The following is a 234589-nucleotide window of genomic DNA, read 5'->3' as shown; positions in this document are numbered from 1 at the left end:
GTTGCTTAACGCCCTGACAAACCCTGTCGGCAGCTGCAGGTTAAAATCATTTCAGCGATTTTTTATTTTAACCTGGTTGGCAGTTTTGGGACTTATTTTTTACATGTTTGAATCACTGGGGTGGGGAAGAAGGGAATACCCCTTCTTATAAAAAGCCAAGAATTATAAAAAAAAGTTAAAACATCTGTTGACATCTGACAATTCTAAAGTCCAAAACTTAAAGAACTCCCTCGACACACATTATAAAGTCATGCAATAGTCTTTCAGTCCGGCGCCTTTGTGCTCGTCAGTGGTCAAATGGCCTTCAGCCTGTGTATCTTAGTTTTAATGAGATTTGTTAACTTCAGACAGCTAATTAGAATCAAGCCTTGGAATGTATGTGCTACGTGCTATCCGTTACCTTTAATATTTGTGAATGAATAATATCTTTTAGAACCACCCTTTGTGGGAATTCAAAAGCTGAAAGTGATTGGACCTCACACACTTTGTTGCAGTAGGTTTAGGTTCTGCGCCTATCGTAAAAAGATCGCAACTGTACACCTGCTGATTCACTTTCATTAATACCAAGTTAAAAATCATCAGGAAAAGTCATGGGGGGAGATCTTGACTTTGTACAATAGTGTAAAACGGGTGATAGCAATCGGCAGCCCGTTTTACATCTCTCCCGGTTTTTATTTCCACTGTAAGAGGTAAAATCGGCAGAGATGTAAAACGGGCTGCCGATTGCTATCACCCGTTTTACACTATCACACAAAGTAACAATCTACCTCATTAAATGCAGGTTCGGTACTTTTCCATTGGGAGGGAAGGAAGGGAATTACCTTGTGGGAGCCTCAGACATGGCAGTGGCAAAGGCTTCGGAGCTAATCACTGGCCCATACTCTCAGTAAATGAGCTGAGTCGAGTGCAGAGTGGAACCTTAAAAGGGATGGGGGGGGGGGAAACAAGCTAAAATGAGACCAAATGGCACTGGGTGACCCACTCGGTTAGAACAACATCCTGTCATCTCTGGCATTTGGGTTTATATTGAGCTAAATCTGATTAGATGAAAGTCTATTTTGTCTGCTGCCAGACTTGACCCAGTTCCAAATGGGCACAAGGCCACAGCACAAAACTATCCATAATTCAACACAAATGGGCAAATTCACTCAGAGTGGTCTTAAGGATGACGACCCTGTAGTACAGATGTGGTATTCAGCTGAGGCCGGGATTGTGGCACATTGTTGGGGCAGGGTAGAGAGAGCTCTAACTGGCTGTGCTTTACTCAGCCTCTGAGTATTTAGTGCTGACACACAGTGGGAAGATTTCTTTTGAGTGCTATTTGTTAACCCCATTCTAAACAAAGGGTTTTTATGATTTCCCTAGAAATAACAAAGTTAGAAAATCTTTCTGCTGTATTTATGATGTTGCTTACTTATAGCAACTGCAGGAAATCTTTCCCTCCATAGTGGCAAGAATGCAAAAGTGTTCCATTCTCCAGCACTGACGCCCCTCACCTGCATGAGCACAAAGAAAACTTAGCAGCAAGCCCTACGGATGAAGCTACGGTGTGAGGACAGGTTCCTGGAATGAACTGTAATTGAAGTTGACCTATAAATGTAGGATACTGCACTGATGACAGTTCAGCATTATGCTAAAACAATGAGGCATAAACCATCAAAAGAACCCTGATGAATTCAAAAAATTACAATGAATTCCAGGCCAATCCTCAGCTTGGTTACCCTTGAGTTGGCCCACGGAATTCCTATTGTGTAAACGTTTTATCTGTGGCAGTACTGTGTGTCGTTATTGTGGCCAGTTTGATTTATCACCCCACAGGACTGTGGAATTACTGCTGGGTTAGAAATCCGCTTTGTCTTTAAGCCAGCTAGAAATCAATTGAGACCAACGTTTTTTCTACTGGCTTTGATCACTGAGCTTTTTGAAAATGTACAATCTCAAATGTTATTGGTTTATTTTCTTATTTTTTCTGTTAAATCTTTCAACATTTTCCTTTCTGTACAATTTATACGAATAGTTGTTTTACAATCACATCAGACCTGTGTTTGACAAAGGTAGCTTGACTGAACAGCTGGGATGGTGGATCTCCATACGGTACAATATACTCCAGGATAGATTGTTGGCGTTTCCAGGTAATGTGGTGTAATGGCTCCCTAGAATAGTGGGACAGCTCACCAGGGTTATGTGATAGCTCCCTGAGGTTATGTGGTGTGATTGTTCTCCAGGATAGGCTGATGGCTCTCTGGGGCTATTTGGTGTGATGGATTGCCAGGATGATGAGATGGCTGTAATATTTTTAGATGCTATTCCAGTCATCATCATCATTGGTCGACTAGCATTGGCGCTCCTGTGACTGTCCTCCACAACTCTTGTGCTCTAGGTGGGGGAGGAGGTGGGGGGTTAGCCTGGAGTGGAAAACAGGGCACCTTTTTTTTTTATTCGTTCACGGGATGTGGACGTCGATGGCGAGGCCAGCATTTATTGCCCATCCCTAATTGCCCTCGAGAAGGTGGTGGTGAGCCGCCTTCTTGAACCGCTGCAGTCCGTGTGGTGACGGTTCTCCCACGGTGCTGTTAGGAAGGGAGTTCCAGGATTTTGACCCAGCGACAATGAAGGAACAGCGATATATTTCCAAGTCGGGATGGTGTGTGACTTGGAGGGGAACGTGCAGGTGGTGTTGTTCCAATTTACCTGCTGCTCTTGTCCTTCTAGGTGGTAGAGGTCGCGGGTTTGGGAGGTGCTGTCGAAGAAGCCTTGGCGAGTTGCCCTCACATCCACTTAATGCAGCAGCACTTCCACTTCACCAGTCTTCAAACAGAGAATTTGAGTGCTGTGCCACTCTATCATTAGCACACAGACTCTGTTTCCTGCCTCTGCGTTCATTGTGCTAACCACTAGGTTTAGAAAGGTTCAAATACTCCTCAAAAATATTAGGAGCCTTTTGAAAAGCTAACTCAGTTGTTGCCCCCATATGCAACCACATGTCTTTAAGTTGGCACTTCCCTTTAAGTGGTCTTGTCAATCTTTGTCAGCAGCCCTTTCTCTCACCCATTCCCCCCTCATCCTCAGTGAGTTCTCAACATCAGGTGCATTATGGCCAGAAGCTGACTTAAATTATTACAATTATGATGATGCCAGAAGTTTCTGCAAGGTCAGCACTCAAACAATCAGATGAGCACAAATCCTGCTGCGCCTGTCTCTTGCCGGGTCCGTGCACAGACCCCGAAAATTGGCACTAAAATGCCTTAGTGGCCAAATTCACCATTTGGTGGCACTGAGCCATTCAGACCAGGAAGATGCCAGGGTTGACCCCTTAAGCTGCACTGAGATAGTTGATCTCGGTTGGGGTAACAGTGGAGGCATCAGAATTGTCCCCGTGCTTTAGAAGAAAAAAATCACTTAGCGTGCCAACTCCTTATCCAGTAGCCCTGAGTTGAAAGTGCATATGTACTGATGTTGGGCTGGGGCAGTCATGCTCAGCTATGATGTCTTGCTCTCCGCACCCACCCGCCCCCCCCCCCCCCCAACCCCCACTAACGGCATGAATTGAGATTTTCCCATCAGGCCTCTAATTGCTCATTAATTGTATAATATATTAGCACCTGCCTGACCATTAGTGTGTTGAGCAGGCCTAATTTTGCAAGGTCAGCTTCATTTACATAACGTGGGCAAATTTCCAGCCATATTCAGCCAGGCCCTGGGAGCTCACCAGCAAAGGGTTGGGAGTAGGAACATTGCATGTGCTTACAAGGGGTGATGGGTAAAATTAAAGGTGAGTGGCTGCATATAAGGGCACAAACATTGGTAGCTTTTACAAAGGCATCTAATATTAATTTATGTTTCAGCTCTTGGAAAGGTTATATGGGTAACAAAAATACCTGGCAAAACCCAGTGGCTGGCACAATAAATGTAGAGTTTGTGGCCAAATGGTGAAGTGGCATAACAATCCATATATGATGGCTGGCAAAGTAGAAGTGGTACTGCATGAGATGGTAGTGAACACTCCAGAGGTCCAAACCATAGAATAGCATCACAGCATGTCCGGAATGAGGCAGCAAACATGAGGGCATAGCTGAGCATTACTGCCACTGGCAGTGCCAGCCTATGATGCTTGTTAGCTACAGATATCCTTGCAGCAGATGGCTCATTTATCACTGCCTCCTCCCGGTGACTTGGAGAATCTACAGGCATCTCCTCTGGCAAATCTAGGTATCTGTGCCTCAGCCTATAAATGTGAGGATACCATCGGATGGGCACAGTCTGCCTCTGGTATAGCCTGAACTGCCTGGCTATCTCCCTGTTGCTCCTTTTCTTTTTCCTTTTCATCCAAAAACATAAATAAAGGAAGACTCCTATGTGCCAATACCCTGCACCAATATTATGGAGGTTCCATGAAATAAGAATGCCAAAGCACTTGGCACAATCCCATCTGGGCAACTAAGTGCTGACAGAGAAAAAAAATGGATAAACAGCCAAAGAAAACTGCAATGTTCTCTTATTTTTGAACGGTTTTCCGCATATAACTCTAGTCGCCCATTTTATATGATGGATTGATGACCCAGTGCAAATTGTGACAAATTACATAGGGTACTAAATGACACCGAGGGACCTCATTTAAATGTTACATTGGATATCATAGTAGGTACAGCACAGGAGGAGGCCATTCAACCCATCAAGATGCTATGATATCTAAAGGACTTTAACTCCTTACTCGTCCAGCCAACACCGGCCACGTTAGAAATCTATACAGGGTTAAAATTGTTAGCACACTGGTTAATGCAATCATGTAAAATTCCTATCAGAGTTATTTTGACAAGTTACCAACCTGTATTTTAAATAGGTTAATGACTTAATTAAATTATGCAGATAGAAATTTTACACAACAGTGTTAATCAGTGTACTATAATTTTACACAAGCGCATTTAATCAATATGCTAAAATACCAATCAGCAGAATTTCAACTTCTTTGTGTCTATACAGGCAGAGAGAGTATCTGCTCACATAACACCCTTGTATCTAAATTCTACACAGACCCTATCTAGATTCTGACCGTGGTGTAGCATGTGACACTAAGATAGAATTACAGAGTGAATATTAATTTAAGTCAAGTCAATGCAGTTTGGTAGTGGTTTAGAAAGCATGATTATGATACAAACTGGCCAAGCAAGTGTAATGTTTTCACCCACACACACATTTGATGAGTCTGGCATCTTCCCCCACCGCAGTGGAGGTGCTGCATCACTACCTCTGGCAGGACAGTGTATTTACAACGTGACAAGTTTACAACAGTTTTTTTCCCATTATAAATGTGGCCATAGGAATTTATAATAAAAATTCAAAAACATGGACAGAATGTATGATTTAAAAATGGGGACTAAATTATGTCCATGTGCCCTGGTCCAATTATCCTACACCCTCTCACCCAGCTTCATTTGATGATTACACTGGTCTTTGCTCCTCATATGCAAATATCACAGTACATTGACTAATATAGAATAAATATACATAGGGTACAACAAATCTCTGTGGTTCAAATGGTTTAAGATGTTAACTGAAGTTTGTAGATGATTTAGGAATTTATATAACATTTAAAAAGAATTTATGATCCCTCGTGGTACACTATTTATCACAGCTCTTTCATATGGTTCTATATCCATCTTTGTTTTACATAGAAATTATTAACATGGAAAGTGGCCATTTGGCCCAACCCAATATATGTTGGTATTTATCCTCCAGGCAATCCTCCAGACTTTTATGTGCCTGCTCTGTTCCCATATCCCTTTATGCCTGTTTCCTTCAACCACCTATCTAATTTATTCTTAAATGTTTACATGGTCTCTGCTTCAATGATCAATTCTAGTAGTGCGTTCTCACAATTCTCTGCGTTAAAAAAAAGTTTCTCTTGCTCTCTATCCTAAATCTCTTGTGTTTAATCTTATATCTCTGTCTGCTTGTTCTAGACCCCGCAACCACTGAAAGCAGTCAATTCCTATCTACTCTGTTCAATCCAGTAACAATTTTAAATACCTCTATCAAATCTGTTATAATCTCCTCTGTTCTAATGAAAAGTATATATACCAATATGTTAATGCAGAATTAGTATCTGTAAGTGTTTCTTTGACATACATTTTTTGAGATATATCTCGAAATCGGAAAAATCACTTGAAGTGTTTTGTATGATTATTGCAGTAATTATTAACGAATGAAAGAAATGTTAATAGCTGGAAGACAGAACAACCTAATAACATAAGAAAAGTCAGGGATAAGAAAAGGCCATTCAGCCCAATTAAGCTCATTCCTCAAATACTTGAACCCGCTCATCAAGGCATACGATTGTATTTTCTGGCTTGGCAAAGCCTTCCATAATTTATCACTCTTTGAGCAAATATCTCTTTTATAACGACCTCTCCCTCATTTCGGTTTATATTTACTACTTGTCCTTTCCTGACCTACTGTGAAGTAATAATCTCTGGTAGTCAAAATCACTTCTTTCAATGTGAGATCAGTGATCCTTCTGGGCTCTTCTTCTGAATGCTATTTTCTATTGAACATGAATCGCACAATCAATCATAACCCTTCCATCTTTATTCGTTTGGCTTGCACAAAAATGAACAGGTGTTAGGGAAACTGACACAAGCCTCTGTATGGCTTAGGCTGTGCAAGAGCTTGGCAGCACTAACTTATTTTATGGACTTGGGACAAATTCAACAATGATCTATTTAGCCTCTGGGCCCAATAAAAATGTAAATTGGAGCCAAAATTGCTTCCATAATTTTGGCTTGTTCAGCTTATATGATGCACTTGCTCCTGCCAACCAACTTACCAACAACCTTACATGAGCATTTGTAAATAATATGCTAGACAATAAAGATATATTAGGCCAAGCATCAGTATTTTTATGCATGTACCAGCAAACTTGAGACAACATCTTAAACCATCTGAATATAGAGACATGTTTATACCCTATGTAAATTTATTCTGGGTAACAGTCATGTGACTACATTGTTTGTCCTGCTTACTTTTCCACATATTGTGTTGCAGTCCATTGGCATTTCTGTTGTATTAAGATTGCAGTCTGGACCTGGCTGGACCTGGTTTCTTGCCATATGTACGCAGCATAACTGAGGATCTGTTTCAAGGACAGATTAGTTGTGCTCTATTACCTCCGTATTAGATATTACCTCCGTAATATCGCCTGTCTTTGCCCTTGCCTCAGCCCGTGCTGAAACCCTCATTCATGCTTTTGTTACCTCCAACTATTCCAATGCTCTCCTGGCCAGCTGGACTCCCATTTTCCACCCTCAATAAACTTGAGCTTATCCAAAACTCTACTTCCCATACCCTAACTCGCACCAAGTCCCGTTGACCTATCACCCCTGTGCTCGCTGACCTACATTGGCTCCCGGTCCACCAATGCCTCACATTAAAAATTCTCATCCTTGTGTTCAAATCCCTCCCTATCTCTGTAACCTCCTCCAACCCTGCAACCCTCCGAGAATTCTCTGTTCCTCCAATTCTGTCCTCTTGCGCATCCCTGACATCTTTCGCCCCATCATTGGCGGCTGTGCCTTCAGCTGCCTCGGCTATAAGTTCTGGAATTCCCTCCTAACAACAAAATCAACAACTACCAATTATATAGCGCCTTTAACCTAGTAAAATGTCCCAAAGCACTTCTCAAAACAGTAGATGCTGAGCCAAAGAAGGGGACATTGGGAGGGGTGACCAAAAGCTTGGTTAAAAAGATGGGTTTTAAGGAGGGCCTTAAAGGAGGAGAGGTAGATGGAGAGGCGAAGGGGTTTAGTGAGGAAACTCTAGAGCACGGCCACCATTAGTAGAGCAAAATGAGGGGGGAATACACAAGAGGCCAGAATCAGAGGGGCAGAGAGTTGGGTGGGGGTGGATGTTATTGAGATAGAGAGGGGAAAGACTATGAAGAGATTTAAACATGAGAATAAGAATTTTAAATTGGAGATATTGATGGACTGGGACCCAATGTAGGTCAGCGAGGACAGGAGTGATGAAGACCTGATGTGGGATAGGATGCAGCAGAGTTTTGGATCAGCTGAAATTTACAGAAGTTTGAGGGGGAGGACGGGAGGCATCAGAATAGTCAAATCTGTACATACAAAGGCCTGCATGATGGTTTCAACAGCAGAGGTAGAGCCAAAGGCAGAAGATGTTACGGGGGGGGTGGAATTAAGCAGTTTTTATGATGGAGCATTAGGGGGGGGTTAGAAGCTCAGCTCAGGACTAAATAGGACACCAAGATTGCAAATAGGCTGATTCAGCCCGAGACAGTGGCTGGGGGGGTGGGCAGTATGGGGTTGTTGGCAAGCTTGTGGAATTTGTGGCAGGGGTCAAAGGCGATGGCTTTAGTATTCCCAATGTTTGGCTGGAGGAACTTGCAGCTCATCCAAGTCTGGATATCAGACCAGGACTCTAACAGCACAGAGGCAGAGGAGGGTTGAGAGAAGTGGTGGAGAGGTGGAGCTGGATGGCATCAGCATACATGTGGAAGCTGACCCCATGTCTTGTAACTGATGTCGCCAAGGGGTAGCAAGTAGACGAGGAAGTGTAGGGGGGCCAAAGATAGATCCTTAGGGGCCTCCATGTGTAACTGTGTAAGAAGTCATTGTTGGAAATGCTTTGATTGGATAGGTAAGAATGGAAATTAGCAAGGGCAGTCCCACTGAGCTGGAAAATCGAGGAAAAGTATTGGAGGAGGATGGTGTGGCCAACCGTTACAAAGGCTCAGAGAAGGCATGTTGGGAGATAAGAGAGAAACTAGAGGAAGATGCGAGATTAGAGCTAGAGCAGGGGGGAGCCCGATTAGAGATTTGGCTTAATGGGCAAGGGGAAGAGAGAAAAGCAACAGAGGTAGCTAAATGGATGGTCTCAATCTTAGTTACAAAGAAGTCCATGAGCTTCTTGCATAAGTTGGAGGTGAGGGTGGAGGGCCAGGAGAGGCTGGTTTATGGGGATGGTTAGTATTGGAGAAAAGAAGAGTATCTTTACTCCACGATCATCCTGGGAAGCATTGAGCAATTTTGACAGAGGAGAGAAAGACCCAATGGTGCTTGATGTGGTCCAGCCAATACTGGCGATGGATGGCTAAACCAGTTGTGCGCCAGCTACACTCATGTCTGCATCCTTTCGACTTGAGGGAGCGAAGATGGGGACCATACAGGGGCGAACTGGCTCCCCCAAAAGGGTACGGAATTCTTTGGGATCCTCATGGAAAAATGCAGGGCACTGATAACACAGTGTTATCGAACCATATGGTCACTCTGCCCCTGGGACCGTACCAGGGGGAATGACCAGGATAGGAAAGAGTTAGGGTTTTACTAAGGATAAGGGCATCAAAGGTGGAGGTTAGGGAGTTGTTGAGCAGATTGATACCTGCAGAAGTTTTGTGGCAAATGGAGGGCCAAAGGCTAGACAGTTGGGAGTTTGAAAGTGTAGTTGTAAGTGACTTGGGGGAGAGTTAAAATCCTCCTCTTACCTCGGATCAAAATTTTGGTCACCTCTCCTAATATCTCCTTTTCTGGCATTTGTTTTTGTCTGATTGAAGTTCTTTGAAGAGCCATAGGTGTTTTTCCCCTATAAAAGTACTGTATAAATTTAAGTTGCTGTTGAGTTGAAAGAAGTTACATGTTATATGGTAAAACAAAGCCAAATTGGCTAATGAGTCACATGCAAGCACAAATTAGACTCAAACAAAAGTACTTTTACAGTCTTAAAGAGAATAATTCTCAGGAGAACAGGGGTGGGTATCTATCTAAGCTAAAGGCAACAAAAGATGCTATCAGAGCAGCCAAAAGAACATCAAAGAAGAAGGTAACTGTGGTGGCAATAGCAAGGTTTGTTTCAGCTACGTTAGAAGTCAGAGGCCCTTTATTGACTGCCTAGGGCCAGAGAAGGCTTCCTCAGGACATAAGAACATTAGAAATAAGAGCTGGAGTAGGCCAGATGGCCCCGCGAGCCTGCTCTGCCATTCAATAAGATCATGGCTGATCTTCGACCTCAACTCCACTTTCCCGCCCAATCCCGCCCAATATCCCTTGATTCCACTAAACTCCGGAAATCTGTCCATCTCAGTCTTGAATGTACTCAACGACTGAGCATTCACAGCCCTCTGGGGTAGAGAATTCCAAAGATTCACAACCCTCTGAGTGAATTTCTCCTCATCTCGGTCCTAAATGGCCAACCCGTTATCCTGAGACCATGCCCGCTAGTTCTAGATTCCCCAGCCAGGGGAAACAGCCTCTCAGCATCTATTTAGGTGGATTCCCAAGATATGGCAGAGATATTAAATGGCTACTTTGCATCAATCTTCACGACAGAAGCCAATGGTGAGTTACCAATAATATATTGTAGGGTTGATCCTAAAGTTGAAAGTGTCAAAGTGGTTGCGGATATCGTCCTGGCTAGAATAAGGGGCCTTAAATGGATTGGGCTACTGGTCCTGACAACATTCACCCGATGGTGCTCAACAAATTGGGAGCTGTGCTCTGCGAGCCCTTTGCTCACATACTTAACAGCTTGCTAGGGACTGGGATTGTTTCTATGGAGGCCCGTGCGGTGCCAAAATTTTTAAAAAGGCAACTAATCAGAATCAGGGAATTAGAGGCCCATTTGCTTGACTTTGTTTATAGACAAGTTGCTAGGAGGGATCATTAGAATCACATTGTTGACCACGTTGACAGAGAAAAGATTATTAGAGACTCTCAACATGGCTTCTGAAAAAGGTTATGTCTCACCAGCCTGCTTGAATTTTTGAGGAAGTTACTAGGTTGGTGGATGTGGGTAGCCGGTATACCTTGATTTTCAAAAAGCTTTTGACAAGGTGCCACACAATAGACTACACGATAAGATAGAGTCCTGTGGAAGTGACAGGCAGATTTTGGGCTGGATAAGGAATTGGTTGCATTCCCATAAGCAGAATTTTGTTATTAATGACAGTGATTCTGTATTGGGACTGGTTACCTGTGGAATCCCGCAGGATATTAGGGCTGTTACTCATCACCATCTTTATCAAAGATCTGGATGAAGATCAGGGATCAGGGATGATACAAATATTTGTGTGGGTGTTAGAACCTTAAATGAGAAAAGTAGACTACAAGCAGATCTGATGCGATGGGGGAATGGACCTGTATCTGGCAGATGTGTTTTAATATAGATAAATGTAGTGTTACACACATAGGTAGAGTTAACACCAAGCATATGTACGCCATGTAGGGTTTTGAATGTAAGGCTGTTAAGTGGGAGAAAGCCCTAAGTTTCATAGTACATGAATGTCTGAAGGTTCACAACCAGTGCCATGAGGCTAGAATATATTTGCTGAACGATCAAATACAAAGCAAAAAATAGGAAGGACAAGGCAACATGAGTATAAGTTACATAAACATAAAACTAGGTTAGATGTCATGAGGTATAATCTTTCACAGAGAGTCATCAACCAACAGACTGGGGAGAATTTTAACCTAACTCAACAGGTGGAAAACTCACAGCATCAGGTAGAACACTGGTTTTGCACCCCACCCAATATTATTCTCCATTGATTTCAATAGAGAATAAAATCAGACGGGTTTAAAACCAGCGTTGCACCAGATCCCGTCAGTTTCCCGACAGACGGGTTAGGTTAAAATTGTTCCCCTACCTGCGATACAGGCAGGCACCAGTTTACAGCTTGCTCTTTTCCATGGTTAGTGTTACAGTATTTAAATTGTTCTGGTCTCCCCGCCCTATATTTCTCATTCATCCACCACCAGGTCTCTGCGCAAAAACACACATCACTTTGCTTCCAGCTAATCTCCCCTACCTTGCATCCTGCCCCATCCCATCCCACCCCACACAATGCAGACCAACCGCAGCAGCGCGCAATCAGCCTGTCAATCACGCAGCTGTGGGCGGGGTCAGTCAGCGCGGGCGGAACGGCCGCCGCTCAATAATGCGCCTTCAACCCAGTGGCGGGCGGGGGGGGGGCGGAGTCAACAGGGAGGGGGTGGGCGGGATCAATGTCACCGCCGTCCCGTCAAACCACAGCAGCAGCCAATCAACATCCGGAATGGGGAGTGAGACGGTTAACCAATGAGAGCGAGGAGGAGGTGGGATTTCCGTTGACTCCCTCCCCTCCCCCCTTCATACGGCGGTGCACGGGAGAGCTGTGCTGCAGTGCAGCTGTTAGTAATAGCGGAGTGGGTATAAGGTGTAGAGAGAGGGGGTGGTGTGTGTGTGGGGGGGTTTGAGTTGACTGGCGAGAGGAAGGGGAGGAAAATCGGAGTCTATTTATAAAAACAAAACAACAATATAGTCGCAGTATTAATAACGGCAGTTGGTGGTGAGAGAGAGAGAGGGGGGGGGTGCGTACGGTTAAAGGTGGCTGGCGGGCGGGCGTTATGTGTACGCGAGAGAGGCGGCTAGAGGCAGTTACAGGAGGATGAGAGGCCGGGGTAGGGAGAGAGTGACATGGATACAGGCATTACACAGGCCCGCAGCCGCCTCCACCTCACCATCATCTACAACTAACACCGTCAGCTCGGCCCGACCGACAAAGACAAGTCACTAATAGTCACTGCAGACACAGCATTTAACATTTTATTTTTTTTGAGGTGGGAAAAAGATTGTTTTGGTGTTTTTTTTTGTTTCCTTCCTTCCCCCCCCCCCTCCCCTCTCCTTTTTAAAATACATTAGAATCGGGTCAGTATGTTTGCAGTGAGGATTGTCACTGCTGATTACTACATGTCCAGCCCGGTCAAGGGTCTGGATGTCTGTTTTTCTGAATTCAGGGAGAATGAGGTAACGAGGGTCCCCGTGGTTCGCATCTTTGGGCCAACACCTGCAGGTAGGTCGCCTTGTTTGAACTGTTGTGAAATGTTACACTGCAGTAGTTCCCTGCTGAGGTTGCAAAGGGGTGTCTGTGGTCTCAGTTTGAGCGCTTGCCATTTTGTAAAGCCCTCACTGTAAAGCACAGGCAGCCATGAAATGTGTAATATATATGTGGGTTGTGTAATATATTTTGTGTGTGTGTGTGTATATGTATAATTAAGTGATGTATATTTAAAATGTGCACGGCCACCCGCAGTGGTGTACACTTATGGTGTACCTCCCCTGTGTTCTTCTGATGTGTGGGAGATTTCATGTTGTCAAGGGCCGTGCTATCCTGTTTGCACTGACGGTTCGATTTCTGTTTTAAACTAACGGTTCAGGAGGGAGAAATCGTGTGAATGAGCTGTATGCGACGGGGACGGAGGGAATTGTGCAGATCTTTTATTAATTGTGAAGAGTTTTTTCCCCCCAGGTCACCTTGTTCTAATTATCATGCAGTTCCCTGTATTTAGTTGAAATGTTACAAAACAGTGTAAGGAACAGAACAAGCTGTATTTACACAAAGTAACTGTGAAGCTGAAGTGGTAATAAAAACTAGGGGGTAGCAATGCTCTCTGTATTGCACCAAAAAGAGACCAATTGAGGTGTGGTTTTGTTAACATACTTATTTTCACCATCTTTCATGCATTGAAATAGTTTTCATTTGCATACTGTAATTGCACTCTAGTAAGTGTTGACTTTAGTTGCTATGTTTACTGTAGAGTATCTTGCATATCATTTTACTGGTCAAAGCCTTAGTACATTTGTCAAATGTGGATCTGCTTTGCTGTTGTATATTAAATTAAAATGATAATTCTCTCCGGATAGAAACTTTTTGTTTGAACATGTTTTGTCATTTTGTCAAGATGCAATTTTTTTTTCTGGGGTTCCTAAGTGAACAGTGAGGAGGATAGTAATGGACTTCAAGAGGATATAGACAGGCTGGTAGAATGGGTGGACACATGGCAGATGAAATTTAATGCAGAGAAGTGTGAAGTGATAGATTTTGACAGGAAGAATGAGGAGAGGCAATATGAACTATATGGTACAATTCTAAAGGGGGTGCAGGAACAGAGACACCTGGGGGTATATGTGCACAACTCTTTGAAGGTGGCAGGACAGGTTAAGAAAGCATATGGGATCCTGGGCTTTATAAAAAGAGGCATAGACTACAAATGCAAGGAAGTTATGTTGAACCTTTTTTTCAAACACACTGGTTCAGCCACTGCTGGAGTATTGTGTCCAATTCTGAGCACTGCGCTTTAGGAAAGATGTAAAGGCCTTAGAGAGGGTGCAGAAAAGATTTACTAGAATGGTTCCAGGGATGAAGGACTTCAGTTACATGGATAGACTGGAGAAGCTGGGGTTGTTCTCCTTAGAGCAGAGAAGGTTAAGGGGAGATTTGAGAGACGTGTTCAAATTCATGAAGGGTTTAGATAAAGTAAATAAAGAGAAACTGTTCCCATTGGGGGAAGGGTCGAGAACAAGAGAACACAGGTTTAAGGTGATTGGCAAAAGAACCAAAGGTGATATGAGGGAAATCTTTTTTACGCAGCGAGTAGTTATGATCTGGAATGCGCTGGCTGAAAGGGTGGTGGAAGCAGATTCAATCGTGGCTTTCAAAAAGGAATTTGATAAATACTTGAAGAGGAAAAAATTTGTCGGGCTTCATGGAAAGAGCGGGGGAATGGGACTAACTGGATTGCTCTTACAAAGAGCCGGCATGGACTCTATGGGCCGAATGGTCTCCTGTGATGTAACCATTCTATGATTCTAATGCAGGGCAGTGATTCCTCCTCTTAGAAAGGTCTCCTTTTAAGTAGAGAAGCATCGAAGATGGAATAACTTTCTGAAAACTGCAGATTAGCATCTTGCTCTGACCTGGTCATCCTTACTTTCGCAGTGTGTGTCGAAACTGAAGAAAATATGCTTACAGCAAAGTATCTTAATCTTATCAGGCTAGTCTCATTGAAATGAATTGAGACAGACTAGTTGTTGAAGGTTAACATTATATTTTGTTGCCAAGAGGTAGTTTCAATCATAAAATTAGCAACCACTATTTAATGGCTAAGTAATATTCAGTTGATGAAATTAATTCTTCCCCTCCCAAATAAAATGTAATTATTATACTGAATTTCACCATTTTTGAGTGACAAATTGTTTGAATATGTAAAGTACAATACAAGATTATATTAAGTTCAGTGTTTGTTGTGCAAGTTTCCTAATGCATATAGTATGAAATTGTGGAATCTCAACATTTTATTTCCTGAGTTTAAAATGTCTAAATGGGAGTAAGCTTTTGAGTTAACTTGTGCATTTCATCCGTTTTAAAGTTTTGCTTTTACAGACTATAGTTTCTGCTACTGTAATATCACAAAATTAACCTGCAAGCTTATCTTGGGCAGGGGCATTCTAGATTGCAGCTTTTCCTGAATTCCATGCTGTTAATTGAAGTTGTTATGAAATTTTTGAAACTATTGAATTTTTGAGTTTGTGTCGGTGGTTAGGTGTCCACGCATATGTCTGTGTATGTTTTAAATTGGCAGCTAGTATAAAGATTGCATTGTGTCATCTAAGTGAGGCTGAAGAGTTCAGAATGAGTTATAGAAACAGATTGAAGTTTTTTTCCTCTATTCCAAAAAAAGGGATTTGCACATCAACTTCCCTTATCCAATTTAAGCTCATAGCCAATGTATCAGTCAGCAACTAGAGCAGGGCTCCTTGTTTGTGGACTTTTGCTTGATGCCTATTCAGTTGTGGTCAGCCAGCAGTGGAGGCGTGACTCAAATTGATCTGTGGATGTGTTCACTCCAGTCCTGTGTTTCAAGACAGGGAATCTTGCTTCTGCACGTAACATTCAATAACTGTTGCCCGACTGACTGACTGACTAGACTCGGGTATGAGATAATTTAGATGCCTGGAATGGATTGTTTGAATCTTCTGCTTGAAGGTTGCTTGTATTGCATTATTATTAGAGGTGTAGTGAAATTTTAGATCTCAATGTATTTTGCTCTGATTTTTATTTTGTTGTAAAATCACTAGACAGAATTAAGGTGTATTTTCTGCATATCAATTTTCCTTTGCCTAATTGTAGAACTCTGTCAATAAAATTTAGGTTCTGTATTTGTATTTCCCCCCCCCCACCCCACCCCAATTTTCTGTTTCCTTTTTACACCCCCCCCCCCCCCTCCCTGAATTCTATGAGTGAGGAAGGGGTTTCCTGGGCTCTCTGATACCTTACCCTGGTTGTGAGGCTGTGTAATGAAGCAGAGATCATGTCAGAACAGCAACAACAACTTACATTTATATAGCTCCTTTTTTAATGTAGTAAAATGTCCATGGTACTTCACAGGAGTGTTATCAAACAATTTCACATCGAGCCACATAAGGAGGTATTAGGACGGGGATGATCAAAGAGTTAGGTTTTAAAGAGCGTCTTAAAGGAAGAGAGTGAGGCGGAGAGGTTTAGGAAGGGAATTCCAAAGCTTAGGGCCTAGGCAGCTGAAGGCATGGCTGCCAATGCTGGAGTGATTAAATCAGGGATACGCAAGAGGCAAGAATTGGAGGAGCGCAGAGATCTTGGAGGGTTTTAGGGCTGGAGGAGGTTACAGAGGTAGGGAGGGGTGAGGCCATGGAGGGATTTGAAAACATGGATGAGAATTTTAAAATTGAGGTGTTGCCGGACCGGGAGCTGATGTAGGTCAGTGATTACGGGATGATTGGTGAACGGGACTTGGTGTGAGTTAGGATACGGGCAGCAGAGTTTTGGATGAGCTCAAGTTTATGGAGGGTGGAAGATGGGAGGCCAGCTGGGAGAGCATTGGAATAGTCCAGCCTGGAAGTAACAAAGGCACGGATGAGGGTTTCAGTAGCAGATGAGCTGAGCTCGGGGCGGAGAAAGGCGATGTTATGGAGGTGGAAGTAGGCGGTCTTGGTGATGGAGTGGATATGTGGTCGGAAGCTCATCTCGGGGTCAACTAGAATCATAGAATCATAGAAGTTACAACATGGAAACAGGCCCTTCGGCCCAACATGTCCATGTCGCCCAGTTTATACCACTAAGCTAGTCCCAATTGCCTGCACTTATAGAAGGTTGCGAATGGTCTGGTTCAGCCTCAGACAGTGGTCAGGGAGAGGGATGGAGTCGGTGGCTAGGGAACGGAGTTTGCAGCGGACAATGGCTTCGGTCTTCCCAATATTTAGTTGGAGGAAATTTTTGCTCGTCCAGTACTGGATATCCGTCAAGCAATGTGACAAATGAGAGACAGTGGAGGGGTCGAGGGAGGTGGTTGTGAGGTAGAGCTGGGTGTCGTCCGTGTACATGTGGAATCTGATGTGTTTTCGGATGATGTCGCCGAGGGGCAGCATGTAGATGAGAAATAGAAGGGTGCCATGGATGGATCCTTGGGGGGGACTCCAGAGATAACGGAGTGGGAAGAGAAGCCATTGCAGGTGATTCGCTGGCTATGACTGGATAGATAAGAATGGAAGTTAGAAAGGGGAATAAAGAGATATGGGAACAGAACGTGCACATAGGATTAGAACTATTACTTGTGTGGAGGATAAGCATCTTTATGGACTGGTTGAGCCAAGTTACCTATTTCCATATTGTAATTTCTATGTAAATGACAATTCTTGGTGTGTCTTGGCAATAAGCACCTAATCATAGCCTCACCTGCCACTCATGTATGCTTCCAGCAAAGGCCACTGGGGGTTTGGGAGCAGACATTCGTGCCTGACTTTGTTTTTCTTTCCTAGCATACGGGCACTGAGGCCAGTTGTGGTGCCCTATTGCTGCCATGGCTGAGGTTGAGTAACTCAGTGCATCCCTGGAATCAGCTGATCATGGGACTTTTCTGGACTTTCCTAGCCTATGGTTCAAAGATACACCACTTAATCATGGAAGAGCAGGTCAATTGTATGACATGTTAAGTGTTCATTTGCTCTGAAACATATCAGAAATGGTTACATAATAAGAAAGACTTGTATTCATATAGCGCCTTTCGCAACCTCCGGACGTCCCAAAGTGCATTACAGTCAATGAAGTACTTTTGAAGTCTAGTCACTGTAATGTTGGAACATTACGTTCCAAGCAACTATTTCCCAGTATCCATAGGTTGTGGAAAATTACTTCCTCAGCCAACATGCTGTGATTAGGCAACAATTGAAATCTCCCCTACTATCACAGTTATAACTATCACAAAACCATATCCTGCTGGGAATTCAGTCCAGCCGCTCTGCCACTCATTTCCGCCCCCCCACCACATATCCTTGCCCTAAAACCCTGTATGTTCCATTTTTTTTCTCCTTCCCTCTTTCCCCCCCCCCCCCCCCCCCATCCTGCCCCATCCAAGAGATTCACCTCTTGCTCCCTCAGTTCCATTCCCACTAAACTCTCCTTCACCCAACTTCCCTTTTTGACCCCCCCCCCCCAATGCTAGCTGACATTGTAAGAGTTTCTCCCCTCTTGGGCACTGCCCCATTCCCTTTCAAAACTGCTGTCATTGTCCCCCTCTTTAATAATTTAAAAAAAAAATTCTTGACACTTCTGTCCATGCAAACTACTGCCTCACCTCCAACCTTCCTGTCATCTTCAAAATCCCTGAACATTATCAAGTCTGTTCTACCGAAGATACTATCTTGTATTCAGTCGCCTCTGTAAGCTCCCCTTATGTGCTGGAGTTCACTCACATTACCAATGTCTACTTAAATGATGGCATAATCCAAGGTTATAATAAAAATGATCCCTTGTGATCTGAACTGGATGCGTGTGTCTTTCTCATTCCTCCCCGTGCCGTTCCAATCTTTTCGGCGGCCAACCAAGAAAACACTTAGTAAGATGAGGTCAGAAATTATTAAGCTGCCTTTATTTCACAGCAAGTGAACATACAGAACAGTTATGATCAGACTCACTTAATTCAATTAGCAAAAAATTTGCAATACTCCAAAAATAATGAACTGGCTACATTTCTGCATATCGGTGGGTCACCCACCTTGCTTGACATAAACAAAATAACTTACCTACACTCCTGCATTTTCCTTCTGAGTGAGTCCAAAGCTGTCAGTGAGTGTTTGTCTATTTTTGTCTTCATGTTCACAGGCAGAAAGGAAGGCCTGCCAGACAACCTTTACTGAGCACTTAGGCCCAGAGACTTCCCAGTACAATGGGTGTGAGGTGTTTGCTGAATACTGAAACAAGCTAACAAATTACTTATTGTTTACAGTCTTTGAGGAAATGGACTTCAAAGTCTAGCTCTTTGGTGTCTCGTGCCTCCCTCCTCTTGCCCCCCCCCCCCCCCCAATGTATATTTGCATTAAAAGTAACTTTTTTCTAAATCCGTTCTGTAGGAAAATGGTGGTGTCATCTCCCAATCTGTGCTGTCTTTCCTGCAGTTGTCAGGTTTCCATTCCTAGCACAGTACAAAATGACTCTAACCAAAGTCACAAATGACATTACCTATGACTATGACCATGATAGATTATCTCTCCTTGACCTCTGCAGCTTTTGATGTTCTTGACCACACCGTCCTTCTCCAACGCTTCTCCTCTGTTGTCCAACTCGGAGGGAATGCCCTTCCTGCGTCCCACTCTTACCTACCGATCGTAGTCAGAGCACCTCTAGCCACGGTTTCTCATCCTACCCCTGAGCTGCTAGTTTGGTAATCCCCCGAGAATCCATTCGTCCTCAAATACATTCTGCGTGCCTGTCACCACATCATCTGCAAATATGGGGTCAGCTTCCATATACACACTGACACCCAGCTTCAACTTTCCAGCACCTCTCTTGACCCCTCCACTGCTTCGGTGGCATCAGACTGATTGTCTGACATCCAGTCTCGAATGAGCTGCGTTTTCCAGCTAAACGTTGGGAAGATCTACGCCATTGTCTTGACCCCCTCCACAAACGTTGTACCCTCGTCACCAACTTCATCCTCTTCCTGGGCCACTGCACCCGACTGTTCGCAACGTTTGCGTCCTATTCAACCCAGAGCTGAGCTTCTGACTCCATATCAAAGACTCCCTACTTCCACCTCTAACATTGTCTGCCTCCACATTGCCTCAGCCCATCTGCCGCTGAAACCGTAATCCATCCTTGTGTCACCTTCAAATGGGGAGAGAGCTAGCAAGACAGTGTTTTTTGGAAGACTGTTTCAAAGCAGAGCGATCTTGACCTAAAAATTGGCATTTGGTGTTGTGGGGGAGTTTGGAACAAGCAATAATCCTGAGTTATAGGAATATAGATTGCAGGCTGGAGAAGATTGCTCAGATTAGGATGATGGGGATAGGGGACTAGTGGAATTTGACAAGGGTGGATGATGGATGTGTAGAACTTAGTGTGAGAAGACTCAGGCCATAGAGTTCTGGGTTGATTGAAGCTTGTGGTGGAAGGGGGACTGGCACAGAGAGCTTTCAAGAAATCCAAGCTTATGATGAACACATGGATTAGAGATTTGGTAGTGAAGGGAGAGAAGTTGGAATGCATGCAGTCAATATTTTGAGTTAGAAAATGCAGCCTTGGTATCCGGATATTGGGTAAGGAGGTCTGCTCCGGCTGGCGTTGTATACCACCTGAGTGAACAGCTGGGAAAGTTGGTGGAGCTGGAGTCAGAGGTGTGCATATTGCCTAGTGTAGACTCATTCAAGGATCTTGATGAGACAGCTCAGATTGGATATTGGATGTTAGTCTATGTCAGTAGAAGGGGGTGATGACAGTGGGGATGGGAACCTGAGCAGGGAGACAGAGGAGGGGGAAACAATGATAGAAATAAAAGACAGAAAGGAAAGAAGCAATAGTGGAAGGCAGAGAAAACAAGGGCGACAAACAAATAGGGCCATAGTGCAAAAATAGTACTAAGATGACTAGCAATCTTAAAAAGACAAGTCTAAAGGCATTGTGTCCTAATGCGCGGAGCATTCGCAATAAGATAGATGAATTAACAGCGCAGATAGATATTAACGGTTATGATATAGTCGCGATTACGGAGACATGGCTGCAGGGTGACCAAGGATGGGAACTGAACATCCAGGGGTATTTAATATTTAGGAAGGACAGGCAAAAAGGGAAAGGAGATGGGGTAGCATTGTTAGTAAAGGAGGAAATCAGTGCAATAGTGAGGAAGGATATTGGCTTGGAAAATCACTATGTGGAATCTGTATGGGTGGAGCTCAGAAACACCAAGGGGCAGAAAACATTGGTGGGGGTTGTCTTTAGGCCCCCAAACAGTAGTGGAGATGCAGGGGAGGGCATTAAATAGGAAATTAGAGACGCTTGCAAGAAGGGTACAAATATAATCATGGGAGACTTTAATTGGTCAAATCAAATTAGCAGTAATACTGTGGGGGAGGAATTCCTGGAGTGTGTATGTGATGGTTTTCTAGACCAATACGTTGAGGAACCAACTAGAGAACAGGCGATCCTAGACTGGGTATTGTGCAATGAGAAAGGATTAATTAACAATCTTGTGCGGGGTCCCTCAGGGAAGAGCGATCATAACATGATAGAATTCCTCATTAAGATGGAAAGTGAAGAAATTGAATCCAAAACTAGGGTCCTGAATCTAAATAAAGGAAATTGCGAAAGTATGAGATATGAGTTGGCTAGGATAGATTGGGAACTTTACTAAAAGGGATGACGGTGAATGGGCAGTGGCTAATATTTAAAGAACGTGCGCAGGAATTACAATTATTCATTCCTGTCTGGTGCAAAAATGAACAAGAAAGGTGACTCAACTGTGGCTTACAAAAGAAATTAGGGATAGTATTCGATCCAAAGAGGAGACATATAAAATTGCCAGAAAAAGCGGCAAGCCTGAGAATTGGGAGCAGTTTAGAATTCAGCAAAGGAGAACAAAGAGATTGATTAAGAGGGGAAAATAGAGTATGAGAGTAAACTAACAGGGAACATAAAAACTGACTGTAAAAGCTTCTATAAATATGTCAAGAGAAAAAGATTAGTGAAGACAAATGTAGGTCCCTTACAGTCAGAAATGGAGGAAATTATAATGGGGAACAAAAATGGCAGAACAATTAAACACATACTTTGGTTCTGTCTTCACAAAGGAGGACACAAATAACCTCCTGGAAATGGTAGGGAACCAAGGGTCTAGTGAGAGGGAGGAACTGAAGGAAATCATATTCGTAAAAAAATATATAGTGCTAGGGAAATTAATGGGGTTAAAGGCTGACAAATCCCCAGGGCCTGATAATCTACATCCCAGGAAGTGGCCCTGGAAATAGTGGATGCATTGGTGATCATCTTGCAAAATTCTATAGACTCTGGAACAGTTCCTACAGATTGGAGGGTGGCAAATGTAACCCCACTATTTAAAAATGGAAGAAGAGAAAAAACAGGGAATTACAGACCAGTTAGCCTTACATCAGTAGTGGGGAAAATGCTGGAGTGTATTATATAAGATGTGATAACAGAACACTTGGAAGGCATTAATGGGATAGGACAAAGTCAGCATGGGTTTATGAAAGGAAAATCAAGCTTAACAAATCTACTGGAGTTTTTTGAGGAGGTAGCTAGTAGAATAGATAGGGGAGAACCAGTAGATGTGGTGTATTTGGATTTTCAGAAGGCTTTTGATAAGGTCCCACACAAGAGGTTAGTGTGCAAAATTAAAGCACAAGGGATTGGGGGGAATATACTGGCATGGATTGAGAATTGTTTCCTGCCTGTCAACCAGAGAGTAGGAATAAATGTGTCTTTTTTTCCAGGTAGCAGGCAGTGACTAGTGAGGTACTGCAGGGATCAGTGCTTGGGCCCCAGCAATTCACAATATATATCAATGATTTGGATGAGGGAACTAAATGTAACATTTCCAAGTTTGCAGACGACACAAAGCTGGGGTGGAATGTGAGCTGTGAGGAGGACGCAAAGAGGCTCCAATGTGATTTAGACAAGTTGGGTGAGTGGGCAAGAACATGGCAGATGCAGTATAATGTGGATAAATGTGAGTTATCCACTTTGGTTGTAAAAACAGAGACAGATTATTATCTGGTGATAGATTGGGACAAGGGGAGGTGCAACGAGACCTGGGTGTCCTTGTACACCAGTCGCTGAAAGCAAGCATTTAGGTGCAGCAAGCAGTTAGGAAGGCGAATGGTATGTTGGCGTTCATTGCAAGAGGATTTGAGTACAGGAGCAGGGATGTCTTACTGCAGTTATACAGGGCCTTGGTGAGACCACATCTGGAGTATTGTGTGCAGTTTTGGTCTCCTTTATCTGAGGAAGGATGTCCTTGCCATGGAGGGAGTGCAACGAAGGTTACCAGACTGATTCCTGGGATGGCAGGACTGACGTATGAGGAGAGATTGGGTCGACTAGGCCTATATTCACTAGAGTTTAGAAGAATGAGAGGTGATCTCAATGAAACATATAAAATTCTAACAGGACTGGACAGACTAGATGCAGGGAGGATGTTCCTGATGGCTGGGGAGTCCAGAACCAGGGGTTACAGTCTCAGGATCCGGGGTATGCCATTTAGAACTGAGATGAGGAGAAATTTCTTTACTGAGGGTGGTGAACCTGTGGAATTCTCTACCACAGAAGGCAATGGAGGCCAAGTCATTAGATGTATTCAAGAAGGCGATAGTTATATTTCTTAATGCTAAAGGGATATGGGGAACAAGCGGGAACAGGGTACTGAGTTAGACGATCAGCCATGACCATTTTGAATGGCGGAGCAGGGCTGAATGGCCTACTCTTGCTCCTATTTGCTATGTTTCTATGAAATGAATGGGATGATGGGCAGAGATTGACTATGACTCAGATCAAAAATAGAGTTGGGTAGCTAGGAGCTGGATCAAAGAAAGAAAGAGCTTGCATTTGTGTAGTGTCTTTCACAACCTCAGGATGTCCTAATATGCTTTACAGCCAATTCATTACTTTTTAAAGTGTAGTCAATGTAGGAAACGCAGCAGCCAAAATTGAGCACAGCAAGGTCCCACAAACAGCAACGAGCTAATGACCAGATAATGTCTTTTAGTGATGTTGGTTGAGGGATAAATATTTGGCCAGGACACCGAGGGGAACTCCCCTGCTCTTCACATACTGCCATGGAAACTTTTATGTCCACCTTTTACATTCACTTATCCAAAAGATAGCACCTCCAACAGTACCACCCTAGTGTCCGTCTAGATTATGTGCTCAAGACCCTGGAATGGGATTTCAACCCGTAACTTCTGACTCAGAAGTGAGAATGCTACCGCTCGTCAGCCAAGGCTGACACCAAAGGAAGGGTAAAGTGAACAAGTGACTTAATGTATGAGATTGGTTTGAATAAGTTGGAAGAGGAGAAAACGAGGGAAGAAACTTCAAAGTGAACAGGTGACCTTTAGTTTGGAGACAAAATCATCCATGGGCTCCTCACATTTAGCATCAAAGATGCGAATGGAGCTTCGGAGGATTTAGAAGTTTTGGATTGTTCTTGCATTCCAGGATGACAAACTGTGACAGTTTTAAACAGCAAGTGGAACGATCTGATGAGGTGAGAGTAACTAAATTAGGTATCCACAGGGTTGCCAGTGTGATTTATTTTTTGTTTTTAAATCTTCATTAAGTTGGTTTGTTTTATGCTGACATTGGGGCTGAATCAGCATAAGCAGGATTGCAGCTGCAAGTAATGATTCTGTTCTGTGCTAGCAACAAACACAAGAACTGTGTAGGAGATGTAGAGCAGAGTAGAACTGAAGCTGTATGTTAACATTTTTATCCACTGCTTTAAATAATTTTAAAATGAAATTTGATTTGGTGATCAATGACAGCAAAAGTGTGGTATTTCATCATCATTAACTTAGTGATAGTTGAGAGCAATTAAAAGAAATACTTGCATTTATACTGTGCCTTAGTTGGGACACCTTAGTGTTTATGACCAGTGAAATACTTTTGAACTGCAATCACTGTGTAGGAAAATGTAGAGGTGGCAACACAATGGGGCTAGAAATTTGGAAACTAGTCAACTCTCTGCAGCAGACTGTGTAATCTGAAATCTGACCCAGACAGGTCTGCAGTACTCTAGGACACTGTTGATTGAGCAACCAGCCAGTCTGGAGCACTAATGGAACATGGAGGGTAGACCTGTCACAAAGCGCTGGGTATCATCCCACTCAGTCACAGAAAACCCTGCAAGTCAGTGACATAATGCAGCATTTCCCAAACTGTGGGGCGTGCCCTCTCGAAAGGTTTCAAAGGGGGGCACGAAAAGGTCAGAAAAATAAAATTTTCAGAAAAAGCAATGTTGAGGTGAGTCCCAAAGTGAACACCTTTGCCATGCTCCCTACATGTGTAGCAGTTTGGTTCACTACCTTAGATTGTGATAATCCACTCACATGACCGGGGAAGTCACACAAAATGGCAGTGATGTCGGTCCGGCAAATGACCAATGGGCTGTGTGTGGGAGGCACTCTCATTAACTATAACATTAGACTGTAACATTTTTGGTGGTGTCCAGTAAGCAAAAATGCAGATGTTCCCAATAGTCTAATCACCTAGATGTTGACTGTAGAAACCACTTCAGCTTTGAGATAGATAATGAAAAAATGCATAAGAAAGTCAGAAGCAATACTCAAGTATGTAATTTTAGAAATGGCAACTCCAAGGGCTGATGTATGAACCAAAACAGATTGGGGAAATTTGAGAGCAAATGAATTACCTTCAAATGCAGGGCAAATATATACCTAAAAGTTAGCAAGCACAGACTTCCTTTTTAAAAACAAGATGATCCTAAATGGATTGGTAAGACAATATGAAATTAGGAAAATAAGTATCACAAAAACTGTAGAGCAGGCAAGAATGCAGACAATTTCAGGAGGGTCAAAAGCATCTGCAGCTACGTATAAATGTAGCTGCAGATGCTAAACACAACAGGAAATTCTAATACAATAACAAAACAGCCAGGGAGGAGTGAACCATAGATGATACCAATGGGAATGAAACTGAGGATGAGCAGAAAATAGTTAACATTCAATATTACTTCCTTTAAGTACTTTTTTTTATTTTAAAAGAGTACAGTAACATGCCCTCCATCTGTGAAAATAATCCAGATTCTAGCATCAATATTGAGTTTTAGTTAAGCTTAGAGGACACAAAACAAATTCACCTCAAGGCTTCAATTGTGTCCATCCCAGGGTACTAGGAGAGACTATGGAAGAAATTTACGAAGTGCTGTCAATTGTCATGAAGGAGTAATCGGATGCTGTGGGTTTCCCATCAGGTTGCAAACAAGCTAACCGTGTCTGTATTCAAGAAAGGTGGCAAATTTAATTTGAAAAACCCATCTGTCAGATAATAATGGAATCTACATCAGTAGCAAACTTGAGTACCTGTAATGAGGGTAATCTGATGTGTAACAGCCAAAGTGGCTTTAGAAGGGGAAGATCATGCCAGTGGCATCCCAAGCAGACCGTGGGAAATTCATATGACAATATATGCTTGGATTTCTTCAAGTTCCTAAGGAAAAGTTTGTAATGAAACTGAAAGCAATGGAAATTCAAGGCAAAACTCTGTTGTGTGTAATGATATGTCTGAAGGGAAAGGAAACAGTGAGTACTTTTTAGGGGAATAATATCAAGGTGGGGGAAGGAAGTACTGAGTTTTGAAAAAATTTCATTCTTGGGATGTGGGCATCTCCAAGTGCTTATCCCTACTTGTCATTGAGAAGGTGGTGGTGGGCCGCCTTCTTGCCGCTGCCGTCCATGTGGTGAAGATGCTTCCACAATGCTGTTGGGTAGGGAGTTCCAGGATTTTGACCCAACAATGAAGAAGGAATGACGACATAGTCCAAGTTAGGATGGCGTGTGACTTGGAGATGATGGTGTTCCCATGCATCTGCTGCCCTTGACCTTCTAGGTGGGTCAAGGTTGTGGGTTTGGGGGGTGCTGCCGAAGAAACCGTGGCAAGTTGTTGCAGTGCATCCTGTAGATAGTGTACACTGCAGCCAAGGTACACTGGTGGTGGATGTTTAGGCTTGTGGGTGAAATGCCGATCAAGTGGACTGCTTTATCCAGTATAGTTAAGAGATTCTTAAGTGTTGCAGCTGTACTTATTCGGGTAAGTGGAGAGCATGCTATTTCACTCCTGACTTGTGCCTTGTAGGTGGTGGAAAGGCTGTGGAGTGTCAGAAGGTGACTCTGACCCAACCTCTGACCTGCGCTAGTAACCACAACATTGATGTGGCTAGTCCAGTTGAGTTTCTGGCCAATAATGACCACTGGGATGTGGGGGACTCGATGGTAATGTCATTGAATATCAAGGATGGGAGGGGGGTGATTAGGCTTTTGTTGGAGTGGAATGTCTCAGATTGGTCTTGCTGTCGCAGATGTTTTTAATCTACATTAATGACCTGAGCTCAGAAATCATATCTAAACTGGTAAAATTAACAATTGATACTGTAGGGGTAAGGTGAGGTCGTGAGAGGTGGGTGGAAAGAAGAGAGAGTCAAGTCAAAGAAAACAGCTACTGACCTACAGAAGTTGGATCAAAATCTCCATGGGCAAATCACTGCTTCAATATAGATGTGTGCAAGGTACGACACATTGGAAGAAAAATGGGTGTCATTAGCTATTTCTATATCAACCATAGTGTACTTTTTATAAAGAGCTAGGCATTTGGGTGCTGATGATTGTGACAGAAACAGAGCTTGTCCTTGTTTCAAACTGAAAAATCTGTATCCTTACATGAAATTTTAGATGGGTCATTATATTGAAATGGAACTCTGTTCGTTGACTTCCGAAAATAATTTTTGTTTTTATACAGGGGAAGTGAAACTGTCTGGAGCGAACTGTTTTGAGGAGAGATGGCCATCTCAGTGAATGGGGCTATTTGTAATTGGGATAGAGTCAAATGAGGTTGTTTGTAATAACACCCTCTGGTCTTTTTAAAATGTTAAATGCGCACAAAAGTTGTGGAAACCTTTCAATGTCCAGGAGTTCTGAGCTAGTCTATTTCAGATGCAAGTCAGGTGTCAAAAGCAAAAAGACCCATCATTATGCTCTTCGCACTCTTCAACCTGAATGCCAGAATTGAGTAATCTGCCTAGTGGTATGGTAAATCTGGTTATATTTTGCTTTGGAGACTCAGAAAAATTGTGTTGAAGGTGGTGGCTTTCTCTGTTTTGTCACAGCTCCCTTATATTAACTGTTTGATTCCTTGTCACCATGGAGAGATGGAAGTTTGAAGATTGTAACGTGGGCATGCTGTTGCCCAACAAAGACATGGTTAAAAGATCCTAAAAAATACTTTTATTTTCCAGGCAGTTTAAAGTAGCCTTTAAATTAAGCATTTGTAATTCTGACTTCTGCAATCTTGAAAAACCTTGGACTTTCCAAGAATACCTCTGAAGGGGCAGGATAAGCATGAGTGGATTTGCAGCAGTCGGTGAATTATGTGGTCAGCAAGAATAGTGAACACATGTCACACTATAGTTTTTCAGTGAGAAAGCCCTTGCATTTTATTTTGTAGTTTTGATTACTGCTGTACAGTGATATCAATGGCCATGTAAATATAGTGACATACAGTATTTAATTGCAGCAGTTGCACTGTCATTAACATTTTGGACAACATAAAATAAATGTACTCGGGATGGGGAAGAGTTTTCTGGCTTTGATATGTAACAGTTTTCTCCTGGAGATCTAAACATTTTTTGTCATAAATCTGCAGAACTTTTTGGCTAACTCCACTTAATGTCAACTGTAACAGTCAAGCATACTTCAGCTTTAATTTCAGTATGGATTGGTCATGATAATCTTTGAAATTTGTAATCTGGATATGACCGATGTATACCTTGACCCACGTCCGTGGAGTAGTGAAGTATTTTTTTCTGGGAAAGAATTTTTGTCTGAGTGTTGCTCCATAGGCAGCATGTTCTTTACCTGGATATGTACTTTTGTGTGGATTTTCTGTTGCTGCTTGTGAGCTTTTGAAATTTACAGGCTAACGTGGAGGGGGAGGGAAATTAGTGACATTACTGATGGCAAATGCTCATATAATCCATTTTTATTGGGGAGGGCACTTTTTTAAAAAAAAAGTTAAACCCTCCTCTTTTTAATTCATCAATTTTCTCCAGTATTTCTCCTTGCCTTTCCCTTGCCCTTCCCCTCCAAGTGTTGACTCCTTGCTTCAGTTATGGTTTAACAGATTCTTGTTGCCATTCAATACCTCACCTAGTGACCATTCATCATTTTATGAGCCTTGATGGTGGGTGTCAATGGGCTATTTGACCACAGGAGGGACCACAGGTGACCCTGCCCACACAGACACATTTTCAGCAGGTGTTATTGAAATGCAGCATTTTCCCCAGTTTTCTTTTTATTCTGATTTTTGGTAATGTTTGAAGTTTTGTGACGCTCAAGATCGGAGTAGCATGACAAGTTGTTTTTTCCATGGTAAAATTCCCACTTTACACAGAAGCCAACTGAGCGAAAATAAGTGGTAGTGAACTGTAAGGCACTGATTCAATCGTGTTGAAATGGTTCTGATGTACTATAAAAGCAGCATTCAAGTTTATTTTTTCCATTCTTGTCTTAAACACATGCTCCCTTCACCCTGGCTGAGGAGCAAACAGGCACTATGCTTCCACGTCTCTCCCTTAGTGCACCTGCTAACGAGTGTGCAGCCTGAGGTGACTTTTTGGCTATATTTTTGTGTCTCGCCTGTGCTCCTAAGAGTGGTACCAAAGGTGTGGGGAACTAAGCGCAAAACTGCATCTTTCAGCTTTGAGGTACAATGCTTTGGAGTTCTAATGCCATTTACAGCATTTGCTGCTTGAATATAAGCATTTTAAGGAGAGTATTAGTAACGTCACTGTGAATCAAGTGTTAATGACTACTAATAAGCATGATGTGGAGATGCCGGTGATGGACTGGGGTTGACAAATGTAAGGAATCTTACAACACCAGGTTATAGTCCAACTGTTTTATTTGAAAATCACAAGCTTTCGGAGGCTTTCTCCTTCGTCAAGTGAGCGAGTGTGGGATTCCATGGAAGGTTACTGCATTTATAGTCAGAGAACAATACCTGGTGATTACAGATAATCTTTCCAACTGCCCGTTGTCAAGGCAATCAAAGTGTTCAGACAGTGATGTTACCTACAGGACCACTGAATACACAAACGGCCAGAACTCAAAACAGAGAGAGGGAGAGAAACATCCGAAAGGAAGAGAAAGACAGAGAATGACCCGTTGTGTTAAAAACAGATAACTTTTTTTCGCTGGTGGGGTTACGTGTAGCGTGACATGAACCCAAGATCCTGGTTGAGGCCGTCCTCATGGGTGCGGAACTTGGCTATCAATTTCTGTTCGATTTTGCGTTGTCGTGTGTCTCGCAGGCCGGCTTGGAGAACGCTTACCCGAAGATCGGTGGCTGAATGTCCTTGACTGCTGAAGTGTTCCCCAACTGGGAGGGAACCCTCCTGTCTGGCGATTGTTGCACGGTGTCCGTTCATCCGTTGTCGCAGTGTCTGCATGGTCTCGCCAATGTACCATGCTCCGGGGCATCCTTTCCTGCAACGTATGAGGTAGACAATGTTGGCCGAGTCACAGGAGTATGAACCATGTACCTGGTGGGTGGTGTCCTCTCGTGTGATGGTGGTGTCAGTGTCGATGATCTGGCATGTCTTGCAGAGGTTGCCGTTGCAGGGTTGTGTGGTGTCCTGGACGCTGTTCTCCTGAAAGCTGAGTAATTTGCTGCGAACGATTGTCTGTTTGAGGTTGGGTGGCTGTTTGAAGGCGAGTAGTGGAGGTGTGGGGATGGCCTTAGCGAGGTGTTTGTCATCATCGATGACATGCTGAAGGCTGCGGAGAACATGGCGTAGTTTCACCGCTCCGGGGAAGTACTGGACGACGAGCAATACTAATACTACTTACTAATAAGCAAGCACTATAAAATCAGGGTTATCAAGGTACCACTTGGCTCATTGGTAGCACACTTGCCTCTGATTCAGGGTTCAAACCCCACTCCAGAGACTTGACAATGTAAGCTAAGTTGACACTTAAGTGCAGTACTGAAAGCATCTCCAACAATGAAGCACTCTGAAATTTAAAATGAAATGTTATACTGAGGCTTTGCCTGTTAAGGTGGATGCAAAAGATCCTATGGCACTATTCCAAGACCAGTGGAGTTCTCCTGGTGTGCTGACCAATAGTTATCCCTCAACCACTACCAAAAACAGGTTAATGGGCTGTTTATCTTCCTGTTTGTGGGACCATACTTCATGCAAAATGGGTGTCATATTTGTCTACATTACAGCAGTGACTTAAAAAGCAATTCATTGGCATTGAGCACTTTGGGAAGTCCTGTCTGTCTTTTCTTTCTTTGATCGTTAAAATCAAAATAGTTGCTTATTGGTTTGGAATAGAAATTGTGTTAGACATCTAACATTTAATTAAATTGGTTTGCAAGAAATAATACAATAGCCACTAAATATAGGTCTTGTATCTTCATCTATTTAAGTGCATTTTTATTACAATACCTAGGCAGTTCTGCCTACCATCCACATTTCTTTTGGAAGTACTATAGTCAATATTTAAGTTGCCTGCTCAGTATTTTCAAAAGGGCTGCTTAAAGGAGCTATTGTAATCAAAACAAATATTCTTATCGCGCAGGGGCACATTTAGGATAAATGAAGACTTCATTTTACAATCAAATGGCCCTATCCTTTCATTTACTGTGAACAGATGCAGTAGTGATCCTGTAACATCCGGTGCTAAGTTAGATAGGAAAATTGGGGTTCCTGATGAATTGAAATGTGTTGGCGCATATGCAGGATGGCAGTTCGAGAGGCACTGCTCCTCTACTCTGTATATGTGTGTGTTTTTGTTAAATTGATATGATTTTAAAAATCACACTGGCAGGATTCAAGATTTTTTTTAAAATCAGCAATGATAGTCTGTGACAGTAGTGGTTAAATTAAAGTGTGCTTGGAGGGGAGGAAAGGGAGGGAGGATGAAAGCTAGCAAACTCCTATTGTGATCAAAAGTTTGTCAATGGGGGGACCTTTGGTGAGTCCCCCTTCTGTTGATCAAGTGGAATTTCATGTTGGGAGACTCCCCTTCCCTTTAGTGGGCCACAATTTTGATCTCTGGTGGGGTACCTCCAGGCCCCCAATGTTGGTTTTGTGGGGTGTAATTGATGGGGCATTTGTGATCATAGTTGTCTTCCGCCTGGCTGGATAAGGGGACGTACGATGGGGTCTCCAATCCCACAGGTCCTCAATTTCTACCATTTACCTCCCCACTGGTGTGCTGAACTCTCAATGGGGGGAAGGGGGAGAGATCTGGCTTCAAATGCGATAAAATGTGCAAAGGAGGTCATGTTAAAAAATATATATATTTTTTAAATCCAGAAGAAATTGATTTGCGTGATTGTCTACCTTCACTTATCAGAATGCCACGTTACTGGAGATCCACCTAGACGAGTGTTTAAGCTGATGGGAGAGTCCATTAGTAAGACCACAGTTGGAGAGTACTGTGAAGTTTTGGGCTCTACACAATAGGAAGGATGTTCAGGCAATATGATACTGCACATATTTACTTGGATGCTGCCTGGCATATGGAAATATAAATATGAAGAAAGATGTGGAAAAAAAAATTGGGTCTGTTTTTGTTAAAACAGGAGATTTAAGGGGTGATTTGATAGAGGTGCTTAAAGTTATGAAGTGATGGGACAGAGTAGATTGAAACGGACTGTTTTCAGTGATTGAGCAGCCTGAAACAAAAGGACATGGATGGAAGGTTAAACGCAAGAGATTTAGTACAGAGCAGAAGCGTTTTTTTTATATAGAGGATTGAGAGTCTGTGGAATGCACTATAGGAGTTAGTAATTGAAGCAGAGACCATTTTTAAAATTTAAGAATAAGTTCGATATGTGATTGAAGGAAAGGGGAATGAAAGGATATGGGAACAGCGGGCACATGGGATTACGGCTATTGGTCATGTGGAGAATATGTTTGTGTTGCAATTTACACACAACTTCAGTAGGTTTGTAAAAACTGTATAATTATACACCTTGAATCTTTAATCTAAAATATATTATCGATTCTCTGTGTAATATTGTTTCATACTGTTCACCATTGTTTTTTTGCTTAAATAGAATCTACGTTGGGAGGATTTGCAGACTAGGTGGCAACTTTTATTTGCAGTAGATTTGATACTGGTATTTAAATGATTAGTGCTGTGAAGGTGGTGCTGCTATCCTAGCAGCATACGCTGGTGACCCCACAGATTTTTTAATTGATTGGGTTGATTAGTTTCTCTATACACAAGACACCTGTCCATTGCTCACCTGTTCTTCAGCTATGGCCCTAGCCTCTAGAACGTCAAGGCCAAATTCTGCAGCATGAGAATGTAGATCCTGCAAGACTGACCAGGATTTGAGGACATCTCAGCTTCACTATATAATATGTAAAATACTGTATGAAAACAGCATTGAACTGGTGGCTTTTGTTTAGAAAAATTGGACATTTTAAACTATTTAAAAGCCATTTGCTGTGCTTAGCCATAGCTGTGGAATCATGGAGCATTAGGTGCCCTGGCTAACTATATAAGTTATATCTATTAGCATGTTCATCAAGCTATAGTGCAATTGAAGGAATAGAAAAATAAAGGACCAGTCTAACTTTTCAGTTCCTGTGCAATGGTCTAATTACTGTAATCACAATTAGTGTCTCTAACTAAGAAACCAACCATTATGGATATGTGTATTTTATGACTCAGACAATGATTTTCAGTCTTTTCCATGTGGGGATTCCCATTCAACTGGATTGTCCCCTTAATAAAGCTGTGGATCTTGTATAATAGCAGTAATGAAGATGCTGAAAATGCAGTATTTCTGGATGTAGCATTCAAAATTTCAGACAGTGAATTCATGGCACGTTTCTCAGACTGGGATTTGAAGTTCAAGGTGCTAGATTGTGTTTGACAGGCATTGCAAAGGGAGGCTTTTGCCATTTATCTGATGGGTCCTGTGTTGAGGCTAAGGACTGTAATTGGAGCCTTCAAAATGCATTTTCAGGGACAATGGCCTACCAAAACCTTGGAGAATCTTGCAAAGACCCCGTATCAAAGTTCACCATCTTCTTGATGGTGTACCTCCCTTGCCCATTGGTAACCTTGGATGGTACTTTTGAGACACTGCAATCACTTGTTCCTTACCACACTGCCTTATCTCTTGAACCCCCAAACCTCATTGACCAACAGAGTAAACGATCTTTAGTCATTTGCTGTGCACTAGGGTTAAAACTCTAAAGGATTTCTACTTTCAAGAGCCATCCACCATTACCATTTAATACCATATTAACTTGTGTATGGGCTATGCTTTTTAAAACACAAAATCAGTAAGTTGAGGGTGTAGTCTATATACAAGTCAGAACAATACCACCTATACAGTGAAACCTTGCTTTTACAAACTTGGGAACACTGGCCCTTTTAGTACTTATCTGATTTTTGAAGGTTGTTTCTCTTTTAGTCTTTAATGGAATTTCAGTGATGAGCCAGATTGTTTGTTTTAGCAAGAGGTTTCTAGTAATTTTATTGCTTTTAATTGGAATAAACTGTTAAGATGATAGTTGAGCATAAATTCTTAGGAGACTGGAATCACATATCTATCGGAAAAGCTCAGTTTCTAACGTCTTGACAGAACCATTATACCTTGACATTTTGCAGCGTAGAGGAACTCCTTAATTTGTTAATCATTGCCAACTTTTTTCTGAACATTAGTCAAGGAAATTAAAGTTTGAAAAAGATATAAATTACATAGAATGTACAGCACAGAAACAGGCCATTCAGCCCAACAGTTTATGTTCCACATGGGCCTCCTCCCACCCTTCATTTAACTCATCAGCATATCCTTCTATTCTTTTCTCCCTCATGTTTATCTAGGTTCCCCTTAAATGCATCTATGCTAATCACCTCAACTACTCCTTGTGGTAGCAAGTTCCACTCTCTGGGTAAAAAAGTTTCTCCTGAATTCCCTGTTGGATTTATTAGTTGTAAACAATTTTACAACACCAAGTTATAGTCCAGCAATTTTATTTTAAATTCACAAGCTTTCGGAGGCTTCCTCCTTCCTCAGGTAAATGTTCAGGAGCTCCATGAAGCCGACGCATTTATACATATAGAACAATACATGGTGTTTACAGAATGCCCCTGCAACTGCCCGTTGCCAAGGCAATCACCGTGTTCAGACAGAGAGGTGTCACCTGCAGAACCCCCGAATACACATTCAACAAAAAAACAAACAGAGAAAAAAAACAGAGAGGCAGAAACATCCGGAAGGCAGAGAAAGCCAGCAAATGACCCATTATATTAAAAACAGATAACATTTGTTCGCTGGTGGGGTAACGTGTAACGTGACATGAACCCAAGATCCCGGTTGAGGCCGTCCTCATGGGTGCGGAACTTGGCTATCAATTTCTGCTCGACGATTTTGCGTTGTCGTGTGTCTCGAAGGCCGCCTTGGAGTACGCTTACCCGAAGGTCGGTGGATGAATGTCCATGACTGCTGAAGTGTTCCCCGACTGGGAGGGAACCCTCCTGTTTGGCGATTGTTGCGCGGTGTCCGTTCATCCGTTGTCGCAGCGTCTGCATGGTCTCGCCAATGTACCATGCTCTGGGGCATCCTTTCCTGCAACGTATGAGGTAGACAACGTTGGCCGAGTCACAGGAGTATGAACCATGCACCTGGTGGGTGGGTTTATTAGTGTCTATCTTATATTTATGGCCCCTAGTTCTGGTCTCCCCTGCAAGTGGAAACATCTTCTCTGTCCACCCTATCAAACCCTTTTTTATAATCTTAAAGACCTCTATCAGATCACCCATCAGTCTTCTCTTTTCTAGAGAAATGAGCCCCAGCTTGTCCAGTCTTTCCTGATGGGCAAAACCTCTCAAATCTGGTATCATCCTTGTAAATCTTTTTTTGCAACTTCTCCAGTGCCTCTGTATCCTTTTTATAACATGGAGGAGACCGGAATTGTTCACAGTACTCCAAGTGTGGTCTAACCAAGGTTCTATACAAGTTTAACGTAACTTCTCTGCTTTTCAATTCTAACCCTCTAGAAATGAACCCCAGTGCTTTGCTTTTTTCATAGCCTTATTAACCTGCGTCGCTACTTTTAGTGATTTGTGTATCTGTACCCCTTCTGCTCCTCTTCCCCCATTTAGACTCTTATTTTCCAAGGAATATGTGGCCTCCTTATTCTTCCTACCAAAATGTACCACCTCACACTTATCGATATTGAAATTCAGTTACCAATTACATGCCCATTCTGTAAGTTTATTAATGTCCTCCTCTATTTTGTCTCAGTCCTATTCAGCAGTAACTATACCCCCCCAATTTGGTGTCATCTGCAAATTTTGAAATTGTACTTCCTATTCCTGAGATAAAGATCTTAATTTTTGCACCAAAATTAAAAATAAATTGCATTTATTCAAGATAGCAAACCTACTCTATCCCATTTAGCAATAGCTTTTCATAATTCCCCACATAGTACACATTCGATATAGAAATACTTTTGGCCCTCAGCGAAAAAGTTATCAAATTTACATAAACAGCCTCCAAACCATTGACATTAGTTCAATACAATAAACAGGTATATTGGGTAATTTGCATATTCTTAGAATATCCCGTTCAGATGGCTTTCAAATAAATACTGTGAAATAAATGCTGAGTATTAGAGTGCCTTGTACATCAGCGTAACTTCAGTGATTTTTGTTTTTTTATATCTTGCCTTAAAAGTAAGATAAGACTTGCACATTGGGCACTTGTTTGTGCTTTTACAAATGGTACTGAGAAATCTATAAATAAAACCAACTCCCACTTGTGCTGTAATCCGCTTGCAGGATAGAAGTCAACTAGTTAATCAATAGGTAGTTTAAAAACCTTTTAGAATAGTATAACTGTCTTCATTACAGTTATATGCTACTATTTAATTTAAAGAAATTAAAGCTCAATTCAGCCTGGAGGTAGCTGAGAGCCCAAAAAGGCATAGTCTTCCTAATGGCCTAATGCTCCAACAACCCTGGTTCCATTGGTTGATTAACCTGACTGGTTCATTGGTTCACAGTTGAGACCCTAGGCATTACACCACAGGGGAGGCAAACAAAAAGGCTGTTTTGTCTGTTATGCCAGAAGTGCACATCTCCAGAGCATTGTAGAAATTGAAGTGGTGGAGTATGTAGTTTATTTGATCACTCTCCTAAGTGGCATGAAGGGGAAGCATCAGAATAAGACTAGATACTAATCTAGGACTGGTAAAATGGCACATTGCCACATTAGTTGACTTTTATTCCATGATCAGTTTAATTGATTTTTTTTTTTAAATTCTCCTAGTTTCCTCATTCCTTAGAACCTACCTCAACACAGAGGGCAGGCTTCCTGCTTCCACAACTGGCTAATTAGCAGGTGTATACAAGAGAGGTTCAAGTTAATTCAGCTTGACTTTTTTTCTTCCCTGTGGAGATTTCAAGTGCCTGCACAAACCCATCACTCCAAACAGTGACTCAGACATCCACACACATAGTTTATGTTCTCCCAAAAGAGGGAGAGAGCATGCATAAGGGGTGTTTTGATAGAATAAATAAGGAAAAACTGTTTGCACTGGCAGGAGAACCGGTAACCAAAAGACAGATTTAAGGTGATTGGCAAAAGAACCAGAGGGGAGATGAGAATTTTTTTTTTGCACAGTGAATTGTTATGATCTGGAATTCACTGTCTGAAAAGATGGTGGAAGCAGATTCAATACTAACTTTCAAAAAGGTATTGGATATATACTTGAAAAGGGAAAAAATTGCAGGGCTATGGGGAAAGAGCAGGGCAGTGGAACTAATTGGATAGCTCTTTCAAAGCCGGCACAGGCACGATGGGCCAAATGGCCTGTGCTGTATGATCCTTTTTGTGCCTTGTGTGGGCACACCTTACTTAACTAAATCCATTAAATGCAAGTTTGCAAGAGTGAAGATTTAGGATCTGTGTATGTGCATAGATAGCCTGTGATTAGCCGGCTTAAACTGTGCAGCATACTAGCAGAGTACAAGCTTCCTGCTCCTTATCCAGCCAGCACCATTTTACCTATTAAGGCATTACACTGGAGGCTTATCTGGAGCTGTGTGGGAAGAATCTCAGCCGCTAATGACATCTATTCTTCCAGGTCCCATCAATGAGCCAAGCTGGCTGGGCAATCATCAATAACTTGGAGTGCTATGAAGCCACCTGGCTTGACTATCTCATTATTGTCTATCACAGAAGGTTAACTCTGTTCCAATCTAGTGTTGCCAAATATGCTTTCTTGGAGCCAACTCGACTCCAGAGAGACTGCTGTTACCTTTTATTCCTCCCCACTCCCAAACAAAATCACTAAGTGTCACTAGGCATCTTGGAGTGCAAGTTTGAGGTCTCGCTAGGCAGATAGCAGGTATTAAGAATTTATCGTGAGCAGCACAACTTGCCGTAAGGTGAGTGCATTGGCACTTGACCACAGCTTGAATACGCACCGTAACCTTTTGGAAAAGTGGTTCCGCCTGTTGACTGCAGAGCTTCAGCAGCAGCTGCTTGCCTCTCCAAGAAAATCAAAGTCTAGATATATGAGCACATTTTCTCATATTTAGGATCATAGAATGGTTATAGCACGGAAGGAGGCCATTCAGCTCGTCGAGTCCGTGTCAGCTCTCTGCATGAGCAATCCAGCTAGTTCAACTCCCCTGCCCTATTCTCATAGCCCTGCAAATCTTTTCCTTTCAAGTACTTATCCAGTTCCCTTTTGAAGCCACAATTGAATCTGCCTCCACCACCCCCTCAGGCAGTGCATTCCAGATCATAACCACTCGCTGTGTTTTTTTTTAAAGTTTTTTCTCATGTTGTCTTGGTTCTTTTGCCAATCATAAATTTATGCCCTCTGGTGTTTGACACCTCTGCCATCGGGAACAGTTTTTCTCTCTCTCTCTCTCTCTCTCTCTCATGATTTTGAACACCTCTATCAAATCTCCCCTCAACTTTCTCTGCTCTAAGGAGAATCACCCTAGCTTCTCCAGTCTATGCATGTAACTAAAGTATATTTGGAGTTGAGTAGCTGATCCCAAGAGTTTAATTTCCTCATTGACTATACTGTGTAATTTGCCATAAGGGTTTGGTTAAATTGGGAACATTTATGGGTGGTGGTAGGTGGAGACTCTATACATACCACTCTGGCAATACATATTGGCATGCAACTTGTTGTGCTGTCTGGCCTGCCTGATCTTGGTTTGTTTCTACATTATAATCAAGAATTCCATGTATGTGATCCATTGGTGTGTTAGGAATGTATTTGGAGTCAGCTGTGTATTACCATCCATCCAGCCAACTCAAGTTCCTGAAGCACAAAATTGAAGTATTGTTAACCTAGAGACAGTCATGGTTAGAGTGGTGGTCAGTGAAACACTCCTTATAGGGTCACTGCTTATCTTTGATTCCACTGCAAGGAAGTTTGTTTAGGCAGTGGTTGAAAAATTCCTCCCTTTCCACAAATGCCTCAAGACTGGCAGATTATCTTTTAGAAAGGCAGATTTGGGAGTCAGCCTGTTTTGGGATTGTGATCGAAAATATTGATCTTTGCCTGATGTTTCAGCATTGTAGTTACTCTGCTGCTATTGGGTACCAGTATAATAGCTGGGATGTACATTAATCTCCAAACTGACTTTATTGCATGAAAGAAAACTACCCATACCACTGCTGCAGTGATGTGTGTGTTCTAGTTCTTTGCTTGCATTTAGTGGAATCTGAGCCTATGGGTCCTGATTGAATTTATGTAAGATTAGTTACTAATGAAACCATCCATATCTTCAGCTGTCTCTGGGAGTTGCACAGATATGCAAAGTGCTGAATACTCCACTTTAATGTATAGTATAAAATTGATAATACATTTCAGTATGAGAAGAACTACCTCACAATCTAATCACTGCAGTGATCCCAAATGAAACCTCCTCCTTGCCTCATTTTTAAAATAACTTCTTTCAGTATTTAAGCCTGATTGTACTGGTGGGTAACCTTGTCTTTGGAATAATATATTTTGTGATAGATGAGGTATTCTGTATTGCAGTGTTTTCCAGCTAAAATTTTAAATGCATTGTAAAGATGGATGTGCAAAGAAAATGGACAAGCACTGTCATGTTGACATAGAAGCTTTGGAAGTATATTCAGATTTCTCATGGCAGTGCTCATGGTAAGTCAGACAAGAGCCTTGTGCCATATAATGCACAAGATAGCATTTTTCTGGAATGCAGCTGTGAGAGTTAATGTCTTCCTTTTTACACAACAGACTGTGACTTTATTGGTCGTAGGAAGATGGGTCAATTTGAATTCAGATTAACTTTTTAAATAAAAATAACTCCCTCCTGAAGCCAATTAGAGGGTTTCAAAAAAAATTCTCTTTCCATTAGAAATTATTAACTTTTTAATGAATTAGCAGATCTCCTGTGGTGTTGCACGTGGGGAGTTAAAACCATGTGTAGTTCTCGGGTGAAGCAGGGTTAAGGAGCGGGAAATAATTGGGCCAGGGCTAGCACAGGTAATTGAGTTGCTCTTTTAAAACTCATGTTCTGTCCTCAACTTTTTCTAAAATAAACTCCTGTGTCTACATTTATAATGGAAGCTGCCTGTGTAAATTTGTCATCCTCTAATTGCACCCATCCAGCAGTGGTGTCGCCATAGTACTGTGAATTAGTGAAATTGTATTTTTTTTTATTACAATCACTAAATTGATAGCCCTGATAGTGGATACCTTGTATTGCACAAACTTAGTGATTAACGCCATGGATTGTATGTGTATCTAAATTGTGAAGATTAAGCTTGACTAATCTTCATAGTTCATCCCCTTTGCACAAGGTCAGTCTTATTGCCTTTCTCTACCCTTTCCGGTTCATTGTCTTTTATCATCCCTGACTTATCTAGTGTTATGTTCCAGCCTAAGCACAATGTAAAGCTGTAGTGTAACTACTTGTATTCTGCTGGTTTGGCTATATATCGTAGCATTCTGTTACAACAACAGCTTGCATTTATGTAGCATCTTTCAACATAACACTCGTGAAGTGCCTTTGGACTTTTTATTATCAGATAAAATTTGACACTGAACCACATAAGGAGATATTAGGACAGGTTGGTCAGAGGTAGGTTTTATGGAATGATTTAGAGGAGAGAGATGGAGAGGTTTAGGGAGAGAATTCCAGAGATATGAGATTTGGGGGAGCAGGGGGAATAGAAGGCAAAGGAATGGTAATGGATGGCCAAGGCCTTTCTTAATTGCGTTGCAACATTATTGGTACATTGGAAGTGGTGTCAATCATTCCCAGATCCCTTTCTAAGTCTCCACGATTATCTCAATTCTTTTGTGTACTTAATGACACAGTTTGCATTTATTAGTGTTTAATTCGTTTTGTCTGTCCAGCTGTATAACCATTCCAAATTCTTCTCCAGATCTTCAGCTGCATGCTCTGTCTCACTAAGTGTTGGCAGTGAATTTAACAAGCTTTTGGATTTGATAAACAGATGTCTGAGAAACAAGACACATACTGTTCTGTGGGTATGGGCAGTGCTTCATGTCATTTTGTGTAAATGCAAAATGACACTAAACCATGGAAGTCAGTGTGCAGTTTTGATAGATGCAGCAAACAGTCATTATCATCTCAGCCAAGTTATTGAAATGAGCTCTGTACACACAGGGAGGGAAAATGTGATGGCAAATCCATCCACTCCACTCTTATACTTCTAGATGCTGTTTTAAGTGTCATTGAAAGAGACCAAGGAACAGGTTGCTTCCTTACACACTGCTCAGCAATGGTGCATTTCACAGAGCATTTAAAACTTAATTATTCCTTTCTCCCTTTTTCTGATCAGGAATTGTAGGTCTGTAAAATAAACCAAATATCTCACCAAATTTCAGGCATTGTTTCATCCCTGTGAAAGACGATTGTAACGTCTGCAAAACAAGATTTGGGGATCTTCCACTTGGTGTGAAGGAACTAACGTAATTGTTGCCAAATAGCAATCCTGTCTTTATTGATTGTCCATTGCTATTCTTCATAGTCTACTTGTGATACTTCACTTTGAAAATAGACCATTCACACTACTCTTGCAGTTCTACTGTGGCCTGCATTCTCCAGGTGTTGCAGTGGTGGGCTACATCCTGGTTTGATTTGGAGACCCTTATCTGCGGTGATGGGTTTCTGCATACAGCAGATGGCCAGTTGGTTGGGTGTCTCCAGAACATTGTGAACCTTGTAATCTCACTGAAGCTTTCATTGCCGTGTCTTCCTAGTGTTTTTACTATTTGCTTTTCATGTGATGAAAGGCCTGACTTTGTTGTAAGTTGGATAACATGAGTGAGAAACAACGGGTAATGTTAGAAGTAGTTTTTCTTAGGCAGCTGTGATCGATGGCAATAGGATTCAGCCCTGGAACTTCTGCTATAAATTCAGTCGTTTCTTTTTGTGGAACTGTTTTGGTGAAACTGGGAAACTTCCTAACACCAGAGGAGCACCTCAGCCTGGATGCCTTAGCACTGTTAGTTCCTGGACCTTTAAGAAAGATATGCCATTCAGCTTTGGCACAATGAAAGAGTGTATTCAAACGTGTAATGGTTGTGAACAGTGCTTCAGATCGTACTTCTCAGCTTGTGGTAATTCCCAACTTGGGTTTGTGTAATAGTTGATGAGCCCCACAGAAATCTGAGCAAAAATTAGGAGTACAGATACCTTCACCTTGTTCCTGAAACCAATATTTTTTTTCATTTGGAACCAAGTACTCAGTGACTTTATGGTATCAGTCAGCAACCTCCCTCCTTGAAGCTTGTGCTGATGATTTTTCTGGATGGTGTCTTCGCGCACCTGACCGAAACCATGGGTCTGAGATGGCATATAAGTCTCTCTTTTAACAGCCAGAAAATATTCGATTTTATAATAAGCAAGACTGTAGCCTTTGCAGATCATTTATAATGCTAGATCATAAGATGATAAAGCAATGTTACAGATTAGTACATTGAAATAAAACTAAGATCCAAACATTATTACTCTAAAGCAATTGAAGGCTGTATTGTAAATTTTCTGCAAAATATTTAGAATGATTTTTAACTTCAAATCTGGCAAATCATAAGCCAACCAGTCTGCAATTATCTTGTGTATTTTTGAGAAACTAAGGTGAAAGGTCAACAGCCTTAATGCAGGGCACCAGCGAGACTGAGAAGATAAGACTAGTTAAATCACTAGGTAGTGAATTTAGATGATGCAAAACTTGTGCTTTTGAATGATGACAGGAGGGGAGAGAGAGAAAGATTATTTTAATTAAAGGGGGTCTAGTAACCATTCCAGGGCAGTGAAAACCTTCTAGAATTTGACTATCTAAATGCCTGAAGTTTGTCAGGAGTGAAAGATGGAGGTGTAGGGAGGAGGAAGAGCTTATTGCATGTTGTATTTGGAGCTTGAGGAAAGTTCAGAAGAACATGAACCATATTAGTGATCTTAAAATAGAGATGAGAGATTGGAAGCTAGTGGGGAAAGAAGTCACCTGTTGTGGTAGGCTTGTATTGAAAGTATCCATTAGTACCAAGACATTTTTTAAAAAAACATCTTACAAATTGAAGATAAACACATTCCAGAGATTCGTGGCTTATGAAAAGTAAACCACATATTGCCACTAGCTTCATAACTTAAATGCTGCAGGTGCGAGGAATGTGCACACAGCTGCAAATTATTGTTCCTCTTCCGGGGTGAGGGTGGGGGTGTAGATAAGTTAGAACGGGATGCTGTCACACATTTTGTAGTGGCCAAGTGAGTACAGGATGTGCACATCTTAAGCTGCAGGGGTTCATGGCTGGGTGAGACTAGAGAGAAAATAAAACAACATCCTTACCCAAAAAGACTTGGACTGTTTTGTAGTTATGACTGAATACACCTATTAGTTTAGCCACCTAATGCACCAATTTGAAAATGGCTCACTAGCCAATATCATCATTCAATGCCTTTCACCTCACAAAATGGCCATTTCTGTTAGTCAGTGACACTATAGATAAAATGGCCACTATTTGCATGCACCTGTGCACCAAAGTTAGTGCATACACAAAATATTTAATTTCACAAAATGGAAAGAAACTCTTCCAACATTCAAACTGCACTGTCTTTGCTCCTTGAGCAACACAGAGAAAGTTAATGAATTGACTCCTGACTGAAGGTGGGTCTTTTCAAACTGAATAATCCACTCCTGAAGATAAACTGATAGGCAACTACATTATCACTCAGACCAGCTAAAAATGAGACAAGAAAGTGTCTATCAAAAGATGCAATGATTGGATGCAACTAGAGGCTAAAGGTTTATTTAAGCAAATTATCTTCTCAAGTTTCAAGATTTGGATTCTGGAATCTGTCTTTTGGTTCATGCACACTACACATGAACTCCATAGCCTGCCAGGATTGGGCCCATTACTAATGTTAGAGATGGTGGAAGTATGACGACCCTATGAACTCAGGAAATGGAAGTGTTTAAGGAGGCGATGTAATGTCTGGGGAGATATATTGCTTACATTTTGGAATAAAGAGCAGTGATGTGACTTAAAAATACATCAATAACTTATCCACCTCAATGTGAAGAAAACAAAATTACCTTTCAAAAAGAGGAAAGAAATAACAAGTTTGAAGGTAAGTTGAACAGAGTAACCAACTGATTCAGCAATCTCTGAACTAAATCATCAGTGTCACAATTAGTGTAGTGACCAGGGGATAATTTTAACACTCCAGGATGGGAAGGTGGGGGGTTAAAATTACCCCTCTGGAAACCTGACAGCTGAAGGGAGGTGAGAATGGCCAGATGGAGCAGGCAAGTGCCTTTCCAGCACTGTTTGTGGACCAGAAGGAGCAGGAGTGCTCCCAGCTCACCAAGCGTACCTGCTTCTATCCCTGCGATCGGCCTCTGACCTGCGATCTCTGATTTTTCTCTTCCCCAATATCTGACGCGAGATCTCGCTCCCTTCCCTGTCTGCAGCCTTGTATCGCAGACATACCCAACAGTCAGCCAGCCCTTCAATCTGGCTGGATGCAGCTGGGAAACTGATTCAAACATTTGCAATCAAGTCCTGCTGTTAAATTCAGCAGGACCTCTCATAATTCTGGATTTCCCGGCCGCTTAAACCCCACTCCCTCCCTATAAATATTGGGGCTTAGGCTTCAACATGGATTCTGAAAAGATGGATCAAGGGCAGGAAATTTCTGCAGTGTTTGTATTATTGTATAAGCACTCAAACTGCTATACTTTAATTAAAATTTATTCTGAACTTTAAGCAGCACAAGTCTCCTCAGATATTTTGACTCTATACCTAAACACTACTACTTCACCACAGGAAAGTCACACTTATTCCTCCAGTAGCAGCTAACATTACACTACCCTCAAAGTTGGACTGAGTTCCTGTTATCTTTGTGGCAAATTGGATTTTGCCTGAGTTGATTTTTTTTCAAACATGTTTGTTCTAGATTTTTTTTTTTGTTTGTCAGCAATACACTGGCAACCTGAGACTAGTCTCAGCAGTGATTGAGTGTTAGCTGGTATACAGATGTTAGATTGTTATGAACAATCTCAAACATTACAGGCCATTAAGAAAAGATAATTCCTTGCGACACCCAAGGGTCCAGATGTTCCATTTCGTTTGCACAGTAGGGGTTTGGCTAAGGCAAATGCTGAAGCGCCACCTCATACATCCAAGCATAGGCATACATCTCGGGGTAGTAACATAGCTCAGTGGGCCAAACTCTCCTCTTAGATTTAAGGTGGGGTGGGGGGGGGGGGGGGCCGCACTTCTTTCTGCCGCAAGAAGTTGTCTATTTTAAAGCATCGTGACCTCAAAAGCTTAACTAGAGAAAGTGAGCCCAAGTTTACTAAGTTGTGTTTTTATTTTTTCTAGTAAGGAGTGTAGGATAACTGTGTACTCACCAAAAACTATACACTTCAGCAGTGATGGAATTGGGTACTCCATTGTTTTCTTTTCCCTGTTCATTTAAAATATACGAAGATATATTTTGAGATGAAGGGAGCTTTAATCTCCAAAATGTATCAGTTTAACAGTCTTGTGATTTGGCTGCCAGAAAAAAACTCCTGAGGGCAAGTAAATAAGCAATTCACAGAGCCTGTCATGAATTTCTTTGGTGTGCAGTAGATATTCTCTCACACTCTGTGCTGCCTGGTCACTCTTGTAAGCTAACCATGCTCACTTTACAATGGTAAACAATTTTACAACACCAAGTTATAGTCCAGCAATTTTATTTTAAATTCACAAGCTTTCGGAGATTTTCTCCTTCCTCAGGCAAATGTTTCAAGATCTCCTTGAAGCCTACGCATTTATACATATTGAACAATAAAACATGGTGTTTACAGACTGCCCCTGCAACTGCCCGTTGCCAAGGCAATCACCGTGTTCAGACAGAGAGGTGTTACCTGCAGAACCTCCGAATACACATTCAACAAAAAAACAAACAGGGAAAAAAAACAGAGAAAAAAAAACACAGAGAGAGGCAGAAACATCCGGAAGGCAGAGAGAGCCAGCAAATGACCCATTATATTAAAAACAGATAACATTTGTTCGCTGGTGGGGTAACGTGTAGCGTGACATGAACCCAAGATCCCGGTTGAGGCCGTCCTCATGGGTGCGGAACTTGGCTATCAATTTCTGCTCGACAATTTTGCGTTGTCGTGTGTCTCGAAGGCCGCCTTGGAGTACGCTTACCCGAAGGTCGGTGGATGAATGTCCATGACTGCTGAAGTGTTCCCCGACTGGGAGGGAACCCTCCTGTTTGGCGATTGTTGCGCGGTGTCCGTTCATCCGTTGTCGCAGCGTCTGCATGGTCTCGCCAATGTACCATGCTCTGGGGCATCCTTTCCTGCAACGTATGAGGTAGACAACGTTGGCTGAGTCACAGGAGTATGAACCATGCACCTGGTGGGTGGTGTCATCTCGTGTGATGGTGGTATCTGTGTCGATGATCTGGCATGTCTTGCAGAGGTTACCGTGGCAGGGTTGTGTGGCGTCGTGGACGCTGTTCTCTTGAAAGCTAGGTAGTTTGCTGCGAACGATGGTCTGTTTGAGGTTGGGTGGCTGTTTAAAGGCGAGTAGTGGAGGTGTGGGGATGGCCATAGCGAGGTGTTTGTCCTCATTGATGACATGTTGAAGGCTGCGGAGAACATGGCGTAGTTTCTCCGCTCCGGGGAAGTACTGGACGACAAAGGGTACTCTGTTGGTTGCGTCCCGTGTTAGTCTCCTGAGGAGGTCTATGCGATTTTTTGCTGTGGCCCGTCGGAACTGTCGATCGATGAGTCGAGCGTCATATCCCGTTCTTACTAGGGCGTCTTTCAGCGTCTGTAGGTGTCCATCGCGTTCCTCCTCGTCTGAGCAGACCCTGTGTATTCGCAGGGCCTGTCCATAGGGGATGGCCTCTTTGACGTGGTTAGGGTGGAAGCTGGAAAAGTGGAGCATCGTGAGGTTGTCCGTGGGCTTGCGGTAGAGTGAGGTGCTGAGGTGCCCGTCTTTGATGGAGATTCGTGTGTCCAAGAAAGAAACTGATTCTGAGGAGTAGTCCATGGTGAGCTTGATGGTGGGATGGAACTTGTTGATGTTATCGTGTAGTCTCTTTAGTGATTCCTTGCCGTGGGTCCATAGAAAGAAAATGTCGTCGATGTATCTGGTGTATAGTGTTGGTTGGAGGTCTTGTGCAGTGAAGAAGTCCTGCTCGAACTTGTGCATGAAAATGTTGGCGTATTGGGGTGCGAATTTGGTCCCCATGGCTGTTCCGTGTGTTTGGGTAAAGAACTGGTTATCGAAGGTGAAGACATTGTGATCCAGGATGAAGCGGATGAGTTGTAGGATGGCTTCCGGAGATTGGCTGTTGTTGGTGTTGAGTATTGATGCTGTCGCAGCGATGCCGTCATCGTGGGGGATACTGGTGTATAGTGCCGAGACGTCCATCGTGGTGAGAAGTGTTCCTGGTTCAACTGGTCCGTGGGTACTGAGTTTTTGTAGGAAGTCTGTAGTGTCACGACAGAAGCTGGGGGTTCCCTGTACGATGGGTTTCAGGATGCCCTCGATGTATCCAGAGAGGTTCTCACACAGGGTTCCGTTGCCTGATACGATGGGACGTCCGGGTGTGTTGGCTTTGTGTATCTTTGGGAGGCAGTAGAAGTCTCCCACGCGGGGATTACGTGGGATGAGAATGCGTAGGATGCTTTGAAGGTCTGGATCGAAGGTCTTGATCAGTTTGTTGAGCTGGTGGGTGTGTTCTTTGGTCGGATCTGCGGGTAACCGTCTGTAGTGTTCCTGGTTGTCCAGTTGTCGGTATGCTTCTTTACAATTTACACTTTACAATGGGCAGTAAAGGCATACTCCTGATTTGTATCAGCTCTGCTCAGTGGTAGGAAAATCTGCTGTCAAACTTTCCCCCTCTCGCCTTCCCACTCTTTTTCCCTCCTCTCCCCTGTTAACGAAAGTTATCACCTTGAATGAAATGCCACCCCCTTTAATATTGGGGCTTATGCTCCTCTATGCCTTGTTCAGTTTACTACGCTGGAAATATTAAATGAAAACTCATTCATTCTACCTTAACAGCAAGAAATATGTTGTGCTTTAACAAACCAGTCACAAACTAATGTAACCGGAAAAATAAACAATCTGATGTCTGGCCTGTCTATTATCCCCACCATACAAATTGGCTTGTGTATCTCAGAATTAACCATTTGTAAGCTGAATCTAACCTTTAGAGAAATATAATGAATTAAAACAAAATATCTTCAAGGTATATAACATTACAAGTCCCAAAATATTAGCCGTATTAATAAAAAAAATTAAAATAAAATGTTGCTATTGGCTGCTGTGTGCAAAGTAAAAACACTTTCTTTCAATACAGCTCCATATAGTAGTAGAATATGTGATAAGCAACCGTTTTGTGTGGGGAGGGAATGGAAGGAGAAGGGATAAATAATTTGTATCATGGGGGCGGGGGGAGGGAGACACTTTTTTTTACAAGTGGAGCTTTTTCATGTATAGTTGATCACACACTAATAACCCAACTTGACTTAAAATCTGTCCTGAGAATAACTTGTCATCTGCAAACTAAAATGAGTAAAGAGCAATCCAGAGGTCCCTAAAGTAAATCATACTTTCATGCTTGTTCTATGATCAGTATGGAATAGTCTTCAAAACGGACACCAATTTCAATTGTGGAAACTCCAACAAAGCTCACCATATTATTTTCACTAACTATTCCAGCCCCCACTGACCAGATGTAATATTCTGCATGCATAGATAACAGCCTACAACCAGCTTAAAAGCACAGAGCAACTGCAACTATTTTTAACCCCCTGTAATACACTGAACAAAAAGTTTCTAGTATGAATTCCCAAGCACGCAGTGCGATGTGCTTCTGCAATCTTGTGCAGTGCTAAGGGGTAGACAAAATCAAGTTAGTTCTGTATTCCATGCAAGTGGTTATACTTAAGAACATGAAACAAAATGACCAAAACCATCTCTGTGCCAACAACTATGCCAGAAACACTACCATTTTCTTTAGATGTCGTCTTGGCATGTGCCTGGGAAGATGGTGTTCCATAATCAGCTGCTACTAGAATTACATGACCAAAATGTAATTACCCTCCTTCTAGGGGAGGGCATGGAAAGGAAGAAGTAAAGGCAGAGCTTTTCAAGATTGAGTTTGTTCCAAGATAATGTGCTTGGTGGTGAGATTAGAACCACATCTATCCTTGATCTAATCTTTTTCTCTGGCAGTCATGCTAATTGAGAGCAGGGTCATGCAAGTCTGCTAAAACCCAGGATACTATTGATGATTATCCAGCCAGGCTGAATCATTAATCGACCTGTAGTGGCACACCTGTCTATTGGGCTGAAATTCTTGCTATTTTGCCCTAGATAACCTTGAACGTCAGTGCCTTATTGAGTAGGATAGTCCAAGCTAAATAAGCAGCTAGCATCTGTGTAGCTTTAGTCAGTTAAGCAGATGTGAGTGGGGCTGCTATGCATATTTTCAGATTGCCAAGTATTGTCTCTTTTCTCAATTAGTGCCACAGTTCTCTGGATGTATGTAAATGGAGTGTGTCCCTACTGGGTGAGCATGCACCTTAGTATCATGTAAATGGGAACTGCTTGTATGGATTTTTCAGTAGCTTTTGGTTTGGAGACTTCTAAGGGTGATAGTGGGTTCCACTTAGCAGACCAAAAAATTATGAACAGCCTGTGGCAATGCTCCTTCCCTCTAGATGGATGCTTAGCCTCCAACTGTGCATCTCCACATCCCTGAATTTCTCAGTTCTGGAATTACATTCAACGCACTCCACAGGGAAAAACTTGTTGGTGCTCCTTCACACTTGACTACCCTCTTACTGTGGGATTTTAAAAATGGGGGCAGAGATTAACTTATGGGCAGTTTTGACATAAAACCAAACTTGCTGCAATAGGTCAGACCCATTTGGGCTTTATAGTAAACACCGCTTTTGTGCTCTCTCACCCTCTGCTCTTTTTCCACCTGTTTTCGCAACATAAAAACTTAAATGCTTGAATATTCCATGGAACTGAATTCATTCTTTAAATCGGGAGTGTTTAAGCTTTTTTGTCTTTATGGCAACTTGGGTGCATACTATAGAGCCTCAAGGGTTGCGTACAAAGTGTGGATCAATGTTGCTATTCATTTGTTTATATCTTAAGCTGCAAATACTAATAGATGTTTGTGTTCTACTTTAGGAATTATCCACTATTAATACAACAGTGCTAATAATAGTCCATGCCAAACCTCTAGGCCCACAAAATTCAAACTGGACAAACCAGTGAGTAGGCAATATTGATGCAAGTAGAAACTGAGTTGCGTGGGCTTTATGGTCCAGATTGTCAGCCTTGCAGGTCATAGTTTGGACACCCTAGCTTTCAAGAGTACACTTTATATAAATTAAATGGAATAAATGCCATATTCATGTTAAAAAAAAAACTTGAGTTAACAGGAATATGTATATCACAGTTCCCATCAGATATGCTCTTTTTAGAACACAGTTGGAACTCTAGTTTTTCAGCCATGAGATCATCAGAGCCAGGCAAGAGCTGGATCAGGCTCGTGACCCACGTAAGAATACTTCCAGCAAGAGTGGTGAGGAACAACTCTTGATTATTTATATTCACAAGGACACTAGGCTAATATTTGTGCCCCATCCCTGTGTCCTGCTGAGATTGTGTAACTTGGCAAACGTGAAAGATCAAACCCTGGACCGTCCTCATCTATATGGCTCAATACTATACCAGTTGGTATGCCTACTTTGTGGTCCACGGAGGACCCCAAGGAGTCTCAAGTCTGTGCAGAATGTCAATAATTTTTTTTATTGAGGGTAGAAGAGGAGAAATTTTAAGCCTATTAATATTAAAATAACTAATCTGCAAATAACAGTTGTATATGCAATTTGTATAAAGGGGAAGGATCAATCCCCACTGAATTACCACTAATCTAAAGTTTTAAAAACTCAGATCATTCAGAAATATTTTATACATGTTATAAACTGTGTCCTTGCTTGCAGTAAATACCTGCCCTTGAAAGACTGGATAAACCTCATTAGCAAAGATATTTGCCATCACAAAACTGCTCAAGGCATATCCTGTCCTTGCCCTTTTGAAAGCTGATAAAACCGCAGTAACTAATAAATGCTACTGTCTTTGTACTGATCAAACATGCATTCATCCAAATAGACACACTAATTAATTTGATTTTTTGGCAGCAAAACAAAGTGCAGTATAATAGAATATAATGGAAAATCTGCAATTGTGAAATAGAAACACAAATTGCTATAAATACACAGCAGGTCAGTCAGCATCTTGAGAAAATAGTATTAATCGTCATTTAGAAAGGCACAGAATAATCAAGGGTAGTCAGCATGGAATTGTTAAGGGAAGGTCGTATCTGACTAACTTCATTGACCCTCCACGTTACCGCCTCAAAAAATTCAATGAGGGTAGTTTGATGTAGTCTACGTGGATTTTAGCAAGGCTTTTGACAAGGCAGACTGGTCAGAAAAGTAAAAGCCCATGGGATCCAAGGGAAAGTGGCAAGCTGGATCCAAAATTGGCTCAGTGGCAGGAAGCAAAGGGTAATGGTCGGGTGTCTTTGTGACTGGAAGGCTGTTTTCAGTGGGGTCCCGAAGGGCTCAGTACTAGGTCCCTTGCTTTTTGTGGTATATCAATGATTTAGACTTAAATGTAGGGGGCATGATTAAGAAGTTTGCAGATGTTACAAAAATTGGCCATGTGGTTAATAGTGAGGAGGAAAGCTGTAGACTGCAGGAAGATATCGATGGACTGGTCAGGTGGGCAGAAAGGTGGCAAATGGAATTCAATCCAGAGAAGTGAGTTAATGCATTTGGGGAGGGCAAAGAAGGCAAGGGAATACACAATAAATGGGAGTTAGCAGGGCAGTTAGATAAGGTGGTTAAGAAGGCATATGGGATACTTGCCTTTGTTAGCTGAGGTATAGAATATATGAGCAGGGAGGTTTTGCTTAAGCTGTGGCCTAATTAGTGTTTTATACAGTTCAAGTACTGTGTACAGTTCTGGTCACCACATTACAGGTAAGATGTGATTGCACTAGAGAGGGTAAAGAGGAGATTACGAGGATGTTGCCAGGGCTGGAGAATTTTTGCCATGAGAAAAGATTGGCTAGGCTGGGCTTGTTTTCTTTGGAATAGAGGAGGCTGAGAAGTGATTTAACTGAAGTGTACAAAATTGAGGGACCTAGATAGTGGATAGGAAGGACCTATTTTCCTTAGCGGAGAGGTCAGTAACCAGGGGATGTAGATTTAAAGTAATTGGCAGAAGGATTAGAGGGAAGCTGAGGAGAAATTTTTTCAACCAGAGGGTGGTGGGGGTCTGGAACTCACTGCTTGAAAGGGTGGTAGAGGCAGAAACCCTCATTGCATTAAAAAGGTGCTTGGATGTGCACTTGAAATGCTGTAACCTATAAGGCTACGGACCAAGAACTGGAAAGATAGCTAGATAGTTCTTTTTCAGCCGGCACAGACATGATGGGTCGAATGGCCTCCTTCTGTGGTGTAAATTTCTATGATTCTAAAAAAAACAAGTTATGATAGTTCAAGTTTGTATCCTTCAATACACTGAAGTGAAGCACAGCAGGTTAATTACTCTGTTAACTCAATGTTTTGGAATTAAAGCAGGTGGGGAATCTACTTTTAAACAAATTTAAAACTGAAACTAAATTTTGCATTCACAGGACTGAAATGTGAAGGAGAAATATGTTCTTTATTTGGAGTTGGGCTTGGAAAAATTTAATTCCAATTTTATCTTTGGGGACGATATCCAATTAGTGCCACATGATCAGTCTGGACACTGTTGAAGCACAACTTTTAATTAAAATGTGGTACACATGCAGTTTTAATCTGCTGACTCTAATGTGAATACATATTGGTGGTATCAAAGCTTTACACGTCCAGCCTTTTGGAGCATCAGGCACCTGTAAGTTTGAGTGAGACACAAGAGCAGTAAGAGTTTGAGTGTACAGGTGAGACCATAGAACTGGAAACAAAACTTGAAACCTGACATACAAAGCATTTGCAATCCATCTTAAATCAAAGCTTTGGTACAGCCCTTATCTATAGCCATTATTTGGAACCATGCTATCCAGGCTTCAGGTCAAAAATGTTTACAATCAGTTTGAAAGCTTTCCTGGCTTTGCTGCTCTTTGTACTTGACTGAACTGTTCAAACTCAAAACATGCAATTGTGTGACTTGAGATTCTAATCCTTAGTCAAGCAACTTCATTCAACATTGACTCTAATGCTGATGACTTGATAGGAAAAACAACTTTATCAGTATTTAATATCGGGGAGGTAAACTTGGAGCTAAGGGTCTCATTTACTTTGAGAATATAGAGTATAGGTGGTTAAAATATAATCAGGCTTGTAGATTGTAACCGAAGTTGATTTGTGCAGCTTATCAGTTAAAAGCAAAAATTCCATCATTATGAAAATCAAATGACCTTAACCTTCAATGGCATCACCATGACCCTCACCATCAATATTCTGGAGTTCACCATTAACTAGAAGCTGAACTGGAACAGCCATATCAATGCCATGACTACAAGAGCAAGGCAGAGACTGGGTATGCTGTGATGAGTGGCTCATCTCCTGACCCCTCCAAACCTATCCACTATCTACAAGGCTCAAGTCAGAAATGCGATGGAATACTTGTGTGGGTGGCTACTGCCACTTGATGCTCAATACATCCAGGACAGAGCAGTATGCTTGATTGCCTCTGTCACTAGACTGATATCCACTCCCTCCATGACTGGTGCTCTGTGGCTGCAGTATGTACAATCTGCAGAAAGCATTGCAGCAGCTCACCAAGGTTACTTCAACAGTACCTCCCTTCCTGTAGCCTACAAAGGACAAGAGCAGCAATGTGTGGGAATGACATCATACCCAGTTTCCCCTCCAAGGCTACTGCCTTGGATATATTGCTGTTTGTTCATCATTGTTGGGTCAATATCCTGGAATTTCCTACTGAACACCATTTGTGTGAGCACCATGACCAGAAAGACTGCAGCGGTTCAAGGAGAAAGCCCATCACTATCTTTGTACATGCCTAGATGCCCTAAAATCAATGTGGACTTGCCAGCATTACCCTCATCTTCAAAACATTTTTAAAAAATGATTCCTGGAAAGAAACAGAAAATCCACTCATTGAAATCATGTAATACTTTGAGGGCTTTGGCCCTTATTAAAATTTTAAGGATCATCAGCAGCCACTACTTGCATTTATATAGTGCCTTTAATGTAGTAAAATGTCTCATGGTGCTTCACAGAAGTGTAATAAGACTAAAATTAACACTGAGCCAAAAAAGGAGATAAAAGGTGAGGTGAGAGTGACTGCCCTTGACATCAAGGTAGAATTTGACAGTGTGGCACCAAGGAGCCCTAGTAAAATTGAAGTCAATGGGAATCGGGGAAAACTCTCCAGTGGCTGGAGTCATACCTAGCACAAAGGAGGATGATAGTGGTTGTTGGAGGCCAATCATCTCAGCCCCAGGACATTGCTGCAGCAGTTTCTCAGGGCAGTGTCCTAGGCCCAACCATCTTCAGCTGCTTCATCAATGACCTTCCCTCCATCATAAGGTCAGAAATGGGAATGTTCGCTGATGATTGCAGTGTTCAGCTCCATTTGCAACCCCTCAAATAATGAAGCAGTCTGAGCCCGCATGCAGCAAGACCTGGACAACATCCAGGCTTGGGCTGATAAGTGGCAAGTAACATTTGTGCCAGGCAATGACCATCTCCAACAAGAGAGTCTAACTACATCCCCTTGACATTCATTGGTATTCACAGTATCTCAACTATATCTTCCTTTACTGAGACTCTGGCAGCATCCTCTTCCTTGGTAAAGACAGATGCAAAGTAATCGTTTAGTACCTCGGCCATCCCCTCTGCCTCCATGGGTAGATCTCCTTTTATGGTCTCTAATCGGCCCCACCCCTCCTCTAACTACCTGTTTACTGTTTACATGCCTGTAGAAGACTTTTGGATTCTCTTATGTTGGCTGACAGTCTATTCTCATACTCTCTCTTTGCCCCTCTTATTTCCTTTTTCACATCCCCTCTGAACTTTCTATATTCTGCCTGGTTCTCACTTGTTTTAGCAACCTGACGCCTGTCATACGCCCCTTTTTTCTGTTTCATCTTACTCACTATCTCTTGTCATCAAGGGAGCTCTGGCTTTAGTTGCCCTACCTTCCTGCCTCATGGGATTGTACCTTGACTGTAATTTATACTGTCACAGGTGTGAAGCCAAAGTGCTGTGAGGCTATCTCCTGGAGGTGCTCTCAGATTACATGCAAGATGTACCCCAACTATCTCCTCTTTAAAGACTGCCCGCTATTCAATTACAGTTTTGCCTGCCAATCTTTGATTCCAATTTACCCGTTCTCTGTTCTCATCCCACTGAAATTGTCCCTCCTCCAATTAAGTATTTTTACTTTAGAGTGGTCCGTGTCCTTTTCCATAGCTATTTCTAAACTTTATGATACTATGATAGCTGCTCCCTCACTTACACTTGGTTCCAGGGAATGAGGCGGGCCAAGTGGAGCAATGCCTCCTTCCTCGTTGGGCCAGAAACGTACCGGTCAAGAAAGTACTTGTCTTACTTGGTCTCTCTATTCACCTGCACCTTTCCCTCCAGAGTTTTGTATTCCTAGCAGAGTTTTTGAGTATAATATCAGTTTAATAGATGGATGTTTGCTGTGATGTAAAAGGCCTTATTTAAAAACTGTAACAAAGGTCCATTTTGGGCATCACATGATGACAAAATAAAAATTGAGGCCTATTGTTACATTTTTGACCCCTTGTTCTGGACCGCCCAGCCAGGGGAAACATCCTCCCTGCATCAGTCTGTCTAGCCCCGTCAGAATTTTATGTTTCAATGAGATCCCCTCTCATTCTTCTAAACTTGAGTGAATATAGGCCAAGTCGACCCAATCTCTCCTCATACGACAGTCCTGCCATCCCAGGAATCAGTCTGGTGAACTTTTGCTGCGCTCCCTCTACGGCAAGTATATCCTTACGTAAGAAGACCAAAACTGCACACAATACTCCAGATGTGGTCTCACCAAGGCCCTGTATAACTGCAGTAAGACATCCTTTCTCCCGTACTCTCATCCTCTTGCAATGAAGGCCAACATACCATTTGCCTTCCTAACTGCTTGCTGCACCTGCATGTTTGCTTTGTGAGTCAGAAGATTGTGGTTTCAATCGCCATTCGAGGCAAGAGTGCTACCAGTGAGCCAAGGCCGAGAATGCAGTAGATCAAGGTGACATCTTATTTCAAATGGCTTTAGGTTCTATATATTTAACCAGTTCATTTCCTTGTAATCGGAAGTTCTACATGTGTGATTGTTATATTGAAGTTATTAATACCCCGTTTAGTTGTGCTTTTGCATTCCTGGTTGTCTAGTATGCAGTCACCTGTTAACTAACTGTAGGCTCTTCTCTCTGTTGCCTTAATTATTTGAGTTTAATCTCGAGTTTGAATGAAGACCGATGTGGGTTTTTACGGTTTCAGATTACGTCCTGATTGAAGCTGCTCTGCTTTTTAAAACTTTTTCCAGTATGGGACAGTCTCAAATTATCTTGCACATTAGATTGTGTGTGTCTTCAATACAAAATAATGACCAAAGTAGTTTGATTTGTTTCAAAACTGGCACTGACTTGGCATGCATAATTGATTGCGAAACAATGGTTAGATTTTGTAGCATTATGGTCAAATGATACTATTTTTAGATCTAAAGTCTGACAATATTATTCTGTTCAGCTGATCAGAACTAAGGAGGTGGTATGGAAATCTGGCTCAGTTCCCATTTTAAAAAAAAAATATGAAAAATGAGCAGTTGCGTAAGGAGCTGGAGGCTGCTAATGTCTTTGGAACTGTGCTCCCAACATGAGTCACCACCTTTTGAGAGGAGAGAAAAAAATCCTCACCCTTAGAATTTTTCATTACCGTTGAGCCAGTTTGTTTGATTATTTTCTTTAATTAAAAAGGAATCCCTCATTTTCCTGCCCATGTCCTGGAGTTCAGAGTATGGTGACTTGGTTTCACTGCACAACAGTAAACTTAGAACCCTTGAGATTTTGAAGATAACACTGTAGTCTAGACAGATCTTTGATCCCTGTAGAGTTTGCAGTACAGATGGAGCTTGCCGAAATCATGTTATACAATAGGAAGACGGCTCAATTTAGAAACATAATTAGTTGGAAAGTCATTATACTAAATTATAATCGGCTTTTCCTAGTGTAATGAAGTAAGGATTCCAGTAACAAAAATGCATCGTGCAGTGGCCAGGGAAGCAACCAGTGTCATTTTTCAATAGGGCTGTTTAATATTTGAGATAATCTTGATATTGCACGATGCTATTAATCTGCCTCGTGTCTTCCTCACCTCATGGATTTTTTTAATCGCAATTAAAAAAAAATCATTGCATCATTGTTTCATGGTTATTACTATACATAAGTGAAATAATTGTGGGCTTATCTATTAAATAAATTGTGTTGCAATCACCTCTTCAATAGCCCATGGAATTCTGCTGGAAACTTATTTCAGATGTGGTTCCTACTTGTTTACTTTTTTGGTGAATTCTGAGCTTGCCAGGGTGAGGGATGTTGGTGCGGAAGAGTGAAATGCTTCCATTCAGACACCCGTTCTCGGCATCATGCGTTCCCAGGTAAAGTACAGCACAAAATAAGCCTCTCGTTGCTCTTCCCCTACAACATGTTTCAACCGCAAAACCAGTGACTACTACACCTGTGGTACCTTTCCACTTCTGTCACCAGATTTCCTGTGGTCTCTGAGTGAGGTTACCAGTTAATGTTAAATTGGGGGCAGTCCTTGCGCATGAGCACTAGAAACTGGACTAAGACTGTCCAAAGTGATTTCAGGTAGGGCCTTTACAGCCAGACGATAGAGACTTTAGTCAGTCAGTCTGGGGTTAAATTTGAATCTGGGGCCTAAAGTGGAAAGGCTGGAATCTAACCCACTGTGCCATCTTAGCCCCCTGTTCAATGTTGTATGCAATCAAAAATCCTCAGGCATCTGCAAGTAACTACATAGGGACAAAAACTTGTGCAACATTAAAACAACTACTTTAGAAGGGATTATGCCTTATACTATCAGTCCTTAAAACCTACCTCTGACCAAGCTTTTGGTCACCTGTCTTAATATCTTTTTAAGTAAAAACAGAAAATGCTGGAAATACTCAGCAAGTCAGGCAGCATCTGTGGAGAAAGGAACAGCGTTAGCGTTTCAGGTCAATGACCCTTCGTCAAATCTAGTTCTGACAAAGAGTCGTCACCTGAAACGTTAACTCTGTTTCTTTCTCCACAGATGCTGCCTGACTTGCATAGCATTTCCAGCATTTTTTTTTATTTCAGATTTCCTGCATCCGCAGTATTTTGCTTTTGATTTAATATCTCCGTAAGTGGCTCGGTGTCATATTTTGTTTGTTAACGCTCTTGTGAAGTGTCTTAGGATGTTTTACTAGTTACAGGTGCTATATAAATGCAAGTTATTGTTGAAATGGGGCCTGCCATTTGAAGTGGGCTGTGAATGTATAGCTTTCGATCTATCTAAGTTATAAGATTTAGCAAGTGCTCTCCCACATTTTTAAATAGGATTTCTTTATTAATGAGGCACAGTGTCTCTGATGGAAATCCTAGATTTGTCTGACAAAATGGCTAACTGTTTTGTTTTAATTTAAGGTATATTCAACATTAACCTCTTCCAGCCCTCAACACTCTTGAGATCTCTGCACTCCTCCAATTCTGTCCTCTTGGGTGTCCGATTTTTATTGCTGCACCATTGGCAGCTGTGCCTACAGCTACCTAGGTCCTAAGCTCTGGAATTCCCTCCATAAACTTCTTTCTTTTCTGTCTGTCTTGCTTTCTTTCTACCAAGCTTTTGGTCACCTATCCTAATATCTTTGTGGCTCGGTGTCAAGTTTTGTTTGATAATGCTCCTGTGAAGCGCTTTGGGACTTTTTTGCCATGTTAAAGGTGCTATATAAATGCAAGTTGTTTTCTTGCTTTCAGTTCACATGAGGAAAACTTGTTTTGAAGAAACATATTTGTGTTGGTAAATTGCATTAAAGACTTGAGGAAACTGTACAGCCAATATTCATAAAACATTAATATATGGCATGCATTTTGCCAAGATTATTCTGTCTAAGCCATTCTAGTTTTCATTTACTGCTGCTCGATTTACTGAAGTAGATTAACTAATGACCTTACAAGGATGAAATTGGTAATTATCTGCATCACTTTTCGTATCGTAAGAAACTCATTTCTTGCAGATCTAACACTGCTGAATGGATTAGTACATAAGGGGTATAGGCATTCAAAACCTCAACTGTAAGGTCAAAGTTATGACCGAGTTTCTGCATTTATTTTAGAACCTCACGCACTATTGTTAAAAGGTATTGGCTATTTTAGTTATACGTTTAAATCTTAACTGACTTGAAACTGTACTGGAAAATTTATCTTGGTGTTTAACAACTTGCCTTGTGGTTTGAAGAAAACTGAGTTTTGCTACTATTTGCTGACCAAAAGCCGTTGCAACTTCCTGCTGTTTAAGCCCCAGACTGAGTTTTCAAATTGCATGTGCCAATCTCTAATCATCTGTAACCATCTACAGTAGTTCCTGTAAATTTATATTAAAACAGCCTCATGTCCTTCCTTCACTGGTACTTCTAGATTTTTCTCACCCTTTCCTTACTAAAGTGTTGGAAGAGTAATTTGTTGCATTCTAGATCACAGTAAAATATTCCACTGAACTACCTCATAATTGTTAAAAAAGAATCTGTACGCTTATGTCTCATTCACCTCTTAATTTCAGATTTCATGCTAGAGTTTTCCACGCCTCGTATGTGACACGAAGTTCAATCCTAGTGTTAGCTTAAATCTAAGGAAAGCTTACGCCATAATGTGTAGAAGTATAGACACGGCAAGCGTCTAACAAAAATCCACCTACCTCAATCTTGAAAACTCCAAATATCTTAGCATCCACAGCCTTTTGGGAAGAGAGTTCCAGATTTCTACTATGCTTTGTGTGGGGGAAAAAATGTTCCTGATTTCACTCCTGAACAGCTTAGCTCTAATTTTAAGATTATGTCCCTTTTGTTCTTGATTTCCACCACCAGAGGAAATAGTTTTCCCATATCTACCCTATTAAATCTTTTTAACATTTTAAACACCTCTATACTCAATGAAGTACAAACCTTGTTTATGCAACCTGTCCTCATTTAACCCTCTAAGCCCTGGTATCATTCTGGTGAATCTGTGCTGCACCCCCTCCAAGGTCACCATATCCTTCCTGAAGTGGGGTGCCCAAAACTGAATGTAATACTCCAGATGGGGTCTGATCAAGGTGCTATACAACCGAAGCATAACCTCCCCTTTGTATTCCAGCCCCCTTGAGGTAAAGGCCAACATTCCATTAGCCTTTTTGATTGCTTTTTGTACCTGTCTACTAGCTTTTAATGATTTGTGAACTTGGACTTCCAAATCTCTTCACTCTTCTGCAGTTCCTAGTTTTTTGCCATCTACAAAATACTCCAATTTACCTTTCATTGGTCCAAAGTGGATGACCTCAGACTTGCCTACATTGAACTCCATCTGCCATAGTTTTTCCAGCTCACCGTAATCTATTCCCCTTTGCAACTTCCTGCTCCCAGCTGCACCACTTATTGTGTCTCCTAACTTAGTGTCATCTGCAAACTTGGATATACAGTACAACACTCTCTTCCTTCAACCAAGTCATCAATAAATAGTGAAAAGTTGAGGTCCCAGAACACATCTCTGGGAGACACCACTTGTCACATCCTGCTAATCAAAGTTCATACCTTTTATCCCCACTCTCTGTCATCTTCTTTCCAACCCAAGTGAAAAGATGATCTCCAATTTCACACGCGCTCATTTTTGCTAATAATCTCATCAAATGCCTTCATCATGGAATCATAGAAAGTTACGGCAGAGTAGAAGGCCATACAGCCTATCGTGTCCGTGCCAGCCGAAAAAGAGCTTTCCAGCTTAATCCCACTTTCCAGCATTTGGTCCGTAGCCCTGTACATTACGGCATTTCAAGTGCTCATCCAAGTACTTTTTAATGAGTTGAGAGTTTCTGCCTCTACCACTCTTTCAGGCAGTGAGTTCCAGACCCTCATCACCCTCTGAGTGAAAAAAAATTTCTCCTTAGCTCCACTCTAATCCTTCTACCAATTACTTTAAATCTATGCCCCCTGGTCACTGTCTCCTCTGCTAAAGGAAATAGGTCCTCCCTATCCACTCTAGTCCTGTCATAATTTTATATACCTCAATTAAATCTCCCCTCAGCCACCTTTGTTCCAAAGAAAACAACCCCAGCCTATCCAATCTTTTCTCATAGCTAAAATTCTCCAGCCCTGGCAACGTCCTCGTAAATCTCCTCTTTACCCTCTCTAGTGCAATCACATCTTTCCTGTAATGTGGTGACCAGAACTCTGTGCAGTACTCGAGCTGTGGCCTAACCAATATTTTACACAGCTCTAGCATTACCTCCCTGCTCTTATATTCTATGCCTCGGCTAATAAAGGAAAGTATCCCGTATGCCTTTTTTAACCACCTTATCTACCTGTCCTGCTGCATTCATGGATCTGTGAACATGCACTCCAAGGTCCCTCTCTTCCTCTACACCTCTCAGTATCCTCCCATTTATTGTGTACTCCCTTGCCATCTTTGCCCTCCCCAAATGCATTACCTCACACTTTTCTCTTGGATTGAATTCCATTTGCCACTTTTCTGCCCACCTGACCAGTCCATTGATATCTTCCTGCAGTCTACAGCTTTCCTCCTCACTATCAACCACACAGCCAATTTTTGTATTATCTGCAAACTTCTTGATCGAGCTCCCCACATTCACGTCGAAATCATTAATATATACAACAAGAGGCAAGGGACCTAGTACTGAGCCTTGTGGCATCCCACTGGAAACAGCCTTCCAGTTGCAAAAACACCTGTCAACCATTACCCTTTGCTTCCTGCCACTGAGCCAATTTTGGATCCAACTAGCCACTTTCCCTTGGATTCCATGGGCTTTTACTTTTTTTGACCAGCCTGCCATGTGGGACCTTGTCAAAAGCCTTGCTAATATCCATGTACACTACATCAAACGTGCTACCCTCATCGACCCTCCTTGTTGCCTTCTGGAAGTCCACATCGATAATATCCATAGATACTCCCTTATTTATTAGTGACCTCTTCAAAAAATTCATCTAGATTAGTCAGACATGATTTACCTTAACAAAGCCATGCTGGCTCTCTCTGATTAGCTCATTTGTTAAAGTGCTCAGTCACTCTATCCTGAAGCGTAGCTTCCCCCCAACTGAAAATGGGAGGTAAATCACAGCAGAAAATCAAGATAGAGTAGTAGACTGTGTGCAACAGCAGGAAATTGAGAAGTGTCAGGGCAGGATTTCTGCTGCCTCACACAAAATACAGAAGTTCAGCAAGCTGGGAAGTATTTGGAGTCATTTGAGTGATGCCTACCCATACCATTAATATTTGCTTGCATTTTTAGGAGTAAGAGAGGCTTGAACCTCTGATATTTCACCTCATCAGAGCTTGTGAAAATCCTAAAACCACTCCAGAGTCCTGAAAGTTCTCGGATGTGAGAAATGGAAGTGCACGCTTTAAGGAAGCTTTGTTAGCAGCTGTATAATGCAGGCCTGGGGGACCAACCTAATGGTGGAAGAAGCAAATATGCCATTCCTGTGCTTGATTAAACTCTCAATTTTAACACTTTCCTTAAGTGTTCTAAGCACTTCATGGTAAAAGCCTTTGAGTAAATCTCAAGTGTGCTGTATACCTAATTAACCATATCTTTTGGAAAGAGGCCCACATGTGAAACTGTATATAAATTAGGCTTACAAAACTGCCAAATATATATGGTGTGAATGCCTGTGCCTTCAGTATAATGGGGAGGGAGGGAAGCAATAATGTAAATGCTGCTTGAGGGCCAGTGCAAGCATGTCCTGGTCAGTGCCGTAGTTGGATATAAATGGTACCTCACAATGCCACTTCCTGTATTCATAACACATCTCAGGCTTGAGAAAAAGCCACTCAGCCTGTTGAATGTCATGCCTCTTGTACAATTAGAAGTCATGATGACAGAGTGTATTTTGAATAATTGGTGTTTTTGCCTCTGACTTTGGTTGATTATTCCAAACATTTATTGCTCTTTGAGTAAAGATATTCTAAATTTATTCATTAATTTAATTTTCAATTATGTAACTAATTAAATTTGAATGTAAATTTCAAATGGGAACCAAATTGAAGTGCATGTTGTAGTCCACAGGGTAGAAAGGCATGGAACTAGGTGGTAAGATTTTGAGATGCGCTGAAAATTGGCTGAAATAAAGGGTGATTGTGAATGGTGCTTTGTCAAAGGAGCAAGGAGTCATTCCTGGGTGCCACCGGGATCGGTTTCGGGCCCTTGTTCTGTACAATGCGTATTATTGATTTTGGAATTGGGAACAGAAACAAAGCTAGGCTTGCAGGTTATGTCAAATTGGGAAAGATTTCAAATTTTGAGAGAACTAGCATACAAACTATAAAGGGATTTAGGTAGGTTGGGAGAGTGGGCTGACAAGTGCCAAATGGCATTTAATGTGAACCATTCCAAGGTAATGAGCGTAGGGAAGAGAAATAATCAGTGGAAATATGAAGTAAATGGTTCTAGGGACCCTGCCACATGAGAGATCTGGGATATTGAAATCAAATGAAACCAGTAAAGTGTGTGTCAGCAGTAAGGTAAACTAACCATCTAGAATTGTGGGTAGATATAGGAATAGAACACAAATTCCAGGAGGCGGTGATGAGTCCGTACAAAGCATTGGTACAGCCACACTTGGGTTACACGCTACAGTTCTGCATGCAACGTAAAGCAGCAAGGATATCCAGGCATTAGAGGCAGTGCAGGAAGGATTAGCCAAACTTAAGGCATCTGAGCTATGACAAGAGGTTGAAGAGGCTGAGATTTTTTTTACTCTTGAGAAGGCATGGGGAAGACAATCAACATTTCTAGGGGAGTAAATAAATTGAACTCCAGTAATATGTTTGAGATTGCTACGATCTCGAGAACTAGAGTCACGGGCGCAAGTTTGGAAGAGCGAAGTAGCACAGTTAGTTTTAGATTTCACTACACCAGAAGCTGGTGAATATGTTGCGTAGATTACCTGTGGAGGCAGATAATGTAAAAAATTTAAGGGAGAATTGAATGGATATTTGAGAGAATTGGGGATATTAGGCCAGAGGCCATTAGAATCCTTTCCAGTCCTATACTTTCTTATGTAATTTGTTCACAGGCTTCACTCATTTTTGTGAAACTTCTCTCTTTCCACCCCCAGCACAAGTCTTCTCAATTTAATGGCCTTATCACGTGGTAGGAATGTAGAAATTAGATCCAAGATGAAACATGTTTTTAGGTCAAAATTCTAAAGTTGTTTACGTGTTTTTTTTTAAAAAGTAGTTTCCCCTCTAACCAAAACTGCACCAATTAGGGTATTTTTTTTTGTGGATTTTTATGATGCTGTTATACTTGATGTAAGGTCATTATACCAGGCCACTTCATTCATATTGGCAACCTGTCAGTTTGCTCTGCTAAATCAATAGTGTTTGTAGTGTTGTGATATGTATAAACTGCTGTGGTGCTGTGCTGGCTTTGGTTGCTATACTGGAGTCAGCACAGTTATTCCAATGTGTGGCCACTTATCTAATTCTGTTTTGCTGGAAGCTGTCTAGGTATACTGATTTTTAGATTCAACAGTGTGAATTTGAGACCTCATCCATAAGCAATAGTTCAGTGCTGTTGTACTAACTTTTTTTGTCTGACTCATTGGAGCCTGCAAATCTGTAGTTAAAAGTTTGAGATGAAGCTCAAATCAAATAAGTCCCAAATCATTTTTTAAAATCTTATTTCAATGTAATATGTATGTGGTGGTGTCATACAATGTAGATATAATGCACAGTATCATGATCCATGAGGGCTGCAACAGCAAAGAATGCATTTAAAACGTTACAGTAATTTTATGAACTGGTGAATGGCAAGATTGGTAACCATTTCCCCTTTCAGAGATGGAAGTTTTTAAAAAAAATGGAGATGTACTTTTTTTTTTAAAATGCAGATTTTGAACTACAGTGAACTACAGTGATCAGACTGTCTTGTGGACACGTCTGTGGGATGGTTCAGTACAGAGCCACTCGCAAAGGAAGAAATAAATACATTTGTTTAGGTGATAATTGTGCAAATTTTGTCTGCTGTTTGTGTTTTTTTAAAAAAAGACAGCATTTTATTTGATACTGTTATTGATGGTTTGTATCGGATCCAAAGGCGAACCACTAGTACAATTTGTTTTTAAAAATTTTGGTTCCTCAAAAGGTTACATCTACAACATTGAAAGCCATATCTGGGGGATCAGATATGGCTTTCAATGGGAACAAGAGTAGGCCATTTAACCCCTCAAGCCTGTTCTGTCATTTAGTGAGATCATGGGTGATGTAACCCCATATCCCTCAATATCTTTGGTTAACAAAAATCTATCAAGCTCAAATTTAAAGTTAACAATTGAGCTAGCATCGACTGCCGTTTGCAGGAGAGTTCCAAACTTCTACCACCCTTTGCATGTACAAGTGTTTCCTAACTTCACTCTTGAAAGTCCTGGCTCTAATTTTTAGGCTATGTTCCCTAGTCCCAGACTCCCCAACCAGTGGAAATAGGGGTAGATAGAGAAAAACTGTCAGTTCCCCATAATATCTTGAAAACTTCATATCACCCCTTAATCTTCTAAATTCCAGGGAATACAACCCTAGTTTGTGTAATCTCGCCTCGTAATTTTAACCCTTGGAGTCCATTCTAGTAAATCTATGCTGCACTCCCTCCAAGGCCAATATATCCTTCTTAAGGTGCAGTGCCCAGAACTGAGCAGTGCTCCAAGTGTGGTCTAACTAGAGCGCCTTATGGCTGTAGCATAATTTCTATCCCCTTGTATTCTAATCCTCTAGATACCTTCACAGTAGAAGACACTAATAACATACCAGTAATAGTAGAAAATCAAGGGGCAAAGGGGAGGGAGGAACTAAAAACAATCACTATCACTAGGGAAAAAGTACTAGGTATACTAATGGGTCTAAAGGCTGACAAGTCCCCTGGAACTGATGGCTTGCATCCGAGGGTCTTAAAGGAAGTGGCTACAGAGATAGTGGATGCATTGGTTGTAATCTTCCAGAATTCACTAGATTCTGGAAAGACCCCAGCGGATTGGAAAACCGCAAACGTAACACCCCTATTCGAGAAAGGAGAGAGATAAAAAGCAGGTAACTATAGACCAGTTAGCCTAACATCTGATATTGGGGAGAATGCTAGAATCCATTATTAAGGAAGTAGTAGCAGGACATTTGGAGACTCATAATACGAACAAGGAGAGTCAACATGATTTCATGTCTGACAAATTTATTAGAGCTCTTTGAGGAAGTACCGGGCAGGGTGGATAAAGGGGAACCAATGGATGCAGTATATTTGGATTTCCAAAAGGCATTCGATAAGGTGCCACATAAAAGATTACTGCACAAGATAAGAGCTCATGATGTTGGGGGTAATATACTGGCATGGATAGAGGATTGGCTAACTAACAGAAAATAAAGAGTCGGGATAAAAGGGTCATTTTTAAAATGGCAACCTGTAACACGTTGGGTGCTGCAGGGCTCAGTGCTGGGGCCTCAACTATTTACAATATATATCAATGACTTGGATGAAGGAACAGTGTGTCTTGTGGCCAAATTTGCTGATGATACAAAGATAGGTGGAAAAGCAAGTTGCGATGAGGACACAAAGTATCTGCAAAGAGATATTGACAGGTTAAGCGAATGGGCAAAAATTTGGGAGATGGAATATAATGTGGGAAAATGTGAAGTCATCCACTTTGGGAGGAAAAATAAAAAAGCAAAATATTATTTGAATGGAGAAATACTACAAAATGCTGCAGTACAGAGGGTTCTGGGTGTCCTCATAAATGAAACACAAAAAGTCAACATACAGGTACAGCAGGTAATCCGGAAGGCAAATGGAATATTGGCCTTTATTTCTAGGGGAATGGAGTATAAAAGCAGGGAAGTCATGCTACAACTGTACAGGGTGCTGGTGAGGCCACACCTGGGGTACTGCATACAGTTCTGGTGCCCTTATTTAAGGAAGGACATACTTGCATTGGAGGCAGTTCAGAGAAGGTTCACTAGGTTGATTCTGGGTATGGAAGGGTTGTCTTATGAGGAAAGATTGAACAGGTTGGGTCTATACTCATTGGAGTTTAGAAGAATGAGAGGAGATCTTATTGAAACATACAAGATTCTGAGGGGACTTGATAGGGTAGATGCTGGGAAGATGTTACCCCTCATGGGGGAATCTAAAACTAGGGGGCATAGTCTCAGAATAAGGGGTCGCCCGTTTAAGACAAATGAGGAGGAATTTCTTCTCCCAGAGAGTCGTGAATCTTTGGAATTCTTTACCCCAAAACTGTGGAGGCTGAGTCATTGAATACATTAAAGGCTGAGTTATACAAATTTTTTATCAGCAAGGGAGTCAAAGGATATGGGGAAAAGGCGGGAAAATGGCTTTGAGGTAAAAATCAGATCAGCCATGGTCTTACTAAATGGCGGAGCAGGCTCGAGGGGCCGAATGGCCTACTCCTGCTCCTATCTCATGGTCTTATAAAGGCCTGCATTCCATTAGCCTTTTTGATTATTTTCCACACCTGTCCATGACATTTTAATCCAAGTATATGGACCCCTAAGTCTCTTTGGACCTCCACTGTTTTGAGCTTTTCACCATTTAGAAAGTACTCTGATCTATACTTTTTTGGTCCAAAGTGGATGACCTCTCACTTGCCTACATTGAAATCTATTTGCCACAGTTTTGCCCATTCACTTAATCAATTAATATCTCTCTGTAATTTAATGCTTCCATCTACACTGCTTACAGTGCTGCCTATCTTTGTGTCATTGGGAAACTTGGATATGTGGCTCTCTATCCTGCCATCTAAGTCGTTAATGAATAGTTGAGGCCCCAACACAGATCCCTGTGGGACACCACTAGTCACATCCTGCCAATTTGAGTACCTGCCCATTATCCTTACTCTGTCTTCTGCGGCTCAGCCAATTTCCTAACCAGGTCAATAATTTGCCCTCAATTCCATGAGCTTCAACTTTAGCTAACAGTCTCTTATGAGGGACTTTATCGAATGCCTTCTGGAAGTGCATATAAACAACATCCATGGACATTCCGCTGTCCACTACTTTGAATTTTTTGAAGGGATGACAATCGGGTTCATCAGGCATGACCTGCCCTTTACAAATCCATGCTGATCAGCTGAAAATTTTCAAGGTGTTCAGTCACTTTTTTTATTCGTTCACGGGATGTGGCCGTCGCTGGCAAGGCCAGTATTTATTGCTCATCCCTAATTGCCCTCGAGAAGGTGGTGGTGAGCCGCCTTGAACCGCTGCAGTCCGTGTGATGACGGTTCTCCCACTCTACTCTAGTAATTTCCTGACAACAGATGTTTGGCTAACTGGTCTATAATTCCCTGGTTTCTCTTTCTCACCTTGCTTAAATAGTGGACAATTGTAAACAATTTTACAACACCAAGTTATAGTCCAACGATTTTTATTTGAAATCTACAAGCTTTCGGAGGCTTCCTCCTTCCTCAGGTAAATGAGGAAGGAGGAAGCCTCCGAAAGCTTGTAGATTTCAAATAAAAATCGTTGGACTATAACTTGGTGTTGTAAAATTGTTTACAATTGTCAACCCCAGTCCATCACCGGCATCTCCACATCTTAAATAGTTGAGTGATAGGTGCAATTTTCCAATCTAAGGGCATGGTTCTTGAATCGAGAGAATTTTGGAAGATTATAGTTAGGGCAGCTGCCATGTTACTGCCTACTTCCTTTTAAAACCCTGGGATGGAAATCATCTGGTCCTGGGGGTTTGTCACTCTTTAATGCCATTATTTTCTTCATTACTGTTAATGTGCTTACATTCATTATGGTGAGTCCCCATCCCTGATTCAGAATTAGTTTCCTTGGAGTGGCTGGCATGCTATCATCTTCAAAAAATGCAAAATAATTATTTAACATGTCCATTTTCTTATTTTCATTTACAATATCACCATTCAGTTGTATGGAACTGAAATAGGGAAGAATGAATGGTAATTCTATTCAAGAAGCTGACTACAGATTGGTATACTTGTAATGTTTGCAAGAGTGGCTTAAAAAATTTGAGGGAGATGAAAGATGTTGAGAGTTATCCTAAAGTACTCCTTTGCTTGTCTGTACAGGAGCCACCTCAAAAGACAAAATGGTGCTTTTGCTGCCAAACAGAATTACAAAAGAAAAAATATGTATGGTGTATCATAAGACTGAATACAGTAAGCATATCATTAGGTGTAGATGTCAGATATTTTGACAGCACAATGGAACCTTTGTACTTTTATCACTTGTGGTTGTGAAGGCTGTACCTTCACAAGCCTAAAGTTTAGTCAAAGTGGACCTATAGTTCTACTGTTTGGGGTGAGCAAACATCCTAATGATTCACATCTATAAAAGATCTTGAGAAAGTTCTGAAAAAATATATAATGTATTGTATCAATTTTGTATCAAAAATAAAGTTAATTAGTGACTGCTGCAAATGTAATGTTCACTTAGGGTATGTACTTATCATTTGAAATGATGCCTAATCTTTTTCTGTTGAAACCAACTTTTCACAGCCAGGTGGAGTGAACTCTGAGCAGTACACCTTTTTGGGAATGGCTTTAAACCGCAGTTGTATGTTATACAGTGATTAGTGGAATCAATTGAACTTTTTTGGGTAATGGCACAGTGCATTGCAGCTTCAGTGTGTAGCTCCACAGTGACTGGAAACTGCTCAATTCCCCACCAGCCACAGCGTTCTCAATTGCTACTGTGTTGCTGTGGGCAGATACTGACTGCAGGTGTTTTCCAGCGTCATCACTGGGGGGGGGGGGGGGGGGGTGTGTGTGTGTGCGTGCGTGCGTGCATCCCTCGGATGGAAAAGTACCGATTTGTAGTAGCTTTAAAATATATGCTCGTTGTACTGGTGTTTCAGACTAATGTGTTAAAGTTGCTAGGTATAAAATATCGTGAGTACTACTGTTCAGTTCGTTTTCTAGTGAGGGTTAGATAGCTTGTTTGTTTTTATTAAAATTTGCAATGATTTCTTCTGCCTCTGTTTCTAGGTCAGAAGACTTGTCTCCATTTGCATGGCACGTTTCCATACCTTTATGTTCCATACGATGGCTACGGACAACAGCCAGAACAGCATCTTCGTCAGCTGGCTTTTAGCATCGACCGAGCACTAAATGTATCTTTGGGCAATCCTTCCTCCGGAGTCCAGCATGTGTTCAGGGTGTCACTTGTATCTGGGATGTAAGTAAAGTTATTTGTTTGTGTGTGTGGACTTTTGGTGAAATCAATAATACAATTCTGCCTACAACAATGTGGCCGATTTTATAAATTCCAAAATGTAATTACTTTTTAAATTGATGATAGCAACATGTCCACAACCATTCCAGGAGCTTTTCAGGTGGATGATCCAAAGAACAGCCTTGGACCAGGGTGCAAGTGATTGGGGGGTTATGTACAGCTGCATTGTTACAATGTGCTTACCGACGTGCCTTGCTCCAACAGACTGGCTGGAGACGAGATTAGAATTAGGAAATAATTGAAGGGGATATGGAAAAATCTCTTGCAACTGCGGTTGGCCAGCTAATGTGGTAAATTTTAGAAAAATGGAATCTATAGCTCACCCTTCATCATTTTCCCCCCCCCACCCCCCAAAAAAGAAAAGTACACTTATCCACCTTGCAGCATATATGAATTTATCCCCCCTCCTTGATGAGGCCACCTTTTCAAGTGTTTGCAGGCAACCAGAAGCATGCTCAGCTTAAAAGGTGAGCCGCTCTTAAGGAAGTAAATGGGGTGGTCTATCTTTTCAAGAGATTTGAGTACTAGCCGAAGAGCCAAGCCTGGCTGCCTCCTGTTTAACATCTAGGCATGACTATTTCTAATGAATCATGTTGGTAATGTCAGATGAGTGTACTGCAAACACTAGATCACCATGGGAGGTAGGGGGAGGGGGGAATCGTATCTCATTTGGCTAGTAGTTATTTAAACTTCGGGGCGAAATACTTTATTGAAACAGCTTGCATGTATATAGCTTCTGACAAGTGCAATCAGACAAACATGGACACCGATCCAAAGGAGGAGATATTACGAGGGGTAACTAAAGGCTTGGTCAGAGGTGGGTTTTAACAGAGGGAGACAGAGGTTTAGGAAAAAAATTCCAGAATGTAGGACCTAGACAGTGGAAGGCACAGCTGCCAGTAGTGGGACGAGGGGAGGGGAATGCACAAGAGGCCAGTGTTCTAGGGGTGTTTGTATGGCTGGAGGAGGTTAGAGATAAGGAGGGGCAAGGCAATGATGGGCATTAAACACAAGGATGAGAATTTTAAATGGAGGGTGGAGGAGAGGATCACAGCTAAGAGAGCATTGGAATAAAAGAAAGAACTTGTGTTTATATAACACCTTTCATGACCATGGGACGTCCAAAAGCACTTTAAAGCTAATGAAATACTTTTAAGATAAAGACCAAATAATCTGAGATTTTGGTTGAGGAATAAATATTGGCCAGTGTACTGGGAGAACGTCCCTGCTATTCTTCGAATAGTGTCACAGGTTCTTCTGCGTCCATCTGAGAGGGCAGATGGGGCCTTGGTTTAATATCTCATCTAAAAGATGTCACCTCTGACAGTGCGGCACTCCCTCAGTACTGCATTGAAGTATCAGCCTGGATTATGTGCTTATGTCTTGAACCCATGACCTTCTGACTCAGACAAGACCACTACCGCTCAGCCAAGGCTGACACCTGTAGTTAAGCTTGGAGGTAACAAAGACATGGATGAGGGTTTTAGCAGCAGATGTTAGAGGTGGAAGTAGGTGCTCTTTACGATGGTAAGGAAATGGGGTCAGGAGCTCTGCTCAGGGTTGAATAGGACGCTGAGGTTGTAAATAGGTTGGATCAACCTGCGGTGGTGGCCAGGCAGGGGGATGAAATTGGTAGCAAGGTTAGAGTTTGTGGTGGGGGCGGAAGACAACAGATTCAGTCTTCCTGATATTTAGCTGGAGGAAATTGCGGCTTATCCAAGACTGAATGTTGGCCAAGCAGTATGACAGCACAGAGGCAGTGGAAGGGTGAAAAGAGGCGATGGGAAAAGTAGAGCTGGTCGTCAACGTCTGTGTAAAAGCTGACCCCATGTCTTTGGATGTGTCGTCAAGGGACAGCAGGTAGATGAGGAAGAGGAGGGGTTCAAGGACAGATCCTTGGGTGACTGCTGAGGTAACAGTGCAGGAATAAGAAGTAAAGCCATTGCTAGAGATGCTCTGGCTACGATTAGATAGGTAAGAGTGGAACCAAGCGAGAGCAGTCCCACTGAGCTGGACTACTAATGAGTGACATTGGAGGAGGATGGTGTAGTTGTCAAAAGCTGCAGAGAGCATGAGGAGGATCAGTGCATCAAGGTCAGTCACAGAGGATGTAATTTGTGACTGATTTGGGCCCTTTCAGTGCTGTGGGAGTAACAGATACCTGATTGAAGAGAAATAAACATGGAGTTGCAGGAAAAATGGACACATATTTGAGAGGTGACTTCATATTCAAGGACTTGAGAGAAAAGGAAGGTTGGAGATGGGGCAGTGATAGCTGTTTTGAAAGGGATGAGTACAGTACCTGAAGGGAGAGAACCATTTACAATGTCATCTATCATGGGGGCCAGCTTGAAAGTACAATTGTAAGTGACTTGGCAGAGATTTTTTTTGGGGTGGACACAGCCCTGCTTTAGAATGCAAGTTTTATGTGCCTGCAAAGCATCAGAATAGGCAGATAAGCTAATGCAAGTTAAGGGGTTAAGTAGTTATTTTAGTACAGATTAATAAAGCTACTTCGACAGTGTAATATCATAAAATGGCTACAGCACAGAATGAGGCCATTTGGCCCATCAAGCCCATGCCTGCTCTTTGTAAGAGCAATCCAGTTAGTCCCATTCCCCCACTCTTTCCCCGTGGCCCTGCAAATTTTTTCCCTTCAAGTATTTATCCAATTCCTTTTTGAAAGCCACGATGGAATCTGCTTCCACCACCCTTGTAGGGCAGTGCATTCCAGATCATAACTACTTGCTGCATTAAAAAAAAATGTTTCCTATGTCACCTTTGGTTCTTTCGTCAATCGTCTTAAATCTGTGTCCTCTGGTTCTCGACCCTTCCGCCAATGGGAACAGTTTTGCTTTATTTACTTTATCTAAACCCTTCATGATTTTGAACACTTCTATACCTCTGCTTTTAAGAGTCACAGTAAGTGAGCTATTTTTTTTTAAAGACTGACAGAATCTCACCTTTCAGCTGTTGATGGTTTAAGTAAAGGTAGAAACTTCAGTCTTCTGATATAGAGCAAGAAACTTTACAGCTGGTGTGACCTTCTGCATTGGACTAAAATTCCATTTTAGTACTGTGGTTTTTGATGTGTTAAACCATAAAATGTTCCATTTGTGATGTACAGTTCTATACAAATTGAGTTGGAGTATAACCTATTTATTTTCTGCAGTAGGCTAGACGGATTCAGAGGGCCATTTCACATTTTGTTAAAATTGAAGTATTTTCCTACTAGGAAACACGTGCCTTTTCTCTTTATTTCTCTCTCTCTATTACTAATAATAGGCATTACACTCATCGCTTTGTATAAAATGGTTAAAATTATATTACTGTGTTGCAGGCCTTTTTATGGTTTTCATGAGAAAGAAAAGCAATTCATGAAGATTTACCTGTACAATCCTTTGATGGTTAAAAGGTACAGTAAAGATAACTAAGTGTATACTGTGCAAGTTGCATTTCAATTATTATTAAACCATGAACTTAATTACACTTACATGATGAGCACAGCATTTGTACTATTGTTATGGAACTACTTTTAGGTAGATTGATGTCATGGTAGTGAGACAAGAAAATATGTTGGATGTACTTGTCATTTGATAACTGTCCTGAGCTATACCTTTACTTTGAAGGTAAAGGGTGAATCAGTGTCTGCTTTAAGTGATCCCACCCATTGAAATAGTGTCTGCATCCTCTTCCTTGCCATATAAAGTGACCTGTCCTGTATAACTCTTTTCTGCAATAAGCCTGGTATTTTATTCACACCACTTGTCCTTTTTTTAAAAAAAACCTCTCCATTCTTTTGAGCTCAATTTAAAATGATCAAATCCCCAACTTCAAAATGAAAACAAATTGTAAGAAGGATGTAGTTCAATGTAGAATTAATACAGGCTCATTTTTTTAAAAATGGACATAATTAATCAAATGGAGTTCCTAATTCTCTTTGGGAGATTGAATTTTGGCCTTTTAGATCTGAGTTCATACTCTTCTAAATTCATTAACAGTGTTGCAGCATTAATAGGACTTTTGTTTAAAAGTGGTTTTGAGGTTTGAAAACTTTGATTCATAACTTTTTTTTCTGGTTCCACACCTTCCCGATTGAGAGTATCTGTGTAGATCAGCAAGTATGAATATTTTCAAGCATAGTCTTCACTGTGATGTTAAAGGGCTATTAGATGCATTGTTTTGTTGCTAACTTCTATTGGGAAATCAGAATGTCATTGAATTTAACACATAGGAGAAAGCCATTTGGTCCATTATCTGTTTTCTGGAGGAATTGCCCGCTAAGTTCCTTTTCCTACCATTTTTTAATTTTTCTTTTTAAAACATTTATCCATTTCCCTTTCAAAAGCCATTATGGTTTATGCTCCCACCACTTTCTCCATGTCCTAACAAGCCTTTATGTTTAAAAATAAGTAAGTTCTCCTGAGCTCTCCCTTTGTTCTTTTAGTAATATCTTAAATTTATGCCCTCCAGTCACTGATCGGTAGAAATATTTCACCTTATCAGAACTGTTAATTTTGAATGCCTCAACAACATTCATTTATATAGCTCCTTTTAATGCAGTCGCAATGTTCTGAGGCTCTTCACAGGAGCGTAATCAGACAAAAATTGACACTAAGTCAGTTTTAAGGAGCGTCTTAAAAGACAAGTGAAGTGGATAGACAGTAGGCTACGGAGGGAATTCCAGAATTTGGGATCTATATGGCTGAAGGAACGACTGCCAATGGTAGGCAAGAGTTGAAGTAACGCAGAGTTCACTGTGTTGTAGGGCTGGAGAAAGTTACAGTTATAGGCAGGGGTCGAAGACAATGGTTGGTCTTCCCAATGTTTAATTGGAGGAAATTGCAACTCATCCAGGACCGGATGTCGGACATGCAGCCTGACACCAGAGGCAGTGGAGGGATCGAGATAGAACTGAGTGTTGTCAGTGTACATGTGTAACCTGATGTTATGTCTTTGCATGGTGTTGAGGGGCAGCATGTAGATGAGAAGTGGAAACTGGCGAAGGATAGATCCTTGGGACTTCAGAGGTAACTGTGTGGGGGTGGAAAGAGCAGCCATTGCAGGAGATTATCTGGCTACGACTGGATAGGTAAGAGTGGAACCGGGTGAGGGCAGTCCCACTCAGCTGGACAACGGAGGAGAGGCATTGGAGGAGGATGGTGTGGTCAACAGTGTCAAAGGCTGCAGACAGATCGAGTAGGATGAGGAGAGATCGTGCACATAGTCAGAGGACGTCATTTGTGACTTTGATCGACAGTTTCGGCGCTATGGCAGGGGTGAAAACCTGATTGGAGAGGTTTAAACGTGGAGGTGCAGAAAAGATGGTCATTGAATTGGGAGGCGACAACACATTTAAAATATCAGCTAGCATGTGGGCAAGGAATGAAAGTTGTGTGGTCAGCATCTCCTTGATCAGATCTCCCCTTAACCTTCTCTAATCTCATAAAAGAACCCCAAGTTTCTCCTCATAACTAAACCCTCTCATCCTCAGTATCATCTTTCTAACTTTCTTCGGCACCCTCTCCATGATCTTGACATCCTTCCTAAGTATGGTACTCAAAACTGGACACTATATTCTAACTGCTGCCTCACCAATGATTTGTACATGTTTAGCATTACCTCTTTGCTTTTGTACTTTATACCCCCATTTATAAAAACCTAGAATCTCATGATTTTTAAAAAAAATCTCTATCAACTTGTCCTAAATTTTTATACTGTATATTTCTTATTCGTCTTTCCAAATGCATTACCTCACATTTCTACACTGTTTACATCCCTCCAGTCTGAAAAGCATCTATGAACCACTACTGCTTTCTGTCCTTCTATCAGTTTCCTATCTGTGCTTCCTATAATAGTGTGCCTTCACTTTATTAACAAGCCTGCTATGTATGTCACTTATCGAATACCTTTTTAAAATCCATATAAACATTCACAGCATTTCCTTTATCAATGCACTGTTATTTCCTCAGAATTATTTTTAATTTGTCATGATTTTTTTCAAATCCACCTTTAAGGTGTGTCTAATGGTGTTAATTTTAAAAATTAAAAAAAGATTTAGTTGTAGTAGTGTTGCACTATGCAAGTTATTTTTAGTTAATTTTTAAATTTAGAATTGAAACAGAGCCAAAGGTGAATTGTGGTGTTACCTCATGATGCAAATTAAACAAATGGGTAATGCCTGCATTAGGCTTTTGAGACTTGAATTTGAAACCATCCCAGACAGATGCCAAGAAAGTGTCTCATCTCTTGTTTGAGGATCCTGTGTGAAATGAGTTTGAGCAATGCCTATCTAATTCTCTAGTCTAGTCCACTGCACAACTTTTATTTAACTGTATTAATGAGATTACGATCATTTTAATCCAAAAAGCTAGCAGGATAGATGGTGTGGAAAATAGTCATATTGGCGTATAGAGGGCACTTGGGGTGTTTACCTACAGATTCTTGTTTTGGTATATTAAGTTAGTGGGGGTTGGGAGAAAGCAGGACGTTTTGTTGCTCTAATGGAGTACATACACTGAAGAAAGTTTTCAATTCCTGGTGTTTTCATGAAAGATGCAATATTTGCAAAAATAAGTTTCTATTGCAATTATACTGTCAAAATATAGTACTGAGATTCTAAGTGCATTTCGATCAGTTTGGATAGACTATAATTAAAAGTTTTGTATTGCTTCTTAGAGTCTGTGAGTTGCTGCAAGGAGGAGCCATTATGAACAAATCCTACCAGCTATATGAAGCACATTTACCCTACCTCCTGCAACTCTTTATTGACCATAATCTGTATGGAATGAATCTTCTTCACCTTGCAGCAGTAAAATTCAGAAAAAACAGAAGAAAAGGTAAGTTGCAGTCAGTGGCATTTAGAAAAGAGCCCTAGGATAAGCATGGAAGATAATAAAATAGTGAAGTTAGTTGGTTCTGGGTAATGTGCTTCCCAGTGTTGGGGTGAGAATTGTTTTGGGTTTCTTAGTTTCTAGAGTAGAATTGGTTAAAGCTAGTGGTGGATTGCCTCTCCACATTTGGTTGGGGACAGGTCTATGAAATAGGGGTGCCCAAAAGCTAAAAAAAATTACAAAATTATCTCAATTGAAGTGTATTTAATATAAAAGTACATTTTGAAAGCTGCTGAGTAGCTTCATTACTCACCCAGTTAAACATGTTCTGAGGGTTGCTTTTGATCATTTGTTAAGTAAATGTACACAAACCAGGGGTGTAAACAACTCCTGAAAGGTAAAAGAAAAACTTGTTAAACCTTTTTGTATTTTTATACCATGTGATGTCTATGGATGTGGGCAGAGTTGACTGATATGAGTAGAATAATAGGCTAAACTGCTATTTCAAGTGACAAAAAAATTCAGTTGTTCCTCATCACCTTCATCATCACATAACTGTTCTGAGATAATAGTGAAATAGTAAGGTAAACCTGTTCAAGATTAGTCACAAATCTTGACTGAACAAAACATGATATCCTAGTCAGATAGCCTGCTTCAGCACCACCTGAGCTGACATAGTTCAAAGCCTGGCCACACATGACCTATTCTTTTCTCACTAAATTCCCTATTTCCCACATTTCAAGCTCATCAGAAAGTGATTTTAAAACTGGTGTGATAAGATGCAGTAAATACTAACACATCATAGCACTGACCAGTTAAATACAGAGCCATATCTAAAATGTTCTACAACAAATTTTGTGCCGGTCTGTTGGGGAGAGAACAAATAGAGGGATTAACCAAGAAAGGGTGGAGGAGGAGGGAGAAAATGAGCAGACTAGTGGTCCCCTGGTCATTCGCATGCATTTCCCAGTGCCGAGTCAGGCCACACCTAGCTACCTGTACATCTGGTCAGCTGGGAGCTATGGTTTGGTGCCTGAAGGTAAGTTGGAGAAGTTGATAAATGAAGGGGGGTGGGGGGGGATGTTGAGGGGAACAATTTACCAGAGAAATTATAATCATATTGTCAACATTATATGAATAGAGTACTGAAGTTTAATGATTAGGATACAAATATTTACTGAGCTCCGTGTTGAAATTTGCCTTTTACTGGTGGGTTGAGATTTACATGAAACTATTTATCATGTTTCACAAATGCAAAGTAGTTTGGTTTATTTGTAGTTATTTCTGAAATGTTTTTTGAGATTTTCACCTTTGAAATTACACAGTGCACCATGGCATGATAAAACTATCTTCCATTATGCCAGCATTCTTTATCAGCTAGTATTTAGTCTTTGCTACATCTATTTTTGTGTGAAACGCCATCCAGCCCACCTAAACACTATACTCAACTACCATGTGACCACACTACAGGAAAGCAGCTCACACTGTAGTTTTCCTCCGTGGCAAGTCCTTGGAGGAAAAAGCCGCTATATTTCAATCTTAAAAAGATGCCTCTAGTGTGATGGCACACAGTACTGGAGTGCCATGGAGTAGGAGGCAGGCTTGATTTCCTCTACATTTCACTACTTGTGCTTGGTTATGGTGAAACGCCAAGTTCAACAGCATTTGGTTTGTAACCACAGGTGACCAACATGGAAAATGCTCTCCTGAAAAAGCCAGTTCAGAATTAAGTAACACCGGTAGCAAAGAGAATGGAAAGTCATGGAAAAGCCCCGTCTCCACCAAGTCTAAGGGATCACCAACAGAGAAGTTCATGAGTTGCTCCTTTGTACGATGGGAGGAAGAGAACATACCAAGGTTAGCTAGTAACTAAATATAATATTTTGGTTTCCTCTCTTTAAAACCCTAAATTGAATTTCAGCTTTAGATTTCTCTTCAGTTGGCATGTGTATTCTGATTCAAATAAGATCTCTTCCAGTATCTATTTATGATGTGGAGATGCCGGTGATGGACTGGGGTTGACAATTGTAAACAATTTTACAACACCAAGTTATAGTCCAACAAATTTATTTTAAATTTCACAAGCTTTCGGAGGCATCCTCCTTCCTCAGGTTTCCACACCATTCACCTAAGGAAGGAGGAAGCCTCCGAAAGCTTGTGAAATTTAAAATAAATTTGTTGGACTATAACTTGGTGTTGTAAAATTGTTTACAAGTATCTATTTATACATGGGTGAAACTGTTCTCCCATTTAAAAATTTAAATCTATTTTCAAAATTTGCTATTTTAGGTGTCGGGCAATATTATGAGCCCTGTGGAAAAGATTAGGAATACTTTTTCTGATGCAGCACATTGGAGCTGTGCCATGGGTGCAGGTTCACGCCTCTGACTTATCCAAATGGTTAGTTCTCATTTTAGCTGTGTTACTATGAAGAAATGATGCTGAGGAAGGCAGGGACTTCCTGATAGCCTGGAAGGGAAAGTTGCCCAGGTTACTCCTGAACAACTCCTGATGTCTGGAGCAAGAGCAGTGTTGGCAATTCTCGGAGTAGGCTACTTGCACCTTCCCTGAGTATAGCGCAAAGGGAAAACAAAGTATCTTAAGAGATAAAATAATCAGCCATATTTGTTTAACCTCCACAAATTTTCAGGATAGGCCTACTATTCAGTTGAGGATGTATTCCCATTGGGAATTTTGTTAATTTTGGACAACCCTTTACTGCACAGAGCCCCACCTACAGACTAGTCCTCTACTCCTTGTTTTTTCTTGTTTGAACCTGTTACTGTTTTCCCAGAAGTTTTTTTTTAAAAACGTGCTCTAAAATGGGCTAATTCCATCTGGTGATACTTCAGAATCATTATAACTCTATTACATTTTCCTTGAAGATAGGATGGCTTTGCTCAGTCTACCTCCATTCACCAGCAGCCCAACTTTAGAATGTCTTTAGTCCAAATTGGATAGCTCTTCAATCACTTCTGGTTTCACTGACTGCCACTAGCTTCTCGTTCCCCAATGCATCATTTATTATCAAAATTGTTTTTCTGTTTTACAAATCCCTCCAAAGCATTAACCCATTCCATTTCTGCAGCTCTGGCTCCAAGCTCACATCTGCTACTCTTCCAATTATGGCCTACTGTGCATGGCTCCACTTTCCTCCCTCTGCTCTATTTTTGATGGCAGTGCCTTCAGCCATGGATCATGGCCCTGCAGTTTAAAGTTCTCTTCCTAAACCCCTCTCATCTCATTAAATCTCTCCACCTTCAGAACCCTCTTCCAAATTTATGTCTTCAACCATGCCTTTGGTCATCTATCCTAACCTTTCTAACTCCTGCTTAGTGTCTTTTTTTTTCCTTCCATTTCCGTCTCTCCTTCCCTGCCCACCTCCCTACCGTCCCCTATTTTGTAAAACACTGTGGGACCTTGCTGTGCTAGAGGTGTTTTAGGTGCAAGTTATTGTCAGAGACTCTTGGCATTTTGACCTTCATATCCATTTGAAGAGTACCCATCAAGGCTATTTCCATTTTGTCTTGTAGAGAAAATGTCTGTCACAATCTTTTTTTTTCAATCTGAGTACCAGATTTTAGTGTCTAGAGCAACTCAACAGTGGATGTTTTGTAAAATTCTGTCAATCAGCAGCCTGGTCAGGAATTTTGCCAATATAAGAACCTTCATCTTTAGGGCTGCAGTCACCAAGTAGTAAAAATGTTACTAATGAACAGTTATTCAGCCAGTCTTGTGGCTGACATAAGTGGGCCATTGACGGTTGTGTTGGCACGGTCTAGTGCCCTCGATTTCTTGAGCATTTTGTGGCTGAAACAGTACTTCAAGCCAAAGCTTTCATACTACATAACTAGAATTGACTTTGAGATGTGTTTGAGGATACCGACCCCTCTTCTTCCCCACCCTTGCCTTTCCAAATGGAAACCTTAACCTTCATTGTTTACTATTCTGATTTGGAATATTTTTTGCATTAATTTTAATTTTCTTTTGTTACATCATAACTTACAACACATTGCTTGCATTAAAAAGAACTGATGACTGGCAAGCGAGTGTGGTGGTATGCAGATTGGATAAAGTTCACAATTCTCATGTGACTTCAGAGTATAGAAGTTAGCTGGTGGTAAGGCAGAAACCGGGTCACCAGCCTATATATTGGCTCCTAATGAATTATTCAATGCCCTAGAATTAATGAAGACATGAGAAGATCGCTACCCTACTATTTTTGGGGCTGTGTATGGTGTGGGGCACCTAAAAGAGCTGGGGAGTGGAAGGAAGAAGCACCATTCTTTCAATTCCATTTTCACCACCCTCCACCAGCTTTGTGCTTTGAAGGGGTTACGGCTCGAGTCTCAGTTCGGATCTGCTGACTGTAACTGGAACAGTTAAACATTTTATGGTGCCTATAAAAAGACTTGAAGTGGAGGATGCACGCACTGATGACAAGTGATTTTTTAAACATTCCATGGTAGTTGCAGGTGGGACCGCACCTAGAGGTGTTGAAGAAAAACTTCTTGAAAGAAAACTATGGTGTTCTCACTTATCTAAGTCAGGCTGTTGAAATGTGGATATTTATTATGAACAATAAAAGAATACTGTTCTGGTCAGTGCATTTACCTTGTCTCACATTTGGTCTTGGCCTGTTCTACTTCAACATTTCTAGTATATTTTCAACTGGAGATCTTTTTCTTTCCCCCCCCCCCCCCCCCCACTTTTTTTGTTAAAAGAAAAAAAGTCCAGGCAAGTCAGAAGAATTTGTCCCTGTGATGCCCTTCTGTGGAAAGCTTATTTTCACTGGTATTTCTACACAGCAGTTCATTTTTTTTAAACTATAAGCTTGCCCTGCATTTTTGACTGCTCTAATATTGTATAGGGAATTTTAAATTGAATTTGAAATCAGCCATTCATTTTTGTCCATTATCTTCGTGCTGTAGCTCCTTCATATTGAATTCCTACCTGTCAGTACATTGTTATTTGTAACCAGTTTCTGTTTGAAGATGTTGTATTTGATCAGCTTGCTCTGTGATCCCAGTGTATGTGTATGATGTGCAGGTTTATTGAAGAAACTGTATACAGATTAAAATATTCTCATTTGCACAAGATATTTATTCAACTCTTGGTTATGCTGCAGTTCCTTAGTGCTTGAGGACATTGATAGACGGAGCACCTGTGAGCTTGAAGTGGACGCAGTTGCAGCTGATATATTAAATCGCTCAGAAATAGAAGGTATTGTTTTTCTGCGATTAATAGAATAAAACTGTATAGCTCTTTTATCTTTCTCCCCCATAACATTTTATGTAGAAATAATGAGCTTTGCATCTTGTGAAAAAGTAATTTCATTTTGTATGTATTTGATGTGCAGTAGCTGGCTTAAGTAATATGCCCAAGTATCTTAATTTTGTGACATATACAATTGATTAGGATCACAAATACTGTTTAATTTTTAAAAATTGAGTTCATACAGTTTTGTCTTTTCAACCAAGTGTGCATGTTCTGATTTAGAGATGGAGTCCAGTTAGTGGCTTTAGGACAGGAGTGTTGACTTTTTTTTCCTGTTTATTTTTTTTTCTAGCTCAGATTGGCAGAAACCCTGGCTTGCAGGCCATATGGGACGATGAAAAACAGCGTCGTCGTGAAAACAATATGTCCTCGCAAATTGAGACATCTGATTCACCGGGTAACCATTGACTTAGAATGGCACAGCTTTCTGTAACTTATACTGGATATGTAAGAACAAGAAAATCCCAAGGCTACCCCATAAATCAATCTCTAATATAAAGCACAAGAACAAAGATCAAAAACATAACTTCATGAATGTATGCCAGAGCATTCAATTCTGTCATTTCTCCCACTGCTGTCGTCTGCCTGCTGGAAAAAGGAGTTAGGTTGTCAGTGGATAGATGAATTGTATAGGTCAGCTTAACTTTCCTACATTACAACTGTGACCACACTTCGAAAGTACTTCATTAGCTGTAAAGCCTTTTTAGGACATCCTGAGGTTATGGAAGGCGCTATATAAATGCAGATCTTTCTCTAAGTGGCTGTTTGTAAAGCTCATTTGTTAGTGGGTTTGAATGTTTCTACCCAGTGGGAAATCATGGCTATAGTGGTTTAAAGAAAGCATCTGAAGGACTGCTGAGCTACTCCACTATCATGGATTTCACTGCAGGCCAGATTACTAAAGTTTCACATTATGGAACAATGATCCACAAGTACAGTTATAAACAAGAGAGTCAGTTTGTTCTCCAATTACAAAGCATAGATATAACATTAAAATTGGTAGGCCTGGTCTAGAGAATTGCCCTTAAATTCTTTTTGCTCCCAGGATGTGGGCGATGTTGTCAAGGCTCCATTTATTGCTGATCCCTATTTGCCCTGAGATGGTGATGGGCTGCCTTGAACCACTGCAGTCCTTGGGCTGATGGTGTTCCCACAATGGTGTTAGGTAGGGAATACCAGAATTTGCACCCAGCAACAATGAAGGAATGACAATATATGTCCAAGTTAGGATGGTGTGTAAGTGGAGGTGTTGGTGTTCCCATGATTTTGATGCACTTTTCCTTCTCATTGGTAGAGATCATCGGATTGGCAAGTGCTATTAAAGTAAGCTCAGTGAGTTATTGTAGTGCATCCTCTAAAAAGTATGCCCGTGATAGAGGGGGTGGATATTGAGTCCAATGTCAGGGTCCTTGATCAAGTGGACTACTTTGTCCTAATGGTGATGAGCTTCTTGTGTTGCAGCTGCATCCGTCCAGGTGAGTGGTGAACATTCAATCATACTCCTGACTTCAGCCTTGTATGTGGTGAGTGGGTGTAAGGTCAGAAGGTGAGCCACTCATTGCAAAGTACCCTGCCTTTGCCCAGCTCTTGTAACTATGCTGTGGATTTAGCTGGTCCAGTTAAGCATCTGGTTAAGTGACCCCCGGATGTTAGTTGGGTACATAGCAATGACTATGCTTTTGAAGGTTGGGAGGATCTGATTGGGCCTTTTTTTGTTGATGCTCATTGCCTGGTACTTGGGTATTATTTGCACCATGGTACATTACATAGAATTACATAGCATGTACAGCACAGAAACTAGCCCAATAGGTCGATGTCGGTGTTTACGCTCCACACGAGCCTCCTCCCTCCCTACTTCATCTAAACTATCAGCATATCCTTCTATTCCATTCTCCCTCATGTGTTTATCTAGCTTACCCTTAAATGTATTTATGTTGGTCACCTCAACAACTCCTTGTGGCAGTGAGTTCCATGTTCTAACCACTCTGGGTAAAGAAGTATCTCCTGAATCCCCTATTGGATTTATTAATGACAATCTTTTATTTCTGGCCCCTAGTTCTGGTCTGCCCCACAACTGGAAACATCATCTCAGTCGAAGATCAGCCATGACCTGATTGGCTCAAGGGGCCGTATGGCCTACTCCTGCTCTTATTTCTTATGTTCTTATGTTCTCAACGTCTACCCTATCAAACCCTTTCATAATCTTGAAGACCTCTATCAGGTCACCCTTCAGTACTTTTTCTAGAGATAAAAGCCCCAGCCTGCTCAATCATTGTTGATAGGTAGAACCTCTGTTCTGGTATTGTCCTTTTATGCACCTTCTCCAGTGTCTTTATATTCTTTTTATAATATGGAGACCAGAACTGCAAGTGTGGTCTAACCAAGGTTCTATACAAGTTTAACATAATTTTTGACAAGTGTCAGTTGTTAAACTGAGCCTGCATGATGCCCACATCCTTCTGTAAGCTGGCACGGGCTGTTTCATTATCAGGAGTTGTGAATGGAGCTGAATGCTGGAATCGCCAGTGAACAGCCCATTTCTGACTTTGACAGAAAAGATCATTGAAGCAGCTGAAAATGGTTGGGCAGAGAGTGCTGCCCTTAAGCATTACTGCAATGATGTCCTGGGCTGTAATTATTGGCTTCCATCACAAAGGCCTTCCTTAGTGTCAGGTAGACTTCAGTCACTGGAGAGTTTCCCCCTTCACCACCATTAGAGGTTTCCTCAATTGCCTACAATGGACACTAGAAATAATGCAGGTCATAAGTACGCAATGAATGGAATTGAATCAACACACATACTTGGATGGGAACCTAGGAGTAATAATAGATATACCAATTTCAATGTCTAGTCAAGAGAGCACAGACAAGAAAAATTATCCCGAACGTAAATGGGTTTAACTAAGGAAATATTAGAAAAGCTTAAGCTCCACATTTTGAAGAGTGGAAAGTTAGGGGAAGACCTTTATATAAAGTATTAAAAGGTGTATGTAAAAAGTAAACCAGAATATTACATCAAAATAAGCCAGACCAGCATTGTGAATGGCATGAATATAAATTGGTGTCTGGTAAACTTTAAACTAGTATTTAAAGGGGTGGAAATCTTCATTTGGAGTAATCTGCCAGTTAAGACAGTATGACACTCGGGTGTTTGTCCAAAATGCAGTTGAATGCGAGGCAAAGTGAGTTAGTGCTGGAAAGGTGAGTGTCGGCGGTGGAATCTTCTGACCAGAAAATGACAACCAGGAGAAAACGAGGCAGAATCACGGCAAAATTAGATTTCACCTTATTTTCAGCTCGAGATCTCCCAGGATTCTGTCTTGACCGCCTCTGATTTGAGCAGAAATTTGACCAATTTCAAAAATTATGTAGTGCATAGGATAACTGTTCTAACTGGGTCTTCTGAAATGGAATTATAGAAATTTTTGACGGTCAGTCACTTTTCTCAATATTTTTCCTACGTGTTTAATTCTGCCACTTAGGATATGAAATGTCTTATCATAATAGCACTTTGCGTGAAAAAAATTCCTTCTGGGCGAGTTCTAGAGTTTATACTCCTTGCAAAATGGTGTACTACATCTATCAGAACAAATCTTTTGTTCAAGCCCTTTCATGATGTTGAACACTTCTACTGGATCCTCCTTAACCTTCTCTCCAATGAATATGGTTTTTTAAAAAACCATAACTATCCTGTCATTGTGGTATTATCTTAGTGAGTCTACTTGATGTTTTTTTCCATGGCTGATTTCCTTTCATTATGGGGTACCCAAAGCTGCGCACAATACTCCAACTGTGATCTAACAATTATCTTTTGCCGATTCATCACCACCGTGCTGTTCTGCTTATTTCTCATTGAGATGTGGTCATGGCCAATCTACATGAAGATTAATATTTACTACTTGCTTACTAGAGGATTTTGGCAAGTTGAAGGCATACATGATACATCAGCAGAACCTTCAGGAAAACATTGGCTGATCTGTTGATCATCTCTTTCACAGGCTAAGGCTATTTGGAGTCCCCATTTATGGGCTCAAGGTCCCCTACCAGAATCTCCAGTGTAGCAACAATGCTTCCAAGTGGTGGCCCACCATGTTCTTTTGACATCAACGACTCCTTTCCAGTCTCCAATAGCAGCCATGCCTTCAGCTGCCTAGGCCCTAAACTCTGGAATTCCCTCCTCTCTGCCTCTCTACCTCTCTGTCCTCCTTTAAGACCTACCTCTTTGATCAAGCGCTTGATCACCTGTCCTAATATCTCCTTTTTGTGGTTCGGTGTCAAATTTTGTTTGATAACATTCCTGTGAAGTGCCTTGGGACATTTTACTACATTAAAGATGCTGTATAAATGCAAGTCGTCGTTGTCTCAGCGAGCCAAGAGGGTGGGACCACCTTCATTAAACAAGCCATTGCCAGCGAAGCAGTTTCATCACATATGCCCAGGTCAAGGAATTGATTTGGGCTACCTCAAGTTCAGGGGAATCACATTTAGACCAGCTGTGGAGCCCAGGCTTGAGGCGTTCTGTTGATTGAGATTGATCTTTTCTCGCCGTATATGTTAAACTAGCTGTTAGCAAACCAGGATAGGAAAGATCCTGTGGGTGAGATTCATCGTGGGCGTTATCACATATAGATACTATATCGCCAGTTTTGCGCCCCCGCCCAAGTCAACTTTCACCCCCTGCTTGCGTTGCTTCATCCTCCAAAGTTAGAGATTTTCTGAAAACTTAAATTTCTGACCTTTAAATTTCTTAAGGGGAGATTTGAAATGGTCTGTAGCTATTCGTGAAATACTATGGTCAGTTCAAAAGCTGTGAATGCCAGGTGCTCATTTACACTTAATGTCACACTGAATTCTGAATCCTCTCTAATGCTTAGCACCTCTATAGTTATCCATATTTAAACAATTGACTAGTAGGGCTCCCACTCAGTGGTCTGCTGAGATTGCTCACTGCTTTGAGAGCTGGAATTTCTCGTAAAGCAAAAAAAAAATTGTTCCCAAAGTCTTCACGGGGTCTTTCCTTCAAAGATGCTTAGTATCACACCGCTCTAGAAATAACTTTCCTACTCCCATATGCTTTCCTGATGTAAAGGGGGATTCAGAACCTTGATTTGTGTTGAAAGGCCTCGGTCTTATGGCTGGAGTTGAGATCTCGTGTAGTGTTGCAGACTGATCTTACGAAGTTTATCAAATTTACTAATGTCACAAGTGGTTCATGTAGCCATGCCCCTGAGTTGAATTTGAGACAGTGACTCTGATGCCCTGTTTTTAAAGAGTATAGACAAAACTGCTGTATTCAGATCTCCACTTCGTGATAGAAGATGGATCTGCTAAGATAGGAGACTCTCTTTCACTGCAAACAAACTCTGGAGAAGTCTGTGACGCGTCAACTGGCAGTAACTTATAGCATTTACTTTGAAGTTGTATACTTTTCAGTGTCCAGTTTGGAACTTACCTGTGCACTTGTGGATGGAGAAGCTCATCAGTTCAATAATTTTGTTTCATCAATGGGTCAAGAGTTCCTTTTGCTCTCTACTTCAGATTATTAATCGGTTCTAAAACTGCCTTGTGTCAATCTCTCCTTTACATCTGGCCAGGTGGGTAATAAAATTCTGTTGAATTGAGCAATGATGCCTCTTCACAAGTAGAGTAAGTTCATAGGGTTACTTGGAAGTAGACCTATTTAAACATAGTCCCAACAGCAGGTTTGTTGCTTCTGTATCAGGTACAGAAACTGCAGGTTCTAGATTCCCTGGCCTGATTTTCCTTGATACAACAGGTTTCTGTAAGCATTTCCCCTCATTCCCAGCATACTGGAGAAACCAAGTAGAGAATACACACTGCCCATTACTAGCCAAGTAAGTTGAGTTTCTTGGACATTCCTTAGATATTTTCTGCTAAGCTAATCTCTCAAATGGGGAATGGTTTTTTGCATCCCTCTGGATAGCTACCTAATAACTTGGCCTTTGAACAGTAAAATTCAAATAGTAGTGGAAAACTTTATGGCCGCTAGGAAAGTCTTAAATGAATAAAGCACGCTGTGCTCAATGTTAGGAATTATATGGTTGAAGAAAAGTGACAAGAAATCCCCATAAAATGGTACAGCAAGGGACGATTATATAAGTATGTCTTGACATCAGAAATTATCTGATGTTTGTTCCAGTGATTTTCTTCACTGGTGACCTAGTAATATAGAATCATAGAATCATAGAAATTATAACATGGAAACTGGCCCTTCGGCCCAACATGTCCATGTCGCCCAGTTTATACCACTAAGCTAGTCCCAATTGCCTGCACTTGGCCCATATCCCTCTATACCCATCTTACCCATGTAACTGTCAATGCTTTTTAAAAGACAAAATCGTACCCGCCTCTACTACTGCCTCTGGCAGCTCGTTCCAGACACTCACCACCCTTTGAGTGAAAAAATTGCCCCTCTGGACCCTTTTGTATCTCTCCCCTCTCACCTTAAATCTATGCCCCCTCGTTATAGACTCCCCTACCTTTGGGAAAAGATTTTGACTATCGACCTTATCTATGCCCCTCATTATTTTATAGACTTCTATAAGATCACCCCTTAACCTCCTACTCTCCAGGGAAAAAAGTCCCAGTCTGTCTAACCTCTCCCTATAAGTCAAACCATCAAGTCCCGGTAGCATCCTAGTAAATCTTTTCTGCACTCTTTCTAGTTTAATAATATCCTTTCTATAATAGGGTGACCAGAACTGTACACAGTATTCCAAGTGTGGCCTCACCAATGCCCTGTACAACTTCAACAAGACATCCCAACTCCTGCATTCAATGTTCTGACCAATGAAACCAAGCATGCCGAATGCCTTCTTCACCACCCTATCCACCTGTGACTCCACTTTCAAGGAGCTATGAACCTGTACTCCTGAGATCTCTTTGTTCTATAACTCTCCCCAACGCCCTACCATTAACGGAGTAGGTCCTGGCCCGATTCGATCTCCCAAAATGCATCACCTCACATTTATCTAAATTAAACTCCATCTGCCATTCATCGGCCCACTGGCCCAATTTATCAAGATCCCGTTGCAATCCTAGATAACCTTCTTCACTGTCCACAATGCCACCAATCTTGGTGTCATCTGCAAACTTACTAACCATGCCTCCTAAATTCTCATCCAAATCATTAATACAAATAACAAATAACAGCGGACCCAGCACCGATCCCTGAGGCACACCGCTGGACACAGGCATCCAGTTTGAAAAACAACCCTCTACAACCACCCTCTGTCTTCTGTCGTCAAGCCAATTTTGTATCCAATTGGCTACCTCACCTTGGATCCCATGAGATTTAACCTTATGTAACAACCTAATATGTGGAGAACATTTCTATTCAAAGAATGAAAATGACTTTACAATGTAATCGAACATATCCAATGTTTGCATGCAGTATTGTACATATTGTTCTATTGGCAAAAGAACCAGAAGTGATGTTTCCTCTATGACCCAAAGTACTTCACATCCAATGAATTACTTGTAGGCAAACATTCTCATGGCCTTTTGTACTTTTATTTATAGATCGCGGATATGTACAAGTAACCGAGAGTGAAAGGATCTTCCAGTGCAGAATAAAGGAGATTCTGCAGCTAAATAACAATTCTGCGTAAGAAGCTACCCATTTCCTCATATTTATATATTTTTATCATTTTGATCAAGGTTTTAAAACTATGTTTCTTTGCTGTTTTGAACCAGGTTTTTGTCACAATCTGTGGATGAAAGTGAAGAGTTTGAAATGCTCCCTTCAAACGTGACCTTGCATATGGATGCATTGTCACCTGCAGCCCTTTCCTATACACCAGCTAATCTGGTTGAGATACATAATGACGAGCAAAGTATGAAAGACTGTTTAGTAAGATTGGATCTGAACTGCCATTTATTGTAACATCAGTGACTTGTATTTTTAATTTACCTGTTCTGCCAGGCTTAATAGCTAAAAGGAAAGATTTGTATCATAATACTGTCCATCTATATGTATTTGACTATTAACTTATTTCAGTAATGCTTCACAATTTCAATCTTTGTGAATTTTGTAGTTTTCATATTGAAGAATGTTGGTGCTGGTAGTAGTGTCAAAGTGGACAAGTCTACCAAATGATATTAATCATGACTTGTACTATATCTGACCTAGTAAGTTGGAGACCAAAGCTCCCTCTAACTGAACAATATACCTTAATACTAAGATGATCTTTTCAACATCATTTGCCCTAAAGTCCTCTTTCAGAGGGCTAGCTACACAACTTCACCCTTTTAAGGTGCTGACTTGTGGCTAAATTCATGGAGACACTCATTCTAAAGAGTGAGTAAGCTAGGTTTCTGACTATTGACCACTACAAGTTGACTTCATATTGTATTCAAACAATTGTAAGGAGTCTTACAACACCAGGTTATAGTCCAACAGCTTTATTTGAAATCACAAGCTTTCGGAGGCTTTCTCCTTCGTCAGGTGAGGAAGCTCCAAAAGCTTGTGATTTCAAATAAAGCTGTTGGACTATAACCTGGTGTTGTAAGACTCCTTACATTTGTCCACCCCGGTCCATCACCGGCATCTCCACATCATATTCAAACAATCACATACATTGGCTCCTTTAGTTAGGCTACCTCCTGTTTAATAGCTTTAGTTCACTAGGAATGCTCACTGAAAAATATGGGAAAGTTTTCAAAGTTTTTTTTCTTGCAATAATTAATAAAACTGCGCTATATTTTCTTAACAGCTTTGCAGTATAGATTGCTCCTCTTAAATCAAAGTTGTTTAGTGCAAAAATGACTTGGAATTATCAAGAATAGATTTATTGGTTACATTTTTTTTTCAGTGAGCTACCATAAGTTTATTATGCTTTTTTAATTGAATTTTTCCTTTCCTTTCCTCCCTCCCCCACCCCGGCAACAGGGATGAGTCAAGGGAATGCAGAGAATGAAGAAGCAATAGTTGATGAAGAAACAATTCTAAACATAATGGAGAATAGTCAGACGTTCCACCCCTTATCACAAAGGTTAATTCAATCTCCAATTCTAAGTGAGTATGTAAGGTTCAACATCCATTTTGTGTCATAGAAATTTCTGGCAAAATTGAAGTCAATATTGTGTAAACGGGTTTAATCCAAAACGCTCTTGTTGATGTAGGGGATAAGACATTAGTACGACCTCATATTGGTTGTCTTTAAAACTGATGCTGGAGCAGAGACTACAGCATTGACAGCAGTTAGTGTATTGGTATTAAATCAGTCTTGTTCAGAGACTATTGGCTAATACTTCCTTGGAATACTTCAGCTCAAAGCTGCAGTTCCATTCTCCATAAAGTAGTTAAGTTGAAAGAGGTGGGGGGAAGGAATGCTGCCTCTGCACCTTCGCCTTGCCCACCAAGCCACCCCCCTGCCCTAGCCCAGAACTCACATCTTTCTCTAGTTTCTCTCCTGTCACTCCTCATGCCCTCTCTGACCTCATCTTGTCCATGTGACCCATCTCCATCTCCCTTGACCCCATTTCCATTAAACTGCTGAACACCCAACTTCCTTCCTGGCCCCCATGATAGCGGAGACTGTAAATTAATCCCTCTCTTTAGGCACTGACCCCCTCCCCTCCCTTTCAAAACAATCATATTACCCCCTCCTCAAAAAGCTCCTCAAGCAACCGCCCATCTCCAACCTCACTTTCCTCTCAAGTCCTTAAACATGTTGACGCCTCCCATATATGTGCTCATCTTTCCTACAAGTCCACGTTTGAACCCCTCCAGTTGGGTTTCCATTGCTGTCACAGCCTAATCAAAGTCACAAATGAGATACGATATGATGGTGACCATGGTGCACTATGCCTCCGCCGCCTCCTCCTCCAACCCTCCACAACATTGTCCAGTTCTTTGGGACCGCCCTTGCATGGTTCCACTCTTACCTATCCAATCATAGCCAAAGCATCTCCAGCAATGGCACCTGCACTGCCTCTTGTGTTATTAGTCTGCTTGTCTGACATGCAGTCCTGAATGGTCTCTTGCTTAACTGGAAGAAACTCAATGACGTTATCTTCCACCCCACCACAAACTCCGCACCTTCGTCCTTGATTCCTTTTCCCCTCCCAGACCACTGTCTCAGCATCTTATTTGATGCTAAGCTGAGCATCTGACCCTATATTTTCTCCATCACAAAAGACAACATGCTTCCATCTTCATAGTATTGTCTGCCTCTGCCCCTACTTCAGCCCATCGGCTGCAGAAACCCTCATCCATGCCTTGTCACTTCCAGATTTGACTCTTCCATTGCTTTCCTGCTGACCTCCCACCCTCCACAAACTTCAGCTCATCCAAAACTCTGCTGCCCATATCCTATCCTGTGCTTGATCTCTTTCTCTATCAAAATCCTCCTCCTTTGATAAAGTTTCTGGTCACCCCTCCATGAAATCTCCTTCTTTGGCTCAGTATCCATTTTTGTCTGATTATGCTTCTGTGAAGCACCTTGGGATGTTTTTCTACGTTAAAGGTGCTATATCAATGCATCTTGTTGTACAGCAGCTGTGATTTTTAATGTGCTGCACAGATAGCATGTCATAGCCTTTAAAGCTGACTGATTCAAATATTACTGAGTTGGCATTTTTGGTACTTTATTGGATGTCTGGAAGCCCTCTGCGCCTGGGCAGCGCACTGAGACAGCCTTACGTACAGGATGATGAAGACGAATGACTGCAATGTGAGGCCAATTCTGGTGACTTTGGTGTGAAAGGCCAATTCCGATTGAAATAGAAACACACACGTGAGATTGCCACGTCAAGTTGAAGGCTTTGTGGGCTTTCAAGTCCGTTTTCAGAAGGGTCTAGTTTCTGAGATTCTGATCCATAGAGTAGGAAGGAATGCGTGCAAGTTATATTTAGTTGACACTGGTATTAACCAATGCTGTTCCCAAAGATGGGCCGTGCTGAGTGGAGAAGCACCTCCCAAAAGCTAGAGCAACTTAGCTTCAATGACAGTTGTCATGTGAGTCATATAAGACTAAACCAAATCCAGTCCCTGTAAAAGCTGGAAGAGTTAACTATCCACTAGAGCTCCAGCAGAAGCACCTCCTTGTAGAAGGATCTCTCCATCTTCAGAAATGATCATGCTGTCGACTCCTAGATATATTTGTCACTGATGGTGGACATTGAGATTCTGCCAGTGATTGAAATCCTCATTTGCTTTGCTTCGTTCAGAATGAGGAACAAATTCATATCGTCCCACTCCCAAGTTCTGAGCACATTTGTTGAGTGATTTATGACCAGTCTGGTTTTGCATCCTTGAGAATGTCGACACCTTTGAAGCTCTAGACCTGTAATTATAGGATATCTGTACATATCCAGACAACATTCAGGGGCAGGATGATTTAAATAACTTAGCAATCAATAGACATGAGCATATTATACCACCCTTTGTTTCATAGGAATGGGCTGTAGATGTATATGAAGGTTTATTGTATGCAGCTTGATCAATCCACTAACCGTACTTAATTATAACTTATAGTGACCAGAAAGTATCCAATAAATAACTGAGATAGACAAAAATGCTTCACTTTTGTTGCAAGTTGCATGATCGGTTCAAGAGTAGTAGGAATTGAATATGGAGCCACAATTTCAGTTTTGTAAGTGGGTGAGATTTGCTGCTTGAAAACTAACACATTTTCATTGTGACTGTTCAAATAGATGCCAGTCAGGACCAGGCCATGGTGCATCTGTTAGCTGGGCTGGAGGAAGATGGCTATGGGATGTCAAGATCCCCATTTGCACCTGGTAGGTCTTCGCAACAACATTCTGCAGGAAATTGCAGCTACCAGCAGAACAGTGATGATGAAGAAAATGAGCCTGAAGTTCAGAAAGAAGAGCTGGAGCTCAGTTTAATAATGTCTCAGCGTTGGGATGGTGAATTTCCAGATAATGTTGGGAAAATGAGGTATGAAATTTACATCAAACACTTGAAGTGCATGGTACTTTGTGACTGATTTAAGTGTTTAATTTTTATTATCCACATTCATCTGCAGTCACAATTTATTCAGTTTTGATCCAAAGAAAGCATAGAATAGTACAAGCCTTGTCTCCGTATTAGCACTGTCCACCCAGCAGTACACCAATGCCATCTTATTACCAGTATTCATTAATAATTAATCATTGATAATCAGTGTTTCACGGCTGTAGCCAGCCAATGCTGGACCTAGCTCAACCACATCAGGGTCTGGATTGATGGGCCTTGCTCTCATCTGCTAAAACTGCCCACTACTCTGTGATCATCCTGGAGAGCAAAGATAATCCCAGGCTCCTTTTTATTTATTTCCAAACACCTCCTTTAAACCCTTTTCCATTTCCATTCCCTCTCCACCCTCACCTCTAACAACTGTTCGTGGATTTCTTTGTCACCACCACGGAAACCATCCGTTCAGTTGCCTCTGCTGCTTCCCCCACTTCCACTCTTAATTATCCAATCATTGCTGCAGCATCTCTAGCAATGGGTTCTCCTCCAAGCCCTACACTGTTCACCTCTGGAGTTCCCTAGAGATCCATTGTTGGTCTCCTCGACTTCGTCATTTACATGGTGCTTCTCGTAACCATAATCTGCAAACATGGGGTCGGGGTCAGCATCCACATGGCACCCAGATCTACTTCTCCACTGCCTCCTTGTTGTCTAACTGCTTGTCCAAGCCTCAGTTTTGTCCAAATAATCATTGGGTTGACCGAAACAATTATCTTAGGCCTGCACTACAAACTGTGTTCTCACCAGTGTCTTTTTGCTGAATCAGACTGTTCGCAACCTCAGTGTCCTGTCCAGCTAAGCTTCCAATTCCATATCCTCTCTAAGACTAACACTTCTGTAAGGTTACCCATCCCTGCCCCTCCTTCAGCCCATCTGCCATTCAAGCCATTTTCCATGCCTTTGTAACTTCCAGACTCAGTTACTCCAATGCTCTTCCAACCTCTAAACTTCAGCTTCTCAAATTCTGCCTGTATCCTATCCTACACCAAGTCCTACTCATCCATCCTTGCTAACCTAATGCCTCAAATTTAAAATTCACACCATTGTGTTTAAATCCCTCTAAGGCCTCACCCTTCACTCTTTTTCTCTATCCTCCTTCAGACCCAAAACCCCTTGAATGCTCCATTCTTCTGACTCTGGACTCTTGTGCAAACCCTACTTCCTTCAACCCACCATTGGTGGCAGTGCCTTCGGCTGCCTGTGTCCCATTCAGAAATTCGTTCCATAAGCCCTCCTGCCTCTTTGTCTCCCTTTTCTCTTTCAAGCCCTTCCTTTAAAACCCCACTCCTTTGACCAAGCATTTGTTCATCCCATCTAATCTCCAGGGCTGGATGCCTGTTTTCCTCACACTTCTGTGAAGTGTCTTTGGACAATTTTCTACATTAAAGGCTCTATAAAAATAAAATAAATGTGAATTGAATTTCGCTAGTGGGTGTTAGGTTCCGGGTGGGCAACATAAAGAAGAAAGTGTAAGCGCAATCAAAAGGAATTCATGGGTTCTACTGTAAATGTAATTTATAATTCAGTCTTCTGTGGCATTTACATTACTCTAGACTGTTACTCGAGTAGAGTCAGCTTTGGAATCTATTTTGGTATAAAGACAGTTTGTGTTTGTCTCGGTGAGCTTGCATGAGTACAGTCAGGAGTTACGCAACTGTAGTTCTTTTCTGTGATTACTTTGCTGAGACTGGCATGTGATGTACTAATAAGGTTCGCTCTCCTAAACTTTGAGGTGGTGAGTAACTGAGCCATACAGACTAGAGTGGTCTTGGGTTTGATTTACAAGGAGAAATAGGCCAGGGTTGTCATTCCTGATCGCTCACCAGTGACTGCTGCTGAAGTATGGGTTTGTGGACATCCGGTGGTGGTGGTGGTGGTGGGGTGGGGGGGTTGGAGAGAGAGGAGAGAATCTACTCCGGTGTGATGCTTGTCTCAATAAATAGTCTCATGACACTGTCGGATCAACAAGAGGGGAGAGGAGAAATTAGTGAGGGGAAAAATTGCTGTTGAAGCCAAAGATTGTTAAACTTTTCATTGCAGACATTACGTTGAAAATCTGCTTATTTTAAAAAGTTGTACAGTCTACTCTTAGTTCATAGTCCCTTAATTCAGTTTACTGGATAATTTAAATTGTGCATAACAGGGCTACTGGATAATTTGAATTAGGCAAAAAAGAACAACTTGGAAGGAATGATCAGGAGTAGACTGTATTGTGCTGAAGGTCCTGAATGGAGTGAAGAGTTCAGTCCGTTCATTTTTTTTAAGGGTATTTTACTATTTAATTCTGTGATCTCGCCACACTACTTTTGGCTAAAGGTGAATGAGTAACCTGCTTCTCTGCATTTGGTGTCTAGTCAGTGAGCAGCAGAGATGTGACAGTTGGTCATCTGACTGCTACCTTGGTCAAGGCATGTAGGTGGGGTGCAAAGCACCCAATAAAAATAATTTGCACATCCTATATTTGTAGGAAAATTCTACTGATGAGTAGCAGCCAAAATGAATAGGATTTAATTGATTTTGAAGAATTCTCAAATACAGGGAGAACACTGAATTTAAACTTACGTTTTTCAGCATTTGAAACAGGAGTGACTCAGGAGATTAGTGCATTTGGTGAATGGGTCATGACTACAATAAGCTTTCCAATCTAATAGGCTGTTCGTTTTGCTGAAAATGCATGAAACCAATAAATATCTTTGTTGCAGTTATTTTTTTAAATGAAATTCTGTTCCAGATTTTCAGAGAAGAACATAAGTGACTGTTCATCAGAGGAAGATAACGTGTTCTCTGATGGTGAGATAGAGTGGCGAGGAAATCGGAACATGATGGCTAATCTTTCTATTCCTCAGCTTGATGGGGCGGCAGATGAGAACACAGGTATGAATCTTTGTTGTCCATGCTGTGCCCCATTGAGCACTGAAGGGCTAGATCAGCTTACTAGGCGTGCGCATTTTTGATTTGTTGGAAAAATCTACATTCTCAATGCTGTCTATTAAATTTGGACTCTTGCAAGGTAGATCATTCATTTGAAGAGTGATGGTAGTTTTCCGACCTGAAAAGAAATTTTGAGCAGTTCATTATTGTTAGTTGATATTTGAGTTGAATCGATCTTCCTTCTAGCTATTCATTTACACTGCCGGGGAGATCATCTAATATAATATGTAAATCTTGTGTGCCCGCATTGTTTGTTCGACACACTACAGAGTAACACGCTATGCAAATTGATGCTGGTGAAGAAGCAGGTTCTAGGCAAGAGATGAACTTGCAAGAGAAGCTTGCAGGGAGGCTGGCTATGGAGCCAGATAACAGGAATTGATCTATTAATCCCGATTTAATATACTAAGCTTTGTGGTTCCTATGGACCAATCAACATGCAAAAATGGAGGCAAAGTTCACACGATTTCCACTTGTCACGAGAAGGTGGCAGATCTAAGGGGGAAATCAAATTGCTAGAAGGGGACTCAAGCTTACTATTTTTAATATAGGTAGAAGATGTGTTTCCTTTCAGGAGTCACCATATCAGAAAATAGATATTTTTTTTAAAGTTGCAATCGCATATCCACATCAACTCCTTGTAGAAAGGCACAGTAATATGGTAGGTATTGAACAATTTGGTTTCTCTCCATGAGGTTAATTATTTTGAATTTTTTTTATGGGAACATCTCTAGGGCTTTGGGGCATCTTTCAACATCAATGCTACATGTTGTACAGTCACTGTAGCTATGTAGCTCATAGATTTTTAATTGTATAAGACGCATATGGAATATGAAGGTTTTTAAGAATAGCACAATGTTGAGTGTGTCTGGAAACCCTTTTTTATTTGTCAAATACCCAACATGGTACAATTCATATCAAGCCAATGACTTATTTGTACATGACATCACAGTGATATAACTGGAGGTGGCAACAGAATTTTTGGGATGAGTCTTCTGCATTATTTCCAAATTATGGATAGCTTATGTTGCAAATTCGCACCCATGGGGACCTGCATTGAGTCTGCTGTCTTGCATTTAATTAGGATAAACATAGGATCCATACAACCAGAAGAGGGGCCAATCAGTGTATTTGGGTTGAAACACAAATCAAAGCGGTGATGTGTTTATCCAGAAATTGTGTGTTATATAACTTGTTTTCCACTTTCTCATCTCAACTTTCTACAGCACTTATTTCTTCCCTCCTCCTTGGTTTCCTCTGACCACATGCCACGCTTGTAAAAGAATATACTTGAAAAGGAAAAATTTGCTGGGCTTATTGGGGTTAAGCAGGAGTGTGGGACTAATTGGATAGCTCTTTCACAGAGCCGGCATGAGCATGATTGGCTGAATGGCCGCCTCCTGTGCTCTGATTCAGCCTCGAGGAAAATAAGCAACCTGCTTAATCGTAGCCTCTTAATGCTTTCCAAGGTAGCAACATAGTGATAAGTGAGACACCAAGGGTGACTTGCCCTTCCCCCACAGTGGGCAAGTGCCTGAGCTCCACTAAACATCTTATAGAGCACCTGAGACAAGAAGCTTGCTACGTGGAACTGCAGGTTGAAACCCTTTTCCTATCTTTGTAACAGTTTAATGGATCACCAATGTTCAGCCCTATTTCTGTTTTTTTAATTTTGTGATGTGGAGTTGGGCAATTATGGAAACATTTTAGCTCCATTAGTGGATCTCCTGTGGCATTGTTCACAGGTAGTTGCTGATCTGGAACATGGTTATGTTTAGCTGCTAACCTAGCCTGTACCTTTTTATGGCATTACTCTAAATAGGTGACTTATAAACTGCTGATGTCAATCACAGGACTGTTGCAACTGCTTTATTTAGATTTCAGGTTCTATCCTTAGCTGGTTTGTTTCAGGGAAGGAAAGAAAATTGTATGGTGGTTGCCTTGAGTACCATTCAAGTCTGGGGCCTAGTGAGTCACTAATGTGTGAAGATTGTTCCCAGTTGAACTAACCCAACTGAGAAGTCACAGTAAAGGAGGGTTAAAGAGAAATTGGATAGGATAAAAATAGATAGAGGAGGTACTTAAAAGGTTGGCAGGGCTCAAAGTAGAAAAGTCATCCAGTCTGGATCAGGAACAGAGACCTGGGGGTGTATATGCACAAGTCTTTGAAGGTGGCAGGACAAGTTGAGAAGGCTGTTTAAAAAGGCATAGGGGATCCTTGGCTTAGATGCATAAGAGTACAAAAGCAAGGAAGTTGTGCTAAACCTTTTATAAAACACTGGTTAGGCCCCAGCTGGAGTATTGTTCCATTCTGGGTACCACACTTTAGGAAGGATGTCAAGGCCTTAGAGGGTGCAGTGGAGATTTACAAGAATGGTACCAGGGTTGAAAGACTTCAGTTACATGGATAGAAGAGAAACTGGGGTTGTTCCCCTTGGAGCAGAGAAGGTTGAGGGGAGATTTGATAGAGGTTTTGATAGAGTAAATAAGGAGAAATTGTTTTGAGTGGCAGAAGGGTTGGTAACCAGAGGACACAGATTTATGGTAATTGGTAAAAGAACCAGAGGCGACATGAGGAAAAAATTGTTTACACTGCGAGTTATGATCTGGAATGCACTGCCTGAAAGGGTGGTGGAAGCAGATTCAGTGATAACTTTTAAAAGTGAATTGGATAAATACTTGAAAGGGGAAAAATTGCAGGTCTGTGGGGAAAGAGCAGTGGGGGGGGGGACGAATGGGGTAGCTCTTTCAAAGAACAGGCATGATGACCCGAATGGCCTCGTTCTGTGTTGTCATTCTATGATTATGAATAGTTTGGGGCAGGTGGCTAACGTAGGAAGAGAGTGTTGCAAAATTTACTGGCTTTTATTGCATCAAGCTGAAGTATTTTCATGTCCTTCAGTAATTCCATGGCTATGTTATTGAATTTTAGATAACACTTTAAATGAAAATGGTTCAAGAACTCATTCTACATTAGCAGTCCGAGACAAAGTGCTGACAAAGACCACTTTTCCCCAGGAAGCTGTGATATTAGAACTGCCATCGTCTGATCATGTTGGACTACAGTGCAACAATGGAGGTACCACACCTCATAAACTTGGTGGTTTGAACTCTACAGAATTGCCCTCATATCAAAATTCATTTATCACAACAATGAAGCCTGAACACTCAGTTTCTAACTTTTCCAAAGAAGCCAGTTATGATTTGAAATGCAGTGCACCTAATGAAGACCTTGACCGTTGCAATGCGAAGTTTGTGGATGCTGACATGGTAGGTAGATCTCCGGATGCAGTCTGTGAAAACAAACATATAACCAGTGACTATGAAAAACAGGTATCAGCACACACTGATAGACTTCAGAGAGTGAAGCGATATATCAACATTAACTGTGAAAAGAATTTGCAGTTTACACACCAGAGAAACCTAACCAGTGAAGATGAATTTCATAGTAATTCAACTCTCAGTTCCTTGGTCGGGAGGATAGCTAATAAAGTGCCTCTTGCATTCAATAAAAAAGAAAACAGCATGTGTGATAAACCTTTGAATCCCCTAATAGATATAAAAAATGGGGTTCAGCTTTTTGAAGAACACACAACCACAACAACAGATGCTGAAAACAACATTGAGAAAAGCCTTAGTGAACTCAAAATTAGGTATGAAGACTTTCAAGCAGCCCAAAGAGAGAAAACAGTCATTGATCAGCATGAGGCACAATACACATTTTTTCCTAGTGTGGTACTTCCCAACTGTCTGAAAAGTCCAGAAAAAGTTTTCAACAAGTCTTCTAAACTTCAGAAACAAGATGACCGCAGGTTAAAGCTCAAATTGAGTAGAAAGAAATCAAATGGTACCCAGTTGACGGGGAAGTCTGCAGCTGCAAAGATGAAGAATGCCCATTCCACCGAATTGAATTCTTGTACCAACAGATTACTGCAAAATAAAATATTAGTGGATCATAATTCTGTTCCATCTTTAGATAACGGCCTTCCTTTAGCAACCCAAATCTTTAGTGTGGAAGCATCTCCAGAAAATGGCCTGGAGGGTCAGTCATTTCGATTAGCATGCAGTAAATATACACTCCGAACAAAGCGGAAAGTAAGCTACGAAGCTGAAGACAGTGAACATGGCCAAGGCTCAGATATCTTAAAGACCAGTCCAACTCAGCCAGAATGTTCAAAAGTCAATGATAAAGCTACAGACCATTCTCAGCGATCACGTAAAAGGAGGAGGCTTATTAAGAAGGAACCCCCTGTGATTATAAAATATATTATTATTAATCGATTCAAGGGTAGAAAAAATATGTTGGTTAAAATAGGGAAAGTGGATTCAAATGAGGACCACGTTGTGCTTGATGACAACAAGCTGCAAAAGTATCACAAACTTTCACCATTAAAAGACTGGTGGCCCAAGGTCACTGAACCTCCTCTTGTTATCAAACCTTTTGCAGCACCTACACCAAAGAGAGGAAAAAAAACAAAAGTTCAGTCGAGCTTAAAGAAAAGAGCTGGAAGATTCAAAAGACTACAAAAAAAGGAAAAACTGGGCATTGCTAGCCAAAGTCAAGTAAAAAGAAGCGAATTTACTCCAAGGAAAATAGAATTTGCACCACTTTCCCCTCCTTCGCCCTGCTATAGTGCTGAGGCTGATGACTGTTCATCAGATTATAAAGATGTAATGTCTAAGCTTGGCTTTATGACAGAGAGAATGCCAAGTCCTTCTAAACCATCACCACCTCGATGCTGGTCACCAAGTGAAATGCAAGGGGATGGAATGCCATCTGTTGTATCAATAGAAGATGACATACTGGTAAGAGACTGTGATCCAGGTGTTTTAAGCAATTCTGGGGAGAAACATTTGTTACAAGGCAGTAGAAATCGTGAAAAAAAGCAATGTTTGAAATCCAGGAAAAAATCTCCCTGCAGTGCTAGCACTGCAGCTAAAAAGACAAAAGTATCCCAGAAAGCTAAGCGGGTAACAGATGATGAAAAAGATGAACAGAAGGGAAAACAGCGAAAGAAAACCAGGAAAAGATGGACTCGAAAACATAAAAATACAGTTCCAAACCTCAGTGAAAAGCAAGGAACATTTCAACGCTCAGAACCAAATGTGCAAAACGGAAGCTCTGAGCACGCCAACAGTGAACTGAATTCATCCTCTAAAGAGAAAGCTAAAAGTAGGTTTTGTGGAGATTTTGAAGATTTGCTTGTTGCAGAATCAGAGACTGTTTCCAAGACTGGTGAGCAATCCAACATTCCTCTTAGTATCTGTTCAACAGGGCATCTTCCTTCAACACAGCCTTATTCTGAAGAAATTCAAGGAGATTCTGGGGCTTACTATTCTTTGCTGGAAACTGATGTCAACACAGACCTGCCTGGCTTTTCTTTTCCGCCCGATGAACAAGTTTCAGACACATTATCTCAATTAGCAACATGTTCTCAGTCCCAGTTGCATTTCAGTCTCAGTAAAACAAGTCCTTCATGTGTACACTCTGATCCTATTTACATGTTGGATAACAAAACTCAAATGACAGATAATTTCCAATTACCGATGAACACTAACATTGCACCACAGGTAGGATTCGCTCTTCCTCAAAGTGAGCATTGTTTTGATCACTTAACGGACTCTTCTACAGTTCAACCTCGTCCACAATCTTTGTCGTACTCTCATCTGCCAGTTCAGTCAACCGAAGACATGTGCAAACTACAGCGAAACAATCCATCACGGGTTACGAGCCACCCAAAGATTGGTGGTCAACGTGCTTCTGAAGTTAGAGAGATTCAAAATGGAAAGGACACACTTTTGTATGATTCTGACCAAAAGTCTGCATTACCCCGATCAGAGCTTGTGATTGATGGCAAAGTAAACCATCCATCTCCTCCATTCCAGCAATCCAAACTTGATCAGTCAAAACCTGCTCCACTTATTTCTGAGCTGAATCGACCTTCAGCATATTCGCCAGTAAACAGTGTTACAGGTTTACCTGCTAGGATTTCTCTGATAGGAAATGAAAAGGATGATCAGTGTCTTAATCTTACTCCATGCAGCCATAGTAAATTGGTGAAAAAGGTTTTGGGAAGGGAACAAGAAACTGGCAATATTTTGGATATATCTGATTTCACCCCTCGTAAAATAAAGCAGAGATCTGTGTCTGAAACTTTTTTGGAAACAAATACTGTAACCCAATCTCAGAGATCTGAACAAAATATAAAAATGGCTAGTCAGACATCCATTGGTAATGATCAGTCTAGTCTCACGGTTTTGAGAGAGTTGCTGCAGAAAAGGAAACAAAAAGCACACCAAGAAAATGTTCAAAGCCGTTCACCCAAACCTCAGTTTCATAGAAGTATTTCTTACTCAAAAGAGCAAAATGAATTCAATAAAAGTCCGGCAAACACAGATTTTTCTGTTCTCCCTGCTGCTCATTCAAAATCTCCAAAGGATGCTTCCTCTAAAAAAACAAAAAACTCAAGAAGTGCAAAGATTGCACAGAAGAAAACCAAACCCCCAAAAAGGGAGTTGATAAAGAAATCTCAAACTTCTCAATCTAAATGTCCCTTTTCTGATGACAGCCCTGTTTTCCATTCAGATGCAGGCTTTGATAGTTGTTACAGTTTTGATAGCTTATCACCTGAACTTCCCCAGTCTTACAATTTTGATATCAATACTGTTGGACAAACCAGATATTGTACCATATATTCTGGGTGCCAATTCATGCCTGCAGCTGAGCAAAATCTGCCTCAAAAGTTTTTGAGTGATGTCATTCAGGAGTCTGTTCCAGCCCAGGCAGTAATAGAGACTTATGCTTACAAATCCCAGAGCAGTAAAATGCAGCAGCCTGACCAGGTACATCAGCCTTCAGACAATACAGGATGGGTCAGGTCTGGCTCAATAAGCCCTGATCTTTTTGAAAAGTCCTCTTTAGACAATGGAGAAAAGTTGAAACAATTAAATAAAAGCTCCAATATGTCCGTTCAGAATGCTCTGTCATGCTCTACTGAGTCGTCCAGTACTGATTTGTCTGGAATGTCAGCTATGGAGTCGAAGGATCAGAATCTTAATCAGTGTCGTGATTCTTTGGAGAATGGAACTTCATGTAGTCCTTTAAAGTCATCCAATAGCCAAATAACGCTATTGGATGAAGGAAGTGGAAGAGACTGTGACAGATCTGAAATATGCCTGTCTGGCCTTTCTACTGGTTCAAGTCCAAATGCAGCTATGGGATTTATTGGTGATGACATTGCAACAATAAGTTGTGAAGATCCGGAGCTCTGTGCTTCCAAGTATAGTAGTGGTTCCCCAGCAACGTCTCATAGTTCTCCAGCATCTGTTAGTTCCCCATTACAAACCAAAAATAACTGTTATATCAGCCGTACATCAGGTGCTCATATTTTAAAGCCTTTAATGTCACCACCAAGTCGAGAGGAAATAATGGCAACGCTAGTTGATCATAACCTGGCAGAAACTGTCTACCAAGAACCATTCTGCAGTGATCCTTCAGATGCCCCAGAAAAACCCAGGTAAGAACTCTAGCTGCCCTTCTACCTGCATAAAATTGTGAAAGCATTAACTTACTATTCCAAAGTCCTATTTTTAGAATTAAGTATCTGTGCTGGACTGAAAATAAAATACTTGTTCAAACTATTTTGACTTGTAGGTTGATAGTTATGATTCACAGAACTGCTCACACAACTTGAATTTTTCTTGCTTTATTCTCCAAGCGCAAATACGATTGACCCTCCAAAACAATTTCTGCCTGAATGATATTTAGCAGATTCAATCACTGCCCCCTCCCAGAAATTTACTCTTCCAGTGACTTAGGTGACGTCTCTTAACTGTATTATGGAGCTTCTCTCTGAACAAGCTTCAATTTCCTATTCCTTTCTTATTTCCTGTTGTCATTCATACTTCGCAATATTTTTTGTTTCTTTAGCAGTTTTATTCATTTTCACACAAGTAGATTAGAAACATAGAAAAATTTACGGCACAGAAGGAGGCGATTTGGCCCATTGTCTGTGCTGGTCGAAAAAGAGCTACCCAGTCTAATCCCACTTTTCAGCACTTTGGCCTGTAGCCTTGTAGGTCACAGCATTCCAAGTGCACATCCAAGTACTTTTTAAATGTGATGAGGGTTTCTGCTTCTACCACCCTTTCAGGTCAATGAGTTCCAGACCCCTACCACCCTCTGGGTGAAAAAATGTTTCCTCAGCTCCCCTCTAATCCTTCTAACAATTACTTTAAATATATGCCCCCTGGTTATTGACCTCTCTGCTAAGGGAAGTAGATCCTTCCTATCCACTCTATCTGGGCCCCTCATAATTTTGTACACCTCAATTAAATCATTCCTCAGCCTCCTCTGTTCCAAAGAAAACAACCCCAGCCTGTCCAATCTTTCCTCATAGCTAAAATTCTTCAGTCCTGGCAGCATCCTCATAAATCTCCTCTGTAACCTCTCTAATGCAATTACATCCTCCCTGTAATGTGGTGACCAGAACTGTACGCAGTACTCTAGCTGTGGCCTAGCTAGTGTTTTATACAATTCTAGCATAACCTCCCTGCTCTTATATTCTGTGCCTCGGCTATCCCGTATGCTGCCGTAACCACCTTATCTACCTGTCCTGCTACTTTTAGGGATCTGTGGACATGCCCTCCAAGGTCCCTCTCTTCTGCACCTCACAGTATCCTCCCATTTATTGTGTACTCCCTTGCCTTGTTTGTCCTCCCCAAATGCATTACCTCACACTTCTCTGGATTGAATTCCATTTGCCACTTTTCTGCCCACCTAAACAGTCCATTGATACCTTTCTGCAGTTTATAGCTTTCCTCCTCACTATCAACCACATGGCCAATTTTTGTATCATCTACAAACTTCTTAATCATGCCCCCTACATTCAAGTCCGAATCATTAATATATACCACAAAAAGCAAGGGACCTAGCACTGAGCCCTGAGGAACCCCACTGGAAACAGCCTTCCAGCCTCAAACACCTGTCGACTATTACCCTTCCTACCACTGAGCCAATTTTGGATCCAATTTGCCACTTTCCCACAGATTCTTTTAGGAACTAATCGTTTTTTGCACTTCAACACCCAGCCTGACCCCTACCATCAAAAAGGCAGAGGGAATTTACTCTGAGGCAATCTGTGATCCGAAAAGAGTAAGATAGGTGCTCCAACCTCCTCATGATTCATTCCAACAGTGATTATTTTATTTTTTTTCCCATTGTTAGAAGGTAGTCCAGTAGAGGGATTCAAATGGCTGTGGATCTTATTGAATATTTGATAGGAACCACTAGGAGTGGTTATGTCTCCCCTTCCAGATTTAGGTGGCTAGTTTTCTTGAGTGTTTAAGTACTTGCAACCTACAGTGCTACAATATGCAGAAGCTTTCACTCACCAGGGCTATGGAATAGGTTTCATTTAGGAGAGGAGAACTTTGTATTCCCTAAATGCACAGGACATGTTTAACCCATCTGGCACAGGATACCTTCATTCTGAAAAAATGCAGGATGGTTTTTCTGCTGCAGATCATCCAAAGAGTGCAGCCAGGAGACTGACTATGTTAGTCAGCCTGAAGGATACATATTTCTAAATTGAGATCAGGGAATACCACAGGAATGTACCTGAGATCCAATGTCAATGTGGAAACCACAAATATAAAGTACTACAATTCAGTCAGACTTTAATATCCAGAGTACTCCCCAAGTCTCTTAGTAGTGGCTACTTCTTAGCAGAAGTAAAAGCCCTTGCACATATACCAATATACAGATGACTGGTGCAGGCAGCAATTTTTGTCCCTACTGGATTCAGTTTTGTGATTAAGTGAAGAAATCCCAGCTGTGCCCAGCACAGGCCCTGCCCTTTATAAGAGTTGATTTTCAAGTAGAAGCAGCTATTGTCTCTGTTGGACAAATTTGCTTATTCAATGTGTTCAGCAATTTATGCAAAGGTCCTGATGCAATTTTCATGGACAGTAACGATATTGAATTTGGGGCAGTTTAACTTAGTCATTTTTGAAGATTTGTGGTGATGAAAACCCACAGTAGTTCTTTAGGAGACAAATCAACAGGAAATTGCTGTTGTAAATATTTCCACTGGTTCATTTTTCTAACTCTTTTGGACAAGGTGAATGCATCACATCACAGATTATTTCTTGCAGAGCAGTATAGAGCTGTTCCTCATTTTGGTTCTGCTGCCTTAATATTTGAGTGCTGGGTACATGCATACTTTTGTTTTAAGAACAACTTTTTGCAATAATATGTCCTTTTGGAAAGATTACATCGTGAAAACCTAAAATGTCTGCCAGAAGTGAGATGTATTTGTAATATTTACAATTATAACTTTATCCATTCAGTACTTCAGCCCAATATTGAGACTCAAAAACCATATAAGTTTATTTGCTTTCCACAAGGTGAAAGTTTAGGGCAGTTATCTCGCTGATAGAATAGTAAAGGTGAGCAAATGATGGGCTGAAGGTGTCAGACAGTAAGAATTATGTAAAAAATTGTTCATATGTAAAAGATGCAGTAGGTTTCAACATTTTCCTTACAACTTGTGCTGCTTTGGACACCTAGTTAAATGTCCAGCTGACTCAACAATTTTTTCCTTCAATAATAGGGAGATAGGAGGACGGGTTTTGACAGTTGAAACCAGATTGCCCAATGAATTGCCAGAGTTTGATGGAGATTTTTCATTGGAAGGGCTGCAGTTCTGGAAGACCGCCTTATCTGCAATGACACAAAATGCTAGACCTGGCTCCCCTTCCTATTCTGGTAATAGACATTCCGCTGCTCAAAGAATGGGGGCTGGTCCAGGAGCTTCTGAAGACCGAAAGATTATAATCCTGCCGTGTAAAAGTCCACCTAGTTTACAACGGGTGCAGTTGTGGCTTCAGGCAAAAAGAGAATACGATAATTCAAAGAAATGTTCAAAGAATCAGATTGGTTTAACTGAGAATACCAATCAGAATCAGTGTTTGCAGCCTCCACAAACAAGTCAGTCTCCTATAGCTGAAGAGTTGGCTATAGCAATTTCTGCAGTTCCTAACCAAGAGCAAGCTGCAGTGCATGCCCAGATAAGTGAATCTGTCTCCTCTCCTGAAACAACGTTCCTGAAAACCCCAGAGCAGAACAACTCAAAATCTAGGTCTCCAGGAAGCCCACTAACTAAAGTAGTGGAGTCTTTTGAAGATGATGACGATTACTATCGTGCATACAGTTCTCCCGATTCACCACTGTTGCCTCCATGGCAGCCACCAACTTCTCCTAATGCAAGTCAGTGTGAGCCAAATGAAGAAAATAGGGACTTAATTGAGCCAAGACGAACCTTCAGCACAGAGACTGCAGCAGAGGATTGCTCATTACCGACCTGCAGAAACTTGCCTCCAAGTGCCGGACAGGGTGAGGAACAGCAGCTGGCAAGATCACCCCTTCAGTCTAAGATAGGAGCTGCTGGGAATTCTGCACCCATTCTGCACAGCACACCTATTGCACAGAGAATTAGAAGTGATGGGATTCCTGAAGTGCTTTACTGCACTCCTGTACGAATGGGTGGGTATTCATTTCTATGGTTTTAAACTGATGGTAGAAAAATAAATATTACTGTAATTGTAAAAAAAAATGTTTAACTGATTTCATGTTGAGATTTCAATACAGCATCTTTTATACAAACTTTGGTAGGATCCCCCATAGACTTAAAAAGATTCTAGATAATAAATTCTAAGAGTTATCCATTTTTGTTCTTAAAATAGTGTAGTAGAAATTGTCTTCTGTTGCTTTGTTGAGATGCTGTTTAAACGTCTAGTAAATATTTTAATGCCAGAATAGAGATGTTAAAATTGTAGCTGCTGGCACTTTATTTAGGTGTAGTATTTAGGTGAAATAGGAGGATGTTTGGGTGACCTCCCATGGCCACTCAACATCTCTGACTGAGAGCACAGGTTGGCTCTCTACTTTTAGGCCTCTACCTGTACTGCTCTGAATCACTGCTAGGAAGCGCACAAGAGCAGTGTTTTTCTCCTTCTCCCTCCTTCCTTTCATAGGTTCCTGCCAATGGTATATTTTATAAATATTGTGGTATTTTAATGTCTAGAGATGACTAGATACAGCAGATAATATGTAATGGCTCCTTTAACTGCCATACCAAAATGCATTGTACTAGATAAACCAGTGAGTAACTGAGCCATACTGACCAGGAAGATTCAAGGTTTGATCCCTGGTCTCTGCTGAATTAGCTGATCCTAGCTGGAGCAGTATTAGGGATGCTACAATTTCCTTTGGCAACCTAGGCTATGTTGAGGGTTTACTGTGATTCTAAGTCATAAATTGAAGATGGCATCTCCTCACTTATTTACTGTTTACCAAATTTTGGTCCTAGTTCAACTGGATATCATGGTCTATACTGCAATGAACTTTAGAAGGTTGAGTTTCTGAACATTTTTGTTTAATATACAAATTATTTTAATCTATTCAGAGCCCAGGCTTCAGAAGACCAGTCAAAGAAAGGGCGGTAATTCTGACTCCTTGAGGAGAGTGCTACTAACAACTCAACTTAAGGTAATACACAAGCTGGATATTGTGATCAGTCTTAACCGACAAAATATTTCATGTGCATCTCATTGTCCCCTCCCAATGCAGCCAGCAGCATGGACCTCTGAGATGTTTGAGTCAAATACAGGAGTTGAACAATATAGGTGAGAGTGATCTTGTAAGCAACTTCTGTAGCACTGATCTCAGTGGGACTGTCAATTTGCCCAACTTTTAAAATCAATGCAAAGCCTAACCCACTCTTTGTTTCAGTGCTCCTGTGCTGGTAAGCAAAGTGTATGCTGAATGTACGTAATTTTAGAGACGGCCAAGTCTGCTGAGATTGATGCTGTAGAAGCTGCTGATGACGTTATCCTACTTATTACTACTATATATGACTTCAAACGTCTCCAAGGGACACACCAGATAGCCAGTTAAAACTGACCAGTTTGAGTCTTTAGTAAGTGATTTGCACTGTTCTCCTATTTGTACATGAAAGCTGAATAAATAAGGAAGTATGTTGGTGTCTAAGGCGGGTATGGCATCCCTTATTTAACCTCCACATACAGAGTCCGCCTAGCCTTTCCCTTGGTTCTCTTTCTGATCTGGTCCTGCTTGGAATTATTTAGTTCAAAAAAATGAGTTACATTGTTCATAGTGTGTTGTACTATTTATATTCCTCTTGAAGTCTAGTTTCTGCATTTTCCACCTAAAGAATAAATGGTGTGCTTCAGAATGAGGTCTTCTATACAGTCATGTGTAAGAAATTTATCTGTCCAAAACGTCCAAAGAACTTAAACTACCCCTAGGTGATTTTTTTTTGTTCCTCCATGAAACTACAGCTGTTGTTTTATCTGAACGTCTTTCAAAGAAAAAGGGACCTCATACTTGTGCTGTGGTAGGTATTATAAACAGCTGTATTACAGTGAACTCCATTTCTAGTGGGCATGGTTTATCCGGACATTTGTGTGAACTGGACAAACATTTTCCCAAACCAAACAAATTGGCGTACTTATAAGATTCCGTGGTTTGTTGACAGACTGTAGCTCATGGTTTTACTGTTCTGACCCTTTACAGTCCATTGGAGCCAGTTTGTTGGCTACAGTGGTCATTGAAGTCTACCAGACAAATGGGGTTTGCATAATACATCTGCAAAGGAAGTACTTGCATTTATGCAGTATCTGGTGTCATGTTGCTGCAGGTTCATGCAAGGTCCCACAAACCCAACAATGTCATCCAATGGACATTGCTTTTAAGCAATAACTATGCAGAATTTCATTGAGGTAATTCAGGGTCTTGTTTGGTTCTCCTATAATCTAGTAAATAATCTAGAAACACAGTTGCAATTACTGTGAAAATCTACTTTTGGCACATAAGCTATTTCACAGTACTCCATGTGACCATGTTTGTGCACTTTTCCAGAATCAGTTTGCTGTTCAGTCTGCTAAGAAAGATGTGTCCCAGATAGAAGGACCAACTCTAAACAACTCCTATGGCTTCAAGGTCAGCCAACAAAACCTCCAGGAGGCAAAAGCTTTGCATGAGGTATTGTATCTTCTCTTCAGTCTTGGTATAAAACTTCAACCCCCACGTAAACCGATCATTCCCTATAATCTTTAAAGCTACTTTAGTAAGCCATTGCCTCAACATTGTCAAAATGACTTCTTTATTTTGAGGTCTTTGTTAAATTTGACAATTTCTTCCCCTCCCCCCACCCCCCCACCTCCAATCAAATCATTGAATGTTATATAAAGATAACAGCACCACATGATGCACAGCTGCCATTAGAGAGCTTCTGAATGATTAACTAGAATAACAGTAGAAAAGCAATAAAAGGGTTTTCCACAACACACAATCTTCATCTTTCCCCGCCCCCCGCCAAAAAAAAAGCTGACGCAGACTCGCTGGGCCGAATGGGCTCCTTCCGTGCTGTAACCTTTATGATTCTAACTTCCTAAACTCACTTGTGAGAATTTTTTCTTGATTCTTGTACTGATAAAACTGCTAAGATTCAAGTAAAATTGTCTACATAGAAAATAGGAGCAGGAGTGGAGTAGACTATTCAGCCCTTTGAGCCTGCTCCGCCATCCAATATGATCATGACTTATTCTCTATCTCAATACCATATTCCCACTCTCTCCCCATACTCCTTGATGCCTTGTGTCTAGAAATCTGTCTAACTCCTTCTTAGATATATTCAGTGACTTGGTCTCCACAGCCCATATATAATATCTTTGTGTCTAATTTGATTACTGTGGTGGGAAAGCCAGAACTGCTCTCATTTAAATGTCACTTATATCCTGCAGGTAGTACAGTAGTGTATGGTGTGTTGAAGTGCAACGGAAGAGTGAACCCAGATTCGTTCCAATCTCAGCTGCACTACTGGAGGGAGACCAGGGGATTCCTTACAATGGGGGTGGGGGAAGAAAATCAGAGAGAGAGAGAGAGAGTGCTGTCATTAGTAGGTTGTTCTTGAATACCACCTGGCATCTGGCTCAAAGTAGCATTGAGGAAGACAGGGAGCTATCCTCCTCCTGCCACGTCGCTGCTTAGGTTGGAAAGACTGGTAACGAAGTAGGAAAGTATTATTGTCAAACCTACTGATGCTGGCAGATTTTAAATAATTTGACCTGATCAAATATTTTTATATAATATCTTTGTGTGTGTGTGTATACTTATGCACAAATGAAATACATTTTATATTATAATATGTAAATGCTGAACTGTCAGGTCATAACTTCAAAACATACGAATAATAGTGGACCATTTAGCCCCTCGAGCCTGTTCTGCCATTCAGTTGGATCATGGCTGATCTATCCTCAACTTCATTTGCTCCATATCCCTTGATACCCTTATCCAAAAAAAATCAGTCGATCTCAGTCTTGAAAATTTCAATCGACCCAGAATCCACAGCCATTGGGGTGGGGGAGAAAAGAGTTCCAGATTTTTATTACCCTTTGTGTGAAAAAATGCTTCCTGATTTCATGCCTAACTGACCTAGCTCTAATTTGAAGATTATGCCCCCTTCCAATTCTACCACCAGAGGAAATAGTTTCTCTGCATCTACCCTTTTGAATCCCTTTATCATTTTAAACACCCTGATTAGATAATTCCTCAACCTTTTAAATTTAAGGGAATGCAAACCAAGTTATGCAACCTGTCCTCCTAATTTAACCCTTTAAGCTCTGGTATCATTCCAGTGAATCTGTGCTATACCCCCTCCAAGGCCAATATATCTTTTGAGGTATGGTGTCCAAAACTGAGTGCAGTAATTCAGATGGGGTCTGACCAAGGCTCTGTACAACTTGCATCACTTCCTAACTTTTGTATTCCAACCCCCTTGAGACAGGGCAAACATTCCATTAGCCTTTTTGATTGCTTTTTGTAGTAGTGCACTAGCTTTTGCTGATTTGTGTACATGGACACCTAAATCTCTTTGCTCCTCCACAGCTCCTAGTCACTCACCATTGAGAAAATATTCAGATTTGTCTTTCTCCTATCCAAAGTGGATGACCTCATGCTTCCCCACATTGAACTCCATCTGCTATAGTTTTGCCCACTCACTTAGTCTTTCTATGTCCCTTTGTAACTTCCTGCTGCCATCCATGCAACTTACCGTGCCTCCTAACTTAGTCATATGAAAACTTGGATATACAATTCTCTATTCCTTCATCTAAGTCATTAATATATATGGTGAAAAGCTGAGACCCCAGTATAGATCCCTGGGGAACACCATTCGTCTCATCCCATCAAACAAAGAATGTTCCTTTTATCCCTACTCTCTGTCTCCTACCTCCCAACCAAATACCAACCCATGTCATAGGGTTACCTCCAATTCCGTGCACTTATATTTTTGATCCCTTGTACAGAACCGTATCAAATTCCTTCTGTAAGTCCACATAGGCAACATCCGTAGACACTCCTGTAGCCACCATGCCAGTGGCCGCCTCAAAAAATTAAACAAGATTAGTCAGACATGGCCAACGCTTCACAAATCCATGCATACTCACACTATTTGGTCAGGTCATACTTATCCAAGTGCTCAGTCACTGCTCCTGATAAGTTCCAGTAAATTTCTCACAACTGGTAGGTCTGTAATTTCTTGGTAAGCCAGACCAGGAAGGTGGTGGTTGTTTTTTGTGTAAAAGTACGCTTAGACAAAGTTTTGAGCACATTTTTCCAAATAGATTAAAATTTGAATTTGCATGCCTTGAATACTTTCCTAATTCATGCTGAGATAGTACAAAAAAATCTTTTTTTTAAGTGAAAAAAATCTAAATTTTCTCCTCCCTCTGCTTGAATTAAGTTTTTAGTACAATTTTATGATTCAATAATTTAAGTGCAATATACATTAATGCTCTGACCTGTTTCTACTTGCAGGTGCAGTACCTTGTACTCATGAGTATGGAATTACATGCTCGCACAAGACGTGATTTGGAGCCTGACCCTGAATTTGATCCAATCTGTGCCTTATTCTACTGTATTTCTTCTGATGCACTGCTTCCAGAAACAAATAAAACTGAGGTTATTGGTGCTATAGTAATTGATAAGGACCATATCTGCTCCAACAGAGGTGCCTCTTCTCTTGGTATGAAGCATAGACCAAATAGCCACTTATTAATTGGGGATATATTATGCTGATAGCATGGTTGTACACTGAAGGCTGCTCAAATAGCCACACGTTGCCATCACAATTGATGATCTATTGTGTATTTTCTAAGATAATGTTCTGTAAGTTAAAGGAGGGCAAACTAGTGAAATGATTGTTTGTATTTGCTTGTGAAAACAAATATTCATTTAGATTACTGTAAGTGCACTGCAATTTACTCAATTTACTGAGAATCCAATAGGTACAGTACCTTTTAAAAATTTTTTTAAAATTGTAATTACATGGATTGAGTTAATTGCTTAATTTACTACTGATTGACAACAATTTAGGTAGCAATAATCTGGTTTGTTTGACCAACTAAACAAACCCAAGCATAGAAAGGTAATATTACAACAACAACTTGCATTTATATAGTGCCTTTAACATAGAAAAATACCCCATGGCACTACATCTGTTGATGTTGCAAATGGGCCAAGTATGTTTTGAGAAGTAGTGTACTTTCAATATACAGCAGTTCAATATACAGGAGTTCACATATTGGTAGAAGTGCTAACCACAAGGAAATGATCTGCAGTTCATTTGGGAAATTAAGAAGCACTGTGGTCAGCAATTCAAAAATCTTTCCTCACTTGAACGAGATGTGAACTTGAGACTATATTTACTCTAACCCGTACATTTTTCTAATTCCCCAAACCTGCTGAAGTAGCCATTCTTGTGTGAATATCAGCATACTGGGCCATCACAGCAGAGACCAAGTCTATCCTTGCCCAACAACCACACGTGTACACTTTCCAGCTGGGGTCACTAGATAGGAATCCTTTCTTTCCTACACTTGAGACACTAATTCTAGTGCCCCACTGGGAATCCACTGATTTAGCATGTACCAAAGATTGAATCTGGAACCTTCCTAATTTGTATTGGTCAATGAATTAGCCCATTGAGTAATCGGAGGGAAACTCCACATTTATACTTGGACCCCTCAAAATGACATCTTTACTTCAAGTTAAGAATCGGGCATTATGGATTGATTGACTTACCTGATATCATCATTTCACTTTACCTGTGAATTCATGCAGCCAATTAGATTACCTCATGTAAAATTCTGCTAGCCAGTTATTTGCTCTTTTTTAGGCTACATAGATTGGAGCCCTTTTCTGGTATTCTTTATATTTTATATGCTTCTGTAACTATGCTAATTTCAGGTAATAAGTTAGCTGACATGGTATTACATGAATTGGGTGAGCCACTAGTTTCATTTCAATAAATAGCAAAAGTCCCTGGATTACACCAGGTGATCTGAGCTGTAGTGCAATTGGGTAGTATTTTGCAGTATGAAGTGTCAGTATGAATTGCTAGGTTCTGTTACTTTTTGGCAATGAGTAAAAAAGCACAATGTTTATTCACTATTTCAGGACTCAGGAGCCAGACCCCACTGCTCATTAGATCTGGTGTCACAGGTCTTCAGGTTTCTTATGTGAATGATGAGAAGGAACTGTTTCAGGAACTCATTAATAACATCAGAAGGTATTATATACACTTTGCTCATTATAATTATTTGAAGACTGAAGTACTTTTATTGAACCATTTTGCCTCCCTTCAAAACTTGCCTAAAATAGCTATATTGTGTTCTATAATGAGAAATATGAATGTCACTTTAGGAAGAAGAAATCCTTTTCTCCTAGAAGGGAGAGAATCAGGGTGATGTCCTGTCTGAATACTGATCGGAAATATTTTATTTATTACCAGCTACGTTTCTCTCCTTTGTGGGCCCGCCAACGTAATGCAAACATACTTTCAGATTTGTCATAATAACTTTGCTGACTGCTGCCTAATAATGGTATCTGTATGTTAATTTAATGCATGTAATGTACAGAGAGGAAAAAGGGGTAATATTCCTTACCTGGGGGGAAGGCTGTGATTTCAACAGGATTTTTTTTAACGGAAATTATTTTGAGTGAAAACACATTTGGGCAATCTGTAATGAGTGGTGGACAGTGGATGCGCTCTCCCTCGTACACTCTTTCGCACACTCCTGTCTTCATCAAAAGAATTGGAGGATACAGAGAAATTTCTGTGAGTGAGTACAAAGCTAATGAGGCTGCCAAGGAAGTCTTGGAGATGGTGTGTTATAAATGCTCTCATTCTCTGCAAATTATAACATTCCAAATAATCTGTGTGCTCGTATTTTAACTTTTCTGCACTACAGTGAAATTGAATAGATGGTTGATTCTTAAATCATCTTCTTGAACTTGACTTGTATTAGGTACGATCCTGATATTCTGCTGGGGTATGAGGTTCAGATGCATTCTTGGAGCTACCTTTTCCAGCGAGCTGCTGCATTAGAAGTTGATCTCTGTCGGATGATCTCCCGTATTCCAGGTAAGACTAATTTAAAATTGACACATACACTTTTTTTTAAAAAAGCGTCTTCCTCTTGCCATTCCAAGGTATGAAATGCTAAACGAGGAAGGCCTGGGAATAAGTCACTTTACATAGAATTTACAGCACAGAAACAAGCCATTCGGCCCAACTGGTCTGTGCTCCACACAAGCCTCCTCTCGCTCTACATCATCTCACTCTATTAGCATATCCTTCTATTCCTTTCTCCCTCATGTACTTATCTAGCTTCCTCTTGTTGCATTTATACTGAAGTGAATGGAGCTGTTGACATTTAGCAAGCAAGTGGGAGACGAGAACAGACTTGCAGAAAGAGAGAAAGCCAAAAGAAAGTAGGGAAAAACTAAGATTCATCAAGAGAAAACCAGAGGGTGGAAGATAGAGTAAAACAATTTACAGGAAGAGAAGCATGATTTTTATTTTTTTGTCAAAAATGGCAAGGGGTATCAACTATATTTTAAAGAATTAAATGTAACTAGTGGATCTTCTGCAGTGTTGCTTGTGATACAACGTATTGGGAAGTGATACTTAGCAGCAGAAATTTACCAGCTGTGAAGGCTCACACAACATGGGGGCCAGCTGATGTCCAAAGCAGAGTCTACAGCTTTTGAGTTTTAAAACATTTTCTTTTCTTTTAAAGATGCAGTAGGATCAGTGCTGAGGAAATCAGCTTATTTTCCAGTCCCATTGCTTTGCAGACGCATAAACTTGTGTTCAAAGCAGTAGGTCTGAATCTGCCCCTAGGAAAATCCTGACAACTGCCTAGCCTTTGGCAGTCCATTGCCATGATACTTCTCCAGCTGTCGATTTTGCTCCATCTATTCCTCACCTCCATTTTTGAAGCCCATGTCCCGAGCAGAACCTTTACTCTCTCTCATCCTGGTCATTCTTGTTGGTATGGCTCTCATCTTCACTCCCCCAAGTCTCAGAGGCACAACCATGAGTGTATCTGCACATCTGGTTTAGCCATCCATCACCAGATCTGGCTGGACCACAGCAAGCATTATTTGATCTGTACCCTCCTTTCCAGCAACAAGTGTGAGGAGCTATTGGACTACTTTGTCACTAAGATTCAGACCATCCGTTCAGCTGCCTCTGCTGATTTTCCCCCTCCTTGTCCACCAAGCCAAAGTTCCTGCCTGCCCTGGCCCTGGTCCTGATCCCACACCTTTCTCTAGTTTCTCTGCTAACTCCCCTCTTCTTCTCTGAGCTCAACTTGTCCATTAGTGCCACCTCCTGCTCTCTCGACCCCATTCCCCCTATAGGGCTGACAACCCAACTTCACTTCCTGGCCCCTATGCTAGGTGATCTCTCTCCATCGCTGTTTGTCAGTGGGGTTTGTGACAAATTGAACCAGTGTTAAAATATAACTGCTTCAAAGGGAGTGAAAAAATACAGATGCCTAAATTCACCTAAACTAAATTGTGGTGTTGTACAAGAACACAAGATACATTTACAATTCAAGATTTTTTTATTTTGGTTTCTTATTTATGATTGAGTCCTAATTAAATTATGGCAGAAGAACCAAAGGCGACATGAGGAAAAACTTTTTTTACGTAGATCTGGAATGCACTGCCTGAAAGGGTGGTGGAGGCAGATTCAATTCTGGCTTTCAAAAGGGAACTGGATAAGTACTTGAACAGAAAAAATTTGCTGGGCTACGGGGAAAGGGCAGGGGAGTGGGACTAGCTGGATTGTTCTTGACGAGCCAAAAGGCCTCCTATGCTGTAACCATTCTGTGATTCTGTAAATTACAACAAATTTAGCAACATTATGATTTTATGCCAAAATAGTTCCCTTAGGCAAGAACATGTGTATAAATTACCAGCAGAGCTACGTGTACTGGTGACTAGAATCCAAGCATTATTTCAAGACTGATACACATTGTTTCAGTTTTACTGATACTATTGTATATGAAGATTTTAAAACATCTTTTGTTTTATTAGATGACGACCGAGAAAATCGATTTGCTCCGGAAAGGGATGAATTTGGTGCAACTGCCATGTCTGAGATAAACATTGTGGGACGGATCATTCTGAATGTTTGGAGAATGATGAGGAGCGAGGTAACTGGTCACATTTTGCAAAGTATAATTTGGGTACATCACTAGCATGACACAAACTGAGTAGGTTCAGAAAACATTGCAGACTCAGTAAAGCTCCGATTGTTTACCAGCAGTCTCTGATCTCTAAATTTTGATTCTGCTAAAACACATAACTACACTTTTTTCTTTAGAATATATTGAATACTTGAAGAAATTTGTAGGTGAAGAACTGAACAGTACTAAATAAAGAGATGTGTTTTAGCAGATGTAATTGAAATGGTAAGTACCCATTTTTTAAAAAGGAGACAGCTAATCTGGATAATTACAGGCCGGTTAGCTTAACTGTAGTAGGGGAATTTTTTTTTTTTTAAAAGAGAATTTATCTAGATATTTGGCAATTTCATCCTAATTAAAGAGAAAATTGTTAGAAGTGGCCAGCACAGATTTCAAAAGGGACGACTGTGCTTTACAAATCTCAGAATTCTTTGAGGAGGTAAAAGACATGGTATTTGGGGAAATGCAGTGGATGTAGTGTACATGGACTTTAGGAAAGACCTTGACAAGGTACCATGTGGGAGATTATCAGAGAAGATTAGGATGTATGGAATTTGGATAGGATAGCACACTGGATTTAAAAATTGGTCAGAAGGGAGAAAACAGAGTAGGTGTTAAGGGCAGTTTTTCAGCGAAGTGGGTAGTGGTGCCCTTCAGGGTTCAGTTCTGGGGCCACTTCTGTTTACTGCATATATCAGTGATTTGGATATAGGCCTAGAGGGAGTATTGTTGAAATTTGCAGATGATGCCAAAATAAGAAGTGTAGTTAATTCTTTAGAGGACCAAAAGAAACTGCAAATGGATATTGATAAGGGAATGGGCTTAAGAACTGGCAGATGGAATTCAGTGTCTGTGAGGTAATGCATTTTGTTTTTTTTTTAAAAATGACAGCATGGAAGTAGACTCGGTGCTGTGGAAGTGCGGGGGATACTTTGGGGTACAGGTTCACAGAATATTAAAGGCAGCACCCCCGATTGATAAGGCTGTTTTTAAAAAAAAATATATAGAATTTCTAGTTTTAATCTCGAAATATAAAATATAAAAGCCAAGAGGTGGTGATGAGCATATATGCAACCTCAATAAGATCTTTGTGTATTGTATGCAGTATTCGGCCCACTATAAAAAGGATATTGAGGCTTCAGCGGGTACATCGCAGATTCACTGGGATGTTGCCTGTTATGAGGAAAAATTGTTTCTTTTTTCATTAGAACAACACCGCTTACAAGATGATCTGACACAAGTATTTAAAATTATGAAAGGTTGGGGCAGGGTAGGTAGAAACAGATTATTTCCAGCAGTTGAGTGGCCATAGATCCAAGAGTAAATGTAAGAGATTTAGATCAGTAGGAGGGAGAAACTTCAGAGTTGAGTCTGTGGAGTTCACTTCCAGCATTAGTGGTTGAGGCAGAAACAATATCAACATTCAAGATTTGATTGGATAGGTGGATGAAGAAAAAGGGGTTGAAGGGATTTAGAAAAAGGTGGGCAAATGTGATTAAATCTATTTGATTGCATATAGGGTAAATGCCAAGAGCCCTGTTTTCATGTTGTAACTTCTATGTATTTGAGTTTTAATAGGAAATACAGTGCCATATGTAATATGTCATATCAATACACAGTAAAGGAAGCTTGCAATAAATGATGTCCATGATCACTAGAAAACCATAAACTCACTTTTACACACCTCATACAGCACCCCGTTCCAAGAGAGTGATGTCCATGTGCCACACTCCTCATTTCACATTTGAACTGGAGCCAGTGCCTAATGTGCTGGGCTCCACTTTTACACAGAGACCCACAAAAGATAAAACAATCCTCTATTGACTGCCTTATTCTGGCAGTAAAATCACCAACCACTGGTTCCTAGGTTTGCTTACACTAGAATGCAACTAGAATCACAGAAAATTTACAGCACAGAAGGAGGCCATTCAGTCCATCGTGTCTGCGCCGGCTGAGAAACGAGCCACCAGCCTAATCCCACTTTCCCGCATTTGGTCCGTAGCCCTGCAGGTCACGGCTCTTCAGGTGCACATCCAGGTATTTTTTAAATGAGTTGAGGGTTTCTGCCTCTACCACCCACTCAGGCAGTGAGTTCCAGACCCCCACCACCCTCTGGGTGAGAATTTTCTTCATTTCCACTCTAATCCTTCTACCAATCACTTTAAATCTATGCCCCCTGGTTATTGACCCCTTTGCTAAGGAAAATAGGTCCTTCCTATCCACCCTATCTAGGCCCCTCACAATTTTGTACGCATCAATCAAATCACCCCTCTACCTCCTCTGTTCCAAGGAAAACAACCCCAGCCTATCCAATCTGTCGTCATAGCTAAAGTTCTCCAGTCCTGGCAACATCCTTGTAAATCTCCTCTGCACCCTCATTACATCCTTCCTGTAATGTGGTGACCAGAACTGTGGGCATTACTGAAGCTGTGGCCTACCTAGTGTTTTACACAGTTCCAGCATAACATCCCTGCTTTTATATTCTATTGTAAACAATTTTACAACACCAAGTTATAGTCCAACAATTTTATTTTTAATCCCACAAGCTTTCGGGGGCTTCCCCCTTCCTCAGGCGGTGTGGAAATGACATTTTCGAATCCTTCGCATTTTAAGATCACAGAACAATGCCTGGTGATTACTTCCCGTTGCCAAGGCAATCACAGTGAGCAGACAGAAAGGTGTCACCTAAAAAGGCCACCGAATATACAAACCCCCAAAAAAAAAGAGAGAAGGAAGACAGTCAATGACCCGTTATATTAAAAACAGATAACATTTGTTCGCTGGTTTGGTTACGTGTAGTGTGACATGAACCCAAGATCCCGGTTGAGGCCGTCCTCATGGGTGCGGAACTTGGCTATCAATTTCTGCTCGACGATTTTGCGTTGTCGTGTGTCTCGAAGGCCGCCTTGGAGTATGCTTACCCGAAGGTCGGTGGCTGAATGTCCATGACTGCTGAAGTGTTCCCCGACAGGGAGAGAACCCTCCTGTTTGGCGATTGTTGCGCGGTGTCCGTTCATCCGTTGTCGCAGCGTCTGCATGGTCTCGCCAATGTACCATGCTCTGGGGCATCCTTTCCTGCAACGTATGAGGTAGACAACGTTGGCCGAGTCACAGGAGTATGAACCGTGCACCTGGTGGGTGGTGTCCTCTCGTGTGATGGTGGTATCTGTGTCGATGATCTGGCATGTCTTGCAGAGGTTACCGTGGCAGGGTTGTGTGGTGTCGTGGACACTGTTCTCCTGAAGGCTGGGTAATTTGCTGCGAACGATGGTTTGTTTGAGGTTGGGTGGCTGTTTAAAGGCGAGTAGTGGAGGTGTGGGGATGGCCATAGCGAGGTGTTCGTCATCATTGATGACATGTTGAAGGCTGCGGAGAACATGGCGTAGTTTCTCCGCTCCGGGGAAGTACTGGACGACGAAGGGTACTCTGTTGGTTGCGTCCCGTGTTAGTCTTCTGAGGAGGTCTACGCGATTTTTCGATGTGGCCCGTCGGAACTGTCGATCGATGAGTCAAGCCTTCAACATGGTACATTGGCGAGACCATGCAGACGCTGCGACAACGGATGAACGGACACCGCGCAACAATCGCCAAACAGGAGGGTTCTCTCCCTGTCTGAGAACACTTCAGCAGTCATGGACATTCATCCACCGACCTTCGGGTAAGCGTACTCCAAGGCGGCCTTCGAGACACACGACAACGCAAAATCGTCGAGCAGAAATTGATAGCCAAGTTCCGCACCCATGAGGACGGCCTCAACCGGGATCTTGGGTTCATGTCACACTACACGTAACCAAACCAGCGAACAAATGTTATCTGTTTTTAATATAACGGGTCATTGACTGTCTTCCTTCTCTCTCTCTCTCTCTCTCTCTCTCTCTCTCTCTCTCTCTCTCTCTCTCTCTCTCTCTCTCTTTTTGGGGGGGTTTGTATATTCGGTGGCCTTTTTAGGTGACACCTTTCTGTCTGCTCACTGTGATTGCCTTGGCAACGGGCAGTAATCACCAGGCATTGTTCTGTGATCTTAAAATGCGAAGGATTCGAAAATGTCATTTCCACACCGCCTGAAGAAGGGGGAAGCCCCCGAAAGCTTGTGGGATTAAAAATAAAATTGTTGGACTATAACTTGGTGTTGTAAAATTGTTTACAATTGTCAACCCCAGTCCATCACCGGCATCTCCACATCATTTATATTCTATGCCTCGGCTAATAAAGGAAAGCATTCCATATGCCTTCTTAACCACCTTATCTACCTATCCTGCTACCTTCAGGGATCTGTGGACATGCACTCCAAGGTCCCTCACTTCATCTACACCTCAGTATCTCCCCATTTATTGTGTATTCCCTCACCTTGTTTGCTCTCCCCAAATGCATTACCTCACACTTCTCCAGACTGAGCTCCATTTGCCACTTTTCTGCCCATTTGGCCAGTCCATTGATATCTTCCTGCAGTCTACAGCTTTCCTCCTCACTATCAACCACACGGCCTATCTTTGTGTCATCTGCAAATTTCTTAATCATGCCCCCTACGTTTAAGTCCAAATCGTTAATATATACCACAAAAAGCAAAGGACCTAGTACCAAGCCCTGTGGCACCCCACTGGAAACAGCCTTCCAGTTGCAAAAACACCCGTCTACCATTACCCTCTGCTTCCTGACACTGAGCCAATTTTGGATCCAATTTGCCACATTCCCTTTGATCCCATGGGCCTTTACTTTTTTGACCAATCTGCCTTGTGGGACCTTGTTAAAAGCCTTGCTAAAATCCATGTAGACTACATCAATTGCGCTACCCTCAGCGACCCTCCTTTTCAACTCGTCGAAAAATGCAATCAAGTTAGTCAGACACTACCCTCCCTTAACAAATCCGTGCTTACTGTCCTTGATTAGTTCGTGCCTTTCTAAGTGACAGTTTATCCTGTCCCTCGGAATCAATTCCGAATCATAGAAGTTACAACATGGAAACAGGCCCTTCAGCCCAACATGTCCATGGCGCCCTGTTTATACCATTAAGCTAGTCCCAATTTCCTGCACTTGGCCCATATCCCTCTATAATTTGCCCATCAGGCTGACTGGCCTGTAATTACTCAGTCTATCCTTTGCTCTCTTTTTAAACAATGGTACAACGTTAGCAGTCTTCCAATCCTCCGGCACTACGCCTGTATCCAGTGAAGTTTGGAAAATGATTGTTAAACCCTCTGCTATTTCCTCCCTGGTTTCTTTTAACAGCCTGGGATACATTTCAAGCTGATGGAAGGTATCCATACATCTGCAATCACCTGCATTCCTCTAGTGGAAAAGTGCTTTTAAAAGGACATTGTCTCTCTGTTAGGGAGATTGAGACAAGTTTAGTCTCAAGCAGCCTGCTTTCAAAGCTTTGCTACAGAAAATGTAACTTTGAACAAATGATCTTTTGAGGCAAATGATTTTCTCTTAAAACGTGCTCAGTAGCAAAGTGTACTAAAGAATCCCCTTTTTGTTTCAGGTTCCAAATAGACTATTTTAATAGTAGAATAGTCATTGAATATTCAGCTGAAATGCCAACAACTGCTTGGTTACACATTCTTTTTTGGATAAGTTTGTAGGACATGTTAAAATAACTTGTGGCACAGGCCAAAACTGACTGGGGTACAGTGATTCGTGGTGGTCAGCAGAGGTCTGTTCTTTATACATTTTGTATATTACCTTCCTTTAGATTTAGTTTGTGGTCAGGCAAATTGTATACTATGGAGGGAAATGTGACTATCATTCCATGCTCTGTCATTGTACATTTCTTTGTGCACAAGCTTTCTATTTACATTAGAAACACTAACACTTTTAAAAGCAATATATAATTTTTTATTGATTGCAAATTATTATGCACATGAATTAATCACTAAACAGTAATATTTTTTCATATTTTGGTCTGTGCTGCAATTTATTTTAATATATCCTTCAAAAGTATTTTAAAGGATGAGGATATGTGACTTTGCATTTCAGCTGGATACTTTTTAAAATTAGAATTCATGCCACCCAACAAAAAAAAACCTACAAGTGACAAAAAAAAAGACTTTGGAACTTAAAACAAAAGGGAACTCTTCACACTTTGCAACTGATTACAGTTCGGGGGAAAGTTGTCTCAAAAACATGGTTTATTCAAAGTTATATTTTTGGTTGCAGTATCATGTTTTAATTACCACAGAATTGTGTGTAAATGACATACTGCCTGTCTGTAAATGACCAATGTGAAGTTTATAATTTATCAGTTCAAAAAGTAACTGACTGCTAGACTCAGTCAGATACCTGCACTTTTTAATAGAGAAAGTATCTGAACCCTGTCATAGTATAATACAGCACAGGAGGAGGCCATTCAGCCCATCATGCCTGTGCTGGCTCTTTGAAAGAGCTATCCAATTAGTCCCACTCCCTTGCTCTTTCCCCATAGCCCTGTAAATTTTTTCCCTTCAAGTATTTATCTAATTCCCTTTTGAAAGTTACTATCAAGTCTGCTTCTGCAACTTCAGGCAGTGCATTCCAGATCATGCGTTTAAATAAAAATGTTTCCTCATGTCTCCTCTGGCTCTTTTGCCAACCACCTTAAATCTGTGTCCTCTGGTTACTGACCCTTCTGCCACTGGAAACAGATTAAATATGGAGAAACTATCAAAACAGTTAATGATTTTGAACACCTATATCAAATCTCCCTTAACCTTCTCTGCTCTAAGGAGAACAACCCCAGCTTCTTCAATCTCTCCATGTAATTGAAGTCCCTCATCCTTGGTACCATTCTAGTAAATCTCTTCTGCACCCTTTCTAAGGCCTTGACATCCTTCCTAAGGTGTGGTGCCTAGAATTGGACACAATAGTCCAGCTGAGGCCTAACCAATATTTTATAAAAGTTTAGCATAACTTCCTTGCTTTTGTACTCTGTGCCTCTATTAATAAAGCCCAGGATCCCATCTGCTTTTTTAACAGCCTTCTCAACTTGTCCTGCCACCTTCAAAGATTTGTGTACATGCACCCCCCAGGTGTCTCTGTTCCTGCGTCTACTTTAAAATTGTACCATTTAGTTTATATTGCCTCTCCTCATTCTTCTTACCAAAATGTATCACTTCACACTTCTCTGCATTAAATTTCATCTGGCATGTGTCTGCCCATTTCACCAGTCTGTCTATATCCTCCTGAAGTCTGTTACTATCCTCCATATTGTTTACTACATTCCCGAGTTTCGTGTCATCTGCAAACTTTGAAATTATTCCCTGTATACCAAAGTCCAGGTCGTTAATATAAATCAAAAAGAGCAGTGGTCCTAATACTGACCCCTGGGGAATACCACTGTATACTTCCCTCCAGTCTGAAAAATAACCGTTCACCACTACTCTCTGCTTTCTGTCCCTTAGCCAATTTTGTATCCATGCTGCCACTGTCCCTTTAATCCCATGGGCTTTAAACCCTATTGGACATTTAATACATATTCAGTTTATTTTCTTCCCAAACCTTTCTCCACTGATTATTCTACAATGCTTTTATTGGCATACTTTTGGTTACTGTCATGTTCAGTTAATTGTACAAGGTCTTAAGTAGTTTGTATATAAAATGCAATGATTTTGTGTAGTATTGTAATTTTTTTTTCTTACAGGTTGCTCTCAACAATTACTCTTTTGAGAATGTAGCCTTTCATGTTCTTCACCAGCGTTTTCCACTCTTTTCCTTCCGTGTCCTGTCCGACTGGTTTGATAATAAGACCGATCTGTACAGGTAATCTTCTCCAGTACAACTATATTTTAACAATTAACTTGCATGCTTAGGTCTGGATTATATTTGGATTTCCAGGTATGTTTGATTTACAGTGCAATATTCATAAAGCTCAGCCTGTTCAGTTATCCAATCTAGCTTATATTAAACAAAATATACCCTTATTCTGAATGATGCCTAAAGACTAGGAGTAGGGTTTGCTCACTGTTTCAAATGAAACCTACTATTCTACTGGGTTAAGTGCTGTGCTACATTAATGGCACAGGTTTCTTATGCCCCCAGTCTCTTACAACCATTTTATTTCCGAGCAGCCAGCCTAAGTGACTGTGGCAAGTTTACTTCGTCACCAGTTCGGATGGGTTTCATACAATGTAAAAGCAACTTAAAACTCAAACTACGATGTCTGGGACTCCATGGAGTATCTGAAAAGTTTATCAGATGGGGAAAGAAGGCATATGAAGGATTTTTTTTAAAAAGTGGACTGAATTTTAAAATGTCAGTGGATCAATCAGGGTTGTACTTATTAACCCACCTTGTTACATGAAGCGATGAGAGGTCGACTCACAAAAAGCAGTGAGCCTGAACTTGGATGGCAGGAGTACCCGCTAACCTTTGGTCAAGGAGCACAGTTCCAAGATTGAGGACTGCTCTCATAGACCCATTATAGGGCAGCACAATGTACTTATTTTTAGAAATAATATTTGTGTTGTATGTAGATATATACCAACAGAAATTTGAAAGCATGAAACCCTAAACACAAACCTATTCATTGCTAGGTAAAAATTGTAACTACTTTTCTGAACTAGATCAACATTTGTTTCCATAAACGAAATGTCTAAAGTTTGATTGTAGATCACCAATACAAGTCTCCTTAGCTGTGTACCATGCACCTTTTCATCCACCCAAGTATCAAGAGGACAGGCTAGAAACCTTGCCTGCTCAGAGCACATCAGCTGTGGGCTCCCGGCAGCAATGTACTTCATAACTTTCTCTTCAGTTCTCAGTGCCTAACTGCAACTTAGTTGCTCTTGATTGGGACAGAATTGGTCAGACTAGGTGTTACAAATTTTGGGTCTGCTGTAGATGCCTTCTCCAGTTCAGTTGGGACTTGGTGTGAGTTAGGATATGGGCAACAGAGTTTTGGATGAGCTCAAGTGTCCCATTCATCATACGAACTGGATGCCATGAACTTGTGTACACCCCATTTGTCTAAAATTTAATTGTAGCTCAGATATTACAAGTCTCCTTAAGCTGTGTACCATGCACCTTTTCCAATCCTTTGATAAGTGGAACTGATGAACACTGAGACAAGTTCGATGACCATTCTGTTTCCAAACACACGCTATCTGACTTGAAATTGGAACTGTATCCCATTTCCCAATGTTTACATCCTCCACCTTCACGAGCAGAAAATAATCAGTCCTCATTTTTCCTTCCTTTACTGACAAAGTACATTCCTCCACTCAGCAAAAATGAATTTAGAAGAATATCTGCTAATGGTATGAGATAGATACAAATGAGTTCCTGAAATGAGTACAGTAACTTCTGGAGTGTTCTGGTGATTCGAATGTCTGGGCTTTTATTTTATTACAGATGGAAGATGATTGATCATTATATTTGCCGCGTACGTGGAAATCTACTGTTGCTGGAACGGCGGGATGTGATTGGAAGAACGAGCGAATTGGCACGACTATTTGGTATCTTGTTCTATCATGTGCTGACAAGAGGTGCACAGGTTAGTGGTTAACTTTTAGGTCCTGTGTCTAGTGTAGAAACGATGCTGTCATTCTCATATTACTGTTTACTACAGATGTTAGGATAATCTATCAGGACTTGTAAAATCCAAACTGATGACTTGAATATTTTTCCTGTTGTATTTGTAATTTGCAACTGTTCTAATTGTCATAAATTAACAGGAAAAGTGGTGAATAAAATAATTATGCTGTGCTGAACTGCAGCTGAATTTGGTGTGCACAATAGTTCTAAATTTATAGAAAGGGAGTTTGCATGCTCCACCTTTTCTGCCACCCTGTTGGACCCTTCCCCCAAATTAAACTCTGCTTCCAGATTTGGATTTTAACCTTTATTCTGTGCAAATCTCTTTGAGCATGAGAGGTTCCATAGAATTATGGTGGAAACCAATAGTACTGGTTGTACACTGGTGAAATGTGTTGTCCTTACTTAAGATCTCTCTAGCAATATTAACGGGCATTTGCTGGACTAAAACAAGTCTCTTCCTGGGTTAACGTGTACAGTCTAGATTATAGAATATCTGCAAGATACTACATGGCATAGGGGTATACTTCCCTCCAGGTATTTGAGCTAGCTTCTAGCAAAGAAGTCATACAATTGGGTAGAGTTACTGTAATTTGTGTCCTTGAGCTAAAGTTATTCTGTATTACATAATGCCTTTCTCCATGTACTTTTGGTTGTTAAATTAGCATTAATTGATTAGCACGTTCTAATGTTTGGGCAAAGCATTTATCTGTGTAAAATACAACAAAAGTTCATTTGGTTTATATTTTAAATACTTTTTAATTAAAATTTACCTGCATCCCTCCTTCAGGTGGATGACATTTAATTCCTCTGGGACCACTTGTTGACCTTGTGATGCTCTAAATGGTCAAAAACAACAGACCGTTCCCCTCAGGATCATATAATGTAAAGAAAAAAATGAATTTGCACTTACTGCCTTAGCACATCCTCAGAATGTTCCAAAGCACTTCACAAACAATTTTTTTTTGTGTTGTTACTTATTATGTACAACAACTTGCATTTATATAATGCCTTTAACTTAGTAAAACATCCTAAGGTGCTTCACAGGATCATAATCAAACACCAAGCCAAGGAAGAAGATATTAGCACAGGTGAACAAAAGCTTGGTCAAAGAGGTAGGTTTTAAGGAGTATCTTAAAGGAGGAGAGAGAGGCGGAGAGGATTAGGGAGGGAATTCTAGAGCTTAGGGCCTAGGCAGCTGAAGGCATGTCCACTGGTTGGGTGTATGAAGTGGGGGATGCATAAGAGGCTGGAGTTGGGGGAACGCAGAGTTCCTGGGGGGTTGTAGGACTGGAGGAGGTTACAGTGATAGGGACAGTCGAGGCCATGGAGGGATTTCAACATGAGAATTTTAGAATGGAGGCATTGGTGGACCAGGAGCTTAATGTAAGTCAGCGAGCACAGGAGTGATGGGTGAGCGGGACTTGGTGCGCATTAAGATACAGGCAGCACAAGTTTTGGATGAGCTTAAGTTTATGGAAGATGGAAGACTGGCCAGAGAGCAAACATAGCAGCCAATTGAATGCATCAAATCCCACAAACACAAATGAGATGAATGACCAGTTAAACTAGTTTTGGTGGTGTTACTTGAGGGGATAATATTGTCCAAGAGACTGAACAAACACCCTGTTCTTCAGTTAGTGCCACAGGAGCTTTACATTCACCTGAACAGATTCAGTGTCTCTTCCAGTCCCGGAGCGAACCTTTTGACTCGGGTAAAAGTGCTACCACTGAGCCAAGGTGACACTTAAGAAGTGCAGCCTGCACCCCTTATACTGCCCATGGTTATTGTGGGCAACTATTTATACCAGCCACCTACTATTTTTAGGCTATAGCACCTAAAATTATCTTTCTGCTCACTCTCCCTCTGACTCAAGTTTGTGCTCTCTCTACCCCGTCCCCTCCCCAGCTCGGATAGACACTGTGGACCAATCACTTGTGTGCTGAAGGAAAGACATTTAAAATAGTCAAAAGTTCCTCTCTGCGTGTGATGAGCAGATTTGGACTTTCTCTCGTTAACGACCTTCAGTCGCATATTTTTGCCCATTGTGAAACCAGATTCATTAGACTTAAACCAGTTGCATTGTAAAGATGGCTCAAATTTAATGTCATACTAGATGTCCAACTGTGAATCATTTACTCAGTTTTACTGAGGACAAACTTCAGAACCATATTACAGCTGTAAAATATGAACTCAAGAGGTTACACTCTGACAGGGACCAAAGAGCTTTGATGTATGTCATTAGTTGGGATTGTTGCACAGTTATCTATCCCTTTCATTGTGAGTGGAAGTGTACTTATCGCCCACCAATAGGATTTTTTTTTAATAATCCTCACCTGAATTTGTTCATTGAGCCATTGATTTTGTTTGTCTAAAATCTAAGCACAGGCCACTGCAACAAGTTAGTATCCTGGGCTGCCTCTTAGCTAAGCCAGTTTTCCATGCAATGCTGTTATCTAAAGTTTAAACAGAATTATCTTTTGGAAATCTGTGTAGCAAACAGTTTTAGTATGTTGCACAGACCATCTGGAATTTTGTGTTTTAAAGCAGTAATCTCATCGTTTCCTGTTTCACATGGCCTTAATCATTCAGGACCACAGTCACGTTTTATACTAAAATGCTAAGCAGGCATAATTATAATGCATACAATTGTTTTGGCAGTTGCAATAGGAATAATTAATAAAATTCTACTTTATTTCAGCAAAGGATTTTGGGCATCCTTTATACCATTACAGCACACATCCAGAATGTAATGCTTCTGAGGACCTCTTAGCTCAAAATCTAATGAATACATTACAGCATAACCTTTTCAGAGCGCATGGCTTCTGCTAGATGTAAAAGTAACTCCTCTGTGAAAGGAAGTGATAAACACTTGCATAGGTTGAACACACAGTACCTACAATAGCTCCATTGAAATTATTGTTGTGGGGCATGTTCGTAATTGCTCTTGTACGGTACAGAAGCAGATTTTTGCAAGTGCTCCAGTATGACCCATCATGGAACATTAGACGTTTACAGCAGAGATGGAGGCAATTCGGCCTATCATGTCTGTGCCAGCTCTTTGCTAGAGCAATCCAAAACTAATGCCGCTGCCCTGCTGTCTCTTTATAGCCTTGTATCTTTCTCTGCTTCAAATATTTGTCCAGTTTTCCCTTTAAAGACGTAATGGTCTCTGCCTCGTGCTCTTTGTGTTAAAGTTTTGCATGTTCCAGCAGTCCACTGTGTAAACAAATACAACAAAATTCCTCCTAACCCCTCTCCTTACTCTGGGAAATCAGTAACAAGTGGTCAACTTCAAATTATCAGAGGAAACAGTCTTTTCCATATTTGTACTATCATAAGGAGACTTTCTGGTGCCAACCTGGTGAAGCTACAACACAGGATTACATGCATGCTAAACAGCGGAAGCAACATGCTATAGACAGAGCTAAGCGATTCCACAACCAACGGATCAGATCAAAGCTCTGCAGTCCTGCCACATCCAGTTGTGAATGGTGGAGGACAATTAAACAACAGGAGGAGGAGGCTCTGCAAACATCCCCATCCTCAATGATGGCTGAGTCCAGCACGTGAGTGCAAAAGACAAGGCTGAAGCATTTGCAACCATCTTCAGCCAGAAGTGCCGAGTAGATGATCCGTATCGGCCTCCTCCCGATATCCCCGCCACCACAGAAGCCAGTCTTCAGCCAATTTGATTCATTCCACATGATATCAAGAAACGGCTGAGTGCACTGGATACAGCAAAGGCTATGGGCCTCGACAACATCCCAGCTGTAGTGCTGAAGACTTGTGCTCCAGAACTAGCTGTGCCTCTAGCCAAGCTGTTCCAGTACAGCTACAACACTGGCATCTACCCGACAATGTGGAAAATTGCCCAGGTATGTCCTGTCCACAAAAAGCAGACACATCCAATCCGGCCAATTACCACCTCATCAGCAAAGTGATGGAAGGTGTCATCGACAGTGCTATCAAGCAGCACTTACTCACCAATAACCTGCTCACCGATGCTCAGTTTGGGTTCCGCCAGGACCACTCTGCTCCAGACCTCATTACAGCCTTGGTCCAAACATGGACAAAAGAGCTGAATTCCAGAGGTGAGCTGAGAGCGACTGCCCTTGACATCAAGGCAGCATTTGACCAAGTGTGGCACCAAGGAGCCCTGGTAAAATTGAAGCCAATGGGAATCAGGGGGAAAACTCTCCAGTGGCTGGAGTCACACCTAGCACAAAGGAAGATGGTAGTGATTGTTGGAGGCCAATCATCTCAGCCCTAGGACATTGCTGCAGGAGTTCCTCAGGGCAGTGTCCTTGGCCCAACCATCTTCAGCTGCTTCATCAATGACCTTCCCTCCATCATAAGGTCAGAAATGGGATGTTCGCTGATTGCACAGTGTTCAGTTCCATTCGTAACCCCTCAGATAATGAAGTAGTCTGTGCCTGCATGCAGCAAGACCTGGACAACACCCAGGCTTGGGCTGATAAGTGGCAAGTAACATTCGTGCCAGGCAATAACTATCTCCAACAAGAGAGTCCAACCACTTCCCCTTGACATTCAAAGGCATTACCACGCCATATCCCCTGCCATCAACGTCCTGGGGGTCACCATTGACCAGAAATTTAACTGGACCAGCCACATAAATACTGTGGCTACAAGAGCAGGTCAGAAGCTGGGTATTCTGCAGCGAGTGACTCACTTCCTGACTCCCCAAAGCCTTTCCACTATCTACAAGGCATAAGTCAGGAGTGTGATGGAATACTCTCCACTTGCCTGGATGAGTGCAGCTCCAACAACACTCAAGAAGCTCGACACCATCCAGTACAAAGCAGCCCGCTTGACTGGCACCCCATCCACTACCCTAAACATTCACTTCCTTCACCACCGCAGTGTGTACTGTCTACAGGATGCACTGCAGCAACTCGCCAAGGCTTCTTCGACAGCACCTCCCAAACTCCCGACCTCTACCACCTAGAAGGATGAGGGCAGTAGGCACATGGGAGCAACAACACCTGCACGTTCCCCTCCAAGTCACACACCGTCCCGACTTGGAAATATATCACTGTTCCTTCATCGTCACTGGGTCAAAATCCTGGAACTCCCTTCCTAACAGCACTGTGGGAGAACCTTCACCACACGGACTGCAGCGGTTCAAGAAGGCGGCTCATCACCACCTTCTCAAGGGCAATTAGGGATGGGCAATAAATGCTGGCCTTGCCAGTGACGCCCACATCCCATGAACAATTTTTTTTTTAAAAAGGGATGTGAGCCCACAGAAAAAATTGCGCTTAATTCAGCATTAAATTTGCAATCCATCTTGGGTCACAGGTGAGTGTGTGTCACACTGGCCCAGTCAGGGGCATTCTTAAGTTGAGCAGACTGAGGCACATTTTAGGGTTAGGAGGAAGAGAGCTTTATTCTGCCTGTAATTCTGACATATCTGTTCTGGAATAGTATTTGATTCTAAACTTTGAAATTTCCCCCCTCACCTCGAGCACAGAATTCATCAGGAAAATCAAAATTGTACAAACCAAAGGCTCCTCTAATGGCTTATTGTATAAATGTACTCCCTGATCAAGAAGTAGGTCATCTGTCCTAGGTTTGAGCTATGTTCGAGCCGATGTAGTTACTTGATCTTAGCCCTAGTGACGGTGGAGATGTGGCCGTGGCTCTCGGCATCTTTGAGGACAAAGGTTGAAATCCACTTGAGTTCCCGAAAACTATCCAATGGCCCCTAATAGAAAGGGCATGCACGTGCATAATGCTGCCTGTCCTACTGAGTGTTTCTTGCATTTTATGTTTAAAGTTTTGTTATAGTTCACCAGCAGTCTTTGTAATATGTTCCTGTTTTTGCAGTATCGTGTTGAGTCAATGATGCTGCGTGTTGCCAAACCAATGAACTATATCGCTATAACTCCCAGTATCCAGCAGCGGTCCCAAATGAGAGCTGCTCAATGCATTCCTCTTGTGATGGAGCCCGAATCTCGCTTCTACAGCAACTCAGTCCTGGTTCTGGATTTCCAGTCCTTGTACCCTTCTATCATCATAGCTTACAACTATTGCTACTCCACATGCCTGGGCAACATTGACTATCTTGGAAAGTAAGAAATTTTTCTTTTCTAATTATATTGCAAGTTATGGTGCCCAGTATGACCGATCTTAATGGAGATTTGGATTGAGCTATTTCAACAACAAAAAATGACATTTAAACCAGGCTTACCTCAGGTGGCCTTTAGAGCAGCTTGGTTTGATGTCTACTAATTCCACTACTACGGCAAGCTGCTCGCTAACATTCTATTACATAATTTAACAAAATAAGGCAGACTGCGTTATGGTAGCGCAGTTTATTTTTTAAGGACTATATTAAAATAACATTATAGAACCAGTGTAACAGTGCAACAAAGGTAAATTCATCTTGTACAAGAAATGGGGTATGATTTTAACATTGAAAAACGGATAGGTTGGGGGCGGCATTCAAAATCGCAACCATTTCAAACCTGCCTCCAACCTGCCCATTTCCAGTTTTCACCGGGGTGGGACAAGGGGCGGGCGACCAACCCGCTCCCAAGCGGCGGGTTGATCACTAAAACCTTTCAAGGAGGTGCAAGCCTCCGTTTTTGCAGGTTTTGCAATTTGAACCCCTGGGGGCTGGGATTCCTGGGCCTTCTCCTTCACGCCTCCTTCCTACCTGCAATATGATTGCACTTTGTGTGAATCTGGAAATAACCTCACAAGCACCCTCTGCCTCTGCCTACCCAGCCAATGTCAGTACTCTCAACCAGAAGGCAATCAACTTGGGTGAAGTCCAGCCTGGTGCCATTCATCAGCATCCTGCTGCTTTTCAATGCTGATCCCAGCTTGCGCACAGGTCAAAATTGACTGCCTTGCCATAGAATGAGGAAGAGGGGGAAAGACAGTTGTGAGGATACAATTGCTTCATCATCATCACCTTACTCTTCTCTTCCTTGCCTCCGTTCACCAGACCTGTCTGCAGGAGAGAGGGTCGCAGTACGCTGACAGCACAAGAGGTGGGAGAGGGAAAAGTTTTATATTGTGGTATTTACCAGAACAAAAAACAAAATGTTCTTTTTATCTTTTATCAGACAAGAAACGTTTAAGTTTGGCTGCGCTTCCCAGAAAGTGCCTCCAGAATTACTTCACCGGCTCTGGAATGATATCACGATATCACCAAATGGGGTGGCCTTTGTGAAGGTATGAATTAAAGTGGAGTCATTGGTCAACTCTATAATATATGGTATTAAAGGTAAAACTAGTAGAGGGGTATTTTAAAATCATTCAAAGACTATCGGATTGCTTCTCTATTATTCAAACATTTATTGAAAAAGCTGGTTGCAAGGTGCTGTGGATGATGTAGTTGATGTTTGCAATGAACTTAACCCAAATTGCCTGCCTGGTTCACATTAAACAGGTGGCCCAGCTTGAGCAAAATGACTAAAAACGCAAACCTCACCTGCTCATGTATTGCTAATCATCAACTGTGTTTTAAAAAAGAACAACTTAATTTGCATATTTTCTGCTTCCTGCGTCTCTGCAATGCCTGAGGCTCAACATCAGGAGGTGCACATGAGTACATTTTTCCTCTTTCCAAATACCTATGAAGAAATGTGTTGACCTCTGTTGCATATTTTCCCAAGGAACACTGACATTAAGAGCTATGTGAGGCATTGTGGGCCTACACTGTACCACTTCAGCAAAATGCCAGAGATGGGCTGGAAAATGGTGGCACCTCTGGCCAATGTGACTAGTTCTCATTAGCCTGGTGACACGTAGTGTCTGTGTTCTCACAGACAAAGCACAACTTGGGCAAGGCACCAAACGAATGCTAATGCCCATGGAACTGTACCCCAGTGTGAGTCGACGCCTTCAGGAGAGGAGAAAATGTGTTCACTTGTCTTGGGGCTAATTCAAATGAAAATAGGCTGACCTAAACATGTAATTTTCTGTACATCTGATAGTGGTATGAAGCAAACAGTTCAATGTTTTTCTGAATCCATATGGTTAGATTCAATTTTTTTTAATTTCCCACCTTTGTTTGTTTTAGCAACTTGTTCTAATATGTGTTGGTGTTGCTGTTGTAGCCATCTGTACGAAAAGGTGTGTTGCCAAGCATGCTAGAGGAGATACTGAAGACCAGGATAATGGTGAAACAGACCATGAAAGCCCACAAGAAGGACAAAGCCCTCACAAAACTGCTTGATGCTCGACAGATGGGTCTAAAGCTCATCGCCAACTTCACTTATGGTTACACCGCTGCTAACTTTTCTGGGAGAATGCCATGTGTTGAGGTACAGTAATGATACATAAAATACACATTTTCAGAAGTTATGCTTTTTCAATTGTAAGTAAATTAAAGAAAAAGCCTCCAATTTAGCCAAGTGCGAGCTGTCTTTCAAAAAAAAAATCAAATCCATTTCACTTGTATAGTTGTGTGTATGCAGAGTATCTTTACGGGCATTATTTGGGCCGAATGACCTGTTTCTTAGCTGTAACATTTTGTAATTATTGAATATTGAGCATTAATCATGAAATAATAGGAGTTGTAACAAAAGTAATGCAGTAATCATGGGGGACTTAAATCTTCATATAGACTGGGCAAATCAAATTGGCAAAGGTAGTTTGGAGGACGAGTTCATGGAATGCATTCGAGACGGTTTCCTAGACCTATACGTCATGGAACAAACCAGGGAACAGGGCATTTTAGACCTTGTATTGTGTAATGAGACAGGGTTAATTAGTAATCCCACAGCAAAGGATCCTCTGGGGAAGAGCGATCATAATATGATAGAATTTCACATTGAGTTTGAGATTGACGTACTTAAGTCCGAAACTAGAATCTTAAACTTAAATAAAGCCAATTATATAGCAATGAGGGGCGAGTTGGCTAAGGTAGATTGAGAAATTAAATTAAAGGGTAAGATGGTTGAAAAGCAATGGCAAACATTTAAAGAAATATTTCAGTATTCTCAACAAATATACATTCCGTTGAGAAATAAAAACTCCATGGCTAACTAAAGAAGTTAAGGATAGTATTAGATTGAAAGAAGAGGCGTATAATGTTGCCAAGAAGAGTAGTAAGCCTGAGGATTGGGAGAGTTTTAGAAACCAGTAAAGGACAACCAAAAAATTGATGATAAGGGAGAAAATAGAATATGAAAGTAAACTAGCAAGAAATATAAAAATGGATTGTAAGAGCTTCTACAAGTATGTAAAAAGGAAGAGAGTAGCAAAAGTAAATGTTGGTCCCTTAGAGGCTGAGACAGGAGGAATTATAATGGTGAATCAGGAAATGGCAGATGCGTTAAACAAATATTTTGTATCTGTCTTCACAGTAGAAGACACAAAAAGCATACCAGAAATAGTCGGGAACCAAGGGTCTAATGAGAGTGAGGAACTTAACGGAATTATCAGTAGAGAAAAAATACTTGAGAAACTAATGGGACTAAAAGCCGATAAATCCCCCGGACCCGATGGCCTACATCAGAGGGCTCTAAGAGGTGGCTGCAGAGATAGCAGAAGCATTGGTTACTATCTTCCAAAATTCCCTAGATTCTAGAACGGTCCAAGTGGATTGGAAGGTAGCAAATGTAACCCCACTATTCAAGAAAGGAGGGAGAGCAAAAACGGAACTACAGGCCGGTTAGCCTGACATCAGTCCTAGGGAAAATGCTGGAATCCATTATAATGGAAGTGGTAACAGGGCACTTAAAACATCATATGATTTAGGCAGAGTCAACATGGTTTTATGAAAGGGAAATCGTGTTTGACAAATGTATTAGTTTTTTGAAGGTGTAACGAGCAAAGGGGAACCAGTGGATGTAGTATATTTGGATTTTCAAAAGGCATTTGATAAGGTGCCACATAAAAGGTTGTTATGCAAGATAAGGGCTCTTGGGGTTGAGGGTAATATATTAGCATGGATAGAGGATTGGTTAACGGACAGAAAACAGAAGGGATAAACGGGTCATTCTTAGGCTGGCAGGCTGTAACTAGTGGAGTACCGCAAGGATCAGTGCTTGCGCCTCAGCTATTTACAATCTATTAATGACCTGGGTGAAGGGACCGAGTGTAATGTATCCAAGTTTGCTGACGATACAAAGCTAGGTGGGGAAAGTAAGCTGTGAGGAGGCCAGAGTCTGCAAAGGGATATAGACAGGTTAAGTGAGTGGGCAAGAAGGTGGCAGATGGAGTATAAAGTGGGGAATTGTGAGGCTATTCACTTTGGTAGGAAGAATAGAAAAACAGAATATTTTTTAAATGGTGAGAAACTATTAATTGTTGGTGTTCAGAGAGACTTGGGTGTCCTGGTAGAAGAAACACAAAAAGTTAGCATGAAGGTACAGCAAACAATTAGGAAAGCAAATGGCATGTTGGCCTTTATTGCAAGGGGGTTGGAGTACAAAAGTAAGGAAGTCTTACTACATTCGTACAGGGCTTTGGTGAGACCTCACTTGGAGTACTGTGTACGGTTTTGGTCTCCTTATCTAAGGAAGGATATACTTGCCTTCAAGGCAGTGCAATGAAGGTTCACTAGGTTAATTCCTGGGATGAGGGGGTTGTCCTATGAAGAGAGGTTGAGTAGACTGGGCCTATACTCTCGAGTTAAGAAGAATGAGAGGTGATCTCATTGAAACATATAAGATTCTGAGAGGGCTTGACAGGGTAGAGGCTGAGAGGTTTTTTCCCCTGGCTGGAGAGTCTAGAACAAGAGGGCATAGTCGCAGGAGTCGGCCATTTAGGACTGAGATGAGGAGGAATTTCTTCACTCAGAGGGTTGTTCATCTTTGGAATTCTCTACCCCCAGAGGGCTGTGGATGCTGAGTCGTTGAGTATACTCAAGTCTGAGATAGATAGATTTTTGGACTCTAGGGGAATCAAGGGATATGGGGATCGGGCAGGAAAGTGGAGTTGAGGTTGCAGATCAGCCATGATCTGATTGAATTGCAGAGCAGGCTCGAGGTGCCGTATGGCCTACTCCTGCTCCTATTTCTTATGTTCTCATTGCTGAAATAATACAGCAATAACTAAAAGACTTCAGGAGGACAGACATTAATGGAGTGGGCAAATAGGTGGCAGGTGTAATTTTGTTTGGAAAAGGGGTGGTAATAAATTTTAGGTGAAAAAACAGAAATGGGCGTATACACGGAACGGAAAGATGTTGAAGGATGTGGCTGAACAGAGGCCTAGTGTTTCGATTACATAATTCCTTGAATGTATAAGCCATAAAAAGATCAGACAACGTTTTAGGTTTTATAAACTAGAACACGGTACTAGAGCAAAGAGGTAATGACGAATCTATACAATGCAGTGGCTAGGCCACGTTAGAGTATTGAGCAATTTGAGGCATCCCATTATAGAAAGGACAGTAAAACCATGGTGAGTGTTGCGTGGGTTCACTAGGCTAATGCCAGGGATGGAAAACTTGATGTAGGAACTAATTCTACTTGAGCAGAGAAGGCAGTGTTTGGGGTGGGGATTGCGGGTGGATGGAGATAAAATTATGAAGATGGTTTTTAAAATTTTGATGTGATGAATCAAAGGACTGTTTCTTCTGATTGGAGCATCAGTGACCAGTGCCATCAATTTAAAATGGACATGTAATAGGAGAGAAATTAGGAAATGCTTAGTGAGTTGGAACATGAGATGCTTTATCGCAGGATGTAGTTGAGGTGCAGATAATTGCATCTTTGGAGCAAAATAGTGGATAAATATTTGAAGCAAGTGAAGATTCAGGGCTTGTGGGGACAGCAGGGTAGTGGGATTAGTTTTGAATTGCTCTAACAAGAGCCAGCGCAGACATAATGGACCAAATGGCCGCTTCCTGTGATGCAAATCTCTATGGTTCTTTAAAACTAGTGGAGCTATCGCCTCCAGAACACTTGCAATTTTTCAAGATTCTGTGGATGTTTCAACTTAAACCGGTCTGCTACAAGTGCATAGTGTGTCTCCTTTCTCTGACCATGGCAGGGATGGTCCCTTTCAAAAGGTCATGGGTAGGAATGTCGATTTACTTTAAGGTAAGTACTTCTGTTAATCCATATATGTAGAATAGACTAAACCTAATTTCCTACGTAGTTCAAAATGTTTAAGTCACCTCTGTACAAATCTGATGCTTTCTTCCTTTTATTGTAATACATGAAAGAATAATATGAAGAATCTCTTTCTATATCTTGTTAAGGTTCATAGTTTGTTAAATTGGGATGAGAAATTGTATCATATTTGTATTTAAAAAGAATTTTTTGGATTTTTTTTTAGATTGGTGACAGCATTGTTCTCAAAGCCAGAGAGACCCTTGAGCGTGCAATAAAGTTGGTCAATGAGACAAAGAAGTGGGGAGCTCGTGTTGTATATGGAGACACTGATAGGTATCGACTGTTGATCAAGCTATAATTGACTACAATGTTAAAGAACTATTTAACAGCTAATATAACAAATACAATATTTCAGTGTAGTTAGTAAAGGTCAAAAGCAAACCACAAATGCTGGAAATATTGAAAATGATTGCTGATCAGCAACTGAAAGAAAAGTTAACATTTTGGGTATAACCTTTCATCAGAACCGATTTACATGTGGGAATCTGGTTACTACCCTGCAGCAATGATTGCTCAAATAGGGAACCTGCATTTTGATAGGCATCATTCAGATGTGAGCTTCCCATAAGGGACAAGTTGGCTAATATTGGATGGAATATTTGGAAAGGAGAGAAAACTAGGGAGCATAATCGAAGGCATAGCCATGAAAATGTTGATCTTGGGCCACCTTGCCTTAGTAACTGAGGAGATTTTTGGATGCCAAGACAGACATTATCACCCAAATTTTAAAAGTACATAAGTGTGACTTTGAGAATCTGTGGCATCAAACATACTTCATTTAAGATAAAAGCTGAAAATTCTGGAAATACACCACAGGTCAGTCAGCAACTGAAGAGAAAAGATTATTGACATTTTGGATGTGTAAACTTTCAGAACTGAAGACAAAGATAAACATGCCAGTTTGAGAATTTGAGTTCAATTTTTTTTAAAAGCTGGTATCAGTAAACATGAATCTGTCGGATTATCGTAAAAACCTAATGTCCTTTTAGGGAAGGAACCTTGCTGTCCTTACCTGGTCTGGTCTATATGTGACTCCAGTCCCACACTGATATGGTTAATTCTTAACTGTCCTCTGAAGTAGCCTAGCAAGCCACTCAGTTTTATCAAACAGTATCAAGGCAACTAGGGATGGACAAAAAATGCTGGCTTTCCCACGATGCCCACATCCTGAGAATGCATAATTTAAAAAAAACATGAAATCAAAGTTTTTTTTTAAAAAAAGAGAAAAATGACAAACGAAGAGAAGAGAGAGAATTGCCTGATATGCCAATCACAGTGAATAAATGAGTTAAATAACCTGCAAACTGCATAACAATTGTTAGACATTATAAAAGACCATAAAAAGAGAAAAATATATAAATAGTGGAAATTAATAAGATATTGGAGAGGCCCACACAAAGGTGGGGGTGGGGGCAAGCTGCAAATGCAGCAGATTTGAAATTAAAATTTTAAAAATGTAGTTGCTGTTTGTTGTGATTTTCTCTGAATTGATCTTGTTCTTCTGCAGCATGTTTGTGCTGTTGAAAGGAGCCACGAAGGAGCAGGCCTTTAAGATTGGACAAGAGATTGCTGATGCTGTGACTGCCACAAATCCAAAACCCGTGAAACTGAAATTTGAAAAGGTAAGGTGCCTCCTTCCAATAATGGAGGGAAAGTAGAGTACAAGTCGACCTGCATTACTCCACATTTCCTACTGGGCAAGTAGTTCTGCAAGACCTTGCTGAGCAAATTGCCTGATTGTAGTTTTGATCGTTTTTTTAAAAAAATTGCGGCTAGGTAATACCAATAAATTTCAAGATACTGATACATTTTCCTACTTCTTATTCTGGAGGGTCTATTATGGCTATTTTGAGAGGCTGCCTGGTGTAACACTGGGAGGCAAAGAACTAAGGTTAGAAATGGTGGGAGGTTCTAAGATTTTGTATGAAGGTTTCTCTTTTAAAGTTCACAAACTGCACATCACAACAAACTGACTTTTGTGACTGTTCATAATTGAACCATTTATCCTGGATGCGGTAGAATCAATCATAGAATCATAGAAAGGTTACAGCATGGAAGGAGGCCATTCGGTCCATCAAGTCCACACTGGCTCTATGCAAGAGCAATCCAGCTAGTCCCACTCCCCTGCCCTAATCCTGTAGCCCTGCAATTGTTTTCCTTTCAAGTACTTATCCTGTTCCCTTTTGAAGGCCATGATTGAATCTGCCTCCACCAACCCCTCGGGCAGTGCATTCCAGATCCTAAACACTCGCTGTGTTTTTAAAAAAAAACGTTTTTCCTCATGTCACCTTTGGTTCTTTTGCCAATCACTTTGAATCTATGTCCTCTGGTTCCTGACCCTTCCGCCAATGGGAACAATTTCTCTCTATCTACTCTGTCTAGACCCTTCATGATTTTGAATACCTCTATCAAATCTCTTCACAACCATTTCTGTTCCAAGGAGAACAACCCCAGCTTCTCCAGTCTATCTACGTAACTAAAGTCCCTTATCCCTGGAATCATTCTAGTAAATCTCTTCTGCACCCGCTGTAAAGCCTTCACATCTTTCCTAAAGTGCGGTGCCCAGAACTGGACACAATACTCCAGTTGTGGTCGAACCGGTGTTTAATAAAGGTTCATCATGACTTCCATACTTATGTACTCTATGCCTCCATTTATAAAGCCCAGGATCCGGTATGCTTTTTTAACCGCTTTCTCAACCTGCCCTGCCACCTTCAATGATTTGTGCACATATACTCCCAGATCTCTCTGTTCCTGTACCCCTTTTAGAATTGTACCCTTAAGTTTATATTGCCTCTCCTTGTTCTTCCTGCCAAAATGTATCACTTCGCATTTTTCTGCGTTAAACTTCATCTGCCACATGTCTGCCAATGCTGCCAGCCTTTCTATATCCTCTTGAAGTCTATCGCTATCCTCCTCACTGTTTACTACCCTTGCGAGTTTTGTCATCTGCAAATTTTGAATTTGTGCCCTGTACACCCAAGTCCAAGTCATTAATATCTATCAAGAAAAGCAGTGGTCCCAGCACCGATCCCTGGGAAGTACCACTGTACACCTCCCTCCAGTCTGAAAAACAACTGTTCACCACTACTCTCTTTCCTGTCCCTTAGCCAATTCTGTATCCATGTTGCTACTGCCCCCTTTATTCCATGGGCTGCAATCTTGCTGACAAGCCTACCATGCAGTACTTTATCAAACTCCTTTTGAAAGTCGATGTACACCACATAACTGCATTGATCACATCTGCCCTCTCTTCTACCTCATCAAAAAACTCTATCAGGTTAGTTAAACACAATTTGCTTTTAACAAATCCGTGCTGGCTTTCCCTAATCAATCCACACTCGTCCAAGTGACTGTTAATTCTGTCCCGGATTATTGTTTCTATAAGTTTTCCCACCACTGAGGTTAAACTGACTGACTGACTTATAATTGCTGGGTTTATCCTTGCATCCTTTTTTGAATAAGGTTGTAACATTTGCAATTCTCCAGTCCTCTGGCACCACCCCCGTATCTACGGATGGAAGATTATGGCCAGTGCCTCCGCAATTTCCACCCTTACTTCCCTCAGCAACCAGTATTCATGCAAAGGTGTTCGGCAAAACATTCTTTTATTTACTGTGCAACATAATGGTGTTGTAGCTCATTATCATTACCTGCACATGATCCCAACGTGATGAAAATGAGGCAGGGCTCTTCATATCCTCAACACTTTTTTCATGAAAACAATGCCTTTTAAGATTAGAAAAATTAGGTGTGCAGTTTCAAGAGTCCTAAATGAATGATTTTTTTTTTGCATAACCAGAGGGCTCAAATTCTAAACGTTTTGGGATTTTTTTTTCTTTTGCTCTAATAGGTTTATTTACCATGTGTTTTGCAATCAAAGAAGAGATATGTTGGTTACATGTATGAGAGTTTAGACCAGAAGGATCCTGTTTTTGATGCCAAGGGAATTGAAACTGTAAGGCGAGACTCCTGTCCTGCTGTTTCCAAGGTATGAAGTATTTTATTGATCTTATCACAATTCCCTTCATTCACCATACTGTTCCACCCCATTGATCGCACCAATGAAAGAAAATAATTTCAAAGTTCAAGCATTTTATTTTGATCTCAAAAACACTAAAGCTATTGAAATGTGTTTATACTAAAATAATTTTTGTATGTTATCTTAAACTGGTTTTACTTGAATATGATACTATGTTTTCTGTTTCTCATCAATGCAAGTGGCAGCAGAACTTGCGAATCTGTTTAGATGACACCCAAGAACATCATAGCAGAAGTGAAACCTTCGTGTAGTGCAAATTTTTCAGATTGAGCTATTGTGCAGACCATCTGAACCCAGGCAGATCAGAACAAGGGAATGCCCCTATACGACAGGAGTATTTTGTAGTCAAACATGTCTGTCAATTTGCGTATAGCAAGGTCCCACAAACAGCAAATGAGATAAATGATCAGTTATTCTATTTCTGGAGTTAGTTGAGGGATGACTGTTAGCCAGAACACTGGGAGAACTCCTTGCTACTCTTCAAATGGTGCTTGGCATCTTTTATGACCGCCTGAACAGGCAAATGAGGCTCCAGATTAATGTCTTATCTGAAAGACAGCACCACCGACCTTATATGACTGACACTCAAGTGTCACCCTAGGTCATGTACTTAAGTCTTGGAATGAGGCTTGAACCTGCAATCTTCTGACTCAAAGATGAGAGTGCCACTTTTTAATCAGAAATTCTGGTGGCTGTATTGAGAGAGGGTTAATACCACTTGACTTCTAGGCAAGTCCAGAAGTGAATGCTTACTGCTCCATAACCTCTTAAACATGCAACAGTTATCAATGGATTCTAATGGTGAAGGTGCACTGCTGTATCGCAGGTGAGATGTATAGTTCTCAGCTGACCTGGGTTTCTGCAGATGTAATAGCTATGGATAAATGAAACATCTTCTATTCTTTGTCTGAAGTCTCTAATGAGACTTGGATTCAGAGAAATAAGAACTCTGTACATGAGGGATATTAATTTGCTGTTTGAAGGGTAATAAGCCAATTAATTGATGACAACTCTGGATCAATTTATAACTTGAGTTGTTTTAATGAGGTTATGCAGATACATATATGTTCATGCACTTATTTTTGAAGTAAATGCAGTTCTTCATCAGCTTTGTGCATCACAGTAGTGTCTGCTGCTGTTTAACTTGTGCACCTTTCCTCAGATTCTAGAGCGCTCAATAAAGCTGTTGTTTGAAACAAGAGATATCAGCCAGATCAAGCAGTATGTTCAGAGGCAGTGCTCGAAGACACTGGAAGGGAAGGCCAGCATGCAGGATCTGACCTTCGCCAAAGAGTACCGGGGGAGTGATTCATACCGTCCTGGGGCATGTGTCCCTGCTCTAGAACTGACCAGGTGGGTCGTGCTGATGGGGCCAAATCCTAGAATATCCATTGGTATTAGAAGAGACTGATTGATTGCTGTTGGTTCTGTTGAGTGGCTTGAATCACAAGTGTGTGTGAACGCAGCATTTAGGCCAAAATAAGCCTATGGAAGTCTGAAGAAAGTGCCTCCCAGTTTATACAAACGTAAGAAATAGGAGTAGGAATAGGCCATACGGCCCCTCGAGCCTGCTTTGTCATTCAATCAGATCATGGCTGATCTTCGACCTCAACTCCACTTTCCCACCCGATCCCTTAATTCCCCTAGAGTCCAAAAATCTATCCATCTCAGCCTTGAATATATTCAATATCTCAGCATCCACAGCCCTCTGGGGTAGAGAATTCCAAAGATTGACAACCCTCTGTGTGAAGAAATTCCTCCTCATCTCAGTCTTAAATGGCCAACCCCTTATCCTGTGACTATGCCCCCTAGACTCTCCAGCCAGGGGAAACAATCTCTCAGCATCTACCCTGTCAAGCCCCCTAATAATCTTAAATGTTTCAATGAGATCACCTCTAATTCTTCTAAATTTGATCGAGAATAGGCCCATTCTACTCAACCTCTCCTCATAGGACAATCCTCTCATCCCAGGAATTAATCTAGTGACCCTTCGTTGTACTGCTTCCAAGGCAAGTATATCCTTCCTTAGATAAGGAGACCAAAACTGTACACAGTACTCCAGGTGAGGTCTCACTAAAGCCCTGTACAATTGCAGTAAGACTTTCTTACTCTTATACTCCAACCCCTTTGCAATAAAGGCCAACATGCCATTTGCTTTCCTAATTGCCTGCAGTACCTACATACTAACCTTTTGTGTTTCTTGTACGAGGACACCCACGTCTCTCTGAACAGCAACATTTAATAGTTTCTCACCATTTAAAAAAAATAATTGTGTTTCTATTCTTCCGACCAAAGTGAATAACCTCACATTTCCCCACATTATACTCCATTTGCCACCTTCTTGCCCACTCACTTAATCTGTCTATATCCCTTTGCAGACCCTGTGTCCTCTTTACTTTCCCACCTAGCTTTGTATCGTCAGCAAACTTGGATACATCACACCCTGTCCCTTCATCTGAGTCATTAATATAGATTGTAAATAGCTGAGGCCCAAGCACTGATCCTTGCGGCACCCCACTAGTTACAGCCTGCTAACCTGAGAATGACCTGTTTATCCCTACTGTTTTCTGTCCTTTAACCAATCCTCTATCCATGCTAATATATTATCCCTAACCCCATAAGCCCTTACTTTGTGTAACAACCTTTTATATTCCTACTGTGTAAACCAACGTACTGTGGTAAATTACATTTCAGAGCTGTGTGCCATTCTCTGGAGGATTTGTAATTCTAATCGAGTAAAAATGTTAATTAAAAGTTTAATTAGACCAGTAATAAAATCAGAAGGATATTTAAGTACAAGCACAGGAGCTAATGAAAACTTTGTTCTTTATCAGCACAATTACGACACCATTGAATGCAGATAGAATAGTTGAAATGTTAAATTAATATTAGTCGAAGTGTTCGAGGATAATACTAACTTATAATTTGATTTCTGTAGTGCAATCAGCATGCTGGAGAATTTTGAAATTCAATGTGATACAAGAACTTGATAAATTGGGGGGGCTTAAGACTAACAAATCTCCTGAGCCACATAATGTGCATCCCAAGTTGTTGAAGAAAACTTATTGAGTATTGGCATTTGTAATGGAAGAATCACCAAGCATTGGTGAGGTCAATTGGGACTAGAAGCAGGCAATATTTAAAAAGGATGATGGAACTGATCCAGGCAACTGCTGGCCTCGCCAGCGACGCCCACATCCCGTGAACGAATTTTTAAAAAACTACAGAGCTATTAGCTTAACAATAATAGGTAAAATAATGGAATCACTATATTCCATTATTAGATGAATCACTATATATTAATAATGATAAAAACATGATATGGATTTAGGAGGGGAAAATCCTGCCAAACAACTGGACTTCTTTGGAGATGTTATAGATAAAACATACTGCACTCAATAGCTTTGAATGATGTTGCCCATCCAGAATCCCAATCCTACCGTCTTCCCAATGCAGCATCTAGCAGTCTTTTTTTTTACAAACGTATGAAAATGACAGACAAGTAAAGACCAACTGGTTCATCCTGCCTGTCCCACACATCACAAACTCCCCACTCACCCAGAGCGATTGTAATTTCCTGAGAGAGGTGAGAAACCATATAGAAACTCAGGCCAATTCGGGGGCAGAACTGGAATATTCCTCACCGACCCTCTTAGGTGATCAAAACTACTCCAGGAGATCGCGTTGGCCCTGATTTACGTTGCAGGATACCTACCTCTTGTACGAGATGTTCTCCGCCCCAGCCAGAAACAGGTCCAGCTCTCGCTTGAAGGAATACAGCGAATCAGCAATCACCACACGAGCCAACAACCTGTTCCACTGGTCTGCTCTTCTCTGGATAAGAACAACCGCCTAAAGTCCATCCTAGTTCTGCCCATGTATAAATTGTAAGCGTGACCCCTGTTCCTCCCTCACCTATCCAGTTGAAATAATTAGTCTACATAAACACAACCTAGTCCCTTCATTATTTTATAAACTTCGGTCGAATCACCCGTAAGCCTATGCATCTCTGAAGTACACAGACCCAGCTCGTTGAGCCTATCTGGGTAACTGAGGTCTTTTAAACTGTGAATTAATCTTGTGGCCCTCCTTTGCACCCTTTCCAAAACCTCAATATTCTAACCGAGGCCTAACCAAGGTTTTGTACAAGGACACAATAGTGTGCTTTGTTTTATAGTTAATTGTCCTGTAAATACACCCTAGAACCCTGTTTGCTTTAGTTATATTTTTACTGCATTGGTCGTGAACCTTTAGAGATCGATGCACTAAAATACCCAGATCTTTCACCGATGGCTTGAATTCTTTTCCCTGTAGGGTGTATGTGTGTTTAGCATTTGACCTGCCCAAGTGCATAACGCTACACTTTTCTAAGTTAAACATCATTTGTCAAACACTGGTCCGATCTGCTTGTAGTAGTTAAGCATCCTCTACAGTCCTAACTTGCACATATAAAATTAGACCAGTTTCATGGCCTCACTCACTGGCAAGTTGTTCCATTGATCACCCTCTATTTAAAAAAGATCCTACTGGCACCTGTCCTAACTTTGCCCTTCACAATGCTGAACTTGTGGCCTCTTGTCCTGCTCATATCTAAAAGTATTCTTTCAGGTTTACCTTCCAGTCAGCATCTTGTATAAATTAGGTCCCCTCGGAGACTTTTTTAGCCTGAAGAGCCCTAGTATACCTAGTTGTTCCTCATAACTTATCCCTCTGACGCCAAGGATTGGCTTTGTTGCTTTTTCCTGTACTGCCTCTATGGACGGTCCCCTTATGTTGTGCCAACCACAACTTCATGCAGCACCATATTCAACGAGGCCTCCCCCACTTGTGATGTAGATTCCCTGACAACTATCCTCTACTTCCTTCCTTCTAGCCAGTTGCTGATCCACATCCATGTCTTGCCCTTGATACCTACTGACCTTGGTTTCTTATGCAGTACTTCCGCAAATCATAGAATCATCATAGAATCATAGAAGTTACAACATGGAAACAGGCCCTTCGGCCCAACATGTCCATGTCGCCCAGTTTATACCACTAAGCTAGTCCCAATTTCCTGCACTTGGCCCATATCCCTCTATACCCATCTTACCCATGTAACTGTCCAAATGCTTTTTAAAAGACAAAATTGTACCCGCCTCTACTACTGCCTCTGGCAGCTCGTTCCAGACACTCACCACCCTTTGAGTGAAAAAATTGCCCCCCTGGACCCTTTTGTATCTCTCCCCTCTCACCTTAAATCTATGCCCCCTCGTTATAGACTCCCCTACCTTTGGGAAAAGATTTTGACTATCTACCTTATCTATGCCCCTCATTATTTTATAGACTTCTATAAGATCACCCCTTAACCTCCTACTCTCCAGGGAAAAAAGTCCCAGTCTGTCTAACCTCTCCCTGTAAGTCAAACCATCAAGTCCCGGTAGCATCCTAGTAAATCTTTTCTGCACTCTTTCTAGTTTAATAATATCCTTTCTATAATAGGGTGACCAGAACTGTACACGGTATTCCAAGTGTGGCCTCACCAATGCCCTGTACAACTTCAACAAGACATCCCAACTCCTGCATTCAATGTTCTGACCAATGAAACCAAGCATGCCGAATGCCTTCTTCACCACCCTATCCACCTGTGACTCCACTTTCAAGGAGCTATGAACCTGTACTCCTAGATCTCTTTGTTCTATAACTCTCCCCAACGCCCTACCATTAACGGAGTAGGTCCTGGCCCGATTCGATCTCCCAAAATGCATCACCTCACATTTATCTAAATTAAACTCCATCTGCCATTCATCGGCCCACTGGCCCAATTTATCACGATCCCGTTGCAATCCTAGATAACCTTCTTCACTGTCCACAATGCCACCAATCTTGGTGTCATCTGCAAACTTACTAACCATGACTTTTGGAAAGTTGAGATGCACTATGTTGTATGGCTTGCCCCACCCATCAATTTGGAATATCACCTCCAATTCAATTTAACATCACTCAAATAAGCGACAGTGCAAATGAAAATGGGTATAAATTTGTAGGTTCTAAATTGGCTGCTTTTTGAAACCAAGGTATCTGCCACTGAGTGAGGAAACACAGCTAGATCTGGCAAAATCTATCCCTTCTAAAGTTGTTGGCTGTCATTGGGTTATTTTCATACTGATACCGTTCCATTTTGCTTCTGATAGTTGATTGTATTAGTTTTCCAATTACTGAGGTCAGTCGAATGGGCCTGTAGTTGGACTTGCCTCTGCCACCTTTTATGAATATGGGAACAAAATTTTCCTATTTCTAGTGTGTTAGGACCTTTTGCCTCAAAATAACCATGTGCTGACTACATTCTTGCTATTACTGTATTGAAAGAATTCCCAATGATTTTTTTAAAAACTTTTGAATTCCACATGAAATACTTAAAGTTAAACTAAAAGCTACAGGATGAACATGGCACTGGATTAAAAAATAAGAAATTGAGAGTACCAATGAGTCAGATTGGGTGGGGTGGGGGTATTGAAGGGAGTGCTACAAGGCTCAGCACTCACTGCCTGTTGTTTCTAATCCTGAGCAACAAAACCAACTGTGAACTGGTCATGTTTGATGACCACCAAATATGGAGAGTGTTCGAGACAGAGCATGCAGTAAAAGGACTTGGATCAGTTATGCAAATGTCAAATAAGCTGGGCATAAATATACAATTGACAGATTGTAGGCCTCAGATGGAGTTCAGAGTTGTGTTCAACTCTGGGTGCCACACCTTAGGAAGGAGATTTACTAGAATGGTATCAGGGATGAGGGACTTCAGTTACATGGATAGACTGGAGAAGCTGGGGTTGCTCTCCTTAGAGCAGAGAAGGTTTAGAGGAGATTTAATGGAGGTGTTCAAAATCTTGAACGGTTTTGATAGAGTAAATAAGGATAAACTGTTTCCAGTGGCAGAGGGGTCAATAACCAGAGGACACAGATTTACGGTGATCGGCAAAAGAACCAGAGGCGACATGAGGAAGTATTTTTTTAACACAGCAAGTTATGATCTGGAATGCACTGCCTGAAAGGGTGGTGGAAGCAGATTCAGTAGTAACTTTCAAAAGGGAATTGGGTAAATACTTGAAGGGAAAAAATTTACAGGGCTATGAGGAAAGAGCAGGGGAATGGGACTAAATGGATAACTCTTTCAAAGAGCCGGTACAGGCACATTGAGCTGATTGGCTACCGGGAAAAAAAAGTGTTCATAGTAGTAAGAATTTGAAACACTTTAGCAGGTGAGGTTAATGGAGGCAAAAATATTGGGATTTGTCAAAATGCAACTAATGTAGATACCATGATGGGGGAGTTAATGTATCACAGGTGTGAGCTTTGGGCTGAATAACCTTTTCTCATCCCTGACTCTTGTTTTATATTTTGTAAGTTACTTCTAGTTCATAGAAAACAGTTGCTGTTAAAGCATGTGCAATGGGCCTTACATAGCGCATTTACTGAAGAAAAGGAATCCTGTTTTAATGAGGCTTGTGGGGAACCACATTACCCCGACAGTAGCCCTGCATTTGTCAGCAGCATCCTAAATTAAAGGTGGTGCTGCTGCTGCTTCCAGGGAAGCTGAGACACAAGACAGGCTTCCAGAGACTGTGCCACCAATGGTAATATAAACACTGAAGCAGAGGCAGCCACATTTACTGGCACCAGGGGTTGTTGCTGTTCCACCTGCAGTTACGCACATGCTTTCTTTGGCCTTGAGAAGTGTGCAGTGGCCAGAAAGATTATCAGTGACTTTAACTTCAGAAAAGTCTTAACTGTATAAATGGGAGAGATTCCAAAGCACCCTGAGGCCATATCAGTGAGCTGTAAAATGTTCCTGTTTGACACTGCTCTTGATGAAGAATAACTGCTGTAATATCTTGGCTTGCATGTCATAAAATGGACTTGGTGTTAGGACATCAAACGCTATCAGCTCCAGTTGTAAACATTTGAAAAAAAAATTGCTAAGAGCAATTGACGTGCTGTTGTAAATAGAGTGTAGCCTGTGATGAGAGGTCGCGTTCCGATGTGCAAGTACACATTGTGTCTTTTTATAGAAACGATGAAACATTGGGGGGGGGAAGGTGAGAAAGTTGATCCTTAATATCTGATTTTATTATATATTCTACACTATTGTACTGTTTTTGTACTTTGAAATGCTTTTTTTTAGTATTCTGTTGCTCATTTTAAATCTCTAGCTCGCATCCCTTTTACCTAATAAGTTGCAGAAGAGCAATCCCAAAATGACTTCCATATACCGTGTTTAGGCTATCATTTGCATCACTGTCCTGTTTTTCCTTTTGAAGATTGATTTGGAAAACTGAGACCCAGGTCACTATATACCACTGAGCCTTGAGAAAATGGGAATTATAAGCAATATAATAGATTGTTCTTCAGAACGGCTCCTGCAATTTTTAAAATCTTAGTGGGCCTGGAAATTGGCTCTGGCCAGTTGCATGTGTTAGTGTGCTTATATCACTGTGCTATTTTGTGTTACAACATTAGCAGACTGACAGTGAAATGGCTCCATGCATTTAGTGGACCCGAAAAGGGCGCAGTACAACTGACTGCAAGATCCACAAAACTGAAGGGTTTCACCCTACACGATCTCGATGATCTCCTCCAGGCCTATATGCCTGCATGTACCCTCCGGGTCTCCAACACTATCCCACTTCTCATGCCCCAGCAACTGCTCCTTCAGACCCTTGTTCCCACCTCTGCAACTCCCTCCTTCAATGTCTGCACCTTGCCACCTCCCTTCCTGCTTTCAAAATCCTCGTTAAGCTCCATGTCCACTGCCTGTAAAGTTCTCTGAGGGGTTTTTGTGTGCAGTGAGTGCTACAGAAATGTACGTTTTGTTTAATAGCACTACTGTAAGGTATGCGCATGTGTTGTTTTTTTGTAGCTTTTTTTTAAGCATATGGCTGAAGGACACTTTCACATGAAGCCACCTGCTGGTTGATGCAGAATCTGCATTTATATCTAATGAAGCATTGAAGCCATTTGAACTGGAAAGTTCTAAAATTGATTTCTATTGATTCCACTTAACTTTTGTGCATTAATATAAAAGGCCCTTTGGATCCCAACGATGCAGTATCAAGTAAATCCTGATCAGTGTCTCTAGGTAGAGGAAATATTGGTCGATGCTCATGATGTTGGGGTAAGTTTTAACTCCACAAATTGCTAATGGATATCTTGTTCCTAACAGGAGGATGCTGTCGTATGACCGGCGATCTGAGCCTAGGGTAGGCGAGAGGGTCCCTTATGTCATTGTGTATGGAGTGCCAGGGGTGCCTCTCATTCAGCTTGTCAGACGACCGATTGAAGTCCTGCAGGACCCCAGCTTGAGACTGAATGCTACCTACTACATCACCAAACAGATCCTGCCACCCCTCAACAGGATTTTCTCTCTCATTGGTGTGGACGTTTTCAGCTGGTACCATGAGCTACCCAGGGTGAGAAGCAATGATATTTCCCTACGCACACATTAGATTTGTAATGTTTTGTTTAGTTTGTACTGCTGTGGCCACTTGTATAGCAACACCGTAAATGCATTCCAAAAGAGACTGTTTATAATTTCCCTACACACAAGAACTGAAGAAGGGGACATACTTTTTAAAGAAAAAATGTTGCTTTTTCTTTCAAAATTAAAATGAAAATTTATGTTGTTGAAATCCAGTAGCTAAAGTGTAGGAACGACCAATAGCTTGCGTTTCAGTTCTTAAACCACCAAGAAGGGGGACAGAAATGAAGGTAAAGACAATAATGCAAAGCAGCCCACAAAACGCTGTTGTTCTGAAGCATGCAACTCTGCATTATTGGAGCTATTCCGCACATTGGGAGCTAGTCTGTCCCATTCTCTCCCACTTCCCCTGCGGCTGTAGTGACAATGCCTGCTCTTTCACCACCTCCTTCAGCACCTGCTTTCATCGGCTTTTGGTTTTCTTCATTGGCCCATGCCCCCTCTGGCCCTCTTGGTCAGTGTGACCCTTGGTTACAGCGTCAAACACGGTAGCCAACTTGAGCACAGCAAAGTCCCACACACTGAGATAAATAATCAGTTAATCTATTTTTGGTAGTGTTTGAGGGTGAAATGTTGGCTAGGACAGTGGGAGAACTCCCTGCTATTCTTAGAATAAGTTTTTTTTTAAAACTGACTAATTGCACAATCTTCCTGCTGTTGAAAGATCAAAGGTCAGTGCTCCCTCAATGGTCCAGTGGGTAAATGCGCCACTTGGTATGGTACTGAGACATGTAAACAGGAAGGCTCCAAGTTTTCAGTCCTATCCCTGCCCGAATTTAGCTAAGGGAGCAAGCAGTTTGTTGTTGAATTGGTCTCTGCATCCCTGGGCTATGGTGGGGGTGGGGGGTGGGAATTGGTCTGTATTCCGGCTCCTGATTGTTATCCAGTGAGCCCTGCTAGAAAATGTGAACTTGTGATGGTCACCCACAATCAAATAGCTCACCAACACTCCAGGCTCACTAGTGAGGAATGGGCGCTCGGGCTAGCTGATAGAGGGCTGCTAGTAACCATGAAAACCAAACTCTAGTGGTAAATGATTTACTGTTGTAGCTACCACACCATTCAGGTGCACACATCTTACAGTCCTGGATACAGTTTCACAAAGACCCATGTTGAAAATGGGTCTTTCATTTGCTATTCCCAAATTGGTTACCTTTTCTCCAGGATGCTGGGTAGGGTTACTTAACAGCAGCGCAGTGCTTCAATTTTGAGGAGGGGTATGACCTGTAGTACTAGGCTGACACCGTTGGAAGGCACCGCTTTTTTCAGGCAGGCATGGATTCTGTGAGCAAGGTGTTGGGTGATTGTGGTCGCGATCTAATGCAGGATAATGAGGTGCCTTTGAAACGTAAAAATAATCAAGAATTTGGAACCTCTCACTACTTTATACCTTGTTATAAAGGCGCACAGGGCTCAGGCTGGCTCCAGAATTGGCCATAGTCTATCCTTTGGCCAGTATAAATCATCAGATGTTGTATTCCACCTGCCAAGTCCATCTATCTCTCCCAACTTCACCTGCTCAGTTTGGCCGTGTCCTGTTCCCATATGGTATATCTGTCATTGTACCCTCACCCACAAATAATGGACCCGCTACATATTTCTTTTTAAATCATATTTTTCCATTTAATGGTTGGACTATTATAAGTAATACTTGTGTCTAATTATAAGTGGGTTGCAATTTAGACTTTAGATCCATCTGGATGGATGGCTGCACATGGTGTGGGCAAAACAGGAACAATGCCAATAAGTACGGGTTATTAGTACAGTTCATGAGGGCATATTCCTGAAACTGTGCCCACCTTATGCTGCATGCCCTCATTAGGACAGCTGAATCTGCTCTTGCCTTGCATATACTGAGCCTGGGTTACAGCACTGTGACTCAGTATATCTGTGCAAATCGTCTGTCCTTGTTAAAATGACAGTCTAATTCATGGTGGGTGTGAATGTGGCGTACTTCTAGAGCAGAGTACAGTTAATAACTCGGCAGCAGCATTGCAATATATAGCACAGAACCAACAATGTAGCCAATGCTGCAGGTTTTTTTTTGATCGTACCGCTGCCCTCGCCACCACCAGCTGTACAAATTGTAAACTCGCTCTTTGCCAGCTGCATTGTCACACCTGTCATCTCATTTGGCTTTACCTGCGTGCTTTAAAAGAAACCATCTCTTCATTGGACGGTTACTGTCCGAGTGAAAAGTAACGGATTGAAGTGATCTTAAAACTTTGTATTTTAAAATTATCTTTAGGTGCAAAAGGCGTTTTCAACAGCTCGCAATGAGCAGGATGGTCGTAAAGGCACCATCTCCCAGTATTTCACCACCCTGCACTGCCCAGTCTGTGATGAGCTGACTCAGCTGGGCATCTGTAGCAAGTGCCGAAGCAATCCTCAGCAAGTCGCTGTGATCCTTCATCAGGAGATTCGGGAATGGGAATGGACACATGCTCAGCTGCTAAAGGTACTTTTGCTGAGTTACGTGGCTGCAAATTAAACTGATGCTCTGGGTAAAAACCAGGGACTAAAACAATAAAGTACTGGATCAAAATTTACCTTTATTCAATATTATCCTCTTTGGATGATGTTAACTAACAATTTTATCAAGAGAATGAACACTCAACACTTGAGCCTGGATTTTCCTCCACTATCCCACCCAATTTGGGCAGAAAAGTGGGGAAAGTCTGATGACTAGGTCGACCAGTGGCTCTCTGCCCCAACCTCAATTTCCCTCTCCCTGCCACTACCCCAGGGATGACTGCAAGGCTTCACCTGGCAGGGCCGAGGGAACTGGGGCGGATGACCAGGAGATCTGTTGCACACCCGGATTCTGCCTCCCCACCAGCATTCACATGTATTGGGTGGAGAAGGGGTGGCCACTATCAGGGAAGGAAAGAGCCATGTAGCGTCCTCCTCTCACACCATTTCATCCCCAGCGCATAACTTTGGTGGGACAGTTGTTTCAGTCTTCGGGACTCTTCTGCCCCTTTATTGTGACTCTCGCCTCATCTAGTGCTGCAGCGGTGAAACTGTTACCGCACCGCTCTCTTTCCCCTCGGGGCCACTGGTACGCTCCTGCTTGCTGCCAGGAATCCCGCCCGGAGCCCGTCATAAATAACTGGTATGACCCTCAACCCAGGAAACTGGGTCGGGATCATGACAGTAGCGGGGTGGTGGATGGAAGTTCTGCCGCAATCCTGTAGGGGTGAGTCAAGGAAAATCCAGCCCTTAATCTACACTGCGTGGGGTTCATATCAAAAAGAACCAGTGCTATTAAAACTATCTGGGATGTTGCCCACTTCCAATGATATAAATAGTCTACACAACCATAAGCAACCCTGATCGAAAGTTGCCTATTTTAATAAATGGAGATTAAAACAAACCGCAGTAAATGCCAGATGTAGTCCAAATGTTGGTAACGTGCAGCACATGCAACAGCATTGCAGACTCTTTGCCAAAACCCAATGCTTTTGAAAGGTCTACACCTGAAATCTTTTGCTGATGCACCCGCTATGTATTTTCAGCACTTTCTGTAAATAAAAGAATTCACTTACTTTTCTAGCTGTATTTAGCTAATGGTATACTGTTCCAAACATTGCTTAGTGTCTAATTAGAAATAAACTTGCATTTATACAGTACTTTATCATATTGAAACTTAAAGTATTTTACACAATTAATTTTTTTTGCAGTGGCTGTTGAGTAGACAAAATGTAGCAACCAGTCTACACCAACAATATCCCCTAAACAGCCATGTTTGTTAGTGATACCGGTTGAGGGTGCAATGTTGGCCAGGTCACCAGGATGTCTTCTTTGCCTTTGTATAGTACCACGAGATACTTTAATATTTACCTGAACCACCAGAGCAGGCAGGTAGTGTCACTTCAATATCTCATCTAAAGAATGAGACCTTTGGCAATGCTCCACTTCCTGGAGTGTCAACCTAGATTGTGACCTCAAATTCCAGGTATGGAGCTTGAGCCCTAATTGGAAGCAATATGTTTGTCGTGGCAACAACAGCAACATCTTGCATTTATATAGCAATCTAACCGAGAAAAAAAGCCCCACGGTGCCTCACAGAAGTGTGGGGGGGGAGAAAAAGAACTCCGAGCCGGAGAGGGTGATATTAGGATGGGTTTAGTTGAAGAGGTAGGTATTAAGGAGTTGGAGAGGTTTAGGGAGGGAATTCTAGTGTGGGGCATGGAGGCTGTGATAAAGGGAGGCGGGATGCACTTGAAGCCAGAGGATTGAAGAGTTCACCCAAGCAGACTCGGGACCAATATCCTCGCGGGGGCATTTGCTAGTTCTGTTGGGGAGGGTTTAAACTAGTATGGCAGGAGGATCATCACATCATTCACCTGACGAAGGGGGAAGCCTCCGAAAGCTTGTGAATTTAAAATAAAATTGCTGGACTATAACTTGGTGTTGTAAAATTGTTTACAATTGGCAGGAGGATGGGAACCAAAGGGCAGGTACAGATAGGACAAATTCAGATCAGGAAACGGGAAGCAGAAAAGCAGTTAGTGACGTAGTTAACGACTCAAGGCAAAAGAAGCAAAGGTTAAATAGTGTTCAGCACAGGAATTTGACGGGGTTAAAGGGTATATACTTCAATGCAAGGAGTATTACAAACAAAGCAGATGAGCTAAGGGCACGTATAGACACGTGGCAGCATGATATCATTGCTATAACGGAAACCTGGCTTAAAGAGGGGGATAATTGGCAGCTCAATCTCCCTGGATATAGAGTTTTCAGGCAGGATAGAGTGGGTGATTTTTTTTTAAAAAGGAGGGGGGGGGTAGCATTATTGGTTAAAGAATCAATTACATTTGTGAGAAGGGATGATATGCTAAATGGATCATCAATCGAGGCCATATGGGTTGAGCTAAGAAATAACTGGGCAGTTACACTACTAGGAGTGTACTATAGACCCCCGAATAGTGAAAGGGAGATAGAAGAACAAATATGTAGGCAAATTTGAGGGCAATAATGGGGGACTTCAACTACCCTAACATCAACTGGGATTCAAACAGTGTGAGGGGCACAGAGGGCCCAAAATTCTTGATCGGTGACCACAAGAACTTTTTTAGCCAGTACGTGACAAGCCCAACAAGAGGGGATGCAATTCTAGATTTAGTCCTGGGAAATGAAGATGGGCAAGTGGGTGAAGTGACAGTGGGTGACCATACTGGGGATAGTGACCACAATTCAGTTAGTTTTAGCATTATTATGGAAAAGGACAGAGTTAAATCAGGTGTAAACGTTTTAAATTGGGGGAAGGCAAATTTTACAGAACTAAGAGGTGATTTGGCAGAAGTGGACTGGACACAACTACTTGAGAAATCAGTGGCAAGCCAGTGGGAGGTACTAAAAAGTGAAATTCTACGGGTACAATGCAGACACGTCCCCTCAAAGAAAAAGGGTGGCACTGCCAAATTTAGAGCCCCCGGTTGTCTAGAAGTACACGGGGAAAGATAAAGCAGAAAAAGAAAGCTTATAACTGTCACAGAAAACTAAATACTGCAGAAAGCCTAGAAAGTACAGGGATGATGTAAAAAAGGAAATAAGGAGAGCAAAGAGAGGGCATGAAAAAATATTAGCTAGTAAGATTAAAAAATGTACTGATAAAACATCTTTGGTTAAGAACAAGAGGATAGCTAAGGAAAAGGTGTGATCTATCAGGGATGATCAGGGTGACCTGTGTGTAGAAGCAAAGGATGTGGGTAGGTTTTTAAATGAATATTTTGCCTCCGTATTCACAAAGGAAAGGGATGTTCCAGACATAGTAGTTAAAGAGGAAAGGTGTGAAATATTGGATAAGGTAAACATAACGAGAGAGGATTTACTAGAGGGACTGGAATCCTTGAAAGTTGATAAATCACCAGGGCCGGATGGATTGTTTCCTAGGCTATTGAAGGAAGCCAGGGAGGAAATAGCGGATGCTCTGAGGATCATTTTCCAATCCTCACTAGATACAGGGGAGGTACCGGAGGACTAGAAGACTGCAAACGTAGTACCATTGTTTAAAAAGGGTACGAGGGAAAGGCCGAACAATTATAGGCCGGCCAGTCTTACCTCAGTAGTGGGCAAACTATTAGTTTATCCTCTCAGTATTGATTCTATCACTTGGAAAGGCATGGTTTAATCAGGGATAGTCAGCATGGATTTGTTCAGGGAAGGTCATGCCTTACAAATCTGATTAAATTCTTTGAGGAAGTGACCAGGAGGATTGATGAGGGTAATGCAGTGAATGTTGTCTACATGGATTTTAGTAAGGCATTTGACGAGGTCCCACATGGCAGACTCGTCAGAAAAGTAAAAGCCCATGGGATACAGGGAAATGTGGCAAATTGGATCCAAAATTGGCTCAGCAATGGGAAATGAGGTAAAAGTCGATGGATGTCTTTGCAAATGGAAATCCGTTTCCAGTGGTGTGCCACAGGGCTGTGTTGGGTCCCTTGCTGTTTGTGGTATATATTAATGATTTGGACTTGAATGTAGGGGGCGTGATTGGCAAATTTGCAGACGACACAAAAATTGGCCGTGTAGTTGATAGTGAAGAGGATAGCTGTAGACTCCAAGATGATATCAATGGGTTGGTGGAGTGGACGGAAAAGTGGCAAATGGAGTTCAACCCGGAGAAGTGTGAGGTAATGCACTTGGGGAGGGCAAACAGTAAAAGGGGATACGCAGTAAAAGGGAATATATTGAGAGGGGTAGAGGAAGTGAGAGACCTTGGAGTGCATGTGCACAGGTCCCTGAAGGTGGCAGTACAGGTAGATAAGGTTGTGAAGAAGGCATACGGAATGCTCTCCATTATTAGCCGAGGTATAGAATGCAAAAGCAGAGATGTAATGATGGAACTGTATAAAACGCTGGTAAGGCCACAGTTGGAGTATTGTGTGCAGTTCTGGTCACCACATTACAGGAAGGATGTAATTGCTCTGGAGAGAGTGCAGAGAAGATTTACAAGAATGTTGCCAGGGCTTGAAAATTGCAGCTATGAGGAGAGATTGGATAGGCTGGGATTGTTTTCCTTGGAGCAGAGGAGGCTGAGGGGTGACTTGATTTGAGGTGTACAAAATTATGAGGGGCCCAGATAGAGTAGACGGGAAGTACCTGTTTCCACTAGTGGAGAGTTCAAGAACTAGAGGACATAGATTTAAGCTGATTGGCAGAAGGATTAGAGGGGACATGAGGAAAAACTTTTTTACCCAGAGGGTGGTGGGTGTGTGGAATTTGCTGCCCAAATTGGTGGTAGAGGCAGGGACCCTCAACTCTTTTAAAAAGTACTTGGACCTGCACCTAAAGTGCTGTAAGCTGCAGGGCGACAGACCAGGTGCTGGAAGGTGGGATTAGAACAGGCAGCTGGTTGTTCTTCGAGCCAGCGTGGACACGATGGGCCGAATGGCCCCCTTCTGTGCTGTATCTTTTCTATGGTTCAGAAGTTGTCGTGTCAGATGAGGTTACAGAGCTACGGATTGGCAAGACCATGGATATAAATAATGCTAATTACATTATTCACCTTTGCTGTGGCTAGTTAAACCTTTAACTTGCTTGTGTGTGCTTGAAAGTCATGTGAATGTGAGTTATCACAAGTGTGTAAGTGTGCAGTTCATGAGGGCACTCACCTGAAATCTCAGCCCACCCACAACTCTGACAGGATTTGAGTCACTCTGCTGAAGTGAACCTCTTTATTTCCTAATTCGCAAGGCGAGATATTGAGAGAAAGCTGGTTTAGTTTGTCTGGATCTCAAATAAGAAAACTGTCGTGAAAGCACAACCTAAGGTGACTGCTAGATGGGGCAGTGGACTCTGAGCATATTCAAAAAAGGCAGATTTCTGACTTGCCATGGGACAGAGTGTGAGGAATGGACTTACAGCAAGAGGGAGACAAAAATAATTTTGAGTCTTGAAAGTTGGCCTAAATAATGAGATGAGCTGGATGGGGTGTGAATGACTGACTGTCATTCAGCTGGTGCAGAAGGAGGAAAGCAAATAAATTATATTCCTCAGAGGTTTATTTGTGTCTGTTAAAAACAAATTTTTAAATCAGTTCTTAGGCCATAGAATCTGTGGGGTGTCGAATTCAAATTCCTGGGATTATAATTTTCGAGATTCTGGTTGGGAATTCAGCATTCCTTAGACTTCTCGGCTTTAAGTCATTTAAAATGTTCTGTTTCCTTGATGTAAAGAATCTTACAAAACCAGGTTATAGTCCAACAATTTTATTTGAAAATCACAAGCTTTCGGAGGCTTCCTCCTTCGTCAGGTGAGTGTGATTGCCAACCCCAGTCCATCACCGGCATCTCCACATCCTGGTTCCTTGATACAGCAATGAGTGAATTGAATTTTATGCCACCAGGAATCTACAGTGTTTGGCAGGTCATAAGGGTAACTGCAGAAACACATTTGAGTTCTGTCCCTGCTCCAGCCCTGCCCTCCCAGTCTGCCAGCTAGAAATTGCTCAGCTGGTGGTGGTGGCAGCACTCCCCTCTGAGTCAGTCAGTTATAGATTCAAATGGCACCCCAGGACTTGATCTAAGCTCACACTCCAGCACTAAGGCAGTGCTGCTGCATCTTTTGGCTGAGATATTAAACCAAAGCATCGTCTATCTGTTCAGATGGACTGAAAAGAATGTATGCATTCTTTGAAGAGCAGGGAGTTCTCCTGATGCCCTGGCCAACATTCTTTCCCTAACCAACGCCACTGAAACAGATTAAGTGGTCATTATTCTTGTTTAAGAGCTTCCTGTGTGTATATTGCCTGTCGTGTTTGCGTTACATAGAATCATAGAAGTTACAACATGGAAACAGGCCCTTCGGCCCAACATGTCCATGTCGCCCAGTTTATACCACTAAGCTAGTCCCAATTGCCTGCACTTGGCCCATATCCCTCTATACCCATCTTACCCATGTAACTGTCCAAATGCTTTTTAAAAGACAAAATTGTACCCGCCTCTACTACTGCCTCTGGCAGCTCGTTCCAGACACTCACCACCCTTTGAGTGAAAAAATTGCCCCTCTGGACCCTTTTGTATCTCTCCCCTCTCACCTTAAATCTATGCCCCCTCGTTATAGACTCCCCTACCTTTGGGAAAAGATTTTGACTATCGACCTTATCTATGCCCCTCATTATTTTATAGACTTCTATAAGATCACCCCTTAACCTCCTACTCTCCAGGGAAAAAAGTCCCAGTCTGTCTAACCTCTCCCTGTAAGTCAAACCATCAAGTCCCGGTAGCATCCTAGTAAATCTTTTCTGCACTCTTTCTAGTTTAATAATATCCTTTCTATAATAGGGTGACCAGAACTGTACACAGTACTCCAAGTGTGGCCTCACCAATGCCCTGTACAACTTCAACAAGACATCCCAACTCCTGTATTCAATGTTCTGACCAATGAAACCAAGCATGCCGAATGCCTTCTTCACCACCCTATCCACCTGTGACTCCACTTTCAAGGAGCTATGAACCTGTACTCCTAGATCTCTTTGTTCTATAACTCTCCCCAACGCCCTACCATTAACGGAGTAGGTCCTGGCCCGATTCGATCTACCAAAATGCATCACCTCACATTTATCTAAATTAAACTCCATCTGCCATTCATCGGCCCACTGGCCCAATTGATCAAGATCCCGTTGCAATCCCAGATAACCTTCTTCACTGTCCACAATGCCACCAATCTTGGTGTCATCTGCAAACTTACTAACCATGCCTCCTAAATTCTCATCCAAATCATTAATATAAATAACAAATAACAGCGGACCCAGCACCGATCCCTGAGGCACACCGCTGGACACAGGCATCCAGTTTGAAAAACAACCCTCTACAACCACCCTGTCTTCTGTCGTCAATCCAATTTTGTATCCAATTGGCTACCTCACCTTGGATGACATTTCAAAAGTAATTGGCTGTGAAGTGCTTTGGGATGTTTTGAAAGGTGCTGTATAAATGCAAATTTGTTCCTTCTTTACTTGCCTTCATTTCCACTGTCTACCTCTCCCTTCTCTGTCTCTATATGTGTCTCTCTCTCTTTCGCCCCTCTCCCCATACCACTCCCTCCCTCCGCTCATAAACGCACAAGGTAATGGTTTACAGAAAATCAGCCACCTGTAATGTAGCTAACATAGCTTGCTTGCATCTGTGCAGCCACACACTATTCTGTGGTTCATTTTCTCAACAGACTAGCTGTTAGAAAGCTTTTGCCTTCTTTTGAATCTCTGATTACTCATAGAAGTCTCTTTGTTTTTAGATTTGCAGGAATTGCACAGGCTGTGTGGACAGACAAGTTCAGTGTGTCTCGCTGGATTGTCCGGTTCTGTATAAGCTGTTCAGCGTAAGCCGTGACCTTACTAAGGCCCCTTATCTTCGTCAGTTGTTGGACCAGTTTTAACAACTCTAATCCACTCGGCATTGGCGGGCACTCATTTTCAGTTTGTGCTCATCTGCATTTTCATTGTGTGTGCAGACATCTTGGTCATGGTGAGATTACCATGACTGCAAAAGCTGAGCTTTCGTAGCTATCTCAATTGAAGGGTTTTGCCATATCAATTTTGAGTGTGAACATTACGAAATCTATTGCAATGCAAAGGGTCAATTAAGTAATCGTTTCACTTGTTGGGAGATCATTTTTAAAATAAAATTGTGAATCTGTCTCATTTCCATTGTGATGGATGATTGAACTGCCCTGTAAATAAATGTACAGTAATATTTCGTATGCAATTATGGTAAGTGGAGTTCAGATCTATGGGCACTGAAATGTGGGTAATTAACAACTGTGGTGCAAATTTCAAGCTGCATATGTTTACAGATGATTTTCTACAATATATATTGAAGTTTTATGTGTTGTATGTTTTGACAACTTTTCTCTACTATATTTTTTGTTTACCTTTTAATAGTTGCTTTCTCTAGTGTGCACCGTACTAAACTTGCAGTACAAAATGTAGCAGTTTGTTAAAAGCACCGTCATGTTGATGTTTCTGGGTGCTTTGCTACGAAAAACAATCATGGCTAGACACAAGATTTTGGAAACAGTGCTGTGTGGGGTTGTTGCAATATCTTGATTATTTATTCGGATTATATATTATGGCACTTCATATCTTTTTTAAAAGTTTATATTGTTTTCAAAGAAAAGCTTAACAGTATCATTACATCATTTGATTTGCCAAAATTTGTACAAGAGGCATTTTTTTTCAATGGTTGTAAAACTGTATTGAAATATAAAGGAATTATATGATCCTGTTTATTTTGTAGCTTCTGATTTGTTATACTCTACTAATCATCATGAACCTGGACTTTATTTTAAAACTACATTTGTTTGATACTGTCACTAAATTAGAATAAATCAGAATTAAAAATTTACCTTGTTTAAAATACTAGGTGTGTTTTGGAAAATGAGTGTGTATGCAAGGATTGGCAGAGACCATGGGAACTTGCACTCTGGCATTCCTCAAGTCGAATGGAACTTCAGGACAACTCCGTGCACAGGATCAGTGTAAGCGGGAATTTTCTGCACTGTTGAAAGGTATGCTCCCACCTGGAGTGTCTTCAGGAGAGAATCCCAGAGACAAGGACATCGTCCTTCAGCTAACACATTCTTACAAAATTTTTTAAAGTTGTAATTTAAAATCACTAAATTTTGCATGTATATATGTGTTTAATTTTTGTTTAAAACTGAGTGGTAGTAAGATAATTTTTTTCTAGCTGCAATAGCTTTAAAATGTTATCCCATTTTAAAATCTCACTTTCTTTGCATTTCATTATAAGTTGGTCATATCTTTAGGCTGTAGTTACACTTTTTTTATTCTTGGGAGACGGGTGGCACTTATTGCAAGGCCAGCATTTATTGCCTATCCCTAGTTGCCCTTCAGAAGGTGGTGATAAGCCACCACCTTGACCTGCTGCCATCCATGTGGTGAAGGTATTCCCATAATGCTGTTAGGTAGGGAGTGCCAGGATTTTGACCCAGTGACTATGCAGGAATGGTGATATATGTCCAAGTCAGGATAATGATCCCATGCACCTGTTGCCCTTGTCCTTCAAGGTGGTGGGTTTGAAGGTGCTGCTGAAGAAGTCTTGGTGAGTTGCTGCAGTGTGTCCTGGTCATGGAGGGAATGGATGTTTAAGTTAGTTGATGGGGGTGTCGATCAAGCAGACTGCCTTGTCCTGATGTCAAGCTTCGAGTGTATTCCATCACGCTCCTGACTTGTAGGTGGTGGAGAGGCTCAAGAAGCCACTGCACTTATTTGGCTAGTCCAGTTCAGTTTCTAGTCAATAGTGACCCCCAGGTTGTTGGTGGTAGGGGACTCTGCAATGGTAGTGCCATTGAATGTCAAGTGGTGGTGGTGGTTAGCTCTTGTGTTGGAGATAGTCATTGCCTGACTCAAGTGGCAAAAAACATTTGCACTAATCAGCCCAAGCCTGGATGTTAAGGTCTTTCACATGGGCATGGACTGCTTTATTAGCTGGGGAATTGCACATTGAGCTGAACACTGTACAACCATCAGTGAACTTCTGACCTGATGGAAGGTCTTTGAAGCAGCTGAAAAAAGTTGGGCCTAGGACACTGCACTGCAGAACTCTTGCAGTCTCCCATCCACCATAAACTTCAATGCATCCAAATCTCTTGTCTCTAGCCTATGCCTCACAAAGTCCTGCTAACATATCTCCTCATTCTTCCTCAGCCTTGGCCCTTACTATAGCTAACTTCCTCCAACACTCTAAACTATCTCCCCTTAAAATTCCTTTCATCCGACTAGCCTTTGTGTCCCTGTCACCCAGCAGCATTACCACCTATCCGTGCCTTCAGCCACATAGGCCCCATGTTCTGGAATTTCTTCCTTTAATACTCCCTCAGCCTCCACCTCCCTAAAAAAAAAAACCACCTCTTCGACACTTTTATTTGTCCTGGGGATCAAAATCCATTTTTCAATTATTTGAATGCTCTCAACTATCTCAAACTGACACATCATTACCTGAAATTTAGCCTCATTTTGTAAAAACCATGGAAAAGGGATCAGCACCCTGTATTGGTAATGTTCTTTGATACTATGTGAAAGTGTAGTATTAAGAATACATATAGATACAGCTAACACTTTAATAATCTGAACAGCATCATTTAAATGCAAAAATTCAACTGTTTTTGTTGAGCACAAAATCTTTATTTTCACCAGCTAGAGTTTTCAGAGCTCATTGTTACATAAAACAATCAAAATAAAAGTGCAGAACTCTTTGGAAAATAATCTTTCACCCCCCCCCCCCCCCCCAGATTACCTTCAAAACAAACTTGGTGGTTCTCGCTAGTACTGGATTCACCAGGAGCCATAACCAAACCACAAGTTTCTGAGCAATCCAAAAACATACTGATTTACAAATTAAGATTTGTTCTATATTTTTACATGGATAATTGGACTGAAATTTTATATAAAGCTAAATGCAAATACAGAATTCATATCTCCCAGGTGGCAAGGCTTCTGAATGTCCCTGTGTCCTCCTTCTGGCCAGGCAGTTTATAGTACTGGCATAAATACACCATTCAAGTGGCAGCAGCTGCACTTCATGACAAGGCAAATACAAAATCTCTGGCAAGATTCAAAACTCTTTCTCAACACTTCCCTCAAATGCAAAAGAGAATGAATGTGTGTAGCCTAATGAATTCAGAAAAAACAGCTACATAGTCAAATGGCCCCAATTGTCTTGAAGAAAATAAATTAACTTATAGATTGGAACTGTAATATAAATTCCCTTTATAGAATGATCATGCCATTTAAACAACAAATGTCAGAAAAAGTTACAGAAAAATTCTCACTACACTCATTAAAGAAAAACTCTCAACAAACTCAAGTTAATACTTGGAGGAACATCTACACTTGCACTGGATTGTTATTTCACAAGTGGTATAGGGATCACAGATTCTAGCTCAAGAGCATACACATCCATTTTACATCATTAGGATTAGTTTTAGTTTACCTTTTGAAGAAAGGATTAATAAAAAGCCCCATTTCTGTCAATCTGCTACTATTTGTTTTGATTGCCTTTGTAAATCCACCCACCCATCACAAAACAAATATAGTACAAAAACAACAAATTAGAGTGCCTGCTAAGCAAAGTGTGTACACCTCTTCACATACTAAAAACCTGTATCAAATAAGGAGAACTAATGGCACTGGAAAACTAATGGCACTATACACCTACAATATCAAAATCAGCAACAAAACACAGCTATATTTGCTAACAGCTAAAAAGCAAACAGCACCAGTAAAAATTTTATCTGGCATCAATCCTACTATCATCCACCCACTGATCAATATTAATAACCTCCTCTCCTTTCAACTGCATCCATCTGAAACTATATTACTCTACATAAAGAAAGGGACCACAGCACAACTCCGTCTGCTTCTCATGGGACGAGGATTATAATAAATGCATTAAAAAGGTAATGTAAGTATTATAAAAACAGAAAATGCTGGAACTACTCAGCAAGTCAGGCAGCATCTGTAGAGAAAGAAACAGAGTTAACGTTTCAGGTCGAAGACCTTTTGTCAGAACTAGAAGATGATGATGATTAAACAGTTTTTAAACAAAGTACAGAGCCAGGGAAAGGGGAAGGGGGAATCAAGGAAGGAACAAAAGGGCAGGTCAGTGATAGCGTGGAGGGCGTCAGTGATTAAATGACAAAAGGGATGATGGTGCAAGGCAAAGAAGGTGCTAATGGGACAAGTAAAAAAACAAGCTGGGTCTAGAGGAGCTGTAAATGGCAACAGCAGAACCATTACCAGCACCTGCTGTCTGAAAAAAATGGGAACAGTGGTTATGATCTGAAGTTATTGAAATCAATGTTTAGTCCAGAAGGTTGTAAAGTGCCTAAATGAATGATTAGGTGCTGTTCCTTGAGCTTCAGTTGAGCTTCATTGGAACAGTGTAAGAGGCCAAGCGACTGGCAGGTCAGGGTCATGCTTCCGGACTGAGCAGAGGTCATCAGCAAAGCGTTCACCCAATCCGCATTTGGTCTCCCCAAGGTAGAGGAGATTTAATTTAATGTAAGAACATAAGAAATAGGAGCAGGAGTAGGCCAATCGGCCCCTCGAGCCTGCTCCGCCATTCAATAAGATCACGGCTGATCTGGTCCTAACCTCAAATCTAAAATCATGTCCCATTTCCTGCCCGCTCCCCGTAACCCTTAATTCCCTTTACTTCAGGTTTAATTAAGAACTGCAATACTCAATAGAATCATCGAAAGGTTACAGCACGGAAGGAGGCCATTCAGCCCATCGAATCCACGCCGGCTCTGTGCAAGAGCAATCCAGCTAGTCCCACTCCCCGCCCTATCTCCGTAGTTCTGCAAATTTTTTCCTTCCAAGTAATTATCCAGTTCCCTTTTGAAAGCCATGATTGAATCTTCCTCCACCACCCCCTCAGGCAGTGAATTCTACAGCCTAATCACTGTGTGTAAAAAAGTTTTTCCTCATGTCACCTTTGGCAAAAGAACCAATCACCTTAAATTTATATCCTCTAGTTCTTTACCCTTCTGCCAATGGGAACAATTTCTCTCTATCTACTCTGTCTAGACCCTTCACGATTTTGAATACCTCTATCAAATCTCCTCTCAACCTTCTCTGTTCCAAGGAGAACAATCCCAGCTTCTCCATTCCAGCCACATAACTAAAGTCCTTCATCCCTGGAATCAGTCTCGTAAATATCTTCTGCACCCTCTCTAAGGCCTTCACATCTTTTCTAAAGTGCGGTGCCTAGAACTGAACACAATACTCCAGTTGTGGTTGAACCAGTGTTTTATAAAGGTTCATCATGACTTCCATACTTTTGAACTCTATGACTCTATTTATAAAACCCAGGATCCCGTATGCTTTTTTGACCACTTTCTCAATCTGCCCTGCCACTTTCAACCATTTGTGCACATAAACCCTCAGCTCTCTCTGTTCCTGTACCCCTTTTAGAGTTGTGCCCTGGAGTTTATATTGCCTCTCCTCATTCTTCCTACCGAAATGTATCACTTCGCATTTTTCTGCATTAAATTTAGACTGCCCATGTCACCTGTCTATCTATATCCTCTTAAAGTCTATCACTATCCTCCTTACTGTTTACTACCCTTCCAAGTTTTGTGTCTTCTGCAAATTTTGAAATTGTGCCCTGTATACCCAAGTCCAAGTCATTAATATACATCAAGAAAAGCAGTGGTCCCAACACTAACCCTTGGGGAACACCACTGTACACCCCCCCTCCAGTCCGAAAAACAACCAACCCTTCACCATTACTCTCTGTTTCCTGTCACTTAGTCAATTCTGTATCCATGTTGCTACTGCCCCCTTTATTGCTTGGGCCGTAATCTTGATGATAAGCCTACCGTGCGGCACTTCATCAAATGTCTTTTGAAAGTCCATGTACACCACATCAACTGCATTGCCCTCACCTACCCTCTCTTTTACCTCATCAAAAAAAATATCTGGTTAGTTAAACACGATTTGCCTTTAACAAATCCGTGCTGGCTTTCCCTAATCAATCCACCCTTGTCCAAGTGTCTGCTAATTCTGTCCCGGATTTTGAACAAGGGTGTAACATTTGCAATTCTCCAGTCCTCTGGCACCACCCCCGTATCTATGGATGTTTGGAAGATTATGGCCAGCATCTCTGCAATTTCCACCCTTACTTCCCTCAGCAACCTAGGATGCATCCCATCTGGACTGCGTGACTTATCTATTTTAAGTACAGCTAGCCTTTCAAGTACCTCTTCTTTATCAATTTTTAGCCCATCCAGTATCTCAACCATATCTTCCTTTACTGAGACTCTGCATCTGTCTTTACCAAGGAAGAAAATGCTGCCAAAGTGCTCATTTAGTACCTCAGCCATTCCCTCTGTCTCCATGAGTAGATCTCCTTTATGGTCTCTAATCAGCCCCACCCCTCCTCTTACTACCCTTTTACTGTTTACATGCCTGTAGAAGACTTTTGGATTCCCTTTTATGTTGGCTGACAGTCTATTCTCATACTCTCTTTGCCCCTCATTTCCTTTTTCACTTTCCCTCTGAACTTTCTAGATTCTGCCTGATTCTCACTTGTTTTATCAATCTGATAACACAAGTGCCCCTTTTTTCCCGTTCCATCTTACTCACCATCTCTTTTGTCATCCAGGGAGCTCTGGCGTTAGTTGCTCTACCTTTCTGCCTTGTGGGAACATGCCTAGACTGTACTAGTGTATGTAATATTCATCTAATAATGCCAGCCTACTTCTAGAATTACTTATTTTAAAAGAATTTCAATTTTATTTTCCTCTTTAGAATATCTATTGCTTGGCAAACCCAACTACAGCAAATCAGGTATCATGATTTGAGAATCTTTTCTCAGCGTTTAAAACATAGCATCAGATTTACATCATTGTAAGCAGCTATTTCTAGACACAGATTTTCACAGTGTGAATAAGACATTCAGGTTTAAACATTAATGCTGCAACATCCCAGTAATAAGATTTGTAAAAACCTCCGATCATTACAATTTAGCGTAAATTTACCAGTGCATCAGAACTGATGCACTGGTAAATTTAGAAAGCAAAAGCTTACACCTAGGTAAAGACAACTTCCTTCTTCTGCTTTTACTGAGCTTAGTCCAATGCTACTAATTCATTTCAATTATCAGAAAAATACTTCATGCTATCCACAATCATCAGTATATTCATAACAAATTTGTGACGTGTCACAGACATCAGTCATGTAAAGCAACTGAATATAGGACTAGTTTTAAACTATTAAAATGCAAAGATGTTATCAAGAAAATGACCATTGTAGTATGTATGATGGATACCATTCCACCTGCTTCTCCCAATCTGCAGGCCTACCAATAAATACTGCACTAGGAAATTCAGGACAGCATCTTAACTGATGATAAAGGCTGTCAGCTCGAGTCCTTATGCTCAGTTATTGCTGTTCAGGCCATTTCTGAAAACATAAAAAGGAATCTTCCCAATCTTGGTTGATATGGAGCATTCCTGCAATCAGGTACAAATAATGTCTTTAGCTGTACTTAGAGTTCCATGCCACTATTTGAAATAACATTTAGTCAGATGCTCCATTAGGAGCCTGAGTTCTGAAACTGATAACCAGCTGTCTTTCAGAGGCAGTGCTTATAGTCACAATATCAGCCAACATTAACATTGATATCTGGACAGTAAATCAAAAACATACTGATCCTGTGTAGTCAAAAACACATTTACAATAATAACTTTAAAATATGAGCAAGAATTATTTATATGCAAAGCAAACATAGTTGCTAACATATAATAGGGATTTCTTTTCCTTCATAAAAGAAAATATCAAGTAGCTATTTACAGTTCAGTGAACTGGGTTCTCATCAGCCATATTATGTGAGATACTGCACCCCATACCCTTTAAAATGCCCCTTCCTGATCACAAGGCGCAGAATGAAACTTCATTTAAATAGCTTCACGTTACAGATTGGTCAAAGTAAAGCCCCCACTCCCAAGAATCTAGCAGAGCAAACACCGTAGTGTGGTTCAAGTACTGCAAACACATTAATAAAACCTCCCCACACACACTCACCTTAGAAAGGGTTTAAATTGCTTTTCATTTAATGGATCAGAAACATACACAGAATGGCTTGGAATTGTACAGCTTTTTTCCCCACACCTGTAATGTACCATGCATATTTTTCATATACTATCAACTAACTTTATATAGTCAGTTGCTAACTTAAAAAAAATATAACCATCATTCCAGCTCGCAGGTATTCCAGTGCAAATATTCACAACAGTCCAGCAGTCATGGCTTGTGGTCAGTTCACAACATATACTGATGAAACAGAACTTTTCAAACACTCCAATAAGGAACTTCTCAGTGATTTTTCCAGTGGTTCTGGACAATACAGAACCAGTAACCAGAATTCAAAGTACAACGACTAATTCATTTGTAATAATGACAATTTAATTTGGATATTTTAATCCCGAGGAATCTGCTTTCTATTAAGTTACTGGGTTATTTTCGGTCAGACAGGTGGCCAACACATATGGAAATCCATCACCATAGTCTCCAAACCAAACTACTGAGAAATGCAAACGTGAAGAGAGTTCCTATTTGCCCGTGTGCACAGCCTCCCTCTAGAGACACACCCAACATGCCTAAAGTCCAGAGAGCTTATTGTGCATTTAAGCTATAACCATAGCACTGATGTGGAGTGCTTTTGCTTCCAGAAGCAACTCAGGTTTTCTCTCAGACATTCAGAAGTCTTTGATCTCCAGTACACAATGCAGATATTATGAGTTGGATCAGCCTTTTATTAGCGGTGTCACAAATGTGTGAATTTTGCTCATATTACTTCAACCACTGTTCCAAATATCAAATGGGCCATTTGTTCCTCAACTAGGTTTGGTCACCATGATACAATGATAATGGACATATAGAATCTTAGTATTTTACAGCACAGAAAGAGGCCATTCGGCCCATCACGTCTGCACCAGCTCTCTAAAAGAGCTAATTCACTTAGTCCTATTTCACTGCTCTTTCTCCTCATATCCTTTTACATTTTTATTTTTCAAATATTATAGTTGTGTATTTCCAGTGTGTTGAGTGCGCACAGACAGCACACTCACCTGAATTAGGTGTCCTATCGTTGGATTACACATTTTACATCCAACCTTTTCCCCATAAATGCACAACACCACAATTGGAGGTTTTAAGGATTCCATCTTGCAGTAAAGGTGAATTCCAAATAGAATATTTGTCACGCGATGTTTTTTCTAAGAATGGTTCTTCACCCCAGTGACCATGAAGTTCTTGTAGATTAAATGAAGATTATAGTTAAGATCTGACAGATAATCCAATAGAGAAACAATACAGAAAACAATTAGAACTAGTTCCCCAGAAGCTTCCTGCTGATGGTGCTACATAACTTCCCAGACCTCTACAGGAGTTACAAATTGTCATGCAAACATTTAAATCCTTTCTAGACATCAAAATCTCAACATAAAATTTACTCTTATTTAAACCAGTGCTAATTTAGCCTAATCATAATCACAGAATTATGAGCAATCTGCTTACGTATTCACATTTTCATAGATTTTTTTTGACTGACACACAAAAATCAAATGTTTAAATTTAATTCAGATCTAGGGTCACCTTTAATTCTTCCTCTGTGTCTTCTGCTGATGCAAAAAACACCTACTTGTAAACATATCCAGAATTCTGCTCAATTTTTTTTTAAATGTTCAGTCATTTTTTTCTCTCTCCAAGTTAAGTAGTTTCTTTTTTGGCGAGCCACCTAGATACAATGGGGAGGAAAGAGAAGGAAAAGAACCATGTTCTGGAGAGAACTGCTCAGTGGCCTTTTTTGAAGCTTCTCCAACTGGGGTCTTGTCTGTGCCATTCTTAACATCACTCATTTCAATTACTTCAAAATCTGCATCATTCCATTCCTCTGGAGCACCATCATCGTCTTCATCTTCATTAGGCCCCGACGCTAACAAAGCTTTTTGGTCTTCACTCTCCGACTTGACACTGCTCTGGGATGAAGCCAGCTTGTACATCACAGGGAACAAGATGGCCGTCATTGTGGAGGTCCCCAAAGCCGTCAGCATCAATACCGGGTAACGCTTGATAGCATCGATACCTTGGAGGAATCCGACCAAAGCCGGAACCACCATCTCACCTAAGGCGGCTCCAAAAACAAAGAGAGCGGCCGACTTTCCGGTGGTGCTCGTGTACTGCTTAACCCAGGAAACGCCACTGGGAAAGGTGGCGGCCATCGAGGCTCCGTAAATCCCAGTGCCCACCCACAGAGAGACGAGACTGGTGTTATAAAGCGTCAGAAACAGGGAAGAAATGGTGCAGCCTATTAGACTGAGCAGTATCATAGTTCCGGGGTGAAGGCATGCAGCAAAAAATATCGCGAGTCCCCTTGCTGCTGCAAACGACCCCCAGAACAAGGAGTTTAAGCCTGCGGCCTGGTTGTCCTCCATGTGAACAAAGTCTTTTGCGTAGGTAAAGATGTAGGATCCGTAGGCCACCTCAGCTCCTACGTACCAGAAGAAGAAGAAAAACAGAAGGAACAGAATAGCATTGTGGTATCTTGCAAACGGCACCTCCTGCGAAGAAACCCCAGCCTTTCCTCGGTTTGGACTGCTCCTTGAATAAATTATGAAGAACATCAAGGAAACTAAAAACACAAAGCTGCCAATGATGAGGTATGTCCAGATAAAAGGGTTGAAGCTCAAAACAGTTGTTTTCAGAATGTGCACCCAACTGTTTTTGGTGTTAATCTGCAGGGGGGCCATGTTGGTCAGGCCGTTCCCAGTTCCGTTGATGGTCTTTTGTAAGTTGCCCAGCAGCGGTTTTGCTAGGATCGGAGCCACGAATGCACCTAAAGCAAAACTGAAATGCAGGGCCTGCATGTAGGGTCCAACTTTCTCGCCCCACAGAAGCAAAATAAGCAAATTTCCACCTGTAAACAGAAAAGAAAATTGGTTATTTACTGCAGTCATTTCAAATGCAGTCAAGGTGGGCCCTTCTCATCTACTTCGAAGGCCACTAAATCAAACTGTATAATTAAAAAGCAAAAACTATAAATGCTGGAAATGCACAGGTCTGTCAGCATCTGCAAAGAGGAAAGACAGGTTAATGTTTCAGGAATGATGCAGATAAATGTCCCAAGGAGCGTAATTAGACAAAAATAGACACTGAGCCAAAGGGGAGACGTTAGGACAGATGACAAAAAACTTGGTCCGAAGTAGATTTTAAGGAGGGTTCTAAAGAAGGAAAGGGAGGTGGAGAGGTAGACAGTTTTAGGGATGGAATTCCATAGCATGGGGCCTAGGCAGCTAAAGGCCCACCTGCCAATGGTGGGACCAACTGAGGAGAGGGTGCACAAGCGACCAGAGCTAGAGGATGGGGCAAGGAGGGAGGGCCAAGGTCATAAAAGGATTTAAAAACAAGGATGAGATAGGATGGGGCAAGGCCATGGAGGAATTTAAACTCGAGGACTGAGCCAATGCAGGTCAGTAAGGTCAGAAACGTGAGCAGGACCTGATGCGGGACAAGAATTTTGGACGAGCTGAAGCTTACACAGAGGGTGGAGGGTGAGATGGAAGGTCAGTCAGGAGAGTATTGAAATAATGACAAAGGCATGGATAAAAGAACAAAAAGATGTATAAGTGAAAAGCATGGGAACAGTGCACAAAGGCCAGAAAACAGGGGAAATTGGAGGGGAGGGGAACCTGCCGATGGAGCAACTGTATTATAGTCACAGGCATTCGCGCCAGATAAGTGCCAGGCAATGACCATCTCCAACGAGAGAATCGAACCACCTCCCCTTGACATTCAACTGCATTACCATCGTCGAATCCCCCACCATCAACATCCTGGGGGTCACCATTGACCAGAAACTTAACTGGACCAGCCACATAAATACTGTGGCTACAAGAGCAGGTCAGAGGCTGGGTATTCTGCGGTGAGTTACTCACCTCCTGACTCCCCAAAGCCTTTCCACCATCTACAAGACACAAGTCAGGAGTGTGATGGAATACTCTCCACTTGCCTGGATGAGTGCAGCTCCAACAACACTCAAGAAACTCGACACCATCCAAGACAAAGCAGCCCGCTTGATTGGCACCCCATCCACCACCCTAAACATTCACTCCCTTCACCACTGGCGCACAGTGGCTGCAGTATGTACCATCCACAGGATGCACTGCAGCAACTCACCAAGGCTTCTTCGACAACACCTCCCAAACCTACGACCTCTACCACCTAGGACAAGGGCAGCAGGCACATGGGAACACCACCTGCATGTTCCCCTCCAAGTCACACACCATCCCGACTTGGAAGTATATCACCGTTCCTTCATCGTCGCTGGGTCAAAATCCTGGAACTCCCTACCTAACAGCAGTGGGGAGAACCTTCACCACACTGACTGCAGCGGTTCAAGAAGGCGGCTCACCACCACCTTCTCAAGGGCAATTAGGGATGGGCAATAAATGCTGGCCTTGCCAGCGACGCCCACATCCCATGAACAAATTTTTAAAAAGGCAGCACAGATTTTAATTTGCAAAGTGCAGGTTGCCACAAAGTCAACAACCTATAATACAAAACTCCAAATACAAGAAATCGGAAATAATAAAGAGAAAGTTCTGGGAGTACCCAGCAGGTCAGTCTGCAACTGAAAGGTTAAGGTGTACTAATGAAATGTTAAACTGTATTTTCAAATGCTGACTGGCCTTGTGTATTTTACGTTTTAATTTCAGAATTCCAGCTTTCCTGGTTTTGAAATCTCGACTGATTTTGACTTTGTGCTAATCTGTATTTTTAATGCTTTGAAAAAAACACACAGAGATAAAACTGGACTTTCAAAATGGGTGCTAGGCTGGTAGAGAAACAAGCTTACTGGGCCAAGTGGTCATTTCTCCTTTCATAGTAGGTGCAGCACAGGAGGAGGCTATTCAGCCCATTTTGCCTGTACCGGCTCTTTCAAAGAGCTATCCAATTAGTCCCACTCCCTTGCTCTTTCCCCATAGCCCTGTAAATTTTTTCCCTTCAAGTATTTATCCAATTCTCTTTTGAAAGTTACTATTGAATCTGCTTCCACCACCCTTTCAGGCAGTACATTCCAAATCATAGCAACTCGCTGCATAAAAAATTGTTTCCTCATGTCGCGTCTGGCTTTTTTGCCAATCACCTTAAATCCGTGTCGTCTGGTTACTGACCCTTCTGCCACTGGAAACATGTGGGGCTTAGGCGGCTAATGGCCCAGCTGTTAATGGTGGGACCAACGGAGGGGAGGACGTACAAAAGGCCAGAGTCAAAGGAATGGACAGGTCAAGAGTCAAAGGAACGGGGAGTCAAGTCCTTTTCGACTTTTTCTTGCACGTTCTTTACAGAATCCATTTTTCTGACCCTAGCTAAGGAAACAGTCTTGGCCAGTCCTTGCTGACATTCCCAGCTGCCTGGAATCGTTTCAAGATCTCGGCTAGTTATTTTAATCAATAGACATTGCCCCAATCCTGGTTATCATGCAGCTAATCAGCTCAATACTGCTGGAAGAATTCTGGAAATGAAACGAAGAATCGAATTCAGATGCAGCTCAAAAGCAGATCTCAGTTTAATCTCAGCGATTTGACATCTTTAAAACTAGCATGTAACTTGATTTAAATACATTCAAAAACTCATTGATTAAACTTCAGAACCATCTTCTTGTATACTATTTCTGTTTCGCTACAGGTTTAGAAAAACTTTTGCACAAGATCCCGCCCAGTGGACTTGTATTTTTTCTTCATACCTGTGAACAGTCCGTTTCTAACATTAAAAATGTCACTCAGATCCAGTTACTTTAGTAACAGATTACTGAACTGTTCCAAGCTGTTACCAATGTCACCCATCCTTTTGCTACCCCCCAAAACACAGCACTGCACATTTAACTAGAATTAGTCACCGATTCCAGACTCTACAACTGGGCAAACCACAATCCGAGGAGTTCCTTCTATTCTAGAAGCGGAGGTTTGAATCCAATATGTTTTTTCAGCAACAATCAGTTGTCAATAATTTATCATAATTAAAACAAACTGCTTTAATGCAAACCTTATAGTGCTACAATCTTTTTTTTACAAAAGTGCGAGTTTTTTAAATCGGGGTGCAGTTAATATAGGAACTAGACAGTACTATAGTCAACTTGTTGGCATTGTTTGAAACTAGTTTCTGAATCCTTCACCCATGTCTTTGTCACCTTCAGACTCGACTATTCCAATGCTCTCCTGGCCAGCCTCCCATTACCCACCCTTTGTAAACTCCAGCTCATCCAAAACTCTGCTGCTGGTATCATATCCTGCACTGTCCTACTCGCCCATCACCTCTGTGCTCTCTGACTGGCTCCTGGCACACCAACACCTCAGATTTAAAATAGTCATCCTCATGTTTAAATCCCTCCGTTGACCCTGCATCTTCCATAACTGTAACCTTCTTCAGCCCCCCCACCCCTACATCTGAACTCTGCTCCTCTGACTCCAGCCTCTTGTGCACCCCACTTCCTTCACCCCACCAGTAGCAGCCATGCCTTCAGCCACTTGGCCTCATGCACTGGAATTACCTCTGTAAACATCTCTGCCTCTTCACCTCCCTCTGCTACTTTAAGACCCTTCTTAAAACCCACCTCTTTGACCAAACTTTTGGTCACCCCTTCTAATACCTCCTTTGGCTCAGATTCCATATTTTCCTTATGCCTCTGTGAAACACCATGGGACATTTACCTACATTAAAACCGTTAAATAAATGCAAGTTGTTTTCATTGAGTGGAGCAGGATACATGTTGACTGTAAATCCTGCTGGCTACTTGCTCCATTGTCAGCTGGCCAGAGAGAGACAGAGCACCAGCAGGTCACACACAGTCCTGATTTATTTAAAGAGCTAGTGAAAGATAAAACTGGTGGGGGGGGGGGGAAGGGATCTTCAGAAGTATTAATACTCAGGTAGATGGACAGCCTTCATAAACACACTGACACCATCAACGCAACAGAATGTGAACCTGATCTGGACTTCTTCAGTACGGTGGGGTACTGTTTATAAATCTTAAAAATGTATAGTTGGTGTAGAAACATAAAATGGCACACTTGCGTAATGGAGCACCAATTTTAGTGCAAAAAGGCTTTCATTTGGGAAGCCTAAAACATAAGCAGAAATACTTTTACAGATTAAAAGAAAATAACTGTCAGGAGAATAGGGATTGGTATCGTGTTCCGATAACATAGCGAAAACTGCTGTCAGAGCAGCCAAAAGGTTAGTGGGAAAGAAAGTTGTGGTAGAAATGGTAAAGTCGCTTTTACTTATGTTAGGAGTCAGAGGGCCGTTTCAAGTGGACTCCCAGGACATGGTGGAGGTATTAAATGGCTACTTTGCATCAATCATTACCCCTGTAGACTGTGCTCAGTTACCATTAATGTACTGTGTTGTCAACACTAAAATTGTAAATATTAAAATAAATGCAATTCTAATCCTGCAGAGAATAAGGGGTCTCGTCATCTGATGCAGAAGGCATTTACTCAAGGTTGCTTAAATAAAAATGGGAGCTGCACTGAGTGAGTTGTTTGCTCATATATTCAATAGCTCGCTGGGGTGTGGGACCATTCTTGGAGACTGGAGGGAGGCTCATGTTGTACCAATAATAAGGGCAACAAGTCAGAACTAGGAAATTATAAGCCCATTAGCTTCACATCAGTTTTAGGAAAGTAGCAAGGGATCAGTAGGGATGCGCCATACAACCACCTTGACAGAGATGGAGTTACTAGCGACACACAACATGGCTTCTGGAAAAGATCACGTCTTACCAAACTGGTTGAATTCTTCGAGGAAGTTACTAGCTCAATGGATGAAGGTAGCCCTGCAGACATTGTATATTTGGACTTTCCATAGGCTTTTGACAAGGTACCACACAATTAGTTGTTACATAAGATAGAGTTCCTGTGGGATTGGCGGGCAGTTAGGGATGGATCGGGAATTGGTTGTATTTTCCTAGACAGAGGGTTGTCATTAATGGTAGTGACTGTGTGTGGAGACCAGTTACAAGTTGAGTCCCGTAAGGATCGGTGTTAGGGCCGTTACTCTTCACACCTTGTATCAATGATCTGGATGAAGGCATTGGGGGTACTGTCCACAAGTTCGCAGATGGCACGATGATCTGTGCTGGTGTCAGAACTCGGAGAAAAAAATTACAATCTGATCTAGATGCGATGGGGAAACGGGCCTGTATCTGGCAGATGACATACAATCTAGTGCAATGCATGTGCGTAGGGCTAATGCCAAGTATGTGTATACCATGCTGGGCTCTGAATTAAAGTCTGTTGATAACAAAAGAGATCTGGGTGTTACAGCGCAGAAGTCTAAAGGTCCACAACCGGAGCCAAGAGGCTATAGTGAAAGCAAAGAGAATACCAGGATGTATTGCTGGGACAATCCAATATAAAGCAAAAAGCACCATAATGTCCTTGGTTAGGTCTCATCTAGAACACTGTGTCCAGTTCTGGTCCACTCACAAAGTAGGAGATATATAGGCCCTGGAAAAGGTTCAGAAGAGGGTCATCAGATTAATACCTAGTTTAGAAACTTTTAGCTCTCACAATAGGTTCAGGAAGCTGGGTCTATTTATTCTAGAAAAGCATAGACTTAAGGAGGATTTTGATTGAAGTATTTAAAATAGTGATGGGACTAAACTGTGTATAAGTGGACAGATTATTTGAATAAAATAAGTTCGAAAGAACGAGGGGGCAACTAATTTAAGATGTCAGGAGGTTTTTCTTTTCACAGAGGGTGATAGACCTTTGGAATAAGTTGTCGAACTCATGGAGTGCAGATTTGCTGCAAACGTTCAAAAGGGAGTTGGACGAGTTCCTGGAGGAAGCTGATATCGCTGCGTACAAAAGGTAGGCGGGATGTTGGGTGACGTGTCTTTTGGTCACTGTGATCTCCTGGAACTTGTTTATGATCACCTTCGGAGTTGGAGAGGACTTTCCCAGAACTTTTTTTCCCTGAAATTTGGTTTTGTTGCTTCTCCCAGGAGATTAATGTCTGATGGGGGTGAAGAGTGTCGGGAGTGCAACACGGCTGAACGAGACAGACTCGATGGACCAGCTGGTCTTTTTATGTCTGACTTTTTCCATATGTGGACAGAAATCATTTGCTGCTTTTTCCTCTCAGTTGTCCATGCTCTTCTGATAAAGGTGTGGGGGTGGGGGGGAATAGATGGGTTAGGGTTCCATTGTAATCTTCTGCTACCTGGCTAAAGTGGCCATTCTTCACCTGTGGACCGAGACGGTGTCGTACAGCCAATTTGATGCAGTCCTCAGCTGACATCCACGCCCATCAATTTTCCAGGAGGAGCCATTGGATAGAAATTAGGAACAGAAAGCTTTCCTAATGCAGGGGGCCAAGGCAGACTGTACTGCCCCCGATTGAGATCACCAAACTCAGAACAGACTGGGGATTGAACCTAGGACTTAAAGTGTTAACTTGGCTCTGTGGTAGCACTCTTGCTTCTAATATAGAAACATAGAAAATAGGAGCAGGAGTAGGCCATTCGGCCATTCGAGCCTGCTCCGCCATTCAATATGATCATGGCTGATCCTTTATCTCAATACCATATTCCCGCTCTCTCCCCACACTCCTTGATGCCTTTTGTGTCTAGAAATCTCAGTCTTAAATGTCTACCCCGTATCCTGAGACTGTGACCCTCGTTCTGGCAGCCCCCCCCCCCCCGCCCCCCAACCAGGGGAAACATCCTCCCTGCATCCAGTCTGTCTAGCCCTGTCAGAATTTTATGTGTTTCAATGAGATCCCCTCTCATTCTTCTAAACTCGAGTGAATACAGGCCGAGTCGACCCAATCTCTTCTCATACAACAGTCCTGTCATCCCAGGAATCAGTCTGGTGAACCTTCGCTGCACTCCCTCTATGGCAAGTATATCCTTTCTTAGGTAAGGAGACCAAAACTGCACACAATACTCCAGGTGTGGTCTCACCAAGGCCCTGTATAACTGCAATAAGACATCCTTGCTCCTATACTCAAATCCTCTTGCAATGAAGGCCAACATACCATTTGCCTTCCTAACTGCTTGCTGCACCTGCATGTTTGCTTTCAGTGACTGGTGTACAAGGACACCCAGGTCCCTTTGTACATCAACATTTCCCAATCTATCACCATTTAAATAATACTCTGCCTTTCTGTTTTTCCTTCCAAAATGGATAACTTCACATTTATCCACATTATACTGCATCTGCCATGTATTTGCCCACTCACCCAACTTGTCTAAATCACCCTGAAGCCTCTTTTGCATCCTCCTCACAACTCACGATCACAGCTAGTTCTGAGTCAGAAGGTTGTACTTTCAAGCCTCACTGCAACGTATTGAGCACATAATGTAGGCTAAACTTCAGTGCAGTATTAAGGGAGTGCTGTACTGTTGAAGGTGCTGTCTTTCGGATGAGACGTTAAACTGAGGCAACCTCTGCCCTCTCAGGTAGATGTAAAACATTTCACTATTTATCCCTCAATCAACACCACAAAAACAGATTATCTGGTAATTTCTCTCATTGCTGTTTGTGGGACCTCGCTGTGTGCAAATTGGCTGCTGCGTTTGCCTACTTTACAACAGTGACGACACATCAAAAGTACTACTAATAGTGCTTTGGGACATCCCAAGGATGTGAAAGATGCTACATAATTGCAAGTTATTTTTTATTTACTCCTCCCATTCTTTTTTTGCTGAAACTTTCCGGAAATATTTGCTGTCCTTTCACTGACTTTAGTCATCAGTGTGCTCGCTAATATTAGCATTACTCTGAAATGAAGAGAACCTCGACCTTCTTAGGGAGAATGGAAGTTTGGGGCCAGGAGAAAGCAGTTCGGAAATGAAACTGAACAAGATTGGGCCCCAGAAGTAAATGTAAGGTTTGAAATATATGAAAAACAGATTTTAAAAAAAACAGGGAGATAGAACCATTAAGTTACAAGAGAGAAATTGAACACAAAACAAAAGTTGAGAAAGGTTTACTTTAAAATCAAGGTACAGTGAAGACTTCTGGTATTAATTAAAGCAATGATTTTGAGGCAGTTCACCAGGTGGCTCAATGGGTGAACGCACCACGAGAGAGCCAGTACTCAACCAGAGAGAGCCAGTACTCAACCAGAGAGAGCCAGGAGGTCCCAAGTATAATCCCTGGCAGGGTGGAGATGGCACGGTGTGATGGGATGGAACAGGATAGGGGCACAATTGGCCTCAACATCCTTAGACGTAAGGGAGCGAACGGGGGGATAAAAAAAGAGAAAATCAGCCAGGGTTGCTGCTCCTGGTTACTAATCGGTAATACCTGTTGAAAAGTCTGCATGTGGTTATTAGGTAAAGGTAGGGCTCAACCGTATTGTACCCACAGTTGAACACCCTCTTGTCACTCGGACGGTGAGGGCACTGGCACATATGGGATTGTTCGCCAACGAGTCGCCACCCTCAGGATCAGGGGTATGGGGAGAAAGATTTTGGGGATGTACAAATTAAGAGAAGTACATTCAAATTACTTTGTCTAGCCAGAATTGTGATCAACACAGGACCAGACACTTGATTGAGGTAAAAACCTGAATCCGGCTCCAACTGCTCCATGCAGTAGTCTAAAGTAGATCTATTACTCCTAACTTTGTGATAGCAAGAATATTTCTTTCACATGTACGGAACATATACACAAACACACACACACACACACACACACACACACACACGTCTCAAAGATTTACCAACCTGTATCCAGAAATCCCATTGAAATTCCAATGAGGGACATCAGTGCCATCAACAGCAGTGCCTTCGTACACCATGGGATAGAATACAATCCTAGTGCAGTCATCAGCATCGAAAGTCCTACAGAGATTTCCACAGCAACATTATCAGCGATTTGATCAGAATCAGTAAGAGTCTACAGAACAGGTTCTGGTATTTATGAAGTTGTAAACTTGTGATCACACACGTGTGGCAAAATGACCGCTTTCCTCCCATTCAAAAAAAAAATAATTTAAACTTGCCATCAATACGTCTGTGGCTGCTCCACAGGGATAAAGAAGTAAATGTACAGTGCCTTGTTCAACCAAACCAGTCAATATTACAGACAAAAGACATAAAGGTAAGTCGAGGTTTTAACTACGCGAGTCAAAATAAAAATAAAAAGACGAGCGAGGGAGAACTATGGGGTGACATCAGAAATCAGTGCCAAGTTCTTTGAAACACAGCGTCAGCGTGGGTGGTGGGGGAGAGAAGAGAAGGGAAAAGGGCAGGAAAGAGGCGCAGGGACTGGGGAAAGACAGGCAGAGAAGACTGCAATCAATAATCTGTGCTGACCTTAAATGGCATAAATTAAACAGAGAGGACTATGTAACTTTAAGACTGTAGCATTGATTTTCTTGGTCTGTGCAAGCCTCTTGTATACAGTCTTCACCAGTTATAGCGGGTGCATTGGTGTTAACGTGATTTGCCTGCTGTACGCAACCCCCTGTGCCTGTGCCTGCTCTTTGAAAGAGCTATCCATTAGTCCCACTCTCCTACTCTCTCCCCATAGCCCTGCAAATTTTTCCTTGAAACGGGTAAATACAGGGCAAGCACTTATCAAGCTGCCCGAAATAATCGGCCGCTTAATGCATTATAAACGGCGCCTTTGTAACTGCCATCTATGGACATGGTTAGTGCCATTTGCCCGATATAGGCGGCTGCCCGTGCTAAATGCGGATGGGGTATGTAGTTAATATGTGGCGTTTAAATTTTAATTATTAAAAATAGGCAGACAATATAGAAACAATATTCTTGATAAACTCAAGATTGTGGTCATTTTACAACATCATTCATTCTATTACTGGAAGGCTTGAACTTACCAATTAACAAATGGGGATTTGTGCAGTCAAACAGTAACCCACCAACCAGCGAGCCCCCTACATAGCCCAGTGAACGGCCCACGAAGATGTAGGAGATGTCACTGATATTCTTGTTGACGTTAGTCGCCAACTCTTTAAACGTAGGTCCCAAAATAGCAATGCTCATCCCCTGGGAAGGGAGAAAAACAGACAAACAGGAGTCACTACACTGCATAGCTGACAAGTGAAACAAGGAGACAAGATTCAAGCAGCACATGCAGTTTGTGCCAGGGCCCACTATCTTCCACCTTGGAGAGAGGATGTAAATTGTTTGAAATTCCCCTAGTTCCACAGCGTCTGCCAGTACTGTACCATGAGGCTGATCTTCAGCCTCACCAGCGAGTGTCAGTGGGTCATTCACCATGGTGCTAGGGGTGCACAGAGAAGTTCAATCCTCTTCTCACCCTTTGGATACTGAGCAGGAGCGGGAAACCGGGCTGGTTTTTCCCTTCCTCTTGCCCAAGGTGCCCAACGCTAAATGTAGCAGCCTCACCACCATCAGGCTGAGGTCAGCACACACACCAGGAATCAAACCTTCGACCTTTCTGACTGCCACCCTGTGCAGTATCATCATCAATGGGGCTAACACAGGAGCCCAGCTTTCACTTTTTGTCTGCACGGTAAAAGGGAGGGGGAGGGATATTTTCCTTGTATCAGATAATAAATAATCAGTAAAACACTACCCATTGCTTCAAGTACATTTTTAGATGTATTGGCAGTCATTTTCTACAACTGGATATACCCTTTTACCAATCCTGGTACTTGGTGTGTCTCTGGTAAGGGAAGTGCAGTCTGCAGCACTTACTCTTAAGATTGGATCATGTAAAATCAGCCGAGAGCAAGCTCACGCTTTTTTTTTAAAAAAGGCCAAAAATAAAGCAAAATGTTCGTAAGGAAAATACTTTGGGTTTAATCAACAAAACAATTTTGGAAGAAACAAATATACAATAATTCAAGTAACTACTACTTGAAAGAAAAACGTGCATTTATATAGCACCTTTCACGTCCTCAGGACATCCCAAGGTGCTTCACAGCCAATTAAGTACTTTTGAAGCGTGCTCACTGTTGTTATCTTGGCAAATGTGGCAACCAGTTTGTTGGTTGAGGGATAAATGTTGGCCAACAGACCAGGAAAACTCCCCTGCTCCTCCTCTTCAGATAGTGCCATGGGATCTTCTACGTCTCCTTTGAAAGGCAGCACCTCTGGCAATGCAGCACTCCCTCAGTACTGCACTGGAATTTCAGCCTGAATTATGTGCTCAAGGCCTGGACTGGGGCTTGAACCTTTTCACTCAGAGGTAAGAGTGCTATCACCGAGCCAAGGTGACACTTACAAAGTATAATGCTGAAAGGAATTAATGTAAATCATTATTTTCACCCCCATCTCCTTTTCCCAGCCATTTGTACGTGACACAATAACTGAAAGTGCATTACTGCCCATCACTAAGGAGAGATGAACTGCTCCCTGTACCAATATAACTGCATCGGTCACAACAGAGCTGCGGTATGCAAACACCAACATTTCAAGTGCCTCTTCACCCAGATAATTGTCTTTATTCAGATTATAACCACAATTTCAGAATTTATCTAAATGGGGCTTAGCAGGTTTATTCAGATTAAACCCTAAATCGGAAGGCAACCTATAGGGTAGACTTATTTCACTTCTACAGATACAGTCAGCACTGTGGTCAGTGTGTAAATACAACTCATGCACCCTAAGTTCTCCTCATTAGCAGCAGCATATTACCATTGTGTTCTTCGGCTCTGGAGAGGATGGAGCAAAATTAATATAATGTCCGAGGTGCTGCCAATATAAATTTATAGGAAAGCAGCCTCACCACTGCTCCTGCAGGTTACGTTTCCCCCACCTAAGGGCGGTGAAAGCTTTTTTTTATTATGCGTTCATGGGATATGGGCGTCGCTGGCAAGGCTAACATTTGTTTCCCATCCCCAATTGCCCTTGAGAAGGTGGTGATGAGCCGCCTTCTTGAACCGCTGCAGTCCGTGTGGTGAAGGTTCTCCCACAGTGCTGTTAGGAAGGGAGTTCCAGGATTTTGACCCAGCGACGATGAAGGAACGGTGATATTGTTCCAAGTCGGGATGGTGTGTGACTTGGAGGGGAACGTGCAGGTGGTGTTGTTCCCATGTGCCTGCTGCCCTTGTCCTTCTAGGTGGTAGAGTTCGCGGGTTTGGGAGGTGCTGTCGGTTCAGTTCAGTTCTACCAAGGTCTCCTTGTCATTCTTCTCTGAACCCTTTACAATGCATCAATTTTCTTCTGAAGGCACAGTGCTCCCAAACAGTCCCAATGGTACATATATACAAGATTCAAATAACCATTTTTTGTATTCTAGTCAAATGATCCATGTTCTAATATGCATCACTCTGCATTAGTCTACATTAAAATCCATCTGCCATTCCTTAACCCACTGCATTCAGCTCCTGTAAACTATTTTAATAACAGTACGGTGTCAATCTGGGAACAAACTCCCTCCATGGCATCATTTTTACATAGCTCTTTATACAAAACTTAATAAAGTGAGATTCTTTTTTAAAAAAGGCACATCCTCCCATCATATGATAGAGTGATGCAGCATCGCGGTGACACCCACGGGCGATTCAAATAATAAACCTCAAAAGTTTGAAAATCTTTCTTTAGAAAGAAACTACAGACCATCGATTGAAACCAATATCCTGGTTTGTGTTCAGGGGTGTAATATGCCCTCTCGGGTTCAAATGACCAACAGCTGCACTCTCAGACTTTATCAGCACACCGACTAAACCCTGCACAGAGCATTTTAGATGGAAAAACAATGAGAAGCAACCAGGGCAACCATAATGTGGCTGCGTGTCTCTCAGAGTTGACTCCGGTCACTGGTGCCAGAGCTCTCCCACAGCCTAGTATATTCTCCAACAGTCCTAGCTCAGCAAGAAGTGTAAATTCTGTATCTTATCTTCTCCACACAAGGTACAAAGTTCAAGGAGACACTACCAACGAGAGAGAGCTCCACAGGCAGGCAAGTGGTACGTGACACTAACCTCTGCTGTTGGTACTACGCCTGCATTTACCGTTTAATACAGAGCATGGAGTTGCAGCTTGTAGCTCTTCAATGCTGCATTAATGGCTGTTATTCGCCATGTGTGGGCCCCCGCTATAACTGACAGATGGTTGGCACTTGAGCAGGAAGTGTTAGGTAACAGAGTAGAAAGACTTTATCCATTGGACTCTTTACACAGTTTGCAGTACATTCCCACGCACTTCACTGGTACTGCTGAATCACAATAAATACACACCCACTTAGCCCAGAAATTATTTGGATAAGGATTTCTAGAGACTACAGGTAAAATCCGCTAATTTACCAATAAATGCATCATAGCCAAATTCAGTCAGTCATCAATTCAACCTGAATAAAAAGCAGGATTGGAAATCACAAGGTGTTAGAATGGGTGAGATTAACTACTGAAATCAAGACATGTAAACAGCACTGCGCTATAACTCTACTCCCTCGTGTTAATGCTAAAGAAATCTTCAAACCAGATAATTGATGCCCTGGCAGAGATTAATTCAGCAGTGACTGCAGGCCAGACCGAGCTCCTTCTGGTGCGTATGTCTTTGCACTACATTATGCAGTACCATGCAGTGTGTTTACCCACTAGGCCACTGCAGGAGCCAGGCAAAACGACGTCATTCAGATCTTTGAAAAAGCAAGGCTTGAAGGTGCAACGCTCAGACGCAGCACAACACGAGGCTGCAGCCTGCTGATTCCCCACTGCGCTAGAAGAGTGCTAGGGTCAGAGCGCGGATCTGCCATTACCCTTGTGGAGAGTACCCAATCTCGCCGAGACACACAGTGAGTGACGGGGTGGGGGGGGGAGGAGGGGGGGAAAGGGGAGAGGAGGGAAAGTGTTTGTGTTTTAAAAATAAAGTCGGTTGACTGGACAAGCAGATCAATGGAAATCATAAACACAAACGTTGTGGGTCAGTGAGTGCAATCAAGTAATCCTCTTGTGCCTTTTATCAGCAAGAATGCAATTCATCATCAAGGACAACACACACATCACTTACATTTGCCAAAGCTTGCAAATAATCCAGCACACACATTAAAAAAACACAAAACTGGCATGCTTTGGAGAAGGCAGCACACATTAAAACCCAGTTTAAAAGCAACAGCTGCCTGGCAATATTTGCATTAAACATCCTTAAATAAAATCAGGGGCTGGGGAGGAAGAGAAAAGAGATACTGAAAAACGTTCTGAAAACTGTTACAGAACTCTGTGTATAAAAAGCAAATCAGCTGATCCAGCAGGTGCTCCTGAAACTCATAAATCTAAGGCACTATTTCAAAGTTCATTGTCCAGGTGGCAGGCAGTGACTAGTGGGTAACCGCAGGGATCAGTGCTTGGGCCCCAGCTATTCACAATATATATCAATGATTTGGATGAGGGAACTAAATGTAACATTTCCAAGTTTGCAGACGACACAAAGCTGGGGTGGAATGTGAGCTGTGAGGAGGATGCAAAGAGGCTCCAATGTGATTTAGACAAGTTGGGTGAGTGGGCAAAAACATGGCAGATGCAGTATAAGATGGATAAATGTGAGGTTATCCACTTTGGTTGTAAAAACAGAAAGGCAGATTATTATCTGAATGGTGATAGATTGGGAAAAGGGGAGGTGCAACGAGACCTGGGTGTCCTTGTACACCAGTCGCTGAAAGCGAGCATTCAGGTGCAGCAAGCAGTTAGGATGGCGAATGGTATGTTGGCCTTCATTGCAAGAGGATTTGAGTACAGGAGCAGAGATGTCTTACTGCAGTTATACAGGGCCTTGGTGAGACCACATCTGGAGTATTGTGTGCAGTTTTGGTCTCCTTATCTGAGGAAGGATGACCTTGCCATGGAGGGAGTGCAACGAAGGTTTACTAGATTGATTCCTGGGATGGCAGGACTGATGTATGAGGAGAGATTGGGTCGACTAGGCCTATATTCAATAGAGTTTAGAAGAATGAGAGGGGATCTCATCGAAACATATAAAATTCGAACAGGACTAGACAGACTAGATGCAGGGAGGATGTTCCTGATGGCTGGGGAGTCCAGAACCAGGGGTCACAGTCTCAGGATATGGGGTATGCCATTTAGAACCGAGATGAGGAGAAATTTCTTCACTCAGAGGGTGGTGAACCTGTGAAATTTTCTACCACAGAAGGCAGTGGAGGCCAAGTCATTAGATGCATTCAAGAAGGAGACAGATATATTTCTTAATACTAAAGGGATCAAGGGATATGGGGAAAAAGTGGGAACAGGGTACTGAGTTAGACGATCAGCCATGATCATTTTGAACGGCGGAGCAGGCCCGAAGGGCCGAATGGCCTACTCTTGCTCCTATTTTCTATGTACAAGGTCACAGTTCAAGTCAAATGAGAAAAAAAAGCTCCAAAGTAACCACAGTTAGTTTAATGATTTTCTTTCCCAAAGTGTAAGGTTTATCACCGGGCTGATAATGTACTAGCCATACACTGAATTGAAAGTTAATATTGGCTGGACTGAGGTCCATACATTCAACAATGGACCACTGGCCCTGCCGATGGGTGCAACTGATCAGATCAAACAGTAAACACCCGAAAGCCAGCACTTGCCCTCAGCACCACGGGAAGTTTCCTGCGCCCAGTTTTTCTCTCACACACACACACACACACACGTGTATGAAGATTGGTGCAGTATCGGTTTCGTTTCCAGTCCATCAGCAGACCAGCATTTGCTTGTTTCTTTTCCACACTAGAGAATCTCCAGTTGTAAATCAGTGGTTGTGCTGCTTTACAAGGACAGGAATATTAAATCATGTATAATGCAATATATTATTCTGCTGTAAAAGTGTAGGTATGCATCTCTTCATGGCTATAAAGTCTAATTGATAAAGTAAACGTAAATGAATTAAGAGGTTGCTGATATTGTGGCTCTAGGAACAGGAGGAGGCCATTCAGCCCCTCAAGTCTGTTCCGCCATTCTATTAGATCCTGGCTGATCTTCACTTTACCACAACTCCATTTACCCGTCTCGGTCTTGAAAATGTCAACTGTCCCAGCATCCACAGCCTTTTTTTTTATTCGTTCATGGGATGTGGGCGTCGCTGGCGAGGCCGGCATTTATTGCCCATCCCTAATTGCCCTTGAGAAGGTGGTGGTGAGCCGCCTTTTTGAACCGCTGCAGTCCGTGTGGTGAAGGTTCTCCCAGTGCTGTTAGGAAGGGAGTTCCAGGATTTTGACCCAGCGACGATGAAGGAACAGCGATATATTTCCAAGTCGGGATGGTGTGTGACTTGGAGGGGAACGTGCAGGTGGTGTTGTTCCCATGTGCCTGCTGCTCTTGTCCTTCTAGGTGGTAGAGGTCGCGGGTTTGGGAGGTGCTGTCGAAGAAGCCTCGGCGAGTTGCTGCAGTGCATCCTGTGGATGGTACACACTGCAGCCACAATGCGCCGGTGGTGAAGGGAGTGAATGTTTAGGGTGGTGGATGGGATGCCAATCAAGCGGGCTGCTTTATCTTGGATGGTGTCGAGCTTCTTGAGTGTTGTTGGAGCCGCACTCATCCAAGCAAGTGGAGAGTATTCCATCACGCTCCTGACTTGTGCCTTGTAGATGGTGGAAAGGCTTTGGGGAGTCAGGAGGTGAGTCACTCGCCGCAGAATACCCAGCCTCTGACCTGCTCTCATAGCCACGTTATTTATATGGCTGGTCCAGTTAAGTTTCTGGTGAATGGCGACCCCCAGGATGTTGATGGGGGTCGGCGATGATAATGCCGTTGAATGTCAGGGGGAGGTGGTTAGACTCTCTCTTGTTGGAGATGGTCATTGCCTGGCACTTATCTGGCGCGAATGTTACTTGCCACTTATCAGCCCAAGCCTGGATGTTGTCCAGGTCTTGCTGCATGCGGGCTCGGACTGCTTCATTATCTGAGGGGTTGCGAATAGAACTGAACACTGTAAAATCATCAGCGAACATCCCCATTTCTGACCTTATGATGGAGGGAAGGTCATTGATGAAGCAGCTGAAGATGGTTGGGCCAAGGACACTGCCCTGAGGAACTCCTGCAGCAATGTCCTGGGGCTGAGATGATTGGCCTCCAACAACCACTACCATCTTCCTTTGTGCTAGGTATGATTCCAGCCACTGGAGAGTTTTCCCCCTGATTCCCATGGACTTCAATTTTACTCGGGCTCCTTGGTGCCACACTTGGTCAAATGCTACCTTGATGTCAAGGGCAGTCACTCTCACCTCACCTCTGGAATTCAGCTCTTTTGTCCATGTTTGGACCAAGGCTGTAATGAGGTCTGGACCCGAGTGATCCTGGCGGAACCCAAACTGAGCATCGGTGAGCAGGTTATTGGTGAGTAAGTGCTGCTTGATAGCACTGTCGACGACACCTTCCATCACTTTGTTGATGATTGAGAGCAGACTGATGGGGCGGTAATTGGCCGGATTGGATTTGTCCTGCTTTTTGTGGACAGGACATACCTGGACAATTTTCCACATTGTCGGGTAGATGCCAGTGTTGTAGCTGTACTGGAACAGCTTGTCTGGAGGCGCAGCTAGTTCTGGAGCACAAGTCTTCAGCACTACAGCTGGGATGTTGTCGGGGCCCATAGCCTTTGCTGTATCCAGTGCACTCAGCCGTTTCTTGATATCACGTGGAGTGAATCGAATTGGCTGAAGACTGGCTTCTGTGATGGTGGGGGTATCGAGAGGAGGCCGAGATGGATCATCCACTCGGCACTTCTGGCTGAAGATGGTTGCAAACGCTTCAGCCTTGTCTTTTGCACTCACGTGCTGGACTCCGCCATCATTGAGGATGGGGATGTTTGCATAGCCTCCTCCTCCCGTTAGTTGTTTAATTGTCCACCACCATTCACGATTGGATGTGGCAGGACTGCAGAGCTTTGATCTGATTCGTTGGTTGTGGAATCGCTTAGCTCTGTCTATAGCATGTTGCTTCCGTTGTTTAGCATGCATGTAGTCCTGAATTGTAGCTTCACCAGGTTGGCACCTCATTTTTAGGTACGCCTGGTGCTGCTTCTGGCATGCTCTTCTACACTCCTCATTGAACCAGGGTTGATTCCCTGGCTTGTTGGTAATGGTAGAGTGAGGAATATGCCAGGCCATGAGGTTACAGATTGTGCTGGAATACAATTCTGCTGCTGCTGATGGCCCACAATGCCTCATGGGTGCCCAGTTTTGAGCTGCTGGATCTGTTCTGAATCTATCCCATTTAACACGGTGGTAGTGCCACACAACAGGTTGGATGGTGTCCTCAGTGCGAAGACGGGACTTCATCTCCACGAGGACTGTGCGGTGGTCACTCCTACCAATACTGTCATGGACAGATGCATTTGCGACAGGTAGATTGGTGAGGATGAGGTCAAGTAAGTTTTTCCCTCGTGTTGGTTCGCTCACCACCTGCCGCAGGCCCAGTCTGGCAGCTATGTCCTTCAGGACTCGGCCAGCTTGGTCAGTAGTGGTGCTGCCGAGCCACTCTTGGTGATGGACATTGAAGTCCCCCACCCAGAGTACATTTTGTGCCCTTGCTACCCTCAGTGCTTCCTCCAAGTGGTGTTCAACATGGAGGAGGACTGATTCATCAGCTGAGGGAGGGCGGTAGGTGGTAATCAGCAGGAGGTTTCCTTGCCCATGTTTGACCTGATGCCATGAGATTTCATGGGGTCCAGAGTCAATGTTGAGGACTCCCAGGGCCACTCCCTCCTGACTGTGTATCACTGTACCGCCACCTCTGGTGGGTCTGTCCTGCCGGTGGGACAGGACATACCCAGGGATGGTGATGGAAGAGTCTGGGACGTCTGGGGGAGGGTGTTCCAGATTTCTACTACCCTTTGTGTGAAAAAGTGCTTCCTGATTTCATTCCTGAACGGCCTAGCTCCAATTTTAAGATTATGCCTTCTTGTTCTGGATTCCCCCACCAGAGGAAATGGCTTCTCTGTATCTACTGTAAACTTGCATTTATATAGCACCTTTCACAGCCTCAAGAAGTCCCAAGGTGCTTTACAGACAACGAAACACTTTTGAAGTGCAGTCACTGTTGTGATATAGGAAACGCAGCAGCAAATTTACACACAGCAAGGTCCCACAAACAGCAAGGTGATAACGATCAGAGAATCTGTTTTAATGATGTTGGTTAAGGGATAAATATTGGCCCAGGACACCGGGGAGAACTCCCCTACTCTTTTTAGAAGTTGGGAAGGTTTTGATGTCTTCCTAACTTTGAGCACAATTTTACAACACCAAGTTATAGTCCAACGATTTTATTTGAAATTTACAAGCTTTCGGAGGCTTCCTCCTTCCTCAGGTAAATGTCAGGAACTCCTCGAAGCCTACGTATTTATAAATCACAGAACAATACATGGTGATTACAGATAGTCTTTGCAACTGCCCGTTGCCAAGGCAATCACCGTGTTCAGACAGAGAGGTGTTACCTACAGAGCCCCCGAATATACAGTGAACAAAAAAAACAAACAGAAAAAAAAGAGGCAGAAACATCCGGAAGGCAGAGAAAGCCAGCAAATGACCCGTTATATTAAAAACAGATAGCTTTTGTTCGCTGGTGGGCTTACGTGTAGCGTGACATGAACCCAAGATCCCGGTTGAGGCCGTCCTCATGGGTGTGGAACTTGGCTATCAATTTCTGCTCGACGATTTTGCGTTGCCGTGTGTCTCGAAGGCCGTCTTGGAGTACGCTTACCCGAAGGTCGGTGGCTGAATGTCCCTGACTGCTGAAGTGTTCCCCGACTGGGAGGGAACCCTCCTTCTTGGACACACAAATCTCCATCAAAGACGGGCACCTCAGCACCTCACTCGACCGCAAGCCCACGGACAACCTCACGATGCTCCACTTTTCCAGCTTCCACCCTAACCACGTCAAAGAGGCCATCCCCTATGGACAGGCCCTGCGAATACACAGGGTCTGCTCAGACGAGGAGGAACGCGATGGACACCTACAGACGCTGAAAGACGCCCTAGTAAGAACGGGATATGACGCTCGACTCATCGATCGACAGTTCCGACGGGCCACAGCGAAAAATCGCATAGACCTCCTCAGAAGACTAACACGGGACGCAACCAACAGAGTACCCTTCGTCGTCCAGTACTTCCCCGGAGCGGAGAAACTACGCCATGTTCTCCGCAGCCTTCAACATGTCATCAATGACGACGAACACCTCGCTATGGCCATCCCCACACCTCCACTACTCGCCTTTAAACAGCCACCCAACCTCAAACAGACTATCGTTCGCAGCAAATTACCCAGCTTTCAGGAGAACAGCGTCCACGACACCACACAACCCTGCCACGGTAACCTCTGCAAGACATGCCAGATCATCGACACAGATACCACCATCACACGAGAGGACACCACCCACCAGGTGCATGGTTCATACTCCTGTGACTCGGCCAACATTGTCTACCTCATACGTTGCAGGAAAGGATGCCCCAGAGCATGGTACATTGGCGAGACCATGCAGACGCTGCGACAACGGATGAACGAACACCGCGCAACAATCGCCAGACAGGAGGGTTCCCTCCCAGTCGGGGAACACTTCAGCAGTCAGGGACATTCAGCCACCGACCTTCGGGTAAGCGTACTCCAAGGCGGCCTTCGAGATACACGACAACGCAAAATCGTCGAGCAGAAATTGATAGCCAAGTTCCGCACCCATGAGGACGGCCTCAGCCGGGATCTTGGGTTCATGTCACGCTACACGTAAGCCCACCAGCGAACAAAAGCTATCTGTTTTTAATATAACGGGTCATTTGCTGGCTCTTTCTGCCTTCCGGATGTTTCTGCCTCTCTCTGTTTTTTTTTGTTCACAGTATATTCGGGGGCTCTGTAGGTAACACCTCTCTGTCTGAACACAGTGATTGCCTTGGCAACGGGCAGTTGCAAAGTCTATCTGTAATCACCATGTATTGTTCTGTGATTTATAAATGCGTATGCTTCGAGGAGTTCCTGACATTTACCTGAGGAAGGAGGAAGCCTCCGAAAGCTTGTAAATTTCAAATAAAATTGTTGGACTATAACTTGGTGTTGTAAAATTGTTTACAATTGTCAACCCCAGTCCATCACCGGCATCTCCACATCATAACTTTGAGCAGTCAGCAATAAAGCCACGCACAGACACCAAGGCAGCCAGTCTGGGTTGTAGAAACAAGGTTGCACAAGACAGGGGATTGCAAGAAGGGGCTCAATCCCAGAAATGAGACCGAATGCAGAGGAGTCATTCTGTTTAAGTTAAACAAGATGATCCACCAAAGTGGGATTACATCGCACAGTATTTATTTTTACATCATTAAAACTTGACATTATGTATCAATTAAACTAAGACACTCTGATCATACCTATTGTTCTGTACATTTTGCTTTACTGTGGAATAATGTTGCTTACAATTCAAATTAAACTTCACCTCATCTAGTGTCAATTCAGTCCACCATCTGAGAGATTGAAGACATACACGTGTTGGGCGGGGGGGGTTGGGGTAGGAGGTAATCAAAGTTGAACCCAATCTCCTGCCTCAGCCAACATTCACACGTGCACCTTCCTTCAGGGATGGCTGGATGATGATCAGGTATGAAAATCCTGCCTTGAGACACTGTGGGCAATTGCTGCAATCCCAACTGCTGGGTCAGCTGAGATCAACTAACTCAGCACAGACCAAAAATCAATTCCAAGACCATTTAGTCTGTATGGTCTAATATTACACTGGGCAAATCCCTCCATGACCTCAAACCACCCCATCTCAGTAATCCCCTCCATCCTATGTGCCTGCAGCACCCTCTGCTCCTCTGACACTGAATCACTCCCTGTCTCCGGCTCCTTCCAATCCACCACTGGTTCAGCCACTTAGCTCCTCTCCTATACTTCCTTCCTAATGACTATCTCTGCAATCTTCCCACCCACTTTCAGAAACCTCAAACCCCTTCTCTTCAACCTTTACTTCCCCCCCCCACAACCCCCCTCCTCCAAACAAACCTTCTCTCTTTTCCCTATTTGCTTGGTGTCTTCTGTTTTTTTCTCCTTAATGCAAAGTGCTTGGAGATGTCTTGCTATACATGAGTGCTATAGAACTATACAAGTTGGTTTATTTTAGTCATGTGGGGTGGGTGCGAGCAGTCTAAAAAGGTGAATATTGTACTTTTTAAAATCAGAGCTAACACCATCAGATCATTCCCCTGTACTTGGTGGGTAATCTCAGTACTTCTATTCATGTCAGCCTTTGGCAAAGTGAATTTTCATTAATCTGGTTTTCAATTCATAACCAGCTGACACCTCACTTGGTGTATTTTTTTTAATGAAGTGATGGGTTAGGTTTTGACACAAAGAAATTCCCTTTCCCATCCTCAACTATCTCTAAAAACAATTCTAAATGATTAAATACCACATTTGTATGATGTGTATTTTTCAGTGCTACCAGTGTCACAGTAAATGGGTTGGCCCTGCTGCTTCCATAAGCAACACTTCAATTGCACTCCCTCCCCTTCCACCTCTACCACTGGGGAGGGACAATGTTATGGGAACACAATCACCTAAAACTCTCGCACTATCCTGACTTGGACATGTATCGCGGTCCCCTCATTGTCCCTGGGTCATTATCTTGAAAATCCTTACCAAACACCATCGTGGGAGCACCATCGTCACATGGCTCACCGCCACCTTCTCAGGACAACAAGGAATGGGCAATAAACGCAGCCTTATCAGTGTCGCCCACATCCTGAGTACAAATAAAAAGAAAGTTGGCCCCGACAGGCCAGCAAAGCACGTTTGCTGTTGTTGGTCTGTGCAGATCTGCCCCAGGAAGATAAATAATAACTTGCATTTTTATACAGCCTTATCACACTGAAATGTCTCAAAACACTTCACACAATGAACTATTACAGAAGTGCAGTGACTCGTTATACAGGGAGACAGTACAGCAGACAGTGCAGCGTCACATCATAACCTAAAGAGAATCATGTATTTCATTCTTTGAGTTGCCGTGGAATCCACCCCATAACATAATCGGGACAGCTTCTTACGACGTGAGCTAAGTATTGCAGAATCGTTCCTCCCAAAAGCAGCTCAGTGATTTAAAGGCACTGTCAACCTGAAGAAGTGCAAAACCTTTATCCTTTAACCAAACAGAAGAGGCATAACATTTTCATGAAGACATCGTATGCGAGTGAGTCGACAAAGTGTCTCAATGTGATTCATATCGTCATTTGCAAATGAGAAAAGGTTTCCCAAATGCTTTTTAACAAAGATAGTGCCCCTTCGATTTACATCATTAAACTGCTTCTCCTAGCTGATTTAGGTACAAGAAAATCACCTACCGTCAGTGAACTCCACCCTGTCAAGGAAGAGTGCAACATCTTGTTAATAATGAAAATGATCACCCATAAGCCTGAGGCTTCAAAACCCCCTCTCGGAATAGACTCCATACAAAGGGCTGCTGGTCCTTACTCATTCCCCTCACTCCAAAACGAAACCGCCACAGTGTTCAGAGGATAGATAATAAGATCCCAGGGCACTATTTTGACAAAGAGCAGGGGAGTTCTCCCCGATGTCCTGGCCAATATTTATCCCTCAAACAACATCACTAAAGAACAGATTATCTGGTCATCACCTCATTGCTGTTTGTGGGACCTTGCTGTGCGCAAATTGGTTGCTGCATTTCCTACATCACAACAGTTACTGCACTTCAAAAAAGTACTTCATTGGCTGTAAAGTGCTTTGGGACGTCCTGAGATCATGAAAGGCGCTATATAAATGCAAGTTCTTTCTTTTCTTCCAAATCTCACACAATGTCCACATTTGGGGGTCATTCACACACTCACCTTCCATGTAGCTCATACTTCCATTTTAAAGTTAAAAGGAATAAACTTTGAACCATCGGCCTTTGACAAATCATTACACAGTTAAATCATCATGCACTGGGGGAAAGCTGATCACCATACAAAGTGCCGCAGACAGCAAAGTAGCTAGAAAGATGAGGCACAGGCTGTGTACAAATGTTTAGAAAATATAACACCAACATTTTGGTGTTTCATCCCCATTTAAGACCATTAACCACATTTTCTAAAAGGACTGAACACTGCAATACTCTCATACACCATGCTCTCCCAGTAGGATGTAAATCAGTTGTTTGGCCAGTGACAGTGTGAGCGGTTGTGCAATGAGTGTGCAAGTCTGTCAGGGGTCGTACACAGACCATCACACTGGCAGTGGTGCAGAGCTCCCTACTTACTCTCAAATTCCTCTAACTGTTCGATAACGCCAACAAACCCAGTTATGTACCTGATACAAAACATAAACCACTTGGGCAACGATACTTTGTTTTAACTGCAGGCCTGACTCAGTGGAAAAAGTGTTTCAAAATACGTGCAAACGTCCTGAATGGATGCAAGAGCAGCCCACAAGCCTTGGCAACCCTCAAAGCCCTACTTGTGCTTATGTCACTTATTTACAAGCTTTTTTTGTGGATGTGGAGGTCAGTGTGATAGTGGGCTCACATTTCCACATGGTAGTTTATCTGTGTGCTGATGTGTTCCATGTCTCAATATAGTGATACATCCATATGAGTACTGTATCTGGGTGTACAGTGTGCATAGTACAAGTCACTAGTGCTACTGGTGTGCCTTGATAATGAGTACATCACGAGTGTTCCTGATGTGAGTAGATGTGCAAGTCACTCTTGTTCCTGTGTATGTGTGCATAGGTGTGTAAGTCACTAGTGTTCCTGGTGTGTATTTGGGTGTGAGTAGATATTAGTAACTATTGTTCCTGTTGTGATTCTTGGTATGTCAGTCGGCTGTTCCTGGTGTGAGGAGGTGTGTAAGTCACGGGGTCACGAGTGTCCCCCCGGTGTGTAAGTCACGAGTGTCCCCCCCGGTGTGTAAGTCACGAGTGTCCCCCCGGTGTGTAAGTCACGAGTGTCCCCCCCGGTGTGTAAGTCACGAGTGTCCCCCCGGTGTGTAAGTCACGAGTGTCCCCCCCGGTGTGTAAGTCACGAGTGTCCCCCCGGTGTGTAAGTCACGAGTGTCCCCCCCCCCCCGGTGTGTAAGTCACGAGTGTTCCCGAGTGTGTAAGTCACGAGTGTCCCCCCGGTGTGTAAGTCACGAGTGTCCCCCCGGTGTGTAAGTCACGAGTGTCCCCCCGGTGTGTAAGTCACGAGTGTTCCCGAGTGTGTAAGTCACGAGTGTTCCCGAGTGTGTAAGTCACGAGTGTTCCCCCGGTGTGTAAGTCACGAGTGTTCCCGAGTGTGTAAGTCACGAGTGTTCCCCCGGTGTGTAAGTCACGAGTGTTCCCGAGTGTGTAAGTCACGAGTGTTCCCCCGGTGTGTAAGTCACGAGTGTTCCCGAGTGTGTAAGTTACGAGTGTTCCCCCGGTGTGTAAGTCACGAGTGTTCCCGAGTGTGTAAGTCACGAGTGTTCCCCCGGTGTGTAAGTCACGAGTGTTCCCGAGTGTGTAAGTCACGAGTGTTCCCGGTGTGCACCGTGTCACTATCAGGGTGTCCACACGGTGACCTGGAGCTGCCGCACTTACCAGTCCGAGGAATGAGGCGCACAGCAGGAGGGTATCGGCACAGCGACCGCTCCTGCCGGCCCGGAGCACCCTCACCTCGGCCTCGGCCTCCTGTCCGCTCGGCCGGCCCTTCAGCCTGGCTCTGCCGCCGTCCCTGCGGCCGGGAGGGCCTTTCTCGAACAGCGTCTCCTCTTCCTCCTCCTCCTCCTCCTCCGGCAGCTGCTGGAGAGGCCGCGCGAACCGCACCTGCTTCTTCCCCGCGGCCGAAGGGCCGCCCGCCCGGCCCGGCATCGACCCGACCTCACACCGCCGCCCGCTCCGGACCTCCCGCCGCCCGCTTCATACCGCCGCCCGGCTCGGGCTCGGGCTCGGGCCGCCGCCGCCGCCGCTTCCCAGACAGGAAGTGAGTGCGCGAGGGAGGAGAGTCAGGCAGTGCTGAGCTGTCACAAGGGCAGGAGCATCACAGGGCGGCAGGGACATAACCCAGGGTGATCAGAGACCGCGCAGTAATAATTACTGCAAAACACAGTAATAATTACTGCAAAACACAGTAATAATTACTGCAAAAGACAGTAATAATTACTGCAAAAGACAGTAATAATTACTGCAAAAGACAGTAATAATTACTGCAAAATACAGAAATAAATTACTGCAAAATACAGTAATAATTACTGCAAAAGACAGTAATAATTACTGCAAAAGACAGTAATAATTACTGCAAAATACAGTAATAATTACTGCAAAAGACAGTAATAATTACTGCAAAATACAGAAATAAATTACTGCAAAAGACAGTAATAATTACTGCAAAAGACAGTAATAATTACTGCAAAATACAGAAATAAATTACTGCAAAAGACAGTAATAATTACTGCAAAAGACATAATTACTGCAAAAGACAGTAATAATTACTGCAAAAGACAGTAATAATTACTGCAAAATACAGTAATAATTACTGCAAAAGACAGAAATAATTACTGCAAAAGACAGAAATAAATTACTGCAAAATACAGAAATAATTACTGCAAAATACAGAAATAAATTACTGCAAAATACAGTAATAATTACTGCAAAAGACAGAAATAAATTACTGCAAAACACAGTAATAAACGCTGCAAAATATAGCAATAAATTACCGCAAAACACAAATAATTACTGCAAAATACAGAAATAAATTACTGCAAAATACAGTAATAAACGCTGCAAAACAAATAATTATTGCAAAATACAGTAATTACTGCAAAATACAGAAATAAATTACTGCAAAGGACAGAAATAATTACTGCAAAAGACAGAAATAATTACTGCAAAATACAGAAATAAATTACCGCAAAATACAGAAATAAATTACTGCAAAATACAGTAATAATTACTGCAAAATACAGAAATAATTAATGCAAAATACAGAAATAATTACTGCAAAATACAGAAATAAATTACTGCAAAATACAGTAATAAACGCTGCAAAATATAGTAATAAATTACCGCAAAACACATAATTACTGCAAAATACAGAAATAAATTACTGTAAAATACAGTAATAAATGCTGCAAAACAGAAATAATTATTGCAAAATACAGAAATAAATTACTGCAAAATACAGAAATAAATTACTGCAAAACACAGTACTAAACGCTACAAAATATAGTAATAAATTACTGCAAAATACAGAAATAAATGCTGCAAAACAGAAATAATTATTGCAAAATACAGAAATAAATTACTGCAAAATACAGAAATAAATTACTGCAAAACACAGTACTAAACGCTACAAAATATAGTAATAAATTACTGCAAAATACAGAAATAATTACTGCAAAACACAGTAATAAACGCTACAAAATATAGTAATAAATTACTGCAAAATACAGAAATAAATTACTGCAAAATACAGTAATAAATGCTGCAAATCAGAAATAATTATTGCAAAATACAGAAATAAATTACTGCAAAATACAGAAATAAATTACTGCAAAACAGAAATAATTATTGCAAAATACAGAAATAAATTACTGCAAAATACAGAAATAAATTACTGCAAAACACAGTACTAAACGCTACAAAATATAGTAATAAATTACTGCAAAATACAGAAATAAATTACTTCAAAACACAGTAATAAACGCTACAAAATATAGTAATAAATTACTGCAAAACACAAATAAATTACTGCAAAATACAGTAATAAACGCTGCAAAATACAGAAATAAATTACTGCAAAACACAGTAATAAACGCTACAAAATATAGTAATAAAATACTGCAAAACACAAATAAATTACTGCAAAATACAGTAATAAACGCTGCAAAATACAGAAATAATTACTGCAAAATACAGTAATAAATGCTGCAAAACACAGAAATAAACACTGCCAAATACAGAAATAATTACTACAAAACACAGTAATAAAATACTGCAAAACACAGCAACTACAGCAAAACACAGTAATTACTGCAAAGCACAGTAATAAATCAATACAAAACAGTAAGAACCCACTGTGAAACACAGTAATAAATTACTGCAAAACACAATAATAAATGCTGCAAAATACTGAAATAATTACAACAAAACACAGTAATAAACCATTAAGAAATACTAATAATACTGCAAAACATGGTAATAAAATACTGCAAAACACAGTAATAAATGCTGCAAAGACACATAATTACTACAGAACACATTAATACATACTTCAAAACACAGTAATAAATCACTAAAGAACACAGTAATAAACCTCTGCAAAACAGTAATAAATACTGTAAAACAGTAATAAACTACTGCAAAGCACAGTAATAAATGCTGCAACACACAAATAATTACTACAAAACAGTAATAAATACTGCAAAACATAGTAACAAATCACTGAAACACAGTAATAAATCACTTGAAACACAGTAATAAACTACTGCAAAACACATAAACTACCCCCAACACATGGCAGCAGGTAAATAGCCCAGAATAACAGCAATATACAGTACAGTAATGGACTACTGCAAAACACAGCAATAAATTATGCCCAACACACAGCAGTAACAAAATAACCCACAGTAACAATAATGTACAGCGCGGTAATGAATTACCTCATTGTAATAAACTACCCTTACAACACAGCAGTAGAAAAAAAAACCATGGTAACAATAATATACAACACAGTAATAAATTACTCCCAACACAGAATTAAGCTACTTCCCAACACACCAATAAACGACCCCAAAATAAAGTAATAGAGTAAATAAGGCAAAATTGTTTCCAGTGGCAGAAGGGTCGGTAATCAGAGGACACAGATTTAAGGTAATTGGCAAAAGAACCAGAGGCGACATGAGGAAAAAAATGTTTACACAGTGAGTTGTAATGATCTGGAATGCACTGTCTGAAAGGGTGTGGAAGCGGATTCAATAATAACTTTCAAAAGGAAATTGGGTATATAATTGAAGGGGAGAAATTTGCAGGGCTATGGGGAAAGAGCAGGTGAGTGGGACTAATTGGATAGCTCTTTCAAAGAGCTGGCACAGGCACGATGGGCTGAATATCTGTGCTATATCATTCTATGATTCTATGCGGAGAAGATTTTCATGCAGAGAAGACGTTCTTTATAAGCAGGTTCATGCTTTCAGTACATCAGCGCACAGAGGACGCCTTCCCCTGTGGGGGCATTAATTATTAAGGTTCTCAATTAATTTTCATGAGCAGCAAAGGAAACTTTCGAAATTAACCCATAGTCCCAGCCATTCCTCTTCTGTTCTCCAATCTGGTTTTAGATTTGACAGATTTTAAATTCACTCTCACTTACCATTCATCCATTAGGGTTTCTCGCTCTCATTTACAATGACTGCTAGTGATGAACCTTCTTGTGTAAGGACCTATGGAATCACACCAGACTAAGATTTGAACACAAGTGAATCAATAGCCATCTGTGAATTACTCTCACTGAGAAATGGTAAGCAAGGTGATATTTTCACTGGTTTAACTCACCTGTGTTAGAGTGGATAAAGACTAGATAGAAGGGGAAGCTAAAAATCTGACATATATCAGTTTGACAATGTTAACATTCCCACTCCACCATTTATAGAAACGACATTTTCTTTCAAAAAATAATATTTTGGGATACAATATATGAGTAATTTGAGACATGATATTTGGTAAGTGTAGCATGCTGAGGAGGAACAGGTGACTTTGGATTTATCGTTCCCAAAGCTCTGCACCACTGGGGGTTTTCCTTGCCTCTCGTCTGGGTCTGTTGTAGACTAATTGATAGAGATTTGATTGCTATGATTAGTCAACAACTTCGTTATCACTGTATTATGTGACTACAAGGATGGTAGAAGGCAAACCAGATGGACCTTGTCTTTTCTCAACTAGCAAATCTTATGTTTCTATGGAGGCAAAATGACCAGCCAAGGAGAGGCCAGTAGTCGGAAGGTTAAGTGTCATGTGGCATTGATTTCCCTAGTTGATAAGTTTCTATCAGTCTTTTTAAACTGTAGAAATGTTACAAGCACCAAAATCACAAACTGATCTGTGAAGAATGTAAACTGAGTATGTTGTTAAGAACAGATGAATGTACAGGACTGGAAAGGAACCACTATAGTCCATCTCCCCATCTCCAAAATTCAAAAGCAATTCCATACTTGGGGCTGGATTTTCCTCTGAGGCAGGCTTGCTGCTGGAGGGGGGTCAGAGCAGGCCATCACCCCGACCCATTTTCCTGGGTCAGAGCTCCTTAAATAAGCAGCACAGATGGAGCCTGCAGCTGGTGGGCAGGAATATTCTGTGACACTACAGTGGGACACCCACTGGCAGCCCAGAGACTAAAGAGTGGCTTGGACAATATATGTGATTGGGCAGAAAAATTACAAATTAAATTTAATTCAGCCAAATGTAAATTATTGCACATAGGAAGGGAAAATTTGTGACACATGTACTTCATGAATGGTATTGGAAAAGCTGAGGATGAAGTTGAAAGACTTAGTAGACTCAACGTGTCCAACATCAACCTGCATTTATATAGCGCCTTTAACGTAGTAACAACAACAACTTGCAGGCACTTCACAGGAGCGTAATCAAACATAATTTGACACCGAGCCACATAAGGACATATTAGGGACAGGTGTCCAAAAGCTTGGTCAAAGAGGTAGGTTTTAAGGAATGTCTCAAAGGAGGAGAGAGAGGTGGAGAGGCGGAGAGGTTTAAGGAGGGAATTCCAGAGCTTGGGGCCTAGGGAGCTGAAAGCACAGCCACCAATGATGTGGCGAAAGAAATCGGGGATACACAAGAGGCCAGAATTGGAGGAACGCAGAATTCTCGGAGGGATGTAGGGCTGGAGGAGGTTACAGAGATAGGGAGGGGCAAGGCCATGGAGGGATTTGAACACAAAGGATGAGACTTTCAAATTCGAGGCGTTGCTGGACTGGGAGCCAAAGTGGGTCAGCGAGCACAGGGGTGATGGATGAACAGGACTTGGTGCAAGTTAGGATATGGGCAGCAGAGTTTTGGATGAGCTTACATTTATAGAGCGTGGCTGGCCAGGAGAACATTGGAATAGCTGAGTCTAGAGGTGACAGAAGCATGGATAAGGGTTTCACAACCAATGCAGAGCAATCAACAAAGCCAATGGAACGTTGAATTATTTCGCCAGAACAGTTGAATATAGGTCAAATGCCATCTTGAGTACGAGGAGTGTCCTGGTCACCAAGACACAAAGGAGATATCCAAGCACTGGTGGCAGAAAAAAGCCACGAGGCTGATCTCTAGTGTCAGGGGTCAGAGTTGTGAGGAAAGACTGAAGAAATGAAGGTTTTTCATCCTTTAAAGATGAATACTTCGGGGAACACTTTAGCAGTCAAGGACATTCAGCCACCGATCTTCGGGTAAGCGTTCTCCAAGGCGGCCTTCGAGACACACGACAACGCAAAATCGTCGAGCAGAAATTGATAGCCAAATTCCGCACCCATGAGGACGGCCTCAACCGGGATCTTGGGTTCATGTCACGCTACACGTAACCCCACCAGCAAGGGAAAAAAAAGTTATCTGTTTTTAATACAACTGAAAATTCTCTCTCTCTCTCTCTCTGCCTTTCGGGTCTCTTTCTCTCTGTCTGTATAATTTGACACAATGTGTATTCAGCATGCTGGGACATACTGTTTTCCGTGGCTAACCTGTCTGAACACCAACGACACCTTTGATTGGTGTGATGGTGTCCCAGCCTAATATAAGATATGCGATTTGAGAACCTCTCATTCACTACTCACCTGACGAAGGAGATAATCTCCGAAAGCTTGTGATTTTAAAATAGAATTGTTGGACTATAACCTGGTGTTGTAAGATTCCTTACATTTATCCTTTAAAGAAGACATCTAAGAGGTGATCTTATAGAGTATATAAGATAGGTAACAGTATGGGAAAAAGTTAACGCAGAAAATTACTTCAAAGTAAATTATAGAGTTGTAAACTCAACATCACTATTTCATATTACCTGTAGTTTAATGTCCTCCTCTCTGATACAGAGCGTCACCATGTGCAAACATTAACGTGACCACAAGAGGACAGTATGACCATAGGATCAAATCCGTGTTGTTTTTTTTTACTTACCCTCTTATTCTTCCAGACAATATATTGTCCTGGTATAACTGTACCAACATATGTCTGTACATATAGAAAGAGAGACCTCCTTCCCACTACCACCTGAATAGTGCAGCTACTTTTGTACAATAGTTTCCCTGCTGCATCAGTCCTGAGCCAAGTTGTGAAGCTGCCTCCCAGTATCTGTCCACCACACAATCAGGTAGAAGATTAATTGAGAACTTCCTTTTGAGCTCAGGTGTTTTGTGTCATTGGCAGTGTGTTTGTTGGGGTTTTCCTTCAGTTTATTTAGGTCAAGTGGGTTGTGTAGTGCAGTTGTTCAGGGGACCCTTTCTGCCTCAGAATCTGTTTTACCTGGAGGGTCTGACACTGTTAATTATATTTTTTAGAATAATCTGGGTAGAATGATAGTATGGCCAACTTTCACAGCACCAAGATCACGAGACCAGCTTAAATAAAATCAAGAGTTTGTCGTTAATAAAAATCATGAGATTGCCATTAAAAATCACAAGACCGCCATTAAAATGAATCATATGAGATTGCCATTAAACATCACAAGATTGCCAGCCAAACAAGAAAAACTAAGGATTGCACTGATAAACAATACACAAACTGTCAAATAAAGTTTGTTTATTCTGCTAAATTCACAGGAAGTGATTTTCACTTTGGGCGTAGGCAGAAAACTGGCTCATTTTTCAAATGGAAGGAATCTTACAACACCAGGTTTGAGTCCAACAGTTTTATTTGAAAATCACAAGCTTTCGGAGGCTTTCTCCTTCGTCAGGTGAGTGTCGGATTCCTTGAAAATTACCGCATATATAGTCACAGAACAATGCCTGATGATTACATATAATCTTTCCAACTGCCCGTTATCAAGGCAATCAAAGGAATTGAATAGTGTTCAGACAGAAAAACATTAGACACCAGACTACTGAATATACAAACGGCCAGAACCAAAGACAGGGAGGGAGAGACAGAGAGAAACATCCGAAAGGAAGAGAAAGAGAGAGAATGACCAGTTGTATTAAAAACAGATAACTTTTTTTTCTCGCTGGTGGGGTTACGTGTAGCGTGACATGAACCCAAGATCCCGGTTGAGGCCGTCCTCATGGATGCGGAATTTGGCTATCAATTTCTGCTCGACGATTTTGCGTTGTCTTGTGTCTCGAAGGCTGCCTTGGGGAACGCTTACCCGAAGATCGGTGGCTGAATGTCCTTGACTGCTGAAGTGTTCCCCGACCGGAAGGGAACCCTCCTGTCTGGCGATTGTTGCGCGGTGTCCGTTCATCCGTTGTCGCAGTGTCTGCATGGTCTCGCCAATGTACCATGCTCCGGGGCATCCTTTCCTGCAACGTATGAGGTAGACAACGTTGGCCGAGTCACAGGAGTATGAACCATGTACCTGGTGGGTGGTGTCCTCTCGTGTGATGGTGGTATCTGTGTCGATGATCTGGCATGTCTTGCAGAAGTTGCCGTTGCAGGGTTGTGTGGTGTCGTGGACGCTGTTCTCCTGAAAGCTGGGTAATTTGCTGCGAACGATGGTCTGTTTGAGGTTGGGTGGCTGTTTGAAGGCGAGTAGTGGAGGTGTGGGGATGACCATAGCGAGGTGTTCGTCGTCATTGATGACATGTTGAAGGCTGCGGAGAACATGGCGTAGTCTCTCCGCTCCAGAGAAGTACTGGACGACGAAGGGTACTCTGTTGGTTGCGTCCCGTGTTTGTCTTCTGAGGTCTATGCGATTTTTCGGTGTGGCCTGTCGGAACTGTCGATCGACGAGTCGAGCGTCATATCCCGTTCTTACGAGGGCGTCTTTCAGCGTCTGTAGGTGTCCATCGCGTTCTTCCTCGTCTGAGCAGATCCTGTGTATTCGCAGGGCCTGTCCATAGGGGATGGCCTCTTTGACGTGTTTAGGGTGGAAGCTGGAAAAGTGGAGCATCGTGAGGTTGTCCGTGGGCTTGCTGAGGTGCTGAGGTGCCCGTCTTTGATCGAGATTTGTGTGTCCAAGAAAGAAACCGATTCTGAGGAGTAGTCCATGGTGAGTTTGATGGTGGGATGGAACTTGTTGATGTTATTGTGTAGTCTCTTCAGTGATTCTTCCCCGTGGGTCCATAGGAAGAAAATGTCGTCGATGTATCTGGTGTATAGCGTTGGTTGGAGGTCCTGTGCAGTGAAGAAGTCGTGCTCGAACTTGTGCATGAAAATGTTGGCGTATTGGGGTGCGAATTTGGTCCCCATGGCTGTTCAGTGTGTTTGGGTAAAGAACTGGTTGTCGAAAGTGAAGACATTGTGATCCAGGATCAAGCAGATGAGTTGTAGGATGGCGTCTGGAGATTGGCTGTTGGTGTTGAGTACTGAGGCTGTTGCAGCGATGCCGTCATCGTGGGGGATACTGGTGCAGAGTGCCGAGACGTCCATCGTGGTGAGAAGTGTTCCTGGTTCAACTGGTCCGTGGGTGCTGAGTTTTTGTAGGAAGTCTGTAGTGTCGCGACAGAAGCTGGGGGTTCCCTGTACGATGGGTTTCAGGATGCCCTCGACGTATCCAGAGAGGTTCTCACACAGGGTTCCGTTGCCTGATACGATAGGACGTCCGGGTGTGTTGGCTTTGTGTATCTTTGGGAGGCAGTAGAAGTCTCCCACGCGGGGAGTACGTGGGATATGACACTCGACTCGTCGATCGACAGTTCCGACAGGCCACACCGAAAAATCGCATAGACCTCCTCAGAAGACAAACACGGGACGCAACCAACAGAGTACCCTTCGTCGTCCAGTACTTCCCTGGAGCGGAGAAACTACGCCATGTTCTCCGCAGCCTTCAACATGTCATCGATGACGACGAACACCTCGCTAAGGCCATCCCCACGCCTCCACTACTTGCCTTCAAACAGCCACCCAACCTCAAACAAACCATCGTTCGCAGCAAATTACCCAGCTTTCAGGAGAACAGCGTCCACGACACCACACAACCCTGCAACGGCCACCTCTGCAAGACATGCCAGATCATCGACACAGATACCACCATCACACGAGAGGACACCACCCACCAGGTACATGGTTCATACTCCTGTGACTCGGCCAACGTTGTCTACCTCATACGTTGCAGGAAAGGATGCCCTGGAGCATGGTACATTGGCGAGACCATACAGACACTGCGACAACGGATGAACGGACACCGCGCAACAATCGCCAGACAGAAAGGTTCCCTCCCGGTCAGGGAACACTTCAGCAGTCAAGGACATTCAGCCACCGATCTTCGGGTAAGCGTTCTCCAAGGCGGCCTTCGAGACACAAGACAACGCAAAATCGTCGAGCAGAAATTGATAGCCAAATTCCGCACCCATGAGGACGGCCTCAACCGGGATCTTGGGTTCATGTCACGCTACACGTAACCCCACCAGCAAGGGAAAAAAAAGTTATCTGTTTTTAATACAACTGGTCATTCTCTCTCTTTCTCTTCCTTTCGGATGTTTCTCTCTGTCTCTCCCTCCCTGTCTTTGGTTCTGGCCGTTTGTATATTCAGTAGTCTGGTATCTAATGTTTTTCTGTCTGAACACTATTCAATTCCTTTGATTGCCTTGATAACGGGCAGTTGGAAAGATTATATGTAATCACCAGGCATTGTTCTGTGACTATATATGCGGTAATTTTCAAGGAATCCGACACTCACCTGACGAAGGAGAAAGCCTCCGAAAGCTTGTGACTTTCAAATAAAACTGTTGGACTACAACCTGGTGTTGTAAGATTCCTTACATTTGTACACCCCAGTCCATCACCGGCATCTCCACATCATTTTTCACCCTGCCCAACCTTCTTCACCATTGAAGTCGTCTTAAACCAATGCCATGTGTACCTGTTCAGGGGAATGTAAAAGATCCCATGGTACTATTTCAAGAAGAGCAGGGGAGTTCTCCCAGTGACCTGGTCAATATTCAACCAACACCAGCAAAACAGATTAACTGGTCATTTATCTCATCGTTGTTTGTTGGACCTTGCTGTTTTGCAAATTGGCCGCCATGTTTCTCTACATTACAACAGCGATTATACTTCATTGGTTGTTAAGCGCTCTGGGCCATCCTGAGAACATGTTAAGACTTTACATAAATGCAAGTTTCTTTCTTTCATGTAGAAAGGTTCATCTTCACTACAGGAGCAATAGGTCCCGTCACTGTGCTTCAATGTAATTTATTGCATGCAAAGCACTTTGAAGTGTTTTGATGTGATAAGGTATAATATCAATACAAGTTTTATTATATTATTAGCTTCTGCGATAATCTAAATTAGAATTCTGTTAAGCACTTTTCTCACTGCCAACAGAGTCCCTGAGATAAAATCTTAAACTGAACAGCTTTTGTGCCTTTCAGAATATAAAAAGGCAAAAGAAAAGATATTCAGTCGTTATAAATTTCGCTGTATCAGAGAAAAGTCTGAGACCTGTTGTTTCAGGATCTGGAATGCGTTGCTTGAAAGGGTGGAGGGAACAGATCCAATGGTATCTTTCAAAAGGGAATAAGAACATAAGAACATAGGAAATTGGAGCAGGAGTAGGCCACACGGCCCCTCGAGCCTGCTCCGCCATTCAATAAGATCATGGCTGATCTTCGACCTCAACTATACTTTCCCGCCCGATCCCCATATCCCTTGATTCCCCTAGAGTCCAAAAATCTATCGATCTCAGTCTTGAATGTACTCAATGACTGAGCATCCACAGCCCTCGGGGGTAGAGAATTCCAAATATCCACATCATCTCAGTCCTAAATGTCCGAGAAATGTCCTTATCCTGAGACTATGGCCCCTAGTTCTAGACTCTCCAGCCAGGGGAAACATCCTCTCAGCATCTACCCTGTCAAGCCCTCACAGAATCTTATATGTTGCAACAAGATCACCTCATTCTTCTAAACTCCAGAGGGTATAGGCCCATTTTACTCAATCTTTCCTCATAGGACAACCCTCTCATCCCAGGAATCAATCTAGTGAAACTTCGTTGCACCCCCTCTAAGGCAAAATCGAATATATACTTGGAATTGAATATATACTTGAAAAAGAGAAATTTGGAGGGCTATGGGGAAAGATCAGGAGAGTGCAACTAGTTGGATAGCTCTTTCAAAGGGCCGGCTACAACTTGCCTCAGTGTCCCTGGGCTAGGGAGGGAAAAAAATCTCCACTCTCATTAGCTGTCCAGTGCCCCTTGCTGGACGTGAACTCGTGGACCTTGGTTGAGAACAGCATAAGTCCCAATAAATATATAGCCTGCTGGCATTCACTGTGCGGTCTGACAGGCGAGATGAGGTACTGGTGGTTTGCTGCCTCTGGACCTGTACCCCAGTGAGTTAATGTCCTGAGAGCAGGAGTAAGGGCAGCAAATCAGTGGCAAAACCAAAAGAGGCACAAAAAGAAAGAACTTGCATTTACATAACGCCTTTCACATCCTCATGATGTCCCAAAATGCTTTACAGCCAATGAAGTACTTTTGAAGTATAGTCACTCTTGAAACTCAGCAGCCAGGTCTGACGAACAGCAATGAGATGAACGATCAGACAATATGTTTTTAGTAATGTTGTTTTGAGGGATAAATGTTGACCAAGACACCTGGAGAACTCTCCGGCTCTTCTTAGATAAGAGTTATGGGATCTTTTACGTCCACCTTTGAGGAGACAGATGGTGCCTGATCTGAAAGACGGCACTTCCAACAATGTAGCACTCCCTCAGTACTGCACTGAACTGTCAGCCTGGATTATGCACTTAAGTCTCTGGAGTGGGGCTTGAACCCACTGATTGAAAAAAGAATGATTCTGGACTGAAAAGGTGATTAAAACAAAGTTGATAACAAGTGACCGGACAGCGAGTGCAGGATAACTGCAGGATCCTGAACAGTAAAGGGCACAGAGTCATTAACCTGTAGGTGTCTCCACCGGTGAATCTGAGGAAGAACCATCCAACTCTACCACGAGTGACCCCTGAAGGATAAGGGATAGTCTTGTGCAAAGTTAGCAATTTCTCACCGTGCACTGAAATAGATTTTGAAAGTAGCCTTACAAAATGTACAATAATATTTGAGTATAATTGTTTTGCTGTTATAAAGCAATGACAAACTAAGGCTGAGAGGCTGTGAAATACTTCAGTTGTTTTTGTGTTTAGATTATGCCAGTTAATAATATTCACGTTGTGTACTCCACAATGCTTAACCTAATGATGGAATTAATTGCCATATGATTGATGTGTTAATAAAGTAGTGTTAGATCACAGATTTCTGTGTCTGACTTCATTTTGATGACTAGTGAGAAAGGACTGGAAAGACAGAGTCAATGTAATAATAAGCTCCATTTCCACCCATTGAAAGAAAGTAAAATAGGTGAGGAATGATCACCTTACATCCTAGAAAAGGGTAATTAAAGTGCAGAGCCTGGCAAATACAAACAAACCTGTCCTTTAAATCAGAGCACTGTTAACGACTCCTTCTATCACTTTGCTGATGATTGGGAGTATGCTGATGGGACGGTGATTGGACAGGTTGGGTTTGTCCTGGAACAACTTGTCTAGGGTGTCGCTAGTTTTGGAGCACAGGTCTTCAGTACTACAACTGGGATGTTATCTGGACCTGTAACCTTTGCTGTGTCCAGTGCACTTAGCCATTTCTTGATGGACTGAATCGAATTGGCTGAAGAATGGTGGGGACCTCAGGAGGAGATCAAGAAGGATCATCCACTCAGCATTTCTGGCTAAAGATGGTTGCAAACGCTTCAGCCTTGTCTTTTGCACTCAAATACTGGACTCCACTATCGTTGAGAACGGGGATGTTCATGGAGCCTCCTCCTCCTATCAGTTGCTTAATTGTCCATCACCATTCATGACTAGATGTGGTAGGGCTGCAGAGTTTTGACCTGATTTGTCGGTTATGGGATCGCTTGGCTTCAGCTGAGCGTCAAAGATCACAATTTATTTTTCTCTGTTGCTTTATGTCCGTACTCTGTCTGCCTCAAGTTAGACAAAGGCCAACTGCGCATTAATTGAATTTTAGTCGTGTAATCAGATTTATAAAAAAGTGAGAACATATGTTGTGGCTATTTAAATTAAACCATTCTGTCAGAAACCTGACGCTGCATATACCACTAGGTGGTGTCTATTAGCCACAAAAATATCTCAAGGAACCTCTCATTATTGAACTTTATACAGTGTTACTTCTACATCTTTTGAAATCCAGTAGTGATTGAAATAATTGAATCTACATTTCATTTCTGTTGTTACTGTAGCTATTTCATAGACTGAAATAGTAGGGCTGGCATCCTTCAGGCAGTTTTTCCAGATAATAGATTGTCTTGTGTTTACACATAATTAACCAGTTGTGTGGGTTTTATTGAACTTGGGAGAATATTGTATAAAAACTGCTCCTTTAGAATAATAATGATTATAGTAGTATGTATACAAAAGTGGTGTATACTGGGTAAAATGTGCACAGAACTAGCTTTTGAATGTATGGAGAGCAGTGAAATTTTATCTAGTTTTACATCATAAAAATTGTGAGGTTCTACATCCTATCTTAACCTTAATTTGTTCAAAGTTGCCACAAACTCTAGAACCAGAGGATGTGGGTTCAGGCATAGAAGAGGATATGTGCATAGACGGTTTAGATGAACTATTTTATACAAATGAGTGAGGAATGTGTAGAATGGATGTCCAGGAAGGCAGTGGAAGCAGTGTGGAAAATTTTAACAGAGAATTGGATATTTATTGGAGGGAGTGGATCATTGAGAGATAGAATTATTCTTGGAACAGACAGACTGCAGAGCCTTTTCCTGTCCTGTGTTTTCCTAATTTAAAGAAATTGGCATTTGATGGTGGTCTGTTGGCAAAGTGTACTTCAGTTCCACTGTTGCACCAGAATGGACTAATGTAGATTTGCATCCAAGATCTCCACACCTTTTGTTCCATTTCACCCTTCTCACTCTTTAGAAATGGCAAGAAGAAGCTAGGCACTTACATACAGGGACAGAGGGAGGGAAAATCTGGGGGAAAGTTACCCCAGAGCACTCTCAGGCACCTCCGCATGGCCAGCTACAGAGCAGCGTTGACAGAAGCTTGAGAGTAGGTCAGCTGGGGTTGATGTACAGGACAAGGAGATCCAGTAGAGTGAAAGCAAGGAAAACACCTTCAAAAGAGGGAGTCTCATTTTCGAAAAATAAACTTGGACCTTGGTCATTAGCTTTGTGATGAATTTAGCCTATTTTATAACTTCATAATCCAATGAAAAAGAAAATAGAAATACTTTATAGAGCACCTTACTGTATCTCTCAATTCCTTTACTCACAGTGGATTACTATAATTGTTGTCACATAGGTAGATACGGCAAACATTTTGCATTCAGCAGGATTCCACAACAACAATGAGATGAATGACCAGTATTAGGAATACATACGGTCTACGACCCCTTAGGGAACCCCTGCTCCGCCACTCACTTCCCTGTTCTGAAAGATTTGCGTTGACCCCAACGGTTTGGTTACGGTGGCACGTACTTTATTACGAAGGACAGTTTAATACACTCAGTATTTAAGCAGCAGTTTACAGAATGGAAACTGGAGATATATTACCTGCTTTCATTCTGTATAGACCTCGTGCCTTGGCCTCTCGCAGTCCTCACGGCCCCCACTCTCTTGGATCCCACCTTCTGCAGACTTCTTTCCTCCTTCCGATGAGCACGCCAGCACGTTTGCCTTAAAAAAACCTAGTCTGCCGCTTCGGAGGGATCCTCTACGCTGAACCTTTGTTTGAGCTGTGTCTTTAGCTGAAGATCAAGTAGTACGCTGACTTAACATCACCAACAACTTGCTGAAAAGGTCCTGGCTGACGCTGCCGACCTGACATTATCAACTTGCTGAGACAATGACAAGACTCTTAACCTCATCAAAATTGATGAAGAGATTGGGCTGTTGACTCTAACATGTTCCAGACAATTGGAAGACACTTAACCTCATCAATTTTGATGACCTCGTATCTCTCTTGGGGGAATGCAGCCCGCCCTTTCCCAGACATGCTACGTTCTTCTACTTCTCAAACAAAGAGTGAACTGTGGGGTTTAAATACACATCATCCAAGCCAACCATCTAATATACTGATTTGTACAATATGTGGTTACATACTAAATGTATTTCATGATAACATACCCCGATAAAACAACTCTTTGATACTTGTTACACTTGTAGCATGGTCTAACACCAGTTAATCTGTTGTGCAGTGGTGTTGCTTGAGAGAAGAGTGGGACAGGACAGAACTCATACTCTTCTCCAAATAGTGCCGCAGGATTTTTAATGTCCACCAGAACAGGCAGGCAAGGCCTTAGGACGGCACTCCCTCAGTACTGCGTGGGAGTGTCAGCCTAGATTACATGCTCAAGTCCTGGAGGGTGAAATTGATCTTCAGCGAAAGCGCAATAGTGAATCGGCAGCACTGTTTTAAGCCAATGGAAAAGAAAATCTATCACCCATTTCACATTTTCACCCCCCCCCCGGAGTGGGGAATTGAACCCCCAACTATCTGCCTCTGATGCAAGAGTGTTACCCACTGAGCCAAACTGCCACTTACATTTGTATTGGGTTCAATTGGTAAATTCATCCTGCTGTGATGAATCTTTTCATTATAAAGAAACTGTTTTGATGACACAACAGGTTTATCCAATAAGTGGCTGCGCAGTGCAGCCCAGGAAGGCGCCAGACTCAATCCCTGATCTGTGACGAGTTAGCTGATCTTAGCCTGGGAAGTGGCAGTTGTGCATCCTCGGTTAGAGAGGTGAAAAGGGAAAACTGCAAATGTAGGAAACACACAGCAGCTCAATCAGTATCTGTAAAGAGAAAAGACCAGTTAACAGTTTGAGTTTGGGCCTTCGTCAGAAATAGAAACGGGGCAGGAGAACAACAAAAGAAGCCAAGGGAAAGGAATGCTGACTCCTGCCAAGAGGCAGATAATGAACATGTTATTTTTTAAAATCTTGCAAAACTATGGTGAGAATTTCTGCCCACTGCACAGCAATTTACTCCCAGAGCAGCAGAAGGTAGGAGCAGGAATCAGCGCAAAGGGTGGGCCGAGCAACAGGGCTCATTATTGAGGCCGTAGGTAGTTAAAAAGTGCATGCAACTGAGCTCATTGGGTACACCTGGCTATGACCATGTGTTCAAACTCCAATGGGCTCCAATATATCGATGGGCTCCAATAAATCAATTAATGAGCTCCAATATATCAATGGGCTCCAATATATCAATGGGCTCCAATATATCAGTCAATGGGCTCCAATCAATCAATCATCTCCAATCAATCAATGGGCTCCAATCAATCAATGAGCTCCAATAAATGTATGGGCTCCAATAAATGAATGGGCTCCAATAAATGAATGGGCTACAAAAGGACATAGCCAGGTTAAGGGAGTGGCAAATTCAGTTCAATTAAAATAAATGTGAAATAATATATTTTGGGAAAAGAGAATGGAAATATAACCTAAATGGCAAAGCTCTCAATGGGGTGGAGAAATAGGGAATTTTGGATTGCAGAAATACAGGATTGCACGTAGAAAAAGCCATAAAAGGACAACTGAGATACCGGGTTTTATATAATTGAACACAAAAACAAGGAGATGATGATGACTCTAAACAAACATTGGATAGGCCCCAGAGTATTGTGTGCTATTTTGGGAATCACACTATTAGAAAGAACATTAGAACTGTGGATTCACTAGGATGATACAGGAGATGAGGGTATATAGTTATGGTGAGAGACGTAGAAAAACTAGGATTGTATTCACTGGAGCAGGGAAGGTTAAGGGGAGATCTAATAGAAATGTTCAAGATAATGAAAGATTATGTATGGGTAAACACTTCCACTGGTTGATCAATGGGGAACCAGGGGATATAAACTCAGGATTAATACTCAAAGCATAAAAGGGGAGGTTAAAAGAAGTGTTTTCACGAAAAACGTTATTAGAATTATGAAATATGTAACCACAAGTGGCTATTTTAGCTGAGTATATCATGACTTTTAAGAAGGAATTAGAGGAATATCAATGGGTATAGGAAAGAACAGGAGAATGGGACTAGAGTAGATAGCTCCAGTGTGAGGTTGGCAGTGACACAGACACAATGGGCCAAAATAGCTTCGATTTTGCTTAAAGGTCCATGATTCTATAATGTGAAATCTGTGGCAGTGACAGCAGAAGAAAGCGGCTATTATGTGATATTGGTTACTACAATTGGGAGCCAAGCCTAGTTATCAAAAATAATGTAGGAAAAGTTACTTAAATAAAATTAAGGAAGTGTGCAAAAATGGTGACCTCCACTTCAAAATATCCCAATACAGAGAAAGTACCCCAATACAGAGAGCAAACACTGGCCACAACTGGAGTATTGTGTCCAGTTCTGGGCACCACACTTTAGGAAAGATGTGAAGGCCTTAGAGAGGGTGCAGAAGAGATTTACTAGAATGATTCCAGGGACGAGGGACTTTAGTTACATGGATAGACTGGAGAAGCTGGGGTTGTTCTCCTTGGAACAGAGATGGTTGTGAAGAGATTTGATAGAGATATTGAAAATCACGAAGGGTCTAGACAGAGTAGATAGAGAGAAACTGTTTCCATTGGCGGAAGGGTCAAGGATCAGAGGACATAGATTTAAGGTGATTGGCAAAAGAACCAAAGGTGACATGAGGAAAAACTTTATCACACAGCGAGTGGTTAGGATCTGGAATGCACTGCTCGAGGGGGTGGCGGAGGCAGATTCAACCATGGCCTTCAAAAGGGAACTGGATGAGTACTTGAAAGGAAAAAAATTGCAGGGCTACGGGGGGAGAGGGGGAGTGGGTCTAGCTGGGTTGCTCTTGCATAGAGCTGGTGCGGACTCGTTGGGCCAAATGGCCTCCTTCCGTGCTGTAACCTTTCTATGATTCTAAGTGCAACTAGATAACTCTTCTGCCAAAACAAACACAACTTTTCAATGTACTTTCAGAACAGATAGTTAGTGTTTTAACCATCTAATTGCAGCCCACCAGGCCAACTGGCATATTAAATGCCCCCATCTTAGATGGGTGTGGGGAGTTCCTGGGTGTAGCTTGCATGAGCAATGTGAATTTCAACAGTGACCCACAAAGCCAGCAAGCTGTATAATTTTGGGGCTAAGGAAAAATTTGCAGGGCTATGAAGAAAGAGCAGGGGAGTGGGACTAATTGGATAGCTCTTTCAAAGCCACAATGGGCTGAATGGCCTCTTTTTGTGCTGTAAGATTCTATGATTCTATAATAGCTTATGAGTGGTGAAGTCACAACAAAGTTATGGCTTCCTCACAAATGCAATTATGAAGGGCACATGATGAGGAGCTATTCCCCACATTTGGGCTTGTTTAATAACTCGTCGGCTATTGGTGAATTATGGGCTATGGGTTAATGCCAAACAGTTGAGCAACCACATACAAAATTATACTCAGGACACTGGACATCCCAACCACACACACACCGCACTCACACTCCCCATTTTACTTTTCAGATGAGACGTTAACTGAGGCCCCATCTGCCCTCTAAGGTGGATGTAAAAGATCCCATGGCACTATTCGAAGAAGACCAGGGGAGTTCTGCCCGGTGTTTTGGCCAATATTTATCCCTCAACCAACATCACTAAACCAGATTACCTGATCATTATCACATTGATGTTAGTGAGATCTTGCTGTGCGCAAATTGGCTGCCACGTTTCCTACATTACAACAGTGACTACACTTCAAATTGGCTTTTGGGACGTCTTGAGGTCGTGAAAAGTGCTATATAAATGTAAGTAGGAAGGAAGGAACGTAGGAACAGGAGTAGGCCATTCAGTCCCTCGAGCCTGTCCTGCCATTCAATCAGACCGTGGCTGATCTGTATCTTAACTCCATCTACCCACCTTGGTTCCATAACCCATAATATCTGTGCCTAACAAAAATCTATCAATCTTAGTTTTGAAATTTTCAATTAACCCCCAGACTCAACAGCTTTTTGGCGGAGAGAGTTCTAGATTTCCATTACCTTTTGGGTGAAGCACCCCTGAATGGCCTAGCTCTAATTTTAAGATTATCCCCCCTTGTTCTGGACTCTCCCACCAGAGGAAATAGTTTCTTTCTATCTATCCTATCAAATTCTCTAATCATCTTAAACACCTCAATTAGATCACCCCTTAATCTTCTAAACTCAAGGGAATACGAACCTAGTCTATGCAACCGGTCCTCATAATTGAACCCATTCTTTCTTTTCGCTAACCCTCTTAGTGACCAGGATAATCAGTACAATGCTCTACCTCTGTCTTTGCAATTGCATTTCCGCTTTAATTCGCACAGTTACATTATAACCACAAATTATTCGAATAGAATTCTTTTTTCTTGCCCTCAGATAAATGATTTTAAACAGCAGCCACTTAATTCTGCTGAGATCCGGGTAACCAAATACTGACCCAGATTCAATGAAAGTGCAGCGGACGTCTTTGAAGGCAAGCCAGAATATCATTATTTAGAGGCATGACCCTTGCTCTTCAAAGGCTGTGAAATGTATGCTCTATGTACTGTACTCAGAAAACAGTGATCTATTCAAGTCGAGAACACAGTGAACAAACAGTTGTAGGCGTCCTTCTTTTCAGTGTTTGTTCTAAGGCTATGAAGTTACACTCTATTCTATCTGTGTGCTGTCCTTGTTTAGAGTACTGTACATTGTGTACAATCAATACAGGACATTTCATAGCCTCTGAAGGAGAAGCATTGAGAACTATGTCTCTAAGTAATGGATCCTGTTGCTGTATCACTACTGAATCTGTGTCAGCAGCTGTCTACCTGGGAGTCGGCACAATGAATTGTTTAGTGTTTACAACAATTTATCCATCTTCAGTGATCACAAAGTGGGTTCTGGTGGAAGGGTCATTTCTGGTCCAGCCTGAAACTCAAATGTTATAATTTTCTCGAGTGAGCTTTGTCGCAGTTCATTGCTATTGATAACCCAGAATGGGGGGGTAGTGGTGGGGGCGGGGGAGGGAGGAACTAACATTAAGGGACAGGTCCTGAGGTGGTCTGTGCACTTGTACCCGAATGAGCAAATTTCGCACTGTCATGTGAGGCCCGCTGCTTTAAATGTTTTAGTGATGCTCCCAGCATTTAGCATACGGTACACTGGGTACCCAGAGGCAGGGGAAAGCAAATTTCAAGCACCATCAGCCGTAAGGGATACTGACTGTCTTTATACTGCTGCCATAATTTGGCCGGGAGAACCGGTCCAGGGCACAATGGCCACTTTCATTAATTGATCATTGGAGGCTAAAGAAGTGACATTGAAGGAGGTACAGTGGACCCATTGGAAGGAGAGGGGCTCCCAGGATGAACAAAAAACAATTTTATGATGCAGGCCTCCCCTGAAACAGTTGTTCCAAATGGGTGCTGTGTGTCGGGAGCACTGCTCAGGTGCTCCAGGTGCACTGTGGGGAGGATCCCTAACTTGGAAATATATCGCCGTTCCTTCATTGTCGCTGGGTCAAAATCCTGGAACTCCCTTCCTAACAGCACTGTGGGAGAACCTTCACCACACGGACTGCAGCGGTTCAAGAAGGCGGCTCACCACCACCTTCTCAAGGGCAATTAGGGATGGGCAATAAATGCCGGCCTCGCCAGTGACGCCCACATCCCATGAACGAATAAAAAAAACCCTAATTTGCATTAAAGCTGGGGCCAAAATAAGCCTAATGTCTGATAGGTGCATTGGCTTTGAGCATCCCAGGTGCTTTGGGGCACCTTATAATGTCACGGCAAACAAGGGCGTTAATAGCATCGTACAATGTTGGCACTTGATGCGCATCAGCATTCTGGGCACCACGCTTCATATTATTAACCCTTAAGTCTAAAGACGCCGAGGCCCAAAGATCCATTGGGACCTTGAAAAGGAAGTTCCAACTTACCTTTTGGCTCCTCTCCACCTTACTGTTCGGCCTCCTTAGGCTCTCCAATCTGAGGGGGATCTCAGCACAAGGCCCAGTGCTACCAGCCTGGGCTTCATTAGAATCCGAAAGGTGCCTTATCCAAATGAATTCTTTCTTTCTTTTAGTCCTATAAAAAAAAAAGGAAAAACTGCAAATACTTTAAATCTGAAATAAAAACAGAAACTGCTGGAAATACACAGCGGGTGAGTCAGAAGAAAGACAAGTTACGGTGGAGGTGAAATTGGCCTTGGACAGCAGGGTAAATCGGGTGATAGTGGATCAGTGGCCGGTTGTTACACCCTGCCCTGACTTTCTGTCTTATCAACTACGATGGAAAAGAAAATCAGGTGGGTTGTAAATTGGGCTGCCGATTGGCTATCGCCCGTTTTGCACTAGCACACAAGACCAATTTCAGCCCCGATGTTTTGGGCGCGGTTCCTTCATCAGACGGTTAGTCCAACCTTGGCTTATCTGATAAGGTGACTCAGCTTCTTCCTGACTTGCACGCACCTCCTCTGGATGTTGCTTTCCACATTGACATGCATTGCCATCACCTGCAAGCCACTCTAGGCCAATCTCCTGTGCCGGTGATGGTCTGGTGTGACAAAGGGGGCCACAGAAGTTTAGGACTTGAGACAATTTCTTTTTTCTTCTTCACAATTACCAACCTATTTACCTGACTACAGCATCGATTCCACTAGAAACATAGAAACGTAGAAAATAGGAACAGGAGTAGGCCATTCGGCCCTTCGAGCCTGCTCAGCCATTCAACATGATCATGGCTGATCCTCTATCTCAATACCATAGTCACGCTCTCTCCCCATACCCCTTGATGCCTTTTGTGTCTAGAAATCTATCTACCTCCTCCTTAAATATATTCAGTGACTTGGCCTCCGCAGCCATCTGTGGTAGAGAATTCCACAGGTTCACCACCCTCTGAGTGAAGAAATTTCTCCTCATCTCAGTCCTAAATGTCCTACCCCGTATCCTGAGACTGTGACACCTCGTTCTGGACCCCCAGCCAGGAGAAACATCCTCCCTGCATCCAGTCTATCTAGCCCTGTCAGAATTTTATGTGTTTCAATGAGATGCCCTCTCATTCTTCTAAACTCGAGTGAATACAGGCCGAGTCGACCAAATCTCTCCGCATACGACAGTCCTGCCATCCCAGGAATCAGTCTGGTGAACCTTCGCTGCAATCTCTCTATGGCAAGTATATCCTTTCTTAGGTAAGGAGACCAAAACTGAACACAATACTCCAGGCGTGGTTTCACCAAGGCCCTGTATAACTGCGGTAAGACGTCCTTGCTCCTGTACTCAAATCCTCTTGCAATGAAGGCCAACATACCATTTGCCTTCCTAACTGCTTGCTGCACCTGCATGTTTGCTTTCAGTGACTGGTGTACAAGGACACCCAGGTCCCTTTGTACATCAACATTTCCCAATCTATCACCATTTAAATAATACTCTGCCTTTCTGTTTTTCCTTCCAAAGTGAATAACTTCACGAGTTACTCATCCACCTACGCTTTAATTGGACAATACACTTTTAATTTACAGTCTAATTGTACAGTACATGGCTGAACAAATGTGAAAGTTAAAAGCTCGATGTTATTAGTTTATGCTCCACTTAGCAGTAGAGAAAATAATGTATAAGCTCGCACCGCAATGCATGTGGACAGGTATGCAAAGCTACTGGAGTTTGGCATCATAATTATAAGAACATAAGAAACATAAGAAATAGGAGCAGGAGTAGGCCAATCGGCCCCTCGAGCCTGCTCCGCCATTCAATAAGATCATGGCTGATCTGATCCTAACCTCAAATCTAAATTCATGTCCAATTTCCTGCCCGCTCCCCGTAACCCCTAATTCCCTTTACTTCTAGGAAACTGTCGATTTCTGTTTTAAATTTATTTAATGATGTAGCTTCCACAGCTTCCTGGGGCAGCAAATTCCACAGACCTACTACCCTCTGAGTGAAGAAGTTTCTCCTCATCTCAGTTTTGAAAGAGCAGCCCCTTATTCTAAGATTATGCCCCCTAGTTCTAGTTTCACCCATCCTTGGGAACATCCTTACCGCATCCACCCGATCAAGCCCCTTCACAATCTTATATGTTTCAATAAGATCGCCTCTCATTCTTCTGAACTCCAATAAGTAGAGTACCAATCTACTCAACCTCTCCTCATATGTCCGCCCCCTCATCCCCGGGATTAACCGAGTGAACCTTCTTTGTACTGCCTCGAGAGCAAGTATGTCTTTTCTTAAGTATGGAGACCAAAACTGTGTGCAGTATTCCAGGTGCGGTCTCACCAATATCTTATATAACTGCAGCAATACCTCCCTGTTTTTATATTCTATCCCCCTAGCAATAAAAGCCAACATTCCGTTGGCCTTCTTGATCACCTGCATACTAACTTTTTGATTTTCTTGCACTAGGACCCCCAGATCCCTTTGTACTGCAGTACTTTCCAGTTTCTCGCCATTAAGATAATAACTTGCTCTCTGATTTTTCCTGCCAAAGTGCATAACCTCACATTTTCCAATATTGTATTGCATCTGCCAAATCTCCGCCCACTCACCCAGCCTGTCTATATCCCCCTGTAGGGTTTTTATGTCCTCCTCACTCTCCACTTTCCCTCCCATCTTTGTATCATCTGCAAACTTTGATATGTTACACTCGGTCCCCTCCTCCAAATCGTTAATATAGATTGTAAAGAGTTGGGGACCCAGCACCGACCCCTGCGGAACACCACTGGCTACTGGTTGCCAGTCCGAGAATGAACCATTTATCCCAACTCTCTGCTTCCTGTTAGATAACCAATCCTCCACCCATGCCAGAATATTACCCCCAATCCAGTGATTCTTTATCTTGAGCAATAATCTTTTATGTGGCACCTTGTCGAATGCCTTCTGGAAGTCTAAATACACTACGTCCACTGGTTCCCCTTTATCCACCCTGTACGTTATGTCCTCAAAGAACTCAAGCAAATTTGTCAGACATGACTTCCCCTTCATAAAGCCATGCTGACTTTGTCCTATTAAATTATGTTTATAGTGTGCTTATTGCCAGTACTTTTTATAAATTCAATCAAACGATTGCGGATCCCTCTTAATTTTAACCAATGTATGAAGCCTCATGTTTATTCTGCAAAGCATGTTTCTGCATCCAGGGAGACAGCTATAATAAATCTTGGATCCTCCCTACAGGTAGTGGCAAGTTCATGCGTTTTTTAAAATTACTTTTTCCTCTCAATTTTCTCCTCTCCGGAAGGGGCTGACTCATACTGAATGCTTAGCTTGTACTCCATGTGTGAGCATAGACAGTAAGTATCAGCAGGCTTAAGATTATGGGGTCATCACAGCTGAGCCCACTTTGTCTTTGGCTGATGTCCACATCTGGATTTGCTAGAAGGCATCACTGGATAGCGATCAGAAATGGGAGCCCTGCTGATTTTCGCCCTCTGTAGCCTAGTGACACTGATTACAATTGTAATGATCCCTGACCGAGATCAGCTAACTCAGCACTGAGCAGGTGATGAGCCTGCGACCTCTCTGGTCTGGATGGTTTTAATATAGTAAAATGTCCCAAGACACTTCACAGGAGTATTATCAAACAAAATTTGACATCGAGCCACATAAGGAGATATTAGAACAAGGATAGAGATAGGTTTTAAGGAGCGTCTTAAAGGAGGAGAGGGAGGTGGAGAGGTTTAGGGAGGGAATAGTAAGGAATTGCTGGCTCCACAAACCCATTTGATGTAACACAATGCCCCCGGATGTCCTAGTACTCCCACTATTTCAAGACAGGAGCAGAAAAAAGAATCACGCAGGACTAAAGAACTTTCTCTACCTTCACTTTGCCTACATAATAATGACCACTCCAAAAGTAATTCACTGTGTGAATTGTTTTCATATATTTCAATGTAATAAAACACAATGCAAACACAAGTATAGAAATCTAAGTATTTGGATTTGAATAAATCCTTTTAAGTCCTGTTTTTCATGATATTTATTAATGACTTGGACTTGGGTGTACAGGGCACAATTTTAAAATTTGCAAAAGACACAAAACTTGGAAATGCAGTGAACAGTGAAAAGGATAGTAATAGACTTCAAAAGGACATAGTCAGGCTAGTGGAATGGGCAGACACATGGCCGATGAAATTTAACGCAGAGAAATGCAAAGTGATACATTTTGGTAGAAAGAATGAGGAGAGGCAATATAAACTATAGGGTACAATCGTAAAGGGGGTGCAGGAACAGAGAGACCTGGGGGTATATATGCAAAAATCATTGAAGATGGCAGGACAGGTTGAGAAAGCGGTTAAAAAAGCATACGGGATCCTGGGCTTTATAAATAGAGGCATAGAGTACAAAAGCAAGGAAGTTATGACGAACCTTTATAAAACACTGGTTAGGCCACAACTGGAGTATTGTGTCCAATTCTGAGCTTTAGGAAAGATGTGAAGGCCTTAGGGAGGGTGCAGAAGAGATTTACCAGAATGATTCCAGGGATGAAGGATTTCTGTTACATGGATAGACTGGAGAAGCTGGGGTTGTTCTCCTTGGAACAGAGAAGGCTGAGAGGAGATTTAATTGAGGTGTTCAAAATCATGAAGGGTCTAGACAGAGTAGATAGAGAGAAATTATTCCCATCGGCAGAAGGGCCAAGAACCAGAGGACACAGATTTAAGGTGATTGGCAAACGAACCAAAGGTGACATGAGGGAAAACTTTTTTACGCAGCGACTGGTTATGATCTGGAATACACTGCCTGAGGGGGTGGTGGAGGCAGATTCAATCGTAGCCCTTTGGCGACATCTTATGAAGACATGGGTCAGCTTCCACATGTATGTTGACGCTACCCAGCTCTATCTCTCCCTCCTTTTTGGTCACCCCTCCTAATACTTCCTTTTTTTGGCCAGTGGTCCATTTTTTGTCGATTCAGCCTCTGTGAGGGGCCATGGGTCGTTTTTCTACATTAAAGGTGCTATATAAATGTAAATTGTGGTTGTCAGAATCTGCTCAGGCCATTTTCATTGCCGTTTATATCAACCCATACTCCTTTATTCAATGATGAATCTGGAATCTGTTCAGTTAATGCTACAACAAAGTCTTGATGTGGAGATGCCGGTGATGGACTGGGGTTGACAATTGTAAACAATTTTACAACACCAAGTTATAGTCCAGCAATGTTATTTTAAATTCACAAGCTTTCAGAGGCTTCCTCCTTCGTCAGGTGATTTAAATTCACATCGTTCACCTGACAAAGGAGGAAGCCTCCGAAAGCTTGTGAATTTAAAATAAAATTGCTGGACTATAACTTGGTGTTGTAAAATTGTTTACAACAAAGTCTGCATACATTGCACTAGATGGCAGTCTATTCCTTAAGTTAACTCTAAGTGTGAAGCGGTTGCTCCTTAAGTTTCCATATAGCTGAGTTTATAATGTTCCCTGGATTGGCATAAAGTACATTCCACTGATTTTATTCAGTAGTAAAGTTAATGAGCAAGCAAGGTCTCAACAAAAAGGTACCCTCACTATTGTCAAGTAGAATTGAAAGTCCAAGTTAGCCATGTCAGCACAAAATTGGACAGGAATAAATACATAATGTAAAGGCAGACTATTTAAAAAACAGAGTACATCCAAATGAATGGACAGTACAAGCATTGCAGGTGAAGCTTCCCACCTCACCCATTACAACAAGAGCTTGACCATCAGTTCCCGGGAGATCTTCCAGGGGAGCTGGCCAAGCACATCGTGTCGGAAGGGACAAAGGCTGTGACCAAGTATACCAGCTTCAAGTAAAACTACACAATGTACTGCAAAAAAAAACAAGCAGTAGTACCCATAGACAAGGGTGTAACTTGTAATGTTTGAAGTCTTTACGCACACCAGCTGGTCACTTGCCCAACACTGGCCTGGTGGCATTTCCATAATTTCAAATTTAAGGAAATGTATGAGGGTGAAGATGTCATGTGCGTAGCAGAGGATTCAAGGGCTGTTCAACCATGGTTTGAGGCAGTTTTTTTTTTCAGGTGCTAAGAATTTGTAATGTAAATCGAGAGTCAGGTCGACTGACTCCAGAGTGAAGTTGTATGAGGCTCCCTCCTCCAGTAATCTAAGATAGTAAAGATAAATCCATGGTGACTTTAAAGGTTTTAGTTCTGACAGCTTTTTGTCACTTGACAGATAGTCGGAACAGTTTCTGATCTTACCTGACGAGCCTGACTTAGTCTGAGCTGCTGTGTCAAATATTACATGTTATTGCCCCAACTTCAGTTGATACATTGGCCAGTGTAAGAAGCGGAATACAGCAATCCACAGAAGAGACCATCAAACTGTTCACAAAAGATGCCAAAAGATAAAAGGTTTGTCCGATATTGCTTTAATGCAGAGATCATACTTCAGATTCCGATCCCTCACATTTCACAGAAAGTCCATCATTTTAGAATGCACACAAAGTCTACTAAACTATTGTGTATGGTAGCCTAATGGTCATGGACTAATAACCCAAGTGTCGTGAGTTCAAATACCCCCATGGCTAGAACTGGAAAATGACCATGCCCGATTGTCATAAAATCCCAACTAGCTCAGTGTCCTTCAGGGAAGGGAACCAGCTGTTCCTACCCGGACTGGCTTATGTGTGACTCTAGTCATACACCATGTGATTGACTGTTAATGCCCTCAGGGCAACTAGGGATGGGCAATAAATACTGCTTTGCCAGTGTTGTTGAACTCTGTGAAAAGGTCATTCAGCAGCTAATCTCATCGACAAATAAACGAGAGTCCGAGACGTGAACGTGGTGTAAAAGGAAAGTCCGAGAGCGGGAGGAGAGTCCGAGAGGTGAGCGCAGGGTAAAAGGAGAGTCCGAGAGGTGAGTGCAGTGTAAAAGGAGAGTCCAAGAGCGGGAGGGGAGTCCGAGAGGAGAGCGCAATGTAAAAGGAGAGTCCGAGAGCGGGAGGAGAGTCCAAGAGATGAGCGCAATGTAAAAGGAGAGTCCGAGAGGTGAGTGCAGTGTTAAAGGAAAGTCTGAGGGCGGGAAGAGATTCCGAGACGTGAAAGCAGTCTAAATCTAAGGCAAGTCATGGCAGCAGAGCTCGCACCCGTGATATGCTCCTCCTGCACTATGTGGGAAGTCATGGACACTACCAGTGTCCCTGGCGACTATGTGTGCAGGAAGTGTGTCCAGCTGCAGCTACTGGCAAACCGCATTTCGGAGCTGGAGCTGCGGGTGAATTCACTGTGGAGCATCCGCGATGCTGAGACTATCGTGGATAGCACGTTCAGTGAGGTGGTCACACCGCAGGTAAAGATTACGCAGGCAGAAAGGAAATGGGTGAGCGCCAGGCAGAGTAAAAGGACTAGGCAGGTAGAGCAGGAGTCCCCTGGGGCCATCTCCCTCTCAAACAGATATTCTGCTTTGGATACTGTTGGGGGAGATGGTTTATCAGGGGAAAGCAGCAAGAGCCAAGTTCGTAGAACCACGGGTGGCTCTGCTGCACAGGAGGGGAGGAAGAAGAGCGGCAGGGCTATAGTGATAGGGGATTCAATTGTAAGGGGAACAGATAGGCGTTTCTGCGGCCGTAAATGTGACTCCAGGATGGTATGTTGCCTCCCTGGTGCTAGGGTAAAGGATGTCACGGAGCGGCTGCAGGGCATTCTGGAGGGGGAGGGTGAACAGCCAGTAGTCGTGGTCCATATCGGTACCAACGACATAGGTACAAAAAGGGATGAGGTCCTGCAAGGTAAATTCAAGGAGTTAGGAGATAAATTAAAAAGCAGGACCTCAAAGGTAGTGATCTCAGGATTACTACCAGTGCCACATGCTAGTGAGTATAGGAACAGGAGAATAGACCAGATGAATGCGTGGCTGCAGGGATGGTGTAGGAGGGAGGGATTTAGATTCCTGGGACATTGGGACCGCTTCTGGGGAAGGTGAGACCTGTACAAACGGGACAGGTTACACCCGAGCAGGACCGGGACCGATGTCATCACGGGGGTGTTTGCTAGTGCTGTTGGGGAAGGTTTAAAGTAGAATGGCAGGGGGATGGGAACCTGAGCAGGGGGCCAGAGGAGGGGGAAACAAGGATAAAACAAAAGACAGAAAGGGATGAAGCAATAGTGGAAGGCAGAGAAAACAAGGGCGAAAAGCAAATAGGGCCGTAGTGCAAGATAATAATAAGATGACTAGCAATCTTAAAAAGACAAGTCTAAAGGCATTGTGTCTAAATGCACGGAGCATTCGATATAAGGTAGATGAATTAACAGCGTAGATAGATATTAACGGTTATGATATAGTTGCGATTACGGAGACATGGCTGCAGGGTGACCAAGGATGGGAACTGAACATCCAGGGGTATTCAATATTTAGGAAGGACAGGCAAAAAGGGAAAGGAGATGGGGTAGCATTGTTAGTAAAGGAGGAAATCAATGCAATAGCGAGGAAGGATATTGGCTCGGAAAATCACGATGTGGAATCTGTATGGGTGGAGCTAAGAAACACCAAGGGGCAGAAAACGTTGGTGGGGGTTGTCTATAGGCCCCCAAACAGTAGTGGAGATGTAGGGGAGGGCATTAAACAGGAAATTAGAGACGCATGCAAGAAGGGTACAACTATAATCATGGGTAACTTTAATCTACACATAGATTGGTCAAACCATTAGCAATAATACTGTGGGGGAGGAATTCCTGAAGTGTTTATGTGATGGTTTTCTAGACCAATACGTTAAGGAACCAACTAGAGAACAGGCGATCCTAGACTGGGTATTGTGCAATAAGAAAGGATTAATTAACAATTTTGTTGTGCGGGGTCCCTTAGGGAAGAGCGACCATAACATGATAGAATTCCTCATTAAGATGGAGAGTGAAGTAGTTGAATCCGAAACTAGGGTCTGAATCTAAATAAAGGAAATTACAACAGTATGAGGTGCGAGTTGGCTATGATAGATTGGGGAACTTTACTAAAAGAGATGACAGTGGATAGGCAATGGCTAATATTTAAAGAACGTGTGCAGGAATTACAACAATTGTTTATTCCTGTCTGGCGCAGAAATGAAACAGGAAAGGTGGCTCAACCGTGGCTTACAAAAGAAATTAGCGATAGTATTAGATCCAAAGAGGAGACATATAAAATTACCAGAAAAAGTGGCAAGCCTGAGGATTGGGAGCAGTTCAGAATTCAGCAAAGGAGAACAAAGAGATTGATTAAGAGGGGAAAAATAGAGTATGAAATTAAACTAGCAGGGAACATAAAAACTGACTGTAAAAGCTTCTATAAATATGTCAAGAGAAAAAGATTAGTGAAGACAAATGTCGGTCCCTTACAGTCAGAAATGGGGGAAATTATAATGGGAAACAAAGAAATGGCAGAACAATTAAACAAATACTTTGGTTCTGTCTTCACACAGGAGGACACAAAAAACCTCCTGGAAATGGTAGGGAATCAAGGGTCTAGTGAGAGGGAGGAACTGAAGGAAACCAGTGTTAGTTAAAAAAGTGCTAGGGAATTAATGGGGCTAAAGGCTGACAGATCCCCAGGGCCTAATAACCTACATCCCAGAGTACTAAAGGAAGTGGCCCTGGAAATAGTGGATGCATTGGTGATCATCTTTCAAAATTGTATAGACTCTGGAACAGTTCCTACAGATTGGAGGGTGGCAAATGTAACCCCACTATTTAAAAAAGGAGGGAGAAAAAAACAGGGAATTACAGACCAGTTAGCCTAACATCAGTAGTGGGGAAAATGCTAGAGTCTATTATAAAAGATGTGATAACAGAACACTTGGAAAGCATTAACAGGATTGGACAAAGTCAGCATGGGTTTATGAAAGGGACATCATGCTTAACAAATCTACTGGAGTGTTTTGAGGATGTAACTAGTAGAATAGATAAGGGAGAACCAGTGGATGTGGTGTACTTGGATTTTCAGAAGGCTTTTGATAAGGTCCCACACAAGAAGTTAGTGTGCAAAATTAAAGCACACGGGATTGGGGGGAATATACTGGCATGGATTGAGAATTGGCTGACAGACAGGAAACAGAGAGTAGGAATAAAGGGGTCTTTTTCCGGGTGGCAGGCAGTGACTAGTGGGGTACCGTAGGGATCAATGCTTGGGCCCCAGCAATTCACAATATATATCAATGATTTGGATGAGGGAACTAAATGTAACATTTCCAAGTTTGCAGACGACACAAAGCTGGGGTGGAATGTGAGCTGTGAGGAGGATGCAAAGAGGCTCCAATGTGATTTAGACAAGTTGGGTGAGTGGGCAAGAACATGGCAGATGCAGTATAACGTGGATAAATGTGAGGTTATCCACTTTGGTTGTAAAAACAGAAAGGCAGATTATTATCTGAATGGTGATAGATTGGGAAAAGGGGAGGTGCAACGAGACCTGGGTGTCCTTGTACACCAGTCGCTGGAAGCGAGCATTCAGGTGCAGCAAGCAGTTAGGAAGGTGAATGGTCTGTTGGCCTTCATTGCAAGAGGATTTGAGTACAGGAGCAGGGATGTCTTACTGCAGTTATACAGGGCCTTGGTGAGACCACATCTGGAGTATTGTGTGCAGTTTTGGTCTCCTTATCTGAGGAAGGATGTCCTTGCCATGGAGGGAGTGCAACAGAGGTTTACCAGACTGATTCCTGGGATGGCAGGACTGACGTATGAGGAGAGATTGGGTCGACTAGGCCTATATTCACTAGAGTTTAGAAGAATGAGACGTGATCTCATCGAAACATATAAAATTCTAACAGGACTAGACAGACTAGATGCAGGGAGGATGTTCCCGATGGCTGGGGAGTCCAGAACCAGGGGTCACAGTCTCAGGATATGGGGTATGCCATTTAGAAACGAGATGAGGAGCAATTTGTTCACTCAGAGGGTGGTGAACCTGTGGAATTCTCTACCACAGAAGGCAGTGGAGGCCAAGTCATTAGATGTATTCAAGAAGGAGATAGATATATTTCTTAATGCTGAAGGGATCAAGGGATATGGGGAAAAAGCGGGAACAGGGTACTGAGTTAGACGATCAGCCATGATCATTTTGAATGGCGGAGCAGGCCCGAGGGGCCGAATGGCCTACTCTTGCTCCTATTTTCTATGTTTCTATAAGTGGAATGCTCGGGAATGGGAACTAGCTCACTGATCAAATTTAATGTGGAGCATGAAAAAAAATGCCCAATTTTCTAAATACACAATCCCATTACTGGACTTCTGTGGAAGTGCAGGTAGATAAATAGAGGCAGGGAGTGAAGAAGTAATGATACATTT

General features: G+C 42.1%; 2 protein-coding genes across 3 annotated transcripts; one reads left to right on the top strand and one right to left on the bottom strand.

The window, feature by feature from the left end:
• Positions 1-12350: 12350 nt before the first annotated feature.
• Positions 12351-166045, top strand: rev3l (REV3 like, DNA directed polymerase zeta catalytic subunit). Of its 2 annotated transcripts, XM_067985058.1 has the most exons (32): positions 12351-12844; positions 70731-70920; positions 74318-74392; positions 77656-77816; positions 79493-79667; positions 82939-83033; positions 83380-83484; positions 90630-90714; positions 90804-90943; positions 91999-92124; positions 94767-95013; positions 97820-97962; positions 100952-105536; positions 108633-109564; positions 110487-110569; positions 111962-112084; positions 114920-115127; positions 116561-116672; positions 117412-117527; positions 119492-119610; positions 127259-127377; positions 128968-129109; positions 135002-135246; positions 136249-136357; positions 137245-137451; positions 141419-141528; positions 142763-142877; positions 145109-145246; positions 146460-146650; positions 154497-154743; positions 157060-157269; positions 165057-166045. In XM_067985058.1, the coding sequence occupies exons 1-32, from the start codon at positions 12706-12708 to the stop codon at positions 165195-165197; spliced, it is 9933 nt and encodes a 3310-aa protein (XP_067841159.1). In that variant the 5' UTR covers positions 12351-12705; the 3' UTR covers positions 165198-166045. The 2 variants fall into 2 exon arrangements, with proteins under 2 accessions (XP_067841159.1, XP_067841160.1); XM_067985059.1 differs by lacking the exons at positions 12351-12844; positions 70731-70920; positions 74318-74392; ... (3 more) ...; positions 83380-83484; positions 90630-90714 and having other exon boundaries at positions 90880-90960.
• A 1897-nt stretch (positions 166046-167942) lies between these two features.
• mfsd4b (major facilitator superfamily domain containing 4B) lies at positions 167943-202213 on the bottom strand. The gene is made up of 4 exons (XM_067985057.1): positions 201814-202213; positions 186205-186373; positions 185087-185203; positions 167943-176263 (listed from the first exon to the last, which is right to left on the bottom strand). The coding sequence occupies exons 1-4, from the start codon at positions 202081-202083 to the stop codon at positions 175032-175034; spliced, it is 1788 nt and encodes a 595-aa protein (XP_067841158.1). The 5' UTR covers positions 202084-202213; the 3' UTR covers positions 167943-175031.
• Between the last annotated feature and the right edge of the window lie 32376 nt (positions 202214-234589).

The sequence above is a fragment of the Heptranchias perlo genome, chromosome 5, assembly GCF_035084215.1.
Source record: "Heptranchias perlo isolate sHepPer1 chromosome 5, sHepPer1.hap1, whole genome shotgun sequence".
NCBI classification, from domain to species: domain Eukaryota; kingdom Metazoa; phylum Chordata; class Chondrichthyes; order Hexanchiformes; family Hexanchidae; genus Heptranchias; species Heptranchias perlo.
The sequence above is the reverse complement of the archived record's forward strand: the minus strand, read 5'-3'. Positions and strand labels throughout refer to the sequence as shown.

What these genes read in the sequence shown, in the direction of transcription:
- rev3l (XM_067985058.1), top strand. Translation starts at nt 12,706, where the DNA reads ATGTTTGCAGTGAGGATTGTCACTGCTGATTACTACATGTCCAGCCCG. An exon ending in GAGGAAGAGAACATACCAAG is followed by an intron (nt 79,668 to 82,938) that starts GTTAGCTAGTAA and finishes GTTATGCTGCAG; the next exon opens with TTCCTTAGTGCTTGAGGACA. An exon ending in TGAAACTGAAATTTGAAAAG is followed by an intron (nt 142,878 to 145,108) that starts GTAAGGTGCCTC and finishes TTGCTCTAATAG; the next exon opens with GTTTATTTACCATGTGTTTT.
- mfsd4b (XM_067985057.1), bottom strand. Translation starts at nt 202,083, where the DNA reads ATGCCGGGCCGGGCGGGCGGCCCTTCGGCCGCGGGGAAGAAGCAGGTG. An exon ending in GCGCCTCATTCCTCGGACTG is followed by an intron (nt 186,374 to 201,813) that starts GTAAGTGCGGCA and finishes CTCCCTTCCCAG; the next exon opens with GGGATGAGCATTGCTATTTT. An exon ending in AATGGGATTTCTGGATACAG is followed by an intron (nt 176,264 to 185,086) that starts GTTGGTAAATCT and finishes TTCTGTTTACAG; the next exon opens with GTGGAAATTTGCTTATTTTG.